Source organism: Sphaeramia orbicularis, unplaced genomic scaffold (assembly GCF_902148855.1).
Source record: "Sphaeramia orbicularis unplaced genomic scaffold, fSphaOr1.1, whole genome shotgun sequence".
Taxonomy (NCBI): Eukaryota; Metazoa; Chordata; class Actinopteri; order Kurtiformes; family Apogonidae; genus Sphaeramia; species Sphaeramia orbicularis.
The window spans coordinates 103708-350000 of NW_021941577.1; the positions used below are offsets into that span (position 1 = coordinate 103708).

Below are 246293 nucleotides of genomic sequence, written 5' to 3' on the forward strand. Positions count from 1 at the left end.
GGCTCTGTCCTGGGACCAGTCCTATTCTTACTCTATGTCCTCCCACTTGGCCACATTATCCAACAGTATAGTGATGTGTCCTATCATCTATTCACAGATGACATCCAGATGTACTGCTCCTTTAACTCCTCTGAGCCCCACAAACTGAGTTCCTTAATCATCTGCTTGTCAGAGCTGAAGCAGTGGCTAAATGAGAACAGCCTCCAGCTGAACTCCAGTCAAACACAGACCCTCATCACTGACCCGGACAGTGCAATCCCAGGGATCAAACATCACCTTGGAGACCTGAGTTCCACGGTAAAGACCAAACTGAGGAATCTGGGTGTCATCTTTGACCAGGACATGTCTTTAGAATTCTACTCCAAACACCTGGTGAAAAACTGTTTCTTCCAACTACGCAACATCTCCAAAGTCAGATCTATGGTGTCCATCAATGAGCTCGAGATGATCGTTCACGCTTTTGTGTCTTCTGGCTTAGACTTCTGCAACAGCCTGTTTACATGTTTAAACAGAAGGAGCTGGCCCGTCTACAGTTTGTCCAGAACTCTGCTGCCAGGCTCCTGACCCGCACAAACAGGAGAACCCACATCACTCCCATCCTTAAATCTCTCCACTGGCTCCTGTTCTATATCGTCTTCATTTCAAAATTCTGGTGCTAACTTTCCGGGCCCTACATGTCCAGGCCCCTGCATACATTGCTTCCCTGATCCAGCCCTACAGCTCGACTCGTAGCTTGAGGTCTTCAGGACAGCACCTGCTGATGGTTCCACACACCTGCTGATGGTTCCACACACCTGCTGATGGTTCCACACACCTGCTGATGGTTCCACACACCTGTTTTAGCACACGCGGTGACAGGTCTGTTAAAGCTGTGGACCACGTCTATGGAATGACCTGCCTCTACACCTACGGTCCATGGACTCTGTAGAGAGCTTTAAGAAACACCTCCAAACCCTCCTGTTCAAAAAGGCTTTTTAGTCTCCCACCTGACCCTGGACCACCACAGACTGATGACACTCTATGTATTCATCATAACGTACTCCATGTGCCCCCCCCCAGTCTCTCTATATCTCTATCGCTCTCTCTTTTCTCCTCCTTTACTCTCTCTCTCTCTTTAACCCCAACTGGTCCAGGCAGACGTCCATCCTTCAGGAGTCTGGAGTCCTTCAGGAGTGTTCAGCACTGTAGCCAGGCTGACAAACAGTCCCAGCTCAGTAGAACCCTCTAGCCCACTTACTCTCAGCTGTGATGACTTCCTACAATTCTTTAACGATAAAATCTCAACTATTAGGAACAAAATAGATGAACTACTTCCAAATATTAGGTCTGACAAAGCACAGGCTGCTACCCTAGAATCTCTTCTAAACCCCCTACAATGTTAGATAATTTCACTACTGTAGATGGAGCTGATGTAGCATCTATCATTATGTCCTCCAAACCATCCACCTGCCTCTTAGACCCAATCCCAACCAAACTTTTCAAACAGACTCTGCCCCTAACTATTGACACAATTCTAACTATAATAAATACCTCACTAGTTACTGGCTACGTGCCACAATCTTTTAAATTTGCAGTTATTAAACCACTTCTGAAAAAACCTACTCTAGATCCTGACCTCCTGGTCAATTACAGACCTATATCTAATTTACCCTTCCTCTCCAAAGTTCCTGACAGAGTGGTAGTTAAACAGCTGTGTCCGCATTTACAGGACAATAGTTTATTTGAACACTTCCAGTCTGGCTTTCGTGCTCATCATAGCACTGAAACTGCGTTAGTCAAAGTCACTAATGACTTGTTATTAGCTGCTGACGATGGTTTGATCTCCATCCTGGTCTTATTGGACCTGAGTGCAGCTTCTGACACTATGGACCACAGTATCCTACTGCAGAGATTAGAATGGGACAGAGGCATCAGAGGAGCAGCCCTCTGCTGGTTTAAATCCTATTTATCTAATAGGTACCAGTTTGTTTATGTAAACCAACAATCATCAACATATTCCAGAGTTAGTTGTGGCGTGCCACAAGGGTCGGTCCTCGGGCCCATTTTGTTTACCCTATACATGCTGCCTTTCGGTAACATTATTAGAAAACATGGCATTAATTTTCACTGTTACGCAGACGATACACAACTGTATTTATCGATTAAACCTGATCAGACCAGACAAGTAGATAAACTAAGTTCCTGTGTCCGTGACATTAAAACCTGGATGAGCGCTAATTATCTTTTACTTAACCCTGAAAAAACAGAGGTCATTCTAACAGACCCTAAAAATGTGAGAGACTCCCTAACTGACCAGATAGTCACTCTGGACAATGTGGGTGTAGCCTCCAGCGCCACAGTTAGAAACCTAGGAGTTCTATTTGACCCAGATCTATCATTTAAACCACATATGAACCAAGCCTGCAGAACCGCCTTCTTCCACCTGCGCAACATAGACAAAATTAGAAATATTCTATCTAAAAATGATGCAGAAAAATTAGTTCATGCGTTTGTTACATCTAGATTAGATTACTGTAACTCCCTTCTCGTAGCATGTCCTAAAAGCTCTCTAAAAAGTTTTCAACTGGTTCAGAACGCGGCAGCGAGACTACTAACAGGAACAAATAGAAGAGAACACATCACCCCTGTGCTCCAAGCCCTTCACTGGCTTCCAATCCAGTTTAGAATTAGATTCAAAATCCTCCTCCTCACATACAAGACCATTAATGGTATGGGCCCCTCCTATCTCAGAGACGCTCTGGTGCCGTACCATCCCAACAGAACCCGTGGTTCTCAGAATGCAGGTCTACTGGTAGTTCCCAGGGTCTGTAAAAGTACAGTAGGAACTAGAGCCTTTAGTTACCAAGCTCCTGTTTTATGGAATCAGCTTCAGCTAACATTAAAGAGGCCGACACAGTCTGTACATTTAAGGTCAGGCTGAAAACATTCCTGTTTGGAAAAGCTTCTGGTCAGACTAGTTCAAACCAGACTAAACCCACAGTTCAGTCTAAGCTGCCCTAGGAGCAGTAATGCTGGGGGAAGTCCAGGCACTGAGTCCTATCTCCTGTTTCTGCTTCTACGTACCACTTCTGTCTGCACTTATATTTTTAATATTTAGCCAACTTAGTCTGTGCAGTACTATTCACCTGGTGTCCCCTTTCCCCACTCCCCTCCGGGGGAGTGGCTATTTTTTCAGCCGTAGCCACTGGGAGCCAATGAGGACAGGATCTGCGCTGACCCATCTGTGTCCTGCCCTGACCTGTGTCCTGACCCCCTCCCCCACCTGTCCTGGATGGACGTCCTCGGCCTCACCGCTGTGGATGGGCCTCCTCGCCCCTGCCTGTCTCATCCAGCGGGACGGACCCCCCATGTGCCCACCCTACTGCATCCTTCAGACTAGAACTACATCTGCAGATGGACGTCCATCAGTCCTGGTGCATCTACAGCCTGTCCGTCCATGGGAGTGGATCTCTCCTTCACTGTGGTTCTCCCCGAGGTTTCTCCCTTTTCCCACTGGGTTTTGAGTTTTTCCTTGCCGAGTTGAATTGAAAAATTGAATTGAGTCTGGGTCTGCTCCAGGTTTCTGCTGTTAAAGGGAAGTTTTTCCTTCCACTGCCACCAATCACAAGTGTTTGCTCCTGAAGGATTCTGTTGGGTCTGTAAACTTAATTTGATTCTGATTTGAATTGATAAAGCACTTTGTGACTCTGTCTGTGAAAAGTGCTCTATAAATGAAATTTACTTACTTACTTACTTACTTACTTTTTGTTTGTAGTGTATGTTAAAATGTGAGAAAACATCAAATTAGCAGCATTTAATGTTTCTCTTTCATTGTTTTCACACAGTAGAACAGTAAATACATGTTTCTTTGCTTCAAAAATTAAATACATGGTGTCCAGCTTGGTGGACATTTTTGCAACTCAAAGAGGCCCAAAGAGGAATAAAGAAAAAAAATCTTGATTCATGTTCTCATAATTCATGCATGAAAGGGTTAATCACAAAACAGTAATTGCAAAAGACCATAATAAAAAAAACACACCACAAAATGCAAGTTCTGCCAGACCTCATTGTTAGTGGCCAGTGGAGAGGTTTATTATTTCAGATTTTTTTCTTCTTTTTTTTTTTGTTTATTTTTGGTTTCTGTTGGATTTTCTTTCCATTTTGTTTTATTGTTGCCACACCCCCTTTTGGTATATAGTGAGGCTGATTGCCACACAGCTGTTTGGCCACATTCATTTGGGTTGCCACAGAGCAGAGCAGGACTGTGCTGAACAGGGAGGTGAGCACGGAGAACTTTTGGGTTTGATTTGTTTGTCACATTATTTTGAACAAATTTCAAACTTGACAGTGATGTGGAATGGGTTGGGTTTTTTTGTTGTTAAAGCGCGCACCTGCATACCCTTTATACATTGGATGAGTGAGGAGTTTGCACCCCTTGGTAGGTGGAGCAAGGTACGTTTTAATTAATTGTAGTGGCATGTTTTGGTCTTTTGTTTGTTCTTTTGTTTGAAATGTGTGTATTAAATTACAATTTTTAATTATGAGTAATATGTCCTGTTGTAATGTATGTGCTTTTAAGTAAGTTTTGTAAAATAACTTATGTAAAAATGTTTGTGTTTTAGTTTCACAGTGCATAACGACAAAATAAAGATTTGCACCAGTCGAACTCTACGCCTTTTCATTGATGCCAAGGGCTGCTACAGTGAAACTTGCCGCTGTATTGGAGCCATCTTCTATCAAACCATCATCCATCTGCGGCTTCAGCATGCTACAACTGCAGTGAGAGGCTGTGGTAGCTGAGGGTAAAGTCACTTGCCGAATCACTGAACTGGGTTTAAGTAAAGACTGAATATTTAACGCCTTCTGCTTGGCTCTGTTGTATGAGATAAAGGACATTTAAAGTTTGGATGGCATAACCTAAACATTTTATAAATGCTTTCAAGGTGTGATTTCCTACATGTATTTGAAAGGAAATTGTTGGTGTAACAAATGTAAGGTGTTTAAGCTCAACATAATGATCCTTTGTTTTAAATTTTGAAATCAATCGTACTTTAAAAGGAATTTGTTGACTGAATTTTAATGAATGTTTTATTTTATTGTGGTATCCTTAACCTTGGTGTGTTATAAGGTGTAAATGCCTGATCAGAGTGTGGTTTAAAGCATTTCCTTTTTTGAAGGGAAAAAGTAAAGTCACTACATTTCAAATTGAGTACAGACAAAACATTTCAAAGTTATTTTGCTATAAACAGTTGGTCAAAATATACCTTTAAAAATGTTAGCACCTGCAGAAGAAGTACAGAATTTTCCCAAAACTCAAGAGTTAAGGTCCAGCTCCTGTGAGCGGAAATTAACAGAAAAAGGCCAAGAGTTGCAAATCCAGGAATTACAGAAAAAAGAGAAAGCATTCAACAGGGCATATGAAGCTTGGAGATTTGAAGCTAAGGATACAAGAACTAAACTTAAGAATTTCTGTTCACCAGAGGATCTTGAGGAAATCCAAAGAAACATTAAAGCTAAACATGACAAAGTGTGCCAGCATTATGAGTCCATTAAACACAATCTCACAAGCACCCCAGATGTTATTAAGAAAATGGATGCATGCAGTACTTTATGATCTGAGATTTGTGACCTTGTTAATAAACGAATGGAAAGTGTTGAAGTAACTTTTAATGATTGCCTTGAGAAGGAGAGAGTAAGGATACAGTTAAATAAAAGGGAATATGGATCTATTTTTGGGAGAACTAACACAGAAACAGTGGTCTCAATGCCTCTTAAAGGATGTGATGATGACATGAGCGCCATCTCCAGGTCCTCCAGTAAATGAGCAGATGCAGAGGCTGAACTTGCAGCCAAGGTGGAACAGTCAAAGGCTATTCACATGCTACATGCTGAACAAGCAAAGCTGGAGAAACTGGAAACTGAATGGAAGTTGAAGGAAAGAGAAATGCTGGCAGGAATTAAACAAAAAGAGGCTGAAATGAAATTAAAACTGGATGAGGTAAAGGCAAAGTTGCAGCAGCTGCAAGCTGACAGTGAAGTCAAGGTGGCAGAGGCACGTGTGAGAGCATACAACAATTTTGATGCATCTGGAGACTGTGATGAAGTGGCTAATACTGTCCCCCTTGACATTCTTGACACCAATCACAGATCTTTCCTGAGTCCACTAGCTACATCCTTTGTGCCTCAGCATGCAACACTTCTAAAGCAAACTCCAGAAGATGCCAGTGTTGCTCAAGAAGCCACATTGACTCAAGTGATGACAAATGCCTTCACTTTAAGTCGTTTACCTGTCCCAGAGCCACCCATTTTTGCAGGAGACCCCTTAAAGTTCATTGACTGGAAGGTGTCTTTTAAAGCCCTGATCGATCAGAAGCTCCTCCCAGCAAGTGAGAAAATGCTCTACTTGAAGCGTTATTTAGCAGGTGAGGCACGCAAGGCTGTTGAGGGTTTCTTCTATCGTAATTCAGAAGATGCATACTGTGGTACCTGGGCTGTTTTAGAAGACAGGTATGGCAGTCCATTTATTGTTCGAAGAGCCTTCAGAGAAAGACTCATGAACTGGCCCAAGATGGCAAACAACCCAAGAGCACTCAGAGAGTTTGCAGATTTTCTTCTAGGGTGTGCTGAAGCTATGCCACATGTTAAAGGCTTGTCCATTCTTGATGACTGGGAAGAAAATCACAAACTTCTTAAAAAATTGCCTGAGTGGTTGGTGCACAGATGGAGTCGATGTGTGGCTGAAGAGTTGGATCAATCTGGGGATTATCCAAGCTTTCTGGACTTCACAAAGTTCATGCAAAAGGAAGCCAGAATTGCTTGTAATCCTATCGCCTCCCTTTTCATGATAAATATGAAAACAAGTGATGAAGGATTATCAAAGAAGGCTAAAATGTTCAATACAAGCACTCAAATGAAAGGCTCTAATTCAGCAATACTGCGAAATTCAAACCAAAAGCCATCATGTTTAGTCTGTAAAAGTGAAGAACATAGCATTGTTAAATGTTCAGCCTTTGAATCAAAACCCATGGATGAAAAAAGAGCCTTCATTTCTGAACATCACTTATGCTTTGGATGTTTAAGAAAGGGGCATAGCGTCAAAGACTGTAAAAGACGTCACATCTGTAGCACCTGTGGTAGACGTCATCCCACCTGCCTGCATCAAGAAACTGAAAGACCTGCAGAAATAAGTAATGACTTTGTTGCTACAGGGGACCATGTAAATGGTGAAGTCCATAAGGTCCTGTCTCACGCCTTGACTCAACATGCATCTGCTACATCCAGTATCGTTCCTGTCTTTGTGTCTTCAATATCTGAACCTCAGAGAGAAATACTAACTTACGCTCTCCTCGACACACAGAGCGATTCCACATTTATTCTAGAAGATCTGGCTCAAGAACTGAATGTGAAAACTCAGCCAGTGCAGCTTAAACTGAGTACAATGGCAGCTGTTGATACTGTCATACATCACCAGTGGGTTTCAAGTGCGTGGATTTAATTCTGAAACACACATTCAAATACAGCAGGCTTACACCCGTCACTTTATACCAGTAGACAAATCCCATATCCCTGTCAAAACCACAGCATTCCAGTGGCCTCACCTCAACCATCTAGTTAACAAGTTACCACCACTTCAAGATTGTGAGGTGGGGCTCCTTATTGGGTTTGACTGTCCATCTGCTTTAGCTCCTCTAGAGGTTATTACAGGTGGCAGAAATGAGCCCTTTGCTCAATGGACTGCTCTCGGCTGGAGCATTATTGGGTCAGCCAACCCTCATATGGACAGACAGGGGAGCCATACTTTTGTGCATTGGGTTTCAGTTAAAGAACAGCCTTTGTCCACTGTTACAGATGTGTTAAAGGTTTTGGAGTCAGACTTCAATGACAGGAGCCATGAGGACAAGTACGTGTCTCAAGATGATGTTTGGATCATATGTTTTCTGAGTGACAATATCAAGCAAGAAGAGGATGGACATTATCAGATGCCCCTTCCATTCAAAAATAATAGCCCACCAGGTCTGCCAAACAATAAAAGGCTAGCTACTGTTCGGCTACAACACCTTAAAAGGAAGTTATCTGTCAATAAGCACTATCATGACCAATATACTGCCTTTATGGAAGAAATAATTAGCAGAGGTGATGCTGAGCCAGCCCCTGCAGGTTCAGGAGGAGAAACGGTATGGTACATTCCTCACCATGGCATGTACCACCCAAGGAAGCCAAATAAGTTAAGAGTTGTATTTGATTGCTCTGCAAAATTTAATGGCATCTCACTTAATGACACCTTACTTACAGGCCCCGATTTGATCAATTCACTGGTGGGAGTACTATGTCGCTTTAGGAGGGAGGAGGTTGCTGTAATCTGTGACACTGAGAAAATGTTCCATCAATTCAGGGTTTGCCCAGAAGTTCGCAACTAAAGATTCCTTTGGTGGGAAAATGGGAAGTTGGAAAGTGAACCAAAGGAATATCGCATGACCGTTCATCTCTTTGGTGCTGCTTCTTCACCTGGATGTGCTAACTTTGGTTTGAAGTATTTGGCACAGCAGTACAAAGCTCTCCATCCCATAGCATCCACCTTTGTTGAAAGGAATTTCTATGTTGATGATGGGTTAACTATAGTGTTCCAACTGTTCAAGAGGCTAAAGAACTGATAGTTCAGGCACAGGAGCTGTGTAATCATGCTGGCCTAAGACTGCATAAGTTCAACTCAAATTATAAAGAGGTCCTCTCTTGTGTGACTCCTTCAGAAAGGGCAGAAACAATGGACCCTCTCAGACTGAATCCAGAAATAACATCACAGGGTCATGTACTTGGAATTCAGTGGTCAATGACGAGTGATTCTTTCAGTTTTAACATCGATATAAAGGATCACCCGCCAACTCGTCGTGGTCTTTTGTCTGCCATAGCGTCTTTGTATGATCCACTGGGTTTCATGGCTCCCTTTACTCTGAGTGGAAAATCCATCTTACAGGAGTTGTGTCACAAAGGCATCGGATGGGATGATCCAATACCTGAGTACTTGAGTTCACGGTGGGAGGAGTGGAAAAAGGGCCTTAAAACATTAAAGGACATCGCCATACCCAGATGTTACCACCCTTCACACTTTGGTAACATTGTGTTGCAGGGTTCTTTCCCACACTGCTCAAAAATATAACACCACAGGCGTAGTTGAAAGTGCAAAAATGGTGGTGGTTTATTTTGCCGTCGGCCTCCCAAAGTGCAGTGCAATATTTTCAAGTGAAGTCAAAAAAAAAAAAATGGAAAAACAAAAAAAAACACTATTTACAAATTTACAAAGTTCAAGAAAAAAAAATGCATTTAAACAGAGTTCTTCAATAACTCACCAAAAATTGTCACACACAAAAAAAAAAATCTCACCAAGGTTCAGAATAAACAGCACAGTTGCCAGCTCTACAACTCAGAGAAGACTGTCCCACCAGGGCTTCAGCAGCCTCCTTTTAAACGCTAAGCCCCTCCTTATGGGCCGGTCAAATAAAGACTTTTTTAACAAAATATATTTTTACCAGTGTTTTTAAACATAATTATTCACAAATGAAATAAACATATAACACTTCACAATTCAATAGATTTTCCAATCAATTATCCAACCCAAATACCACCTTCCTTGAAATAAAAAATACAGAAAACCAAAAACACTACATAATTAAGTCACATGATTGGAAACCCGCACGAGATTTCCCCTATAATATTGCCCTGGAAATGACCCCTCGTTCTTTTCCCTTTGAGTGACGTGGCGGGCATGGCAGAACGCCATGACAATACGGACCCAGGTAAGTGATTGAACTGTTGTAGATATGTATGCAATTACTTGAAAAATGCGGCCGAGTGTGCACCCTCGGTTGCACTATAGTTTGGATGGAGAAGAGAGTGTGAATGGCGAACTGATGAATGAGTACAAACACGGACGGGGAGAGACTGAATGACATGAGTGTGTGTGCCGGGTCGCGTGTGCTCCGCACGTAGCAGGAGACAGCGGAGACTCAGTGACGGGGTCGCTCCGTCACACATTGTAAGCACTGAATTACACCATTTTTCAGATGCTAGTAGTACAGGATATGGTTCCTGCTCTTACCTGAGATTCAAGAATGACCAAAAATAAGATTCATTGTAGTCTGGTCATGGCTAAGGCGAGGGTTGCACCCTTAAAGATCACAAGCATTCCAAGATTGGAACTCACAGCTGCAGTAACTTCAGCCAGGATGAGTGTCATGCTGAAGGAAGAGCTTCAGCTGAGAATAGACAAAGAATGCTTTTGGACCCATTCTCAAGTAGTGTTGGCATATATAAATAATGAAGCACGAAGGTTTCATGTGTTTGTTGCAAACAGAGTTCAACTCATTAGAGAGAAAACAAATCCAGATAACTGGCACTATGTTGACACAACACAGAACCCTGCTGATTTTGCTTCCAGGGGTCTTCGTGCTCCAGGTATCCCTTCAGCTGGCTGGTTATCTGGTCCTAAGTTTCTATGGGAGCAAGAGGTACTTCAGCCTTTTAAACCCTCGACTGAGCTCCTGGTTGGCGACCCTGAGGTTAAATCTGTTAATGTGTTTGCAACTTAGGTCAGTGAACAAGCAGATATCCTGGGTCGGCTGGAGAGGTTTTCTTCCTGGACCACACTTCTTAAAGTGGTTGCAAGAATAAAGAGACTGGGGTCAAAGCTAAAGCATGTTGACCTTGTGACTGTAGCAGAGCGCAAGAGAGCAGCTCAGGAAGTTTTAAGACTACTGCAGCAACAAGCCTTTTCATCTGAGCTAAAGCTTCTTCAAGGAAGGCCTCAGGGATCCAGCCTTCCAAGGTCAAATCCACTTTTTAGGCTCAATCCCATTTTGGAGGAAGGGCTTCTTTGTGTTGGTGGAAGATTACAGGATCAATCCTTAGTGAAGAGCAAAAGCACCCCATTATTCTTCCAAAGGACAGCTATATTACCAAGTTGATATTGTCCCATTTTCACAATCAAATATGCCACCAAGGCCGGAATCAAACCTTGATGGAGCTGCGAGCAAATGGATTTTGGCTAATAGGTGGGAGCAAAATGGTTGCAAACCTAATATTTAAGTGTGTGCAGTGCCGTAAGCAAAGAAGACCAACTGAAGAACAAAAAATGTCCAATCTCCCAAAGGAATGCTGTGAAATCTCACCTCCATTTACATTTTGTGGAATGGATTGTTTTGGCCCCTTTGTTGTAAAAAATGGTCGTAAGGAGATGAAGAGATATGGATTAATTATCACATGTCTGTCCTCTCGTGCAGTTCATATTGAAATGCTTGACAACTTATCCACTGATGTCTTTATCAGTGCCTTAAGGTGTTTTATTAGCCTGAGAGGAGCAGTTTCCCAACTTCGCTGCGATCAAGGCACAAACTTTGTGGGTGCCAGCAATGAGTTCAAAGAGGCTCTTAAACAATGTGACATCAAAGCACTAGAAACCTGCTTGGCCAACAAACAGTGTGTGAGTTTGTGTTCAATGCTCCATCAGCTAGTCATGCAGGTGGCATCTGGGAGCGACAAATACGAACCATCCGCAGTATCTTAAATGTTACTGTTGCTCAGTGTGCAGGACAACTTGATGATGCGTCACTCAGAACACTATTTTATGAAGCAATGGCAATAGTAAACAGCCGCCCCCTCAATGTCAATGGAATCAATGATCCAAAGTTACTTGAGTCTTTAACTCCAAACCATCTCATTCTTATGAAGTCCAGGGTTGCTTTAGCTCCCCCTGGAAGCTTTGTAAAGGAGGATTTGTATGCCACGAAAAGATGGCATGGAGTACAGTATTTAACTGAACAGTTCTGGAGCAGATGGAAAAGGGAGTACCTCCTGAACCTCACTTTGAGGCAAAAATGGCATGTTCCTCAGCGCAACATGAAAGTTAACGACATTGTCATTATCAAAGAGGATACTCTTCCAAGAAATGAATGGCGCTTGGGACGAGTGGTTGAAACTATAGAAGGGTCTGATGGTTTGGTTCGTCGGGTCAAGGTGCATGTTGGGTCTCTGTAAACTTAATTTGATTCTGATTTGTATTGATAAAGCACTTTGTGACTCTGTCTGTGAAAAGTGCTCTATAAATAAAATTTACTCACTTACTTACTTACTTTTTGTTTGTAGTGTATGTTAAAATGTGAGAAAACATCAAATTAGCAGCATTTAATGTTTCTCTTTCATTGTTTTCACACAGTAGAACAGTAAATACATGTTTCTTTGCTTCAAAAATTAAATACATGGTGTCCAGCTTGGTGGACATTTTTGCAACTCAGAGGCCCAAAGAGGAATAAAGAAAAAAAATCTTGATTCATGTTCTCATAATTCATGCATGAAAGGGTTAATCACAAAACAGTAATTGCAAAAGACCATAAGAAAAAAAAACACACCACAAAATGCAAGTTCTGCCAGACCTCATCTTCAACCTTAAATGTCTGAAATCACCTTTAAGTTTAATGGGAGATTTTTCATTTTAAGTGAGATGTGAAGAAAGTAGATGGTTTGTTGTGGTAGACAATTATAACTGACAGTCAGAGCATGAAAAATATTTGAAAAATTTAGAGGTAGAACATTTAAAATCATAGTCATTGGTGAAAAAAAAAATCAATATTGAGAGAAATTAAGTCAAAACCATCTCTGAGGCATTTTGGAAACAAAAATAACAATTTAAACAAAGCTGTTAAAAGCTGTTAACTGTTGCTGCTGTTAACTGAAATTTCCCCACAGTGGGATATATAAAGTTTCATCTTATCTTATTATTCAGTGAGACTTCAGCCAAAATAAAAAAACTCATCCATTAAGTTTTTTTCCCAAAGGTGATTTCAGACATTTAAGGTTGATTTCACCGGATTCGTCAGTTTGGTTTTAATACATTATTTGATATGATTGACAGCTCTAATGACCAACTACAGTCCTGGATCTGTCAGATTATCGGCCCGCTGGCACCAAATGTCAATTCTGGCCTCATTTTTATGCATTTGTGGAGAACATCATGGTGGCGTCCATTGTTACATGCGCTCCTTGGTCTCCTGAGATGACTGCATTCATTCTTCATCCATCTGTGTGTTATTTGCTGCAATGTTTTGTGCAGTTGTCAAATGTGAAAATGTTAAATGTCAGTAGAAACCTGCTTACAAATGCAGCAGACAGAGGTAATGACAGAGAAAATAAATGAGCTCCAAGTCCAGCAACAGGAAAAGCACCTTAAACCTTATGTAAATTAAAGCAAATGGTACATACTCTCCTTTTTGCCTTAACGATCAGTTGAAATTCTTGGTTTAAAGGTGGGGTAGGGGATGTTTTCCTGGAGCAGTTTGTACTATATTGCTTACAATCTCCTTCACACCCCGATTACAACCAATTAATTAAATGCTCGAACACAAAAATAAAAAATTTTAGTCAAATGTGGAACAGACAGGGCTGAAAAAACACCACCCAATCATTTTAACCGACCCATCGAAATGATTGAACGGTGTAAAATTTTCAGTTTGGTACATTTTCGGTACAGGGGTCTTTGGTTCAATACATTTTTGATACGTTTTTGGAACAAGGAAGAAATTTAATTATGAAAGCAAACAAAAAAACAAAAACCTTTATTGAAGTAAAAATGCCAAATATTCTGAACTAATGCCGCGTTTCCACTACGTGGAACTAGCTCGGCTCGGTATTCCTGCAGACCGTTTCCATTACAGGACACTACTGACTTTACAGTACCTGGTCATCATAGCGATGCGGCGCGTTATTTCCGTGTCGTCCGCTCTGAGAGTTGCTGATGAACTTGCTCGTTGTGTGTTGTCTCATCTTTACTTTATTTACTGTAAACTTCTGCATCTGTTTTTTTTATAAAAGGGCGGGGCACAGAAAAGTGTCTGACCAATCAGTGGGCTGCAGAGTTTATACGTCACGGTTTAGTATCGCTTGGAACCTCAGCGGAGGTGATACCGAAAAACTAGTACCAGGTACCAGATTCCAGGTCCTTTTTTGTCATGGAAACACAAAAAGGTCGAGTCGAGTCGAGCCGGTACCACGCAGCGGAAACGTGGCATAAGTGTCACTCTACAGGTGAAGTTTTTATACGACTACGGGTCTTAACGGGTGGGTAGTGTCATCTGAAATTCATTATGAAATTTGACGTGTTACCAGAAACATAACCGATCTTCATGAAACAATGCCGGCACACTGCTGGTTTGGTTGATTCGTTTCTCTTCACTGACATAACTGACAGGGAATCCAAAATGCTGCCAAATCCAGACCTTGGATCAGATGGAGGGTCTTCCAGCTCTGCTTTTGTACCTGTGCTGCTGCTCTGAGCTGCCATACTGGTTCACCCAAATGTGGATGGTGCACAGTGTTGGGAAGAACGGCATTAAAAATAACAGCGTTACTAACGCCGTTATTGTGTTCCAGTAACAGGTAATCTAATAATGTACTATTTGAAATGTTCCAACGCTGTTACCGTTACCAGCAGTGAACCGTGGTGCGTTCATGTGCACTGACATCTAACAGCTGTTCTCTGTCCTGACTCAGACAGGCACCAGAGGTGAGACGTTCACGGACCAGTCCAGTCTTTTGAACGGCTCTTTTCAGTGAACGACAAGAACTGATTCATTGCAAGCCGTTCGTTTATGTGCCGTTCTTCTATTCAGATTACCCACAATGCCTTCTTGTGTATTTAAACCCAGTATCTTCCCCTCTCTTTGCCAGTTTGTTTGCTACACTCGTGTTCTTACTCACCAGCGTTTCTTGGATCCTGTCAGTCTGTCTGCCCGTTGTGACCCGTTTTGTCTACCGACCACCGACTCTGCCTGTTTCTGTTCTGCCTGCTCGTCTGTTGTGACCTGGTTCGTTTATCCGACTTCCGTTTCTGCCTTTTCCCCTGTGCACCTGAGCCTCCAACGTTTACCTGCGTGTTCGACCCTTCGCTTGGATTACTGACTGTGAGTTTAGCCTGTCCCTCATGTCCCGTTGCCTACTGTGTTGCCTTCCCGTGCATGACCTGGTCTGTTTTCTGACATCCCTCTGTTTCTTCCTAGTTGGGCTGCCGTTGGGATTTCTCCGGCTCGGCCACGCTGGCCGCCCGCTGACCCCGCTCACAGCCCAGACGCCTAGTCCTGAACTCAGCATCTTCACAGATTTATTAATTGTTCTGTGTTGTGCTTTAACCTTTGGGATTGTGTTCAATAAACACACTCGACTTAACGTCAGTCTACTGGTCTTGCATTTGGGTTCAGCCTCTGTACTAGACCCGTTACAGAGTTCTCAGCTAATTTAGGAGAGGAGTTCTCAGCTAATTTAGGGGAGGAGTTATCAGCTAATTTAGGGGAGGAGTTATCAGCTAATTTAGGGGAGGAGTTATCAGTGACAGTCCGACTGACTGGACTGAAGACATTTACCACTGGATCAGAGAGGAGACTGAAAACAGTGCAGATGTGGATTAACTGGAGGAGCATCTGCTTCTGTAAATGCACATCTGCACTGAGGAGCTTGAAAAGACCGGCCCTGGTGGACGCCAGCCGGGCCCTGGTGGACCCCAGCCTTGCCCCAGTCCTGGTCTTCAGTCCCTGTCTGCTCTTCTACTCTATAACTGACTGTGAAACACGCTCAAAAATCAGTTTCCTTTTACATTTTTGAAGGTTTTTCAAAAAAGTAATGCAATAATTACTTTCCCTGCTAACTAGTTACATTTGTGAAGGAGTTATTCTGTTACTAATTCAACTACTTTTTTTAGGAAAGTAATTCGTAACTATAGCTAATTACTTATTAAAAGTAATTTGCCCAACACTGATGGTGCATGTACCGCTTAGACGTCTGTGTAGGACAGGGCTGTCAGTCATTTTAGTTCAGTTCCACATTCAGCCTAATAAGATCTAAAGTGGGCCGGACCAGTAAAATAATAGAAATAATAGGATAAGAACTTATAAATAATGTCAGCTCCAATGTTTTCTCTATGTTTTTGAGTGAAAACAGTAAAATTCTGTAATGAAAATGTTTACATCTACAAACTGAGATAGCATGAACAAATATGAAGCTGGAAATTCTTAAGAAAAATAAGTGCAATTTAACAATATTACACCTTAGTTTAACATTTATACATATGCATTACAATTTACAGATCACAGTAGATCTACAAATGCACTAAACATTTAGTAACAGGCAGAATATTGATACAATTCCACATACTTCTCTTAAGACATTTGAGGTTATTCATAGTTGTTAAGGTTATTCATATTTTGCTTGTAATAGGCTAGTCTGTAAATGTAAACTTTTTTGTGTAATATTCCTTTTTTTTTTTTTTTTTTTTTTTTTTTTGCAGTTTTCTTTATTTATAGGTTATTGTGATAGTATTTTACTGGTCTGACCCACTTTAGGTTGAATTGACCTAAAATTATTTTAACATCCTTGATTGTTAACCCTTTCATGCATGAATTATGAGCACTTTAATCAATATTTTTTTCTGAATATTTTTATTCCTCTTTAGGCATTAAAAAGCAATGCAATTGGGGAAAAAAAAAAAAAAAGAACTTATTTTTCATGGAATTGCAAAAATGTCTATTAAGCTGGACACCATGCATTTTATTTTATTTTTTTAGCAAAGAAACATGTATTGGCTGATATACTGTGTGAAAACATTTTTAATGATGCTAATCTGATGTTTTGTCACATTTTAACATGCTCTGATACTTGTTATTACTCACTTCATGAGATGATATGCAAAAAAAACAAACACCTTTTTGTTAAAAAACAAAACAAAAAACCTGTTAATTACAGTTTAACAACAATAACAAGCAATTGTTTTACACTTAAACATGTTAGTGCAGATCAGGTTTATCAAGAACAGCAAATTTACAATAACAGTATGATGCATAAGTGTCCACTGTGTTGGCTGATAAGGAACTAAAACAGAATTAATGAATATACAAAAGACCAGCTGGAGAATAGCTGTTCACTGAAGTGACCACTGTGCATGAAAGGGTTAATATCTTAAGTGTTATTTCTGCATTTCACAAATTCATCCTGGGGGCCAGAATGGACCCTTTGGCGGGCCAGTTTTGGTCCCCGGGCTGCATGTTTGACACCTGTGCTCTAGGATATCAGATATTACACATGGGTTTTACTTGTGTCCACTCTGCTCATACTGCGTGCGTTCTGCTTCAAGGTTCGTGTGCAAACTTAAGGCGAGTGTTTGCATTCTTCGCATAGGCTACATGTATTCGTTTGGGACACATCTGTATTGTACTGAAGGCCCCAAACCGAAATGGTTCGGTACAAACGAATGCTCTGTTACTCCCCTATTATCAGGTATCGACCGATTTGCAAAGCTCCAGTATCGGTAGTGTAGCACACTGAAACTCTGAGTTCATCATTTTTTCACCTTGTTTCTTGCTGGTTTGATATCACAGCACCAAGTTAAAATAATTTACTTTAAATAAGAATGTGAGTCAATTCATGTCTTATTGTTGAAATGGTTAAAAACATGACATACCTTATTTTTGAAGGGAGAAAAGTTGTTGTACTTACCCTTTAAGTCAGGGCTCTCAAACTCATGTTCTTTCAGGTTCCACAATCAGCCTGATTTGATCTGCAGTGGACCGGACCAGTAAAATAACAACAGAATAACTGATAAATAATGACAACTCCAAATTATTGTTTTTGTTTTAGTGCAAAAAACCCCATTACATAATGAAAATACTTACTTTTATAAACTATCCAAACAAAAACAATGTGAATAACCTGAAAAAAAAAGAAATTTCTTTAGAAAAATAAGTGCAATTTTTATGATCTTCTTCCTCCACTTCTCATTAGTCCATGTGCATTCTGGATCAGATCTACAAAGACACTAAACACTGAGGAACAGGAAGAAAAGAGTTCAAACTGTGCTTAATTTTCTTTAGACATTTCAGGTTCATATTTGTTCAGGTTATTCACATTTTATTGTTACAGGAGAGTTTGTAAATGTAAATATTTTCAGAATTTAATGTCATTTTTTGCACTAAAACAAAGAAAAAATTTGAAGTTGTCATTATTTATAGGCATAATGTAATATTTTTTTCACATCAAACCGAGAAGAAAATACGAGTCATTATTTTTTGTAGGTTATTCTGCTGTTATTATTTGACTGTAGATCATATTGGTCTGTATGTGGAACCTGAACTAAAATGAGTTCCACAGCCTGGACTGTGGAATTTTTGCAAATTCATTCCACAGGTCGGATTGGAACCTTTGGCAAGACCCCTGATTTAAGAAGAAGAGTGTCGGCGTAAGAAAAAATAGTAAAGGGAGAGACAGGAATGTAACGTATTCAGGCTGAAGCTAAATGAGCTTGTGCTGAACTGGGACAAATCTTTTTTTGTTAATAAAAGTTGCAAAACGAAGATGGACATGTTTGTGGATGGTCATTTGGAGGGTGCAACAGTAGCAGCATCGGAACTGAAAAAGTCAAATGGGTGCATCCCTAGTTTAAAACAATCAAAAACCACATTAATATGTTTATTAGTACAATAGTCTCAACTTTCTTAATCCTCTGGTATCCCGTCCACCAAGGCCCTTACTGAGCACTAAGTGTGCCTTTTATGCACACTTGTGGAATAATGTAAAAAAAAAAAAAAAAATCATACAGTTTGTTTTTAATTCTTTTACACTTTTTTCTATTCAATCAACTTGAGCCGTAAATAAAAATACCAAATACTCAATAATTGTCACATTTTTTAACCCTTTAAATGCCGTGTTTGTAATGGAAACAAACCATTTTTTTTGGATGCAAAAAACACAAAAAAATATTTTTTTCCAATATACTACATAAAAAGTGGATCACATATTATTAGATTTTTTCCTCCTGGCATATGTCAATGATTAACTCCAACACTGGTTAATTTGCATTATTATTTTTGCCGCTAGGTCAAATGTTCAAAAATACTAGCATCTGTCACCAAGTGTGCGTAAAATGCACACCTATAAATCAAACTATTAAATATTATGTATTGATTTATTTTTCTGCTCTAATTTGATTTTATTTTTGTAAATCCAGCTCAGTCCTAATCATACAGATCAAATGTTAGAAATAGTGCATTTTCTGCACACTTGGCAGACAGATGCTAGTCTGCTCATTTTCTTTTGTTTACAATGTGCACATTTTAGTTGGTGGACAGAATTTTAAAGATCATGCAAAAATGAACAACTTTTGAATTCTAACCTGATTTAAATTGTGAAAAATAATGTGAGGTTTTTTAAAACGAAGTACAAAGTGTGCCTAAAAGGCACACCTGGATACTGGAGGGTTCTGAATGTGACCTTTGCTCCATTCTACCCTGCAGGAAAAATCATCAATAAACAGCCATTTATTAATTTCTGTTTTATTGAGTTTTAGAAGGACTGTATCTTTGCCAGTGTGACCTGGAAGACAGAAGGGAGTGGTGTAGAAAATTAGATTAATTAAAGATTAAAAACACCCTGCTAAAATATGGTTATAGCAAAACTAGGAACTTTTTACAGCTCAGAAAACATGTTTAATTGCTTTAATCAGGGGAAAAAGGTGGTCTCGTGTAAGTGTCTGGAGACGGGGTTTGAACGCTGAAATTCCCCCTCCGTCATCAGGTGACAGAGACGATGAAGATACAGGTGCGCGCGAGAGAACAACTTCCACCGGTTGCCGTGGAGATTTTGAAGATGACGGTATGAGTGGCTGTACAGTGAACGTCCTTGATTATGTAAATCTATCACACAGCCCCAGCCTCCATGGCACAGCACCGTTTGTTTGTCTCCTAAGATGCCCTTATTGTGGTGTGCTTGTTACCAAGGTAACTGCTGTTTTCACAATGAGAATGTGTAGGATGCCAGCAGCGATGCCAGAATTTGGTTCAATATAGATAACCCAGGCTTTACTCGCACACTGCAACAGATTTGTTTAGAAAATGGACCGAAGACTCCAGCCAAGTGAGCGAACTGGAGAAGAAATGTCTCCTCAAAGCACATCACAAAGGTTGTTGTAAAGACATGTTCTGAATAATGGATTAGGATCACTGTGACACATACTGTATATTGACGATCTCAACCCCAGGCTAAATATCACCTGCTCCGAAAGACTGATGTTAAACAAGCTTCACTGGGTCATGAAATACATTCTTGTGAGTAAATAGGAAAAATGACATTATGAATTAGAGCATTCCAAGAACGAGACTCGTAACAATTTCTTTGTCGGCACTCAGGGAAATGCATTAAGTGTTCATTCATCATAACAGAGGTGAAGGAATGGAGTTTATTCAAGTGTATGCACAGTGTTCCAATCATACATTAACATTTTCACAAAGTTTAGATGTCACATTGATCACTTTTGTCATTTTAATCTTCACAAATGAGACTATTCTAAAGAAAACATACAAATATTTTCAACAATATCTACTTCCTCCCTGTTGTAATCAGGTTGTTCTTGCAGTGACTCAAGAAAAAGGAAATAAAGCGTCACAGCAACTTCGCATTTTTTACAGAACAGAAGTGTGATTTGTAGATATTGGCTTCCAGAGGCCACATATGAGCTGCTGAAGATGAAAGAAAGTTTCTTTGTGTATATTGTCTCACTAGTAACAGCATTTAGATAAAAGTTCAGCATGAGCTTCTAGTGAACAGTCACTATAATACATAAGAGATATTCACATGGATGTTTTCTTGTAAAAGTTACAAAAATTCCATTTACTCTTAGGTATGTTTGCCACAGAAGCTTATTGCATTCACATGAAAAAATACAAATCAGCTCTTTTTCTGAATTAACGAGATAATTATCTGATAAAAACTGAGCTAATTTTTTATTTTTTCATAAAACCGTTTCTTGTAATTAGTAGATATTTATCTCATTAATTCAGAAAAACAGTCGATTTTTATTTTTTCATAGTCTGCATGATCAGAGTGTTTGTGTCACATCAGCCTCCAGACGTTAGTCTGGTTTTGTCTGTCTTGTCATTTCCTGTTTGATTTTGTTAAGTCCTCCTCATGTGTCATGTCTGCTGTCTTTACTTCCTGTTCCATTACTCCCACCTGTGTGATTACCTGTCCCCGCCCTGATTTGTTCCACCTGTGTCTGGTTTTCTCCCCTCCCTCTTGTGTATTTAAACCCTGTGTTTCCCTTTGTCCTGTGCCAGTTTGTATTCTACCTTCGTGTGATACTTACCAGTGTTTTTGGATCCTGTTTGCTTGTTTTTTGACCTGGATTGCCTTTTTGACTCCTGCCTTTTGCTCAACCCTTGTCTGTGCCTCTGCCTCCAACTGATTCCACATGTGTTCGACCTTTCGCCTGTTTTACTGCTACGTGAGCCTGCCTGTTCCTGATGTCCTGTTGCCTTTCCGTTTGCTTTCCCGTGTATGACCTGGTTTGGACTCTGGCTATTTTCTGCTTTCCCCTAGTCAGGTTACCGACGCGCATTACCGTTCCGGGCTGTGAAGTCCAATCTCCGGTCCTGTCTCTGGATCCTGTGAAGAGTCCGGGACCCAGTGCCTTCAAGGATCTGCTTATTCACATTGTCAGTGAATTGTCCTTTATTATTGTGTTTACTAAACACAGTGAACTTTTACATCTGTCTCCGGGTCTTGCAATTGGGTTCAGTTTCTGTACTCAGACCTTTACAGTTTGTTCTGCGAGGTGTAACACTTCTTAATATGAAAATGGAATTTTCTACATTTACTATCAACAGTGCTCATATTTGTACGGAAGTGTATTGCATTCACATGGAAAAATAAAAAAATCTGCTCTGTTTTTCTGAATTAACGAGATAATGATCTCGTTAAAACAGAGTTGAGTTTTGTTTTTTGTTTTTTTTAAATTTCCTCGAAACTGTTACTCATTATGAGATAATTATCTTGTTAATTCAGCAGCAAAATAATCCATCCTCTTCCAGAGCAGAAACTCTGCTCATTCCCTGTATTTTCTATATTTCCTCTTGTTTTTACTGAATTAGACAGATATACACAAACCTATACATTCCTCTCAACTGGGATCAGTTCATGTATGCTTTGGTCGCATACACTCAGAATCTTGCCTTATTGTTGTGCAAAGTGTTAGAGGTTAACTTTTCCCCAAAGGGAAATTGAGTGTTTGCATTCTACACAGCACCTGACGTTAGCATTAGCACACATTATTAGCAGTGAGCTGCCAGTGAAGGTGCACAGGGACCAACTCCAGATCTGCATCTGCATCATAGTCAGGGACACCGATGGGAGAATTAACTTGTTTTTAATGACGGAACCCAGAGGACGTGAGGCTGAAGTGCTAACCACTGCACCACTGTTCCAAAATATGACATTTTTATAATGCCACTAGTAAATGAGTTCATCCAAATTTTAGCTTACACTAAGTTACTCTGAACCACTAAACACCTAAAATAATGTAAGCATTTCCTCTTGCGAATGCACGTATAGCCTAATATATTATAGTAAACACTAAAGGCCTAGTGTGATTGATGGCTGCAAAAAATTATCCAACATCCAGCTTTTTCATTTTCAATTTGTGCATAAAAGAACCTTAGCAGAGCCCTTGATATATGACAAAAATAGGTAGAAAAGTTGTATTGACAAAAGGTAAATGTGATTAAGTGCAATGGAAACAGCTTCAGCGATTGTCATGCATGAAGAGCTGCAGAAACAAATGTTAAACAATAGTTTTGACAAACTGAAATATGTTTTAAACAACTGTACTTGATCCACATCAGTTTGGTTTGGCTCACTTCAGTTCATGTTCTTCAGCAACAGCCTTCAGCTCTATTAATTTGCTAAATCTACTTTTCTTAGTCTGTGCTTCATTTCTTTGTGTATTTGGACCCTAATAGTTCAGACAGTTTGAATTTGAACCCTCCAGCTGCTGCAGAACAAGCTGTAGATTAATTTTGGCAAAAATCAACTGGATTTCTACAACCTGTTTGAATTCCTGCTTAATTTAATACATCTATAACTAGTTACATCATGACATTTGCACATATCAGGTCCAGACTTCAGTCCAACATTTCTCCAGTTCGACATAGTTTGTCAGCAGCAGCAGTTGGAGTCCAGACTGAAAATATGTCCAAATTTGGAGCCCATTACCTCAAATGTTCAATTATTGGTTGAATGGGACAGAGCAGCACAGCCAATAACCTGGAGGGGGCGGGGCCTGAAGTGTCTCCTGTGCATTTAAAGGGCCAGCGCTCCACACCACCTTTGTGGTGTCATTAGTCAGAAATAGTGTTGAAATGGACCTGTGGAGCTGAATGAATGAAGAATTCAGAGCCAAGCAGAGCATTTACAGTTTAAGGAGAACACAGGGAAATGAGGGAAAATGGAATTCTTCTTTTTCCCTCATTTCCCTGTGTTCTCCTTAAACTGAAGAATTCCATCTAAAAAAAAATATATATATATCACTCCTTTAATGAATGAATGCCATTGAGAAACTGACTAAACTTGCTGTGGGTTAAAATTTTGAGCTCTGAGGGTGAATGTTAGAGTCTGTGACCTTGAAATAATATCAAGTAAATAATATCAAAACAGAAAAAAGTCATGAAAACATACAATGCAACATGCAAACATAATCCATTTTTAAAAGCAAAATATAACTCCTTTAAAATATACAGACCTTATGTTGACCAGTTTCTAAATTAAGACCTCAAGTTGTATGTTTTGTGTGGAATAAATCGTGATGAAAAACCAGCTCAACTTTTCATAAGACAAAAAAAATTCTGTCTTCTTTTGCCAAATTTCTGTAAATCTGTTAAGAATTTGTTCCATTTGGATGCAAACTCATCTAATATAATCTCTAGAGAGACTGTGGTTCAATTAATAGACTCAGTTCATCAAAGTCATCGTACTTTTAATGATTCTTGACTTCAGCCCTTTATGTTTTTGACTCTACGCCGAGTTTCCAAATTTAGTATCTTGATATTTCAATTCAACAGCCACTGCTGCAGCCTATAAAGTCAAACGCACTGAGATCCAATCCAACAAGAAAGTACTTACCCATAGAGGATGAGCGATTCACTGAATAATTCAGCTCAATCAGTCCAGTTTAAACATTAATGGGTGAGTGGGAGTTCCTCCTGGTACCTCCCTGGGGACATACAGTAGTTGAGGAGACGCTCTAATTGCTAACTCTTGTCCAGTAGAAGTCTTTAATTAAAGTGAGTGGAGAGTACTGGAGCTTCCTCCGAGCTCAGTTTGCTGACCTTTGTAGAGTTGCAGAGGGTGACAAGATAAGTGTTCTCCCTCTGGCCAAGTCTCTCACAGTCCCGTTAAAATTACACAGAGAACGCAGAACTCAGGCTGTTCTGATACTGAAATCAACTCTGTAAGATACTGACAAATCTGCACTCCACTTGGCTTCACCCCTGTGATTTACAATATCCCTTATAAGGTATTTATTTATTTTTGACAAAACAATTAAAAACAAAAAATGAACAAACCAACATTGCTTGGGTACATATACCTATTTCAACACATTTTTATCCAGTCCTTCCATCATTCCCAGCTCTGTAAACTGTCCATTTATTCCACTTTTTGTCCATTTGTGCTTCCTGTAGTCACAGTCTATGAGTCACCCTTTCCATTGTATATATTCCATCTATAATTTCAATCCTCTGGTCCTTTGTTGGTGCTTCTGTCCTTCCCAGTTCTGTGTAATAGCTTTTTTGCAGCCACTAAAAGTATCTTAATCAAGTATATGTTGTTTCCTCCTACATTTCCATCAGATAAGTTACAAAAACACAGAACATCACAGCACATTGGAATCTCATACCCCATTATTTGTTTAAGTACTCTATACATCATATCCCAAAACACAGTTATTTTATCACATTTCCTAAAAACGTGTGTGTGATCTACATCCAATTCTCCACATTCCCTCCAACATTTCTGCTGTCTATCTGACTGCTTGCTTTTCTTCTTAGGTATGATAATGAAACACACCAGATTTTTCCAGGAAAACTCCCTCCAGATCTGCGAACTAGTGGATGTTTGGTGTATCTTCCACATATTGATCCAATCAGCACCCATAATTTTCACATTGAGCTCCAGTAGGCATCTTTTCCAGGGACTGGACCAGTGTCCTCTGAAGCAGAGCTGGTCTGCTCAGATTGCCTTGGCCCAGTGCATTGTGGGTGTCAGACTTCAGCCTTTTTAAACTACAGATGCTCCTTTTACTCTGACCTAGCCGACAGTCTGACTGATTTAACTATCTACAAAACGATATCAAACTCGAACAACACATGATTAAATTATGGAACTGAAACAAGAAAATGCTGAAATTATGTTAAATTGAAACAAGGAAGTCCAATGAGTGTGTTTTATTTACAGTGCAAGAAATGAACCAGTAATTTCGTAGTAGTTTCTCTCTTGATTTCGCAGCAGAATGTGTGACGGTATTAAAATGAACTGTCAGTGAAGGAGGAGATCTCAAAATAGCTGTCAATCAAACGGGATTCAGCCTGTCGACTGATCCTCCAATCGGCACGTGTAATCTTGGCGTCTAGCCCGGCCGAGCTCCGCCCACAGCTCCATTCACCCCCAGAGACGTCCGGCATCCGGGGGCGGGACAACATCGTGGCATTTATCCAATTAGCGTCCAGTTTTGACGCAATGAAAAAACCAGTTCCACTCAGTCCCACTGAAGCCCACAGACGGACACAGTCTGTGGACAAATGCACTGAGCAGAGATGGAGGAGAAAACAGACACGGGAACGGAGGAGAAGTGAACAACAGCCAGTCCACTGATCTGCGATAAAGCTGATTCTGAACAAACTCATCTGTGAGATGAACATGTTCTAACACATTTATAGTCAATAAAATGTCAACACAACCGAACATATTTAACCATTTAATTTTCGTAATTTTAGGGGACGCCGGGCTTCCACTGCAGTCTATGAGAAATCGCCACTGCTGTGTATGATAAGGTCACTGAGCATTTTCTTTAAAAGGAATAGAGGGCTAAATTTATCTTCAAATAACTTGACAATTTTTTTTGATGTAAGCCGACAATGAGCTTCCCCTGTCTGAAAGACAAGCAGCCACCACTGGTTGAACTGTGTGTTTAGCCCTTCTGTGGGTGATTCCATTTACTTCCTCTGTGATGCATCAGATACCAACTGCAGAAGTGGACGGAGGATGTGACGCCCAGTGCAATCATTGATGTTACTTCACAGATTTTATGTAAAATAGAATGAATGATTCATGTGGCTCACACTACATTTGCATAGTTCTATTATAGAATCAGACACCTTTGCTGGTTTCAGGTCCTTGAAATAATATCAAGTAAATAATATCAAAACAAAAGACAGTCATGAAAAAAGACTGTGCAATTATTTTATCAACTTAATGAATATTCTCACAACACAAGGGTGTATAATAAGCTTCAATACATGCCAAGGGTGGGGTTTGTTGTGCCTGGCACCACTTGTTTGTTTGTTTGTTTGTTTACACTTTAGCAGAAAAACTACTGGTTGAATTCAAAGCAAATTGGGATTATAGATTGCCAGTGACCTCGAATAGATGTGGTTACACTTTGGGAAAAGCAGGTCAAAGTTTAAATTTTCTATGAAATTTTTTCTTCTTTTTCTTCGTCTTCTTCATTTACTTATAATGGGTGAAATTTCGCATGTCTGTAGCGGCAAAAGTATTGGTTGAATTCATGCCAAATTGGGTTTATAGTTTGCCAGTGACCCAGAATAGATGTGGTTACATTTTGAGAAAAGCAGGTCCAAGTTTACAGTTTTTATGAATTTTTAAAATCTTCCCATTTACTTATAATGGGTGAAATACATGTGAGGGGCGGGGTTTCTTATGCCTGCCACCACTTGTTTGTTTGGTTTTTTTTGTTTGTTTACATTTTAGCAGCAAAACTATTGGTTGAATTAATACCAAATGGGGTTTATAGATTGCCAGTGACCCAGAATACATGTCATTACATTTTGGGAAAAATAGGTTAGGGTTAGGGTTCATTTGTTCCCTCCACCAGGAGGTACTGTGATCACTTTGCTTTGTGTGTTTGTTTGTTAGCAACTTTAGTGTAAAACTCTTCCACCCATCTTTCCCAGATCTTCCCCACAGATAGGCCTAGGCCCTGGGACCAACCCAGTCCATTTTGGTCCTAGTAGGACAAAGTTCAAGGTCACAGCAAGGTCACAACATCTACAGTTTTCCATCTGTCATCACTGAGACATTTTACAAAATTCATAAAAATTTCAAAACGACTCCGATTCTCCTCCAGTTGGATCCACCTGTAGCTTAGAACAGTCTCTTGTATGTGGAACTAAATTGTCCACATCCACTGTGGAATGTGGACTCTGTGGACATTTACACTGAACACTGAAAATCCCATTTCCCACACATTTAAAATTAGAACTCAACTAATATTGATGTGAATTGAATCTAATTGGACAGACACATGACTGGGACCAGATTCAACTGTTTCTGTGTATGGAACAACCTGGAAACTGTGGAATTTAAACAGAAAGAGTGGATCCATACATGCACAGCGTTCAGGGTACTTGGTGGAGGTTTGCGTTCTCTGAACACTTGTTTTAAATGATTTTTGAAATGATTTTCTCATTTACTTCAAATAGGTGAAATACATGCGAGGGGCAGGGTTTGTTGTGCCTGGCACCGCTGGTTTGGGGTTTGATTATTGCTGTATTTCTGTTCTAGTTCTATATGCTACACTGGTCGTGTGTGCACAAACCTGAGTGCTGGGTTACGTAACCGTGTGGATCAACCTGAGTAATCTGACTGTGGAGTCGTTTACACTGGCAGAAGAGCACTGAAGAGGCTTCATCCCCCCCCACCCCTTCTGAAAAACCATTATCACCACCAATTACCACCTCCGCTCGACAGGTCTGCCTACCGTCACATCCACAGCCCACCCACGTGCCCACCCACCCCACACCTCCATGCACTCTTGACCCTGTGAAGTCAGCTGTTTCCATAGCAGCGCATCATAAATTAAACACAACCTCAATGTGTGGTCGGGGGTGTGTGTGTGTGTATTGATCCTCGTCTAAATCCTCCCAATCATGATTAGAATCTTCATCAGTGTGGTCCTCTTCTTCTATATTTAGGTTTTCAGAAGCCACTCGTCTCCTGTTGTTTTGGAGGGTCCTCTTTATTACATGTGCTGGTGTGAGAGCCTCTCATCAGCTCAGAAAATCATCACTGAAAATTGGTGCTTGGAGAAGCTTTAGGACCCTCTATTACCGACGCTTCACATTAGAGGTCAGTGATAAGAGGTGTGGAGTCCAGAGTTAGTCCAGAGTGAGAAAGAGGAGCTGAAGGACTCATCTGGACCAAAGGATCAGCCCAAAATAAGAAGGGCCTGGGACTATATACATGAGTTCACTGCCTTCTGTGTATGGATGATGGTTTCTAGTTTCAGCACCACATTAAATTAGCAATGAACATACGGTTTGGTGTAATAAATCTGAACAAATCCAACATTTAAAGGTCAAGTGTGTAATGTTTAGGTGGATTTAGGAGACCCGGTACTACTTTTGTGGCAATTCCCAAATTAATTTTTCTTTATATTTAACCATTTGTAAAAGAGTGATATTTTGCTTTATTTTTAAATGGAATTTTGCATTTTCAAACATTTCCCTGTGGTCTCCATAAACTGTATATGCTCTGCTTGGCTCTGAATTCTTCATTCATTCAACTCCACAGGTCCATCTTCAACCCTATTTCTGAATAATGACACCAGAAAGGTGGTTTGGAGCGCTGGCCCTTTAAATGCACAGGAGACACTTCAGGCCCCGCCCCCTCCAGGTTATTGGTTGTGCTGCTCTGTCCTGTTAAACCACTGGAAAACATCTAAATCTTACCAAGTGTATTTTTCTCATTTCTAGTCCAAATGTCTCATCACACTTAAAATAAGACATAATCACCTAAAGAGTACTTGTCAATGACATACAAGAACTTATTTTCAGAGACTTGATCATGAAAATCCTATTTTAAGAAATCTTACCATGATAACTTTCACTTGTTCCACTGGCAGATTTTTTTGCTTGAATTAAGCAAAAAAAAATAAAATCTTGAATTAAAAGCAAAAAAAAATCTGCCAATAGAACAAGTGTAAATGATCTTGGTAAGATTTTGTGAAATCAGATTTTCCAGATCTATTGTCTATAAATCAGTTCTTATATCTGACTGAAAAGTTCCTCTTTAGGTGATTCTGTCTGATTTTAAGTGTGATGAGATATTTTGACTAAAAATGAGAAAAATATATGAACATTTAGTTGTTTTTTCTCAGCAGACACTACGTCAGTTGTTTTGAACCCAAACATATACTGATGTCATAATCATACCTAACACTATTATCCATACCTTTTCACAAACTTTTGCCCATATGAGTAATCAGGAAAGCAAACGTCAAAGAGTGTGTGATTTGCTGAATGCACTCGTCACACCAAAGGAGATTTCAAAAATAGTTGGAGTGTCCATAAAGACTGTTTATAATGGAAAGAAGAGAATGACTATGAGCAAAACTATTACCAGAAAGTCTGGAAGATACTATTAAAGAAGAATGGGAGAAGTTGTCACCCCAATATTTGAGGAACACTTGCGCAAGTTTCAGGAAGCGTGTGAAGGCAGTTATTGAGAAAGAAGGAGGACACATAGAATAAAAACATTTTCTATTATGGACATTTTCTTGTGGCAAATAAATTCTCATGACTTTCAATAAACTAATTGGTCATACACTGTCTTTCAATCCCTGCCTCAAAATATTGTACATTTTGCTTCCCCACCCTGTACACTTGGGAAGATTCAGATTTTTGCAGTGCAGGTCCATCTTCAGCCCTCTTTCTGAGTAATGACACCAGAAAGGTCATTTTGAGCACTGGTCCTTTAAACACATATGAGATACTTCAGGCTCCGCCCCCTCCAGGTTATTGGCTGTGCTGCTCTGTCCCGTTCAACCAACAACTGAACATTTTAAGTAATCTACTCAAAGTTTGGACATATTTTCAGCCTGGACTGCAACCGCTGCTGCTGACAAACAATTATGTCGAAATCAGAGAAATGTTCGTCAGAAGTCTGGACCTTATTTGTGAAAATGTTGTGATGTAACCAATTATAAAATGTAACAAATTAAGCAGGAATTCAAACAGGTTGTAGAAATCCACTTGATCTTTGCCCAAATGAATATAAAGATAGTTTTGCAGCAGCTGGAGGGTTCAAATTCAAACTGTCTGAACTATTAGGGTCCAAATACACAAAGAAATGAAGCACAGACTAAGAAAAGTGGGTTTAGACAAATATGAGCCTTTAAAGTGCAGCTGCCGATGCATCACCTCTGAGCTCATTTTACTGTGGAATATGTAACTAGAAAAAAACTCGGAGAGCACAGACCTCCACCACCCAAATTTAATCATTTGTTTCTTGTGCCAGTATCAACATTTCCTGAAAATTTCATCCAAATCTGTTTTACAACTTTTTGACTTATCTTGCAAACTAACCAACCAACCAACCAACCAACCAACAAACAAACAAACCCCGCTGAAAACATTACCTCCGCCGTTCCTTGGTGGAGGTAATAAATGATATGCAACCGTTCAAGATGCAGCACAAAGGCTTGAGACTTATTTGTGTAAGTTACAGTAACATTCAAGACTGAAAAACCAGGACAAACCTACACTTTTAGTCTTTAACCCTTCAATGGATAAGTGGGTTAAAATGACCCGGTGAGGCTTTTTCTTATTATATCTTTGTAATGAAAACTTGTTATTATTTCATGTTCCAGGATTTCCTTTAAAAAACATGTAATTGACATTGTGCCATTTACATTTTAACTTACAGATTTTATGATATAGTAGTTTTTGTATTAGTACTCCAAGCTTCCATAGGTGGGTCAGATTATCCCACATTCATTTACAATGGGTGGGTTTAGCAAAATAGGACCCCTTTAAGTGACTTATCATCATTTATGATGATATTATCCTCTGTATTTAGCATTTTTCAATGTAAACCATGTGTTTTCATACATTTAATTTACTGAACATGTAGATGTTCACAAAAACTCAAAGTAAATTCAAAGGGTATTTTATCAGAAACAGAAAAAGGGACTTTTTCATTAAAGATATCAATAACTGAAAGCAAGAGGAAAGCAGGGAGCAGAGGAGCGGACCTCAGACGTTTTAACCCTGTTTTAACCCTTTGGAGTCCCTGAACGCACCATCGTATCCAAATCACAAACTGATTTAAAGATGATGCAGCAGCAGACGGAACCTTCAGATGTCAAAGTAAAACTAGACTTAAAGTAAACCAGACTTAAGATACACAATAAAAACAAATTTTCTAGAATATTGTCATCACATTTGGGCCAAATTTAGTTCATCAACCCATAAAGACCCAGTGCTACTTTTGCAGCAGCTCCTAAATGATTTTTTCCTTTATATTTAACATTTCCTTAGTGATTTATCACCGTTTATTATAAAATAATCCTCCATATTTTGCATTTTTCCAGTGAAAATTATGTATTTTACAATATTTAATTTACTGATTATGTAGATGTTCATAAAAACGTAGATTAAAATTATTGGTTATTGTATCAAAAACAGAGAAAACTGAAAAAAAAAAAAAAAAGTGACTTTGTTCGGTCAAATCTAGCATTAACTGAACATAAACCCAGTGTGTCCATCCACTGTCACTGATCCAACTCCATGGGTTTCACAGGTGAAAAAGTATTTGTTTTTATTCATTTTTCTGCATTTTGTTGCCTATTATTTTTTATTCAGTTTTGTTCAGTTTTTGGCTTATTTTCTTCATGTTACTTATTATTTTGTTGAGTCTTCATTCATTTTTGCTCATGTTATTGATCGCTATGGCTGTTTTTATTGTTCATTTTGTTGCTTGTTTTATACATTTTTACTTTATTTTAGTCAACTTTTGCTTACATTTTTTACATTATTTATAACTTTGTACATTTTTTTGAAATTGACTTTTGGTCATTTTATTTATGATTTAATCTATATAAACCCAGTGTGTCCATCCACTGTCACTGATCCAACTCCATGGGTTTTAGTGGTGAAATAATGTTTGTTTTTGTTCATTTTTCTACATTTTGTTGCCTATTTTATTATTTTTTCTGGTTTTGTTAAGTTTTTGGCTTATTTTGTTCATGTTACTTATTTTTTTGTTGATTCTTTATTCATTTTTGCTCATGTTATTGATCACTTTGGCTGTTTTTTGTTCATTTTCTTGCTTATTTTATTCATTTTAACTTTATTTTAGTCAACTTTTGCTTACATTTTTTTTTTTTTTTTTTTTTTTTTTACATATTTTTTATTTTGGACATTTTTTATTCACTTTTTTTTTATTATTATTATTATTATGATTTAATCTGTATAAACCCAGTATGTCCATCCACTGTCACTTATCCAACACCATGGGTTTTACTGGTGAATCAATGTTGTAGACACCAATTATTTTCATGTATTGATAGAATTAGTGGATCAACAGGTATTAAACAGTTTAGATCAGTAGATGCTTTTGTTTTTCCAGTGGCTCTTTGGGTCTTTAAGGGTTAACAAACATCTTCATTCTCAGGTTTTGTGAGTTTCTAGCCTGAGGTTTAATGTTTTATTTATTTTTATATTCCTCGTCTTCATATTTCTCTGACGGTCTCGGTGTGTATTTCATGCTGTTGTCTGTGTTTTCTACCCACTGACTTTGGATCATCAGTGTTTTAACATAATTCTATTATTTCTGTTTATCTGTGCATTTATGTGGCACTAAATTCCCCATTGATACAATAAGACATTTTAGTCCAACTCCACCTTTTTAATTTCTCAGCTCCTTAATGTTTTGAAGAATATTTCATTAGGTTGGATCTCTCCTGTTTTTTTGAATTTTTTTTATTTGTTTTTAGTGTTTTGTTCATTCACACAATTCATATCAGCTGCAGTTATTATATTTTAGTCTCATAGGAATAGTTCATTTATTCTATAGATCTGTGTCCAGGAAAGAATTATGTCAGTTTAGTAAAGTATTAAGACTTGGACAACAGGAAGTCTGAGCCTCTGAAATAAAAAAAACACTTTCATCTCCACCAGCAGTGATGTGGAAATGACAGTTTGGGCTTTAGTCACGTATGTGTTGGAACTATGGATGAGTCCCAGTTCACCCCTTGGCCCCTCCCCCTTACCCCTACCTCTCCGTTTTGCGCGTTCACATGAAAGGGTAGCGTTGTCCCGATTCTCAATTAGATGGAGGGGAGGGGCTAAGGCAGAGCTGTTTGACCCTCACAACTGAGATATTTCAGGACCACACTACGAATGGAGGGGTAGGAGAAATCTCCCATAATTCTGTTTGATTCATTGGCAAAATGGAGGTAAACACAGCAAAGAAGTGCAGCAGTGTGACGAAAGAAACACAAATGTACGTATTTTCTTCGTGAACAACTTAACCATTTGAACCGTTTAATGCTGTTTCAATGTGTTATAGATCACATTTGTGTGGTTTACACAGTAGTTGATAGCTGTAAAAAGACGACCAAAGCCCATGGAACAGAGACGTTCCAGCTGCTGACGGCGTGGAGAATACTTTCAGAAACAAAGCCGTCGCATCTGTTCATACCGGCATCAATGACTGATGATGATGATGTAACAGGTCTGGAAGGGTTGGAACATTTCATAGGAGAATGTTTCAACCCCTACCACTTGCAGCTCCATTTCAAGGGGTAGTGTCAGGTGTAAGGGCCAGGGAGGGGGGAGTAAGGGGGAGGGGCTAAGGGGTGAATTGGGATTGGGCCAATGAGTCCATGAGGGTGTTTGGGCTTTTGTTTACATGTATTCTCTGTGCGAACTCTGGGACTCTGGGATATATATATATATATATATATATATATATATATATATATATATATATATATATATATATATATATATAGTCTTATGAAAATGTACTGTCTCAATAGATATACATGTATCAGCAAAACTGCATAAAACAAGTAAAAACTTTCTTAAGGCCAAGCCGTTCCTGTGTCCTCCATACTCATCCCCAACAATGTGGCTTGTTTTGTTATAAATATTGTTTAAAATTAATTGTAATATCTAAGTGGGGTAGCTCAAGATGCAATTCTTGGAACAAGTCAAATAATCTTAAGATTAAGTCTCAATAAGTAACTAAATCTTTCATTCATTCATTCATTTTCTGAATCTGCTTTATCCTCACTAGGGTCACGGGGGTGGAGCCTATCCCAGCTACTTATGGGCGAAGGCGGGGTTCACCCTGGACATGTGACCAGTTCATCACAGACTGAACATATAGAGACAAACACACATTGTCACACTCACACCTATGGGGGATTTAGATAAACCCATGAACCTATCAGAGCATGTGTTTGGATGGTGGGAGGAGCCAGAGGACCAGAGAGAACCCACGCAGACACGGGGAGAACATGCAAACAGCACACAGAAAGGTCCCACCCCCATGGACTAAAGGTCCCACCCCCCTGGACTGGTGCTGGAATTGAACCCAGGACCTTCTGTCTGTGAGGCATGAGTGCTATCCACTGCACCACTGTGTTAAAAACATAAAAAAATACAAATAAAAAGATCTTTCAAGATAAATATTCAAAATTCAAGTCACTTCAGACAGTTCTTTTTTGCAGTGTTGAGCTTTTTGCACTTTTTTCCAGTGTGGTGTTCTACTGAAAATGGCAGTAAACTAAACTGAACTGAACTGTCTTCTCCAGCTGTCAGTCCTCATACAAAGATAAAAACCTCACCTTTAGACTCTGGTTCTGTTCTGTGTTCTGACCTGAGAATAATGCATTTAACAAAATGTTGAACTGTTCCATTAAGGCACGTTTTCATCAGTTTCAAAACATTCGATTCTGCAGCCTCCCTTTTTTTTTTTTTTTTTTTTTTTTTTTTAGCTTTGAGTGCGTCAGTAATCCCTCTTTTTGATAACAACATATAAATATAATAGTAATTTACTACAAATGCACGATCCGCACAGAAACATTCAGTCGTGCATTCATCCCGACCACCTCCAGTTTTGCAGACCTTTGTTGCTTTATCCAACATTGTCCTTTCAGCGCTGAGAGGATTGGGCTGCAGATTACTCTGTTTTAATTTTAGTTTACAGTCTCCTCTATAAACCATGTTTTTCAGTTTTTGCACTGGGCACCGTTTGGTGAATCACACTATTGTGAACATGGATTAAGGACGCAGTTGAAAATGTCGCCAAAATACATTGCAGTGGTTGAAGGGTGTTTGAGTTTGACGCTCCATCCATGTGGCCTGAAATACAGTAATCTGTTAATGAGATACTGAATGGACGGCATCCAAAACAGCAAATCAGTGACAGATATTGACTTCAACAATATTATAATATGCTCTTGTAAGGATTAGGAAAAGTTAAAATGAGGTTGTTCTTGTTCGTATCATTACTATGATGATACAAATATATATGTAGTTGTATATGTGCATATTTAAGCTTATATTCATATGTTAAATTGTTAATAAATGAGTATTTACTTAATAGGAAGCAGCTGAATGAATGTATGACTGTGGAATATAGATGGGAGTGAATAAGTTCTACTTCTTCAAACTTCTTTATAGGTAAATAATATACAAAATAAATCAGTTGTATATACAGCCCTGTGTAAAAGTCTTATTCCAACATTAACTTATGTTTGGTTACAATTTAAGAAAATGGGAAATTGAAGAATAAAGTGCAATTTTTTTCTTTAACCTTTCTGTTCAGACAATAAGATTTAGGGCATTAATTTACTGTTGTTTAATACCAGTGATAAACTGAAGAAAATCAAGCTCAATGAAGCAAAAATGACCTGCAAAAAATCAACAAAACGCACAAAATAATCAACAAAATGCACAAAATAATCAACAAATTGAACAAAACAATCAACAATTTGAACAAAAGTGAACAAAATAACCAGCAAAAATGAACAAAACAACAAAAATGAACAAAATAATCAACAAATTCAACAAAACAATCAACAATTTGAACAAAAGTGAACAAAATAACCAACAAAAATGAACAAAATAATCAACAAAATGAACAAAATAATCAACAAAAATGAACAAAATAATCAACAAAATGAACAAAATAATGAATAAATTAAGCAAAAAAACAAATTTAACAAAAATGAACAAAACAATCAATAAAATGAACAGGAATGGACAAAGTCATCAGCAAATTGAACAAAATTAACAAAATAATCCATTAATTGAACAAAAATAAACAATATAATTAACAAAATAATCATCAAATTCAACAAAAATGATCAAAAATAATTTGTTTTCATTCAACACACCTCAAATGTTTCTAATTGTTTGTGCTGTTTCTTGTCATGAGGTCAGCGGTCTCATTACATAGTGCCTTTAGCTTTTAAAACATATTTAGTCCAGTTTTTTATGTGTCTTTTAAGGCTTTGCACATATGTGCTGTATTTCCTTGTTGCATGTGAATAAAACAGAATGAAGAATAAATCTGTATGATCATTTCAACCAGCTTACTTCTGTACATGCACTATTTCTTCTCTCTATTTTCATTTGTAAATATTAGACATTCATTATGCTTTTTTCCCTACATTCACATGTTTGAAGTAAATTTCTGCATCCTTCTGTTCTCTGTTTTTTCTGCGGTACAATATCCCCAAACCCTGCATGTGCACAGAGACACTCACTGCAGGATTCTACTTTGTTCATTTAAATATATATATTTTATCATTCAGTTATTTTATTGTTTTCCCAACGCCTTGAATATTCACAGAAACCGACCACAAAGTGTTCAGTGTCAGGGTCGACGGTAAAGACGAAAACATGTTGTAATATTTTCCAGCAGCAGATGTTCACTTGTGACTTTTGGCGTTTGAAGGCAGCTCATCTTCCAGTCAGTGGAGAAACAAAAGGCGAACAGACAGTGAATGTGCCACCACAGACGTCAGACACGTCTCCACCTACCATCTCCTGGAAACACACACATTTAATTCACACGTGGGTTCGTTTTATTCTCACTGTTACAGTCGATCTGGTCTCCGTCGCGTCCATTCTCCTCCTGCACTGACCGCTCAGGTTTTATTAGTAGTGGATGTGTTTAACCCTCTGCTTTCCCGTCCAATAGATGCACACAATCTGTGCAGTGCTGTTGTAATGTCAAAATGTTTTTCATACAGTTTGTTCTTAATTCAGGAAAACATATCTTGTATTCAGTGGTGTAGTCCAGGGTATACGGGGTCATACGGAGTGGACCTACTTATTTTTCAGTCATTGCGTATACCCACTTGTAAATCCCCCCGATGCGCACCATTCAGTCATATCTGCAGCAAAATTGCCCATTTTTCCCCAAGGATGGTGAAGCCATGCCCCGCCCTACCCTGCCTCTGATTGGCTAGTACTTGATAACTTCACTGATTAGACTGGTTAATTTTAGGCATGAGGACTGATGAGCCAATCAGAGGCAGAGTAGGGCGGGTCATGCCGAGGATACTATTGCTAACTAGCGCTGTCCCCCTCTGGAACCTGACTGGACACCTCAGGTGCCAGTGCCACCCAGTTGATTGACAGGTCACTTCACATCTCTATGAAAGATGCGTAATTATTGGAAATGCGAACAAGAAAGGCAGAATAAATGTCTTTCGAATGAGTGACACATATGGACAGAATCTACTTTCTGAGGTAAGTTTTAAGGTGAATTCCAAATGAATAGAATAGAATAGAATAGAATAGAATAGAATAGAATAGAATAGAATAGAATAGAATAGACTTTAATTGCCATTTGCACAGATACATAGCAGTATAGGTACAATGGAATTCTTGTGTTTCCCTGAGTCATGGAGTTAGAAAAAGATAAAGATATGACAAAAAAGACAGATACAAACATAAACACAGCTAAAACAAATAAGAAAACAGTTATTGCACAGACAAGCACAAATACACATTTGTAAAAAAGAGTATTATTAAAAAAAATAACAATAATAATAATAATAATAATAATAATAATAATAATAAGAGTACTGAGAGGAAACAACAAGTTATTGCACATTTGAATAAGAAGTACTGGAATGTAGAGCAGGTTATTGCACATTCAATTAAAATACTGGGAGGTAGAGCAGGTATGAGTCAGTGTTTTAAACTACTGGTCACATGACTGCACATTTAGAGAAGAGATGTTGTCACCAATAGTTAAACTGTGTGAGTAGGTTATGGCTATTAAAGGCTAACATTATGAAAGACTACTGTTATGAAAAGCTAACATTATGAAAGGCTAACATTATGAAAGGCTACTGTTATGAAAGGCTAACATTATGAAAGACTAGTGTTATGAAAAGCTAACATTATGAAAGGCTAACATTTTGAAAGGCTACTGTTATGAAAGGCTAACATTATGAAAGACAAGTTTTATGAATGGCTAATGTTATGAAAGGCTAGTGTTATGAAAAGCTAATGTTATGAAAGACTAGCTTTATGAAAAGCTAATGTTATGAAAGGCTAATGTTATGAAAGGCTAACATTATGAAAGACTAGCTTTATGAAAAGCTAATGTTATGAAAGGCTAACCTTATGAAAGGCGAACGTTATCCTATGTTTTCCTCCTGTTGAATCCATTTCCATTCCTGCAGCTGCTTGTGTTTCCAGTAAAACCTACAAACTGCTCCTGATCAAGTCATGATCATTTTATAATAGTGAACAAATACTACTGATGGATTTGTGGGTAAACTAAATAGAGTAGTCTGACATGTCACTGTTTCTAAAACAGTGTTTTTCTGGACTTCACAAAAAAAAAAAAAAAAAGGAGTGTACCCACTTCTCCAGGGACCACTACACCATTACTTGTATTAATTTTTTAAACTTGTTTTTAGAGGGGCATTTTTTTCCAGTGCACTCAATCTCACTCACTGACTGCTGCTTGTTTACTCACATTCCATCACCCAAAAACCACGATGGTACATCACTTCAGGCTGACAGTGGCTCCTCCCCATAGGTTCCACCCCCGCCAATAATTCACCTAATAAAGTGTCCAGTGTGGTGGATTTATGGTGACTGCTTTTGTAATTCAACTTTTTATTGGACTTTTCACTTGGTACATGACAATCATACAATGTTGCTTAATGTGAACAAACGGGGCTTCTATACATGCATGAAAAGTACCAAAAATGCTACAAAGTGTGGAAGTTCTTAAGAAGAAAAAAAAAGATAAATAAATAAGTACTAGAGTGATAGTGATTTTTTTTTTTTTTTTTTACTAAATTTGCGCCTCTCTTGCTTATAAGTAATACACAAAGCACAGTTAATACCATACGCATGACCAGTACAGGTACATCTTGAAAAATGTATCTGAAAAAAAACTTTTGTATCAGACTGCTTCCAGTCAAGGCAATTATTTAATGTAAAAAACTTTTACTCTCCTTGGTCTCAGGAGGATAATTTGAGGTTCATCAGTTAATTTACAACAACAGATATGTTCTGTCTGGACCTTTGAGGGTTATTACATCAGACTCAGTGCATGATTTCTGTGTTTAATGATTATTTCATCAAATGACGGATTAAAAAATCATCACACAGACCAATGTCACGACTTTACTCTGATGGTGGGAATGTGTGTGTGTTGTGGTTCCAGGTGAGAATCCTCTGGACCTTCATCCCTGGAGCTGAATACTTGAAGGGGGTGGTGGTGGTGGGGGTAATCTTCACAGACTGACACCTCCGAGCCCCCACAGGTAGTGGGGGGGGGGCATCGAGGCTTCCAATGGAGTTTGTCTGTCAACGTTTGTACTCCCAGTTGCAGAATTAAAAATAACCATAGAGGATCAACGGGGTGGGGTGGGGGGTCTACATGACGTCACAGTTTCTACCTATAGACTCCACCCCCTGTGGATGCCATTTGTGTGTTTGCTCCCGCCGGCAGGTCGCTGGTGTTTCACCTGCAGGGTTGTACAGTTACTGAAAGATGCAGCTTTACGCACCACTGATATAATAGAGTTGAATTTAGTCACAACACAAAGACTTATGATGCAAGAGGAAGGAACACAGTGGAATTATACAAAACACATTTACAGGTCACTCATTCACATGTACTGGTCCTGTCCTGGTCTGGAAAAATACTGGACAGAGGTTTTCCAAGATCTGAAATATTCATTTGGATCCCAACCCTCTGATTGCTCTGTTTATTGCAGTGGTTTCCACCCTTTTTTGGCTCGTGACCCCATTTTAACATCCCCAGACATTCAAAACGGAGACATTTTTTTAACTAAAATTAATTTTTTTTCGGTACTGAAAGAGGATAATTACTTGGTCAAAATTCTTCTCACGGCTGGGAGGAAGGCCATAACAAGAAACTGGCATACTATGGACCCACCTAGATACAAACAATGGTTAGATATTGTACAGGAAATATGGGTGATGGAAAAAAATGACTTATGCCTGAAGATTAAAAAAAATGAGTTTGATAGAAAATGGGACAAATGGATTGGATTTATAAACAAAGACATCAGCACTGAAATGGTAATGTGGTGCCCTTCTTTTCCTTTTATTGTATTATTTATGGATATCTTGTTGAATCCTGTCACCCTCAACTGGCCTTGCTGTTTGTTGTAATTTATGTCCATGAACATGTGAAAAAGAAATAAAAAATCAAATTATATATATTTTTTTTTTGCTATACAATGTTGCAAATAAATGATCATTTTAGACGACATTCAGTCTATATAATGTCTATTACTGTGGACATTTAGTCTATATACTGTCTATTATTGTGGACATTCAGTCTGTATAATATCTATTATTGTGGACATTCAGTCTATATAATGTCTATTATTGTGGACATTCAGTCTATATAATGTCTATTACTGTGGACATTTAGTCTATATAATGTCTATTACTGTGGACATTTAGTCTATATAATGTCTATTATTGTGGACATTCAGTCTATATAATGTCTATTATTGTGGACATTTAGTCTGTATAATGTCTATTATTGTGGACATTTAGTCTATATAATGTCTATTATTGTGGACATTCAGTCTATATAATGTGTATTATTGTGGACATTTAGTCTGTATAATGTCTATTACTGTGGACATTTAGTCTGTATAATGTCTGTTATTGTGGACATTTAGTCTGTATAATGTCTATTATTGTGGACATTTAGTCTGTATAATGTCTATTATTGTGGACATTTAGTCTGTATAATGTCTATTATTGTGGACATTTAGTCTATATAATGTCTATTATTGTGGACATTCAGTCTATATAATGTCTATTATTGTGGACATTTAGTCTGTATAATGTCTATTACTGTGGACATTTAGTCTGTATAATGTGTATTATTGTGGACATTTAGTCTGTATAATGTCTATTATTGTGGACATTTAGTCTGTATACTGTCTATTACTGTGGACATTTAGTCTATATAATGTGTATTATTGTGGACATTTAGTCTGTATAATGTGTATTATTGTGGACATTTAGTCTGTATAATGTGTATTATTGTGGACATTTAGTCTGTATAATGTCTATTATTGTGGACATTTAGTCTGTATAATGTCTATTACTGTGGACATTTAGTCTATATAATGTGTATTATTGTGGACATTTAGTCTGTATAATGTGTATTATTGTGGACATTTAGTCTGTATAATGTCTATTATTGTGGACATTTAGTCTATATAATGTGTATTATTGTGGACATTTAGTCTGTATAATGTGTATTATTGTGGACATTTAGTCTGTATAATGTGTATTATTGTGGACATTTAGTCTATATAATGTGTATTATTGTGGACATTTAGTCTGTATAATGTGTATTATTGTGGACATTTAGTCTGTATAATGTCTATTATTGTGGACATTTAGTCTATATAATGTCTATTACTGTGGACATTTAGTCTATATAATGTGTATTATTGTGGACATTTAGTCTGTATAATGTGTATTATTGTGGACATTTAGTCTATATAATGTGTATTATTGTGGACATTTAGTCTGTATAATGTGTATTATTGTGGACATTTAGTCTATATAATGTGTATTATTGTGGACATTTAGTCTATATAATGTGTATTATTGTGGACATTTAGTCTATATAATGTCTATTATTGTGGACATTTAGTCTGTATAATGTCTATTATTGTGGACAGAGGCAGTAAATCCAGGTGTAGATTACTGCACAAAGGCTCAGGATCTGTCCAGTCAGTCCAGCTGGGATTTACAAGGAGGACAATTAATACTGAACAAACAAGAACTGAAACTATGAATTATGAAAGAGCTGCAGCATCTGAAACTGACCACAGTGAACATGTGACACAAATAGAACCACAGTGCTGCAGTTTCACAACCACAGTTTGTCTGTTATGGACTGGGATTGTCTCTGTCAACTCACCATAGATTTTTACTTTTAAGTTGTTTTGTTTTAATTCTTTATCAATTATTAGAAATTTCAGGCGACCCCATTTGAATTCCAGGCGACCCCACGTGGGGTCCCGACCCCAAGGTTGAAAAACACTGGTTTAAGGTCTCTGATGATCAGGTGACTTAACCACCGTCTAAGAGACAGGCCCTGTCCTTCTGTTTCCTGCTGGCGAGGCATCCTGTCCTCTGCCCCTCCTACTCATGCACAGTGGATCTATCTATCTATCTATCTATCTATCTATCTATCTATCTATCTATCTAGTTGTTAGCCTCTAGTTAACCAACTTGACTGTTGCTTTAGCGTCATAACGTCACTTCTCTACCTACGCCACTGAAGCATATGATCTGGAATCCACATAGAATGGAACAGAACCCTAGTAGAACCAGGTGCATACTGTAGCCACAGAACCATACCAGCGCTGGTTCCAGAACCTAATTTTGAACATATCTGTCGACTGTTTTTCTATTATGTTACTGGTCAATATCATATCGGGCTGTACTTGAAGGAAAAAAAAACATATTAACTGTTATTTCATTCCTGTGCCTGCCTCATCAATATTTATTCATGTTAAATATTTTACTATTTCTTCTACAAATCCCTTTTTTTTTGTGTTGAAATTTTGCTGCAGCAGCACAACAAACGCTGAAATCCTTATCTCCTGCCCACGTGTCTGGCACTGTCTCATGAAAACAATTTGCCCATTAGTCTTAGGTATTAAGAAAGCAGGCTGTTTGTGATCTGAGGACGCTTGTGTTTACCTCATTATAAATGGTTGCACTTTACATTTTAACAACTTTAAGCTTATTATTTCCCGGAGTTGGATAAAGGATAAAAGAGTTAAGATGCTCCCATGTCGATGCTGCGTGTCTTTACAGTAGTAGATCCTGCATTAATGCATTTAACGCTTCTTAAATAAAATGTTCTGATCACTGTTTATGAATCCTGTTCAACCTTAATCTTTTGCATCAGCTCATCTTTTTTTTTTTTTTTCCCTCTCAAAGTAAAGACGGAAATTGCTCATGTACGCTGGCATTAAAATTTCATGGTCAGCATCTGTGTTGGGGTTTAATTTGTGCTTCCATTTCTGTCGCTCGCCGTTGTAGTTCCGTCACGCCGATCTGCATGAGCGACACTAAACAAATGATGATTTAGCAAACAGGATGCCACTTGTGCTCGCACCGAAAATATGTTCAGTGTGAGCTTTTTTAACTCGCCGCCGCACACCCACAACCAGTCAGTCCGTCAGTCAGTGTGCAGCTGGACAGCCTGAGGGATAAACAGTACCCGTAGCCAGAGGGCATTATGGGAAAGAACCAAGCAACGAGTCAACTGGGTCGTAATATCAGCAGAGCACTCGTGAATGTTTAAGAAATGTGTGTTTGTTATGAGGTTTAATATAGACTCAGGCGGGAGTCGGCGATGTTGTTGTATGTCGGCGTTGCATGTACGGCTTTTGGCAGAAACAGATGAAGGAAAGAAGGAGGCTGATGATGGATGATGTTCCCCTGAAGCGTGTGCGGGAACGCTGCTCAGTCTAAACGACCTGCATTATGGATGGTTTTGTTCCAGGTGAGCCCAGGAAAACAAGCAGCCACGGCCTTCGGGTCACGGCGACGGTTCTCAGCTGAGACGAGATGGTTCTGGTCTGAGGTGGTGATGATTCTAAGGGTCCGGGTCCATGACCGACAGAGACCCCAGGAAATACTAGATTATTACAGCGGAACCTCCGAGTAAGAGTGGAGGAGTATGAGGAGTTCACTTTATGAGGCGCAGACACGCAAATATGTTCCCCCGTACTTCTGTTCTCTGGTGCCTGTGTTCTTGTATCTATGTTCCCCAGTATCTGTGTTCCCCAGTATCTATGTTCCCCAGTATCTATGTTCCCCAGTATCTGTGTTCCCTAGTATTTATGATCCCCAGTATCTATGTTCCCCAGTATCTGTGTTCCCTAGTATTTATGATCCCCAGTATCTATGTTCCCCAGTATCTGTGTTCCCCAATATCTATGTTCCCCAGTATCTATGTTCCCCAGTATCTGTGTTCCCTAGTATTTATGATCCCCAGTATCTATGTTCCCCAGTATCTGTGTTCCCCAATATCTATGTTCCCCAGTATCTATGTTCCCCAGTATCTATGTTCCCCAGTATCTGTGTTCCCTAGTATTTATGATCCCCAGTATCTATGTTCCCCAGTATCTGTGTTCCCCAATATCTATGTTCCCCAGTATCTATGTTCCCCAGTATCTGTGTTCCCTAGTATTTATGATCCCCAGTATCTGTGTTCCCCAGTATCTATGTTCCCCAGTATCTATGTTCCCCAGTATCTGTGTTCCCTAGTATTTATGATCCCCAGTATCTATGTTCCCCAGTATCTGTGTTCCCTAGTATTTATGATCCCCAGTATCTATGTTCCCCAGTATCTGTGTTCCCTAGTATTTATGATCCCCAGTATCTGTGTTCCCCAGTATCTATGTTCCCTAGTATTTATGATCCCCAGTATCTGTGTTCCCTAGTATCTGTGTTCCCTAGTATCTGTGCTCCCCAGTATCTGTGTTCCCCAGTATCTATGTTCCCTAGTATCTATGTTCCCCAGTATCTGTGTTCCCCAGTATCTGTGTTCCCCAGTATCTATGTTCCCTAGTATCTGTGTTCCCCAGTATCTATGTTCCCTAGTATCTGTGTTCCCCAGTATCTATGTTCCCTAGTATCTGTGTTCACCAGTATCTGTGTTCCCCAGTATCTATGTTCCCTAGTATCTGTGTTCCCCAGTTTTCGTGTTCCCCAGTATCTGTGCTCCCCAGTATCTATGTTCCCCAGTATCTATGATCCCCAGTATCTGTTCCCCAGTATCTGTGTTCCCCAGTATCTATGTTCCCCAGTATCTATGTTCCCCAGTATCTGTGTTCCCCAGTATCTATGTTCCCTAGTATTTATGATCCCCAGTATCTGTGTTCCCCAGTATCTATGTTCCCCAGTATCTATGTTCCCTAGTATTTATGATCCCCAGTATCTATGATCCCCAGTATCTATGTTCCCTAGTATCTATGTTCCCTAGTATTTATGATCCCCAGTATCTATGTTCCCCAGTATCTATGTTCCCTAGTATCTATGTTCCCTAGTATTTATGATCCCCAGTATCTATGTTCCCCAGTATCTATGTTCCCTAGTATCTATGTTCCCTAGTATTTATGATCCCCAGTATCTATGTTCCCCAGTATCTATGTTCCCTAGTATTTATGATCCCCAGTATCTATGTTCCCCAGCATCTATGTTCCCTAGTATCTATGTTCCCTAGTATTTATGATCCCCAGTATCTATGTTCCCCAGCATCTATGTTCCCTAGTATCTATGTTCCCTAGTATTTATGATCCCCAGTATCTGTTCCCCAGTATCTGTCTTCCCCAGTATCTATGTTCCCCAGTATCTGTGTTCCCCAGTATCTATGTTCCCTAGTATCTATGATCCCCAGTATCTATGTTCCCCAGTATCTATGTTCCCTAGTATTTATGATCCCCAGTATCTATGATCCCCAGTATCTATGTTCCCCAGTATCTGTGTTCCCCAGTATCTGTTCTCCCCAGTATCTATGTTCCCTAGTATCTATGTTCCCTAGTATTTATGATCCCCAGTATCTATGTTCCCCAGTATCTATGTTCCCCAGTATCTATGTTCCCTAGTATTTATGATCCCCAGTATCTGTGTTCCCCAGTATCTGTGTTCCCCAGTATCTATGTTCCCTAGTATTTATGATCCCCAGTATCTATGTTCCCCAGTATCTATGTTCCCTAGTATCTATGATCCCCAGTATCTATGATCCCCAGTATCTATGTTCCCCAGTATCTATGTTCCCTAGTATTTATGATCCCCAGTATCTATGTTCCCCAGTATCTATGTTCCCCAGTATCTATGTTCCCTAGTATTTATGATCCCCAGTATCTGTTCCCCAGTATCTGTGTTCCCCAGTATCTATGTTCCCCAGTATCTATGTTCCCCAGTATCTGTGTTCCCCAGTATCTATGTTCCCTAGTATTTATGATCCCCAGTATCTGTGTTCCCCAGTATCTATGTTCCCCAGTATCTATGTTCCCTAGTATCTATGTTCCCTAGTATTTATGATCCCCAGTATCTATGTTCCCCAGTATCTATGTTCCCCAGTATCTATGTTCCCTAGTATCTATGTTCCCTAGTATTTATGATCCCCAGTATCTATGTTCCCCAGTATCTATGTTCCCTAGTATCTATGTTCCCTAGTATTTATGATCCCCAGTATCTATGATCCCCAGTATCTATGTTCCCCAGTATCTATGTTCCCTAGTATTTATGATCCCCAGTATCTATGTTCCCCAGCATCTATGTTCCCTAGTATCTATGTTCCCTAGTATTTATGATCCCCAGTATCTATGATCCCCAGTATCTATGTTCCCCAGTATCTATGATCCCCAGTATCTATGTTCCCCAGTATCTGTGTTCCCTAGTATTTATGATCCCCAGTATCTGTTCCCCAGTATCTGTGTTCCCCAGTATCTATGTTCCCCAGTATCTGTGTTCCCCAGTATCTATGTTCCCTAGTATCTATGATCCCCAGTATCTATGTTCCCCAGTATCTATGTTCCCCAGTATCTGTGTTCCCCAGTATCTGTTCTCCCCAGTATCTATGTTCCCCAGTATCTATGTTCCCCAGTATCTATGATCCCCAGTATCTATGTTCCCCAGTATCTGTGTTCCCCAGTATCTGTTCTCCCCAGTATCTATGTTCCCCAGTATCTATGTTCCCTAGTATTTATGATCCCCAGTATCTATGATCCCCAGTATCTATGTTCCCCAGTATCTATGATCCCCAGTATCTATGTTCCCCAGTATCTATGTTCCCCAGTATCTGTGTTCCCCAGTATCTGTTCTCCCCAGTATCTATGTTCCCCAGTATCTATGTTCCCCAGTATCTATGATCCCCAGTATCTATGTTCCCCAGTATCTATGTTCCCCAGTATCTGTTCTCCCCAGTATCTATGTTCCCCAGTATCTATGTTCCCTAGTATTTATGATCCCCAGTATCTATGTTCCCCAGTATCTGTGTTCCCCAGTATCTGTTCTCCCCAGTATCTATGTTCCCCAGTATCTATGTTCCCTAGTATTTATGATCCCCAGTATCTATGATCCCCAGTATCTATGTTCCCCAGTATCTATGATCCCCAGTATCTATGTTCCCCAGTATCTGTGTTCCCCAGTATCTGTTCTCCCCAGTATCTATGTTCCCCAGTATCTATGTTCCCTAGTATTTATGATCCCCAGTATCTATGATCCCCAGTATCTATGTTCCCTAGTATTTATGATCCCCAGTATCTATGTTCCCCAGTATCTATGTTCCCTAGTATTTATGATCCCCAGTATCTATGTTCCCCAGTATCTATGTTCCCTAGTATTTATGATCCCCAGTATCTATGTTCCCTAGTATTTATGATCCCCAGTATCTATGTTCCCCAGTATCTATGTTCCCTAGTATTTATGATCCCCAGTATCTATGTTCCCCAGTATCTATGATCCCCAGTATCTATGTTCCCCAGTATCTGTGTTCCCTAGTATTTATGATCCCCAGTATCTATGTTCCCCAGTATCTGTGTTCCCCAGTATCTATGTTCCCTAGTATCTATGATCCCCAGTATCTATGTTCCCCAGTATCTATGTTCCCTAGTATCTATGTTCCCTAGTATTTATGATCCCCAGTATCTATGATCCCCAGTATCTATGTTCCCCAGTATCTATGTTCCCTAGTATTTATGATCCCCAGTATCTATGTTCCCCAGTATCTATGTTCTCTAGTATTTATGATCCCCAGTATCTATGTTCCCCAGTATCTATGTTCCCTAGTATTTATGATCCCCAGTATCTGTGTTCCCCAGTATCTATGTTCCCTAGTATTTATGATCCCCAGTATCTGTGTTCCCCAGTATCTATGTTCCCCAGTATCTATGTTCCCTAGTATTTATGATCCCCAGTATCTATGTTCCCCGGTATCTATGTTCCCTAGTATCTATGATCCCCAGTATCTGTGTTCCCCAGTATCTATGTTCCCCAGTATCTATGTTCCCCGGTATCTATGTTCCCTAGTATCTATGATCCCCAGTATCTATGATCCCCAGTATCTATGTTCCCTAGTATTTATGATCCCCAGTATCTATGATCCCCAGTATCTATGTTCCCTAGTATTTATGATCCCCAGTATCTATGATCCCCAGTATCTATGTTCCCCAGTATCTATGATCCCCAGTATCTATGTTCCCCAGTATCTATGATCCCCAGTATCTATGTTCCCTAGTATTTATGATCCCCAGTATCTATGATCCCCAGTATCTATGATCCCCAGTATCTATGATCCCCAGTATCTATGTTCCCCAGTATCTATGATCCCCAGTATCTATGTTCCCTAGTATTTATGATCCCCAGTTTCTATGATCCCCTGTCATATCAGTACTGGACTCTTGTATGTTTTGTCTGTCTTGTGTGTCACTTCCTGTTTTATTTTGTAGTTTCCCTCATGTGTCTCGTCTGGTGTCTTCCCTTTTGTGTTCACCTTTTACCTGATTACCTGACTCCTCCCTGATTGTCTCCACCTGTGTCCAATTGTCTTCCCGCCCTCTTCTGTATTTAAACCCTGTGTTCCCCTCAGTTAGTCGCCAGTTCGTATTCCTTCCTTGTGTTGTGATTACTTACCAGCGATTCTCTGAACCTGTTCGTCTGCCTGTCTGTCCGTTCCTGACCCGGTTTGTCCTCGACTTCTGAGCCTGCCTGATCCCTTCCTGTACCTCTGCCTGATTCTGCCTCACTGGTTTTTCGACTGTTGCCTGGACTCACGGTTAGTGCTTTGCTTTATCCCCATGTACCGTTGCCTGTTTTCTGGATCCTCTGTGTATGACCTGGTTTGTCCCCTGACTCTTCTCTGTTTACTCCTGGTCGGGTTCCCCTCGTGTGCTCCCAACCCGGGCAGAGAGTTTCCCTTGCTGGTCTCGGACGCCGTGACGAATTCACACAGTCTGACCTGCGAAGACTCCTTAAAGAACCCTTTTTGTGAACTGTTAATTTTGTCCGTGTTTAATAAACACTCATTAACTTTATTCCTGTCTGTTGGTTGTGCATTTGGGTCCAAGTCTTGTGTCTCTGGTTCTAACATCCCCAGTATCTATGTTCCCCAGAATCTATGTTCCCCAGAATCTATGTTCCCCAGAATCTATGTTCCCCAGTATCTATGTTCCCCAGTATCTATGTTCTCCAGTATGTTCCCAGAATCTATGGTACCTATGTTTCCAGTACCTATGTTTCTCAGTATCTATGTTTCCAGTATCTATGTTTCTCAGTATCTAGGTTTCCAGTATCTATGTTTCTCAGTATCTAGGTTTCCAGTATCTATGTTTCTCAGTATCTATGTTCCCTGGTACTTACGTTCCCTAGTATCAATGTTCCCCAGTACCTATGTTCCCTGGTACTTATGTTCCCTGGTTCCTATGTTCCCCAGAATATTCCCCGGTATCTATGTTCCCTGCTACCTATGTTTCCTTTTACCTATGTTCTCCAGTATGTTCCTAGTACCTATGTTTCCTGGTATTTATGTTCTCCAGTATGTTCCCAGTATCTATGTTCCCAGCATCTATGGTTCCTATGTTTCCAGTATCTATGATCCCCAGTATCTATGATCCCCAGTATCTCTTTTCCCCAGTATCTCTTTTCCCCAGTATCTCTGTTCCCCAGTATCTATGTTCCCGAGTATTTATGATCCCCAGTATCTGTTCCCCAGTATCTATGATCCCCAGTATCTGTGCTCGCCAGTATCTGTGCTCGCCAGTATCTATGTTCCCCAGTATCTATGTTCCCCAGTATCTATGTTCCCCAGTATCTATGTTCTCCAGTATGTTCCCAGAATCTATGGTATCTATGTTTCTCAGTATCTATGTTTCTCAGTATCTATGTTTCTCAGTATCTATGTTCCCTGGTACTTACGTTCCCTAGTATCAATGTTCCCCAGTACCTATGTTCCCTGGTACTTATGTTCCCTGGTTCCTATGTTCCCCAGAATATTCCCCGGTATCTATGTTCCCTGCTACCTATGTTTCCTTTTATCTATGTTCTCCAGTATGTTCCTAGTACCTATGTTTCCTGGTATTTATGTTCTCCAGTATGTTCCCAGTATCTATGTTCCCAGCATCTATGGTTCCTATGTTTCCAGTATCTATGTTTCTCAGTATCTATGATCCCCAGTATCTCTGTTCCCCAGTATCTCTGTTCCCCAGTATCTATGATCCCCAGTATCTGTGCTCGCCAGTATCTGTGCTCGCCAGTATCTATGTTCCCCAGTATCTATGTTCCCCAGTATCTATGTTCTCCAGTATGTTCCCAGAATCTATGGTATCTATGTTTCTCAGTATCTATGTTCCCTGGTACTTACGTTCCCTAGTATCAATGTTCCCCAGTACCTATGTTCCCTGGTACTTATGTTCCCTGGTTCCTATGTTCCCCAGAATATTCCCCGGTATCTATGTTCCCTGCTACCTATGTTTCCTTTTACCTATGTTCTCCAGTATGTTCCCAGTATCTATGTTCCCAGCATCTATGGTTCCTATGTTTCCAGTATCTATGTTTCTCAGTATCTATGATCCCCAGTATCTCTGTTCCCCAGTATCTCTGTTCCCCAGTATCTCTGTTCCCCAGTATCTCTGTTCCCCAGTATCTGTGTTCCCCAGTATCTGTGTTCCCCAGTATCTGTGTTCCCCAGTATCTGTGTTCCCCAGTATCTGTGTTCCTGAGTATCTATGATCCCCAGTATCTACGTTCCCCAGTATCTGTGTTCCCCAGTATCTATGTTCCCGAGTATTTATGATCCCCAGTATCTGTTCCCCAGTATCTATGTTCCCCAGTATCTGTTCCCCAGTATTTATGATCCCCAGTATTTATGATCCCCAGTATCTATGTTCCCCAGTATCTATGATCCCCAGTATCTATGTTCCCCAGTATCTATGTTCCCTAGTATTTATGATCCCCAGAATCTATGTTCCCCAGTATCTATGTTCCCTAGTATTTATGATCCCCAGTATCTATGTTCCCCAGTATCTATGTTCCCCAGTATCTATGTTCCCCAGTATCTATGATCCCCAGTATCTATGTTCCCCAGTATCTATGTTCCCTAGTATTTATGATCCCCAGAATCTATGTTCCCCAGTATCTATGTTCCCTAGTATTTATGATCCCCAGTATCTATGTTCCCCAGTATCTATGTTCCCCAGTATCTATGTTCCCCAGTATCTATGTTCCCCAGTATCTATGTTCCCCAGTATCTGTGTTCCCCAGTATCTGTGTTCCCTAGTATCTGTGCTCCCCGGTATCTGTGCTCCCCGGTATCTGTGCTCCCCGGTATCTGTGCTCCCCGGTATCTGTGCTCCCCGGTATCTGTGCTCCCCGGTATCTGTGCTCCCCGGTATATATGTTCCCCGGTATCTGTGTTCCCCGGTATCTGTGTTCCCCGGTATCTGTGTTCCCCGGTATCTGTGTTCCCCGGTATCTGTGTTCCCCAGTATCTATGTTCCCTAGTATATATGTTCCCTAGTATCTATGTTCCCCAGTACCTATGTTCTCCAGTATGTTCCCAGAATCTATGTTCCCAGCATCTATGGTACCTATGTTCCCAGTACCGATGTTTCCAGTATCTATGTTTCTCAGTATCTATGTTCCCTGCTACCTATGTGCCCTGGTATCTATGTTTCCCAGTATCTATGTTCCCTGGTACCTATGTGTCCTTTTACCTATGTTCTCCAGTATGTTCCCAGTACTTATGTTTCCTGGTATCTATGTTCTCCAGTATGTTCCCAGTATCTATGTTCCCAGCATATATGGTTCCTATGTCTTCAGTACCTATGTTCCCTGGTACTTATGTTCCCTGGTACCTATGTTCCCCAGAATATTCCCCGGTATCTAAGTTCCCTGCTACCTATGTGCCCTGGTATCAATGTTTCCCAGTATCTATGTTCCCTGGTACCTATGTGTCCTTTTACCTATGTTCTCCAGTATGTTCCCAGTACCTATGTTTCCTGGTACCTATGTTCTCCAGTATGTTCCCAGTATCTATGTTCCCAGCATCTATGGTTCCTATGTCTTCAGTATCTATGTTCCCTGGTACCTATGTTCCCAGTACCTACACTATATTTCCAACAGTATTCCCTCTCCTGCCTTGACTCCCATATGAATGTCAGGTCCATCCCATTCCTAGTCTATGGGTTCAGTCTGACGTGGCTCCACCCTTTGCAGCTCTAACAGCTTCAGCTCTTCTGGGAAGGCTGTCCACAAGGTTTAGGAGTGTGTTCATGGGAATTTTGGACCGTTCTTTCAGAAGCGCATTTGTGAGGTCCCACACTGATGTTGGACAGAAGGCCTGGCTCTCAGTCTGCGCTCTAATTCATCCAAAGGTGTTCTATGGGGTTGAGGTCAGGACTGTGTGCAGGCCAGTCCAGTTCATCCACACCAGACTCTGTCCTCCATGTCCAAATGGACCTTGCTTTGTGCACTGGTGCACAGTCATGTTGGAAGAGGAAGGGGCCGGCTCCAAACTGTTCCCACAAAGTTGGGAGCGTGGAATTGTCCAAAATGTCTTGGTCTGCTGAAGCATTCCCAGTTCCTTTCACTGGAACTAAGGGGCCCAGCCCAGCTCCTGAAAAACAACCCCACACCATAACCCCCCCTCCACCAAACTTTACACTCGGCACAATGCGCTCCCACAAGTATCGTTCTCCTGGAGACCGCCAAACTCAGACCTGTCCGTCAGATCGCCAGATGGAGAAGTGTGATTGGTCAGTCCAGAGAAGGCTCCTCCCCTGCTCTACAGTCCAGTGGCGGCGTGCTTTACACCACTGCATCCACCGCTGTGCATTGCACTTGCTGATGTATGGCTCGGATGCGGCCGCTCGGCCACGGAAACCCATTCCATGAAGCTGTGTGCGCACTGTTCTGGAGCTAATCTGAAGGACACATGAAGTTTGGAGGTCTGTACCATTGACTCTGCAGAAAGTCGTCCACCTCTTCACACTCTGCGCCTCAGCATCCGCTGACCCCGCTCCGTCAGTTTCCGTGGCCTACCACTGCGTGGCTGAGTCGCCGTCGTTCCCAAACACTTCCACTTTCTTATAATCCAGCTGACAGCTGACTGTGGAATATTTAGGAGCCAGGAAAGTTCACCACTGGATTTGTTGCACAGGTGGCATCCTATCACAGTTCCACGCTGGAATTCACTGAGCTCCTGAGAGAGACCCATTCTGTCCCAAATGTTTGTAAAAGCAGTCTGCATGCCTAGGGCTGGATTTAATACACCTGTGGACATGGAAGGGACTGGAACAGCTGAGTCTGAGGATTGGGATGGAGGAGACTAGACTTTTGGAAATATAGTGTATGTTCCCTAGTACCCATGTTCCCTGGTACCCATGTTCCCTGGTACCCATGTTCCCTGGTACCCATGTCCCCTGGTACCCATGTCCCCTGGTACCCATGTCCCCAGGTACCCATGTCCCCAGGTACCCATGTCCCCGGTGCCTATGTCCCCAGGTACCCATGTTTCCGGTACCCATGTTCCCTGGTACCTACTGTATGTTCCCCAGTCCAACACACATGATGTGACTGTAGTTCCGTATGTATGGACACAGACGTACAAATCCCTCGGACTCAGCTGAACTTGTTCCCAGTTCATTTTCTTGCTTTGCTGGTTTTTCTTCCAGACTCTTTGACTGATGTGACTCAGCCTGGTTTTAAACAGTGGCGTATGTTTCCACATTTACTGTACGAAGGAACAGACAGATCTGAGAGGTCCACCAGGGCAGGAGCTGACACCACGGCAGCCATTAAACCCATTCAGGCTCCAACATCCTCCTAATTTCATCATCCGCTTTTTCTCCTTTTATTTGCTTTTTTTCACAACAATCACTGAGAGAAAACATTTATCAGCAGCCGAACATAAGTCAGTGTTATTTCCAGCTGCGGTGTGGAACAATATGAAGGAATTTACATGTATTTATTTGTTATTTTCAATGTGTGAACAGTTCGCAGAAGTAGCTCCACCACTTCATTTGAACAAATTTAAAGGAGTCCAGGCTCTGAAATGGACTAAAATATGAAAATAAAAAAACAGTTCTCGCAGCTGTTTCTGTGCAAAGCTGCCTGTACCTCATGTCATATTAATGCAAAGACTATTCAACCAGTGTATCTTCAAAAAGAATGGTTTAACAGGGTCAGAATAAATCATGGTTTGCAGTAGGAGATCATAAACAGCTAAATGTACTGAAATAATCAACATTAACTGCACAACAATGTGTGATCTGTGTTCAGAGTCAGTAACAGGATGGCAGAACCTTCAACAGTTCAGTTTTAAAATACAAAGTGTGTTCTGCTTTTACATTCACTTTTATTACTATTTATAGTCTCTATTTATGCTTTGTACAAATTATAAATATTTTTTAGACTACATTGTTATTATTGTATTTAAAGCTTTAAATCAGGGGTGTCAAACATGCGGCTCGGGGTCCAAATGCGGCCCTCCAAAGGTTCCAATCCGGCCCTGGGATGAATTTGCAAAGAGCAAAAATTCCACAGTCCAGGCGGTGGAACTCATTTTAGTTCAGGTTCCACATCCAGACCATTCTGATCTACAGTCAAATAATAACAGCAGAAGAACCCACAAAAAATAATGACTTCATATTTTCTTCCCGGTTTGATGTGAAAAAAATTACATTTTGCCTTTAAATAATGAAACTTCAAATTTTTGTCTTTGTTTTAGTGCAAAAAATAGCATTAAATTCTGAAAATATTTACATTTACGAACTATCCTGTAACAATAAAATGTGAATAACCTGAACAAATATGAACAACCTGAAATGTCTAAAGAAAATTAAGCACAATTTGAACTCTTTTCCTCCTGTTCCTCAGTGTTTAGTGTCTTTGTAGATCTGTTCCAGAATGCACATGGACTAATGAGAAGTGGAGGAAGAAGATCGTCAAAATTGCACTGACTTTTGAAATTTCATTTTTTTTTCAGGTTATTCACATCTTTTTTGTTTGAATAGTTTATAAAAGTAAGTATTTTCATTATCTAATGGGGCTTTTTGCACAAAACAAAAACAAAAATTTGGAGTTGTCATTATTTTGCTGTTATTTTACCGGTTCGGTCCACTGCAGATCAAATCGGGCTGAATGTGGAACCTGAAAGAAAATGACTTTGAGAGCCCTGATTTAAATGATATTGTTGTATTTGTATCTATGCTTCCTTTTAAATGATCTGTCAACTGTTTTATGTAATGTCTTTTTTTTTTTTTTTTATTCTGTATTAACTGTTGTCTGTTTACCTGGCCAGGGACTGCAGATGTAAATTAGCTCTTCGCTAACTCTGGCACAATCGTGTGACTGCACAATGTCCCTGTCAAATAAACAATTAAACAAACAAATAAAAAAATAAACCTGAAGATTTGACCCACCTGCAGAACATATAACTGTTATAAGAAAAGGCCAAGATGCAAGTGTGATACCTTATCCAAAAGAAAACATGTTTCACAATCATATTTTTTGCACCCTTATTTATTTGTTTCTTTTTTTTTTTTTTTTCCAGTGCAGAATCCTCAGGGCAAAACACCTCATTGACTTATATAGAAACCACATTTTAATCTCATATAACATCACTGATGTTATTGCCCGTCTCTGACGTGTCACATTAAAAAATATAGATATTTTTTCCCTTGAATAACAGTTACATCATGTACTCAAATTGGGATATTTTAGCAGAGGTGAGGTGGTTTAGAAAATGTATGCAGGAAAAAAGTAGAAAAAATATTGATTTATATCACAGGTGTCAAACATGCGGCCCAGGGGCCAAATCCAGCCCGCCAAGGGGTCCAGTCCGGCCCTGCAGGATGAATTTGAGAAATGCAAAAATCACACTGAAGATATTAACAATCCTTTTATTTCAGATTCCACATTCAGACCAGTTCAATCTCAACTGGGTCAGCCCAGTCAAATACTATCAGAATAACAGAGAAATAATGACAAATGTTTCTCTTTGTAAATGTAAATATTTTCATGTATTTACACTAAAACAAAGTATAATTTTACAAAAAATGTGAATAACCTGAAATGTCTTGAGGGGGGCACATACAATTTTAACAATATTCTGTCTGTTACTAAATGTTTTGTGTGTTTGTAGATCCACTGTGATCTGTAAGTTATAATGTACACGTGGAAATTATAAACCGAGGCAGAAAATTATTAAAATTATACTGTTTTTTCAGTTTGTTCATGTTATTCATATCTTTTGAAAGGATAGTTTGTAGATGTAAACCTGCTCATAATGTAAATTAACTTTTTTTGCTCTAAAACAGAGAGAAAAGTTTGGAGTTGACATTATTTGTACATCATTATGTTATTATTTGACTGGTTATTATTTGACTGCAGATCAAATTTAGCTGAATGTGGCCCCTGAACTAAAATGAGTTTCACACCCTTGGTATATATGATGATTTTATAGCAGTTCTTGTGCATGTACATTTTTCGCTTAAGGGTCCACAGAGGGCAGTAAATTAGATGGATGAACAAGGGTTAATAAATAAATAACAGAAGTATAAATTAAACAAGATTTCGAAGTATTTTTGTGGATCATTCTGCCTTAGCACCAAAACAAAGTGAGACATCTGTCCACACGTAATCCATAGATGATCTTCGGCTAATTTCGACCAAAAGCACACTAACTGAAACAGGATTGGCTGAAATCCCCAATGATTGACACCTTTACTAGCGAATCAGAGCTCGGTTTTCTATGACTTCAACACAGACTAAAGCCTATTGGTCTTTCCAACAGAAGCCCTTGCTTTACTTACGAGCTTTCCTGTATCCAGTACCGTGACGGTGCCGCCTTCCTGTAGGTGTCCAGGTGAGCAAAACAAACGCAACACAACAAGATTCAAGATGGCGCCGCGGGAAAGGAGTTTGTTTTTTGGATTTATACCCATTTCTCACACAAATGGACTTCATGTTAGTAATACTTAGGACATGGAATAATTGTGGAATATTTTTCATGTAAGAATTGTTTGATTTTTCTAAACGGTGAACCCTCCTGGACTAAAGGAACATGAATAATCCCTGAATATACTCATGGTCCGACTTCATGATGTTTCTAAAGGTAGGAATCAAAATGTTTCAAGTGTATTCTCCACTCACTGTGATGGTCATTTTGAGTTCATTGTTCTTTGATGCTCAGGATTTCCATAAAATTACCCAAATTGCGAAATTCTGGAGAATCTAAGCTTTCTAATGAGGTGTAGGAAGCCTATATTAACAGAAGTTATATGTTTAAGGTTTTATAACGGCTAAAATGTCCTTCAGGGGTCAAATGAGTGTCCATTTGTGTCCAGAACAGTTGTCCTACAGTCACAGAAGTGTGTGTAAATAATGCTAATCCATTTGTGCACAGACTACTGATATTCTCTGACAGTGGAAGCTCTATTTTCATAAATATTGGATTTGGAATAGCACGTGGATGTGAAAACTTTTGCTGGTGGACGGACGTGACATTACCCATGATGCTCTGGTCAGTCCCAGTACTTTATTAGGAATAAACTTCTAGACTTCCTATTGCTAATTGTGCTCTTCTTCATAAATGTTGGTATTGTGGATCTAAAACAATCCCAGCTGACACAAAAACACTAAATGTGTCAGTGGACGGATGTGACATGGTTGTTGTGGATCCCATCATACTGATGCTCTGCAGCCATGTCAGCGTTTACACTAATGATCCCTGTGCAAAAACTAGGAGCACTATTATTTATTGGATAGTTTAGCATCAGACTAAAGAGGAAAGAACAATCTAGAATTGTTCTTTGTGTCTAAAAATGCTTCTTATTGTAAAAGTGTTGATGTAAACAGTGCTGTGTGCCATTCTTCATGTATGTGTTGGTGGAACAGAAGCAGGATGGATCAGCACCATACTCCAGATTGAACCTGTACAAATAAAACATGTGATATGGAGGAGAGAATCTGGGAAGAAAAACTGGGGAATCCAAAAGAAGAGAAGATTTGTTTTTCAGCTCAGTTCAGTTCAAATAGAACTTGTCCATTTGTGACATGAAAATATAGCATTAATTGTGCTGAAATGGTTCATTTTGGAGCTGAAAACATAGTTCATATGAGCATCAACATGTTGAACAGAACTGAAATCCTGTCCATTTGAACAACTGTCATTTACCAACACAAAGTTCCTTTGGATTCACTGAGACTGATTTAATATGAACACACACACAGAAGAGCTGTGAACACATGTGAGCCGATAAACACTATGGGAGTCTATGATTAGGCTCAGATTGGTCACCAGTGATACAGGCAGAATTAAAGACCCATGTGTCCTCATTTCATTTAAATCATTTATTTATTCACATATTTATTAAAAGAATAGATCCTCCCCAGATTCATTGATCCTTTGACATAAACATTTTGACCTTTGACAAAATAACAAACTAAAAATGTCCAAAACGTCTCTTTAACAGCTGGGAACATCTGGTCCAGTCTTCCATTCATTCATCATGCATCTGTTTTATGATGTTTTCATGTTGTGATGTTTGTCTGATTCTGATGGATTCACCAGGTTCTTATCTCTGCTCTGTCATTATCACATCCATTTCCTATGGAATCAGTTTGGATGTTGGGAAGCTGCAGCATGAATCAAAAATAATGAATGATAATTCTGTCAAAATGTATTGAATCTGAAGTCTGTTTGGAAAACAAGAGCTCATACTGATAATTAGTTTTTGTTTGTTGGTTTTTTAACTTTATTTATAGAACTTTTCAACATTTATAGAACTTTTCATTTAACAACTACAACATTTATAATTTCAAGTAATGTATTCATGATACAGAGATTGACACTGGACATGATAAACAAACAGAACCCAAGGGAAAAAAAAAAGAAAAAGAAAAAGGCAATACAAACAAGACACGCATAAAGACAGTTAAGACGGTGCATTCTGGTACCGTTAAAGGAGAAAAGAAAATAAAAAAATTAAAAAAAAAAAAACAACAACAGGTCATTAACAATATAAACACCTAAATTGTTTTTAAAATTCCAGGCCAGGCAACATATTCACACAGCGTAAGAGAGGCTCCCATATTTTGTAAAATTTATTGATAGAGTTATTTAGGGTGCACCTAATTTTTTCTAACTTTATGTGAAGCATGATGTCTCTGATCCTGAAAATTATTATTATTGTTTTTTTTTTTTTTTTTTTTTTTTTAAAGCTGTCATAATCACAAACACTGTTATTGTGAGATGATGAGATGTTGCATGTTATCTTGAGATCAGTGTATTAGGCAGAAATAGAGGAACAGGGTGTGTCAAAAATATTCTGGCAGGTGTAAAAGCAACGTGCATTGTGGAATGTATTGTCAGATCTTGTTCACAACATTTTAACAGCTTAGAACATTTATTCAACCATGTACAAATGTGCAAATATAGTTTAGAAATAAATAATTAGCTAAATAATGAAAATAATCAAACAGTACGGGAAAATAATAAAATTGTAGTCACTTTTCAGTGACTAGAATTACAAATTAAGTCAAAATTTATATAATCAATCAATCAATCAAACTTTATTTCTATAGCACTTTTCATACATGGTACATGTAGCACTGAGTGCTTCACAACAAAACCCCCCACTGTCCCGCGGTTGCAAATAAAAATAAAAGCAACAGAGTAAAATTTACAGTAAGGGTTTAATTAAAAGCTAGACTAAAAAGATAAGTTTTAAGTTTACTTTTAAAAATATGAACACTCACTTATTCCACAATATAAGATGGAAATGACTAGGAATAAAAGTTATATTAATTAGATTATGCACGGCACAGTATGGACGTCTCTGATTGGTCCATGTGATGCACTTTTCCACCAATAGAAATGCGATGATATGTTTTCTTTCATGCAACCACTTCCTACTTGCAAGAAATTCACGTACAAGCCCGTTCTTCCTGCCTCTACCTGCACCAAACGCACACCACATGTAATGACACCATCGCCAAAAAATGATGTTTTTATTGTCTCTTCAAGTTGGTTTTCCATGTGCTCTAACACAATTGACTTGACAGTATTGGTTTGACATCTGCACTTTCCACGCAAACTGAAACAGTTTCAGCGAAGCTTCGTCTGCCACCACGTCATCTTAAATCGTGTCATCAGGACTCGCCGACGTGTCTAGGGACCCTCTAGAGCAGGGGTGCAGTTCAGGGGCCACATTCAGCCTAATATGGTCTAAAGTGGACCAGACCAGTAAAATAATATAAATAATAGGATAAGAACTTTTAAATAATGTCAACTCCAAAGTTTTTTTCTATGTTTTTAAGTGAAAAAAAGTCAAATTCTGTAATGAAAATGTTTATATCTACGAACTGTACTTGAACACAACATGAACAAATATGAACCTGAAAATTCTTAAGAAAAATCTGTGCAATTTTAACAATATTACGCCTTAGTTTATCATTGAGACATGTGAATCACAACTTACAGGTCACAGTGGATCTACAAATACACACATTTAGTAAGAGGCAGAATATTGATACAATTCCACATACCTTAAGAAATTTCAGGTTATTCACTTTTTTTTTTTTTTACAAAAGGCTAGTCTGTAAATGTAAACATTTTTGTGTGATTTTACTTTTTTTTTTTTTTACACTACAACAAAGAGAAAAAACTGTAGTTTTCATTATTTATAGGTTATTATAATAGTATTTTACTGGTCTGACCCACATGAGATTGAATTGACCTAAAATGATTTGAACACCATTGACTGTTCATATCTTCAGTGTAATTTCTGCATTTCACAAATTCCTCCCAGGAACCAGATTGGACCCTCTGTGGGCCGGGTTTGGCCCCTGGGCTGCATGTTTGATACCTGTGCTCTAGAGTTAGTCTAATTGATGATTTTCTTGGTTTTTGTGGAAAATAGATGGATTTAGCCAAAACCAGGCCGTGACAAGGTAAGAGAGCAATATATTGATAATTAGCATGGCTTTGGGCGAGCCATGCACCATTTTTTGGCTGTGCTTTTCGAAAATTAACGGTGCAAATCACGGATGCACATCTCACTGCTTAATACAGAAAAGAAAATGGTGTTTAAAGTGACAAACACTAAAACATGTTGTTTTTAGATCATATAACTCTAAACTCTCTCTTCTCCACATAAAAATCAGCAAATATGTGAAAATCTACATTTTATAGGTGAAATCAGTTCAACTCTCCACTTCCCATTTGAGGTTTTTCAGGGTTTTTTAGCTGTCACATCCATGTATGTCATGATACAGAGTCATATTTTCAGTGTTGTTTTGGTTCGACTCTATGCCACGGAATTCATGTAAAAACCCAATTTTCATGTAAAAACTCAATTTTCAGTTGTTTGTCCTTCAAATTCTGATAAATCTCCATCACTTTCCATCAGGTCAAACTGACAACGCTGTTTCATCGCTCAGACTCACCTGAGGGAAGTGAACATTTTGCCTTTAAAATGGCAGCATCGATCAATTAATCTGTTTGTTGTATGAATCTGAAATAACATGTTGAAACATTAGTGACTCAACAACAGTCTGAAAGAAAAAGAGGAGGAAATATTGTAAATGCAGTGTACATTAAAGAGGTATCTATTTACAGATGAGACTCATTTTATTATATCATATTATATTATATTAAAAAGAATTCTAACTTTTCACATTGTTGTCCCTCTGCTACTGTAACACTGCAAATTTTCCCATTTTAGGACATGTAAATGCTAATTTTATCTTATCTTTCAGATTTCATTTTCAGAATCATGCAACAAAATGAACCAATTATGCCACAAAATAGACACTAATCTCTTTTCTTTTTCTTTTCATGTCATTTTCATCTGGATTTTCATGTAGACAAAGAAAAAATTATAGTGAAAATTTGTGGTGAGCGAATAAAAAAACAAACTAGAAGAGCACTCGGAGAGCGCAGACCTCCGCCAAGGCAAATCTGCCCCCCATCTCCCCCACCCCCACCCCGATCACCACCAAAATTTAATCATTTGTTCCTTGTGTCAGTATCAACATTTCCTGAAAATTTCATGAAAATCCGTCCATAACTTTTTGAGTTATCCTGCTAACAAACAAACAAACAAACAAACAAACAAAGCAAAGCGATCACAATACCTCCTGGCGGAGGAAACAAAATGAACCATCCTATAAACGGGTCCATAAATAGTTGTGTTTGTGTTCGCTCCTTAGTATGGTCTCCATTGTTTATGTTTTATCACATGATTATTCACTGTCGATCAGATGATGTTTGGAGATGAAAGTGCAGGATTTAAGTCCAATCCACGTCATTTATTTTATTAAGAAGTGACCGTCTTAAGGACACAGCTCAGCATGTTCACAGCTGATTCATCCATAAATAAGCCTCATATTTTCTAACTTTACCGTCCCTTCTTCTGTCTGACAGTTTGAACTCCGTCTTGCCTCCTGCCAGATCTAACTCTGAAGGTTTTCTTTTTTTTTTTTTTGATGTTCACAGAAACGGAGCATCAGTATCTCACTGCAGAGACCTTTGGCTGGAGGGAGTTTTGAGTTTTATTGTACATTCCGCTGACAGGTAAACACGGCAGACTTCAGCAGAACTGAACAATCGATGTCAGGACACAGTGGCTAAGACAGGCTGCTCCTGCCTCTGGAGGCCCACGGTGTGTAATAAGACCTGACATTATTGAACCACAGTAGATGGAGGAGCTGCAGCGTGGGTACACGATGTGCTCTGTCATGGAAAACACAACATGTCTCTAATAGTCGACACTCTGCCTTTCACTTTTGCCGAAATACCCCATTTATAACCTGCTATTGATAGAAATTCCGGCCATTTTAAGTGAATGGCAGAGCTCCTTAAACCCACTTCTTCTTCTTCTTCTTCTTCTTCTTCGAAAAGGTGACAGTAAAAAACCCTAGTGTGTTGTTAAGTGCTTGTGTCCGACTCGTGGGATGGCGTCTTCATCCCAGCCCGGCGTTCCCAGGATTAACAGGTCTGCAAAGGCTGGCCGATGAAGCTGCTTGACTGCTATTGGAAGATCTATGTCCGCCAATAGAAAATCCATCGTGTGCAGGCTTTGTTCGGCAAAATGAAGGATGCTCGCCCCTTTAAAAAATTCAATTTCTGTGATATCTATAGGAATACAATGAGCGGTTACTTGTCTGAGTGATACCTCAGGGGGAATGCGTTTGTGGAATTGGATTTAGCTTCTTTTTGATGCATTATCTTTATTGTAATTTGCTCGTGCAGTGATTCCACTTAGGCCTGCATTGTTTTTTTTGTTTTTTTTTTAAAGTGTGAAATATTTGCGGCGGACAATATCATGAAATCCATTCAAAACTGTCAGGACGCACATGCATATTTATATTTTTCCCATCTGTAACTACTTTCTAGTGATGAGATTCACTGTGGGCTGATAAAGATAAGGAATAGTAAACCAGCAGGTGGTTCTAATCTCACTCCACATGTGGTCGTCATTTTATCCCAGTGAATAAAACCACCAATCATGTTTTTTTTTTTTTTTGGATGGAGTTGACGGGTCGGGTCTGAGGGGGGAGGGGTTCTATCTGTGACCGTGGAGGATGATGGGAATGAGGCTCTGAATCTGATCCGGTCTCTCCACCGGGTGGCCTTATCTCCGCTGATACCTCCCCCTCAACTAACACTGAAATATTCATAAATCTGGAAGTCCATGCAGGTGGAAATTCCAATGTTTCTACAGGAGCGTCATTAACCCTTAGGAGTCTGAGTGCATTTCAGCCATTTTTGAATACTTCTGGTTTTTCCTTGATATTTCTCATTTAAAAAAACAGTTTTCCTGGCCTTTTTCCGTATCATTTATTTCAGCATAACCTCACTTGTTTTTTCATTATATTAATACACTGACCTAGGGGTAGGCGACATGGCAAAAGTATCATATCACTGTTTTTACCTCCTTCAAGGAGGTTCTGTTTTTGACGGCATTTGTTTTGTCTATCTGTCTGTCTGTGTGCAAGATATCTCAAAAAGTTATGGATGGAGTTGGATGAAAATTTCAGGAAATGTTGATACTGGCACAAGGAACAAATGATTAAATTTTGGTGATGAACGGGGGGGCACTGATATGCCTTGGCGGAGGTCTACGCTCTGTGAAAACTTTTCTAGTTGTAAGAGTGGACGGAGGGGATGAGATAAAATTACGATCTAGATTTCATCATGATTCTTTACATTGATCTTTGAGAGTAATTTGCAAGTTTCTGAACAGTGCAACCAAACAATTTCCCTGTGTAAAACACAGCCCTAAAAGAAAAAAATTAAATTCAGCCCAAATATATAAATAAACTAGAAAAGCACTTGGGGAGAGGAAGCCTCCACCAAGGCAGATCAGTGCCCCCCCCACCCCCCCACCCCCAATGACCACCAAAATTTAATCATTTGTTCCTTGTGCCAGAATCATTTCCTGAAATTTTTATCCAAATCCGTCCATAACTTTTTGAGTTATCTTTTACACGGACAGACAGACAAACTAACGCTGACAAAAACAGAACCTCCTTGGCAGAATTTGGCCTCTGGAAGAAAATGAGTTTGACAGCCCTGATGTACATGATCAGTGAAATAAATATGGGAAAATACATAATTTTCACTAGAAAATGCAAATTATGGAGGATTATTTTATAATAAATGGTAATAAATCACTTAGGAAATGTTAAATATAGAGGAAAAAAATCCTTTAGCAGCTGCCGCAAAAGTAGTGCTGGGTCTTTATGGGTAAATGAACTAAATTTGCCTCAAACATGAAGACAATATTGTTGAAAATTCAGTTTTTATTGTGTATCATAAGTGTGGTTTCATTTGGCCTTCACAGTTTTACTTTGACATCTGAAGATTCCGTCTGCTGCCACATCGGCTTAAAATCAGTTTGTGATTTGGATACGATGGTGCGTTCAGGGACTCCAAAGGGTTCAAACAAAAGAAGTGACAAAGGGCTGAGGGTGCAGAGGGAGGCTACGCTGCAGACCAACGGCTTTTCACTCTGAGGAAACGCTGGTAATTAAGAGCAGAGAAGCCTCGTCATCTGAGGTCGACTCCTCTGCTCCCTGTTTTCCTCTCGCCTTCATACATCGGCGTACCCGTGGAGGGAGGAAAGTGCCTTCGGAGGCTGCAAATTCACGTCTAAAAAAAAAAAGAGCAATATCACAACAAAACACTTCAATGAGTTCAGAGAAGCATCCAGTGTTTTAAGAAATGGGCTTTTATGGGATGGAAGTGGCGAGCACGTGTTGGCTGGAACACGCTGCATTTTAAGTGACATTCATGCTATGTGTCTGTGCACCCCCATCCCCCATTCATCCACCCACCCACCCACCCACCGCCACCGGCTCATGCACACACATTACATTTTTTCCCTCCTTTTTTATCCATGCTGCAGCTGCTGTTCTGTGTTCCCTCCCCTCCACGATGTGTGGCGTTGCATAAATGCAGAGAGTGCCAGAAAAATGTGACACCGTTGAAACACATTTTATGAAAGCAGCACCAGATGGGTTTGACAGAAGCTAAACTCTGCACTTGTCAAATCTGCTGCAAGTAGTTTGAAAAGTTTTTGTTTTTTTTGTCTACACTCAAACGATACATTCATATCCTAATAGTTTTCACTGTGAACTTACATCAATGACAAAACTCTTTAAAATACATTTCAGGTGGAGCGTCTAGGACAGGGCTGTCAAACTCATTTTGGTTCAGTTCCATATTTAGCCCAATTGGATCTCAAATGGGCCAGACCAGTAAAATAATGACTTAATAACCTATAAACAATGACAAATCCAAGTTTTTCTTTTTGTTTTAGTACAAAAACAAGAAAAAAACAAATCATGAAAATACTTATATTTTACAAAAAAGATGTGAATAATCTGAAAAAACAGAAATTTAATTAGAAAAATTAGTGCAATTTGAACACTATTCTGCCTGGACTTCTTATTTCTACATGTTCATTTCCACACAGTGTTCCATAAACATTTGGGAACAGGCAGAATATTGTTCAAACTGCACATTTCAGGTTGTTCATCTGTGTTTTTATTTATGTATTTATTTGTATTTTATTGTGAAAGAATAGTTTTGTAAATGTAAATATTGTCACAGTGTAATGTTATTTTTAACTTAAATTTTTTCCACATAATTTTTCACAAAGAAAATTAGTCGTTGTCGTTATTTCTGGTTTATTGTGTTGTTCTTTTGACTGGAGATCCCATTGGTCTGTATGTGGAACCTGAACCAAAAGGATTTGGACAACGTGGACTGTTCAGGTTCATTTCTGTACGGACTCTAGCCCCCCCCCCCCCCCCCACACACACACACACACACTTTAGTGCAAGTGATGCACATATGCACCTTGATTGTTCTTTTGTTTCTCCTCTACTGCACTCTTTTGTGTTTACCTTTTACACTCTTCTATGTTATTTACACTCTATGTTTACTTGCACTGCGGGGCCTTAGAATCCAGTAATTTCGGCTCTCTCTGTTTATAATGTACATGGCAGAACTGACAATAAAGATGACTTTGACTTTGACTTTGACGTGCCGGAATGGAACTTTTGGCGGACCAGATTTGGCCCCCGGGACGCATGTTTGACACCTGTGGTCTAGGAAGTGGAAGCATCTGTTAATCTGACACGTTTCCTTTAAAATGGAGCCTTTTCATTAACATTCATTGCAGGTACAAACAAATCAACAGGAAGACATCACTGTTCAGATTGACAGCGTTAGGTAGCTGCCTGGTCGCAGCCTCGACAGTCGATCAGGATGTTTTCAATAAAATTATGTCATGAAAACCTGGGGTGCCGATAAGGGGGGTAAACATGACAAATTCATGGGGCCCAGTCTTTGTGGGGGGGCCCATAGAGCAGAGGAGGGGGTCCAGTGGATACAGGTTAGAAGTTGTGAAAATGTCTTGTAAGATCCGCTGTGTAAGAGAGACAAAGAAGTCAGGAATCAGACGTTGAAAGCATTTTAAGTTTCAGTTTCATTTTCACGCTAGCGCAAGTGATGTTATGTGTGGACCGTGCACACCCACCCCCACCCCCCAACCCCCACTCTGACAGATCGACAAGATACTGAATTTTATCAAAGGGCCCTCAACATTTAGCTTTCATGGGGCTCACAATTGGTAGCGGTGTCCCTGATGAAAACTGTGATATTTCAGTTAAATGCTGTTGCTGATGCATCACCTTGGAGCTCATTTTACTTTGGAATATGTAATTAGTAAAATGCAAGCATTAAAGATGCAGCACAAAGGTTTGAGACTCATTCCTGTAAGTTACAGTAACAATCAACACTGAAAAACCAAGACAAACCTACACTTTTATGCCGTGTTTCCACTGCGTGGTACTGGCTTGACTCGACTTGGCCTTTTTGCGTTTCCATGACGGAAAAGGACCTACAAGCTACTACCCGGTAGCTGCTAGTTTTTGGTATCTGCTCTGCTGAGGTTCCAAGACATGGGAAGAGATACTAAAACGTGACATGTAAACATTGTAGACCACTGATTGGTCAGAGAGTTGTCTCTGCTTCATTGTGTTATCAATGTACGACCTGCCATTTTTAAAAAAAACAGATGCAGAAGTTTACAGTAAATATACCGGTAGGTTAATCCACATGATGACAGCCGCAAAACTACACCATGGTTGGTCGAGGAGATTCAGACATTTCTGTCCTTGGAGGCCAACGAAAAAAATCAGCGTGAGCTTAACAGGACAACACACAATGAATTAGCTGATCAGCAACTCTGTGAGCAGACATCACGGAAGTAACACATGAGGTCGCCTGGAATTTCTAGTAATTGATAAAAATTAAAAAAAAAACAACAACTTACTAATAAAAAATATATGGTGAGTTGAGAGACAGTCACAGTACATAAAAGACATGACAAACTGTGGTTGTGAAACTGAAGCACTGTGGTACGGTACAATATTATCCTCTACATTTTACATTTGCAGTGAAATTCTGGTGTTTTCCTTTATGATGTTCACAAAAACTCATTTAACCCTTTCATGCATGAATTATGAGAAGCATAATGAAGATTGTTTTTTTCCTGAGTGTTTTTATTCCTCTTTAGGCATGAAAAAAAGTGCAATGGATTTTTTATGAACCTGTTTTTCATGGAGTTACAAAAATGTCCTCTCAGCTGGACACCATGGGTTTAATTTTAGAAGCAAAGAAACATGTATTTACTGATATGCTGTGAGAAAACTATGAGATAAAATAATTTTTAATGCTGTTTTAATGCTGCTAATCTGAGGTTTTCTCACATTTTAACATACCTGCATAGAGATAATATGCCTAACCCCCCCCCCCCCCCCAAAAAAAAAAAACAATAACAAAAAAAACAAAGAAAACTCTTGACTTAATTACAGTGTAATAACTATTAGCATTTTTTTTTTTTGTTTTTGTACACCCAAACATGTTACAATAGATCCAGTTTATCTAGAGCAGCAAAGTTACACTAATGGTATGAATGTCAGTGTATGGGACAATGTGTAAGCATCCACTGTGTTAGCTGATATGGAACTAAAACAACAACATCCATGAATATACAAAAGAACAGCCTTGAACAGCTGTCCACTGGAGTGACCACTGTGCATGAAAGGGTTAAGGCAGTGGTTTTCAACCTTGGGGTTGGGATCCCACGTGGGGTCGCCTGGAATTCAAATGGGGTCGCCTGAAATTTCTAGTAATTGATAAAAAAAAAAAAAAGGAAAAAAAAAAACAAAAAACTTAATAATAAAAAATATATGGTGAGTTGACAGAGACAATCCCAATATATAACAGATGTGACCAACTGAGTGTGAAACTGCAGCACTGTGGTTCTGTTTCCGTGTCAAATGTTCATTGTGGTCAGTTTCAGATGCTGCAGCTCTTTCATCATTCATAGTTTCAGTTCTTGTTTGTTCAGTATTAATTGTCCTCCTTGCAAATCACAGCTGGACTGACTGGACAGATCCTGAGCCTTTGTGCAGTAATCTACACCTGGATTTACTGCCTCTGTCCACAATAATAGACATTATATAGACTGAATGTTCATAATAATAGACATTATATAGACTGAATGTTCATAATAATAGACATTATATAGAATAAATGTCCATAATAATGGACATTATATAGACTAAATGTCCACAATAATAGACATTGTATAGACTAAATGTGTCTAAAATTAACGTTTATTTGCAACATAGTCTAGAAAACTATTACATGATCAAAAACAAATAAATTTTTGCAAAAAAGCCAGAAATTTGTGATGTTAAAGCGGGGTCACGGGCCATAAAAGGTTGGGAACCACTGATCTAAGGGTTAATCTGAAAAATAAAGACAATGTGGAGAATTACTGAGTAAAACTATGCCACCAAACTAAATGAGTGTAGTAAGCCCCTGTACTGTCCTGCTTCATCATTCACTTCATGTCACTGTCAGTCACGTTGATTCCTTCTGATTTATTGTTCATGGCGGCACATCAGTGTCGGCACCTCAATCAGCGTGCACAGGACGCGCTCAGATTCTGATCCGCTATGACATCATTACCTTCAGCCTGAATCAACCTCCGTCACTGTGTAAACCTGATGTCCAAACTGCACCAGGGACTGATACAGTTGCTCTCACCGCTCTATGACTTATTAAGTAGGTGGCGTTCTTTTTTTTTTTTTTTCTTTCCCTTTTGATCGCTTCGAGAGAGCTTATCAAATAATGTTGTCATGGAAACCATCTGTCTGCGAGCCACCTCTGTTGGTTGAGGCGGCAGTATTTCTAAAGTAGTTCACAGTCGGGCAACTCGCATCATCTAACTATAAAATATCTGCGTGACCTCAGGTACGAGCCAATCCGTTTTAAAAACAGATTTGATAATTGTGTTGTTGTTCAAGTTTGATCAAAATGCATAAACACAGATTAATGAATTGAATTAAACTGGGATGTTTATGTCAGTACAACCTGTATCCTCGCTTCAAGTTTCGCCACATTCATTTAAAGGTTCAATATGTGATATTTAGTGACCGCTAGTGGTGAAGCTGCAGACTGTAACTAACTGAAACCCTTTGATGAGCCTGCTCCTGGTCCCATGTTGTCAAGTTCTGATGCGTGGTCGTTGTTTTCAACACCTGAGTTGAGTTATAGCATCAACTTCCAAACCACAAGGAACCAGATAGAAGATTTAGGTTTATATATGTCAGAAATCGACAACATGGGTCACATGATGTTAATAAAGGAGATGCATATAAGTACATTAATATCTCAAACCATTTCCATGTTCTCAAAACTTTGAACAAACTTTGTGGACACTGTCCCAAGGAAGCTACATGTGAAATCTGAAATGAATTTGACCAGTAGTTTGTTGTAATCTAGTCATTAGTGACCTTGAATTTGATCTTTCAAGGTCAAAGGTCATGGGCCCAAAAGTAAGTCCATATATGATTTCCTATCAGTGATCAATAGTAATTATATTGATATCTCCAACCATGTCCATGTTATAAACCATCAAAATATGGACCATTATAAGTAAAGGAAAAATTTGAAATATTTCCTAAAAATTCAGTAAAAATTTAAGAATCAAAATATCTTAAAAATTGTGAACTAACTTTGTAGACATATTTGTACTGTACTTTCCAGGCTATAAGACACACCTGAGTATAAGTCACACCTGAGTATAAGCCACACCTGAGTATAAGCCACACCTGAGTTTAAGTCACACCTGAGTTTAAGTCACACCTGAGTATAAGCCACACCTGAGTTTAAGTCACACCTGAGTATAAGTCACACCTGAGTATAAGCCACACCTGAGTTTAAGTCACACCTGAGTATAAGCCACACCTGAGTTTAAGCCACACCTGAGTATAAGTCACACCTGAGTATAAGTCACACCTGAGTTTAAGTCACACCTGAGTATAAGTCACACCTGAGTATAAGTCACACCTGAGTTTAAGTCACACCTGAGTTTAAGTCACACCTGAGTATAAGTCACACCTGAGTATAAGTCACACCTGAGTATAAGTCACACCTGAGTACAAGCCACACCTGAGTTTAAGTCACACCTGAGTATAAATCACACCTGAGTATAAACCACATCTGAGTTTAAGTCACACCTGAGTTTAAGTCACACCTGAGTTTAAGTCACACCTGAGTTTAAGTCACACCTGAGTATAAGTCACACCTGAGTTTAAGTCACACCTGAGTATAAGTCACACCTGAGTACAAGCCACACCTGAGTATAAGTCACACCTGAGTTTAAGTCACACCTGAGTTTAAGTCACACCTGAGTATAAGTCACACCTGAGTTTAAGTCACACCTGAGTATAAGCCACACCTGAGTTTAAGCCACACCTGAGTTTACGTCACACCTGAGTATAAACCACACCTGAGTTTAAGTCACACCTGAGTTTAAGTCACACCTGAGTATAAGCCACACCTGAGTATAAACCACACCTGAGTATAAGCCACACCTGAGTATAAGCCACACCTGAGTATAAACCACACCTGAGTTTACGTCACACCTGAGTATAAACCACACCTGAGTTTAAGTCACACCTGAGTTTAAGTCACACCTGAGTATAAGCCACACCTGAGTATAAACCACACCTGAGTATAAGCCACACCTGAGTATAAGCCACACCTGAGTATAAACCACACCTAAGCTTAAGTCACACCTGAGTATAAGTCACACCTGAGTATAAGTCACACCTGAGTTTAAGCCACACCTGAGTTTAAGTCACACCTGAGTATAAGCCACACCTGAGTATAAACCACACCTGAGTTTAAGTCACACCTGAGTATAAGCCACACCTGAGTATAAGCCACACCTGAGTATAAGCCACACCTGAGTATAAGTCACACCTGAGTATAAGCCACACCTGAGTATAAGCCACACCTGAGTTTAAGTCACACCTGAGTATAAGCCACACCTGAGTATAAGTCACACCTGAGTATAAACCACACCTGAGTTTAAGTCACACCTGAGTATAAGCCACACCTGAGTTTAAGCCACATCTGAGTTTACGTCACACCTGAGTATAAGCCACATCTGAGTTTAAGTCACACCTGAGTATAACTCACACCTGAGTATAAGCCACACCTGAGTATAAGTCACACCTGAGTATAAATCACACCTGAGTATAAGCCACATCTGAGTTTAAGTCACACCTGAGTTTAAGTCACACCTGAGTATAAACCACACCTGAGTTTAAGTCACACCTGAGTTTAAGTCACACCTGAGTATAAGCCACACCTGAGTTTAAGTCACACCTGAGTACAAGCCACACCTGAGTATAAACCACACCTGAGTATAAGCCACACCTAAGTATAAGCCACACCTCAGTATAAACCACACCTGAGTTTAAGTCACACCTGAGTATAAGTCACACCTGAGTATAAGTCACAACTGAGTTTAAGCCACACCTGAGTTTAAGTCACACCTGAGTATAAGCCACACCTGAGTATAAACCACACCTGAGTTTAAGTCACACCTGAGTATAAGCCACACCTGAGTATAAGCCACACCTGAGTATAAGTCACACCTGAGTATAAGCCACACCTGAGTATAAGCCACACCTGAGTTTAAGTCACACCTGAGTATAAGCCACACCTGAGTATAAGTCACACCTGAGTATAAACCACACCTGAGTTTAAGTCACACCTGAGTATAAGCCACACCTGAGTTTAAGCCACATCTGAGTTTACATCACACCTGAGTATAAGCCACATCTGAGTTTAAGTCACACCTGAGTATAACTCACACCTGAGTATAAGCCACACCTGAGTATAAGTCACACCTGAGTATAAATCACACCTGAGTATAAACCACATCTGAGTTTAAGTCACACCTGAGTTTAAGTCACACCTGAGTATAAGTCACACCTGAGTATAAGCCACACCTGAGTATAAGTCACACCTGAGTACAAGCCACACCTGAGTTTAAGTCACACCTGAGTATAAATCACACCTGAGTATAAACCACATCTGAATTTAAGTCACACCTGAGTTTAAGTCACACCTGAGTTTAAGTCACACCTGAGTATAAGTCACACCTGAGTATAAGTCACACCTGAGTATAAGTCACACCTGAGTACAAGCCACACCTGAGTATAAGTCACACCTGAGTATAAGTCACACCTGAGTATAAGTCACACCTGAGTTTAAGTCACACCTGAGTATAAGCCACACCTGAGTTTAAGCCACACCTGAGTTTAAGCCACACCTGAGTTTACGTCACACCTGAGTATAAACCACACCTGAGTTTAAGTCACACCTGAGTTTAAGTCACACCTGAGTATAAGCCACACCTGAGTATAAGCCACACCTGAGTATAAACCACACCTGAGTTTAAGTCACACCTGAGTATAAGCCACACCTGAGTATAAGCCACACCTGAGTATAAACCACACCTGAGTATAAGCCACACCTGAGTATAAGCCACACCTGAGTTTACGTCACACCTGAGTTTAAGTCACACCTGAGTTTAAGTCACACCTGAGTTTAAGTCACACCTGAGTATAAGCCACACCTGAGTATAAGCCACACCTGAGTTTAAGTCACACCTGAGTATAAGTCACACCTGAGTTTAAGTCACACCTGAGTTTAAGCCACACCTGAGTTTACGTCACACCTGAGTATAAACCACACCTGAGTTTAAGTCACACCTGAGTTTAAGTCACACCTGAGTATAAGCCACACCTGAGTATAAACCACACCTGAGTTTAAGTCACACCTGAGTATAAGCCACACCTGAGTATAAGCCACACCTGAGTATAAACCACACCTGAGTATAAACCACACCTGAGTAAAAGCCACACCTGAGTATAAGCCACACCTGAGTATAAACCACACCTGAGTTTACGTCACACCTGAGTATAAACCACACCTGAGTTTAAGTCACACCTGAGTTTAAGTCACACCTGAGTTTAAGTCACACCTGAGTATAAGCCACACCTGAGTATAAACCACACCTGAGTATAAGCCACACCTGAGTATAAGCCACACCTGAGTATAAACCACACCTGAGTTTAAGTCACACCTGAGTATAAGTCACACCTGAGTATAAGTCACACCTGAGTTTAAGCCACACCTGAGTTTAAGTCACACCTGAGTATAAGCCACACCTGAGTATAAACCACACCTGAGTTTAAGTCACACCTGAGTATAAGCCACACCTGAGTATAAGCCACACCTGAGTATAAGTCACACCTGAGTATAAGCCACACCTGAGTTTAAGTCACACCTGAGTATAAGCCACACCTGAGTATAAGTCACACCTGAGTATAAACCACACCTGAGTTTAAGTCACACCTGAGTATAAGCCACACCTGAGTTTAAGCCACATCCGAGTTTACGTCACACCTGAGTATAAGCCACATCTGAGTTTAAGTCACACCTGAGTATAACTCACACCTGAGTATAAGCCACACCTGAGTATAAGTCACACCTGAGTATAAATCACACCTGAGTATAAGCCACATCTGAGTTTAAGTCACACCTGAGTTTAAGTCACACCTGAGTATAAACCACACCTGAGTTTAAGTCACACCTGAGTTTAAGTCACACCTGAGTATAAGCCACACCTGAGTTTAAGTCACACCTGAGTACAAGCCACACCTGAGTATAAACCACACCTGAGTATAAGCCACACCTAAGTATAAGCCACACCTCAGTATAAACCACACCTGAGTTTAAGTCACACCTGAGTATAAGTCACACCTGAGTATAAGTCACACCTGAGTTTAAGCCACACCTGAGTTTAAGTCACACCTGAGTATAAGCCACACCTGAGTATAAACCACACCTGAGTTTAAGTCACACCTGAGTATAAGCCACACCTGAGTATAAGCCACACCTGAGTATAAGTCACACCTGAGTATAAGCCACACCTGAGTATAAGCCACACCTGAGTTTAAGTCACACCTGAGTATAAGCCACACCTGAGTATAAGTCACACCTGAGTATAAACCACACCTGAGTTTAAGTCACACCTGAGTATAAGCCACACCTGAGTTTAAGCCACATCTGAGTTTACATCACACCTGAGTATAAGCCACATCTGAGTTTAAGTCACACCTGAGTATAACTCACACCTGAGTATAAGCCACACCTGAGTATAAGTCACACCTGAGTATAAATCACACCTGAGTATAAGCCACATCTCAGTTTAAGTCACACCTGAGTTTAAGTCACACCTGAGTTTAAGTCACACCTGAGTATAAGCCATACCTGAGTATAAGTCACACCTGAGTATAAGTCACACCTGAGTATAAGCCACACCTGAGTATAAGTCACACCTGAGTACAAGCCACACCTGAGTTTAAGTCACACCTGAGTATAAATCACACCTGAGTATAAACCACATCTGAATTTAAGTCACACCTGAGTTTAAGTCACACCTGAGTTTAAGTCACACCTGAGTATAAGTCACACCTGAGTATAAGTCACACCTGAGTACAAGCCACACCTGAGTATAAGTCACACCTGAGTATAAGTCACACCTGAGTATAAGTCACACCTGAGTTTAAGTCACACCTGAGTATAAGCCACACCTGAGTTTAAGCCACACCTGAGTTTAAGCCACACCTGAGTTTACGTCACACCTGAGTATAAACCACACCTGAGTTTAAGTCACACCTGAGTTTAAGTCACACCTGAGTATAAGCCACACCTGAGTATAAGCCACACCTGAGTATAAACCACACCTGAGTTTAAGTCACACCTGAGTATAAGCCACACCTGAGTATAAGCCACACCTGAGTATAAACCACACCTGAGTATAAGCCACACCTGAGTATAAGCCACACCTGAGTTTACGTCACACCTGAGTTTAAGTCACACCTGAGTTTAAGTCACACCTGAGTTTAAGTCACACCTGAGTATAAGCCACACCTGAGTATAAGCCACACCTGAGTATAAGCCACACCTGAGTTTAAGTCACACCTGAGTATAAGTCACACCTGAGTATAAGTCACACCTGAGTTTAAGCCACACCTGAGTTTAAGTCACACCTGAGTATAAGCCACACCTGAGTATAAACCACACCTGAGTTTAAGTCACACCTGAGTATAAGCCACACCTGAGTTTAAGTCACACCTGAGTATAAGCCACACCTGAGTATAAGCCACACCTGAGTATAAGCCACACCTGAGTTTAAGTCACACCTGAGTATAAGCCACACCTGAGTATAAGTCCCACCTGAGTATAAACCACACCTGAGTTTAAGTCACACCTGAGTATAAGCCACACCTGAGTTTAAGCCACATCTGAGTTTAAGTCACACCTGAGTTTAAGTCACACCTGAGTATAAGCCACACCTGAGTATAAGTCACACCTGAGTTTAAGCCACACCTGAGTATAAGCCACACCTGAGTATAAGTCACACCTGAGTATAAGTCACACCTGAGTTTAAGCCACACCTGAGTATAAGCCACACCTGAGTATAAGTCACACCTGAGTTTAAGCCACACCTGAGTATAAGCCACACCTGAGTATAAGCCACACCTGAGTATAAACCACACCTGAGTATAAGCCACACCTGAGTATAAGCCACACCTGAGTATAAACCACACCTGAGTTTAAGTCACACCTGAGTATAAGTCACACCTGAGTATAAGTCACACCTGAGTTTAAGCCACACCTGAGTTTAAGTCACACCTGAGTATAAGCCACACCTGAGTATAAGCCACACCTGAGTATAAACCACACCTGAGTTTAAGTCACACTTGAGTATAAGCCACACCTGAGTATAAGCCACACCTGAGTATAAACCACACCTGAGTTTAAGTCACACCTGAGTATAAGCCACACCTGAGTATAAGCCACACCTGAGTATAAGCCACACCTGAGTTTAAGTCACACCTGAGTATAAGCCACACCTGAGTATAAGTCACACCTGAGTATAAACCACACCTGAGTTTAAGTCACACCTGAGTATAAGCCACACCTGAGTATAAGCCACACCTGAGTTTAAGTCACACCTGAGTATAAGCCACACCTGAGTATAAGTCACACCTGAGTATAAACCACACCTGAGTTTAAGTCACACCTGAGTATAAGCCACACCTGAGTTTAAGCCACATCTGAGTTTAAGTCACACCTGAGTTTAAGTCACACCTGAGTATAAGCCACACCTGAGTATAAGTCACACCTGAGTATAAGTCACACCTGAGTATAAGCCACACCTGAGTATAAGTCACACCTGAGTATAAACCACACCTGAGTTTAAGTCACACCTGAGTATAAGCCACACCTGAGTTTAAGCCACATCTGAGTTTACGTCACACCTGAGTATAAGCCACATCTGAGTTTAAGTCACACCTGAGTATAACTCACACCTGAGTATAAGCCACACCTGAGTATCAGTCACACCTGAGTATAAATCACACCTGAGTATAAGCCACATCTGAGTTTAAGTCACACCTGAGTTTAAGTCACACCTGAGTTTAAGTCACACCTGAGTATAAGCCATACCTGAGTATAAGTCACACCTGAGTATAAGTCACACCTGAGTATAAGCCACACCTGAGTATAAGTCACACCTGAGTACAAGCCACACCTGAGTTTAAGTCACACCTGAGTATAAATCACACCTGAGTATAAACCACATCTGAATTTAAGTCACACCTGAGTTTAAGTCACACCTGAGTTTAAGTCACACCTGAGTATAAGTCACACCTGAGTATAAGTCACACCTGAGTACAAGCCACACCTGAGTATAAGTCACACCTGAGTATAAGTCACACCTGAGTATAAGTCACACCTGAGTTTAAGTCACACCTGAGTATAAGCCACACCTGAGTTTAAGCCACACCTGAGTTTAAGCCACACCTGAGTTTACGTCACACCTGAGTATAAACCACACCTGAGTTTAAGTCACACCTGAGTTTAAGTCACACCTGAGTATAAGCCACACCTGAGTATAAACCACACCTGAGTTTAAGTCACACCTGAGTATAAGCCACACCTGAGTATAAGCCACACCTGAGTATAAACCACACCTGAGTATAAGCCACACCTGAGTATAAGCCACACCTGAGTATAAACCACACCTGAGTTTACGTCACACCTGAGTTTAAGTCACACCTGAGTTTAAGTCACACCTGAGTTTAAGTCACACCTGAGTATAAGCCACACCTGAGTATAAGCCACACCTGAGTTTAAGTCACACCTGAGTATAAGTCACACCTGAGTATAAGTCACACCTGAGTTTAAGCCACACCTGAGTTTAAGTCACACCTGAGTATAAGCCACACCTGAGTATAAACCACACCTGAGTTTAAGTCACACCTGAGTATAAGCCACACCTAAATTTTAAGTCACACCTGAGTATAAGCCACACCTGAGTATAAGCCACACCTGAGTATAAGCCACACCTGAGTTTAAGTCACACCTGAGTATAAGCCACACCTGAGTATAAGTCACACCTGAGTATAAACCACACCTGAGTTTAAGTCACACCTGAGTATAAGCCACACCTGAGTTTAAGCCACATCTGAGTTTAAGTCACACCTGAGTTTAAGTCACACCTGAGTATAAGCCACACCTGAGTATAAGTCACACCTGAGTATAAGTCACACCTGAGTTTAAGCCACACCTGAGTATAAGCCACACCTGAGTATAAGTCACACCTGAGTATAAGTCACACCTGAGTTTAAGCCACACCTGAGTATAAGCCACACCTGAGTATAAGTCACACCTGAGTTTAAGCCACACCTGAGTATAAGCCACACCTGAGTATAAGCCACACCTGAGTATAAGCCACACCTGAGTATAAACCACACCTGAGTTTAAGTCACACCTGAGTATAAGTCACACCTGAGTATAAGTCACACCTGAGTTTAAGCCACACCTGAGTATAAGCCACACCTGAGTATAAGTCACACCTGAGTATAAGTCACACCTGAGTTTAAGCCACACCTGAGTATAAGCCACACCTGAGTATAAGTCACACCTGAGTTTAAGCCACACCTGAGTATAAGCCACACCTGAGTATAAGCCACACCTGAGTATAAACCACACCTGAGTTTAAGTCACACCTGAGTATAAGTCACACCTGAGTATAAGTCACACCTGAGTTTAAGCCACACCTGAGTTTAAGTCACACCTGAGTATAAGCCACACCTGAGTATAAGCCACACCTGAGTATAAACCACACCTGAGTTTAAGTCACACCTGAGTATAAGCCACACCTGAGTATAAGCCACACCTGAGTATAAACCACACCTGAGTTTAAGTCACACCTGAGTATAAGCCACACCTGAGTATAAGCCACACCTGAGTATAAGCCACACCTGAGTTTAAGTCACACCTGAGTATAAGCCACACCTGAGTATAAGTCACACCTGAGTATAAACCACACCTGAGTTTAAGTCACACCTGAGTATAAGCCACACCTGAGTATAAGCCACACCTGAGTTTAAGTCACACCTGAGTATAAGCCACACCTGAGTATAAGTCACACCTGAGTATAAACCACACCTGAGTTTAAGTCACACCTGAGTATAAGCCACACCTGAGTTTAAGCCACATCTGAGTTTAAGTCACACCTGAGTTTAAGTCACACCTGAGTATAAGCCACACCTGAGTATAAGTCACACCTGAGTATAAGTCACACCTGAGTTTAAGCCACACCTGAGTATAAGCCACACCTGAGTATAAGTCACACCTGAGTTTAAGTCACACCTGAGTATAAGTCACACCTGAGTTTAAGCCACACCTGAGTATAAGCCACACCTGAGTATAAGTCACACCTGAGTTTAAGCCACACCTGAGTATAAGCCACACCTGAGTATAAACCACACCTGAGTATAAACCACACCTGAGTATAAGCCACACCTGAGTATAAACCACACCTGAGTTTAAGTCACACCTGAGTATAAGTCACACCTGAGTATAAGTCACACCTGAGTTTAAGCCACACCTGAGTTTAAGTCACACCTGAGTATAAGCCACACCTGAGTATAAGCCACACCTGAGTATAAACCACACCTGAGTTTAAGTCACACCTGAGTATAAGCCACACCTGAGTATAAGCCACACCTGAGTATAAACCACACCTGAGTTTAAGTCACACCTGAGTATAAGCCACACCTGAGTATAAGCCACACCTGAGTATAAGCCACACCTGAGTTTAAGTCACACCTGAGTATAAGCCACACCTGAGTATAAGTCACACCTGAGTATAAACCACACCTGAGTTTAAGTCACACCTGAGTATAAGCCACACCTGAGTATAAGCCACACCTGAGTTTAAGTCACACCTGAGTATAAGCCACACCTGAGTATAAGTCACACCTGAGTATAAACCACACCTGAGTTTAAGTCACACCTGAGTATAAGCCACACCTGAGTTTAAGCCACATCTGAGTTTAAGTCACACCTGAGTTTAAGTCACACCTGAGTATAAGCCACACCTGAGTATAAGTCACACCTGAGTATAAGTCACACCTGAGTTTAAGCCACACCTGAGTATAAGCCACACCTGAGTATAAGTCACACCTGAGTTTAAGCCACACCTGAGTATAAGTCACACCTGAGTTTAAGTCACACCTGAGTATAAGCCACACCTGAGTATAAGTCACACCTGAGTATAAGTCACACCTGAGTTTAAGCCACACCTGAGTATAAGCCACACCTGAGTATAAGCCACACCTGAGTATAAGCCACACCCGTCCACGTTGTAACATGAGTGTCACATCTGCCACCAGACATTAGTCTGGTTTTGTCTGTCTTGTGTGTGTTGTCTGTCATTTCCTGTTTTCTTTTGTTCAGTTCTCCTCGTGTGTCATGTCTGGTGTCTTTGCTTCCTTTCCCTAATCTTCTCCACCTGTGTGTGATTACCTGTCCCCACCCTGATTTGCTCCACCTGTGTCTCATTGTCTTCCCTCCCTCTTGTGTATTTAAACCCTGTGTTTTCCTCTGTCCTGTGCCAGTTTGTATCGCCTCGTGTGTTACTTACCAGCGTTTTTTGGATCCTGTTTGTCTGTGTGCCTGTTTCTTGACCCGGGTTGTTTTTTCAAGACCTCTGCCTTTTGCCCGACCCCTGTCTGTGCCTCTGCAACCGTTGATTCTACGTGTGTTCAACCTTTCTGCCTGTTTTTCTGGTACGTGAGCTTGTCTGTCCCCCATGTCCTGTTGCCTGTCCGTCTGCCTCACCGTGTATGACCCGGTCTGTTTACTGACATCCCTCTGCTCTTCCCTAGTCGGATTCCCGACGTGTTTTTTCAGTCCGGGCTGTGAGGGTCCGTCTCTGGTCCACTTCACAAACCCCGTGAAGAACCCTGAACTCTGTGACCTCAATAATCTGCATATAATCACTATCCAAGACTTATCTGTTAAACCTGCGTTTAATAAACACTGTAAAGTTTTACATCTGCTTCCGGGTCTTGCATTTGGGTTCAGTCACCGTACTCAGATCATTACAATGAGATATTTACACAGAAAGATGTTAACCAGAAAGATTATTTAAATATTTATTTCCATACCTTAACAGCTTTTTTAAAAACCATGCCTGTAAAACAGTTGCTTCAAAAACCCAGAACAGTCATTGTCTTCATCTTCCTTCTGTGCACTGAAACCACTGCAGTCGTGTCGAGCTGAACATCCTCAAAGGCTCCGTCTCACTCCTTCTTCATCTCTCCTCCTTCTACATCTCTCCTCCTTCTACGTCTCTCCTCCATTGTCTCTCATTCTCTTCCGTGCTGCGGCTCTATTTCCTTCTTTACAGACACATCGACTGCTTTTAACTTCAAAGCTGCATCAGATGCATTTCTTCGTGTGTTTTCCATGAGGGTTTGTACATGACACGCAAAATGATTGTTCAAAGTTCAGCTTCAAACTTCTCCTCTTCATCACCTCTTCCAAAATGAGAAAAAAGTGGCGGCTTATGTTCCGGAAAGTATGGTAAATATTCTAATAGAACTAATCTATCCCAGCTCTGGCTCTGGCCTCGTTTCCTGTACCAGTCGCTCCAAATTGCAAGAACGCACGATTCATGTATGAAGAGGGGTACGAGCAGAGGGGGGAGGGACAAATGGCAGTTGAATTTGATAGACATATCACTGTTCAATCATCTTGATTGGGGCTTAAAATGATTGGATGGTGTTTTTTCAGTCCTGTCCGTTCCACAGGTGACTGAATTTTTTTTATTTTTGTGTTTGAACATTTAATTAATCAGTTGTAATCGGGGTGTGAGAGGGATTTTTAGCAATATAATAAAAACGCTCCTGGAAAACATCTCCTACCCCACCTTTAAGTTGTTTATGAAGAAAATACGTACATTTGTGTGTTTGTTTCATCACACTGCAGCACTTTTTTGCTGTGTTTCCCTCCATCTCGCTGATGATTCAAACAGAATTATGGGAGATTTCTTCTACCTCTCTGTTTGTAGTGTGGTCCTGAAAAATCTCCATTTCAAGGGGCAAACAGCCTTCACCCTTAGCCCTTCCCCTTGGCCCCTCCCCCTTAGCCCTTCCCCTCCAACTCATATTAACACACAAAATGGAGGGGTGGAGCTAAGAGGGAGGGGCCAAGGGGTGAATTGGGATTGGGCCATAGTCACTTGTTCAATTTTGTCTGAAAAGTGCTTGAATTGGACTTTGTAAAACATGTACGAACCCTGAGGAAAAGGCTCGGTTGTGTGTTTGTTTGCACACATGATGTCTACATCATGTGTGCAAACAAACATTCCCTCCATTATTGACAGATGAGGTAACGGCCACATGTGTCCCCGCCTTCAGCAGTAGTTGGGCAGAACGGCGATAAGAAGCCGCCATTATCACATGGTTGACCTGTTGTGTGCCATCAGCCCTGCAGATGGATGCAGCACTGCCTCCACACTAACCAGGCCTTTGAAAGGAACTCCTTTTAGTGTTCCAGATCGCACTTTTACAAGTTCATATTGGAGTAGCAGGATCAGGAGGCTGCATGATGTTGTGCAGATCTGTTCAAACAGGATGGCGGAGAAAGAATTCACAGGTCAAACCAGAAGGTGGCGAATCATAAGAATGGTTGGAAACTATCTAGAGAAGGGATGTCAAAGTTATTTTCTCCCAGGTTTGACTTTGAATTTAACTGGGCCAGACAAGTGGTACAATAACTTATGAATAATTATTTGTTTTTGTTTTAATGCTGTAAAAAACATTAAATTATGAAAATATTTACTTCTACAAACTATCCTTTGACAAGAAAATATGTGAATAACTTGAAAAAAACCTGACATTTTAGAAGAAAAATAACAGCAATTTTAACAATATTATGCCTGAAGTTATCATTTGTACATGTACATTACACACAATGTTACACAAACACTTGGTAACAGGTGTAATATTGTTAATATTTTTGAATTTGGAACTAAAATAAGAACAGTTTCTATTATTATTATTATTATTATTATTATTATTATTATTATTATTATTATATCTTTATTTAGGCAGGACAGTGCACATTAATGAACACATTTATACATTCCATTTCAGTATAAACATGCAAATATGCCGGAGTTTATACTGAAATAGAATGCAAAATTACTTCTTATTCTTATTATTAATTCTAAATTCACAGAATTACAAAAATTACATTAAGAAAATATATATATCCTCTGCAACCTGAAATAAGTATAATTTCAATAATATTCCGTCTCAGCATATTATAAATACAATTTACAGATGACAGTGGATTTACAAATATGCAAATCATTTAGTAACAGGCTGAATATTGTTAAATTTACACTTAACTGTCTTTAGATATTTCAGGTTGTTCATATTTGTTCAGGTTATTCACATTTTATCCTTAAAGGATAGTTTGTAAATATAAATATTTTCATAATGTAATGTTATTTTTTTCTCATTAAACCAAGAAGAAAATTTGTAGTTGTCATTATTTACAGTTTATTATGCTGTTATTTTACTTTAGATCATATTGGTCTGTATGTGGAACCTGAACTAACAGTAGTTCGACATCCTGGATAGTTATTGTCTTCAGTGTAATTTTTGCACTTTGTAGATTCATCCCAACGGGCCCAGACTAGACCCTTTGGTGGGCCTGTTTTGGCCTGTAGGCCGCATGTTTGACACCCCTGTTTTCAGAGCATCCGTATTTGGAGCTGCGATAGCTTAAAAGACCATAATAGGTGTTATCTTTGGCGTAATCCATCCATCCATCCATCCATTATCCACCGCTTATCCGGGGCCGGGTCGCGGGGGTAACAGTCTAAGCAGGGATGCCCAGACTTCCCTCTGCCCAGACTCCTCCTCCAGCTCTTCCGGGGGGACCCCGAGGCGTTCCCAGCCCCACCCACAGACATAGTCTCTCCAGCGTGTCCTGGGTCTTCCCCAAGGCCTCCTCCCGGCGGGACATGCCCGGAACACCTCCCCAGGGAGGCATCCAGGAGGATCTGAACCAGATGCCCGAGTCACCTCAGCTGGTTCCTCTGGATGTGGAGGAGCAGCGGCTCTACTCCGAGCTCCTCCCTGGTGACTGAGCTCCTCCCCCTATCCCTAAGGGTGCGCCCAGCCACCCTGTGGAGGAAACTCATTTGGACCGCTTGTATCCGGGATCTTGTCCTTTCGGTCCTGACCCAAAGCTCATGACCATAGGTGAGGGTAGGAACGTAGATTGAGTGGTAAATCCAGAGCTTCTCCTCTCGGCTCAGCTCCTTCTGAACCACGACAGACTGGTACAGTGACTGCATCACTGCAGACGCTGCACCGATCCGTCTGTCAATCTGATGCTCCATCCTTCCCTCACTCGTGAACAAGACCCCGAGATACTTGAACTCCTCCACTTGGGGCAAAGACTCTCCACCGACCCGGAGAGGGCAAACCACCTTTTTCCGGTCGAGAACCATGGCCTCAGATTTGGAGGTGCTGATCCTCATCCCGCTCGCTTCACACTCGGCTGCAAACCGCCCCAGAGCACGCTGGAGGTCCAGGTTCGATGAGGGCAACAGGACAACGTCATCTGCAAAAAACAGAGATGAAATCCTGTGGTCCCCAAACCGGACCCCCTCCGGCCCCTGGCTGCGCCTAGAAATTCTGTCCATAAAAATGATGAACAGAACCGGTGACAAAGGGCAGCCCTGCAGCAGTCCAACATGCACCTGGAACAGGTCTGACTTACTGCCGGCAATGCGAACCAGACTCCGGCTTCGGTCATACAAGGACCGGGTTTGGCGTAATCATGGTTTATAAATGCTGTAATCCTGCAGTCAGCTGAGTGTGGCAACAGTCAAGAGGAGATCCAAAAATATCAAGTGCAACTAAAAACCTTTCGGTGGCTGTTATTTCTGATTCGATTCCAGTCTGTTCCTCTGACACAGCATAGTGATGGTTTTTAGGATGATGGCTGTAATTATGGTTGAGAGTACTTATGGACAAAAGTATTGGACACGTTGAATTCAGGTGTTTCTTTTCTAACAGGGGTCTGGGATTGAAAATGATAATGACAAATGTCAGAATATATTTTTTTATTGGGATAAATATTGATGTTTATAAACTATACGGACAAAAATATTGGGACACATCATGTCTACAGCTGTAAGATGTCCTGTTTATGCTGATTTGAGATAAAAACATCAATATTTCCTTAAAGGAGTGATATTTTTCTTTCTTAAATGGAATTATGCATAAAACATTTCCCTGTGGTCTCCATAAACTGTAAATGCTCTGCTTGGCTCTGAATTCTTCATTCATTCAACTCCACAGGTCCTTCTGCAACACTATTTCTGACTAATGATGCCACAAAGATGGTTTGGAGCGCTGGCCCTTTAAATGCACAGGAGACACTTCAGGCTCCGCCCCCTCCAGCTGTGCTGCTCTATCCCATTCAACCAACAATTGAACATTTTAAGGAACGGGCTCCAAGTTTGGACATATTTTCAGTTTTTACTACAACTGCTGCTGCTGACAAACAATTATGTCGAACTCAGAGAAATGTTGATCAGAAGTTTTGACCGTAGACACCACCGGTCAAAAGTTTTAGAACACCCCAGTTTTTACAGTTTTGTATTGAAATTCAAGCAGTTGGAGTCCAACGAACAGCTTGAAATGGTACAAAGGTAAGCAGCGAACTGCCAGAGGTAATAAAAAAAAAAAAAAAAAAAAAAAAAGATAAGGTCAAACAAAACTGAAAAATAATGTACATTACAGGAAACATGGAGACTAAAGTTGGGAAACAGCAGCAGAGTCCTGTCTGGGATTTATTTGAATACGTGACAGAGAAGAAGAGAAAAGAGACCACTGAACTACAACTGAACTACAACTAAACTACAACTAAACTACAACTGAACTACAACTAAACTACAACTGAACTACAACTGAACTACAACTGAACTACAACTAAGCATTTAGAAAAAAAAGAAAACTAATAAAAACTATCAAACCAGCTCTAAAAACGAATTAAAACAAACTGAATTAGAGAAAAAAGTCAAAACTAAATAAAGCTAAAGTATAATGAAAAATCCAGAATTATTAGAACCTTTATGGGTACCCTCCCATATAGTGTATGCATCACCAGCTACCGTAGTTTGGTGATACTGTGGATTTATCTAATTTGGGCACAAGGTGACTTTGTTGTAATCCTGTTTTCTGCACCAAACTCAGAGCAGAGTGTTGGCGTGGTGGGGCTCCCATGGTCAGATCTCAGTGTGACAGATGGAGCTGAAGAACCTGGCACCACCGTCCAAAGAAAAGAGTAAATATATATACAGAGTAAAAACAGCTGACTTCTACAGCCGCTACAGGGACAGGTAAGGGTCAGTGTGGGACATATGCAAAGAAATGTACATGTAGGAATCACACCTTATGTCAAACGAGTGAATATACTTGGAGGAAAAAAAACCTCCAACTTTAATACTGAGCTCTGTATAGAGGACTGAAGCTGGACTGGGAGTAAAATAAAAGAAACATTACACAGCATGTTTGTTCTACTTAGAAATGGAGGTCTGCAGGTCCTGAAAAAGACTGAGTTGTGTTTGTCCTAAATTAAAACTATAATTCTCCTCAGAGCTGATAATTAACCCTTATATCTGACACTCAAAGGTCTTAAAAATCTCACAGATAAAATAAATGGTATTGCTACGTTTCCTTTAGAATAGAATAGAATAGAATAGAATAGAATAGAATAGAATAGAATAGAATTCCTTTATTGTCATTATACATGTGTACAATGAAATTGTAAGAGACAACTCTCTAGTGGTGCGTAGTACAAACAGTTTAAAGAAGAAAGAAAGAGTAAATATATATACAGAATAAAAACAGGCATGTCACCAACCAAGAAACAGTTCACATAAATATATGTTGCACTTTGACCCTGGCTGAACACTATGAATATATGTTAAATATACGTCCTTTGTGAGGTATTGTCATTGCAGTGTGTTCAGTACCCGTATTGCACTTGATAAAACGTACTGCTAAATCTGAATCTTTGTAAATCTTTGTGCAGAATTAGTCAAAGGTGTAATTAGTGTGGTTTTGTTTTTGTTTTTTGTTTTTTCGCATATTTTCTGTGTATTTTAAGGCAGTTTGTGTTTAGTGTATTTCAGCATTTGTATTTAAACATATTTTTGTGTATTTTAGAGTATTTTATATTTTTTTTGTATATTTTCAGGCATTTTGTGTTGTTTAGTGTATTTCAGTGTATTTAAACATATTTTTGTGTATTTTAGCATATTTTGGGCCATATTTGTGTTTTTAATGTATTTTAGCATTTTTTTAATGGATATTTTAGTGTATTTTCGTTTGTTTGTTTTTTAACTGACAATTAATCATTACACATACTGTTATCTAACGTGGGCCGAACCAGTAAAATCATAACATAATAACCTATGAACAATGTCAACTCCAAACTTACCTCACTGTTTTAGAGTGAAAGAAGTAACTTTATCATGAAAATGTTAAAATCTACAAACTGTCCTTTAAAAAATGCACTCTAAAAAGTGATTCATGGGGTTAGAAAGTTAAGCTTAAAATCAAGAGCTTTCTCTGCACAAAAAATTAAGTGTGTGACATGTACACATTTAAATCAGTGGATAAGTTATTTTATTAAGTTGGTCTAAATGAAAAACAAGGTAAACAGTCTGAACTTACTAACATATTGATTTTGAACAGACGTTTCTGCCTTAACTTAACATATTAGTATATTAAGTTAGTACAGCTTAAAAATCTTGTAAACTTCCTGTAACAGCTTAGTACAATTCTGACGGGCCTAACATGAGCAACCTGAAATTTCTTAAGAAAAATAAGTGTAATTTTAACACTCTCTCTTAACCCGCTTGCTTCCATCCTTTCCTCTCACTCTTAAAGTGCTTCTCCAGGCGCCGGAGTTGCTGGGTGGCCGGATGAGGATGGTAGGCTGGTACCGGTTTTAAGAGACTGGGGTAAGCATAAAATCAAAAGTACATGTTTTGAATATTTTGTGTAACCTATTTTCTTTCAGACGGTCCTCGTGAAGAGAGACCCTTTCTTTTTTGGGGGGGGGGTGTGACGGCCCCGCACCTTTCGGGCACTAGGGGCACTGTCAGTTTTCTTTTACAGACGGCGATGGCATAATTGGTGACACCTGTGGGGGTCCAGGCATGACTATTTAAGCAGCTCGCCCGTGATGATCATTGGCTCTCGGGCTCTCTGGTTGGCTCTCTCTCTGGTCTGGCCCGGTCTACTGGCTCTCGGTCTGCTCTGGTCTGGTCTCGGTGCTGCTGGCTGTCTGGTCTGGTCCTGCTCTGCTCTGCTCTGCCCTGCTCTGCTCCTCCAGGCTGGCATTTCAACAGCATTCTGTGTTTTTGTTAATATTAATTTACTTAATAAATCTTTGTTACTTTTTCACCACCTCCGTCTCCATTCTGGTCACCACCTCAGAGCCGGGTTATGACAATGTGCATTACAACTACTTCACAGATCAGAGTGGATCTACAAATACATCAAACATTAAGTAAGAATATTGTTGAACCTGCACTTATTTTTCATTAGAAATTTCATATTGTTCATGGATGTTTATGTTTTTCACATTGTTTGGGAAAAGATACTTTTTAAATGCAAACATTTTCATGTAATTGTACTTTTTTTTTTTTTGACAATGAAACAAATAGAGTTGTCATTATTTCTAGGTTATTTTGATAGTATTTTAGTGACCCAAGTGAGATCGAATTGGTCTGTATGTGGAACCTGAACTAAACTGATTTTGACCTCGTTGATTGTTAATATCTTCAGCGTAATTTTTGCATTTCACAAATTCATCCCACAGGCCAGATCTGACCCTTTAATGGGCCACTTTTGGCCCTCATGCCGCATATTTGACACTTCTGATCTAATGACTCTAAAAGTCGTAATATGACTCACAATATATTCATTAAATCATTCAGTCAGTCTGTGGAAGATGGATGAAGCCACTCCCATCTGGATAGAAACCTGTCATCATCAGGATGAAGACCATCACTCACCTTTGTATTGATTGACAGTGGCCCCTCCCACTCTGGGTACGAACAGACCCAAACCCTTTTCTCCTCTCTGTCAGGGTCTTTGGGTAAACACCACTTATTCTCCATCACTGTTACTGTTGACCTGCACCGAAAACATCTGCTCATTTTTGTAAGTACGCTGTAAAAAAAAAAAAAATCTGTAATTTAACAGAATTTTCACTGTTTATTTGATAGATTTTTCCTGTATTTTTCAGATACAGGAAAATATCAATGCAATGACAAAAATAGACTGTGATTTTACATGTCAAATGGAAAAGAACAGCAAAAAACTGTAAGTGTGAACAACCAGAAAATTTCAGTTTTTTAAAAGAAATGTTTTTCTTTTTTCACAGAAAAATACAGTTAAAATACATTTGCAAATGTATGGTAATTTCACTGAAATAGCTGAACCTGAAATAAAATGAGTGGGACACAGCCGTTCTAATGGAAGGCGATGCTGAATATGCCTCTGTCAACCTGTTGACAGGCTGTTGTTGTTGTTGACAGTCTGATCACGTCCTGTGGTGACATTTTCATTCACCCGATAAAGAGTTGCATTTCTGTTTTTTCTCACTTGTTGCACTCATGTCTGACCTGGTTCGCCATCGTCTGTCACTTCAGTCATGTTCCTATTGAAACACAAACCAGTCAAACTCTTCTTGTGTCTAAAGTCAACTCCTGGATCTTGTCCTCGTCCCCTTCTAGATCCACATCTGAATTATCTAACCCTGATCTATATTTTGGTGCACGCCACAGAGCATTATTATATGTTAAATGCTCAATGTGCACCTGCATGAGCGCATCTGTATTCATTATTTTCTAATGAACTTCTCCATTCTTATACAGGATATTCCAGGTTTCCTTTAATAAATCCTAACAGTTTTTCCAGTGACCAGATCAGCGAGTACAATGACCAGTGGTTAACACTTGAACCCCTGAGACATTATTTGTGCCGTGAGTTGTCTGTTTCAGTTTCAGAAAAGCTGCTGTGAGTATGTGCTTGTGTTCCTTTTCTTCAGTGGTAAATGAATGAATGAATGAATGAATGAATTTTTATTCTTGTGTCTTGCATAAGAACATGCCCAGCCCTTGCATGTGCTTATAAGACTCCAAAAATACAAACCAAAGACCAAATACCAGACAATAGGCACAATAGGTAGAAACAAGACAATATACTGACCTACTGAAACAAACACATCTGTTGCTTTTTCCAGGCTTTACAAACAAATAATGCTAATTTATACACATTTGAACTAAACAACCATTTCATCTGGTCATCATCAGTGCTCCAGAACAGATCAGGATTTCAGATGAACATGTCATCAGACAAGTGGTTTTGTTTTACTGTGTGTTTTAGGGTCAAAACAGGTGGAATAAAAGAAAAAGACAAAGAGAGGAATTGACGTTTGACAGGTTTTTACTGAATAAGACACTCAGAATGTACACCAATAAGAGAATTAGGATGTTGAACATGAACTGTGAACTGGAACCAGGGTGTAAAATTAACTTTTTAACTTCATCTGCCATTGGTGAGTGACCTCCAAAAATTTACCAGTCAAAAATATTTTTCAAAGGCCCAATTAAAAACTCATGCCTCATTTGACTTAAAATAATTACCACACCTTTTTATTATGAAAATCAAGCTTAAGCATCACTTAAAGAATACAGTTTTGTACAGATAAAATGTTTCATTCATTCATTCATTTTCTGAACCCGCTTTATCCTCACTAGGGTCACGGGGGCCGCTTGGAACCTATCCCAGCTACATAGGGGCGAAGGCGGGGTACACCCTGGACAAGTCGCCAATTCATCGCAGGGCACAGACAAAATTAGATTATTATTTTATTAAGTTTTATTTCATTTCAAGGTGACTACTGCATCATCATGTCATAAAAATATTCAAAAGTGCGTCCTTTGACATTGAGTGAGTCAAATGTCTGTGTCACAGCTTTAACAGGAATGTTCCATTTAACCCACAGGAAAAGGAAAAAGAATAAAAAAAACATCAACTGGATTGAGTCTAAATGAAATGAACTCCACAGACCAGAGATATTTGTCTAGAACGCTGTATGAATACAACTGTAAACAGAGGTGAAGCTCACTTCACAATAAAACAAACCGGCTGTGGATCGACCAAAGTGAAATTAGATGATCATAGTCATTAAATGTCCTGCAAATTTCATCCACAAATCTGTTATTTTTTTCAACTTCCTTGTCCTCTACCACCCGCATTTCATTAAATTTTACCTGCAAAAATTCTTTTTTGTTTTTTACCCGTCCCTAGGCGCACCTGCAGACTGAAATTGCGAGGCATGTGACTTACAGAGGAAAAACCAAAATAAAAGAATAAAATACAAGAATAGATTAAAGACGTAAAACAGCTGTACAATTAAAACAGTGTCATACAGAAGAATAAAACAGCAAAAAGATGGACTAAAATACAAGATTAAAAACATATAAAAACAGATGTACAATTAAAAACAGTGAAATAAAAATACCAAGTTAAAAAAAAAAAACATGCAAAAGGTCAAAAACGCGTACATATATCACGCCAAATGCCATAAGACCTGGCGTGACATACAACGGTATTTCCTGAGATCAGTGTCTGTCTTCCTGGTGTGAAATGTCCTTGGCTGATACTGATGATACTGGAAACTCCTGAGAAACACACTTCCTATTCTATTTAATACTGCCTGCAGTGTCCTAGACATCCACACACATCTAATAACAATGTCCTTGAAATACTGTGGTTAGTGGAAAACTCTTCTGCAACTGATGAAAGGGGTTTTTTCTCTGTCAGTTCACTCTTTTTTCTTTTTCTTTTTTTGCAGCGGAGGTGCTGTGTTTACTCTACCCTTGTTTTGCATACTGTCCCTTTAAACTCCATCTCTGCTAACAGGCTTCTCGGGGAGGCTGACACCCAGGCATGTTTTCAGGTGACTGCCAAACAATAAGACCGTAGAGCTCAACAAAAACCTACCCACTGCTGACCAGTTCTCTGCCGCAGTTTACATATATGAGCCTCCGAGCACATGTGCAGGAAAACTAGCATTCATGTCATCTTATTCACACATTCTGCTTCTGTCCACAGCTGGTTGACTTTTGGACCCAAGTTTTTACTATCATGTCTAACCCTTTCATGCATGAATTATCAGAACCTTAGTCAATATTTTTTTCTTGAATGTTTTTATTCCTCTTTAGGCATGAAAAAAGCAATGCAATTGAAATTTTTTTATGAACCTATTTTTCATGGAGTTACAGAAATGTCCTCTCAGCTGGACACCACGCATTTAATTTTTGAAGCAAAGAAACGTTTATTTAAAACTCATCATCAGAAAGTGATATACTGTGTGAAAACTATGAAACAAAAACATTTTTCTTGCAGCTAATCTGATGTTTTCTCACATTTGATCATGCTCAAATACTAGTTATTACTCATTTCATGGAGATAATATCCTCCGGAGACCCAGGAAATTGACAGTTTTAGCTTTTTTACATTAAAAATTTGTCTTTATTGGAAACTGCATAATGCAACAGTTTTTTCAGATCCATTTTAAAAATTATTTTTATTTATTGATTGATTTTTTTTAGTGGAATGTCCTTTGTAATGGACAGTATTTTTTAAGTTAAACTGTCAAACTTTTGTCCCCTACAGAGGACATAATGTGTTACTGGGTCTCGAGAGGATATGCAAAAAAACAAAAACAAAAAAACAAACAAACAAAAAAACCCAAACTGTTAATTACAGTCTAATAACAATTAGCAATTAATTTACACTAAAACATGTTAGTGCAGATCAGATTTATCAAGAGCAGCAACGTTACAGTAATGGTCTGAATGTCAGTGTATTATGGGATGACGCATAAGCTCCACTGTGTAGGCTGATATGGAACTAAAACTACAAAACCTATCAATATACAACAGAACAGCTGGGGAACAACTGTCCACTGGAGTGACCGCTGGAGTGACCACTGTGTATGAAAGGGCGAGTGTAATTGGCAGGAAAATTAATCCAAACCCCTTGAGTGCCCAATTTGGGATTTTTGTCGGGACACCTTCCCTTCCCACTTCCCAAAGGAATTCTCTTGCATCTATCTATCTATCTATCTATCTATCTATCTATCTATCTATCTATCTATCTATCTATCTATCTATCTATCTATCTATCTATCTATCTATCTATCTATCTATCGACAGTGCATATTAATGAACATCTCCAACAGTTGCAGCTGTAAATCTGTCACATTGTAGCAGCAGTGCTCATTTCCATCTGTAGTTCCTCGGCAGGTGACGGGAAAGACAGTTGACAAAAAGGCAAACATCCTAAAAACACACAGAACAACACAGTGAGGATGATCTACTGATGGAACCAGGTTTGGTTTTCCTTCATCCAATGCTTAAGCTGTGATTTGAAGGAGGCAGATGACTGGGAGTCTGTTCTGTTGAGTGGTAAACTGTTCCAATATTCAGTCCCAGTGACTGACAGAGTAGTTTATCCAATAGTAGTGCACCTGTGTGGCCCCTCCCACTCTCCTGGAGCTGTGACCCTGGTGGCCCCTCCCACTGACAGAGCAGTGGCCCCTCCCACTGACAGAGCGGTGGCCCCTAAAATCTGTCCAGGGAGGAGGGGCAAGTCCATGCAAGACTTTATATATAAGGCAAGCATTTTTAAAATTCTCAAAATTATTAAAATTAAGAAATTTATATTGATCTAAAACAATGCAGTGGTGGAAATTAAATGTTATTTTGTCAAATATTTTTATGGCTTTTTAAAAACATGATTCTATGGATTTGAGTGTTGTGCCAGCAGCAAGTGAGCAGGAAGTTCAACAGTATTCAGTGTGAGAGAAAATCATAGAGTGTAAAAACATGAGAGCAGCATAAAGGGTCAAAAAGGGTCTGACTTCTTTAAAATGTTGCACATTCAAATGTACTGTCTTCTTCAGTCATTTTATGTGTTGTTTAAATGTTAATGTTGGGTCTAAGGTTAACTCCAGGTACTTGAACTCTTTGACTAAATCTAGTTCCACCATTCAAGAAAGATGTTCGACTGTTTCAGTTCAATTGGCTTTTTGGTAATTGTCCTGAAATGGAAATCACCACAGCCCCCTTCCTTTATACCCTGGCTCAGAGACATCCTGTATTTCCTCAAATTGGAAAAAAATTAGAATGACACTTTATGCCTCCGTTGATAAATTCTCACAAATCTGGAATCTTCTGTTTCAGCTAGTTAGAAAAACTCATTTCCCCTTCATTCCTGTGGATCTACTGGATACTTTTATTATGTCATTATTTAGCCATATTGTACTACATGTGAACTTTGGACACACTTATACTCTGTATAAAGTTCATACAAGCTGTGAGAAATAATCGTAGTGTGTCAAGGCCTTCTAGAATACAGCGGTGCCAACTGAGCCATGGACTGATCTACAATTTAAGTAAAGACATACGTGTAACAACTCTGAAAAACCATAAAAACACCCGTCTCCAGATGCAAACTTGTACTCAGATGGACTCAGATGACTACCCTGTATGCTAAATAAATCCTCCCTCTTTGAGACAACCCCATGTCTCTTTCTGTTTCTGTGAATGAACAACAACATTCCAGATTGATCTTTAAGGTAATTTTTCCAGCTGGTCCTCTTCTTTGTTTTTCTATCTGGTCATTTACCTTGTGTAACACATAACGGATCAATATTCAAAATGTGAACCTTTCAAGCCTTTTTTTTTTTTTTTTTGGAATGGAGAAGGTTGGTGTAGTTGTTCTTGGGTTTGTTTGTTTTGTTTCTGTATACATGTAAAAATAAAAACAAAAACAAAAAAAAAGGAAATTGTGCAATAACTAATTTTCAATTGATTTGTCACATATGATACAATGTTTGCATTGCCCAATGTCTGCAAAACTCCAAATAAACAAAGGTTGGGGAAAGAAAAATCAACAAAAAACTAGCATTCATCCGACTTGGAAGTTTTTATTTGTTCAGGTTTATATCCAGGGATAATCTGTCAAAGCTTACCTACTGTGTTTTGAGTCATATTATTAGCGCAGCTCCACACACAGCCTTTCTCTGGGTTGCAGAAGTTGCCGGAGCTTTATCACCGCAGTGACCATGGTTATTCATTCATATAATCTAAACTAAGCCCTCAAAGCTTCTGACAAAAATGAGCTTACTCTGTTATTTCAGGGGAGCCAGAAATAGCACCAAAAATCTTGGCAAGCACCGATCCACACTACCTGCCATAAATAAACAGACATGTGAATGTTGAACAGCTCTTCTACTTGGCTGTTTGCCTGCATTGAGAAAAAAAACAAAAAACCCACTGAGCTGCTGAACTTTAAGTGTTCAATACAAACACATTTACCTGCTGGATGGTGTGGAGCATTGTGGGAAAAGAATGCCTCGTAATGCTCTCTTTGATCAACTTCTCATTTCAGTTCAACAAAAGCCACTCGTTTGTTCCCATCTAATAGTACATTTCTACACCATAGTTCATTATAATTTAAAATCCTTTTGCTGCCAAGGAAATATTAGATGTTCTGACACACTGGGGGTTGTTCACAGTTCAGAGACTTTTAAGAGTTGGCAGAGCTAATTCCTCTCTAGGATTAAAAAGTATGACGTAGTCCCCAAATTCCTGTTTCTATACGGCAGTTAGTAACTATCATAAAACAATATCCTCAGCAAGTTTACACAGTTTATGCTTTCATAGTAAATGTCGCTTTTCCATTGATGGCATCAGCTCAGTTTAATATCAGATACAAATAGTGTAAGGACTAACACGTTACAGAAGTAATGCATTACCGTAACGGATTACTTTTTGCTTAATGCAGTAGTGTAAGGCATTACTAATCAATTTTCAGCAATATTTTACTCGGTACCTATTCAGTAGTGCTTGCGTTACAGCACACTTTTCGCCCATAATTTAATTGTTCAAATGAAAAAAAAACAAAAAAAAAACGACAAGACTCTGAGAAGGTTCTGTTTCCTGTTGGTGTTCAGCCAATGGGTGCAGACAGCAGAAGACAGTCCACATGGACGTATGCTCATTCCTAACACTAACCCTGCTGAACAGAAGACAGTCCACCGTCCACATGTACGTATGCTCATTCCTAACACTAACCCTGCTGAACAGAAGACAGTCCACCGTCCACATGGATGTGTGCTCATTCCTAACACTAACCCTGCTGAACAGAAGACAGTCCACCGTCCACATGGACGTGTGCTCATTCCTAACACTAACCCTGCTGAACAGAAGACAGTCCACCGTCCACATGGACGTGTGCTCATTCCTAACACTAACCCTGCTGAACAGAAGACAGTCCACCGTCCACATGGAAGTGTGCTCATTACTAACACTAACCCTGGACAGAAAAATTGGGGGTGGGGTGAATCAGAGACGGCAGGTGTTGATGAAAACAAACATGGAGGTCCTGCGTGCAGTTATCATTTTCAGAATATGTATTCTATTTTTACAGACACAAAAATTTACAAAAATGATGTAAATGTTAATGTCAAGAACATTTCATTCTGTGCCAGTTTGGTAATATGGACATCTGACCACATGTTCATGAGACATTCCATCTCCTCATTGCTTCACGTCCGTCCTCAGCTCATGGCTGCTGCTGTTAGCTCTGACGACCCATGAGGCTTGGCTACTTCCAGCGGCTACGGTGGCTCGTCAGGAACAAAAAGGTGCATGGTTCCTTTGGTTTGTTTCAGCTTGAGGCTGGTTCTATTCACACCAGAAGTGAACCGACCCAGAGTCCATTTGGAAGTGGACCCAGACCACCTCTTCTATGTGGTCTCTGTGCACTGTTTGATTCAAATCAGAGTTTGCATGTTTGTATTCACACCTAAAAAAACAGTCCAGACTTTCTGGGGAAATGAACTCTGGTCTGCTTTAACAGACCAAACAAAGAAGGTGTGAATACTACTGAAGACTACTTAGAATTCCTTATCAACTGTGGATTTATCTACCGGCGTCCTAGGCACCGCACCCCCTGTTTGAAAAATGTAAAATGTTGAAAAAAATGCAAGTGTTCCTGCTGGGATTCGAACATTGTAGACCATAGGGTTACTTATAGAGCTATCCGTCCACATGTACTTAAGAGCGCAAATTTATGAGTCCCAAGGCTCTCCTATCTCTTGTATTGGGGGGGCGGGGTTTATTTCACTGGGGATTGGGCTCACCTGCACACACGCCATTAATGACGAGGGTCTGTATGTAACTCAAAGGTAATATAGGAGTCATGTAACGAATTACAATTCTGAGACAGCAAGTTTGTAAGGTAAGGAATTACTTTTAAATAATAGTAACAATTAATCTGTAACGGATTACAGTTTGGAAGTAACTTGCATGACACTGGGTACAGATACATACTTGCAGGTACTTCATTTAGTTCTACCTTTGTCAAAGTTCTACCACTGTGAGTGTCCAAAAAAGTGCTATAGAAATCTAATCCATTATTATTATTTTATTCTTAAACAAGTTTGATGCAGTACTAAAACAAATTATTCAGATTACAGTTTGGGCGATCCACAATTGTCACAGCTTCAATACGTTACATCAGGGGTCTCAAACGTGTGGCCCGGGGGCCAAATGCCAAAGGTTCCAATCTGGCCCCGGGGATGTTTTTGCAAAGTCAAAAATTCCAGTCTTGAACTGAATTAAGCAAAAAATAAAAAATAAAAAATAAAAAAAATGCTTGAATCAAGGAAAAAATGTTTAAGCAAAAAAAAAAAAAAAAAAAAAATCTTCAATTAAGTAAAAATAAATCTTCAATTAAGTCCCCCCAAAAAATCTTGAATTAAGCAAAAATAAATAAATAAATAAATAAATAAATAAAAATCTTAAATGTAGGCAAAAATCTTGAATTAAGCAAAAAATCTTGAATTAACACCTTTTTTTTTTTTCTTTGTTTTAGTGCAAAAAAAATAACATTAAATTGTGGAAATATTTACATTTACAAACTACCCTGTAACAATTAAATGTGAATAACCTGAACAAATATGAACAACCTGAAATGTTTAAAGAAAATTCAGCACAATTTGAACTCTTTTCTTCCTGTTCCTCATGTTTAGTGTCTTTGTAGATCTGATCCGTATGCACATGGAGAAATGATGAGGCAGAATAGTGTTAAATTTGCACTTATTTTTCTTAAGAAATTTCAGTTTTTCAGGTTATTTCCATCTTTTTTGTTTGGATAGTTTGTAAAAGTAAGTATTTTCATGATTTAATCTTTTTTTTTCTTTACACTAAAACAAAGAAAAAAATTTGGAGTTGTCATTATTATTTATATGTTATTCTGTTCTTCTTTTACTGGTCTGGTCCACTGCAGATCAAATTGGGCTGAATGTGGAACCTGAAAGGAAATGAGTTTGAGAGCCCTGTGTTACATAGTCGAGCCCAGGTTGAGGTTCTATCCTGATAAATGTGCCACACATTTGAGTCTCAACAACTGAATTCTCACTTGAAAAAATCTCAGTGGAGCCATACGTATTATATCTCCTATAAAATATTCAGAAATGGTTGTAAGGAATCATTAGCATGTTTACAAAAAATAGTTCTGGCGTTATGTTACAGAGATATGAATTATTCATAGCCACATAAGGGAGTAGCGAGTCATTCTACCAGTGTCCCATAGAGAGGAAAACAAACGCTAAGGAATGAGAGTTGACGAAAAGAAGTGATAAAAATAGAAGTGTTTTTCTTGTTTTCCCCACTGGACACAGCTGTAAATGAATAGAATGGAGTTTGATACGGAAATGACAGCGTTTCGTCTACTCGGGTGAGTTTGATTGTGAGTCTTAGCTCCGTCTAAAAACAGAGCTAAGCTAACAAAGCTAAGCTAACAGAGATAAACTAACAGAGCTATAATGTAAGCTACCAGCTGATGAAGCACATTAAGATTATAGGACAGTTTTGAGTGACTTTTAACCCTGTAAAGCCTGAACTATTAAATCATTGACAGAAAATTCCAGTTCTTTGAAACTGGAGCCTTTATTGGTCCTTCTGAACAACCCAAAAATGTTTTTTCAAATATCAATTTCCATCCATCCATCCATTATCCACCACTTATCCGGGGCCGGGTCGTGGGGGTAACAGTCTAAGCAGGGATGCCCAGACTTCCCTCTCCCCAGACTCCTCCTCCAGCTCTTCCGGGGGGACCTCGAGGCGTTCCCAGGCCAGCCCACAGACATAGTCTCTCCAACGTGTCCTGGGTCTTCCCCAAGGCCTCCTCCCGGTGGGACATGCCCCGAACACCTCCCCAGGGAGGCGTCCAGGAGGCATCCGAAACAGATGCCCGAGCCACCTCAGCTGGCCCCTCTCGATGCGGAGGAGCAGTGGCTCTACTCCGAGCTCCTCCCTGGTGACTGAGCTCCTCCCCCTATCCCTAAGGGTGCGCCCAGCCACCCTATGGAGGAAACTCATTTCGACCACTTGTATCCGGGATCTTGTCCTTTCAGTCCTGACCCAAAGCTCATGACCATAGGTGAGGGTAGGAACGTAGATTGACCGGTAAATCGAGAGCTTCTCCTCTCGGCTCAGCTCCTTCTTCACCACAACTGACCGATACAGCGACTGCATCACTGCAGACGCTGCACCGATCCATCTGTCAATCTCACGCTCCATCCTTCCCTCACTCATGAACAAGACCCCAAGATACTTGAACTCCTCCACTTGGGGCAAAGACTCCCCACTGACCCGGAGAAAGCAGACCACCTTTTTCCGGTCAAGAACCATGGCCTCGGATTTGGAGGTGCTGATCCTCATCCCACTCGCTTCACACTCGGCTGCAAACCACCCCAGAACATGCTGAAGGTCCAGGTTCGATGAGGCCAACAGGACAATGTCATCTGCAAAAAGCAGAGATGAAATCCTGTGGTCCCCAAACCGGACCCCCTCTGGCCCCTGGCTGCACCTAGAAATTCTGTCAATAAAAATTATGAACAGAACCGGTGACAAAGGGCAGCCCTGCCGGAGACCAACGTGCACCTGGAACAGGTCTGACTTACTGCCGGCAATGCGAACCAGACTCCTGCTTCGGTCATACAAGGACCGGACTGCTCTTAGCAAAGGGCCCCGGACCCCATACTCCCGAAGCACCCCCCACAGGATACCACGAGGGACACGGTCGAATGCCTTCTCCAGATTCACAAAACACATGTGGACTGGTTGGGTGAACTCCCATGAACCCTCGAGCACCCGATGGAGAGTATAGAGCTGGTCCAGCGTTCCGCGACCGGGACGAAAACCACATTGTTCCTCCTGGATCCGAGGTTCGACTATCGGTCGGATCCTCCTCTCCAGTACCTTGGAATAGACTTTCCCCGGGAGGCTGAGGAGTGTGATCCCCCTATAGTTGGAGCACATTCTCCGGTCCCCCTTCTTAAAAAGGGGAACCACCACCCCGGTCTGCCAATCCAGAGGTACTGTCCCTGACTGCCACGCAATGTTACAGAGACGTGTCAGCCAAGACAGTCCCTGCACATCCAGAGACTTAAGGTACTCAGGGCGAATCTCATCCACCCCCGGTGCCCTGCCACTGAGGAGCTTGCCAACCACCTCGGTGACTTCAGCTTGGGTGATGAGCGAGTCCACCTCTGAGACCTCAGCCTCTGCTTCTTCTATGGAAGACGTGACAGTGGGATTGAGGAGATCCTCGAAGTATTCCTTCCACCATCCGACAACACCCCCAGTTGAGGTCAGCAGCTCCCCACTTCCACTGTAAACAGTGTTGGTGGCGCACTGCTTTCCCCTTCTGAGGTGCCGGATGGTTTGCCAGAATTTCCTCGAGGCCGACCGATAGTCCTCCTCCATGGCCTCCCCAAACTCCACCCAGACCCGAGTTTTTGCCTCCACAACTGCTCGGGCTGCAGCTCGCTTGGCCTTCCGGTACTCATCAGCTGCCTCGGGAGTCCCACGGGCCAACAAGGCTCGATAAGACTCCTTCTTCAGCTTGACGGCATCCCTTTCTTCCGGGGTCCACCACCGGGTTTGGGGATTGCCGCCACGACAGGCACCGGAGACCTTGCGACCACAGCTCCGAGCAGCCGCTTCAACAATGGAGGTGGAGAACATAGTCCACTCGGACTCAATGTCCCCAGCCTCCCCCGGGATCTGGGGGAAGCTCTACCGGAGGTGGGAGTTGAAGACCGCACTGACATCGGGCTCTGCCAGACGTTCCCAACAGACCCTCACAACACGTTTGGGCCTGCCGAGTCGGTCCGGTTTCCTCCTTCGCCAGCGGATCCAACTCACCACCAGGTGGTGATCGGTTGACAGCTCTGCCCCTCTCTTCACACGAGTGTCCAAAACACGCGGTCGGAGGTCTGATGATACGACAATGAAGTCGATCATCGACCTCCGGCCTAGGGTGTCCTGGTGCCAAGTGCACTTATGGACATCCCTGTGTTGGAACATGGTGTTTGTTATGGACAAACTGTGACTAGCACAGAAGTCCAATAACAAAACACCACTCGGTTCAGATCAGGGAGGCCGTTCCTCCCCATCACCCCCCTCCATGTCTCACTGTTGTTGCCCACGTGGGCATTGAAGTCACCCAGGAGAACAATGGAGTCCCCAGTCGGAGCACCATCCAGCACCCCTCCCAGGGACTCCAAGAAGGCCGGGTACTCTGCACTGCTGTTCGGCCCGTAGGCCGAGACAACAGTGAGGCACCTGTCCCCGACCCGAAGGCGCAGGGACCCCACCCTCTCGTTCACCGGGTGAACTCCAACACATGACGACTGAGCTGAGGGGCTATGAGCAAGCCCACACCAGCCCGCCGCCTTTCACCGCGGGCAACGCCAGAGAAATGGAGAGTCCAGCCCCTCTCGAGGGTTGGGTTCCAGAGCCCAAGCTGTGTGTGAGGTGAGCCCGACTATATCTAGTCGGTATCTCTCAACCTCCCTCACAAGCTCCGGCTCCTTCCCTCCCAGCGAGGTGACATTCCATGTCCCAAGAGCTAGACTCTGCGTCTGGGGATCGGGTTGTCGGGCTCCCTGCCGTCGACTGCCACCCAATCCACACTGCACCCAGCCCCTACAATTCCCTCGGTGGGTGGTGAGTCCACCGGAGCAATTTCCATGCATGAGTTTAAATTTTGTATCATATTTGATCCATCAGATCTCAATGCACAACTATTATTCTTGAACAAACAAAAACAAGATACTAGAAGCACTCGGAGAGCGCAGACCTCCACCAAGGCAGATCAGTGCCCTGGATTTGGATGAAAATTTCAGGAAATGTTGATACTGGCACAAAGAACAAATGATTAAATTTTGGTGGTGATTGGGGGTGGGGGGACCACGGGGGCCCACTGATCTGCCTTGGCGGAGGTCTATGCTGTCTTTTCTAGAAAAGCAGACCTCCACCAAGGCAGATCAGTGCCCCCCCATCCCTGATCACCACCAAAATTTAATCATTTGTTCCTTGTGCCAGTATCAACACTTCCTGAAATTGTTATCCAAATCCGTCCATAACTTTTTGAGTAATCTTGTACACAGACAGACAGACAGACAAACAGACAAACCAACGCCGACAAAAACATGACCTCCTTGGCAGAGATAATAACACAAACATGTCTAACAGATTGTTAATTCCTTTTCTAAATTGTCAAAGTTCTGCTTCCTTCCTCATTAATGACAGTCTTGTAGCGTCACCGGAAAGGCCTCTGGTGAATGAACTCCTCCCCCTGGTGGATTATCTGCATATTCTATGTATCTAATTGTATGCATCAGGTTTTTCAAGAAGAAATATATCTCACTGATCATGTAGAGAGCTTCAAAACTCATGGATCAAATATGATACAGTTGGCATTATAGGGTTAAAATAAGCGTCTATGAGTTTTAGTCTGAAGAATAAAACTTGATACCATAATTCGAATGAGCTTTATACTTTATTTTGTGATACAGTCTATGGATACATAGCATTGACTCATTGGTTTTGGTAGTCCATATTGACATTGCACTACGATGACAACCAATAACACTATGGCGGTTCAACATCTGCAGTAAATACAATTTGAGCCAAAGTCTAGTAAAGTTGAGCATCGACCTGATACTGGATTCCATCAGTGGAAAAAAACACCTGTAATAGAATTTGTCCCCATGTGAAAGACATTTTGTACCATCGAAAATACTCCAAAGCACTCTCTTCAGATGTTTTACAACAAAGATCCTACATATACTCTTTTTAGTGGGTCTAATTTTAAAGTCTGGCTTCACACACACACACACAAAAAAAGCCCCAAAAAACCAGTCCTGTATTGAGTGAAGTGGCCGAATGTGCAGGATAAAGTGGCCTGTGAGTGCTCTGATGGGCTGTGATGGGAAACATTCACCCTGACTCTGGATAAATGGGACTCCTCTCACAGTTTTCAGTTTGTGCTGGTGGATAAAAATCAATACGGCTCCTTTTTCCCTTTGATAGAATAATACAAGGTTCGTACACTTCAGGGGAGATAAAGGAAACAAGTAAGAAGAAGAAATTGAGTCAAAACGTGGATAATTTTCTAAGCTTTTGGACTCCTTAAGTTCAAAACATACTATTAGTATTAAAAGTATATGTGTGTATTCAGTTGAATTTACAGATTATCACTTAATATTTAAAAACATTTTCCATCATTAATGATTTTAAGGTATTATCTGTTGCAAAGTAAATCATCTGGAAACTATAATTTCATAAAATCTAAAATTATTTTGACTACAGAACTAATTCTACTTGTTTGACTCCTGATTTGAACTCTAATAAGTATAATATCAGTGGATGGAAATTTGTATTAATGAACATCTTCTGAAAGTCTGGTTAGAATTTTCAGTAAGCTAGCCTTACGTTGTTCTGAGTGAAGTTATACAAATTGACAGAGCTCTCCTTTCCCTGGATATAATGATGCAATGCTTCTACACTTCCAGCAAGATATAAAGGAAAGGTGAAAAAAAAAACAAAAGTGAACGGTATATGCAGAATAGAATAGAATAGAATAGAATAGAACAGCCTTTGTTGTCACTGTGTGTACAATGATATAGGGAGTGTTCCTCCAGTCAGTGCAACAATATTGATAAAAATTCCAGCATGATATCATGAATTGCGCACAGATAACTCTCCACTTTCAGCTTGTATGTTCATGCTGTGTAAAATAACATGTGATTAGCGGTTAGCGTGATTAGCAGTTAGGGTTAGGGGCTAGGGTTAGTAGTTAGCGATTAGTGGTTAGGATTAGGCTTAGGGTTAGCAGTTACAGATATGTAAACCGGAGATCTTGGCGTACATTGACACGTGATCAAATGTCATTGAATAACATGTGAAAGGATGAAAATGCGTACGTATAGCACGCCAAATGCTATGAGAACTTGCATGATATACACTGCGATTTCATGAGATCAGTCTGAAAATCCAATACTTCTGAAAATAAGAATAGAGCAAATATAAAATTACAAAAACGAAAAATAACAAGAAAATAGAATAATAAATTTTACAGAAGTAAAATAAGAATAGAGCTAAAGTAGGTGAAAAATAAAAATTAGACATAAAATATGAACAGATGCAGTATTTACAATATGAACAGTATGTGACAGTCTGTATATTCAGACTGATCTGAATAAATCACATTGTATGTCACATTAGTTCTTATGGCATTTAACGTGCTATACGTACGCATGTTATTTAACGCCATTTGATCACATGTCAATTTACGCCAAGATCTCTGGTTCACATAACCCCAACCCAGTAGTTCCCAACCTTTTTAGGCACATGACCCCATTTTAACATGAAAAATTTCTGGCAACCCCAGACATTCAAAACAGAGACATATTTTGGCTAAAATTAATTTATTTTTGATCATGTAACAGTTTACTATACTATGTTGCAAATAAATGTTAATTTTAGAGGACATTTCGTCTATATAATGTCTATTATTATGGACATTTCGTCTATATAATGTCTATTATTGTGGACATTTAGTCTGTATAATGTCTATTATTCTGGACATTTAGTCTATATAATGTCTATTATTGTGCACATTTAGTCTGTATAATGTCTATTATTGTGGACATTTAGTCTATATAATGTCTATTATTGTGGACATTTCGTCTGTATAATGTCTATTATTGTGGACATTTCGTCTGTATAATGTCTATTATTGTGGACATTTAGTCTATATAATGTCTATTAATGTGGACATTTCGTCTGTATAATGTCTATTATTGTGGACATTTAGTCTGTATAATGTCTATTATTGTTGACATTTAGTCTATATAATGTCTATTATTGTGGACATTTAGTCTGTATAGTGTCTCTTATTGTGGACAGAGGCAGTAAATCCAGGTGTAGATTAAAGGCTCAGGTTCTGTCCAGTCAGTCCAGCTGGGATTTACAAGGAGGACAATTAATACTGAACAAACAAGAACTGAAACTATGAATGATGAAAGAGCTGCAGCATCTGAAACTGACCACAGTGAACATGTGACACAAACAGAACCACAGAGCTGCAGTTTCACAACCACAGTTTGTCATGTCTGTTATGGATTATGATTGTCTCTGTCAACTCACCATAGATTTTTTTTTAGTAAGTTTTTATTTTTATCAATTACTAGAAATTTTAGGCGCCTCCATTTGAATTCCAGGTGACCCCACGTGGGGTCCCAACCCCAAGGTTGAAAAACATTGCCCTAACCCCTAACCCTCAGTGTGTGGTATTTGATGCATCAATTCAGGTTGGACAGGGGGCTAATAAAAGGGTGAACATACACACAAGAAGCTTATAATGCGAACAGATAACACCAATTAAAAGTGTCGTGTATATTTACGCGAGTCATGATATCACGTTGGTGTATCTATCAACTCGAGTCTATATATAACAGTGCATTTATGTTGTGATAAACATTGAATATTATTGCATTGTTATTGGTGAGAACAGAAGATTATTGCACAACTTACTGAGGCATAATTTGCATTATATAGCGTTATTGCACATTACTGGAGGTGATTGCAGATGAGGGATATATTGAGGGAAGTGATTGCACAGGATGAAACACCACAGTTACTACTTTTTACAGTTTAATGTGATCAAGCTTCCCATTGTACCTGTTTATTCACCAGAATGTACAGATTATTCTAAACCATTTCATTTCATTACTGGTTCTAAGGTATCGGTAGTGTAACAGTAAATCATCCGGATCAGGTGCTGTTCCTATAAAATCTAAAATCTCCGTTGCATTGCAGCAGATGCCTCCAGCCCTGACCTTTTGAAGAGGCAGTAAAGTGTCAACCCCCCCCCCCCCCCCCTCCTCTGGAGGGCGTCACCAAGTCACACTGTGCCCTTCAGGATTTCACATCTCACAGGGGTTCCTCCTGTTCAACAGAAGCTGTCATACATGAAGCTTCTGCCAGAGGAACCACCCATTATGCATGTTTTACCAGAAGAGGAGGAAGATTTTAGCCAGCTTTTCCTTTGGTAACGACACAATAACTGCCGCTGTTTGTCATCCTTTAGGTCGTTTAGGAGCTGGGTGTTTTGGTACATCGACTGCAAAAATGCCTTTCTAGTTGGTCACTGATCATAAAATCATCTCCCCCCCATCATCTCCTCAATATGTTTCACAAACACAGAAAATAACCCCTCTGATCACCGGTTACCATAGCAACTCCAACTTGAGTGCTGTGTTGCTACAAGGCCACGGATGCTGTTGTGATATCAGAGCGTTCGCAGTGAAACAGCACAGTCTGTCTGTGACCGAAAGTACTAGGCATTCTGTGGGAAAGGAGGCAAAAAGAGGGCGTTTGACGAGCGAAAACGGCAACTTTTTCAGGTAAAAATACACAGCGGTGGTCAGCGGCGGCGAGGGCAGAAGAGCGTCTGCAAGATCCAGGTGATAATCTGTGAATGAGCGGCTCTGCAGAGGAAATGAGTCCACCTCACAGACCAACCTGACGGGAGTGGATTATCATAATTCTCAAGCTTCGTTAATCACAGGGACGTCTGTGAATCTTCTCTGTCTCATCGACTCTGGAAGTGCACTGTAATCACACTTAGCCTCAGTAACGACTCTGAGACTTCAGGCCAAGGCAGGAGGTTTGAGTCTGACATTGAAGGGGACACAAAAGTACTCCAAGCCAGTACTCCTGAAAGTTGATGTATTTTTGCATTTGCCATCATAATTTCATGTCATGTAGAACTGATCAAATGAGCAAACAATCATAGTCAGAAAAAAAAATCAGTAATTGACATGTTTATAAAGTATATCTGAATATTTAAAGACAATACAAGAATTTAATGCATTCTGCAAAGTTACTGTCATGAGGAACATATGCATTATTATTGAAACTCACCTGTGAATTTACAGCCTCTACCTCCTCCTCCTCCTCCTCCTCCTCTTCCTCCTCCTTCTTCTCCTCTACCTCCTCTTCCTCTTTCCTCTCTGTCTCCTGACATAAATATGTTGGTTCATGTCATATGATCAGATTGTGGATACACTGTTCATACAGTTTGATGGTACAGTTAAGTCTGAGCAAAATAGGGTTTTACTTTTAATTATGAAATGTAATTTATTTCCCAAAAATATGGATAAAATCACATCTAGAATCACATTTACAATCTGAGGTTTTACTGTATTTTCCCCTCAAATTTTCTTTATTTGTGTTTTTTAAACAGTTGCTCTCTTCCATAGAAATACATGAAAATAGGTAAAGTAACTTTTAAAAGTGTATCTGTTTAGCATTAATAGTGTCTTTTCTTCAGTATCTGTGTTGAGCCTCCACAGTTCTAGACCCTTGAACTAACTTACACTTTTGACTCCCATAGAAGTGTTTTCTGTTCAGATTTCTTTTCTTTGACATCCTTTACATCCTAATTACTGAGCACACACACACACACACACACACACACAGGTGCGCATACGCACACAAACACACACATGTCCAAATGCACATGTAAATGACTCCACTGACATTCAAATCCGTCTCGCTGATGTGACTCAGGCAGAACAAATGCCAAACATGTTGAAAACTGACGTTAGCGCTCCAACTAACAGGTTTCTTTTACAAGTAGATGGAGTGACAGCGGGGACGGCCAATTACATGTACGATAGCAAAACCGCAGAGCCAATCAGAAAGCAATATTTACGTTAGAGGTGGGACTTCTAGCAGAGACTGACAGTTAACCCTTTGTGTGCCAGAATCATTGACTAAACACTATGGACAGCAGTTGTATTGAACGGGACTACACAGTAGTGACTGGATATTGGTAGGGACAGTTCCCTAGAGTCCCTACGCAATTCTACAGCCCTGCTTTAGGGAACTGGCCTTGAATATCACACATCCTGGTGACACATAGATGATCAGCTGTTCGTTCTGTGGAAAACAAATTAAGACCTCAGGTTACCTGTCGATGGGCATAATGTTTGTCGGTGTTGTTTTAGCTGAATTTCCATTACAGTTTTCTGCCAAATAAGGCGATATTTCTACCAGTTTCGACAAAGTACTTGTAGGTGTTTCCATTGAAGAGTGTTTTCTTCTGGTGCGTGATTTTAGTAAGTCCCGTCTTGCAACATGTCGAAATTCTCATAAAATACTGTGTAGTTCTCACAAGATGCTCGTTTAAGGAAGAGGGTTAGGGTTAGAGTTTGATCCAAACCTCCATGGTGTTTGTGACTGTAGTGTGGTTCATCTACTGCTATTACAATGACTGTCTTCAACAAAAGAAGAAGAGAACGTATAATCATCCCAAGGCAAAGTCCTTATTTATGAACTGTGTGATGTTCTTGAATCTCTGCTGTCCCCAGACTTGTCCTCCCCTGGGGAGACAGTTTCTACACTAAAGCCAGTGTCTATAGTCCTGAAGAAACTAGAACCACCTGTTCTGAGTCCAGGGTCATAGGTCAGATGTTTGGTCTGAGCAAAACCACTGTGGTCAGATGTGTTTCCATGACACTTTTGCGCTATACTTCTATATCGAAACATCTCAAAAGCCACCTCATGAGAGCGTACAAACTTTTTTGGGATCTTTGACAGTTTTTGTGACATTTCGGTGTTTGCATTACTAGTTTTCTATTGTGCAATTACATTTTGCGCATTTCTCAGGGTAATGGAAACCCAGCTTTTGTCATCGTCTTTGTTAACAGTTTCTTCCAACATCTTCTCCAACAACACTACTGGTTAGATGAATTTAAATTTTATATGTACTCTCCTTGGGACAATGTCTAAAAAGTTTAACAATTTTGAGAAATTTGAATTTTTAGTTTTGGCCCACAGGTCGTAACTTTGACACCTCTGGGGTAAAGGGACAATGGGGAACGAGGTACGTTATGGTCTATAGTTTGATATATTTTTATAACTTGTAAAATACTGCGGTAGTTGGTTAAGTTCAGTCTTATGCCTTCTGGCTCTTACGGTGTCTATCCATCATAAGATGAAGTAAAACAAGACATCTATGAAATAAACATAACGTTGCTGTCTGGCAGAAGCCTTGCAAGTCCATTTTTGGTCTTTTTTTTTTGGTAATAAAACAATCCTGTTAGTCAGTCTTCACATTGGCCTGATGGTTTTAGAAATATTTAACCAATGAAAAGTGTTGAAAACAGCTTGGGACTACATCTCTTAACTCCATTCATTTATTTAGAATATACATGTTTTTTCCAGTTTCCTGAAAAATAGCTGTTTTGGACATAAGAGGTTATCGCCTGACAGCGATGATAAGCTTCATCCATTGACCATCCATGTGCATTGCATCATTAGTCGCTTTTCCATTGACCCTCAAATTGCATGAATATAACATGCACTTAAAAATTTAGCGAATGGAAAAATGACAATTTTGCCAAACCTCTTGTTTTTCGCTGAAAAGTTTTTGTGCTGGCAAGAGGTGGTTTTCCGGGCATAGTGCAAATGGTATATCACGCAAAACTGCAATGGAAAGATCTTTTTGTGCAACTACAGTCAGGTGAAGAAAAAAAAAAACAGCAAATGTTGACGTACGTTACAAGTGAAGAAGAAGAGTTTTGAAAGAAACATGTCGCGGTATGTGTGGACACACCAGGAAACTGAATCATTTTTTAATTTAGTAGGAGATAGATGGGGTAATATATAATAATAATGAATATATCTGTAAATCAATGTGACATTTATGTTCATTGCCATGTTTATGGAATGACCTCTCATGTCATTTCATGATAATAAATAAATCATTGCATTTGTGATTTAATGGAAAAAAAAATGACAATACACACTTCAGTTTTTTTTGACATTTAGTAAAATATCGGTAAGTTTGTGCAGATGTCCAATGGAAAAGAGACTAGTGATGGTCATTTTAGACTAATTATTAATATGTAAAAATTAGATATACTACACATAACCTTTAAGGATATATTTTAGTGACTTAGACTTGACATATTTTCATTTTTTGCATCTTTTAAGTTCACTACCTTTGTCTGACAGCTGAAGTTCCTTTTCAGATTACTGTTTTCCTGTCCAATGAAACCAATAGATCTCCCCCTTTTTATAGTTATGTGTGATATTGTGGGATATTCTGATGGAAATATTAGGAAAATCTCTTCTTTATTCATCTAACTCTTTTAAGACCTTCAAAGCTGTGCTCAGCAACATAATCTCTGTCAACATTTAGTAAATATCGGTAAAGTTTTGCGCATATGTCCAATGGAAAAGCCACTACTGTGTGTATCGTCAACGCAGAACTGAACTAACCTCATATTTTTAACCAGCCAATCCACTTCGCTGTGCTCATCATAGCCTGTTTATTTTCTGTTCTATTCGTTTATTCTACACCACCACCTGCAAACCCACAGACTTGTTGCAGAAGATGTTGCAGCAGTTTCACACCATGTTGCAGAAATCTGAAACAAGTGAAACACCAGGTACCAGAACCCGGTAGAGCTGAGTGGGAGCCAGTTCTGTTTGGTGGAAACTGACTGGAGTTGTGTTCCCCAGCACTTTGGCTCCGTTCATGTCATCGTCTGCTCAACACAGGAAGTGAGTGGAGAAGTGTTTGAGTGGACGGACAGCGGCGAGATCTGCATCACTTTAATAACCTACTGCTGCTTCACCTGTCCTTAAATGTCTTTAAATGTGATTAACTTCTCATTGTTGACTGATCTGTTGATAATGCCCATGATTAATTGTTGTGTTGATAAAATGTCAATGAAGAAAGTGTTTGAAAGCCCAAGATGAGACCTTCAGAGACCCTACAGAAAATGATCAGATTGAACCCTGAAAGACATAGAAACAGTTTAATGGTGACTTTCAAATGAGCTAACCTCTGCATTTAACCTTTCTTTAATGATTTATCACCATTTATTCTAAAATTATCCTCTGCTTTTTCCGTTTTTCAGTGACAAACAGGTATTTTCCCTGTATTTAATTTACTGATCATATAAATTGTTCCTAAAAGCTCAGAGTAAATTAAAAGATAATTGTACCAAATATTATATTAATCTGCCTTTTTAATTAGTTTACCCTCTATTAACCTTTACTCTCCCTCAATATTGAATAATTTCCTCTTTTTTTTTTTTTTTTTTTTTTAAATTACTTTTATATTTACTTTAACCTCCAAAGACCTTTAACTATTTTGGTGATGACTTCCAAATGGACTTTTTCCTCTACATTTAACCTTGTCTAAGTGATTTATCACCAGTTATTCCAATATTATCCTCTGCATTTTACATTTGCAGTGAAATTCTGGTGTTTTCCTTGCAGATGTTCATAAAAACTCAGTAAATTCAAGGTCTTTAACCCTTTCATGCATGAATTATGAGAACCTTAATCAAGATTTTTTTTTTTCCCTGAGTGTTTTTATTCCTCTTTAGGCATGAAAAAAATGCAATGGATTTTTTATGAACCTGTTTTTCATGGAGTTACAAAAAATGTCCTCTCAGCTGGACACCATGGGTTTAATTTTAGAAGCAAAGAAACATGTATTTACTGATATGCTGTGAGAAAATGAAGAAATAAAATCATTTTTAATGCTGTATTAATGCTGCTAATCTGATATTTTCTCACATTTTAACATACCTGCATAGAGATAATATGCCCCCCCCCCCCGAAAAAAAAACCCTCTTAACTTAATTACAGTGTAAGAACAATTAGCAATTTTTTTACACCCAAACATGTTACAATAGATCCAGTTTATCTAGAGCAGCAAAGTTACACTAATGGTATGAATGTCAGTGTATGGGACAAGTAAGTGTCCACTGTGTTAGCTGATACAGAACTAAAACAATAAATCCATGAATATACAAGAAAAGCACAGATCTGCCCCCCCCCCCCCGATCACCAACAAAATTTAATCATTTCTTCCTTGTGTCAGTATCAACATTTCCTGAAAATTTCGTGAAAATCCGTCGATAACTTTTTGAGTTATCCTGCTAACAAACACACACACAAACACACAAAGCAAAGTGATCACAATGTCTGCTGGTGGAGAAAACAAGAAAAGCACTCGGAGAACGCAGACCTCCGCCAAGACAGATCTGCCCCCCCATCACTACCAAAACTGAATCATTTCTTCCTTGTGCCAGTAACAACATTTCCTGAAAATCCGTCCATAAGTTTTTGAGGTATCTTGGTAACAAAGAAACACAGAAAAACGCATGCAAACACAAAACAAAGTGATCACAATGCCTGCTGGCGGAGGTAACAAGAGAACAGCCTTGAACAGCTGTCCACTGGAGTGACCACTATGCATGAAAGGGTTAAGGCAGTGTTTTTCAACCTTGGGGTCACGATCCCATGTGGGGTCGCCTGAAATTTCTAATAATTGATTTAAAAAATTGAAAAAAATAAAAACTTACTAATAAAAATCTATGGTGAGTTGACAGAGACAATGCCAATCCATAAAAGACATGACAAACTGAGTGTGAAACTGCAGCACTGTGGTTCTGTTTCTGTGTCAAATGTTCACTGTGGTCAGTTTCAGATGCTGCAGCTCTTTCATAATTCATAGTTTCATTTCTTGTTTGTTCAGTATTAATTGTCCTCCTTGTAAATCACAGCTGGACTGACTGGACAGATCCTGAGCCTTTAATCTACACCTGGATTTACTGCCTCTGTCCACAATAATAGACATTATATAGACTAAATGTCCTCTAAAATTAACGGTTATTTGCAACATAGTATAGCAGACTATTACATGATCAAAAACAAATTAATTCTGGCAAAAAAAAAAAAAAAAAGTCTCTGTTTTGAATGTCTGGGGTCACCAGAAATTTGTGATGATAAAATGGGCTTATGAACCAAAAAAGATTGGAAACGACTTGGTTAAGGGTTAAAAAGCTGTAATCAGATGATTTTAACTCAAACTGATAATTGATCAAATCAAATCAAATTTTATTTATACAGCGCCAAATCATAATAAAAGTTATCTCATGACGCTTTACATATCGAGTTGGTTGAAACCAGACTCTAAGCCAATTTACAGAAACCAACAAAATCATCCAGGAGCAAACACTTGTGACTGGTGACAGTGGTGAGGAAAAACTTACCTTTAACAGCAGAAACCTGGAGCAGACCTCCACCAGATGATGATGACAGCAGTTGTTGTTCAGCAGCTAAATGATGAACAGCTGCAGCTCTACACTCATTATTGTGTTGCATTAGGAGGAAATACACTACTGTTGGAGTGAAACTATGCTGAGAACACTTAAAAACTGGCCCAACCTTTCTAAGAGTTGCTCTCAGAACAGGACATCCATCACTGTTCAAAAACAGAAGAAATGGTGGAAACAGGACAATCTGCACTGATTCCTATAACCTGGTGGAACAGAAGCTTTCCAAATGCGTTTAACTGACCCTTAGAAAGAACAAAAAAACAAGTGGCTCTGTAAAGACGCTCTGTCACGGGAGGCTCTAAACCTGGCATGTACATGACGGGCAGCTGAATACCCACGATCCCGTTTGGCAGGAGCTGTAAATGGTCAGTATGGCCCGTTAGGTTCTCCCGGCGGTTGCAGATGGCGTCCAGAAACAGCGGGGTCACAGTTCTGTCGGTGCTCTGCCAAAAACACTCATCCTGGGTGGGCGGCTCCATCTCCACCTGCCTCAGACATTCAGCACATGTGGGTGTTTGGAGGACGGATGCACTTCTGTTTCAAGAGGTGACGGAACGAGACGAGTCGTTTTATGCTCAGTCCAAACTGTCAGCAGAAGACGTTTACATTTAATTCCACATTCTCTGGATCTACTGACCTTTTGATTGCATCCATTTGAACATATGCAGGGCATCGCACAGTATCTGTCAGGTTGAGGAGAAACCATCATGCTCGCTCAGTGCACGAGCGGTCCACGCTTCCCCGGTTTTATGTCCATGTTTCCTCTCACTCGTCGTTTGTAACGTATGTAGACATGAGGACCCCAGAGGTTTGGAGAAGTCTCTGAATGTTACAGCGTGATTTCATCCTCAGCACAAATCAGATGTCAGATACAGATGCTGGGTTTGGCGGTGGAAATGATGGGCTCATTCATATTAAGAAAATGACGAATAACAGCATCTCAGTGTGGAGCGGTGAGTTGTACTAGAGCGCCAAAGGACTTTCATGGATTCTTATGCATTACAAACACATCTTTTTATGACAAGTCAGGGATTTTCTGCAAAGAGCTGCACAGTCTGTACTGTACTCTTTGGCGTTTGACCCAAAAACTTCCCAAGTTCCCAATTTTTTTTTTTTCAGCGTAAGACCCAAAGGAGATATCTGGTTTCTTCCTCAAACCCAAATGTAGAAAAATGTGTTAAAAACCAACCTCCTTAGTCAAAACAACACTGAACAAACTTTACTGCCAATCAACAATCACCTAGAAACATAACAGGTGACGAGGTATTATCAGCAGCTAACAACATTAACAAAACCAAACAATTCCGATGTGATGCTAATGTAAATAAACAGAACTGACGTATATTTCTGTCAATAACATCCATGTGATTTCAAGATCCCTTATCGTATTTTGAGGTTTTGTAAACTCAGTGGTGTGAAGTAAAATCTGTGGAAATAACAACTGGTTCAGTTCTACCAGTCCTCTAGTGCCTGCACCACATGATGGTGTCCAGACAAAATAAGCTAATTGGAAAAACCTTATCATATGATTTAGTGAAGGAGAGCCAATCATATTTGAGGTAAAAATTGCTAGCCCCACCCCATTAGTGCCAACAGCTCTGAAGGTGATATACCATTTGTGCTATGCCCAAAAAAATACCTCTGGCCAGCGCAAAAACTTTTAAATCGAAAAAACAAAAGTTTTGTCGAAATGGTCATTTTTCCATTCCGCACATTTTTATGCACAAGTTATATTCACGCAATTTGAGGGTCTGTGGAAAAGCAACTATTGACTCTTATGGTTTTCGTCGTGTTAAGATAAGATAACATAAAATAAGACAGTGGATTCCAACTTTTTTTGGCTCGTGACCCCATTTTTACATCACAAATTTCTGTTATTTATGTATTTATTTATTTTTGCTCAAATTTATTTGTTTTTGATCATGTAATAGTTTGCTATACTATGTTGCAAGTTAATTTTAGATGACATTTAGTCTATATATTGTATAGTATTATGAACAGAGGCAGAAAAGCCAGATTGAGATTATGTGTGAGAATTTTATTTTCCTTGGTCAGGATGTGTATGAGCTGTATTGACATATATGTTTGCACTTTGCCCGAAAAAACCACCTCTTGGTGAAACTGTTGTTTTCCCATTAAGTAAATTTTTATGCATAAGTTATATTCGTGCAATTTCAGGGTCTCTGGAAAAGCAACTATTGATTTATGGTTTTGGTCATGTTAAAATAAGATTCTGATTTTGATTCTGAAATCAAATGCTTTAAAGAGGACAGTTATTTATCGTGCTTCCCGAACATAGGTAATTGGATGGTACATCATCTTTCAGTATCACCTGAGAAGGCACTATTTAAATATCTGAGCAGGTCCTGACTGGAGGGGAGAGCAGGTCTTTTCTTTGATGGATGCAACTCATGAATGATAACTAATCCATATTTTTCTGATGATGTTTTTATGTTTTTAATTATGTTAATAATGGTTATTATTTTACCTCCGCCAAATGTAATAGCGGAGGTTATGTTTTCATCGGGGTTTGTCTGTCTGTCCTGTTTGTTTGTTTGTTTGCAAGATAACTCAAAAGTTAGGGACGAATTTTCATGAAATTTTCAGAAAATGTTGATACTGACACAAGGAACAAATGATTAAATTTTAACGACATGGTTTTTTATTTGATTGTTTGTCTGTAAGCAAGATAACTAAAAAAAGTTATGGAAGGATTTTGATGAAATTTTCAATAAATATTGATACTGGGGGGGGGGGGGGGGCTGATCTGCCTTGGTAGAGGTCTGTGCTCTCCGAGTGCTTTTCTAGTTAGGTTTGCACTTTTAATAATGTGAATTGTGATTGTCATGCATATCATGTATTGTTATGTTCTGTGTTTTATGTTGTCCTTCTGTGTGGACCCAAGGAAGATTAGCTTGTCACCTTGGTAGCAGCTAAAAGGGATCCTCTTACACATTGAATATTCCTTTAGATTCCTGTTCCTTTATTAGTCCCAAGAGGGGAAATTCCAAATTTACAGCAGCAAGAGTGGAGCACGAAGAGCATTCAGTCAGCACAACAAACAGTACATATACAATAGTAAATAAAGAAATGGAACCAACAAATTAAAAAACAAAAAATCAAATACTATGTACAGCTGTTGTGCTGATGCTGAACATGCTACAGGTTGAATAGGGGAGATACTTATATATACATCTATATCAGGGATTAAAGTTCTCCGTCACCACGACGGATTTCCGTCAAATGGAAAAATTGAGGGGGGAAAAAGTCATATTGAAGTAACTTCCCCACGTGTTTCGCGGAGTCCAGTCGGCACCGGGTCCCGGGTCTGCAGACCTGAATCTGCAGGTGTTTAACACAGGCACAGGGGGCTGACAGGTTTAACAGTGATGATAATAACATGACTTCTTTATTTTTATGTCGGGAGGACAGATTGATAACTATTTCTCTTTGGAAGGAAACGCTGCTCATTCTGTGCCTCAGAAACACATGGACAAGTTCAGCTTTACCGAAGTTCAGCCTCCAGACTAACTTTAGTTTAGTGCGAACAAGTAGCTTTCATTATGAAAGAACCACACGGAAGGGAAGAAGACAGAACTGATCTGCATGGACCTTCATGTTTGGGTTCAGAGCTGATCTCCTCTTGCCGGTAAATGACTAGTGTGTGTGTGGTGTGTGTGTGTGTGTGTGGTGTATGTGCCCTTCCCGTGTCGTGTGGCTGTGCGCGCCGCGGTCTTACGTGATTACGCGCCCGACTGCATAAGTGCTTTCTTTGGACCGTTTAGCATCTTATTTCTATGCTGTGGGACAGTAGGAAGATAAAACTGAATGAATGAGTAACAGCCTTGGTATTTGCAAAGCCACTGTATTTGAAATCCCCTCAGAGAGGATCTGGAACGGAATAGAAGTTCTGTTTTCAGTTGACGTAATTTCTTCCAATCAAAAGGAACATGATATTGGTGGGAGGGGCTTGTGGACGCAGGTTTGACCACGTACAAGATTATTTTGGCTAGCTATATGATATCATGGACACGTTTGTAGAGGAAGGAGCTGAGGTGGGAACTATGAGAGATGCGTGGAAAATAGATGGAGGTGGGCGTGGCTGATGAGAAGGGAGCGATGGAACTGCAATTAGATCATGGTGCAAAAAAATGAAGCAGCTGTGGTGCATGTGCGGAGTTTGCCACAAGAAAATTCTGTATGGTTCCAGTGGGTAAAAAAGTCCTGATCCGCTCAATCTGAGAAGCTGAAGATGAGTTGGTTAGGGTTACATTTACAGACATTTTCCCCAAAATTCATGTGCTGTTGGAGTTGGAGTTATGTTTTAGGAGTTCCTAACTTGTTAAAAAGTTTTTCACTCATTTTTGCAGTAAGGTTTCTTCTAGTTATTGTTTTTCACTTGCTTCAAAGGTTTTCATCCCTTTAAAATTACCCACAGAACACCAAAACTGACCTGAAGCTTTAAAAATGTTCTGGGGGAGGACCCCCAGACCCCCCACCAGTACCACTCATGACATGTTTTCTCTCCATGTTACTAATCTTCTACACCTGCACACTCTCCCATTCAGTGTGTTTTACAGTATTGCCAAATTTGACTATATAAACTTGTATGCTACAGTAGTATTGTATTGCATAAATTTAATAGTGGCCAATGATTTTGACCAGAAGAAAATTTTCAGTCAGATGAAAATTTTTTGCTTTAATCCCTGATCTATATACACATATCTACATACATAAGAGTACCAGATGAGTGTGGTTTATTGCACAGATTATTTGGAGCCTAACAGCTGCAGGAAGGAAAGATGTCATTATATGAACTGAGATGCTCTAAGCGTTTTAATTCAGCTCAGGTTAGTTTGGATGTGATTAAAAACCATGTAAGAATGAGCATTAGGTTTCACCTCGGTGATGCTAAGCCTGTCCTGTTACCTCACATCCATCCAATAGTGAAAACATGATGGGCTCATTGTTTTTTGTTTTTTTAACCCATACAGACCCAGTGCTTCTTTTGTGGCAGTTCTCAGTTTCATTTTTGTCTGTATTTAACCTTTCTTAAATTATTTATCAGTATTTATCATAATATTATCCTCTCTGTTTTGCATTTTTTCACTGAAAATCAGGTATTTTTTTAATATTCAATTTACTGAAATCCAGGTTAAAGACCCACCTGTTCTAATTAATGAGTTCTTTTTCATCAGTTCAGATCTGCACTGTTTCTTTTAAGCTTTAAGTTTTTATCTGTTTGTTTGTTTTTTGTTTTTATTTCATGCCTATACTTTTTATTGCTTCCCTGCTGTAATGCTTGTTTTATGTAAAGCACTTTGAATTGTCTTGTACATGAAATGTGCTACATAAATAAACCTGCCTTGCCTTTAATCATCATACTAAGATTATATTGAGGTTTATTAAACCAAAAACAGAGAAAGCTGAAGAAAAATAGACTTTTTCAGTAAAATCTCTCATTAACTGAACATAACCCCAGTGTGTCCATCCACTGTCATTGATCCAACTCCAGGGGTTTTACTGGTGAATCAATGTTGTAGAAGATGATGGTGTTTCTATGGTAACTATGGAGCCTTGAACGTCCAAATGGGTCATATCTGATGACCATGAAAAGATGAAGAACTGTATTTTACAACAATTATGTACATGTATTGATAGGATAAGTGGCTCTAGGCTGTTCAGTAGATGCTTTTGGTCAGTTTTGTATTTTTGGGTCTTTATGGGTTAATCATAAAGTCTTGTGAGAGACACCACCATGCTGTGACGTCCCCATCAGTGGTGTGCACAGCAGGGGCGCAGGGGTATGACTGCCGACCCTAGTGGCCCAGTTGTTGAAAAACGTGCACTAAAGTGTCCTCTTGGGAATCAAACCGTGTGCTAAAGTGCCCCTTTCAGTGGTGAGAATGCGCCGGTATGTGCCCTTTTTTTTTTTTTTCCTTTACGCCCCTGCCCTTCAAAAGTCTGTGCACGCCACTGGTCCCTATATTGTGTCAGACTATGAACACCAAAGACAAGAAGTCCATAAAAAAGACACTCCTGTTGTATTTTCAGTCACATTTTTCCATGTTGTGGACCACACAGACAGGCACTTAAACCTCAATTGTATTATTCATAATTGCATATTATTTATTAATCACATTTTATCATAAGTTTCTGTTCAAAGAATGGTGATCCAATAACCAACCGTGTCGTCTTACGCAGAAAAGTGTCCAAAATATGGAGAAATCAAACCAACAGTGACTCATTGACCAGGTTCCAGATGATTACTGTCCATTCTCTGACCCTGTGTGTGTGGTGTCCATGCACTAAACATATTCCCCGTGTGTGTTCAGTAGGAGGTGTGTCAGACCTCCTGGATTCCACCTCAGATCGTCCTATCCGCGGTGCGCTCCGGACGCGCATCCCCCTCCCATCTCCTCCTCTGCGCGCAGAGCTCGACGCGCACTGGCACAAACAGATGGTCCAGTACTAGGGGCTGCGTAGCGCAAGAATCTGACGTAGAGCAACTTTATTTCTATTAACTTAAGGGGGGGGCACGTTTAGTAGGACAGAAGCGGCGGGGGGAGTTCAGACTCGACTTTGACTGTGCCTGGATCCTCCGTTCAGAGGCGGAATTTGGTGTCAAGGTAAGTTGTGCTGTTTTCTGAATAGCGCACATTCCGGATCAATGAAGTCAAAGCAGGATGCGCAGGAAAAGCACAAAGGCGACGACTTAAATGTGCTTTTTTTTCCTCCTCCAAGGTTTACTGACGCATCTGAGCCTCTTTTATACCAGGAATCCAAACCGCTGAAGTTTGTTACATAATATTTCCGAGAATGAAGAACAATAGAGCTGTGAGACGCGCTCCGGCATCAATCAGATCATGATTAGACCTCATTAATACCTTCAAATCAAATGATATTTTCCACATTTTGCGCATGACAAATAGTTTTTTTTTGGTATCAGTTGCACCACAGATCCTTTAAAACTAATCTGATCCGATTTAAAAACACTAAAACCAACTGAAAATCAGCATTAAACACATAACATTATTGATTAAAATGTTTTAAATATGTGTATAAAAAAATTATATAGAAGTTGTCAAATTATTATGAATGAGAAGATGTTGAGTTTCATTTTGGAGTTGATGTGTGCACTTTGCCTCTTCATTGGCTCCGCAGGCAGAGCTTCTTCACATTCCTCTAAGTGCTGATCTTGCAACTCTGGTGTACTGATGCCAGAGCCAGAATACTATTTGAATACAGAACGATCATTTTTACCAAAACTGACTCATGTTTACTAGAAACAAAAATTATGTTGATGCCTTTTGATCATTATGGAAAAAATTATTAGACCATCCAAAAATTGACACATTTATTTAATTATTTATTTTAGTCTGTCATTTCTGATATTTTCCTTTCTGCTTAAACACATGAAACTAACTTTTATTTATGTCTGGAACTCTAAGTAATTTCCTTGTAATCACCCCTCTAATGAGTGTTTTCTTTTCTTTATTTTTTTTTGTACCTTTGGAGTAAATGAAAAATTCCCCTTATATTATCTCATCTCTAAAGCCATAGTCATACAGTGGCAGAAAAAATCATTAGACCATCCAAAGTCATCAAAAACAATGTTATGCAATCCAATACTAACTCCTGTGTGTGTCATGTGACTAAAACAAGCAGAAAAGAAAACATGGAATGAATAAAGCACTGTTTTTGTCAGAACAATGACTCAGATACTGATGGAAGAACTGAAGTGATTTTGGGTTATTTATTATAAAAAAAAAACAAAAAGCAAAAAAAAAACATGGAAATATCTAGATATCAGCTCTGAATTAAACTATGAGATATTTTTGTTGTTTCTCATATATTTGTCCAAACCAAATGGACCTTTAGTTGGACCAGGCATTAAAATGAACAAGAAATTGAAGAAACAAACAGGTAGGTCTAATCATTTTTTCCGCGACCTGTATGACTTTTAGGTCAAATTATGGCATTAGTGGAAGGTGATGACACTCATTTGTGCATCATGTGCCTGTGATAAGTTTACAAATGTAGGGTTTAAGCTGCTCAGCCAGAACACAGGCAGACACTGATGACCTTTGTGGACGTTAGAATGCATCAGCTGTTGGAAAAGTGCCATAATTAGCGTTTTTCATTCTGTAAGATGCATTTTTTGGTAATGAATAACTCCTATCATCAGCCTGCATTAAATAAATGAGACATTTAACGGTAGCTCTAATCTGTCCCTTGAGTTAGAAGAACATTTATACACTTACAGCGTGACATTTAGGTCTAAGCTTTCAATTAGGCTGACAATAATCAAGTCTCAATCTATCTGTGTTCATTATGGTTAATCCGCTACGCAGGTCTTTACCTTTGACAGGGCACAGCTTCATGAGCCTGCTGAGCCCCACACAAGGGAGGGTCTGCTGTTTCTGCTCATGCATATGTCACATCCTTCAGGCCGTTGAAGATGAGGGATGCACGCTGGGTCACCGGTGGGCTGGATGTAATGATTTCCTGGGTCCCAGGAGAGACCCGGACCTGCACGGACCCCAGGTGGCCCCAGGTGGTCCTATGTGGCCCCAGGTGGTCCCAGGTGGCCCCTGGCAGCAGCAGAAGCGACAGGAAAGCACAGCAGATTACCACACAGCCGTTTGGCAATTTGGACACAATTAGATCTCCGGGGAGAGCAGCTCCAAACGCGCTGCATCCGCTCTTGATTATGTGTGAGCTGCTGGCACAGGAGCAACAAGGAAATGTGTCGACTTCTTAGAAAACGTAACGGCAGAAGCACAAAATAGAATAGAATGTGTGTGCACATGTGGAAATGATAAACTGAGGTATGTTTTTCCATTAGATTAGATTAGATTAGGTTAGATAGAACTTTATTGATCCTCTGGTTCCAGTAGCAGCACCACACCAAATGTAGAAGAGGTATTACAAGATAAAAGGAAAGAAAATAGCCATAATAATAATAACCAAAAACAGTCGTGAAAAACAGCCAATTGCACATTAGAAAGTGCAAGTAGACAGAATCGAATCAAATCAAATAGAAAAAATGTGAGTGCACATGTGTAAATGACAAACTGAGGCATTATATTATTTTTTTTGATCCAGTAGCAGCACAACACCAAATGTATAGCTCTAAGAGATATTACAAGACAAAAGGAAAGAAAATAGTAATAATAATAACTATTAAAACAGTAGTGAAAATCAGGCAACTGCACATTAGAAAGTATAAGTAGAATAGAATAGAATAGAATAGATCTTAATTGTCACTGTTACAGTAACAATGAAAATCAGTTTATCTGCACAAAACACTAAAGCTGCAAAAAAAAAAAAAAAAAAAAAAAACAACACTGCATTAACTGAAAATGTATACTGAAAAAATACTGACAGTATAATAAAACTACAAGATAGACTACTAAAATATACAAATACTTTTAAAATACACAAAAGCTAACTCTATTCTACAGATAAAAGAACTATATACAACATATAATGGATATATACTGGTAATAAAGAGCATCTACAAGGTGAAATGAAAACAAGGTGCATGGTTGTGATTATTGCCTTGAGGTGGAGTGAGTTTTACATTGTTCATTAGAGTGGGGGTGGGGGTGGGGCTGGATTTAACTGCTTGTGGATACAATTAGTTAATCATCATGAAATAATCAGGTTGAAAATGAGGAGTGTGAATCAATACTCCTCCTGAATCAGTTTCTCTAGAGTTTCTGATGCACTTCTCTAGTTCCTCATGCATTTTTATGACTTTTTTTTCCTGCAATAACAGTGATTCAGAGGATATTGTGCATTTTTTGTGCTTATACTCGTACCTGTGTCTCTGCGATATTAGGCATATATATTTCCCTCTTCCTTCACATGCATGTGGCTTCACAGTTTTCGCAAGATTAAAATTTTCATGCGACCTTTGAGAGTCTTCAGCCCTCTAACGCTCCGTGCAAGAGCCACACAACAATTAACTCGGCTGCACATGCCTCCAAATCGTCTGGGAGTTTAATGTGCACGTCGAACCGTAGATTGATCTGTGCTGCAGAGGATGATAGTCTCATGTATAAGATGTGTGCGTGCATTCACATTTGTCATTATCAAAAACATCCTGTTGTGTCTCTACACGTGAACGCCTCATTTTAGCGTCAGTCCGAACCAGAGGTGAGAGGTTGTAAGAAAATCTCGATATCTGGGCGAGGTCAAGCACAACCCATGACTTTTTGATTCATAACTTTTGAACCAGACAAGTTTAATTTTACATATAATTGGAAAGTCTTTGGGACCTGGCACCACTTATACATGTGGGGGTGCGGTCCATAACTAACAAACTAACGCTTGCATGAAACGAAAGTGAAACTTTACATACTTTCAACGTTCAATCTCCTGGTTCTATTCCTCTATTATAAGTGGATCTTACACGAAATTTTCACAACTTCTACCCCGTGTCCACTGGACACACAAATGCTTGGACCCAATGAATTTGTCACGTTTACCCCCCCTTTACAGCACTCCAGTGCATGGGACGTTCGCGAATTCTGAGACTGCCGACCAGTTCAGGTCAGGTGAAGATTAGTGTCAGTAACGTAGGAAATAGGTGGAAGAAAACTGTCACAACCTGCTGTATTTACATGGACCTGGTGTGGTCTGTTGGACCTGGTGTGGTCTGTTTGGACCTGGTCTGGTCTGTTTGGACCTGGTGTGGTCTGTGTAGACCTGGTGTGGTCTGTGTAGACCTGGTGTGGTCTGTTTAGGCCTGGTCTGTTTGGACCTGGTGTGGTCTGTTTAGACCTGGTGTGGTCTGTTTGGACCTGGTGAGGTCTGTTTTGGACCTGGTGTGGTCTGTTTGGACCTGGTGTGGTCTGTGTAGACCTGGTGTGGTCTGTTTGGACCTGGTGTGGTCTGTTTGACCTGTGTGGTCTGTGTAGACCTGGTGTGGTCTGTTTAGACCTGGTGTGGTCTGTTTGGACCTGGTGAGGTCTGTTTGGACCTGGTGTGGTCTGTTTAGACCTGGTCTGGTCTGTTTGGACCTGGTGTGGTCTGTGTAGACCTGGTGTGGTCTGTTTAGACCTGGTGTGGTCTGTTTGGACCTGGTGTGGTCTGTTTGGACCTGGTGTGGTCTGTTTGGACCTGGTCTGGTCTGTTTGGACCTGGTGTGGTCCGTGTGGACCTGGTGTGGTCTGTGTATACCTGGTGTGGTCTGTTTAGACCTGGTCTGTTGGACCTGGTGTGGTCTGTTTAGACTGGTGTGGTCTGTTTGGACCTGGTGAGGTCTGTTTGGACCTGGTGTGGTCTGTTTGGACCTGGTGTGGTCTGTGTAGACCTGGTGTGGTCTGTTTGGACCTGGTGTGGTCTGTTGGACCTGGTTGGTCTGTTTAGACCTGGTGTGGTCTGTTTGGACCTGTGTGGTCTGTTTGGACCTGGTGAGGTCTGTTTGGACCTGGTGTGGTCTGTGTAGACCTGGTGTGGTCTGTTTAGACCTGGTGTGGTCTGTTTGGACCTGGTGTGGTCTGTTTGGACCTGGTGTGGTCTGTTTGGATCGTTTCTGCCTCAACACCATGTTGTCTTCGTTCTGACCAAAATAATTGCAGCGTACGCAGACGTCATCGCGCATGTGCAACGAAGGCGGAGTCAATAAGCAGAATTGTTAAGCAGGCAAATGATTCCAAGGAATTGAACTACTGGGATCCGGTTCTCAAAAGAACCGGTTCTCGATTGCCATCCCTAGATATATATCATGAGATATTGTATCATGATCCAATGTGATGTCATGAATTGTGTAAATATACACGCCACTTTAATTGGTGTGTATTTGTTCGCATCATAAGCTTTCTGCGTGTATGTTCACACTGCATCAAATACCACCCGATTAACGGTTAAGGTTAGGGTTATGGATATGTAAACCAGAGATCTTGGTGTAAATTGACACGCGATCAAATGGCGTTGAATAACATGCGAAACGATGAAAATGCGTACATATAGCATGCCAAATGTCCCAAGAACTGTGTGACATACAATGCGATTTCATGAGATCAATTTGCAGGATCCTTGTATTGTGATTCATATCGCATCACCAGATTCTTGCCGATACCACACTCCTAGTACCTGCACATAGAGCTGCACAACATATTGTTTGAGCATCGTCATCGCAATGCACTTGTGCGCAGTAGTTGCATCGCAGGTCATGCAATGTAGGAGGTAAATGAACTCATTCAAGTTCTCATCTGATTTTCAACCCACTGCACACAGTGATCCACCAATCACAATCATTCTTTATCAGTTTGCCAAAGCAGACCACGCCCCCTGCACATGGACTGAGTCGCTGGTAACAACATTGAAAAATGAGCAACGAACAAGAGAAAATCACTGTAAACGAAGACTTGGTGCCAAAACAAAGCAACGTCAGTTATCTGGAATTATTTCGGATACAAGAGGATGATATTGAAAACACGTGTTCTGTGTTACCACATGAGAGGAAATTAATGAAAAACTAATTAGTTTGACCATTTACTTGGGCGTCATACAGCTATTATGTCATCCTGAGTAGTTTTTCATATCTCACTATATATGGCAGGTTTAAAAAATGTGCAATGTCATTTTTTTCCAATATCGTCAGCCATACTTCAACAGGGATGCCTCCTTGTTTGTCCATTTCGCTATTTGTTTTGCCAACTTGTATATACAATAGGGCTTTTTTCTCCGAGGAGAACGAGCTGCACATTTTGACACTAAAACTCAGGAATTGTGACTTAGAGGAAAAAAACGCTGCTGACATTATTGCAGCACCACAGACTCTCTCCCAAAGTGGTATGTTATTGTTTTGTCGCCGGTGTAGTGGAGAAAATAGAATAAATCTTGGAGCGAGGGACCTGTGTTGTGTACTGTACAAGCCATGGAGTTAATGGGTGAAGTCGGAGCGATATCAGGGTTAGATCTAAAGTATAAGACGGAACAATCTCTTTTTATGAGAACTGGTGTGTGCGGACTGCCAGTGTAGTCTGAGGCTTTGAAGAGTGGAATCCAAAGCACTGCAGAGGCTGACTGTTCTATTGACTTACATAACCCACATGTGAGGAGAACTCAGAAACACTGAGTCCTTTTTTGCTGTGAACTCTCTCAATAAGCAGCCGCGGAAGAAAACAGATCACAGAAGTTTTTAATTGTCCGATAATGTAATGCTCACCGTGCAGAAAAGCTTTACAAACAGCTGCGGATGTGTTTGTCATGAAGGTATGGATCTGATGCTTTATCACTTTTTTGCGGAGTTAACAGCAGCTGGGTGTCAAACATAGGGTCTGTGGACCGAAACCAGCCCACCAGAGGGTCTAGTCCAGCCAAAGTATCAGTAAAGTAATAGGATCAGTAAGTAATAGCACACACACACACACACACCACACACCAAAAAAACTATAAATGATGAAACTCTAAACTTTTGTCTTTGTTTTAGTGTGAAAAATTCTGAAAACATTTTGATTACAAACTATCTTTTACAAAAAAATGCGAAAAACCTATGAACAGCCTGAATTTCTCATGAAACATCTGTGAAATTTTACAAATTTACGCCTTTTACTAAATGTTTTGTGTATTGTTGATCCACTGTGATCTGTAAGTTGTAATGCACATGTGGAAATGAAAAGCGGAGGCATAATATTGTTCTTTTAGATTAGATTAGATTAGATTAGACAGAATTATTATTGATCCTCTGGTTCCCAGTAGCAGTACAACACCAATGTATAGATTAAAAGAGATATTTCAAGACAAAAGGAAAGAAAATAGTAATAAAAGTAACTATAAAAACAGCAGTGAAAAACAGGCAATTGCACATTAGAGAGTACAAGTAGAATAGAAGAGAAGAGAATCGAATAGAGTAGAATAGAATAGAGCAGAATCGACGGCTATCAATTCATTCAATTAATACAAGTAAAATCTATCTATCTTCTATCTATCTATCTATCTATCTATTCCTATATCTATCTATCTATCTATCTATCTATCTATCTAATGTAAATACATACAGTCGCGGAAACAATTCTTAGACCACCCCTTGGTTTTTTCAGTTTCTTGTCATTTTAATGCCTGGTCCAACTAAAGGTCCATTTGTTTGGACAAATATAATGATACCAACAAAACAGCTCATAGTAGTTTAATTTCAGAGCTGATATCTATCCATTTAACGTGTTTTCTTGATAAAGACCAAAATCACTTCAGTTCTTCCATCAATATCTGAGTCATTGTACTGACAAAAACAGTGCTTTTATTCATTCCATATTTTCTTTTCTGTCTGTTTTAGTCACATGATACACACAGGAGTTAGGACTGGATTGCAGAACCATTGTTTTTGATGACTTTTGATGGTCTAATCATTTTTTCCGCCACTGTATATATGTATATGTTTAATGATAACAGATCTAATAATGTGACAATAGTAATAGTAGTCATAATGATACATAGTGACATATATCTTAAGAAATTTGAGGTGTTATGTGAAAGGATAGTTTATTTAGTGTATTTTTTTTCCTTTTTCTATTGAAACTAAATGAAATATTTGGAGTTGTCATTATTTATAGGTTACTATGTTGTTATTTTATAGTCCGGCCTGTTTGAGATCATATTGGGACTGAATGTTTTTTTTGGTGTTGTTTTGTCATATCCTCCTGAGACCCAGCAATGCATTTTTTGTCCTCTGTAGTAGATGAGAGTTTCACAGCTTTACTTTAGCATAAAAAAATTTAAAAATGTCCACTGAAAAGGACATTATATGAAAAAAAAAAGTATCTGAAAAACTGTAGCTTCATACTGTCTCCAATTAAGGCAATTATTTAATGTAAAATGGTGAAAATGTTTCCTTACTGGGTCTCAGGAGGATATGAGACTGAATGGGGTCAGATGGATTGACCCTCTAACCTAAACTATAGAGTAAACCAAATAACATGAGCTTCTGTGTTCAGTGTTGATCCTGGTGTGAACAGGCTGTGTTTGGTTGCTCTCTGGTCGAAGCCCATGCAGGCCTGGCATTGTCCTCACATGACTCGAGCAGCCGAGCAAAAAATAAGTGACACCGTGAAGTCAGAAGCACACGAGTTATTTTTTGTGGCGGTGCTTGTGCTCACTCCACTTGCGATGGATCAATATCCCGCTGCGAGTAGCGAGCGGGAGTAAAATGAAAAGGATACTACGCTGGATAAATCCTGCAGCGATACCTGTGTCAGCCGTTAAAGCAGCATCTGACGCCAGGCGGCTAATCCCAACATGAAAAGGAAGACGTGCACGTGTGAGATTCATGATGGATGCATTAAAAATGAAGGCGCCGCACCACGAGCTGCACACATGACGCAGAAGCTACACTTTTGTTGGGAGCTCATACATACCATAGAACATGTGACTTAGCGGCTGCTGGTGATTTATTCATTATTGTCAGTAAATGTCACCGCTTCACCGCCAGCCATCACTCATACACTCCTTCAGAAGCACATTATAACGCCGAGAGGAGACGGGGTTTCACTCAGCTGTAGAGATGTTATTAAAATTTAATTCACATTCTTCTCATTGGTGGATGTTGGAAAAGGAGGCGTGGTCTATATGTACCACATCAGACCCGAGTCGGGACCAAAATAACCTGTTTTTATTCAACTAAAACCACTGAACGAAACATGATGTGGATTCATTTTCCAAATTAAAACAGGTAGAATAGTCTCTGGAGGAAATAGATGACCATATAACCCTTCGGTGTCCCGCCCATAGAGGGTATACATGTGATGTCACCGCTAGCAGTGTCACATTTTACAGATGTGATCATTAGAAAGACTCAGTGAAAGACCATTAGTATATTTTAAAGGCTGATATAAAACAGGAAAAGCTGAAAAGACTGCGACACTTTTGGAAATGTGGTGATTTGAGCTGAATTTGTCATTCAGCATAGTTCAGTTTGTTTTTTTTCCACAAACAATAAAATGCAAAGACCAGTGTTGAAATGAGAAGAAGGGTATTTGTGAAACGGGAACTGGAGCTCAGACAGCAATTAAACATACACTGTCACTGTAGTATTGAATAACAATAAAATGTAATAAATACTGACAGATGGTGAACTGAACATCCAAGTTAATGTGCGATTCCAGATGTTTTTTTTTGTTTTTTTTTCCCGTCATCTGTTTTTATTATTTGTGCTACTGTATATGTTATATTTTTGGTGCAGGAGATGGAAATATAAAAGACAGTTAATGCAAACACCACTGTTTGTACTCATTATTCCCTCACTCAATGAGAACCGATAAGAGAATCGGTATCGATAAGCAAAATCATAATGGAATCAGAATTGTTAAATTCTTATTGATTCCCATCTACTGATAATGAGTTACCCACAAAAGTTATATTGTGGAAGACAGTATTAATCTTTACCAGACTGTGAACAAACTTTGTAGACGTTGTCCCACGGAAATACATCTAAATTTGAAATGAATCCAACCAACAGTTCAAGGCCTATCGGTCGGATAAAAACCAACCTTGTCCAGTCAAAGCAAAATGCAGCGTTTCCACAGAGTGATGTCATGATGTAAACAAGGACTCATAACAATCAGCAGAATAAAACTTAAAACATGACCTTATTCTAAACAGGTCATTATCATCTCCTTTCCAGATATTCGATCTGTTTCGGCCTCTGACTGAAGTTCTGCAGTTCCACTGTTTCGCCTCCGTAGCTTCACCGTGTTCATGATGTTACTGGGCTGTGTTCATTCCTCTTAGGACAGGTCGGCGGTGGATTAATCATCTCCATTGTTTTCCTCTGGCAGATTTCTCACCACCATCTCGGGCTCTCATCACAGACATCTGGGAAGGAGCCTGTGTCATCAGTCATTCCAGTTACAGCAGTTCTGTCTTAATGACCTGTGGCTCTACAGCTCTGTTTATGAGACGGAAACAATTAGGAGACTTATTTAATCACATGGAATCAAAGGCAGTTGAAAACATAAAGTGGTTCTACGTTGATATTTCTGTTTTGATATTTCTCACCAGCAGGGGGCAGTCTGGTACCAGAACATACTTAGGAAACAAACCAATGAATCAACCCTAAGTATCTACAGACTCTATCAGTCCTTGAATATTATTATAAAGATCATTGTTTCCACATCTGTATACAGTATCATCAAGTTTTCTTCTTCAAACTAAAACTCATAGAAGCTTCTTTAAACAGTCCTTCAAAATAGCACTGTCTTGTCATCTTCACATGCTGCATCAGCTGATAGTTTACATTATAGCTCTGTTAGCTTAGCTCTGTTTAGACAGAAAACAGCCCCAGTAAAACCTCTAATCACCTTTTTTTCTGTTCAGTTGTGTAGTCAGTAGCTGAACTAAAGATCTGTTTAGAATAGGGATGTAAACAATTAATCAACTCATGATTAATTGTCGATAAGAATTTGCTTGATTAAATTATTAATTGTCGGTTAATTGCCCTTTTCCGCCCATCCACACTTGTCCGAAGGCAGTCGGTTTGTCTGTGCTGCGGCACCGCGGTTGGGGTAGCCGGTCATTGAACTGGACCATGGCACCGATGAGTTAGAAGGTCTGTATGGACATGGAGGAGCCAATCACAGACCGACTGTCTGTTTGTGGGAGGAGCCAACACAGACCAACCGTCTGTTTGTGGGTGGAGCCAAACACAGACCGACCGTCTGTTTGTGGGTGGAGCCAAACACAGACCGACTGTCTGTTTGGGGTGGAGCCAAACACAGACCAGTCCGTCTCTTTGTGGGTGGAGCCAAACACAGACTGACCATCTGTTTATGAGAGCAGTACACCCCCGAATAATTACACACACAAATGCGGGGTTGGTATCGGAGTGTTTTCCCTGGAGGTTGGTCTAGTCCACGGTCATTGAGACCAAAGTTGAAAACATCCTCCAGGATCCTGATCCAGGACACAGGGATGGAATAAATTTGCGAAGCTTCAGGTGGAAAAGATAAATGAGAGAAAAGTTTCACTTCTGCGGGGGCACGGGACTGCACCATAGTATTATAAGTAGGACGGAAATTGGCACATGCGTGGTTACCAATCAACATGCACACATCACCTGGCTGTACTGCGCGTGTGCGAGTACCCCCGCCCCCCCATTCCACACACACACACACACACACACACACACACACACACACATCAACAGATGAATTCAACAGGAAACACTGACTGTAACCAGTGGTTCAATAAATCAGTCATTAAGAAATATGACATGGTTTTTTCGTGAAATATATAAACAATATTTAGCTTCTGTCCTTATAGACCATATTGAAAGAGAAATTCAGGTTCTCAGGAAAATCGCTGTTTATCAATTAATCGTTGATCGATTGATAAGGTCAACCAACTAACAATTAATGAATTAATCGTTAATTTGCATCCCTAGTTTAGAATCCAACAAACAAGTTCAGAACTGTTATGGTTTAGTCTGAACCATGGATCAACAAACGACAACTTTGCAAAAATAATAACATCCCATAATAACTGTATACCTTCATAAGCCTCAGAATCAAACTCACCCATGTACAAGAAATGCTGTCATTTCATTTACAGCTGAATTCAGAGGAGAAAACAGCCTCTATTTTTATCACTTCTTTTCTGTTACTCTAAAAGTTGTTTTGACTGGTTCTCATCATCAACTCGGCCTTGGCCAGCAGAGTGACTCACTACTCCCTCTAGTGGCCACATAAGTCTGCTGGCCCGTTGCTGGAAATAAATCCATTTTATATTAATATAACCAATCCAATGGGATCTTTGGCAGATCTTCACAGCTCTTCATCCTAAACCAGTGTTTCTCAACCTTTTTTGAACAAATGCCCTTGTATGTCATCATGACTCTCCTACTGCCCCCCCCCCCCCCCCCCCAAAAAAAAAAAATTGCAATAGGGGGTATAGCACTCTGTAACAAGTTGTGGAGTGGGGGGGGGGGGGTCTGATAGAGCTTATATTCATTGCATAGGTATCTGTGTAGGTTCTCATTTGGCCAGGTTGTTGTTCCTCGTGGTAGTTCTCAAGACTGACCTCATGAAATCGTGTTGTATGTTACGCTACTTCTTATGGCATTTGGCGTGCTGTATGTACGCATTTTCATCCTTTCGTGTGTTATTTCACGCCATTTGATCACATGTAAATTTACACCAAGTTCCCCGGTTCACATATCTGTAAACCCTAACCCTAAATGTGTGGTATTTGATGTGACATGAACATACATGTGGAATAATGCGTACAGATAACACGCCAATTAACCCTGAAAAACTTCAACCATTAAATCACTGACAGAAAATTCCACTTCTTTGAAAGTGGAGCCTTTATTGGTCCTTTTGAACAACCAAAAAACATTTTTTTTGAAATATCAGTTTTCATGTATGAGTTTAAATGTTGTATCATATTTGATACATCGGGTCTCAATTCTCAAATATTATTGTTGAACAAACAAAAACATAATAAAACACGAACCTGTCTAACAAATTAATTCCTTTTCATAATGGTCCTAGTTCTTCCTCCTCCTCATTAATGACAATCTTGTAACGTCACTGGAAAGGCCTCAGGTGAATGAATTACTGCCCACTGGTGGATTATCTGTGTATTGCATGTATCTAATTGTATACATCAGGCACTTATTATGTAGAGGATTTCAAAACTCATGTAGCAAATATGATACGTTCGGTGTTATAGGGTTAAAAGTGACGTGTATATGTATGCAATTTCATGATATCACGTTGTTCTTCTTGGTTCAGCTGGACTGGTTTAGCTCCTTTTGATTGATTGATTGATTGATTGATGTATTTATTTCAAACATGAATGTCAAACAGAAGAAAATAAATAAACAAAACACTTAAACATAAGACATATAATACATATTCGAAAAGGAGTGAGAAGAAGTACAACTTATAAACTCCACCCCTTCTCCTTATATAATTAATAACAATAATATCCTTCCTAGTCTAATCAGACCTATACACTATGCCATAATATGACTGATACTTACCAGTAAATAATTAGGCTTCTGGCTTCATATTATTATGAACAAATATAATATGATTTACATAAACACAATACAATAACACATATATGTAAACACATATTCATACACAGATCTATACACAGATATACACCTACATATATACACACACACATACACACCTATACATACATTTACACACACATACACATACTTGTACATCTTTTGAACAGTCAGTGATCCCCCTCCCCTCCCTCCTCCCTGTACATCTGTAAAATTGTGTCTTTGTTCGTCTTTTTAAATTCTTTCCTGCTCGGTCGTTGCTTTAACTCTATATTAAATCTGTTCCACAGTCTCACCCCGCTGATAGAAACACAAAAACCCTTCCTAGTCGTGCATGTTAAGTGAATTTTAAAGTTAATTTTCCCCTTAAATCATAACCCCCCTCATGAATACTGAATAATTTCTGTATATTTGTTGGTAATAGATTATTTTTTAGCTTTCTTTAATGTTATTTTTGATATCATCTAATATCCTCTTGTAATAATCTTTCTTACTTACCCTTATAATATTAGTTAACTTATTTTTATATTTTTTATATTTATTTTCTGCCTCTTTAGTTCTCTGTCTTATGAAATCTCAGTAAAGTTTATTTTTCTTTTTGCAGGCATTTTGTAGCCCTATTGTTATCCATGGGCAATAAGCATATGTTTTCTGTTATATTTCTCAACTGGACAATGTTTATCATACAATGAGGTAAATATTCTTAGGAACTCATCATACGCAAGGTTAACATCTTTCATCCTGTAAATGGTATCCCAGTTATACTCCAATAATTCCTGTTTAAGTCTGTTTATGGATATCTCTGATTTTACTCGTCTATATCCTGTTTGTTTGTTTAACTTGTTTCTACATTTGATGTCATGGACTGTGAACACTGGCAAATGGTCACTGATGTCATTAATTAAAAGTCCTTTGAAAATGTTTTGTCCTTCATCCAAGAGACTGAGAACTCATGAAGTCGCTTGGATGAGGGACGAAACGTTTTCAAAAGAGCTAAACCAGTCCAGTTGAACTGAGAAGAACAACCAAGAAGTTGCATAGGTAGTGCCCTCCTTGCAATGGGGGGGTGGGGCAACAGCTTGATATTGATACTTACACAGACTAACGTACCCCATTTTGGTCTCTGCACCCCCTTCTCAGCTTTCTTGTATCCCAACACCCCCTGAGAAACACTATCCTAATCACTCTAGTGATAAGTTTCGGTCATTTCTTAATATGACATAAAGACACTGTAAAAGTTAACGTGTAAAGAAAAATAAAAGCAGAGTGAAACTGTAGTCTTTTGTGCTCATATTTCATCTTTAGAGAAGGGGTTACTTATGGCACCATGCAGCTTCAAAGAGCCACCCCGCCTGGCATCCACAAATAGAAAATTTGAAGGGGAATTTTAAATGGAAATAGATTAATATTTCACCTCTGCATTGATTCATGTAGCCACTGTGGTTATTTCCATCTGTGACTGAGTTGCTTATGCAAAGGCATGCGGTGACGTCTCTATCGTATCATCTGCATATCCTCGCTACATTAGAAGTAATGGGCCCGAGTCGCACTCATTACCACTTAGTTCGTCACCCATCTGCCTACTCCATCATTTCCTCATTTTCAACAGTTGTAGAAGTAGCAGGGGTTGAGGTGCTGATGGATGGAAGGTATTATTATTGATTTGTTAGGTTTGCTGACTGAGTCCCGAAGATATGTGTGGCATTTCAATGATATTTAAATTTGTAAGGCAATTCTCAGGTGACATTTTACACATCAACTCGACTCAGTTGCACGGCGCAAGCAAACACTGATGAAATACGCTGAAATTTCCAGTGAATTTCTCTTACAACAACAAAAATCAGTGAAAAAAAACACAGCATACTTTTCACTGAGAATGAAATGCGTCTGACAGACACAATCACAAACCTTCCAGGATCAGATGTTTGTGGCGCTTTATGAATAAGTCATGTTATTAGATTTGCGCTTCTTCTTCTAATATGTGCTGGACTTCGCTGCGTTGCTGCACAGGTAAAAGACAGGGGAAATCTATTTTCATTAAAGTTGCATGACAGCGCCTGGAGACAACTGGCAGATGCATGACTACAATCGATGGTGGTCCCTCATGCTCTGGTAGCTCGTCTCCGTGGTGACGCATGTTGACCCTGGAATCAGAACTTAATGACACCACCGTTTCATCCTGCAGAGACCGACTTCTGCTCTTTTTTTAGCCGATAGAGGAGCGCACTAGAATTTGAAGAGGTTTGATAGTGTCTGTATCTTCTGTCTTTGAGCTGTATTTCGAGCACGTTGACACGCTGAGCTTTTGTTTGCAGTTGTGAAAGGTGGAACAGCACAGTTCTGGCTGTTGGCACAAACGGAGGAGGTAGAACAGTGAAGACGCTCAGGAACAGAACAGACAGTAGCAGAAAATTACAATTACATACTGTTCAGGTCCAATTTGGCCTGATTTAACATTATTAAAAACCCCATTATGTGACATTTATTAGCCTGAAACTTGTAGAGTTTTTTCTCAAATCAAAATTGAATCATTAAAAAGTTGTCAACTTTTGTAAAGGTGCTAATTCTTGGGGGGTAATTTGAGCTAAATACAATTTAATAGTTGTGTTATAATTAAAAACCTCAAACTTAACCTATAAAGACCCAGTGCTACTTTTGTGGCAGTTCCCAAATGACTTTTTCTCTATTTCTACCTTTCTTAACTGATTTATAATCAGTTTAAAAAAAAAAAAATATTATCCTCTGTATTTAACATTTTTTTTGGTGTAAATCATGTATTTTCTTATATTTAATTCACAGATCATGTAGGTGTTCATGAAAACTTGGAGTAAATTCAGTTAATTATATCAAAACAGAGAAAAATGAAGAAAAAGTTGCTTTGTCAGCAAAGATATTTCTAACTGAATGTAAAAACAAGTCTCTCCATCCACTGTCATTGATCCAACTCCATGGGTTTTACTGGAGAATCAATGTTGTAGAAGATGACAGTGTTTCCACGGTAACTACGGAGCCTCTGAATGTCCAAATGGGTCATATCTGATGAACATGAAAACATGACAAACTACATTTTAGACCAATTATTTACATATATTGATAGGATTAGTGGATCATTAGGTATTAAAAAGACTTTTTTTTGGCAAACATCCTCATGCCAGTACTTAACTTCTTCACTTCCACTCTTCTGCTCCTCTACAGCAGTAAGAATAGCTACTTTTGGCTTACAACTTGAGTTGGCTAGCTTCAATAAGTGCCCGGCTTTACTCACAAACTTCATATAAGATCACAAATATCCACAAATCTTACATCCTATCAATATTGGCCTGTGCTTGTGAGGTTTCATGAAGTTTGTGTTGGAGTTTGGTTTATGGTCAGAACCAGTATATTCAGTTAAGCCAACTCAGTCTTGAAGGTGATGATTGTCTTGTTACTTATATCCATGTACTTACTTATATCTTGGATTGTTCTGTAAAAATCCTTCTGCTCACCCCTGAGTTCTTCACTTCCACTCTTCTGCTCTTCTGTAACAGCAACACTAGCTACCATTAGCTTGCAAATGAAGCTAGATAATGTCAACAAACAACTGACCTAATGAACAAAACAGAATCTTACATGTATGAGCTGGGGCACCATGAAGGGGGGGTGGGGGTGTAAACGTGACAAATTCATAGGGCCCAGCACTTCTGGAGTGCCCATAGAGCAGTGGAAGGGGTCCAGTGGAAACAGGTTGGAAAGTTGCGAAAATTTTGTGTAAGGTCCACGGTGTAATAGACGTATAGAAGTCCTGAGTTGGACATTGAAAGCATGGTAGCTTTCACTTTCACTTCACGCTAGCATTAATTACATTAGTTATGGATTGCACGGACCACACCCCCCTCCTTGCTTCAACAAATCAACAAGATAAGATACTGAATTTTATGAAGGGCCCACAATGTTTAGGTTTCATGGGGCCCACAGTTGCTAGCAGCGCCCCAGTGTATGAGTAATATGAAACAGGAGAATTATGTTTTTTTGAGCTTCTGAATAAGTGAACTTTCTCTTCCTCAGTCTCTCTCCGTACTCGAGTCCTCAGCTAACCTGGAAATCTCAGAAGGACTGGAAGTTTCCCTAAACTACGCCGAACCTCCGGTCTCATTATCCGCAACGTCTCCTGGGACCTGAAATAAAATTGGGGGAATGTATTATTTCCAAGAAGCAGAACAAAGTTTGTGCTCCTTATAAGAATGTGCTCTCCAATTAGACTAAATTCTGCTTTAATGAGATGCAGAAATTTTGCACCAAGCAAAATCCACTTTGTCAACAGATGAAAGAAGGAGGGAGTCGGGCTGAGAGAACAGGTGGTAGACATGAATGAGCAGATCAGCGCTGGAACCAGTAAAATCCATTCAATCTACTGCTTCTGCTTCTCATGCATGGAAAGCACAAATGTAGCACTGGTTTATGTGGCGACGTACAGGAATGTTGTATCTGTACTTTGCGCTTGAAGACACAAACAAACGTCACAGGCCTAAAAAAGGAGATCGTGGGGAGGGGGGATGGGGGGGGGGGGGGGGATCAAGTATCTTCTAAATTTAGCAATATGCAGCATGTAACCATCTTTGAAACAAATGATGCTTTACTCTGTATTGAGGGGGAATGGTACTGTACTATGATGCCACACTGAAGGACTTTGTAACCACGGCAACGAACAACAGGCGCAGAGAATGCTCAGATTAGCCGGTGAAGTGTGAAGAGAAAGCATTTCAGATTTTACATATAACTAAATGGCCGCTCTTAGCTTATGACAGCCTATTAAAAATGGAAATAAAATGGAGTACTCGCAGCAGTTTCATCATCAAATAAACTGGCCTTTTTTTTCCTTTTTTTTTTTTTTTTTTTTTTGCTTGAAACCCAATTGGGATATTTTGGGGGAAAATGATGCTAAGTAGAAATTCCCAACATCCATTGCACTATTAAATAAGAAACCGGCTTTGATCGATGAGCCCTGAGTTCTCTGTCTAAGGTCTGGTTTTTAAAACTACCCATGTTTATGAGTTCCAATGCTTCTTTAACTTGTACTCTTAAAGGAATGAAATTGCTGGCACCCTTTTTAAATTAACTTGTATCAGTTATATTTATTCTGTTTATTGTATCTTGGAGGGAAGGGTGTGGACTGGGTGTAGTACACGATTGTTATTATGCTGACTTCAGGATTTTGTGACTGAGTTGTTTTGTGATGGTATGTGTCTGAATGTGAATGCAGCAATGTGTAGCACCAGGGTGCAATTTGTTGGGGTGGTGTGGGGGGGATCAACCCCCCCTCTGGTTTTTACATCCCTACTTCTGCTGAATGAATTTCATCCTCGGGGGGGGGGGGGGGGGGGGCGCGCGGGCAGTCAGTGATTAATCCTTTATCGGGCAAGTGACTTTTTTTTAATATAATTTCAGCAGACATTACAAGACAATGACAGTAACAGTTCCAGTGCAGACAGTGAGTCAACAGTCTCAGGTCCAATGTGGTCTCCAGGGTCTGTAAGGTCCAATGTGGTCTCCAGGGTCTGTCAGGTCCAATGTGGTCTCCAGGGTCTGTCAGGTCCAATGTGGTCTCCAGGGTCTGTCAGGTCCAATGTGGGCTCCAGGGTCTGTAAGGTCCAATGTGGGCTCCAGGGTCTGTCAGGTCCAATGTGGGCTCCAGGGTCTGTGGGCTCCAGGCTCTGTCAGGTCCAATGTGGGCTCCAGGCTCTGTCAGGTCCAATGTGGTCTATAGGGTCTGTCAGGTCCAATGTGGGCTCCAGGCTCTGTCAGGTCCAATGTGGTCTCCAGGGTCTGTCAGGTCCAATGTGGGCTCCAAGCTCTGTCAGGTCCAATGTGGGCTCCAGGCTCTGTCAGGTCCAATGTGGTCTCCAGGGTCTGTCAGGTCCAATGTGGGCTCCAGGGTCTGTCAGGTCCAATGCGGTCTCCAGGGTCTGTAAGGTCCAATGTGGGCTCCAGGGTCTGTCAGGTCCAATGTGGGCTCCAGGCTCTGTCAGGTCCAATGTGGGCTCCAGGCTCTGTCAGGTCCAATGTGGTCTATAGGGTCTGTCAGGTCCAATGTGGGCTCCAGGGTCTGTCAGGTCCATCTCTGCATGAGCAGTGACTGTACCTGCTTTGTTCAGTACCATGAAGTAATGGTACTAATGTAAGGAATGATGTTCAAAGGGGTCATGTGGATAGGGGTCTGGATCAGCACTTATGTTGGTCTAATGTTCTAAAATACAGGTTCCTTTCACCTTACATGTGTTTTCTTGTATTTCTTATATATACTTCTTGTATTTATTTTTGTATTTATTGCAAATTACAGGTAAGGAACCAAATATGGTCACTTCATTGACCTTGATTTTCTACATAACATTTTTTTTTCTTTATTTCACAAAAATAGTAAAGTCTTGTTAGGTCCTCCAATAACACACCAAGGTTGAAATGTTGAATTTTAGACTATTTCTATGAGTGCCCTATAAAGGGTTAAATCCAGTTAAAATACCAGGTTGTGACTGAGTTTTCTTACACATATAGTCAGACGTACTTGACTGCGTGGACGTAGATAGTCGAGGTGGATCCAAAGCAGATGCAGAGTCCATGCACATAATTACATTGTGTACCTTACCCTGGGGTGCCAATAAGGGGGGGTAAACATGATAAATTCATGAGGGCCAATATTTCTGGGGGGTCCCATGGATGTAGAAGTTGTGAAAATATTGTGTAAGATCCACTTAAGTTTCATTTTTCTTTTTATGCCCCCCGGTCTGAGAAATTGATAAGATAGTCAATTTTCTGTCCACAACGATTATGCTTTCATGGAGCCCGTAACTGGTAGTGCTGCTCCTGACCTTACCTATCTCTCTGTAGGTTACATATCAGTCTCTCTTTCTCTGTGTCTGAAAGTAACTTTTTTTTGGGTAGTTGAGTTTGATAGACATTTCACCATTCAGTCATTTCAATGGGCGCTCAAAATGATTGGATGGTGTTTTTTCAGTCCTGTCTGTTCTACAGGTGACTGTATATTTTTTTTAATTTTTGTGTTAATTAATAATTTAATTAATTGGCTGTAATCAGCATATGAAGGGGATTTTAAGCAATATAGTAAAAAATGCTCCAGGAAAACATCTCCTACCCTACCTTTAATTAGACCATCTCGCACATTGCAGGTGTGGCCGTTGCAGAAAATGAAATGTTTCATGTTTTTTTTTTTTTAGTTTGCATTAAAGAATAATGTTCAACTGTTCAACAGGTGTGGGAGACTTTCGTGACCAATTTTTCATTAAATCTGTCAAACCTCAGTCATATCCTCAGTTTCATGAATCTGTAAGTCTTTCTGTCATTACTCACCTGAATGTCTTGCATTATGGTGAACAGTTTCTTAGTTCCATCCACCAGAAACAAAACGTGTATTTACAAACAGAGCCGGGAGGGAACTGGGGCATCTTTGGAATTTTGTTGCGACGTGCATAGTCACAAAAGTCTCCCGCACCTTTAAAAAAGAATTAGGTGTGTTGATTGCTTGTTTTTTCCTGATATATATATATATACATATGTATATATATATATATATATATATATATATATATATATATATATATATATATAAAACAAAAACAAAACCCACCCCTCTGGTTTTTTGATAAATCGCACCCTGTGTAGCACTGTGGTCCAAAACAAATTTCCCATATGTGACTGTAAATTTGATCCTGAAGTCTGTAAAGAGCCTGCTGAGGGGCTGGTGCATACTCAGAATCGCAGACTCCAGGAAAGAGTTGGAGGAGGAGGAGGAGGAGGCTGCCTCCATTAGTGACAGGGATTCACACCTCAGTCATTCATCTCACCACCATGACCCCCCTTTCACATGTTGTGAGTCACCTGGCTCTTTGCCACACCTCCCCGCTTCTTCCACTTGGCGCGTTACGTGAGTCGAGTGCGCATTAACTGTATCGCTGCCTAGACTGACTAGAAAACACAAGAAAGTATATTTAGGTACAGACTGCTACTATTGACTGGAGAATGGCCTCGGAGATAGACTTTTTTCATTCATGTGGGAGGAAAAGAAGCACCAGTCCAGAGCTTTGTGGCTGATAGTAGGTTTTTTTCAGTGCTCTCTGCTGCTCGTCCAACTCCATTAACATATACAAGAAAGGCCAAGTATGCAGCGGAGGACGCACCCCATGGGCTTTAAGTGTTATGACTCCAATTTACCACATTCACACTGTGGACGCTTGTTTTCTACCACCCAGCTCTGTTTCAATGAGTCAATCACTTCAGATCGGCTTCATTATTCAGCAGAGTTGCATGTTATTTCTGACAGGATAAAACTGTAGGAAATCTGCCCACAAATGACCGTAATTATTCTGAAAGTGTTGGACGAATGGGCTGAATGGGTTAGAGTCCACCGGGGATGGCTGCTGTGTTGCATTCATGTGTCAGTGGTTGAGTGCAACCACTTGAGGAAGTAGAACATGAATAATCACACGCTAGCTCGTGGCTACGTCCGTTAGCGTGGAGAAAAGAGTGGGCTGAGAGTCTCTGCAAACGAATCAATGGGTTGAATCGCTCGCTCCGTGATTGATTTGAGCCCTGAAGGTTCGATCGGAAACTGGCTGAGAGTTAATTTAGTTTCAGGAAGAGATTCAGCTCAGTTTGTTCATGAAGGACACAAGACTAATTATTTTACTTTTCACCCCAGTAATGTCATGCTTAATAGATAATAACTTACCCTGGTAGAAATGTATGGAGTGATCTAGATGTGGAACTGTTGTTTTCAGCGTCAAACAAGTGAATTAATGAAAAAGTAAACCGGCTCAAATGTGCTCACAGCTCTTCTTTGTGTCTGTGTTCATATTAAATCAGCCTCAGTGAATCCAAAGGAACTTTGTGTTGGTAAATGACAGTTGTTCAAATGGACAGGATTTCAGTTCTGTTCAACATGTTGATGCTCATATGAACTATGTTTTCAGCTCCAAAATGAACCATTTCAGCACAATTAATGCTATATTTTCATGTCACAAATGGACAAGTTCTATTTGAACTGAACTGAGCTGAAAAACAAATCTTCTCTTCTTTTGGATTCCCCAGTTTTTCTTCCCAGATTCTCTCCTCCATATCACATGTTTTATTTGTACAGGTTCAATCTGGAGTATGGTGCTGATCCATCCTGCTTCTGTTCCACCAATACATACATGAAGAATGGCACACAGCACTGTTTACATCAACACTTTTACAATAAGAAGCATTTTTAGACACAAAGAACAATTCTAGATTGTTCTTTCCTCTTTAGTCTGATGCTAAACTATCCAATAAATAATAGTGCTCCTAGTTTTTGCACAGGGATCATTAGTGTAAACGCTGACATGGCTGCAGAGCATCAGTATGATGGGATCCACAACAACCATGTCACATCCGTCCACTGACACATTTAGTGTTTTTGTGTCAGCTGGGATTGTTTTAGATCCACAATACCAACATTTATGAAGAAGAGCACAATTAGCAATAGGAAGTCTAGAAGTTTATTCCTAATAAAGTACTGGGACTGACCAGAGCATCATGGGTAATGTCACGTCCGTCCACCAGCAAAAGTTTTCACATCCACGTGCTATTCCAAATCCAATATTTATGAAAATAGAGCTTCCACTGTCAGAGAATATCAGTAGTCTGTGCACAAATGGATTAGCATTATTTACACACACTTCTGTGACTGTAGGACAGCTGTTTTTTTTTTTTGACAAAAATGGACACTCATTTGACCCCTGAAGGAAATTTTAGCCGTTATAAAACCTTAAACATATAACTTCTGTCAATATCGGCTTCCTACACCTTTTAGCTGAAACAGTCCACGTGTAATGTCCCAGAGGATTACAAAAAACACAAAATAATCCAGATTTAAGAAGCAATAAGCAGAAAAATTGTAACTTTCATTCAACTCAAACCAGTTCATCAATAATCCAAAAAGTTTTTTTTTTTTTTTTTTACCTAAATAGTTAAATCTAATTGATTAATCCTTGCAGCTCTAAAGAAATCAAGCTAATTTAATCACTTCATTAAATTTAACCTTTAACTTGTAATTAGTTTTTTATCAGACATTTTAACGTGCATTAGTTGTTTAACCCATAAAGACCCAAAAAGCCATTGGTGATCAGAACCATCTACTGATCTAAACTGTTTAATACCTGTTGATCCATTAATCCTATCAATACATGTAAATAATTGGTGTAAAATACAGTTCTTCATCTTTTCAGGGTCATCAGATATGACCCATTTAGACGTTCAGAGGCTCTGTAGTTACCATGGAAACACTGTCATCTTCTGCAACACTGATTCACCAGAAATATCCATAGGTTTATGTTCAATTAAAGATACATTTTTTTGAAAAAGTGACTGTTTCTTCAATTTTTTCTGCTTTGATATAATCACCTTTGAATTTACCGTACTTTCCGGACAATAAGCCACACCCACCCCATCTCCAACATCTCAAGCTTACACGCTGTAGCTTTATTTCCCTCCTCGTCAGCCAGAACGATCGTTAGCCCAGAAAACATAAATTAGCTGCATCATTTTAGAGCCGTGGGTTCACAGTGTGTGGAAAAAAATAGTGGCTTATAGACCGGAAATTAGGTACTCTGAGTTTTATAATGAACATCCACATGATCATAGAATTAAAGATAGGAAAATACAGGATTTTCAGTGAAAAATGCAGTACGCAGAGGGTTGTTTTATAATTAATGGTGATAAATCACATGGGAAAGACAAAAAAAAAGTTATGTGGACGTTGTGACAAAAATAGTTGTGGGTCTTTAAGGGTTCATGTAGCACAAAGTCAGACACCACTGCAGAGGTGGAGAGACTTGGTTTATGTTCAGTTAATGATATATTTTACCAGAAAAGTCACTTTTTCTTCAGTTTTATCTGTTTTGAAATAATAACCTTTGAATTTGCATTGAGCTTTTATGAACATCTACATGATGAGTGAATTAAATACAGGAAAATATGTGATTTACACTGAAAAAACTCGAAATAAAGTGGACAATATTACACTAAATGGTGATAAATCACTGAAGAAAGGTTTATATAGAGAGAAAAATTCACTTGGGAAGTGCCATAAAAGTACCACTGGGTTGACATGTGAAAAAAAACCCAATGGATTATCCACAATGGGGTTAAACTTCACTTCTACATGAAAGATTCATAGTGAAAAGAATGTACTCAGGTGCAAAGCCACTGTTTTCACCAACATAAAACATTTTGTTCCTCACTGACTCTGACAGTTGATGATCATTACATTCATTTTCTAATCTGATCAACACCATTAGCTCTAACTACATGCAGGTCACTTAATCAATTTGGCTGATTACAGCTGCAATGTCCGATTGATTTTTGGCATCATTTGGGAAACAGTTCAATAATTACCTTTCAGGATATTGTATTTGGTCTAAAAAAGAAGCAAGGATTCAAGTCCCTTTTCTGGTTGTTGTTTATGAAACCGCCCATGTCATAATACTACTACTACTACTAATAATAATAATAATAAGTGTTTTCAGTCTGGGAGGAGGTCACATGTATAATTAACAGCTGTAATTACTGATTCCTGATGTGACTCTACTGCTCTACTCCATCATCGTCTTTTAATTTGGACTGAGGAAAGTGTGTTTTTTCCAATTCTGACAGTTTTCCACCTGATTTTAGCTCCTGCAGTTTTAATTGGCACCTATAGGACGTTTTCCAAACAATCCATTTCAGCAGAACTTGGCGCCAACAACGGCCTATAGCAAACGTTTGGACTCTCCACCAGAATGACTGACTTTAATGGGAAATAGTGTCTCACAAAACAGCAGTTTGCTTTCCAGCTCTAGTTTTCAGGGTACAGTCTTTGGTCTCTGGCATAGTCGGTGTGTTTACAAGCACGGCTTAGTGGAGTATGACTGTAGCTCCAGTAAACCCTTTAGTTGTTCTGTTGTCTTTGTCCCAGTCTACATGTACGGTAGTGAAATCCACTTATTGTTGAAATCAGTCTCCTATGCTACGATAGGTGGCGATGTGCTCTCTGTTATCTTGTTAAACTACCAAAAATAGTCCATAGCAAACTAGCAAGTCATCAACCCAGAGGTAAACTGGCACAACAACGGACAACGCTGCATATTTTTTATGTATACTTTATTTCTGCGCCACTTTTTGTGTAGATGAGATGTATTATGTTGGATTTCTGGGTCAGAACACCTGCACTGCAAAAATCTAAATCTTGCCAAGATAATTTTCATTTGCTCCATTGGCAGATTTTTGTGCTTGAATTAAACAAAAAAAAAAAAATCTGTCAATGGAACAAGAGAAAATTATAAGATTGTAAGATTTCTTGAAATAATATTTTCCAGATCTATTGTCTATAAATCAGTTCTTATTTCTCACTGAAAAGTTCTTCTTTCGGGGATTATGTCTGACTTTAAGTGTGATGAGATATTTGGACTAGAAATGAAAAAAATACACTTGGGAAGATTTACATTTTTTTCCAGTGAACAATAGACACCGCTGCATATTTGTACGTATACTTTCTGTCTGCTCCACTTTTTGCGTAGATGAGATGTATGATATTGGATTTCTGGGCCAGAACACCTGGTCCCATCCAGTCTGACTGGTCCGGTTTACATGGAGGAGTAGATCCACTTTCAATCACAATTCTACTTACAGCAGTTCTACTTCTAATGTAAATACGTATACAGCCTGAAGAGTTTTATTAGTCAGTGTTATGATAATTATTATTGTCTTTATGGGTTTGTTTTTGGCTCTACCTTATGCATGCACAATTTCTTACACTTTATCCTAAGGCTGCCAAGACCAGTGAATTTCCCTCTTAAGTGTAGGATCAATAAAGTTTCATCTATCTATCTATCTATCTATCTATCTATCTATCTATCTATCTATCTATCTATCTATCTATCTATCTATCTATCTATCTATCTATCTATCTATCTACCTCTGATGACTACTACTAAAACTTCAATATAAGTCAAGCTAGCATGTTTGCATGTACTTTTTTAGTCAGTTTTATTCAGACTATTGCAATTTTTTTTTTTTTAAATGGGTCATATTTTGGTAAACCCTCTTTTCTTAGTCTGAGGTTCATTTCTTTGTGTATTTGAACCCTAATAGTTCATACAGTTTGAATTTGAACCCTCAAGCTGCTGCAAAGCTATCTTTATATTCATTTTGGCAAAAATCGAGTGGATTTCTACAACCTGTTTGAATCCCTGCTTAATTTGTTACGTCTATAACTAGTTATGTCACGACATTTGCACATATAAGGTCAAGACTTCCGACGAACATTTCTTCGACTTTGACATAATTGTTTGTCAGCAGCAGCGGGTGTAGTCCAGACTGAAAATATGTCCAAACTTCGAGCCAATTACCTAAAATGTTCAGTTGTTGTTTGTATTAACAAACAAAAGTGGCTGAACGCAACAGAAAGCACAGCCAACAACCTGGAGGGGGCGGGACCTGAAGTGTCTTATGTGCATTTAAAGGGCCAGCGCTCCAGACCACCTTTGTGGTGTCATTAGTCAGAAATAGTGTTGCAGATGGACCTGTGGAGTTGAATGAATGAAGAATTCAGAGCCAAGCAGAGCATTTACAGTTTATGGAGACCACAGGGATATGTTTGAAAATGAAGAATTCCATTTAAAAAACCATAATATCACTCCTTTAAGGATGACATAAACCCATTGAGTGATGCCATTGAGTCTGTAAAACAGGGCTGTCAAACTCATTTTAGTTCAGGGACCACATTCAGCCAAATATGATCTGAAGTGGGCCGGACCACTGGAATAATAACATAATAATAAATAATGTCAACTCCAAACTTTCCTCTATGGTTTAGAGAGAAAAAAATAAAAAGGAAAATTATGTAATGAAAATGTTTACATCTACCAACTGCTCTTTAAAACAATGTGAATAACATGAACAAACTGAAATTTGTGAAGAAAACTTAAGTGCAATTTTAACAATATTATGTCTCAGTTTATCATTAAACATGAAAATTACAACTTACAGACAGTGGCGCAGAAAAGGTCCCCTGGAGCCCCAAGCAAAAAAAAAAAAAAAAAATTACACACACACACACACACACACACACACATATATATATATATATATATATATATATATATATATATATATATATATATATATATATATATAAACACACACAGGTGGGGGAGGGGCAATTTGGACTCAGGGGGCCCCTTCAGAGAATTTGAGACAGCTAGTTGTTACTGCAACTTCTCAGTGCCGCTGTGTAGTGAACTTATTCTTTAGACTGTTTGTGTCAAGTCTTTTGGTCCTTTAGGGGCCCCTGCTGGCTTAGGGGCCCCAAGTAGCACCACTGCTTACAGATCACAGTGGATCAACAGATACACAAAACATTTAATAACAGGCAGAATATTGGTAAACTTGCACTTCAGACATTTAGAAATGTTCATATTTGTTCATGTTATTCATGTTTTGTGAAATTATAATTTGTTTTGGTGTAAATACAGTAAAACGACATGAAAATGTTTACATTCACAAAGAGAAAAATTTGGAGTTGTGAGTATTTATAGGTTATTGTGAAAGTATTTTACTGATCTGACCCGCTTGAGATTAAATAGGTCTGTATGTGGAACCTGGACTAAAATGATTAATATCTTCAGTGTAGTTTTTGCATTTCACAAATTCATCCCACGGCCCAGACTGGACACTTTGGCGGACTGGATTTGGCCCCCAGGCCACATGTTTGACACCTCTGCTGTAAAAGTTTCATGATGGAGAATCCCCTTTTCCTTCTGCTTGTACACCCTGTTGATGCTCAGACCGGGTTGACTCCATGTGTTACCACTCACTGTCAGGACAGTCCGGTGGATTCCCAGCATGCTCGGCCCACCAGCCCCGTCCACCAGCTCCCCACGCCGCCAAGTCGTGGCCATATTTCCTGTTGGATGCACACAAGCACTGAACCACCCAAAAGTGTCACGTATTCTGCAGTTCAGCCAATGCTTGAACCGTTCTAAGCATTCATGCATGTTTCACACCCACAGTGTGAACACATTTGTCCTCGGCAAAGGCGTAGACGACTCATCTGCACATACTGCGCATGCATAATGAGGCCGGAGGTTTAAGTAACACCCCTGTGCACCCCTGCATGTGGATCTGACCCGGGTTCGCTGAAAGTCGACAAGAGGTCCCTGCAACATCTGTTCACGTGCACAGAAACAGCTGTTGTGGTTGTAAAAGCAGCTCCAGCCGCCTCCTCCTCCTGCTAAGTATCCAAAGCACACAGCAGTGACACCACGCCTAATTTTCATGAACATTCTGTCAAGAGAGATTACGCATTCCCTCATCCTGCTGGGTTTTCTCCCCCAGAGAGAATAGCTTGTAAATACGACGACGAGGCTGTGGAGCACATTACAGCTCCGACTTACAACCAGAACTCTGCAAAACAGCAAAAACACAACCCAGTGTCATCGACCGACAATAACCTTTGGTTCAGAGGTGGATTTGAACTTCTTGTCTTTTTTGTAGGAGTACTGTTGGCTCAAACATAAGGTGTGTTGGTACGATCACCAGGATGCACGATGCATAAACGTGACAGCAGTTATTAATGTGGGCTGAGAATAAACCTGCCGTTATTGACTTTGAGACCTCTAATATTTAATATTCTAATATTCTGCACACTATCTGTCAACTGACTCCTGTTGAACGGAATCAGTGGCTTTTCCATACAGCTTAATCACAGCTCAAAGTGGAAGAACGATGAAATGATAATAATCGTAATATAACCTTTATTATCGTTATAATCAGGATACTTGTAATTACTGGGCTGTCATTTACATTTTCAGCTAAAATGCTTGGAAAATTTCAGTGTTTTCTTAATTTACAATGTTTATATCTTCATGTTGAACAAACGCTGCATCATGATAATTATTTTAAAAGCTCTACTAAACCCAAATACCATCTGTTATGTCGTTTTCATCTTGATTAAGTACCAAAATTGTACTTATTACTACCTTAGGTTATGTTTTCATTGGGGTTTGACTGTTTGTTACCTCCGCTAGGAGGTATTGTGATCACTTTGCCTTGTGTGTGTGTTTGTTTGTTTGTTTGTTAGCAACTTTGCGTTAAACCTCTTCCACCCATCTTTCCCAAATCTTCCCCACAGATAGGCCTAGGCCCTGGGACCAACCCAGTCCATTTTGGTCCCAGTAGGACAAAGTTCAAGGTCACAGCAAGGTCACGACATCTACAATTTTCCATCTGTCATCATTGAGACATTTTCCAAAATTCATAAAAAATTCAAAACAAGTCCAATTAACCTCCAATTGGATCCACTCGTAGCTTAGAACAGTCTCTTGTATGTGCAACTAAATTGTCCACATCCACTGTGGAATGTGGACTCTGTGGACATTTACACTGAACACTGAAAATCCCATTTCCCACACATTTAAAATTAGAACTCAACTAATATTGATGTGAATTGAATCTAATTGGACAGACACATGACTGGGACCAAGCTGCAACTTTTTCTACTGTATGGAACAGCCTGGAAACTATTGAATTTAAAAAGAAATAGTTGATCCACACATGCACACCGTTCAGGGTGTTTGGCGGAGGTTTGCATTCTCTGAACACTTGTTTGTTTGTTTGTTTGTCTTTTAGCAAGATAACTCAAAAAGTTATGGATGGATTTTCAGTAAATTTTCAGGAAATGTTGATACTGGCACAAGGAAGAAATTATTACATTTTGGTGGTGATCGGGGGGGGGGGGGGGGGGGGGGGCAGATCTGCCTTGGCGGAGGTCTGTGCTCTCCGAGTGCTTTTCTTGTTTTCTATGCGTTGATTTACTTAAATGAGAATAAAGAAACTATATAAAGGTGAACAAGGAATTATAAAATTAGAGGCTATAGATGTGTTTTTGCTTTGTCTTTCAAGGTGATATGAATTGCGTACAGATAACATGCTGCTTTTAATTGGCGTGTTATCTGTACACATTATGAGATTTCCACGTGTATGTTCACACGCGTCAAATACCACGCAATTAGCGGGTAGGGGTTAGGGTTAGCAGTTACGGATATGTAAACCGAAGATCTTTGCATACACATGATCAAATGGCGTTGAATAACACATGAAAGGATGAAAATGCATACGTATAGCACACCAAATGCCATAAGAACTGATGTGACATACGACACGATTTCATGAGATCAGTCTGTCTTTTGCATTGTTGTGTTAGTTCATCTTTCATTCCCCCGTCATCTTGTTCCGTCTTTTATGAACAATTTAAAACCACAAATTATTGTCTTATGTCCCTTTAGATTCTGTTGAACTGATAGATTTGGATTTAACGCTGCAAATATGAGGCTCTAGGTGTGTATCTGTTCCGTTGTCTTTCACGTCTTTTGCGTTTTATTTTTTGTTGTTTGCATCGCTGTTTTTTGTCTTTCACATTGTCGTCATCTTGTTATGTCCTTGGCGAACGACTTTAACCAACAAATAAGCATCTTTTTGATCCTTCTTTGTCTTGTTGCGCGACATGAAAGTGAAGAAACCACAGGTGTGTTTTTGTCTCATGCTCTTTAAATCTTTTACGTAGTTTTTTTATACTCATGTCTTAAATGTCTTTAATGAATAATCCAAAACCACATGCAATCATCTATAATCACACATTTTCACTCAGAGCTCACACCAGCTGCTTTTTTTTTTAACTTAATTTTTTTTTAGTTTTGCTCATACAAATATACAATACATTTTACATACATTAACATATCTAATCAATCATACTCATATGGCACACATGGAAAAAAAAAGAAAAAATGATTATGATAATAGATAATGTAGATAATGATTACAATTTATTACAAATTTTCATTAAGTTTATTTCATTCATGGTTGTGCATTTCATCAGCAGACATTCAATAATCATCAGGAGAACAAACATATACACACCCATGCTTGAAAAGGAGCAGGATGAAGAAAATCTTATATTTCCTGCCCCCTTCTAAATAATATTAACCTTAATGGTTAGCTATACACAACTAGCTATAAAATCATACTGTATAAAGTCAGATAAACCAAACAAAATACATTCAAAGATAAAACAAAATGAATACAAAACCAAGTGCAAAACTACATGTCCAGGAAGTACTAAACAAACAAAACATAGGTAAATATATACCTGAGGAAATGATGCAAAACAATTATGATACCAGACCAAATAAGTTAATAAATTTGTCAGAAGATCCAACAAATACGAAGCAAAATGTAAAAACGTATAACTGTTCATATAATCTCATATTTCTGTCTTTATACACTGTCACAAATGAAACATGAATGACAAAAAAACCCTCAACATACATGTAGATGACAGTTTCTGAATGCTTATTGCATTAAAAGCTTAACCCTTTCATGCATGAATTATGAGAACCTAATCAAGATTTTTATCCCAAGTGTTTTTATTCCTCTTTAGGCATGAAAAAAACAATGTGATTGAACATTTTGTTATGAACCTATGTTTCATGGCGTTGCAAAAATGTCCACTCAGCTGGACACCACACGTTTAATTTTTGAAGCAAAGAAACAGGTATTTACTGGCATACTGTGTGAAAACTATGAATGATTTTTTTAAAAATGCTGCTAATCTGATGTTTTCAGATGTCACATTTGAACATTCTCTAATACTAGTTATTAATCACGTTATGGAGATAATATGCAAAAAAACAACAACTTTTAGTTAAAAAAAAACAAACAACAAAACTGTTAAATAAAGTCTAATAATAATAACAAGCAATTGATTTACACTAAAACATGTTAATGAAGATGAGGTTTATCAAGAACAGTAAAGTTACAGTAATGGTATAAATGTCAGTGTATGGGATGATCCACTGTGTTGGCTGATATGAAACTAAAACAATAAAATCCATGAATATATAAGAGAACAGCTTTGAATAACTGTCCACTGGAGTGACCACTGTGCATGAAGGGGTTAATCATGGGACTCCATCTCTTTGTAAATATCTCTCCCTGAATTCTGTCCAGCTGCTTTTTGACACCTGGTTGAACTCCAAAATGCAGTTACACGATCAAAACTCAGTAAAAACAGAAAAAAAAATCAAGGAAAATCACCACAATACTGGAAACAAGAAAAACAAACCATGACAAGGAAAATGCTGTGTAAAAAAAAAAAAAAAAAAGAAAAAAAAAAAAGCCCAAACTGTCTATTTTTATAGCGAGTTGGTCTCACTCACTGCTCTGTTTTACCCCCCATTACATAGATGTCGGGGGTTGCACTGAGCATGCTCCGATGTCTCTGGATAGAACAAGATCTATTCTATCAGCATGTTTTGAAATTTTACCTATTGAGCAAACAGTTGAATTTTTATGAATATTTAGACCAAATCATACAAACAGAATGTTCACCACATACACATCAGGGGTTAAAGGGTTGAAGCATCAATTATAAAATAATAATCATCCCTGTTGAACTGATTTTGATTTAATGCTTCAAAAGTGAAAGCTGTTAGAGTCTACAGGTGCGTTTGTGTCTTGTCTTTAGTGTTTTTGTCATATCTTTTATGTCTTTTGTATTGTTGTCATCTTGTTGCATCTCTCATGAAGAATTTAACACCACAATATCCTTCAGATCCTTCTCCGTCCTGTTGAAAAGTATGAAAGTGAAAGAAACCGCAGTGTGTTTTTGTCTCTTGTCCTTTAAATCTTTTCTTTTTCACGCTCATGTTTTTGTATCTTTTATGTCGTCATCTTCTGTCTTTTATGAATAATTTAAAACCATATGCAGTTGTCTGGTTTCTCTAAAAAAAAAAAAACAAAAAAAAAACATCCAGGCTCATGACTCATAGTTTGCGGTGATTGAAAAGAAAGAAAAAGCAACTTTGTGTGATTGAACAGGACAACCTCCATCCTGCAGAATGCGCTGTAATTTGGCCACATCTTTGGAAATGTGAGGATTCTTTAGCTCATTCTGTGCTGAGAAGGAGCGTGGCTGTCAGATCAAGGTACTGTACTTTACACTGTTCATACAAATCCCTCCTGCGCTGCATGCATACCGATGAGCTCTGCGCCTTAAAGAGCCACGATGCCAACGACAGCAACCACGAATCCCTCAGACAAAGACGAAATATTACCCTTTATTTAACGTGAAATGTTTGAGATCCTTAAAGACTGAGATCTTAATGAGAAAGACCTAAACATCTGATCTAAAGTCTTTAATACCTGTTGATCCACTAATTCTATCAATACATGTAAATAATTAGTGTAAAATACAGTTCTTCATCTTTTCATGGTCATCAGATATGACCCATTTGGACGTTCAGAGGCTCCTTGGTTACCGTGGAAACACCGTCATCTTCTACAACACTGATTCACCAGTAAAACCCATGGAGTTGGATCAATGACAGTGGATGGAGACAATTAGTTTTTTTGATTATGTATATTAAATAGTAAATAAAAGGAACAAAAATGAATACAAAATGATAAATACTGTGGAAAAAATAGGCAAAAAATGACTGACATTAAATTTAAAAAAGAATAAAATGAGCTAGAAACTGAACAAAAACAGCCAAAGTAATCAGTAAAATGAAAAAAAATGAATAGGACAATTGAGAAAAATAATTAGCAAAAAGAAGCAAATAAGAAACAAAATGAATGAAATTGAAAAAAATAAAAAATAAAATAAGCCCGTGGAGTTTGATAAATGATAGTGGCTGGAGACACTTGCTTTATGTTCAGTTAATGATATAATTTGCTGAAAAAAGTCACTTTTTTTTCAGTTTTCTCTGTTTTCATATAATAACCTTTGAATTTACTCTAAGGTTTTACAAACATCTACATGATCAGTGAATTAAATAAGGAAAGACCATGATTTACATTGAAAAAACTCAAAGTAAAGAGGATAATATTACACTAAATGGTGATAAATCACTTAAGAATGGTTTATATTGACAGAAACATTCACTTGGGAAGTGCCACAAAAGCACCACTGGGTCTTTATGGGTTAACTGACATATGAAAAAAACTGTTGATTATCCTCAATGGGGTTAAACTTCACTCCAACATGAAAGATTCGGAGTGAAAAGAATGTATTCAGGTGCAAAGCCACTGTTTTCACCAACGTAAAACATTTTGTTCCTCACTGACTCTGACAGTTGATGATCATTACATTAATTTTCTAATCTGATCAACACCATTAGATCTAAGTAGATGCAGATCCCAGATCACTTTTTCTTTCATTTTCTCTATTTTCATATAATAATCTTTGAATTTACTCTGAGCTTTAATGAACATGTGCATGATCAGTAAATTAAACATAGGAAACTCAGATTTTCACTGAAAAATGCAAAATGCAAAGGATAATATTATAATAAATGGTGTTAAATCACTTAGTAAGGGTTAAAAGTTGAGAAAAATTCATTTGGAAGTCACCACAGAAATAGTTCTAGACTCTTTAGGGATAACTATAGAAGTAAAAAAAACCAAACCAAAACAAAACAAAACAAAAAAACACTGGTAGTTCCAGGCACAACAAACCCCGCCCCTCGCATGTATCTTATTTTGGCATTGATCCAGCTGATGTCATCATGTCTATGATGTCTAAATGTATTATTATGTCTATGCATGTGCTGATGTCAGTATATCAACTCCCTCTATATATGTGTGAAGTTTGGAGTAAATTGAAACAAAATTGATTTTTTTAAAGACGTGAAATTTCATCCATTATAAGTAAATGGGAGAAGAAAAGATTTTAGAAATTCATTAAAAATTTGAACTATGACCTACTTTTCCCAAAATGTAATGACATCTATTTTGGGTCACTGGTAATCTATAAACCCACTCTGGTATTAATCCAACCAGTAATTTTGTTGCTAGAGTAGTTATGTTAACAATCAAACAAACATACAAACTGAACCAAAAACAACAGCCCTTGCCTCCCCTTTGGGGAGCAGGGTAAATATCATATTTTCACAGAAAAATGCAAAATGCAAAGGATGATAAGTGGAGTTCAATCACTTAGTAAAGGTTAAATGCAGAGAAAAATTCATTTGGAAGTCACCACAGAAATAGTTGTAGACTCTTTAGGGATTACTATAGAAGTAAAAAAACAAAACAAAACAAAACAAAAAAACACTGGTAGTTCCAGGTACAACAAGCCCCGCCCCTCACAGGTATTGTATCTTATTTTGTCATTGATCCAGCTGATGTCATCATGTCTATGTGTGTGCTGATGTCAACATGTCAGTTGCCTCTATATATGTGCCAAGTTTGAAGTAAATTGAAACAGTATTGATGTTTTTATAGATTCACCCATTATAAGTAAATGGGGAAAAAAAAATTCTACAAATTCATAAAAAAATTGAACTTTGACCTACTTTTCCCAAAATGTAACCACATCTATTCTGGGTCACTGGTAAGCTATAAATCCAATTTGGTTTGAATTCAACCAACAATTTTGCTGCTAAAGTGTAAACAAATAAACAAACTGAACCAAAAACAACACCCCTTGGTTCTCCTTGGGGGGGGGGGGGGGGGGGGGGGGGGGTTAAATATCATCTGGGAGTCGCTGCTAAAACAGCTGTAGGTCTTTATGGTTGAATAAACTGCATTTTGTTTGCTTTAAAGTTTTCCTGGCGTCACTGTTAATTATATCATCTCCTTTAAATGAGCTGATTTTGGCAGTTGTTGTTGACTCTTTCACATTGTTAACAATGCAGACAGGATGCACACTCCCTCTCATTGTTGAAGCCAACCCACTCATTTCTGAAGATGCTCTACTTTTACTTTTTACAGACAGAGTTTTTGCTCTTTTTGGAGTTACGTGCTCACACTTGCCAATGTTTGATAGAAACTGCTGAAGGAGTTCATTTCAGGGTTTATAATCACAGTCTAATCCATTGAATAATGAGAAATAAATAAGTGAATGATCTAAAATGTGTGGGTTGTGAAGCAGTTCTACTGAAACAATGGACGGAGTCTAATGGAAGTTGACGGCACTGAAGATATTTATTGTATTTATGCTGCGAAACGTTAAAACGCTGCTGATTAAAGTGTTATTGTAACTTACTTATCATTCTGTTTACAAAGTTTAAAACACACACTATCATTGAATACAACAGTGTTCATTCAATTGATAAAAGTCATGATACCATGACAACGGTCTAATCAGCTCCTTTGAAGAAGAATACACTGAAAATCCATTAGAACTTGAAGTCATATTGAAAGAAAAATTACAAAAAAAAACATAATTTAGCCTCATTGTTAGTATGGATTATTTAATAATTCAGTTCCAGTTTTTTTCCCAAATGTGTTTCTTTATTGTCAAATCAATGCAGGTTATGTCCAGGTTTATTAGTAAATCTAGAATTCCTGTTGATTATTGTGGACCCGGGGCTCATTTCTGCACTAGCTTATTAAATCGCTAAGCCCAGCGCAACGCAAAATGCACCCATTTAACACATTTTGAGATATCCTGTTTCTGGGCTCACTATTTGTTCGCTAACAACCAACGCAACGCAAAATGCGTTCGCGCCTTGGTTCTTTAACCCCAACGCAACGCAAAATGCGCTCTCCCGTTTCTGGGCTAGTTGGTTAAAAATGGGCGCTCACCTAGTTCCTCACTCTAGGGCTGATGTTAGCAGGAGGATGTGTTCTTGTAGCTTCATTTCACTTCACCTCTGTCATTTATGTCCTTTGAAATATTATTTACATTTGAAAAAGAAGATTTTTTAACACAAGTTTGACAATATCTGTAATGATATCAGATTTTTCCCATGGACATTTTGCACCGATAAAAACAAATTTACAGAGTGAGGACTGATCTGACCACTGAATTTTATGAGATTTTATGAGGCTTTGAGAGATGAATGAATGAATGAGAACTGTATGAGGCCAGAGCCAGTGAACTGGTGCCACACACACCAGTAGGTGTGTCCACACAGTTGCCACGTTCTTCAGTGGATCAACATTAACCGACACAGTCAAAGTTAGATTTGCGTGAAATACTACGACACTATCATGTCAACAACTGTAGCAGCAAAACATAAAAGGGCAAAAAGGAAGACGCGCCGACGCAACTCTCTCGTTAACTAACAGGAGCTGATACAGAATCATTGTTCCATTTTTCTAGGCTTCGCTCCAAAGCAGCGAGTGTTCGAGTGAAACTTCTCTTTGATTTCACACCAGCTCCTCTGCAGCCGTCCAACCCATCAGTGTCTGTCCCCCCCAAGAACCTCCAACACACTGGACGCCAGGCCTCCTCACACTGCTCACTTCTATTTCCTCCTATAGAATAAAAAAGAATTTCAGTGAACTCGCCAGCAGCTTTCGGTAGGGATGGGAATCGATAAGAATTTAATGATTCCGGTTCAGTTATCAATTTTGCTTATTGATCCGATTCCTTATTGATTCTCTTATCGATTCTCACTGGGTGAAGGAATAAAATAGATATACAAAGAGAGAGATACAAACGAGTGTGTTTGTATTAACTGTCTTTTATATTTCGATCTCTGCACAGAAAATATAACATACACAGTATGTACAAATAATAGGAACGGATTATGCCGGGCCCAGTTTGGGGATGGGGGTGGGGTGCGTAAAGTGAAAGTGAAACTAAAGACGCTTTACTAATTCCTCATTTCCTTTCCCCTACCTTTGGAAACTTGTATTTGCGGGGGTACGTTTGTTGTCCACACCAGAACCGGAACTGGGTCCAATGTTCACTCTGCAGCTATATTCACAAGCATCGCTAAGTATCGTATCAAATACATGACATTCCTGTAAATGAGTCACATGTGGACAAATGTTTGAACATATTGGAGGGATTCCACCCTTTTGAAGAAATGGAAGCTTTGACAGTGTTCAACTGGACCTGGTGTGGTCTGTTTAGACCTGGTGTGGTCTGTTTAGACCTGGTGTGGTCTGTTTGAACCTGGTGTGGTCTGTGTAGACCTGGTGTGGTCTGTTTGGACCTGGTGTGGTCTGTGTAGACCTGGTGTGGTCTGTGTAGACCTGGTGTGGTCTGTTTAGACCTGGTGTGGTCTGTTTGGACCTGGTGTGGTCTTTTAGACCATTTCTGCCTCAACTCCATGTTGTCTTCGTTCTGACCAAAACAATGCAGCGTACACGTGACGTCATCGCGCCTGCACAACGAAGGTGGACTCGATAAGCAGAATCGTTAAGCAGGCAAATGATTCCAAGGAATCGAGCTACCGGGATCCAGTTCTCAAAAAGAAAAAGAAAATAAAAATCTCAAACTAATGCCGCATTTCCACTTTGTGGAACCAGTTCGACTCGGCTCGGTATTCCTGGAGACCGTTTCCATTCCAGGATACTACCCACTTTACAGTACCTGGTCGTCACAGCGATGCGGCACGTTATTTCTGTGTCGTCTGCTCAGAGAGTTGCTGAAAACTCGCTCGTTGCTTGTTGTCTCGTCTGAATTTTTACGTCAGCCACTAAAGACTGAACCTCCTGGACCGACCCTGCTGTAGTTTTGGGCTGTTATCATGTGGATTAATGTACCGACAGATTTACTGTAAACTTCTGCATCTGTTTTTTTGTAAAACGGCGGGTCACAGAGAAAACTGTCTGACCAATCAGTGGTCTGCAGTGTTTACACGTCACAGTTTGGTATCACTTGGAACCTCAGCGGAGGTGATACCAAAAAACTATTACCAGGTACCAGATTCCAGATCCTTTTTCGTAATGGAAATGCAAAAAGGCCGAGCCGAGTTGAGTCGAGCCAAGCTGAGCCGGTACCACGCAGTGGAAACGGCATAAATGAACTTTTCACCCCACGTGGACACCTGTGCTGTTTAATCATCGCCTCCTGGATGGTTTTGGTCGGTTACATTGCCTCGGTTTGATGATGTTTTCAGCTTGGTGGAGAAGCGGATCGATTTCAGACATATGAGTTTGCTCTGCCCTTGCACAACATTAAAACCTCCACTGCAGTATTCAGGGTTTTGCTGACTCATTGTTTTTAGCGAATACCAACATCCACTGCAAGTTATGAGAGGCAGGATGCAGGATTCCATCGATCGGACTCCTAATCGTATTTGTGACTTTACGGTGTGTGTTTTTTCATGACAGCATCACATCGTCCTGTTTGATCTTTTTACATAACCTAGTTTGAAGTAGGCTTATTTAACAAAAAAGAAAAAGAAAAAGTGCAGCCTCTCCCTGCAGATTTAGGCTATTTCATTAGTAAAAATACATCACATAGAATAAATAGTGAAGCGTGCATATTCCCACATCTTCATCATACATGCACTGCCTCTGAGCAGTGTGTTCATCATTGGTTTCAGTTGTGCTGGACTTCAGACAAAACCCTCCAGATCAGTCTTGTTTTAACCATCAGGCTCTGGGTGGTTATGAGAGGCAGCCCGCCCCCCCCCCCCCCCCCCCTCCTTCCCTTCCCCCCGTCAAACACATTTTCATGCTCTGAGCTTCCTATTTTCAGTTCAGTGAAACCATGATATAAGGAGCCTCCTCTCCCCCGGTGGAGAATAGAGCTGTTCAAACTGAATGAGAGGAAAGAATAAAAAGGAGCCGCACGCAAACGCATACAGCGATCCAGCAGAAACTAATGAGAGCATTAGACACAATCTATTTACTTTACACAGAGCAGGAAAAACACAACAGACTGTGAGTGAGGACAAGAGGAGGACGACTTCATTTTAGAAGGGAGGAAAAACTGGGCTGTGTTTTTGTGCCCGCAGTGTCTGAAAACATCTTTAGTCTTTTTGCCAAAAAGATGATGTCAGTTCTGCACAAACACACATGGCTGCAGCCGGAAACGAGACAGTCGCATTTTTACATTTATTCACAGATTCAGTGCAGTTTAAAAAAGAACACAAAACAAAACAAAAAAAAACCCCACCTGCACAAGTGAATGAATGTATGAGTTTAAAGGGTCGACTGGTTTAGTTCAAAACACCTTTTACCTTCAGCACTTGAAAATATCATTCATTTATACATCCATCTGTCATCCATCCATCCTTTCCTGTCATCTGTCATCCATCCAACCATCCACCCTTTCCTGTCAACTGTCATCCATCCATCCATCCATCCATTTTCAGAACCTCTTTGCTGGTATTGGAATTTTATAACAATACCTACATACCAATTCATTTCAGACCAAGGAGTAATTAGTATTGATTATTTTATCTTAATGAAGATGGGAATATCAAAAACAGGCTGATCAGCCTTGGCGGAGGTCTGTGCTCTCCGAGTGCTTCTAGTTATCCATGGTTTGCACAAATGTACAATAGTAACATTTGACTGTGGCGAGTGGTTATGGTACAGAATCCAGCTCTGGTAATATCAATGAACATTTGACTTGGTGGTCCGACATTTCTCACAGTGGATCAGATACTTGTTCTGTAAGAGTGTCTCAGTACACTGACAGTCATGTAGAACTAGAGTGGTGTTATTAACCTAAAAGATGTATCCCCCCCCCCTTCCTGCATACAGCTCCACTCACAGGCAGGATGTCATTAAAATGTAGTCGCCCCTATTGTACAGTCTGGGTCTAACAAGACAATTACGTAACAGATTAAGTGATACAGAAATGTCATAAATGTGAGCTCCATGTTGGATGATGTGGAGTCACACTAGTGTTCTACAGCCTCAGGTGAACTTCTGCTACAGTGCAACACCGGTTCGCTACAGGAAATAGTTCATCCAGCGCTGGGACGAGGCTTTTACTGTGGCGCGGTGTTGTTCACTCGGAGACGGTCGCGATTTACAGTGTCCTTTTGTCAGTTTCATTAATGGGGATTCTTGGATTTACTGCTGGTAATTTGTGTGTGTGTTGCACCGTCAGTTCCATAGTCAGCACTTCCACAGACTTCAATTAGCCCGAGCACCACATTCAAACCAAGCCTGCCTTATTTATCTCCACATTTAAATGATAATATTTCACGTAATGTCGATTTTATGCGCAGCAATTAAAGTTTCTGTTCGATGAAGCAGCAGACAGAAACTGAAATTTAATGAGACGACTGAATGGGGGGGGGGGCTCATGTGACCAAAATGACCAGTTTAGAGTTAAGAGGATATTCTGCCTGTAATTATCACTGTTCAAAATCAATGCAGAAAGATGTGGAAAAAGTTTCTACGTATTTCCAGTGGGAGGATGACCAGATCCTCTCTTCTTTGGGGTCTTATTAATTTGTCATATTTTGCATACAGTCGCAGAAAAAATGATTAGACCACCCCTCTTCACTTTCTTGTCCATTTTAATGCCTGCTACAACTAAAGGTCCATTTGTTTGGAAAAATATAATGATACCAACAAAAACATCTGATAGTAGTTTAATTTCAGAGCTGACATCTATCCATTTAACATGTTTTCTTGATAATAACCAAAAAACTGACAAAAACAGTGCTTTTATTCATTCCATGTTTTCTTTTCTATCTGTTTTAGTCACATGACACACACAGGAGTTCGGACTGGATTGCAGAACCGTTGTTTTTGCTGACTTGCGATGGTCTAATATTTTTCTCCACGACTTTAGAAAAATGGTTCAAACTTGAATTGATTAGCAAGACTTCAGACATTATTGGGCTGAATCGACGTCATGATATCGATTACAGTAATTATGAAATCACAGCTTAAGTTTTACATCTCTTTCTACTGTTTTGCAGTTTTTTCTTCAGTTTTCTATAATACTCAACTTTACTCTGAGCTGTTATGAACATCTACATGATCAGTGAATTAAATACAGAAAAATACCTGATTTATACAGAAAAAAACACAAAATACAGAGGATAATATTGTAATAAATGATGATAAATTACTTGAGAAAGGTTAAATAGAGAGAAAAACTCATGTCGGGGCTACCACAGAAGTACCACTGGGTCTTTATGGGTTAAGTCAGACATTTCCATTCAAATAAGTTCACACAGTGTTGAGGTTGTTCAGCGCTTTCATTAATTCATATAAATAACCGAATTGCCAGTAGTCTCTCTTCCATTGACCCTCAAATTGTGTGAATATAACTTGCTCATAAAATTTACCTAATGGAAAAAAACCCGGCAATTTCGCCCAAACTCTTGATTTTCAATTAAAAGGTTTTGCGCCGGCAAGAAGTGGTTTTTTGGGAGTAGCGCAAATGGTTTATCACGCAAAACTGTAATGGAAAGACCTTTTTCCGCAACTAGAGTCAGATGAATAAAAAAAAAACAAAAAAAAAAACGATGTTGACAGACGTTACAACAAGCAAAGAAGAAGAGTTTTAAAAAAAAAAACGTGATGTGGATGTATGTGTGGACACACCAGGAAACCAAATATTTTTTTAATTTAGTACAAGATAGAGGGGTAATATATAATAATAATGAATATATCTGTAAATCAACATGATATTTACATTTGTCGCCATGTTTATGGAATGACTTCACATGTCATCTCGCAATAATAAATAAACAAATCATCGCATTTGGGATTTAATGGAAAAACCAACATTATGCACTTGAGTTTTTTCGGCATTTAGTAAATATCAGTAAAGTTTTGCACAGATGTCCAATGGAAAAGAGACTAATGAGTTTCTTCACCATCACTGTTGCAACGTTGGCAGTATTGATATTCTAAGTCCAACCTTTTCTTGATTTTAGCTGGTTAGTGGGATAAAAGTGACACTGACAACTGAGATTCTTTCGTAAAGCTTTTTGACTGAAAGTGCAATAGAACAAAACAAAACAAAACTCTGCACCCAGAGCCACCACACCCCATTAACAAAACCAGTAATTTTGCCATGTAGTTCCTGGTCTACCGCTGCTTCAACCAGTTTGTTTGTTTGCGAGCTTAGATGTGAAGTAATGTGCTAAGACAAGTCACACAATAACACAAACAGGCTCTGAGTGAGAGAACTGATTAGTCAGGCACAAATCAAACAGCTGCCATTATTTATTTCATTCTGTTTCCAGCTTTTTATTTATTTATTTATTTATTTATTTGCACATCATAAAAAAGTAAGAGAAAAAACAACAACAACTAGAAGCACTCGGAGAGCGCAGACCTCCGCCAAGGCTGATCAGTGCTGCCGCCCCCCCCCCCCCCCCCCCGTGGGCCCCCCCACCAAAATTTAATAATTTCTTCCTTATCCCATTTCCAGCAAACCCTGAAAATTTCATCAAAATCTGTCCATAACTTTTTGAGTTATGTTGCACACTAACGGACAGACAAACAGAAAGAAAGACAGACAGACAGACAGACAAACAAACAAACAAACAAACCCTGGCAAAAACATAAACTCCTTGGCGGAGGTAACAACAACAACAACATTCAAACAAGTAACATCATTGTGCAGGAGAGGATAGAAGCAAAAAAAGGCTTATGTGAATACCTCCCCAGAAATAAACAATACACCGGGACAAAAAAAAAAAAAAAAAAGAGAAAAAAATAATTAAAAATACAACATAACTGAAATAATAAACTAAAGTAAAAACAATAACAATACATTAATACATAATCATCAAGTACAAATCAAATGATGTACAGCCTTACATTTTTTCATGAATTCTAGTCCTTTTCAGATGCTTTTTAAATAATGATAAAGAAGATGTTGATTGAAGTTCAGGTCGTAGATTATTCCACAGATGTGGTCCGCGATATTTTAGAAAATACTGACTGACATAAGTTTGGCAGTACGGAAGATAAAATTTGCTTGAATATCATGTAGGATAATTGTGACTAACAGAAGACAACATAAAGAAATTCTGAAAAACTTTGGGTAGAACATGAGTGAAGTGACCATATTTGTACAAGCTTTTCCACTTCGAGACTTTGCTGTTTTGGTTGAAAAAATGTGCAGATGTTGTTTAAGGCTCTGTGGACTTCTGATGGTCTGTTTTTGGGCCCTGTGGTGGTTTTGTGTGGATGTGCATGAGCACACATGTCCAGTCCAGTTCATTGTCTGGAACAGCAGTGGTTTGTCAGCTTGGTTTTGTCCAAACTGATGCATTAAAGCTGCAGGAGCTCAAATCCTTCCTTCTGCAGCTGCTTCTGTATCTAAAGTAAAAGAATAAAGATGGATGAGATGACGGCATAAGTCACAGCTGACAGAATCTGCGATAATGCTCTTACAATATGCACAAAGGAAATTATGGAAGTTTGTCCCAGTAACGCCAAAAATGATCAACCCCTGCCTATGGGTGCACCAGTCTAGCCGTGTTATTCCAGTGTTTAAGTCATGTGCAGTTTTTTCACAGTGTGCAAAACATTCTTTTATGTGTGAAGCAGCATCACTATTGACTTTAAAACATATAAAACATGTAAAACCATGGCTGGTGTAGAAGCATGAAATACGTCTGAGGTGAAGAGCTTTTACAGTGAAAAAGATTTATTTGGAAGGGTTTATTTAATAGAAAATGTGAGTCTTTTTTTTTTTTACAAGTAAAATAATTGAATTGTATTTTAAAGCAGGAAGATTATTATCTTAAATTGTTTTAAATTGTCTCATTGATATGATGATTGTGATGAAATATGATCAATATGATCTACTTTTCTCATCAATATCAACATTAGCATCCACATTTGTGTTACCTCTGTCATCTCCATGTTCGTTATTACTGACTTTCTTCTTCTCAAAAAACTTTACTTTTCTTCATGGTATTTGTCCAGTATGGTTAATTAAGAGCGGTGCCCCCCTGGTGGATTGATTAAATGTCAGTAGCAGCACTTTTTTCCAGTCAGACAAATGACAACGACAATAAAGCACATTTACAAAAGGAACTAACAACTGGAATGGGATTATTAAGTACTCATATCAGTACTCAGTATTGGCAAGTACTCAAATGGAAGTACTTGTACTTGTAGTTGGTCTGGAAAAAAGTGGTATCGGTGCATCCCTATTTATTATTTATAATAATGATAATTTAATTATTTTTAGTTTTTAATCTGTTTGGTTTCTGCTTTATCTGCTGCATATAAAGTGTCTTTGAGTTCCATGAAAAGCGCTATACAAATAAAATGTATTATTATTATTATTATTATTATTATTATTATTATTATTATTATAAAACTACATTCATTCAACTGTAAAACTACATACATTAATTTCTATTAATGATTTTAAAAGTATCAGAGAATGCAGTGAAGGTAGAATGTCACTGTTTTTCTTGATGCCATTATGGCTGAATAGTTGTTATTGTGTTTAAGGCTGGATTCACACCTGCCTGGTTTGATCCGTTTAAAACGAACCAGAGTTCGTTTGCTCCCTTGGTTTGGACCTTTTGGGCTGGTGTGAATAAAAACCACTGAACTCTGTTCCAGACCAAACAAGCGAACCCAGACCCAGCTGAAGGTGGTCTGGGCGCGGTTCCATATGAACCCTGGTGCGGTTCGTCTGAGGTGTAAAAGCAGCCTGGACCGGATCTGACTCAGTTGTTTCCTTTTACTCTAGTGTAAATGGTGCATTATTAGTTCCTATTGTCACTGTAGAAAAGCAGAGGTCAAAGGTCAAAGCCAGGATCATTTTGGTTTGTGTTCCTGGTCATTGAGCTTCAGTGTGGGTCTGGGGTGGATTCAGCGTTGATGCAAAACAGGAACATGTGGACATTTCATTTACAGAACTGCAGTTAGATTTGTCTGTTGTGCTTGGAAAGAAAAATAATAAACAACTTCATCAGCCCCAGAAAACTTTACCTGCGTTAAGGAGTTCTGTCCCTGGCTAAACTAAATGGTGATATAGGATAGTTACACATAGGTAAGCAATACGGAGCACTAATGCTTTTGGAGAACAGTCTGTGATACACCAGCAGAATTCACACTACAGACCTATTACATCTGCGTGAATCAGACCAACAGTCACATGATGTGCACATGAGCGCTGTCCTCCGTAGACGTCTGTCTGTGTCGTAGTGAAATGAATTCCACAATATTGTAAACCTGACATTGTATCAAACGCTCTTGCTGCTCAAACATTTGTGCAAACGTCTGCATCTGTAAAAACCATATTGTTATGACGATAACAAAAACAGTAAAACGTCCATGATTCTGTCCTTTCACTTTGGACTTCACGCTTTAATCAACACTGCTCATTTCTGTCCAATGGCAGAACTGCCTTAGCACACGTGGTTTTGTTTACAGATTTATGTCCACTTACAAAAATGTGGAATGTGAAAGCGAACTGCACCAAAAACAAAACAAAACAAAACAAAACAAAAAACAAAGAAAAAACACATTTGGTCTGGTCCAAAGTGAACTATTGGACTTTCCTGGTGTTAATACAGCCTTATTGTTCATTGTGTATCATGTATGTGTTTTATGTTGTTTGGACTTTGTATGGCTGCTGCCTTGGCCAGGTCTCCCTTGCAAAAGAGATTCCTAATCTTAACGGGACTTCCTGGTTAAATAAAGGTAAAATAAAAATTATTATTATTATTATTATTATTATTATTATTATTATTATTATTAATAATCAATCAATGGCCATATATTGAAAGTCAAGTTCTTCCTGAAAACAAAGGTGCAAAGGAATTGGCAAAAAAGATGTTTTCTGACACTTTTATTGCAAAGAAAACATGACGACACCTAGGCGATCTGTTATGAAGGCAGTCTTAAAAGGGTTAAGTTTAGGTCTCGGTTACTTCAGGTCATTTTTCATTTTCTAACTTGGATAGAATTAAAATAACTGCAGAGAAGGTATACTTTTTCACATTCTGTAATCTTTCCTCTAATTTCATCTCCTGCAGCTTTAATGCACCAGTCTGGACAAAACCATCCTGTTAGTGATAATGGACAACACTAGACATGTCTGCTCGTGCACAGCCGCAGTAAACCACCGCATGGTCAGCGAACACACCATCACACATCCACAGAGTGTTAAATAACATCTCCACATCATCTTCAGTGGTGTCAGTCTCCGACTGGGAAAGCTGGAAACGGAGAACGTGTAGCTTTCAGATGATGTCCGTAACATATAGACTGATTTACACAGATGTGTTCGAGTTCTGCCGGTGTGAAAACATTACTGATTCATTATAAAACTCATGGGACAAATTAGGCCACAGTCTGGGAAATTAATGGAACACTGCATCTGTTTGTGCAGGAAAATGTGGACAAGTATCTACTTTATATCTACTTTATATGTACATACTGTTGATAAATTCATCTTTAACGGTGATGTGAGTTTACAGCAGTTGCGATACTTGTTTGCTTGTACGATACTTGGCTTTTTGACTGAAATAGTGATGGATTCAGTATCACCTGCAGCCAGTCTGCCTGATCCAGGTCCTCTGAGTCTAGGTCCAATGTCCAGATAAAAACAAAACAGACGATGCAAAGTGGATTTGATTCATGCATATTGTCCGGCACATCGCCACCCCCCCCCATCCCCTGGTCGCAAATTTGTTTACGGGGGCAGCAGGTAGTCTATGATAAGGTTAGGGGAGCTCACTTTCACTTTCTCACAGCTTTATCTACAGAACTATAGAACACCCACTCATGGATTGAGGTTTGTGAAGGGGGGTGGGGTGGGGTGGGGGTGTTGTATATCACAAATATAATAATACCAACACAAACAGCTCATAGTAGTTTAATTTCAGAGCTGATATCCATCCATTTAACATGTTTTCTTGATAAAAACCAAAATCCCTTCAGTTCTTCCATCAGTATCTGTCATTGTTCTGACAAAAACAGTGCTTTTATTCATTCCATGTTTTCTTTTCTGTCTGTTTTAGTCACATGACACACACAGGAGTTAGGACTGGTGTGAATAATGTTTTTTTTTTAATGACTTTTGATGGTCTAATACTTTTTCCATGACTGTAGAAAAACAGTTGAAACTTGAATTGATTAGCAAGACTTCAGACATTATTGGGCTCAATCAACGTCTTGATATCGATTATGGTAGTTACAAAATCACAGCTTAAGTTTTACAGCTCATTCTACTGTTTTGCAGTTGTTTTTTCTTCAGTTTTTTATAATCCTCATCTTTGCTCTGAGCTTTTATGAACGTCTACATCACAGGTGTTAAACATGTGGCCCGAGGGCCAAATCCGGCCCGCCAGAGGGTTTAGTCTGGCCCTTGGGATGAATTTGTGAAATGCAAAAATTACACTAAGATATTACCAATCCTTTTAGTTCAGTTTCCACATTCAGACCAATAGGATCTAAAGTGGGTCAGATTACTAAAATACTATGGTAATAACCTATAAATAACCACAACTCCAAATTTTTCTCTTTGTAAATGTAAACATTTTCATGTATTTATACTAAAACAAAGTATAATTTCGCAAAAACTGTGAATAACCTGAACAAATATGAACAACTTGAAATGTCTTAAAAGAAGGAAGTGCAGTTTTAACAATATTATGTCTGTAAATGATAAACTGAAGCATAGTATTGTTAAAATTGCACTTATTTTTTCAGTTTGTTCATGTTATTCACATTGTTTTAAAGGATAGTTTGTAGATGTAAAAATTTTCATAATGTAATTTTACTTTTTTCACACTAAAACATAGGGGAAAGGTTTCACTTGACATTATTTATATATTATTATTATTTTACTGGTCCGGCCCATTTCAGATCAAATTTAGCTGAATGTGAACTAAAATGACTTTGACACCCCTGGTCTACATGATCAGTAATTTAAATATAGGAAAATACCTGATTTACACTGAAAAAACATAAAATAAAGAGGATAATATTGTAATAAATGGTGATAAATCACTTAAAATGGTTGAACAGAGAGAAAAACTCATGTCAGGGCTGCCACAGAGGTACCACTGGGTCTTAAATCAGACATTTCTATACAAATAAATGTCCTGTTCACACAGTGTTGAGGTTGTGTAATGGTCTAATCATATTTTCCGTGACTGTATGATTGTTTTGGATGCAGAGGGAAAGTGGAGGGCTTGGAGGAAACCTGCATCGTTCCATCTGACGTCTCCTCTCCCATCATCCTCTTCTCCTTTAGTCACAACATTAATTGTTCATACAAAACACATCGTTATCACCTGATGTTTGGAGTCACCATCCCAGCGCTCGCCTGCATTTGCACCAAACTGACATAAAGGTACAGAACTTGTGACAGGAGAGCCATTTCAGGAGCTAAAATTAGAAACGTTCACTGTATTTATTCCAAATGAGAAAGGACAGGAATGTTTGTGGCTTGTTGAGTGCATATACAGTTCCACGGCGTAATGCCCATGTGCTCATCCAGGCATGAACTCCTGTCTATACGCTAACACACGCTATTGTCCCTCAGGACAGATTGTCTGGAGCTGTTTTATCAGAACAGACCTGCATCGGCTCTCACGCTCCCTCCCTCTGTGGGGGAAACATCTTAGCGATACTGTATATGTACATATGAGCAATAGTGAAGGCCCCCCCGGCGTTCAGGGGAGGTCAGCGGAGGGAAGGCGGCGGTGGGTGGGCTGCCTTTACAAAGCCTACGCTTCGGACTTGTCAGGAGGATTCGGCAGTCGGGGCTAGTTATTTTTGTTTTGCTTTGGCTGACAGACGACTAATTATTTCACTACTTAAGGATTTAATCATCTTTATTGCTTATTAGCCGCTTGCACCAACATAACTGTCACCGTCCTGTTGCAAACATAGCTTATTAGCATGCATTAGCCTAATTTGATCGCCATTTGTTTCTTTCATAAATTAGCCCTGAAGGGATTAGTGAATGTGGAAAAGTCACTTCCATCTGTGTTCACTGATCTGGTTAGTCTCATACTAGAGTTGTTTTTTTAACCCAGAAGGACCCAGTGGGACATTCGTGGCAGTTCCCAAATTAATTTTTCTTTATATTTCACAGTCTTTAAGTGATTTATCACCATTTATTCTAATATTATCTTCTCTATTTTGTGTTTTTTTTTTCTTCAGTGAAATCAGGTATTTTCATACATTTCATGTATTAATTATGTAAGTGAGCAAACGGTTGATTTTATAAATGAATTTTTAAAATAAATCATATATTCAGAAGACTCACCACAGACATGCCGAGGGTTAAAGAGTTAACACACTGAAGCTAAAATCACACAAAAAACATAAAATCAGAGTAGGAAAAAGTTAGATTCTTTACCGTTTTCCACCAAAAATATGTTGAACAAACCATTTTGATAACAGAATGAAGATATCAATTAAAAAAAAAAAAAAAAAATTCAAATGTTTTAGTTTTTATCAATTTCTGCTTTTTTAATGATAATATCAGCCTGCCCAGGGAATTTAACAGAATTTTTACTGTTTATTTTACAGATTTTTCCTGTATTTTTCATATACAGGAAAATATCAATGAAATGACAAAAATAGACTGTGATTTTACATGTCAAATGGAAAATAACACGAAAAAATGGTAACTGTGAATAATCAAAAAATTTCAATTTTTTAAAAGAATTTTTTTCTTTTTTCACAGAAAAATACAGTTAAAATGCATTTGCAAATGTATCATAATTTCACAAATATTTCTATTCTGTTTATGAGATTAAACTGTCAATTTAAAGTTTAATACTGTAAAAAAAAAAAAAAAAAAAAAAAAAAAAAAAAAAAAAAAAAAAAAAAAAAAAAAAAAGAGATAAAATTACTGACAATTAACCGTAACAGAAATATTTCCTCTGTCAGTTTAACCAGACTTGTTTGTTCATTGACACATATCTTGTGCAATTACAGGAGGTTTCACAACAAAAATGTTGAATAAATGTATTTTTGTGAATGTATAACATGTATAAGCACTGACAAACTGTCCAAATACAGTTTTTGTCAGTGGATTGGACAACTGAGTCTCATTGCAAATTGTTTATATATTTATAGGTAATTTCATTGTTTTAATACATGAAAATATTCTTTATTAAACATTAAAAATTTTAAAAAAAAAAAAAAAAAAAAAATATATATATATATATATATATATATATATATATTTATATATATATATATATATATATATATATATATAAAAGCTAAATCTCATGTAAAGTTAGGGCAAAAAACCTGTATTTTAATTATGGAAAATTAATGTATTTTTATGAGATAGTTATTTTCTGTTGTTTAACAGCATTTTTTCGGGCCCCTGCTGCTGGAATAATACTGTTTTTTTACGATTTTTTTTTTTTTTTTTTTTCGTGTAGTGGTACAACCTGGCACACTACATCTGTCCTGTTCAAGGTTAATGTATATCGTGCATTGTCCCCGTCTCGGTAAATAAATAAATATGTATATATTGTAAATAATAAAATTATTCACAACTATTTACATGAAAATACAGGCAGTGCATCAGGTGTTTGTTTTTAACCCTAAGGACCTAGTGTTACTTTTATAGCAATTCTGAAATGTTTTTTTTCTCCATATTTAACCTTCCTCAAGTGATTTATCACCATTTATTGTAATATTATCTTGTGTGGTTTGTGTTTTTTTTCCAGTGTAAATGATATATTTTCCTATATTTAATTTACTAATCATGCAGATGTTCATAAAAGCTCAGAGTAAAGTTGATGGTTATTATATGAAAAATAGAGAAAACTGAAGAAAAAGTGACTTTTTCAGCAAAATCTGTCATTAACTGATCATAAACCCAGTGTGTCCATCCACTGTCATTGATCCAACTCCATGGGTTTTACAGGTGAATCAATGTTGTAAAAGATGACGGTGTTTCCATGGTAACTACAGAGCCTCTGAACATCTAAATGGGTCATATCTGAGGACCATGAAAAAATGAAGAACTGTATTTACGGGGTGGTCATGGCTCAGGTGGTAGAGCGGGTCGTCCAATAACCGAAGGGTTGGCAGTTCGAATTCTGCTCTATCCTAGTCAGTCCGTTGTGTCCTTGGGCAAGACACCTCACCCTCCTCGCCACTCACACTGGTGTATGAATGCATATGAATGTTCGGTGGTGGTTGGAGGGCCGTAGGCGTGAATTGGCTGCCATGCTTCTGTCAGTCTGCCCCCCCCAGGGCAGCTGTGGATACAGATGTAGTTTACCACCACCAGAGGGAGAATGTGAGAGAGAATGAATAATGGATCAATAATGTAAAGCACTTTGGGTGTCTAGAAAAGCGCTATATAAAATCTAATCCATTATTATTATTATTTTACAGCAGTTATTGACATGGATTAGTGGATCAACAGGGTTTGAACAGTTTAGATCAGCAGATGGTTTTGGTAGATGATGGATGTTTGGGTCTTTATGGGTTAATACAGATCCACACACTGAGAAAGAAACAACTGTACTGATTTACAGCTATGATTTTTTCCCTGTTTCTCGTTGGTTGTTTATTAGATTTGTGTTTTATTGAGTCAGTCTGTGGTTGGTCCAATGTCAAACAACGCATCGACCCAAAAAACCCCATCAGCATTTAATACCCACATGCAGTTTTTACTAAAGTGTGTGAATTCTCCGCATTTGACTGTAATCCTGATTAAGTATTGATGTGTATTTGTGAGACTTTTCACTTCCCACTTCGCACTCGTTAATGAGCCTGAACTAAAGGCTTGAAATTATTTAGAACACATTCTCAAACTTTACATACAGCACATTTAGATGCAGGAAATGAAATCTTTCCCCCTGGCAGACGAGCTTACAATTACCATTCAAGCTCCAGGAGCAGCGTCAGCTTATCCTGCAGTTTGAATCTGTTTAATAATTAATGGAACCAAACCACAGCATCTCACATTCATTCATTTCGTGTTTTCATGACTTGCAGGTCAAACAGATGAAATACAGTAAAAAAAAAAAAAAAAAAAAAAAAAGGATGTGTTTTTCCCTTGCGTGTTGCTGTAATATTATGCACATTTTCAGTTATCTTTATTAACCCTTCGGAGTCCCTGAATACACCATTGTGTCCAAGGGTACGTTTACACGGCAACACTCCGCAAAGATTTCTCCTTTGCGTTATAAAATCATTCCCCGTTAAGACGAAGCCGCTATGATAACGATCTGCATTAACATGAGTCCGCGAGAACGGCTGAATACGCTGTAGTGGCCATGCCAGACCAGTAGCTGGCGATGTAGAGCTGTAGTGAAACAGTGGCAGTAAAACACGCGCCTGCGCACAAACGATTTCCGGTTTAGACAGCCTTTAAATGAGGAGAAGAAGAAGAAGAAGACGAGGCGGACAACACTATTTACAAACAAAAATGGCGAGTGGTTGTACAAAGACGCAGGACTTCTTTGTCTGGACAGACGAGCTGAGCACAGTTAGCAGCACGTATGTTGTTCTGAAACCAGCCATTGTTGTTGTGGTTGTTCCTTCTTTTTCTGCAGCTTTATTGTGTCATAGAGGCTGGCAAACCAGCTTGGAGGCGCATTACCGCCACCAACTGGCCTGGAGTGGGTTAACTGGCGGTTCTTGGCTGCGCGCGCATGCGGTGACGTCATATTTTACCCCGGAACGCTCCGATTCGCGTTAACACGGAGCTGAAATGCGGAGCGTATCGATAACATCCCACCCTGGACCCTGGTATCAAAAGTTTCCGGATTCAGGCACTCTAGGCACTGTTTCCATGGTAACAGAAGGCTAATCCACGATGAAATCTTCCCAGAGTCGACTGAATCCTACGCCGTGTAAACGGCCCCCAAATCACAATCCGATTTAAGATGATGTATCATCAGATGGAGCCTCGCTGAGTCTTTATTTCAACTTGTGTGAAAGAGCAGATGTCAAAGTAATACTGTGAAGTCATGTGTGCTGAAAGGCCAAGCAAAACCAGACTCATAATACCCAATAGAAACATAATTTTTAACAATATTTTCTTCCTTTTTTTTTTGTAACTTAAAACTTTATTGAGTTTTATGTAGAATTGTAACAGTAACCAAAAAAAAAGGCAAAGACAAACAAAAGAGACCCCAAAAAAACCAAAACAAACAAAAAACTGTCTCAGTCTCTGTGTTAATTTTTTCCATTAGAACTATTTCTTCAGTTGCGGACAAGTGGATATCAACCAATTTTTTACAATATTTTCATCATGTTTGGTGTAGGAAGAGATGGTAAAAATGTGCTTCTGTTGGAAAAAAAAAACAAAACGTGACCGGCTTTGGTGTAAAAGTGAACTACATCAACCAATGACCTGTTGTGACCCCTGATTGTTGATATAAATCCTTGTATATAGTTTTCTGAGTTGTAAAAATCATCCATTGAACATCATATTGTGACACCAGATTGGTTTGTAAATAGTTGCATATAGTTTTATTAACCCATAAAAACCCAAACATCCGCCGTCGACCAAAACCATCTAATACTCATTGATCCACTAATCCTATCAATCCATGTCAATAACTGGTGTCAAATACAGTTCTTCATCTTTTCATGGTCATCAGATATGACCCATTTGGATGTTCAGAGGCTCCATAGTTACCATGGAAACACCGTCATATTCTACAACATTGATTCACCGGTAAAACCCATGGAGTTGGATGAATGACAGTGGATTGACACACTGGGTTAATGATCAGTTATTGACAGATTGGACTGAAAAAGACACTTTTTCTTCAGTTTTCTCTATTTTTGATATAATAACCATCAACTTTACTCTGAGTTTTTATTGACATCTATATGACCAGTAAATTAAATATAGAAAAATACCTGATTTTCACTAAAAACACAAAATACAGAAGATAATATTACAATAAATGGTGATAAATTACTTAAGGAAGGTTAAATATAGAGAAAAAAATCATTTGGGAACTGCCATAAAAGTAACACTGCGTCCTTATGGATTTAAAAAAAACAAAAAAAAAAAACACCTGTTGTATTGTTCGTATTTTCATGTAAATAGTTATGAATAACTTTATTATTTACAATATTTGAAATAATTTTTTTTTTAGTTTTTAATTTATATCTTCATTCTGTTATCAGAATGGTTCGTTCAACATGTTTTATTTGGAAAACGGTAAAGAATCTAACTTTTTCCTACATGAGTACACTGATGATATGAACAATAGAGGGTGCTGAACTCATTTTAGTTCAGGTTCCACATTCAGATCAATGTGATCTAAAGTAACATAATAGCATAATAACCTATAAATAGTGACAACTCCATTTTTGTAGGTTCTACGTTCAACTGGACTAGTTTTGATCTTCTGAAGCATAACTAGTCCAGTTGAGCCTCGAAGAACTTCCAAGAACAATGAGCTGGTGAAATGAGAAATTGTTCTTATTCTAGTTCCAAACTCTGAATTTTTAACAATATTATATCTGTTACTAAATTGTTGTGTAACATTGTTTGTAATGCACATGTACAAATGATATGTTAAGGCATAATATTGTGAAAACTGCACTTTTTTTTTTCTTACAAATTTTCTTTTTTTTTCAGGTTATTCGCATTCTTTGGGAATGGATAGTTTGTAAATATAAATATTTTCACAATTTAATGTATTTTATTGCACTAATACAGAGAAAAGGTTGTCATTCTTTATAGTTTATGATGCTGTTACTTTACTGGTCCGGCCCACTTGAGATCCAGTTGGGCAGAATGGGGCCCCTGGAAGAAATGAGTTTGACACCCCTGGATTAAAACGTGTCCAGTGAAAATAATTACTGAAAGAAGTGATACCAAATAAGGCACCGGTGTCAAACATGCGGCCAAATCTGGCCCGCCAAAGGTTGCATTCCAGCCTGCATGATAAAAGTGCAAAAATGAACCTGAACAGTCCAGGTTGTCCAAATCATTTTGGTTCAGGTGCCACATACAGACCAATGTAAAGTAAAAAGTTAAAAATAAAAACACAACAACCCATTAATAATGACAACAACAAATTTTCTTTGTGAAAAATTGCGTGGAAAAAAATTAGGTGAAAAACATAAGATTACACTGAAAACATTTACATTTACAAAACTATTCTTTCACAATAAAATACAAATAAATACGTCAATAAAAACAAAGATGAACAACCCGAAATGTGCAGTTTGAACAATATTCTGCCTGTTCCTAAATGTTTGGTGCATTTATGGATCCACTGTGATCTAGAGTTGTGTTCATAATAAGAAATGGAATATTGTAGAAATTGTTCAAATGTTAGTTCCAAACTCCAAAATTTGAACAATATTCTGCCTGTTCCCAAATGTTTACGGAACACTGTGTGTAAATGTACATGTAGAAATAATAAGTGGAGACATAATACTGTTCAAATTGCACTAATTTTTCAAATTAAATTTTAGTTTTTTCAGGTTATTCACATCTTTTTTGTAAAATGTAAATATTTTCATAATTTAATTGGGGTTTTTGTAGTAAAACAAAATGAAAAACTTTGTGTTGTCATTATTTATAGGTTATTAAGTTATTATTTTACTGGTCTGGCCCGCTGCAGATCAAATTGGGCTAAATATGGAACTGAAGTAAAATGAGTTGGACAGCCCTGAAATAAGGCATGGAAAACAGTTTTTTAATGAGAAATAAAGGCAATATCAGAAGTATTCAAAAATGGCCAAAGGACTACTTGTGTTTGGGGTTTGAAAACGGTGTATTTGGTGTTTTTCTAGACACTAATCCTGACATTTTTGCCTGCATATACTGTGTGTAAGTGGTCTGAAGCATCTCCACTGAGGTACTGTAGAGGGTCAGGGAGGCTCAGTGGAGCAGTTCAATGGTTTTACAACAAAATAAATCCAGCAGATAACAAATGTGGCTCTGCCTAATTAAGGCTCTGCTTTTTGGTTTTACCTCGGAGGCTGTAAAGTTATCGTATAATAACAGGCAGCAGGTGCTGAAAGGGCATTCTGCCTGTCCTCTCAGGGATGGGAATGTGTCAATAACAGGCCGCTGATTCTTATACGTACGTCGTGAGACAACACGCCACAGTTTCACCTCCCCTTGGATGCGTATTTTCTCGGTGATTCTGTGTGAGGTGAAGCCTGTTGGCGCTAATGGAGAGGCTTCAAGTGTCACCGAGAGCAAGAAGTGAAGAGGGCGCTGGGGGGGCTTTCTCAGAGCCGCTGAAGGAAGGAGACGCCACTTTCATTCACTTATGACAGCGGCGATATGGGTCAGATACTCGACTCGACAACAAGCTCCGGGGCTGAAAAATGAAGCTAGTGCAGCGGTGCCAAAACGTGCAGTTCCTCAAATTAAAACTCAACACTAGATCTGAAGTGACTCAGAGCTCATGGATCCTCATGTTAAACTGCAGAAATTAACATAAAGCTTGGGAGGGGGTTCATTTGTGCAGTATTTTGGGGTAATTTATGTTGTTTTTCAGGCTCTGGTTTCATTTATGTGACTAATGGAGTCTTGTACATCCGTTATGTGCACAGCAAATATTTCATAAAATCAATCGATCATATCTACAGTTGAATTCAAAGAACTTAATTTGTCCTCAGGAGGCCATTTGAAGGAATCTATATAGCAGCTTGACATGATAAAAATATATAAAATCAGTCAGAAACCAGCCTGATTTTAGCTTCTGGAGCTTATTTCCAAGTCTGAGTTCTATTTTCAGAGCTCTGTCTGTTGAATTAAAAACATTTTATTTCCAAACACACAGATCTATTACAGTTGTGGTTCAGTTGTTGCATAAGAGCATCAACGTATAATATATATAGATTTAAAATATAATCAGCTGATGGAGGAACCATGATATCACTCTTTGGTTTCTGAACAGCTGTTTTGAAGTGAGTGGAAAATTGGTCATCACTACTTTGGTTTTTTTGAGCCACGAGTGACCATATTTGGACAAAAGGGGTAGAACTATAGCAGCCTGGGTGGTCAAAGATGAGCTAATGCTAAGTGCTAGCTTACTGTGTTGGTAAAATTGTAAACGTAATCGAGCATTGATATTTTACAGTCTTGTTAGAAGAACGTATCAGCCACAACTAGTGATGTCCCGATCTGGATTTTTTGCTTCCAATCCAGTTTTTTTTAGGATTAGTTTTGCCAATACCAATCCGATACCGACGTTTTACAATGAAAATTTAATTTAAATTTGGGGTCATTATTTGTAGGCTATTATGCTATTATTAGGTCCGAGCCGAGTAAAGCCGGCGCAGGGCCTATTGAGTCTGCAGTGGGCGCATGGGGAGGAGATCGCCAGTGACGCGGTCGCCTTTCTCCACTGTGGCCACTCTCACACATATTCACATTCACGGCACTGAGACCTTTCCGAAGATGTACATGACATGTGCACAAGTTGCATATTTACACCTGCTCAGAATGAATGGGAGTCAATGGGACACGCCCACTCGGGGTCAGTCACAAATGTGTAAGTGCACGACACGTGACATCTGACCCCACAGACATGTGAGGGAGCTCGAGAGCTTTCACATAAGGCCAAATACGTGGTTGCCACGGAAACGGCTATATTGTTCTTGCTCAGATTATTTTTTTTTTTTTTTGTCTTATTTTTCTTTCTCCTGCGCTTTGAGCTGAATTTTGACCCCCTGAACATTTACCAAAACTCACCAAATTTTGCCCAAAATTCAGAAATGTGCAAAATTGAATTTACATGTAGGTTTCGTAGATGTCGGTAAAGAAATGTTGCGACAGCGCCTCCCTGAAAAGTGGAAATGCATTACGTCAATGGGAGCACGTCCAACATAAAGTTTGTCGTAGAGCCACGAAAATCGGTACACAGATTCATCATGAGGAGACAAACAAAAAATATTATTGTGGCCACGCAACTAAAAACCAACCGGAAGTCGGCCATATTGGATTGAAATTTCAAAAATGCTGAGTCAGCATTTTCGCTGACGTCGTATTTTAACTATCTCCTCCTTGGCCGTTTGGCCAAATGAGCTGAAAATCGGTGTACAGTATCTAGAGACGTAGGGCATCAAAAGTTAGCTGTATTTTGGGGATTGGTGTGACCGTTTTTGTGTGACGACGTCGTAAATTTTGCAAAGTTTCTTCGGGAATTTACCATTTCATAAATTGCTTCAGCTCAGACATTCGAACACCGATTTGGCTCAAATTTGACTCAGACGTCCATCTCCCAGGCCTACACCTATTTGTCAAAAGAAACTGAAATTTCGCACTACATCGCCCCCTACAAGTTTTTTTTACATTTTTTAATTAAAATTGCTTCAGTTCGGACATACGAACACCGATTTGGCTCAAATTTGACTCAGACATCTATCTCTCAGGCCTACACCCATTTATCAGAAAAAATTGAAATTTGGCGCTATAGCGCCCCCTACAATTTTACCTTTACAAAACTTACTTCACTTCAGACATACGAACACCAATTTGGCTCAAATTTGAATCAGTTGTTAATCTCCCAGGCCTACACCCATTTATCAAAAGATAGTCATTTTGCGCAATAGCGCCCCCTACAAATTTACCTACATGAAAATTGCATCAGCTCGGACATACGAACACCGATTTGGCTCAAATTTGACTCAGTAGTTCATCTCGCAGGCCTACACCCATTCAATGGAACAAATTGAATTTGGGCCCCATAGCGCCCCCTACAGATTTACTTATAAAAAAATTTCTTTAGTTTGGACATACGAACAAAGATCTGCCTCAAATTTAAATCAGTTGTCAATCTCCCAGGCCTACACCCATTCATCAGAAGACATTGAAATTTGGTGCAAGAGCGCCACCTACTGAACAATGGACATACTTCTACTGGATGTGCCCGTGGCAAGGGCCTTTAGATGCCGCTTGCGGCTTTAATTTTACTTGAGATCACAAATGGGCTGAATGCGGATCAGCGGGTTACTCACGGGTCGGGTTGGGGCTGGTCAAAAGAAAGCCATTTAATTTGCGGGGCAAGTTGGGTCAGGTCAAATAATTCCACAAAAGCCCCATGGAATGAAAAAAACCCGACTCGCACATCACTATCGGACCATGAAGTGAAAGTGAAACATATACATGCTTTACTAATTCCTTTAAGCCTCCCGCTGTTGTGCAGCTAATTTTCCTTTTCCCTACTTTCGGAAACTTATTTTGAGGAGACAGGACGTTTGTTGACACACACCCCCCACCACCCCCAGATCCTGGCCAGACCAATCTCATGACTAAATCCGATCTGATCTTCTAAAAACTGCCCGATTGGCAGCCAATACCGATCTTTAGATTTGATCGGGACATCCCTAGCCACAACTACGGTGAAACTTTCTCTCAGGAAAAAATGTTATTTACGAGCAGTAACTCTGAAGGTTGGACTCAGCAGATATTAATATTCAAAATAAAAAGTTAGAAATAAAATGACCAGAATGAATCCTGGGAAAAATAAATGCATTAAAAAAAAAAAAAAAAAAAAAAAAAAAAAAATATATATATATATATATATATATATATATATATATATATTATTTTGAGAGAGAGAAGTTCAGTGTCTATATCTGGGAACCAGGGCTTTTATGAGCAGCATCTAGTGGCCATCAGTGGTATTACAATCGTAAAATACTTCCACATTGGCTTCTTTTTGGAGCTGAGGTCTTTGCCTCTTCACTGTTATACTTTTTTCCCTCCAAAATAAGATCCCATGGGACATGAGTGGAAGGGGGCGGGACTTGGTCTCTCTATATATTCACTTCAGGCTCCAAAAACCAAGACGCTAAAATCCAACTCGAGTCTTTAAAACAGCAGCCACCAAATTGACGTCTGTCATTGCGGTGGATACGCCCACTTCTTTATAACATCTATGTTCAAATCCAGAACCTGCTTTGACTGAATGACGACTAATGTCCGTGATCATGTTCTTAAAGCAGCTCAAAACGTGGGAAAAACTGAGCTGAATTTCAAATCCGTCATCTGTCCGTTTCAATCCCGTATTTGTCAAGAAAGCCAATAAAAAACTGTGATGTATATATGGGTATTCTGGGAGTTTGGACGCGTGTGAGGCTTACGTCGACGCCAACAAGCAGTGCAGAGCTCTGAACTGGGATTAGAGGAAGGCTGAAAAGAGAAGGCTGGTAATTATTACAACAGTGCCAGAGCTGCCATGCTGCTGCTGCTAGCGCACTGTTAAGCAACCGCCTCGGGACACAGTGATTCCTCGATACAAGAAAGACACGAGCCACAAGCCCAGAGAGACACGCTGTGGAAAAGGAGACTGTCAGCCATGAATAATTAATTCAATTGTGTATGCGCACTTTCTTAAAAACCTCTGCCACCATCTTTATTCCGACGCCGCTCCACACACACTGCTGATTGATGCAAGTTTCCGTATGTGCTGTTCTTTCTCCGCTCTTCTTCCCTCGTTATAGACCTCGCGGCTCCTCATTCCTCTGCCGGGCCTGCAGAGGTTGAAACAGCAAGCGTAATACACTGCACTGCAACTTTAATTAGTCTGAAAAAAAAAAGCCAGGGATGGTGCTACAAACTTTTAGACAATATTTCCCCTTCAAGTTGAATGCAAAAAGCCATAATTCTTGTGAGGTAATGAGGCGGCGTGATGACGTGGCAGAATGTAGTTTCCTCTATAGTGACTTTCTGAATGCACCGCAACACCACAAATTAAGAAAAAAGAGCTGTTAAATGATGATAGTAATAATAATAATAATACTAATAATAATAATACTAATAATAATAATAATAATAATAATAATGGAAATAAGGCTGTTTACCTCCACCTTATAATCACTTTTACCACAATTACACATGATATTTTTGCACATAGATTATGTATAGTTCTTTAATTATCATATTGATAATATATTGTCCAGTACATATTGTAATTGTGCAAATTGTGGTTCTAATTGTGTCTTAACAGATCATTTTAATAAGTGTGTGTATATATTTATGATGTCCTGAACTGGATTTTTTTTGCTTCCAATCCGATTTTTTTATGATTCGTTTTGCCGTACTGATCGATACCAACACTTTTTACTATGAAATTTGTGTAGTACATGAGGTAGGGGCAGCAGTTAAATATGTGGGTGTGGACCAGAACTAACGTAAGTAACGCTGGCATGACGTGAAAGTCAATCGTAACATGTTTTCAATGTCCAGCTCTTGGCTTCTATGTCTCTCTTACACGGAATTTTCACAACTTCTAACCTGTATCCACTGGACCCCCTCCACTGCTCTATGGACCCCCCAGAAATGCTGGGCCCCATGAATTTGTCACGTTTACCCCCCCCTTATGGTGCCTCAGATTGTAATAATCAGATCTAACACATTTACATGCACTAAAGAAATGTTATAATCAAAAAAAACTCTGGTTTAGATGCTTCAGTCCATTATCATATTTCTTTCGGAGTAAGTCCATTCATAGTGATGGTAGATTCAAACTTCCTGTTATTGTCTTACACTTAGGTTTGACTATGTAACTTCCATTCTTTATGATTTTAATTGTATTTACACATCAGGATCAGGATCATTTTTATTGTCCCATATGGGAAATTTGTTTTGGACCACAGTGCTACACATTGCTGCATTCACATTCGGACACATACAATCACAAAACAACTCAGTCACAAAGTCTTGAAGTCAGCATAATCACAATTATGTATGACACCTGGTCCATATATTGCACCCTTCCCTCCAAGATACAATAAATAGAATAAATATAATTGATGCAACACGTTAATTTAAAAAGCACAGACATAAAAGAATGATATAAATCAGATTAACCTGTATACATGTGGGAAGACATCGGAGTATTGGGGAGAAATTCAGGTGTGTTAATCTGATTTCTCATAATCCGATTACTGCCGTTATCTGATAAACCATATAAGATTATCCTGTTTACATGATCACTTAAATAATTGTAGAAATCCAAAAATCAGATAATGATGGGACTATTGGTGTGCATGTAAACAGGTTCACTGTTTTGCATGGATTGCAGTTTTTGGAGCTGTTCCCCATAGAGGAGGGCGCTAATTTAGAGTCTGGTTTTGACCGACTCGATATGTATAGTGTCATAATATAACTTTTGTTATGATTTGGCACTATATAAAGAAAATTTGATTGATTGATTGACCATAGTCGAGTCTTGAGGAGACAAAGGCATGGACAAGGTTCTGTGCATCTGTAGCCGATACACCCTGAAACAATGCTGTTATGAAGTGCTTTGATTTGTCTGGGTTTTTTTTGTTTTGGTTTTTTTTTCTCTTGTAAATATTCAGCAGTGACGGGGGCGCTGTCAGGGTCACTTACCGGCAGATCCAGATTTATTGCACTACATCAATATTCCACCTTGAGTACACTGTGTACAGAGTAAATCTCATCTCTGATGGGTCCTCTCGGCCTTTGGGTCAGCCCTTCATCCATAAAAGTTCAGTCAGAGTTCGACAGCTTTGACGTTAATGGGATTTTGCTGTTACAAGTGACAAATTTCATTAGCACGTTTATATAATGCTCAGGTTTTTATCTTCGAAGCAGAATGAATGCAAATGTAAAATGACATTTATATGAGTGCAGTTGTACTGGCATCTCTGCTGCAATGTCTGCATGTTATTTGCGTCTAAGTATATGAGTATGATAATTAAAATATCTGTTAGTAAACTATTAATTTAAAAATGAAGGCTGGTTCGGAGGATTATGCATCAGCCAGAAGAAAAACTTTGAGGACCTTAGAGGATTTAGAGCAGTGTTTTTCAATCTTGGGGTTGGGACCCAATGTGGGGTTGCCTGGAATTCAAATGGGGTCAACTGAAATTTCTAGTAATTGATAAAAAATAAAAACTTACTAATAAAAAATATATGACAGGACAAACTGTGAGTGTGAAACTGAAGCACTGTGGTACTGTTTATCTGTCAAATGTTCATTGTGGTCAGTTTCAGATGCTGCAGCTCTTTCATAATTCATAGTTTCAGTTCTTGTTTGTTCAGTATTAATTGTCCTCCTTGTAAATCCCAGCTGGACTGACTGGACAGATCCTGAGCCTTTGTGCAGTAATCTACACCTGGATTTACTGCCTCTGTCCACAATAATAAACATTATATAGAATAAATGTCCTCTAAAATTAATGCTTATTTGCAACATAATATAGCAAACTATTACATGATCAAAAACAAATTCATTTTAGCAAAAAAAAAAAAAAAAAAAAAAAAAGTCTCTGTTTTGAATGTCTGGGGTCACCAAAAATTTGTGATGTTAAAATAGGGTCATGAGCCAAAAAAGGTTGGAACCACTGGTTTATTTTTTTTTCCAGTTATTTTTTATTGAGCTTTTTTACAGTAGTAGTGCAAAAAGAATATCTAAACAATAGGAATTGTTGTTTTTATACAGAACAGGACATATACGAAACACACATACAAACAAACAAAAAACAAACAAACAAAAAAAGAACATCACAAAGCAAGCCACCTATCGTCCTGAACAAATGTAACAGAGTTTGTGAGACACAAATTTACATTTAGCGATGCATCGATACCACTTTTATCCAGACCGAGAACGAGTACAAGTACTTCCATTTGAGTACTTGCCGATACCGAGTACTGATATGAATACTTAATAATCCCATTCCAGTTGTTAGTTCCTTTTGTAAATGTGCTTTATTGTTGTTGTCATTAGTCTGACTGGAACAAAGTGCTGCTACTGACATTTAATGTGTTGGAATGAGCGTTTGTCCATTAATCCACCAGGGGGCGCCACTCTGAATTAACCATACTGGACAAATACCACGAAGAAGAGGAAAGTTTAATGAGAAGAAGAAGAAGAAAGTCAGTAATAACAAACCTGTAGACGACAGAGGGAACACTACTGTGATACTAATGTTGCAGCGTTTTGTCTGGTAAGGTTTAAAAGTTTAGCTTCAGCAGGAAGAGAAAAGACAAATGAACAATATGTTTCATTTTCACTACCGCTGGTGGCGGTCTGCACTGCTCTGTACCACCATAGTGTTATCAGTAGGATAGAAACCGGCCCGGCCCTGGGTAGTTGTCCTAAATGTGTCAGTAGTTTTTCTCTTTGAACAGATCCTCTACCTCCACAGTTCCGCTGGTATTCTCTGTCTGGGTACTCATCCTCCATCACCTGGAAAACAGATGGAATGTACGCACGTATGACGGACAGAACGCTGCGTCTGTATCTGTCTGTGTCTGTAACGATACTTGCAGTCAGCGTTACTTTTATCACCGTCATTTATTTTGAAAAATCTCCACACTCTTCGCACTCCCCACACATTATTCCACCGCCGCGTACCTGCTGCACTGAACTGTGTATTTGTATCAGATTACTTTTACGAGTATGAATACAAGTACACACACTGAGTGTCGGAGCCAATGCCCGATACTGGTATTGGATCGGTGCATCCTTACTTACATTTAAACATAGGTACAAAATATCAGTGAGAAAAGAGGAAAAAAGAAAAAAAAGAGGTATATATACATACATACGTACATACATACATACATTATTCAAAAAAATAGAAACAATTTTTTAAAACTAGTCAAATTAATACAGAGCCATAAAGCGTCATAGTGTTCAGAGAGGCGTGCTTGCTAGTACCTATATTACAAAACATGGCCCTTCTGAAATAGAAAATTACAATAGTAGACAGCATTGGTCGTTAAATATTAGGTCACATACATGAAAGTATAAAAAAGAAAAACCTCTATAGCCAGCTCAGGGAGGTATGTCATGGAAACCACCATGGGAACCACTGATTCAGAGGAAGTTTACACCACAGGTGTCAAACATGCAGTCCAGGGGCCAAATCTGGCCCGCCAAAGGGTCCAGTCTGGCCCTTGGGATGAATTTGTGAAATGTAAAATTTACACTAAGATATTAACAATCCTTTTATTTCAGGTTGCACATTTAGACCAATTCAATCTCAAGTGGGCAGGTCCAGTAAAATACTATCATAATTACATATAAATAATGACAACTCTGTTTTTTTTCTTTGTAAATGTAAATATTTTCATGTTTTTACACCAAAACAAAGTATAATTTCGCAAAAAATTTGAATGTGAACAAATATGAACCTGAAATGTTTTAAGAGAAGTCAGTACAATTTTGACAATATTCTGTCTGTTACTAAATGTTTTGTGTGTTTGTAGATCCACTGTGATCTGTAAATTATAATGAACATGTGGAAATGATAAACTGAGGCAGAATAGTGTTAAAATTACACTGATTTTTTCAGTTTGTTCATGTTATTCACATCTTTTGAAAGGATAGTTTGTAAATGTAAACATTTTCATAATGTAAATTTACTTTTTTCACTCTAAAACATAGAGAAAAGTTTGGAGTTGACCTTATTTATATATTATTATGTTATTATTTTACTGGTTCGGCCCACTGCAGATCAGATTTAGCTGAATGTGGAGCTGAACTAAAATGAGTTTGACAGCCCTGGGTTACACCATCATGTACTTCAGTATTTACCACATGGCATTGGAAGAACGATGGGTTGCAATATACTTCTCACCCTGTTTCCCAGGTGTTTGCGTTCTTCACATAGGTTCCATGTTTTCATTCGGTACGCCTCCGTATTGTATCGAAGGCCCCCAAACGAGTGCACTGTTATACCCCTAGTTATTATGCAATAAAATGATCAGTGTTTTACTTTTACACTGGGTACTTTCTTTAACTCATTTTACCACTGCATTCATGTGTATGTTACATTTTTCAGTTGTACTGTGTTAAACCTCATTTTAACTGCTTTATATACTGTTTATTTAAAAATCAGCAAAGTAGGAGTAAAAATATGAACCCCTGAAGGAACTCGTAATCCCTCAGTTTATGACAAAAATCAACATATGATGGAGACACTGTATTTACACTGGACCTGAGGGGGGGATGCACATCCAATTTGTAATTCTTATTGACATTCAGTCGTATAATTGCATCTGAGTTTGACCTCAGGGTCAGGGTTACATGTTGTACTTCTCACTTCATACATGACACGATCATAAATAAACAGAAACACCAACTGAAAGGCAATGTTGCATCTTCCCTGCAACGATAACTATTAACACGTAAAAGGTGTCATCCATCGGATTGGAAAATACAGACTGGATTTGTTGGTTTTCAACAGGGGCTGCCCACTTCAGTATGTCAAAATCAGGTCTACTTTTTTGCATTAACATTTTAAGACAATTGTGTCTCCACTGATACATTTTCTGCATAGACCGTCATTTAAATTACCAAAACTTCTCAACCATTTGTACTACTGACATAATTCAAACGTCTGAAAACTGAGATTGGATTCTTTCTATTGCTGTAAAACATGTTACCATAGAGGTCTACATTGGCTGAGGGGGAGGGGTGGAGATGGGCGGAGCAGAGAGCAGCAGAGTGTAGTTGGTGAGAGAGAAATAGAAGATTTTTATTACTTTTAACAGCGTTTTATTGAGATTCTAGTGGAGTTTTTGTGGTGAAATCTTGTAAATAATTGTATACAGTGCCGCGTTTCCACTATGTGGAACTGGCTCGGCTCGATTCGACTCAGGTACCAGGTCCTATTCCTGAGACCGTATCTGTCACAGGATACTACCAACTTTACGGTACCTGGTCGTCATAGCAATGCGGCGCGTTACTTCCTTGTTGTCTGCTCAGAGTTGGTGATAAACTCGCTGGTTGCGTGCTCTCTCGTCAAGCTCATGCTGAATTTTTACGTCTGAACCTCCTCAACAAACCATGGTGTAGTTTTACAGACTGTCATCACGTGGATTAACCGACCGCTATATCGTCAGCTTCCTGATAAAACCTGCTAAGTGATATTTTTGGTTGGGAATAAAAACCTGCTATCTCCCCTATTATAGCTTCAAATTTCAGTCTCCTGTGAAAGTTGATTACATTCCATCATAAGTACCAACATTAAAGGAACAGATATTTTTTGTTATATTTCACAGTTTCCTGTTATATAAACAGTTTTTTGTTTTTCCTGTAAAATTTGCCAAAAGTCACATAGCAGGTTTTGTCAGGAAGCCGACAATATTTACTGTAAACTTCGGTATCTGTTTTTTGTAAAAGGGCGGGTCACAGAGACAACTCTCTGACCAATCAGTGGTCTGCAGTGTTTACACGTCATGTTTTAGTATCTGGTCCCCAGTCCTGGAACCTCGGCGTAGGTGATACCAAAAAACTAGTACCGGGTACCAGATTCCGGGTCCTTTTTTGTAATGGAAACGCAAAAAGGCAGAGTCGAGTCGAGCCGATACCACGTAGTGGAAACGCGGCATAATAGTGATAGTGCTGTTTTGGAGTGTTCTACTGGCATGGTTTGCTGTGTTTTTGTTAAATTTCACACTTTTTTCACCTTTTTTTCACTGTTTTCTGCGTATTTTTCCACTTCGTAGTGTTTATTGATGAATTTTAGCTGTAAATATTATAGGAATATACACTGCCCGGCCAAAAAAAAGGCACACATGCAATATTTGACTGCACCACCTTTGGTTTTGATTACAGGAGACATTCACTGTCACATCTTTTTTGCCACATAATGTTTATGTAGTGTCACGTTAAGGTTCATAATATTTTTTCCATCCATAGTTGCATTCATTTTGAGTTACTGATGATGGAGAGTCAGACCGCTGCATCAAGTCTTCATCATATACCAAATTAGACTTATTTTTTTTTTGGCCGGGCAGTGTATATTTATATTTAAATCTATATGCAGAGCTAACCAGGGTAGAAGAGATGCAGTGTGTAAAAAAAAAGCAGATGATGGATGTTTTTGTCAGTGAAATGAAGGTCTCTGTCTACAACTACACAGAAAGTGAACAGAGACTATTACACAGGCTAAAAATGACTAGCAATAACTAAAAATAAGAATCTAGAACATGGACACAGAATGATCTAGACCAGGGCTGTCAAACTCATTTTAGTTCAGTTCCACATTCAGCCCAATTTGATCTCCAGTGGGCCAGACCAGTAAAATAATAACAGTGAAAAAAGTAAAAGTATATTATGATCAGGTTTCTATCTACAAAGTTTCCTTAAAAGTTTGAATAATATGAATAACTTGAATTCTTAAGAAAAACAAGTGCAATTTTAACAATATTCTGCCTCGGTTTATCTGTTTATCATTTACACATGTGCATTACAATCGCACAAAACATGTAATAACAGGAAGGATGTTGGTAAAATTGCATTTACTTTCCTTCAGACATTTCCATTTGTTCATATTTGTTCAGGTTATTCACAGTTTTTGTACAACTATAGTTTGGTAATGGAAACATTTTCATGTAATTTTACTTTTTTTACACCAAAAAACACAATGAGAGAATTTGGGGTTGTCATTATTTATAGGTTATTATGATAACATTTTAGTGATCTGACTCATTTGAAATCTAATTGGACTGTATGTGGAACCTCAATTCAAATGATTTTGACACAATTGATTGTTAATATCTTCAGTGTAATTTCTGCATTTCACAAATTCATCCTACGGGCTGGACTGGACCCTTTGGTGGGCTGGATTTGGCCCCCGGGCCGCATGTTTGACACCTGTGATCTAGACAAACAAAAATGTTTGAACATTTGTTCTAGAAATTTGCAGTTGTTTGTCATAATAAATATAATTAAAAATTCAAGTACGTTTTTTTTTTTTTGTTATAATGCACTGTTTTAAGCATTTATTACATATAATAATGATAATTTATTGTCAGATATTGAGAGTTAAGTTCCTTCTGAAAAAAGGTGCAAAAGAATTGGCAAAAAATACATTTTCTGACACTTTTATTGCAAAATAAAAACAATCAAACAAACAAAAAAACAACAACAAACAAACATAAAGAAATGTAGGTGGCCTGTTTTACTGGTAGTCCTTAAAGGGCTCATATTTGTCTAAACCCACTTTTCTTAGTCTGTGGTTTATTTCTTTGTGTATTTGGACCAGCTGCTGCAAAACTACCTTTATATTCATTTTGGCAAAAATCCAGTGGATTTCTACAACCTGTTTGAATCCCTGCTTAATTTGTTACGTCTATAAGTAGTTACGTCACGACATTTACACATATAAGGTTCAGACTTCCGATGAACATTTCTCCGAGTACGACATAATTGTTTGTCAGCAGCAGCGGTTGTAGTCCAGACTGAAAATATGTCCATACTTGGAGCCCATTACCTCAAATGTTCAGTTGTTGGTTGAACAGGACAGAGCAGCACAGCCAATAACCTGGAGGGGGCGGGGCCTGAAGTGTCTCATGTGCATTTAAAGGGCCAGCGCTCCAAACCACCTTTGTGGTGTCATTACTCAGAAATGGTGTTGCAGATGGACCTGTGGAGTTGAATGAAGAATTCAGACCCAAGCAGAGCATTTACAGTTTATGGAGACCACAGGGAAATGGTTTAAAATGCATAATTCCATTTAAAAAAGCAAAATATCACTCCTTTAAAGGGTTAATCATCCTTGAACCCATGCACTACAAAAAAGGGTGTCCAAAAGCAAGATAAAAACATCAAATTTGAGGAAAAAGGTGAAATATCTGTCCATGTAAGATAATTTCACTTGACAACATTTCTTGAATTAAGATTGTTGAATCTAGAAACATGTCTACAGATGTATGAACACTTAAAATAAGAAATTAAGTCTTAAAACAAGATCAATTATCAAGCACTTCTTAATCTAATATATATTTTTTTTATCTTGGTAAGAACCCAATAATTGGCAGTGTGTTTATTGTTAAATATCTATTCTTTTTCCTGGTGTGAATTTCCCTGAGTTTCAAAACCAAAACAGCCTGATCACAATCAAGATGCACAAGTATATTTGCATTAGTTATTAATCAGTGTTACAAAAAGATCCCCCCAAAACCATTCCCAAATGTTTCTTTTGCCATCTTATTACTAGATCTTGCAATCCTCCAAATTTGAAGAAAACTGGATAAAAACTGAGAAATGGCGACCCAATGAGCATGAAAACATGTGCACAAGTTAATTATCATAAGAGAGCAAAATTATTTGTAACAAAATAAATAATTCCTATTCAACTCCTGTCTTTTTTATTCCAAATACACACATCCCATTGCTTTTCATTTATTGATCCTTTTGTTGAACAGCTGTTTGATTATCAATTCTTATTTTCAGTCTTAAGACAATCCACCATTTTGTTGTTAACCCCTTCTTTTCCAGCCCTTTAATTGGAATAATAGAATGGGAACCTGTTCTTTCAGTATTATTCGGACAAAATCTGCACAACTAGACAGATGTGGCTCTGCTCCCTGGTATGCTGCAGAACATTTGGAACAATGTGTCAAACGGATGTTTACGTGGAAGCGCATGTTTTCAATGGTGCGTTGTTCACCCAAATTCCTGGAGTGTCCGTACACCAATATACTTCCATCACTAATCTGGACTCTATGCCTTACAGATCTACTGTTCTCACTGGTTCCACATGTTTCTGTCCTCCTGTACCAGGAAGACTTAGTTCCAGATGGAACACAGATGCCACCATGTGCTCAGACACATTTCCATTCACATCTGCTAGAGTCCGTACACCAGTAGTGTCCGTACACCACATTCTAAATATGTGGCTCTGATTTGACTGTTTCTGTCAATATATGGAATTTTTCAGCAGGCATGCTTTGGACACCACATCTATGCAAGAAACAATGCATGATTCTGCTGAGGTCTGAAACATTTGGATATGTGTGTAGGCATTAAATATGGAGGCTGTTAGGCTGGAGTGTCCGTACAGCCAAGAATGTGTGATCTGACAGGGGTACAAGCCTGACACATTTACAGGAGACACCAGAATACACAGATATTTAGGACTTTAAAAGAGAAATATCAGACAAATCAAATGGTCTGTTTGATTTTTTGATAGAGCATTAGTATTTTTTATCTATATGTGTACCCTTTCTGGTACCCTGGATTGGGATCAGACCGGTAAGTGTTGTGCAGAAGTTTGTCCTGTGGTCCTTTGGCCTCCAGCCTCTGTGTTTGCTTTCATGCTCTTATCTTTGTTTCCTTACTCTCTGCTTGTATGAGCAGGAGGAAACCAAATGAGCATCTTTTCTTCCTTGTGGTCTCTGCAAACCCTGTTCCATTGTTCCTGGGCCCATCTGTGTTGACCTTATCTTCTCCTCTCTGCTGAAAGCAAAGTGCCACTGCAGTCGCTCTCTTGGGCAATTCCAGGCGATCAGCAGGGATGAAAGAAAATGAATGTCAAGGATGTTTATTTCCTAATAGCTGGAGAGCCTGTTCTTGTGGGATCGAGGCTGAAACATATCCCCGGGAATGAGAGGAAGACTGAGCGACAGAACGAGAAGGCAGAGATGATATTTTCGATGGTTGTGCTGAGCCTTGTCAAAACAGAATTAGGAGTTTGTCGAAAACACTCAAGAACAGAGTGTTCTCGGGGGAATCGACACAGAACAGCACAGTGGAATCCAAAGTGTTCACCAGTTATTAAAATGGTTTTTTGCCCTTTTCCCCCTCGAGCAGCTTTCCTTTTGTGTCAGATCTGTCAGTGTTTGGTTTGGGATGTTCACGGTAATTAATCCAGCAGACACTTCTGTCTTTAGCAGCTCTCAAGTTTCTTTTCTATTTTTGTTTTTGTTCACCCGCTGATCGCTTACTAGTCTGGTGTTTTATCTTCTGCAATAACAGATAACTGCCTGTTGTGTCTGGAAACATTACCACTAAGAGCACTAGAAAAATAAAGTGGTTCATAAGATGGTAAATTCATCACTTTGAACATTTACCTCTTAATGAAAAGGAACTATTTTCATGTAATGTAATTTTCGTTAATCGTCTAACCTTTTGTAAGTAATTCATTACCATTCATCATTTTGCATTTTTCTGTGAAAATCATGTATTTTCCTGTATTTAACTCACTGATTCTGTAGATGATCATAAAAGTAACCTTTAAAGACCTAGAACTATTTTTGTAGTGACTTCCAAATTAACCCTTTCATGCATCAATTATGAGAACCTTAATCAACATTTATTTCCTGAGTGTTTTTATTCCTCTTTAGGCATGAAAAAAACAATACGACTGAAAATTTTGTTATGAACCTATTTTTCATGGAGTTCCAAAAATATCCGCTTGACACCATGCGTTTAAATTCTGAAGCAAAAAAAAAAAACATGGATTTACTGATACATCATGTGAAAACTATGAAATAAAAACATTTTTAATGTTGCTAATCTACTGTTTTCTCACATTTTAACAAACTCAAATACTAGTCATTACTCACTTCATGGAAATAATATGCAACAAAAACAAAACAATATAGCTGTTTCTATGGTTGCCATAGAAACGGCTATATTGTTCTTGCTCAGATTCTTTTTAGGCCCGAGCCGAGTAAAGCCGGCGCAGGGCCTATTGAGTCTGCAGTGGGCGCATGGGGACGAAATCGCCAGTGACACGGTCGCCTTTCGCCACTCTCACACATATTCACATTCACGGCACTGAGACCTTTCCGAAGATGTACAGGACATGTGCACAAATCGCATATTTACACCTGCTCAGAATGAATGGGAGTCAATGGGACATGCCCAGTCAGGGTCAGTCACAAATGTGTAAGTGCACGAAACGTGACATCTGACCCACAGACATGTGGGGGAGCTCGAGAGCTTTCAAATAAGTCCAAATACATGGTTGCCACGGAAACGGCTATATTGTTCTTGCTCAGATTATTATTTTTATTTATTTTTTTGTCTTATTTTTCTTTCTCCTGCGCTTTGAGCTGAATTTTGATCCCCTGAACATTTACCAAAACTCACCAAATTTTGCCCAAAATTCAGAAGTGTGAGAAATTGAATTTACATATAGGTTTCGTAGATGTCGGTAAAGAAATGTTGCTGCAGCGCCTCCTTGATAAGTAGAAATACATTACGCCAACGGGAGCACGTCCAATGTAAAGTTTGTCATAGAGCCACGAAAATCAGTACACAGATTCATCATGAGGGGACAAACAAAAAATATTATTGTGGCCACGCCCCTAAACCAACCGGAAGTCGGCCATATTGGATTGAAATTTCCAAAATGCTGAGTAAGCATTTTCGCTGACGTATTTTAACTATCTCCTCCTTGGCCGTTTGGCTGAAATTTTTTTATTTAAATTGCTTCAGTTCGGACATACGATCACCAATTTGGGTCAAATTTGACTCAGATGTCTATCTCTCAGGCCTACACCCATTTATCAGAAAAATTTGAAATTTGGAGCTGTAGCGCCCCCTACAATTTTACCTTTACGAAAATTACTTCACTTCAGACATACGAACAGCAATTTGGCTCAAATTTGAATCAGTTGTCAATCTCCCAGGCCTACACCCATTTATCAAAAGAAATTGCCATTTCGCTCACTAGTGCCCCCTACAAATTTACCGTCACTAAAATTGCACTAATTTGGACATACAAACATCGATTTGGCTCAAATTTGACTCAGTGGTACATCTTGCAGGCCTACACCCATTCAATGGAAGGAATTTAATTTTAGCTGCATAGCGCCCCCTACAGATTTACTTATAAAAAAATTTGTTTAGTGTGGACATACGAAGAAAGATCTGCCTGAAATTTGAATCAGTTGTCAATCTCCCAGGCCTACACCCACTCATCAGAAGTTATTGAAATTTGGTGCTAGAGCGCCACCTGCTGAACGATGGACATACTTCTACTGGACGTGCCCGTGGCGAGGGCCTTTAGATGCCGCTTGCGGCTTTAATTTTTTTTCTCCTGCTCTTTGAGCTCAATTTTGACCCTCTGAACATTTATGAAAACTCACCAAATTTTGCCTAAAATTCAGAAGTGCGAGAAATTGAATTTACATATAGGTTTCGTAGAGGTCGGTAAAGAAATGTTGTGGCAGTGCCCCCTTGAAAAGTGGAAAGGCTTTGCGCCAATGGGAGCTCGTCCAACATAAAGTTTGTCGTAGAGCCACGAAAATCGGTACACAGATTCATCATGAGGAGACAACAAAAAAGATTATTATGGCCACGCCCCTAAACCAACCCTTAGTCGGCCATATTGGATTGAAATTTCCAAAATGCTGAGTCAGCGTTTTCGCTGACGTATTTTAACTATCTCCTACTAAGCCGTTTGGCTGAATGAGCTCAAAATCGGTGTACAGTATCTAGAGAAGTGGGACATCAAAAGTTATCCAAATTTTTTGAATTTGTGTCACCATTTTTTTGCGACGAGGTTACAAACTTCTCAAAGTTTTTTCGAAAATTTGCCATCACAAAAATTGCTTCAGCTCAGACATACAAACACCGATTTGGCTGAAATTTGACTCAGACGTCTATCTCCCAGGCCAACACCCAGTTATTGAAAGAAATTGAAATTTCACACTATAGCGCCCCCTACAAATGTACATTTACAAAAATGACATCAATTCGGACATACAAACACCGATTTGGCTTAAATTTGACTCAGACATCTGTCTCCCAGGCCTACACCTATTTGTCAAAAGAAACTGAAATTTTGCACTACAGTGCCCCCTAAAAATTTTTTTAATATATATATATATATATATATATATATATATATATATATATATATATTTTTTTTTTTTTTTTTTTTTTTTTTTTTTTATTAGAATTTCTTCAGTTCGGATATATGAACACCGATTTGGCTCAAATTTGACTCAGATGTCTATCTCCCAGGCCTACACCCATTTATCAGAAAAATTTGAAATTCGGTGCCATAGCGCCCCCTACAATTTTACCTTTATGAAAATTACTTCACATTAGACATACAAACACCAATTTGGCTCAAATTTGAATCAGCTGTCAATCTCCCAGGCCTACACCCATTTATCAAAAAAATTGACATTTCGCTAAATAGTGCCCCCTACAAATTTACCTTCACGAAAATTGCATTAATTCAAACATACGAACACCGATTTGGCTCAAATTTGACTCAGTGGTAAATCTTGCAGGTCTACACCCATTCAAAGGAAGAAATTCAATTTTAGCTGCATAGTGCCCCCTACAGATTTACTTATACTAAAATTTCTTTAGTTTGGACATAAAACCAAAGATCTGCCTCAAATTTGAATCAGTTGTCAATCTCCCAGGCCTACACCCATTCATCAGAAGACATTGAAATTTGGTGCTAGAGCGCCACCTGCTGAACGATGGACATACTTCTACTGGATGTGCCCGTGGCGAGGGCCTTTAGAGACCCCTTGCGGCTTTAATTCTGTTTTATTGCTTGTTTTATACTCTCCTTGTTAACGGTATGGTTTCCTTGAGTGCCAAGAAAGACACCTATAAATAAAATTTATTATTATTATTATTATTATTGTTATTACTGACAATAAAGGATCTTAATATTAATAGCATAACTGCTGAAATCAAATTTTTGCCCAAATTGTGATTTTCTGCCTAACTTCACTCTCCTAAAACTGCTGATTTCTTTTATGCAGATATTACAATTTGACTAAAAATATAACTTAGGCAGTTATGCTATGAGGCTAACGATATGTCAAACTCCATGGGTTTTACTGGTGAATCAATGTTGTAGAAGATGATGGTGTTTCCACGATAACTAGGGAGCCTCTGAACACCAAATGGGTCATAGGGCTAGCAGAATTCCAGACCAAAGTATGCTTTATGTTAAAGTGGTATTTTATTGCTTTAGTGAAAAGAAAACTCCCTCCTGTAGAGTGTGTCTGATACTTTATGTGGGTCGACTGTTCCGTCTTGGGTTGTTTTTTTTCCCTCATATTTCCATCCAGAGGACCTGTCATCTTCCATCTTCATGGGTTGGTTCTGTTGCCTGTCACTACCAGGTCAGCTGCCCATTTGCACATGCACAACGCTAACTCTACTTGGACAAACCGACCAAAATGTGTTGGAGGAGACGTTCAGAGTCATTCTGCTGCAGATGGGTTAATTGCGTTAAAATTTTGAATCTAATTAATCATGATGAGGGATTAATCTGTGTTAATGCTTCAGTTTTGACAGCCCTAATATTTTGACCCTAATCTGTTATTCTTTCCAGAGGAAGGTTTGTTTATGTCTGTCTAAACCACTCAGTCTTTCTCCACGGTCGTGTGATACATCTCTTAGCATTGATCAATGTGACATCTATGAATCGTCTCATACGTAGTGTTTTTCTGGATACAGACCAAGGTTATAATAGTTTTGGATTTTTCATTGTAGTTTAGTTTTATTTATTTTGACTTTTTTTTTCTCTAATTCAGTTAGTTTTAATTAGTTTTTAGAGCAGGTTTGCTAGTTTTTATTAGTTTTCATTATTTTCTAAATGTTTAGTTTTAGTTTAGTTTTAGTTATTTCATATCTGTTCTCTTCTTCTCCGTCATATTCAAATAAATCCCAGACAGGACTCTGCTGCTTTAGTCTCCATGTTTCCAGGTAGAGTGGGGACCAGAAGACGACTGGAAACCACAAGTGAACACAAGTGACAGACCATTAAATATCATATGGTGCCAGCAGCTAAAATTGCTTGAGGGAAATAAATCGATTTCGTATCAATCCGACATTGACAAAGATGAAAACAAAGGGAATTTGATCCATAATTTTGTTAATTTCATAAGCACACAAAATAGTTTGTTAGTTATTGTTTTTTTCTTTTAATTATAGTTTTTATTTATTTCAGTTAATTAAAATGTTTTTACAGTTCTAGTATTCATCATTTTGTTAGTTTTCGTTAACAATAATAACCTTGATACAGACCAAACTGAGTTTTGTTTTTAAAACCAGAGCCTCCGTTAATCCCAGTGTGAGTTTCCTTCTCCTTATGCCAAAGTGTTTTCCACTCCCACCAGTTCAGTTCATTAAAGGTCCACCTGGCGCTGACTTCGCTATAGACTGGTAAACTGGTGCCTCAGATGAGAAGGTGATGTTCACAGGGTGGTTTTCCGTCGGCGTCTCCGTGTAGAGTCTGGTTGTTTTCTGTTGGATTCGGGGTGTGTTGGTGCAGCAGCAGATCGCCTGCATCCTCATTTACATCCTTCCATCCATCATCCACTGACGCTGGACATGGATACGCTGTGAACGGGAAATACATATTTTTGACCGTTTATTCAAAATTGCAGCGCCATCATTTTCAGCCTCATCCTGCTTTAGATGCATAAAGACAAAATGTGCACAACATTCAGGCCGTGCACGTGGAGCTAACCCTAACCCTCCAGCAGCTTCAGAGGAACACTGGGTTCTCAGGCTTTATTCAACCACACATCAGTAGTGCCTGAGAAACCATTTTCCCACCAGATTTGCCCAATATGTCTGTTCATTTTTTTTTATTTTTTTTTTTCTGTTTTGAACAACTTTTCCTTTTGCTGCAGTTTCCTCATGTCTGTTTGTTAATTAACCCATAAGGACCAAGTGTGATTTTTGTAGTGATTCCCAAATTGATTTTTTTCCTCTATTGAACCTTTCTTAAGTGATTTATTAACATCTATTATAATATTATCCTCTGAATTTTGCATTTTTTTCCAATGAAAATCATTTATTTTCCTATGTTTAAGAACTGAGTTTTAGACAGTAGATCTGGAAAAGCTTATCTGAAGAAATCTTACCAAGATAATTTTCATTCGTTCCATTCGCAGATTTTTTTTGCTTGAACTAAGCAAAAAACCTCCGAATGGAACAAGATGCCGTTTTTAGGGAGGAGCTTAGCGAAGGCGTAAACTGACACATCAGCGAAAACAACCAACAGAATATCAATACAAGGTTTCCCTTTTGTCCAGTTTTTAGAACATTTTGACACCCGTGGTTAGGTTTAGGGAAAAAAAAAACACAGTCTGGGGTAAAATTTCTGCTTGAAGACTTTACATCTCACTGGAAAAAATCTAAATCTTATCAAGTGTATTTTTTAATTTCTAGTGGAAATATCTCATCACACTTAAAATAAGACATAATCACCTAAAGAGGAATTTTTCAGTGAGAAATAAGAACTAATTTGTAGACAATAGATCTGGAAAATCTGATTTCAAGAAATCTTACCAAAGATACCAAGATTTTTTTGAACAACTTTTCCTTTCACTCCAGTTTCCTCATGTCTATTTTGTTAATTAACCCATAAAGACCAAGTATGATTTTTGTAACAATTTCCAAATAAACTTTTCCCTCTATTTAACCTTTCTCAAGTGATTTACTACCATTTTTTATAATATTATCCTCTGAGTATTGCATTTTTTTCCAGTGAAAATCATTTATTTTCCTTTGTTCAACTCTTTAAAACCGGACGTATCATCGCTGACACATCCTGCACATATACAGTTTAGATGGCTGTAACTCTTTCACTGTTTGTGTAGTTAGAAAAACTCTAATGGTTTCTGAAACCTGACATGTTGCACTTTATAGGTTTTATTGGGTCATTACAGTAATTTCTCTCACGTCTGTACTAGAAGCTGGAGAAGAAGTCATTTTAGCAGAATTATAACATGCACTAAATTGTAAATATTTATTATTTATTATTGCTATATTTTGAAAATTCTAAGTGCTCTGGAAAAATGAGCAGGACTCACTTGAAGCATATTTTCTTTTGTCTTTTTCTTTTCTTTTTTTTTTTTTTTTAAAGATCTGTTTATTGACGTTTTGTTCAACACATACAAATCTCAAATTCAGTAAATGTACACAGCAGATCCCATCATTCACCCCTTGCTCCACCCCCACCCCATGATCCCAGATCCTCTAAAGGAAAAGAAAACACAAAATACAAAGTAAAGAGTAAGTAAGATACTTTATTGTCATTATACAGAATGTACAATGAAATTTAGGTGCACTATCAGGATATGGACTTATAAATAGTAATAGCAATAAAAAGTAATAATAACTATAAAATATATAATAAAAACAAAATATACATCACTCACATATGAATATCTATACATTCATTCCCTCACACATCCACCTCCTTCATTATCACACAGCAATACGTCACACATCCCGTCAGTGCCAGTGTATACAGTAAAATAGGTAAATAAATAAATAAAAATGAAATTAAAAAAAAAATAAATAAATACATTGAAAAAGAAAAAAAGGGAAATAAAATGAACACAGCACTGGTTTAAGTTGCCAGTCTTCATTTAAATATGTCAAAATATACAAATATACTCTGCTAGTCCCAATTTATTACATCAGTAATGTTGTCAAAATAAGTCAGAAAAGGCATCCAAACCTTGTTAAAACTGTCCTTATTTCCTCTCTGAGTGAATTTGATCTTCTCCAACTTCAGGTGAAACATAATGTCCCTGATCCACCTAACACAGTATATATATTTTTTAACTTATTTATTGTCAAAGTAAGGGAAAAAAAGTCTGGATGGACCATTTTAGGCTTAGGGTTTAAAGGTTTAGTTGACTTATCATGAAGATATTCATTAAAGCTCAGAGTAAAATCAAAGGTTATTTTATCAAAACAGAAAAAAAATGAAGAAAAGGTGACTTTTTCTGTCCAATCTCTCCTTAACTGAACATAAACCCAGTGTGTCCATCCACTGTCACTGATCCAACTCCATGGGTTTGACTGGAGAATCAATGTTGTAGAAGATGATGGTGTTTCCACGGTAACTACGGAGCCTCTGAACGTCCAAATGGGTCATATCTGATGACCATGAAAAGATGAAGAACTGTATTTTACACCAACTATTTACATGGATTGATAGAATTAGTGGATCCACAGGTATTAAACAGTTTAGATCAGTAGATACTTTTGGTCACTGACTACTGTTTAAGTCTTGGCCAGTTTTTTTGCTTAATTCAAGATCTTTTTTTTTTTTTTTTTGCTTAGAGAGAGAATTATCTTGGTAAGATTTCTTTAAATAAGATTTTTCTAGATCTATTGTCTATAAATCAGTTCTTATATTTCACTTAAAAGTCCCTCTTCAGGTGATTGTCTTATTTTAAGTGTGATAAGATATTTTGACTAGAAATTAGAAAAATACACTTGGTAAGATTAAAATTTTTGCAAAAGGTGTAAATATCTGATAATAGGAAAAACACTACTGGCCTTTAAGTCTCAATCTGCATGAGCACTTTTTACAGGAGGCACTGGAACAAGCTGTTGTATGTAAATTATGATCTTAATAAGCTCTGGTCCCTTAATAGCACTTAAAAATGTCCTGTAGTTTATTATCGATGAACAGTAATTAGGAGCCCATTGAGGGAAAAATGTAAGTAATTGCGTAGTTATAGAATATGACCATGCAGAATCAGGCTTTAGTAAGTGCTATAATGACTAACAATGGAAGTAATTTGTCTGGTAATAACCCTCAAGTTCACAGGTGTCAAACGTGTGGCCCGTGGGCCAAAACTGGCCCACCAAAGGGTCCAATCCAGCCCGCGGGGTGAATTTGTGAAATGCAAAATTTACACTGAAGATATTAACAATCATTTTAGTTCAGGTCACATATATAATAAGCTGTAAATAATAACAACCACAAGTTTTTCTCTTTGTTGTAGTGTAAAAAAAAAAAGTAAAATTGCATGAAGACATTTACATTTACAAACTATCCTTTTACAGAAAATGTGAATAACCTGAACAAATATGAACAACCTGAAATTTATTAAGAAAAATAAGTGTAATTTTGACTATATTCTGCCGGTTACTAAATGTTTTGTGTATTTGTAGATCCACTGTGATCTGTACATTGTAATTTAAATGATAAACTGAGGCATCATATTTTTAAAATTGCACTTATTTTTCTTAAAGGAGTGATATGTTGCTTTTTTAAATTGAATTATACATTTTAAAACATTTCCCTGTGGTCTCCATAAACTGTAAATGCTCTGCTTGGCTCTGAATTCTTCATTCATTCAACTCCACAGGTCCATCTTCAACCCTATTTCTGAGTAATGACAACAGAAAGGTGGTTTGGAGCGCTGGCCCTTTAAATGCACATGAAACACTTCAGGCTCCGCCCCCTCCAGGTTATTGGCTGTGCTGCTCTGTCCCGTTCAACCAACAACTGAACATATGATGTAATCGGCTCCAAGTTTGGACATATTTTCAGTCTGGACTACAACCGCTGCTGCTGATAAACAATTATGTCGTACTTGGACAAATGTTCGTCGGAAGTCTGGACCTTATATGTCCAAATGTCGTGACGTATCTAATTATAGACTTAACAAATTAAACAGGAATTCAAATGGGTTGTAGAAATCCACTGGATTTTTGCCAAAATGAATATAAAGATAGCTTTGCAGCAGCTGGAGGGTTCAAATTCAAAGTGTATGAACTATTAGAGTCCAAATACACAAAGAAATGAACCACAGATGACGAAAAGTGGGTTTAGATAGATAGATAGATAGATAGATAGATAGATAGATAGACTACCAGTCAAAAGTTTGGATTTACCTTCTCATTTCAATGGCATTAGATGAACTACAGATGGCCAACAAGTGTTCAACATCACTGGGAACTCCTTCAAGACTTTTGGAAAACATTTCAGGTGACTACCTAGAAAATACCAAGAATATGCAAAGCAGTAATAAAAGCAAAGAGTGGCTATTTGGAAGAATCTAAAAAAAAAAAAAAAACATGGTTTGAGTTATGTCACACTTTCTTTTAACTCCATAATTCAGTATGTGTTCATTCAAAGTTCTGATTCCTTCAGTGAGAATCTACAATGTAAATAGCCATGAAAAAAACAGGTGAGTCCAAACTTTTGATTGGTAGTGTTGTAGATAGATAATCTGTCCTTCACGGGGAAATTGTCTTCACAAATTGTACAGCCATGAGAATAGAGCATATCACTCACAAAACCTATGACATAACACAACTCAAAAACATTAACTGTACACCACGTACTCTCTCAAAGCAGCAAAGACAACAATTCCACCACCGTATACCCACCACAACACATATCCAACATCCAACCAGGGTGCAATTTGTCAAAAAAAAAAAAAACAGGGTGTGTGTGTTTTGTCGAAGGGGGCAGCAGCAGTTATATACGTGGGGGTGTGGTTCATAACTGACGTAACTAACACCAGCATGAAACAAAAGTGAAACTTTACATACTTTCAACGTCCAACCTTTGGCTTCTACTCCTCTATTATACAGTGGATCTTATATGCAATTTTCACAACTTCTAACCTGTATCCACTGGACCCCCTCCACTGCTCTGTGGACTCCATGAATTTGTCAAGTTTACCCCCCCTTTACGGCACCCCTGTGCATGGGGACATTTGTGAATTCTGAGACTGCGACAGTTGGGTTCAGGTGAACGTTAGTGTCAGTAATGTAAGATATAGGTGGAAGAAAACTGTCACAACATGCCTGGTATTTACACTGGTCAGTTGTCCCCCCACCAAGGTTATTATTGTTAACAAAAACTAACAAAATGATGAAAAGTAGACATGAACAAGAAAAGCACTTGGAGAGCGCAGACCTCCGCCAAGACGGATCTGTGCCCCCCTCCCCCAATCCCCACCAAAATTTAATAATTTCTTCCTTGTGCCAGTATCAACATTTCCTGAAAATTTTATGAAAATCCATCCAAAACTTTTTGAGTTATCCTGCTAACAAACAAACACGCAAACAAACACACAAAGCGATCACAATACCTCCTGGCGAAGGTAAAAAAGTTTTGTTAACTGAAATACATAAAAACTATAATTAAAAGAAAAAAAAAGATCACTAACTGAAACTGTATTGTGTGCTTACAAAACTAACTAAAACAGATGAAAATTATGGATAAAATTCCCTTCGTTTTCATCTTCGTCAACGTCGGATTGATACGAAAGTGATTTATTTCGCTCTAGCAATTTTGGTCCGGTCTGTCACTTCTCGTTACTTGTCGTTTAGTCGTCTTCTGGTCCTCACTCTACCATGAAACATGGAGACTAAAGTTGGGAGAAAGCAGCAGAGTCCTGTCTGGGATTTATTTGAATACGACCACAGAGAAGAAGAGAAAAGAGACGACCAAACTAAAATTAATACTAAAGCTAAACTAAAACTAAGCATGTAGAAAAAAAATGAAAACTAATAAAAACAAGAAGAGCACTCGGAGAGCGCAGACCTCCGCCAAGACAGATCTGCCCCCCCAGTGTTTGTTTGTTTGTTTGTTAGCAAGATAACTCAAAAAGTTCTGGACGGATTTTCATGAAATTTTCAGGAAATGTTGATACTGACACAAGGAAGAAATTATTAAATTTTGGTGGGGATTGGGGGGGGGTCCCATTGATTGGCCTTGGCGGAGGTCTGCGCTGTCTTTTCTAGAAAAGCACTCGGAGAGCGCAGACCTCCGCCAAGGCCAATCAGTGGGCCTCTCCACCCCCAATCACCACCAAAATTTACTCATTTCTTCCTTGTGCCAGTATCAACATTTCCTGAAAATTTCATGAAAATCCGTCCAGAACTTTTTGAATTATCTTGCTAACAAATGAACAAACAAACACACACACACATGCACACAAAGCAAAGTGATCACAGTACCTCCTGGCGGAGGTAACGAGCAAACCTGCTCTAAAAACCAATTAAATTAACTGAATTAGAGAAAAACAAAAGTCAAAACTAAGTAAAACTAAACTATAGTGAAAAATACAGAACTATTATAACCTTGCCCCCCAAGAGGATGAAATTCATTGAGTAGAAGTAGGGATGTAAAACCCAGAGAGGGGATCAACCCACCAACAAATCGCACCCTGTATCCAACTAACACATTCCAGTCTCTTTAATGACTGGTTGAGTTTTGTATATGAAGTAGCAGTACACAAAAGCCTTATATTTCCAACAGTATTCTGCATCTTTTCCAGCGCTCTTCTTTCATATCAGCGTCGATAAACCTCTCATCCATAGACAGGATTTATGGTTTTAACTCCACACATGTGCACGCTCCAGTGCACACACCAAATGCACTGTCTAAACTGCAGACGAGCATGAATGTTTTATAGCATTCCTAAAAAAAGCTCTGTTTGTTTTGGGGATCTCTTGAGTGCATGGTGCAGTCACTAAGAACACAGCATCTCCAACTAAGCCGACTATAAAACCTTTAATTTCCACGAAAAACCTGAGGTAAAGTTCCATCGGCTGCTCTCAGATTTCACTCCATGCCGCTCCATGAGAGGCTGCTCTGCAATTAGGAGCTGGAGTGTTGACGCAGGGCTTGTAAAGAGCGTTAATTCCTCTCGGAGCAGTGGGCTGATCTGCCTATAATTGCCGGTGCCTTCCCTCCGTCGGAAGGGCTTCACTTGTTGCAGGACTCGCATTAGCGGCTGAACCCTGACCCTCTGGTTTGCATCTTGTACATTCAGTCCAAACCTCCACAGTCCTCTGGGGCTTTTATTTTGTGGGTTAGAACTAAGCATAAAGTCGAGCCTTTACAGCAGGTTTCTACATCTGTGGTCTTTATTAACCCTCCAGTATCCGGGTGAGCATATTATGCACACTTAGCACGTCATGATATAAAAGGTCATACTATTTTTGTAAAATTTTTATTTTATCAAAATTCAGAAGTTCTTCATTTTTGCATGTTTTTTTTTTTTTTTTATTAATTCTGACCCAGACACTAAAATCAGCACATTATATACACTTGAAAATGACTACACTCACACATTTCACTGAAGTGAGTAAAAAAAATGCACATTGACACATTTGGCATTTGGCTGAGCACAAAAAAATGATAATACATATTAATGGCTGTTGCTGTTAATCGCTGCCATATGCCAGGCTGCAAAAAGAAGGTAAAGCAATATTTATGTAGTATATTGGAGAAGGGAAAAAAAAAAAAAAAGTTTTATGCATCAAAAAAATTTTGTTTTCAAATATTACGAAACTTAGCTTTCAAAGGTTTAAAAAATATGACAGTAATTGAGTATTTGGAATTTTTGTGTATGGCTCAAGTTGATGAGATGTTTAAAAAAAAAAAAGATAAAAACTTTGACTTTTTTTTTTACGTTCTTACAGTGTTGTGCAGATTACGCACTATGGTTATGAAGGGCATCTGTGGGCGGGACACCAGAGGATTCTGATTCTGAAACTGAGAAGTGTGTCAATAATCTTTGATTTTTGTGAAAGTCTAATATTTTGACGGACTCCGGCAGGGCTGCCCTTTGTCACCGGTTCTGTTCATCATTTTTATGGACAGAATTTCTAGGCACAGCCAGAGGCCGGAGGGGGTCCGTTTTGGGGACCACAGGATTTCATCTCTGCTTTTTGCGGATGACATTGTCCTGTTGGCCTCATCGAACCTGGATCTTCAGCATGCCCTGGGGCGGTTTGCAGCCGAGTGTGAAGCAAGCGGGATGAGCATCAGCACCTCCAATTCCGAGGCCATGGTTCTCGACCGGATAAAGGTGGTCTGCCCTCTCCGGGTTGGTGGAGAGTCTTTGCCCCCAGTGGAGGAGTTTAAGTATCTTGGGGTCTTGTTCACGAGTGAGGGAAGGATGGAGCGTGAGATTGACAGACGGATCGGTGCAGCGTCTGCAGTGATGCAGTCACTGTACCAGTTGGTTGTGGCGAAGAAGTAGCTGAGCTGAGAGGAGAAGCTCTTGATTTACCGGTCAATCTACGTTCCTACCCTCACCTATGGTCATGAGCTTTGGGTCAGGACCGAAAGGACAAGATCCCGGATACAAGTGGTCGAAATGAGTTTCCTCTGTCGGGTGGCTGGGCGCACCTGTAGGGATAGGGGGAGGAGCTCGGAGTAGAGCCGCTGCTCTTCCGCATCGAGAGGGGCCAGCTGACGTGGCTGTTTCGGATGCCTCCTGGACGCCTCCCTGGGGAGGTGTTCTGGGCATGTCCCACTGGGAGGAGACCTCAGGGAAGACCCAGGACACGCTGGAGAGACTACGTCTCTTGGCTGGCCTGGGAACGCCTCGGGGTCCCCCCGGAAGAGCTGGAGGAAGAGTCTGGGGAGAGGGAAGTCTGGGCATCCCTGTTAAGACTGTTGCCCCCGCGACCCGGCCCCGGATAAAGCAGAAGATAATGGATGGATGGATAATATTTTGACTGAAGTTTTCTGGTTGATGAAAAAAATGTCTATGGGCCGGATCGAGTAAGACTCCAATTTGCGTGTGTAATCCAGAATTTTGCGTGTGGGGTTGAAGGCCGGTTTGTGGGTGATTTACTAAGATTGCTTGTGCAAATTACAACAGGTGCAAAGTTTTGGAGACCGCCCTACTTAAATGAGGATTTTTGCATCTGCTTCTGAAGACAATAAACTGTAAAGTCTGCTCTGGGATACTCCAGCACTAATGGGAACAGTGTGCTGGAATGATCCAGACGCAAGGAAATGTAACTGTGGTGCCAGATTCATTTTAGAGGTGTGTGTGTGTGTGTGTGTGCGTGTGCATGTGTGTGTGTGTGGGGGGGGGGGTTGAATTGAAAGATGATAATTTTGTCATACTGTAGCCTAATGTCAGTGCGTATTTTTAATCACAGTTGTCAGATCAAGTGGAAATGTCTCAATTATTTTTTCTTCTGTCATTCCTAAAATGTTCATATGAGGGTGAAAAATGCATTTTCTGTGTCTTGTTTCATCGTTTCTCCTTCTTGGGACAATAACCGCAGTCATGTGTCCGCAATTACACATTCAAACTGTTTGCACCTCCCTTTGACACGTTAAATGTTAAATATAGACACAGTTTCTATTACCAAAATGGCTTTTGGGTTTGATAAATCACTTTGCATGTACTACATTAATATGTTTCCATTTTCTCTCTCCAGCACATGCACAATTGTGTGTAAACACCCCATATTGCATAATGTACTAACTGGATGCAGACGCACTATTTTGCACCTTTGAAAGTTGCAACCCTTAGTGTGCACTGTTAATAAATCAGTTTGTACATTTTTTTTGTATGTGCAATGAGTTTGCACACATTTTTATTAACACAAACCTTTAGTAGATCCGACCCTAAGTGTTTAGAGTTTTAAGGCTTAAGTCAGTTCACTTTCTGACCAAAGCTGAAGCCCCAGCAGCCCAACGGTCTGGACCATACCTGGTCTGCAGCCTGGATCATACCCCCATGCCATCAGTAGTCTATAGTAGTCTTGTGTATACCACTCAACCCTCCTGATATCATGGGGGGGGGGGGTGGTATGATCCAGCCTAGGCTGCTGTAGACCCAGGTATGGTCCAGACTGGGCTGCTGTAGACCCAGGTATGGTCCAGACTGAGTCTAAACCATGGCCTGTTACACCGGACCGTATCACAGTGAGTTTAGTGGAACAGTGGACTGGACCCACTCCGCCTCGGGAGGCTGTAGAAAACCTTTCTCAGCATTACTGGAGTGATTCTTTATGACTGAGGGGGGGCTTGGTTTGTGCCCAGTCATCATCCAGTGTAATATCATGGCGCAGTGTGAGGTCAAATTGAGGAGGAATCATCAGCTACGAGGGACATAACATCACAACAGACTGATGAAAGTGTTACCTCCATCCTGTTTGTCATTCCTTTCTGTCTCTTCTCCATATTCCAGGTCAGGAGTGGCCATGCCATTTGGCTGTTTAACAGTTGGCGAAAAGAAGGATTATCACAATCCTTCAGACGTCACAGACAAATATGACCTGGGTCAGATTGTTAAATCGTGAGTATCTCATCACGTCGGCTGGAGACTTTTTGATTAAAGCTTGATTTGTTTTTCTCTGGAACATTGTGATCTCTGGGCGGGCTGCTGTATTGATAATCCTGTTTCGTTTCAGGGAGGAGTTCTGCGAGATATTCAGGGCCAAGGACAAAACTACGATGAAAATGTACACGTGTAAAAAGTTTCTGAAAAAGGATGGAAGGAAGGTCCGTAAGGCTGCCAAAAACGAGATCCTCATCCTAAAGATGTAAGTTTGATGATTATGTCTAAAAAGGCAATGAAACCATGAATAATAACACTGGGGTTTATTTATTTATTTACTTGGACTTTTGGGCTGATGTAACATTGGAATAAAAGCGGTGGTTCATTTGTAATACAACACATTGTACTTCACTTTGTTGCCAATAGGGGGCAGCCATCTGGGAACATCTTGGTTGGTCATTTCTGAATAGATCAGGATTAGATCTAAGAGGGGTGTCAAACATTCAGTCCAACATGACCTCAATAGACATGAAAAATAACAACAGTGAAAAAAGTAAAAAATTACAGTGTGAAAATACATCTCAAAGTATCCTTCAGAAACATCTGAATAACATGAACAACTATGAACAACTTGAAATTTCTAAAGAAAAGTAATAGCAATTTTAACACTATTATACCTCAACTTATCATTTACAAATATTCATTACAATTTATTTAGACGCAGAATATTGGTGATTTGACAACATTTGATGTTGTTCATATTTGCTCAGGTTATTCACATTTTTCATGTTTGTAAATTTTTAAAATTTCATGTAATTTTAGTTCTTTGCACTAAAAATAAAGAGAAAAGTTTGTAGTTGTCATTATTTATAGGTTATTGTGAGAGCATTTTATGTGTCTGGTCCCCTTGGTCTGTAAGTGGAACCTGAACTAAAGTGATTTTTACATCCTTGATCATTAATAACTTTAGTGTAATTCTTGTATTTCAAAAATTCATCCTGTGAGTCAGATTGGATCGTTGGACGGGCTGGTTTTGGCCCACGGACCGCATGTTTGACACCCCTGATCTAAGACATTTCCACAGTCATCTGTTCACTTTGGTAACTTCACTCAACCTGACATCACAACATAGCTATTTCCAAGATGGCTGCCCCCTGCTGGTGGTGAAGTTAAAAACAGTGAAATACAGTTAGTGAACAATAGGTTTTATCGCAGTTTTCTGCTAAACCCAAGTAGATAACAGTGATGTATGTTATCTAAGGTACAAATAAAATAAAACAGTGATTTTTGTTGTGTTTTGGGGTCACTTTAAATAAATAAAGACTTGAACCGACTCAAACTGGTTGATGTTGTCAACATGTTGCTCCATATCTAGTTCATTTTTCACTGTATTTAAGGATTGTATCTCACTTTTTACCACAAAATGCAGCTTTATTACCTGCTGTTTGGTCAAATTCTACATCGAAGCTTTATGTTTAATTAGAACTGACTCCAACTCCTACAGAAAGACAAATTCACAGCCCTTTAGTTTTATCAATACAAGTGTATCATTAATAAATAACTCATTATCACTGTCCTCATTAAGATAATCCATCTGCAGAAAAGCCTGAACGCTGATGGGTTCAACAGACGTAAAGAGAGTAGTTGCTATTGGAATGAAATGCATAGAGTTGATTTATAATCTGATGTGTTGTGGAAGCTTAAACTGGTTTAATTTATTCAGGCATTTGTCATTATGACAGGATGTGTCGCAGCGGCTTTGCCGTTCTAAATCCAACTAGTTTTGCATCGTAATAAGCAACATGATGATGTGTATTTGGTTATATATTATACTGATCCCAACAGACTAATGGACCTGCTCGTGTGTCCTGAACCCCAAATGATTTACTGAAGAGTTGAAGATGGTAACAGGAAGAACATTTCAGTACAGGGAAGGAGATGTGTACAGTGTATGTTGATGTATTTAATAAATGTTAAAGGTTACCTTGCTTTCTTATCATCATAGGGAAATTCTTTCTGCATTTTACACTGAGTACATACATAGTACCAAGCATGAGCATTAACGTGAGCAATTAGCATCAGCACACATTAGGAGCAATGAGCTGTCACTGCCATTAGACTTGGATTTAGACTTATGCTGCGTTCCAGTCCACCCGTAACTCGTGTTTTTCCAACCTTCTACCGGTGAAAATGCACTGGAATGTTCAGTCAAACCTGTGACTTCCCACCCGTGAACTCGTACTAGATCCATGTACTCCCAGTTACGAGTTCTGACGTCACATAACAATGGCAGTCCCCATGGATGTGGTGTTTATGCAGATTGTTTATTAAAACAAGGTATTGCTCTGACATTATTTATCAGTAAATGTTCTGCATAATCAGCAGCTGCTCTAACGTTAGCTAGTTTTCAGTCCATTGAGTGCAAGAATAAATTAATACCAAATATTTATCCAAATACACAAATAACATAACATAAACAGTAGAACAACTTCTCTTGCCTTGTGCACCGTTTTTCCTCCTCTGTTTCCCTCAAATAAGCAAAGAACAAACACCTTTGGCAATTGGCTCATTTATAGTCATTTCTAACGTACGCTCCACCATGCTGATTTGTTTACATTTAGCTTCCACAATTCCTTGCACTCAGGCAGTTTGGTGTGACTTGCCTGGAATGCTACAAAGTTGTGAGTCGTGGTTTGAAGTTGTGACTTACGGGCTCAAAAAATGCCCTGGAACGCAGCATTCGACAAACTTTATTGATCCACAAAGGAAATTTCTCGGTCATAATAGTTCAGTTGCTTAGAAAAACACGCTTGAAAAAACACCCGCAAAAAAGAAAAAAAAAAAGGAAAGTAAGTGTAAAGAGATAAAAGTAATAAATAAGTAGAATAACCTAATAAAGCAGAAAAAAATACAAGATTTGCATTACTGTGTTCAAGGACAGAATAGAATAGAATAGAATAAGTTTATTGTCATAGCAAAATACCATTGAACAGTGCAATGAAATTTGTTTTTATGTTCTGGTAACGGTTCATACTGTCTTCCAAATATAACTAACCAATGTATGCCTGTTTTTAATGGTTTGGGAGACATCTATATGTTATCGAACGAGCCCACCTCTCATGTTGCATTGGTCTGAACTGGCTGGTTTCCAGAAAGATGCAAACCAAAGCTAAACCAAAGACTGTTTAATACCTGTTCATCCACTAATCCTATCAATCCTTGTAAATATTTGGTGTAAAATACAGTTCTTCATTTTTTCATGGTCATCAGATATGACCCATTTGGACGTTCAGAGGCTCCGTAGTTACCGTGGAAACACCATCATCTTCTACAACATTGATTCACCAGTAAAACCCATGGAGTTGCATCAATGACAGTGGATGGACACACTTATTTTTACATTCAGTTATTGATATATTTTGCTGAAAAGATCACTTTTTGTTCAGTGTTTTTTTTTTTTTTTTTTCTCTGTCAAAAAACATATGGAAAGGAATAATGCTAAGGCTTTTTTTTTTTTTTTCTATTATTGTCGGAACCATAAAGTCAATCTGATGTTATGCAGCTGTAAAAATGTAGACTATACTCCAAACAAATCAAAAAACAGAAGCAGCAGAAGTAGTAATAGTGGAGTACTTTTTATTTTATGACACTGAGGGTATTTATCTGTATTGTCCATTGCAAAGAAAGCATTCACACACCAGTACATATTTGCTGCACAACACAATAATGGCATTTTCTTTAGTGTAGTTCTGTAATTTCTTTGTAGTTCTGAAAAAGCACCAAAACTTTGATTTATTCTCAATGTATTCAATGCAAACTAATCCTAAAGAGCTTCTTAAACAGTCACCACTTTGAACTACGTAAAACATATAGGGATATATTTTGGTTTGCTTTTCTATTTAAGTTCTAAAATGGCTCTTTAGATAATAAAGTTTGCCAACCCATAATCTACATAATCAGTGAATTAAATAAAGGAAAAAATTTGATTTTCACTGAAAAAACTCAAAATGCAGAGGATAATATTATAATAAATGGCGATAAATCACTTGAAAAAAGGTTAAATAGAAAGAAAAAGTGATGGGTTAAAGAAAAGATCAGTTTGTGAAAGGAAAAAAAAACACAATGATCACACATAACCACTGTTCTAAAAGACTTGTGAGACATTTTTCTCAGCTTTTCTTGTGATTATATAACTATTCAGTAAACCCACATTAGCATAACCTGGGCTTTATCGAACAATTTGTCAGCGACAGTAGGCGACGCGGTAAAGGATGATGAAAATGAAAGTGTGATTTCTCTGTAAGACAACTGTCAAAACAGCCTCACATTCTTCTGACGATTGTTCCTTAGAAACCTGAATAAAAGGTCTGCAGAGTTTTTACTGAAACTGTCAAGGCTGACTACGGGGAAACAATACATGAAATGCGGTGTTGAATATAAAATGCTTATTAATCAGAGGCTTAAACTGTGTAACTGTGGATGAGACGTGTCCTAGAAACAAACAGAATGCAGATAAAGGGCTTTCAGACTGGAGAAGACACAGTGAAGATCCTTTATAACCCAACATTCGACACAAACAGGAGCATCACATCCAATATCCACAGCCCATAAGTAGGAAAGAACAGTCACGTATCTGGTATTTGTATGAAACTGGGTTCATTTTGATACCTGACACTTTCCAGCTTTTTAGACTCAATAATAAAAGAAACATTTAAACATATCTCCCCCCAGGATGGACCTAATGATGACCTCAGAAAAACACCAAAAAATTATACTCTTGCTCTGATCCATCCCATAATTAATGAATTTCTAATCAATTATTGGGTCCAAAAATAGGACCCAAATATGGATATTAAAGCTCCCTAGGTGTCAGTGCATTAGATCTGGAAATATCCAATCCAACTTTATTTGTAAAGCACTTTAAAACAACCGCAGTGGACCAAAGTGCTCTACAGAAGAATACATAACCCCCCCCCCCCAAAAAAAAGAATAAAATACAAGAATATTGATTTGATTTGGTGATTTATTCTGAACATGTAATGAAATTTAACATATATGCAAACAAGCAAAACATACATATGAATACAAATACCAACAGTCATAGCAATCTTAGACAGAAGAACAGCGCAACAGTCCCATTTACATGCCCAAAATAGATTAAAAACAAACAAACAAAAAAAAACATAGAAAGCCATACAATTAAAAACAACAAAAATAAGAACAAAACATGTGTAAATAGTCTTCTACAGACTATAAATGAAGACACTGTGTTAGATGTGTTGATCCTAGTGGTTTTTCTACTCCACATATGTGGGTTTTTCATCAATCTCAGTCTCATTCCAGGTTTGGTGTGGAACCCATCGTGTCCACTGGGGTTACATGCGGAACCTGAACATTTAAACACTAATAAATTCTGAGTGATTTCGCAACAGCGGTCATTTTTGTGAAACTCTGCCTTGAAAATTTACTTAAATTCCCAAAATGCACCTGTGAGAGAAGAGAGAATAAAGAGATATTCACAAAATAGTAACACATAATTTTCGTGTCCATTTTACTGTGTTACATGCGGATTTTTGTAGAAAAATAATATAAAAATGTGTTTGTTCTGAAAAATAGTTTCTCTTTTATCTCAGTAAATATTTATTTTTTAAAATAGACCCAAAGTGCTTCCAAGCCTGCTTCATAACATTCATCTACATCTGAGTTGAATTTTTAGCCCCTCTGTCCTGTTTTTAGGACCAGTTTCAGAGAAGCACCCATAAATATTCAACCCTGCATTAACCCTCCAGTATCCCGTCCATAAGAGGTCTTTCCTAATTACCAATAACACAGAATCTGCACAGTGCGATTATGTCAACATTTTTTTTCATAGTTTGTTTTTAAAGCAGTGTACGACTTCATCACAAATTTTTCTTCAGATTTCTAAAAACCCATTGATAGCCTAATTATCACTTGTTGCTTTTCCATTGACCCTCAAATTGTGCAAATATAACTTGCCCATAAAAGTTTACCTAATGGAAAAATGACAATTTTGCCCAAACTCTTGTTTTTGTGCTGACAAGAGGTGGTTTTTTCGAGCTTAGCACAATTGAACTGCAATGGAAAGACCTTTTTCTGCAACTAGTCTCGTAAATTAAAAAAAAAAAAAAAAAAACTGATGTTGACGGATGTTACAACAAGAGAAGAAGAAACATGTGTTGGTATGTGTGGACACACCAGGAAACCCAATCATTCTTTAATTTAGTAGGAGATAGAGAGGTAATATATAATAATAATGAATATATCTGTAAATCAACACCATATTTACGTTGGTTGCCATGTTTATGGAATGACTTCTCGTGTCATCACGCGATAATAAATAAACAAATCCTCGCATTTGTGATTTAATGGAAAAACTGACATTATGCACTTCTGTCTTTTTGACATTTAGTAAATGTCGGTAAAGTTTTGCACGGATGTCCAATGGAAAAGCGACTAATTGTTCTAATTGACTAAATTGTACAGCTTTTTATGTTTTTTAATCTATTGTTGTATTTTATTCTTTTGATCTTAAATCAAGATTTTTTTTTGCTTAATTCAAGCCAAAAATCTGCCAATGGAACAAATGAAAATTATCTTGGTAAGATTTCTTGAAATCAGATTTTTCAGATCTATTGTCTAAAAATAATTTCTTATTTCCCACTGAAAAGTTCCTCTTTAGGTGATTCTGTCTTATTTTAAGTGTGATGAGATATTTTGACTAGAAATGACAAAAATACACTTGGTAAGATTTAGATTTTTTCCAGCGCTGCCTGTTCAAAGGACATTTTTCCTTTCACTGTCAACAGTCATAAGTGTTTACTTATTCATTTGGTTTTCTGTAAATTAGCTTCAGGGTCTGGTTTATTCCAGCTCTATATGTAAAGTGTCATGAGTTAACTTTTGTCATGATTTGGCGCTATATAAATAAAAATTGATTGTTCTAATTTTACTGCACTGATCCACTTCAGATCATATTGTGCTGAATGTGACCCCTGAACTAAACTGAGTTGGACACCCCTGCTTTACACCTCATCTGAAACATAAAATGACCCTAATCTGTCGCTTAAATTGTTGCTTTTTGCACAAAAACAAACAAACAAACAAACAAAAAACCCTCATATCTGAACTGTAATATGCAGTTATGTAAATTCCGGTTACACAACACTAAACCTGTTTGCTGAGTTGTGTTCTGACGATAATGCTACACAAATGTCTCAAACCTCAATTTTCCAGACACCGGGTAACCCACTGTGTCCACACACACATGATTTGAGGAGCAGCTCCGGTTCGCTCTGACCCTATTATAGCTTCAGAATGACTTTAAAGACCCACTGCAGGGATTTCCGAAGAATCCTGGAGGATTTTGGAGCCAGTGCTCGACAACACCTTGCCTGGAGTGTGTGTTTTCAGAGCAGATTTACTGTGAAGCACATCTGCTTATCTGTGGGTGTTTGAGCATGCAGGGTGTGTGTGTGTGTGTGTGTTGTACAGTCAAGCTAATTGATTATGTTTTGCTGTTTCCTCTTTGTGTACTGTAAAAAAAAAACAAATAAACAAAACAGTATTATTCCGGCAGCATGGGTGCCAAAAAAATACTGTAAAATAATGGAAAATAACCAAATGATAAGAAATACAGTAATTTTCCATAATTAAAATACAGTTTTTTGCCCTAACTTTACATGAGATTTTGCATATTTTTTTGACTTTTTAATGTTTAATAAAGAATATTTTCATGTATTAAAACAATCAGTTAGACTCAGTTGTCCAATCCATTGATAAAAACTGTATTTAGACAGTTTATCAGTGCTTATACATGTTATACATTCACAAAAATACATGTATTCTACATTTTTGTTGTGAAACCTCCTGTAATTACACAAGATATTTGTCAATGAACAAACAAGTCTGGCTAAACTGACAGAACAAATACTTCTTTTACGGTTAATTGTCAGTAATTTTATCTTGTTTTATTTTATTTCTTTTTACAGCATTAAACTTTAAATTGACAGTTTAATCTCATGAATAGAAAATAAATATTTGTGAAATTACGATACATTTGCAAATGTATTTAACTGTATTTTTCTGTGAAAAAAGAAAAAAAAATCTTAAAAAAGTGGAAATTTTATGGTTATTGACAGTTAAAGTTTTTTCCTGTTATTTTACATTTGACATGTAAAATCACAGTCTATTTTTGTCATTTCATTGATATTTTCCTGTATCTTAAAAATACAGGAAAAATCTGTAAAATAAACAGTGAAAATTCTGTTAAATTACAGATTTTTTTTTACAGTGTGTGTTTGTGTGTTATCAGCTGTTCTGTACAATATGGCAACACAAAAGCACGTCTTCATTCCTGATGTCTCACTCTTTGTGTTTCCATCTCCTCAGGGTGAAGCATCCCAACATTCTCCAACTGGTCGACGTCTTCGAGACCAAAAAGGAGTACTTCCTCTTCCTTGAACTGTGAGTTCAGATGTGTGATGATGAGCCAAGGGGAGGAAAAAAAAACAAAAAAAAAAAAACAACAGAAACAGCCCTCCTCTGTGCTTGTCTTTGTGGGTCTGCTCAGCTGCATGTGTTGATTATACACTCGTGGGGAATGAGCTGCTGTAGCCCCAGGCCCTGCAGATATGAGAGCGGCTCTGAACTCCATTCATTTGGTATTCAGATACCATGGCTCGCTATAGCTGCTCTATTCTCATCGGCATGTGTTCATAGGGAATTGGATGCGTTTTCATACATATACTAAACGCACCATACTCGTCTCATCCTTCGAGGACACTTGATTTGTGAGTTTAGGAATTCAGGTTGAAAAGAAAATGATTCAGCTCACAAAATATAAGTGGGAAAATGATCTTAATCTGCCTTAAATAGGTGAGTTGGGTAATTAAATTGACCTTTATGTCATTTAGATTTTACTATATATACACAGCCAAAAAAAAATGCCCTGCTAGAAACAAGCCTAATATTCCTAAATCTGGTTGAACTGGCTTTTATTGAGCAAAACAATAATTGGGTAGAATTCTTAAAACAAGCAAAAAAAAAAAAAAAAAGAAAAAAATCCAACTAAAAAAATATAATATGCCTTAAAACTAGACAAAAAAAGATGGAATTTTAGCAAACAATACTTAGTACAAGAAATAAAATCACCTTGAGATTAGCTGGTACATCTTTTAAAGAAAAAGTTACATATATTAAAAAAAAAAATAGTAATAATAATATTTTTCTTGCGTAAAAATTTCTTGGCATGTTTTTTTCTCTATTTAGATAAAAAAAAAAAAGACAAATGTTCTAGAGATAAGGCTTTTTTCACTTTCTTAGAAAGCATTTGTTGCAGTGTATTTGTTTATTTATGGCAAACTTTGCTCACATCTATTTTATTTATTAACCCATAAAGACCCAAACAGCCACTGTCGACCTAAACCATCAACTGATCTAAACTGTTTAATACCTGTTGATCTACCAATTCTATCAATCCGTGTCAGTAATTGGTGTAAAATACAGTTTTTCTGAACTGATGATTTGATGCCAGGACTTTGACTTCTGTTTGTGTTGCCATTTTTGCTTTTTGGAGGCAGAAGAGACCATATTTGGACATAGTTTGTTGAAAACTAAAGCCACTTTTACACATAGATCCCTGAAAAAAGGTGAAATACTGATCCCACACTGTAAACCCAGACTTCGTATTTACTAAAATGCTTTAATTAGAATGTACTTAAATGATTTCAGTTTTATTCCATTACTATAAAATGTTCAGTATATTCTACTAATTTGTAGACATAGATGAAAGTACGAAAAAGTTTAAGTTGAATGGATTTAAATCACTCAGTTTTAGTGATGACCACACCTTTTTATCTGTGCATTGCATTGTGGGTAGTGGACATGTTGTTGAAAATGTGTTCTTTTTCTGTGCAGGGGTTCAGTGGGGTTGTGGTGTTAGTGTTAAGTTGGACTAAATGTGTGTGTGGTAATGGTTATTGGCCTTTTTGTGTTTGTTTTTGTATTTTTGTAGAGTTGCACCATGAGTCAGAGCCATAGGAAGAGCTATGGATTTACTGTTCAGCTAGGATTGTTCTAGTTCTGTGTAAATCTTTATGCCTTACCAAATTAAAAGCACGTCTGGTTGTAGTTATTGGTTCCATTATAATTATCACCATGGTTGTTACTGTTTGTATTGTTGATACTTCCTTGTGAGGGTCTTTGCCACCTTCTTCTCTCTCCCCTTCACCCCCCCCCCCCCCCCATGTCAGGTCCGGCATTGAAATGTGGTTCAACAGAACTCATAATAAACACAGTAGAATATCAAGGGGAGCTTCATATACTTTATGAAGTTACCCTTGGCAAAGCAAATTTGTTCAGCACCAAAAGGCAGCCAGACTACCATTCTGCTGTTAAGATGCTGGACAAGACAAGTAGGAAAAAAAACAAAACAAAGCACTTCCTGTTCTGGAAAATTACTTTTGAGTTAACTTCCTGCCTAACTTCCATCCACGCTACAGTATATCAAGTTGAATTATTATACAAATCAATTTATATTGCAAAAGATTTTAATTTAACTCAACTTGGAATTGATTAAAATGAAATGATGATATTAAGTTAATGATTATACAAAGCAATTAACATTGCAACAAATTTTAAGTTAAATGAACTTGGCATTTAGTGTGTTGTACTTAAAATAGTAATTCCATTCAAATCAAGCATTTAAGTTTAATACACTCAAGTTTTCATTACTCATTACTTCAGTTTTTTAAGGCAACAAGTTACCTGAGATTTTTTAAGTAAACTCAACTTATCTGGTCTTACAGTGCACCTTTTTGCCACCACTGACCGATTTAACCCTTAAAGACCCAAAGAGCAACCGGCGACCAAAAGCATCCACTGATCTAAAATGTTTAATCACTTCTGATCCACTAATTCTATCAATCCATGTCAATAATTGGTGTAAAATTCAGTTCTTCATCTTTTCATGGTCATCAGATATGACCCATTTGGACGTTCAGAGGCTCCGTAGTTACCGTGGAAACACCGTCATCTTCTACAACATTGATTCACCAGTAAAACCCATGGAGTTGGATCAGTGAAAGTGGATGGACACACTGGGTTTATGTTAAGTTAATGAGAGATTTTACAGAAAAAGTCACTAGTTTTCTCTGTTTTTGATATAATATACCTCAAGTTTAATCTTAATTATGATCAGCAAATTAAATAATGGAAAATACCTAGTTTTGACAGGAAAAAAAAGACAGAAAATATTGACCCTTTCATGCACCAATATCAGAAAATGATATGGAAAACTATGCAATAAAAACATTTTGAATGCTGCTAATCAGATGTTTTCTCACATTTGAACATACTCTAATACTAGTTATTATTCACTGCATGGAGATAATATGCAAAAAAAAAAAAAAAAGTTTAAAAAATACCTGTCAATTACAGTCTAATAACAATTAGCAATTGATTTACACTAAAACATGTCACTGCAGATCAGGTTTATCAAGAACAGCAAAGTTACAGTAATGGTCTGAATGTCAGTGTATTATGGGATGGTGCATAAGTGTCCACTGTGTTGTCTGATATGGAACTAAAACAACCAAAACCCTGAATATAAAAGAGAACGGCTGGAGAAGAACTGTCCACTGGAGTGACCACTGTGCATGAAAGTGTTAAAAAAAAAGGAGGATAATATAATAAATGATGATAAATGCCTTAAGAACAGTTAAATAGAGAGAAAAACTCATTTGGAAACTGATACAAAAGTAGCTCTGGGTCTTAATGAGTTAAAATTGTCTTTTTTAGTACAGATCCATAAGCATCAGAGACCATTTTTTATATCAAGAATTTGTCATAATGGAGTAGCATAACCCATAACATTGCATTAATCCTGTCTTTTCCCAGTGCAACAGGCAGGGAGGTGTTCGACTGGATCCTGGACCAAGGCTACTACTCAGAGAGAGACACCAGTAACGTGGTTCGTCAGGTGTTGGAAGCCGTCGCCTACCTCCACTCCCTGCACATCGTTCACAGAAACCTCAAGGTAAGAAACGGAATCGGACCTGAAGTGTGTTTTATTCAGAGTAAAAGAAGTAGATAGATAGATAGATAGATAGATAGATAGATCCCGAGGGAAATTCAAGGATAATATTACAATAAATGTTAATGAATCACTTAAGAAATGGTAAATACAGAGAAAAATGTATGTGCGAACTGCCACAAAAGTACCACTGGGTCTTTATGGGTTAAATCTGAATCTTATGTTCATTACATTCATGTTCTGTTTCTCATAGTTGGAAAACTTGGTGTACTACAACCGACTGAAGCACTCGAAAATAGTAATCAGCGACTTCCATCTGGCCAAGCTGGAGAATGGGCTCATCAAAGACCCCTGTGGGACGCCGGAGTACTTGGGTGAGGACATACTATGGTGTTTTTAGACAGAAGGTGTGGCCTTCAGACGGGTTCAGGCTGGTTCTTATTCTGGTTTGTGTTGAAATGCAGCTCCAGAGGTGGTTGGCAGACAGCGCTATGGCAGACCTGTGGACTGCTGGGCCACCGGTGTCATCATGTACATACTGTAAGTCTACTAACCCTAACCCTAACCTAACCCTATGGCAGACCTGTGGACTGCTGGGCCACCGGTGTCATCATGTACATACTGTAAGTCTACTAACCCTAACCCTAACCTAACCCTATGGCAGACCTGTGGACTGCTGGGCCACCGGTGTCATCATGTACATACTGTAAGTCTACTGAGGTGAAGTCTGCACAGAGCATCGCCGTCTGTGTGTTTACTCCTAAAAATATATAGAAGCAAAAGCAGCCACTGTTCTGTTTTGGGGAGAATATCAGGTTTATGTTTATATGGTGTCAGAAAACAGTATTTTAAAAGTATTCAATTTGTATTCAAAAGTATTTAAAGGTGCGGGAGACTTTTGATACTAATTTTTCATCAAATCTGTCAAACCTCAGTCATATCCTCAGTATCATGAACAGTTTCTTAGTTCCATCTACCAGAAACAAACCATATGTTTACAGAGCCAGGAGGGAAATCGGGCATCTTCGGAATTTTGTTGTGATGTGCATTGTGGGAAAGGGAGGTTCGCGCAGCCACCTGACAGCGGCAGCGCGACCATATGATATTATATGGATGAAACAAACACGAAGCGGAAACGGCTGAAACGCATAAACGGCTGGAGGAATATGCATAGAGAGAAGCAAGCTCCTGCTGTTTCTGCATCATGTCTGTAGCAGCTGCCGCTGTCAGGTGGCTGCGTGAACCTCCGTTTCGCACAATGCATGTTGCGACAAAATTCCGAAGATGGCAGAGTTACCTCCTGGCTCTGAATGTAAACATATGGTTTGTTTATGGTGGATGGCACTAAGAAACTGTTCACCGTAATACAAGAGATTCAGGTGAGTAATCACAGAAAGACTTACAGATTCGTAATACTGAGGCTACGACTGAGGTTTTACAGATTTGATGAAAAACTGGTCACGAAAGTCTCCCACACCTTTAACCTGTATTCATTTGCATGCCAGAAGTTATTCTTAGTGTAATGTGTAGATTGTACCAGAGTAGCTGACTTTTTTTCCTGGGTGACCCACAAAAGAATGAATACCTGTAGCCATCAAAAGGACACATGAATTTATGGAAAGTCACAAAATGGGGCGGGCAGAAAGAACTTGTGAGTTCATGGAAGTTGTGGAAAAGATGGTGTACAAAAGAAGTACATGGGAGTGGAAATTTTGGACATTCCGGGAAATAATTTACATATTCTGGGAAAAAGTTACATATTAATATATGATAAAGTAATACTGGGAATTAGTTAGATATTTATATGTTTTGACCAATCCTGACAGACACCAAAAAGACCTTACCCAATTGAAGACAAGCGAAAAGGAGGGTTTCAGACGTAACTAGATTAATGTTCAAAATTTGATAAAAATGGGCATGGTTTGTAGCTAAACCTGCTTGGATTTTTCGTGTTCGTTGATTGGAAGCTCCAAAGACGAGTTCAGGATGCACTTGGTCTCAGTTTAAGAATTTAGTCTGATCACATGTGAAATATAAAAGCCAGCGCTGGTCTCTCTGGACAAGAGCTCCCGCAGGAACTCGAGTCAAGAGCCCCGAATTTTGGGTGTGGTTTGACAGTTCTCTTCTTGGGTGACTCCACCCCAAACAATGGGTAGGACTTCGCAACATCATCTGACTCCGTCTTCTGATTGGACCTCACCTTTTGACGTGACTTGCCAACCGTTAGTCCACGTCTTGTTGCTGGAATGTACTATGTAAAGTGTCCTGACTCTTGTTTCAGACGTGTATCTATTGGAATGCGAGGTCCGAGCTTCTGTAGACACAACATCTTCTTCAGTGAGCAGAACTGACCCTGAAACTTATCAGTACTGGTGTCCATGAGTTGACTAGGAGACAAACTTCACCAGTAGAGAAATATGTGACATTTAGACATTTAGAGCAATTTAGTGCAAGACTGTAATTATTCTAGAATTATTCTTCAAACCCAGCCTACTTTTTACAATATAAAAGTGGTCTCCCAGAGCGAAAAGTCAGTTGCTTCTGGAGATGTCAACACAGTGTTTATTTTTTTGTAAGAATAAACACTTCATGCGGCTCGAATTCTGCTTGATCTCCCACTTTTGCCTTGACTCTGTGTGTACTTATTCAACAGAGCTTCACAACCTAGACAGAGCTATAAAGATATAAGTTTCTGAAATACAGAGCGGAAGAATTCCAAAAGAGACCCAAGATATCTACCACCCTTGGCCCTGAAGATTTTACACGACATTTAACACTGAGCTCATTTACATGCACAACAATAATCCTATCATTATCTGATTTCTGGAGTTATCAGATTATTCAAGTGATCATGTAAATGGGGTAATCTGAGGTTTTATCCGATAACAGCAGTAATCTGATTATAAGAAATCAGATTAACACACCCAGATTTCTCCCCAATACTCCAACATCTTCATGCATGTATACAGGTTAATCTGATTTTATTATTTTACATCTGTGCATCTGTTAAAAAAAAAAAAAAAATCTATATAAACGGAAGTTAAGCAGCGAAACACTGAGCCAAAAGAAAAAGGTAAACAAACATAGCAGTGAAAAGTCAGCAAAGACTCACTTCTAGAGAGAAGAGGAAACAAATTTCATGCTTTCATACAGTGGTTTTTTTTTGTTTTGTTTTTCCTTTTTTTTTTTTTTTTTTTTTTTATCAGCTTGAACCATGAACAAAAATAGTAAATACTCAATAATTATCATGTTTTTTAACCTTTTAAATGCTATGTTTGAAATGTAAACAAACCACGTTTTTGACAGAATATTAAAAAAAAAACAAAAACAAAAAAAAAACGCATTAAATGTTAAAATGGGTTAATTTTTTTTTTTTTTTTTTACTCTTTTAATTTTAATGTAGTAATTCACAAGTTTTTTTTTTTTCTAACTTTTTTTTTCTTTTGTTTTTACATTTTTGCATTTTATCAACTTCAGTCATACACAACAATTTCAAATACTCAAAAAGTGTCTTTTTTTTTTTTTTTTTTTTTAACATTTTAAATGCCATGTCTGGAATGTAAACATACCATATTTTTGATGGAAAAAACACAAACTTTTTTTTTTCTTCTTCAATATACTATATGAAAACTGTATTACTGTTGTTTTTTTTCCCAGTCAGGCATATGTCAATGATTAACACCAACACTGGTTAATATGCTTCTTTTGTGCTAGGTCAAATGTTCAATGTGTCAGTGTGCATTTTTTACTCACTTGGGAGAAGGGAGTTAGTGTAGGAATTTTCCATTGTTTACCATTGGTGCGCTGGTTTTAGTGTTTGGATCTGTGCATAATATGCTCACCTGGATACCAGAAGGTTAAATAGAAAATTATCATATGTATAAATCTTGTCATAATTCAACTGGGATAAAAATATATTTATGCATATTTCTTTCTTGCATTGACTGCCAGACATGTTTGTATTCAAGCGAAGCAAGAAAATTTGCAAATAAAAACTAATACAAGTGGTTCCAGGCACAACAAATCCCGCCCCTTGAATGTATTGTATCTTATTTTATCATCGATCCAGCTGATGCCATCATGTCTATGCATGTGCTAATGTCAGTATATCAATTGCGTCTATGTATGTGCCAAGTTTGAAGTAAATTGAAACAAAATTGATGTTTTTATAGACATTTGGAATTTCGCCCATTATAAGTAAATGGGAGCAGAAACAATAATTTAAAAATTCATAAAAAATGTGAAAATGTACCTACTTTTCCCAAAATGTAACTACATTTAATCTGTGTCACTGTCAATCTATAAACCCAATTTGGTATGAATTCAACCCATAGTTTTGCTGCTACAGACATCTGAAAATTCACCCATTGTAAGTAAATGGGGAAAAAAAAGATTTTAAAAATTCCTGAAAAATGTTAATTTTGACCTTTTCACAAAATGTAATCAGGTCTATTCTGGATCACTGGCAATCTATAAACCCAATTTGGTATGAAGTCAACTAATAGTTTTGCTCCAAGAGTGTTAAACAAACAAAGAAACAAACAAACCGAACCAAAAACAATACCCCTTGCCACCCCCTCCCTTTGAATTCTGACTAAATACAAATTATGATTAATAATATGACCTTTTATAACATGACGTGAAAAGTGTGCATAATATGCTCACCTGGATACTGGAAGGTTAAATAGAAAATTATCATATGTATAAATGTCATCGTAATTCAATTGGGATTTAAAGAAAAAAATCATAGTTGTCTCTTTCCATTGTCTACCAGACACTTTTGTTCTGAAGTGAATCCAGAAAATTTGCAAATAAAACCTAATATAAGAGTAAAATGTGAATGCCATCCTCAGTCAATATGAAGCATCTCAGGTACAATATTTGAGGCTGGTGTAATTTTTCTGTTTATCACATTCAATTTCCGATGTAATTTCAATTCTTCATTCTTTATTTTCTGTTGAAACCTGAAATTGGACTCCTCTGACTCCCCTTTCATACCCTTCATCTCCTGCTGTTTCCTCTACTTACTGTTTTCATCTCTTGTCAGTAATTTGTGCCTGTTAATTCATTAGCAGCAGCCAAAAAATTCACAGTTTTGTTTTGTTAACATATCAAATTATAAGAACAGTACAGTATTAAATAATGACAATGAGGCCTGTTTGTTTATGGATGATGTATTAATAAATCTGCAGTAATTATTGTAGAAAATGGTTGAATTGTTGAGTCTGTTTGTATGACTGTACTGACGTGATCATATTGTTGTGTATAATTCAGTTACTGCATTATGTATTAGTTGTGGTTGAATGCTAAAATAAGGAAAAATTTATTGTTTGATTCTTGTATTAAGTTAGTGATAAAGGTGTGAAGGCACTTCAGGGGTTGGATTAAATAAGTTTATACTTCTTCCTACTCCTTTTCGACCATGCAAAATTCAGACTTGCATGTACTTGAAGATAGATTCTGTTCATTTAAAGTTTTTTTTTTTTTGTCTTAACTTGCTTCATTTTGTTTTAATTTATTTATTTGCATGTTCGAAATAAATAAATAAAATGAATAAAATAAAATAAAGAAAAACAGGCTTTTTATAGTGTTTATAGCACAGATGTCAAACATGTGGCCTGGGGGCCAAATCTGGCCCGCCAAAGGGTCCAATCCAGCCCATAGGATGAATTAGTGAAATGCAAAAATTACACTGAAGATATTAACAATCAATGGTGTAGAAATCATTTTAATTCAGGTTCCACATACAGACCAATTAGATCTCAACTGGGTCAGATCAGTAAAATAGTATCATAATAACCTATAAATAATGAAAACTGCAGATTTTATCTTTGTTTTAGTGAAAAAAAGTAAAATTACATGAAAATGTTTACATTAACAAACTATCCTTTTGCAAAAAATGTGAATAACCTGAACAAATATGAACAATGTGAAAGGTCTTAAAAGAAGTAAATGCAATTTTACCAATATTATACCTGGTACTATATGTTTTGTGTATTTGTAATCGTAATGTAAAATGATAAACTGATAAACAAGCAGAATATTGTTAAAATTGTACGTTTTTCTTAAGACATTTGAAGTTAATCATGTTATTCAGATTTTTACGGAAACATTATCATGATATAATTTTACTTTTTTCACTGTTACTATTTTACTGGTCTGGCCCACTATAGATCATACTGGGGTGAATGTGGAACTGAACTAAAATGAGTTTGACAGCCCTGGTCTACAGTCATAAAATTGGAAAGACATCTCTGACACACTTTTATTAAATTCTAATTTGCGGTATTTCTGCTTTTATCTGAGGCTTGTTTTACATGAAGGTGGATTTCAGCTTCTTTCTTTTCCTCTTCAGACTGTCAGGAAACCCGCCCTTCTACGATGAAACTGATGATGATGATTATGAAAACCATGACAAGAACCTTTTCCGAAAGATCCTGGCAGGCGATTATGAGTTCGACTCACCGTACTGGGATGACATATCTGATTCAGGTACTTTTAGGGCCAAGTTAAACCTGTGAAGGAACACAATGACAGCTCTGTGTGTAAACATTTCACATTCTACTGAGTGATTTTTTCTGCGCTCTTACCTCTGCTGCGTTCAAACACACATCATATTTATGTTCCCATCCATCAGGAGAATAAACTCCTTTTTTTCCGGATTTTTTTTTTCTCTGACAGCTAAGAGTCTGGTTGCTCGTCTGATGGAGGTGGATCAAGACCAGAGACTGACAGCCCAGGAAGCGATAAACCACGAGTGGTAGGAAACCCGGCTTTGTTCCGATCAGAGCGCTGCCGTCAAACTGGATGAATGTGATCAGAACCCGTGCATAAGCGCTGACCTCCTGCCTGTTTTAATGCGTCCTGTGTGATTTTACAGGACACTTCAGACGTGGGTTCTTTAACAGGCTCATGTTCTAGTCATTGATCTGAGTTTCTGTTGGAAGCGTTTGATGCTTACATTTTTTTTTTAACTTATATATAAACCTGGAGGTGAACTTTTTATTTTTTTTTTTGTTGGAGGAGAAATGTTTTCTTCACAAGAAGTATAAGAATAAACTCTGCAGCCTCCTGATATAAGACGGTAATGATGTAAGAAAAGAAAACTTTTGACATATTCAACTTTTCTTCCATTCAGACACTTACTTAATCGTATGCTGTGTAGAAGCCAATAATGTAATGACAACCGATAACGTAATAACCAGCCAATAAGTTATAACGTTATTGGCCAAAAGTTATTCGGTTATCAGTTCAGGATTTTTATTACGTCATTGGCCAGATATTATGTTATTCGCCTATTACATTACATCTCAAAAGGGCCGAACCAGTAAAATAACAGTAAAAAAAAAGTAAAACTGCATTATGAAAATGTTTACATCTACGAAGTTTCCGTAAAAATGTTAGTAACATGGACAACCTGAAATGTCTTTAGAAAAATAAGCACAATTTTAACAATATTCTGCCTCAGTTTGTCATTTCCACATGTACATTACAATTACAAATACACAAAACATTTAGTAATGTGTAGAATGTTGTCAAAATGACATTTACTTCTCTTCAGACATTGTAGTTTGTTCATATTTGTTCAGGTTACTCACATTTTGTGTAAAAGGATAAACATTTTCATGTAATTTTACTTTTTTTACATTATAAAAGAGAAAATGTGCAGTTTTCATTATTTATAGAATTAAAACATTTCAGAACATTTCAAACATTTCAATTACAGAATTAAAACTATTTTGACTCCATTGATTTACAATATCTACAGCGTAATTTTTGCATTTCACAAATTCATCCTGAACAAAGCTATTAAAATGGCAAAATGGAAAGGGGGGGGGGGGGGGAATCAGAATCACTGTTGAAGGTTAAACAGTTTTTCCAAAAGTTTCCCAGTCAAAAAAAAAAATTAACAAATTGAGTACCAGTGTCTTCCACAGCTGTGGAATCTAAAGATAGACAGATCTATGAAGTTGTGTTTTTCTCATTTTCCACCACAGGATCTCCGGCGGAGCAGCTTCAGATAAGAACATCAAGGAAAATGTGTGCGCACAAATAGAGAAGAACTTCGCCAGAGCCAAATGGAAGGTACTCCTTTTTCTTCTCTTTTCCAGGAAGCCCTTCCTCATACAGTTTCACAGGAGTTGTGTCGTCTTGTCAAACACAGACTTGGCTTTCAGTTTGTGTTGTGGCTGTCGTTGGATTGAAGGTGGATTGAGGGTTGATTGTGTAGAAGAAGTGGATGGATCGACCATGACGTGACCCATTGGTTTTTGAACTTGTAAGGTGCACGCTCAGTATGTAATGTTAAAGTAACAAAACACCCTTATCTTCAAGGAACTTTTCAAGGAGGAGTAGATAAATGAGTGTAACGATTCTTTAACTTTCACTTCAACAGTTGGTATTTATTTAACACCACATTAAATTCAACATAAACCCTCTTTTTTCCTAGTTTTGAATGTCCTCTTTGTTATCAAATCAAAGTTGTCAAAAAATGTATAAAATAAAAAATGATCTCAGAGCTCTGTGTCGAAAATCCAAAAGAAAATAAAAAGAAAACCCCAATGTTCATCTACCCGAGTAGTATGTTTTTACTTTCAAAGTGTGATGAAATATCTGCTTCTCTGTATTTGAAATGCAGACCCAGGGGTGAGATAGTTGTGTTTCTGACCAGATGATGCTCTTCAGCTCTCCTCACCGTGGTTTCCACACCTGCTTCCAATTGTGCTTCTTTAATGGACCATCTTGAATCAAGACATTAAAAAAAAAAAACAACCTGCGTAGCAGGGCAACATTTGATTATTCTCTAAAAAAATAAACTACTCGCACTGGAAATAATATTACTCAACAATCCACATTCACAAATGTACAGTTGATAACAATTTACCTACAATCAACCATCCTATTTGCTGCACATGTGAATTTTAATGCTATATCACACTGTAACAACATTAACATAACTTCCAAGGCGCATTGGTTCAATAAACTGAAGTTCACCTCCGATTGTTTTTTGTTTTAGCTTTTGTAGTAAATACCTTATCATTCAAAATACTTTATCATACAAATAACAGAATTAACAGCAAATCAGAAATTAATATATCCTCACAAAAAGAATCGCTACATATCCAACCTATTAAACACACAAAAAACCATGTTGGCTAGTTTTGCAAATGGCGAACAATAAGTAAAACACTCACCGGAGAAAAAAAAAAAAACCTTTCTTTTTAAAATCCTGGGCTGAACTCCCACCCGTGCGTTGCTTACTGCTTGGAGAAGGATTTTATAACAAAAACTTCTTTAACTGTCTCTCAATATTTAGTCTTATGTTATCTTCATGTGTACCTCTTAGTTTTGTTCTTAGCTTGCTAATCTTCTGTTTCTGTTTCCTTTTCTTCCTTTACCAGTAAAACCCAGTGATTTGAAGGCTTGACTCTTTCTAGTACATATAGTGTAGCCCAAGAGGAAAGGACCTTGGCTCAAAAATGAAACTAACGCAGTAGTTAATGTTGTAAAACTGCTGACGGGTGCTGGGATTGGCTCCAATTGGCTTCAAAAAGCTGTGGACGTTCAATGAACTTCTTACTAAAACACTAAGTCATTCATTTTTTCCCAGGACTCGTTCCAATTTCATCTCTTTTTTTCAGACTCTACTGCATGATCTGGTCCATCTTTACATTGTACCTCTGTTAATCTGATCTAATAGTGAATAGAACACTGATGTTTCTCATGTTGGGCTTTAATCAACAGGTTTGTGTGATAGTTCACTCACCTGATCAGACAGACTTTTATAGTTTTAGTTTAATTAATAAAACACTTATTTTCCGTTGTAGTTGTGGTGAATATGTTCCATTAAAACACATTAAAATGACATTGTTACACAATCCTTGATGAAGCCACTAACCTTGCGTTTAGCATTAGCTCACCTCTGACCTCTCAGGCTCCTGTAGCTCCGCCACTGTCATCCAAATAAGGTCACTTCTGGCTCAGAAACATCAACGTAGCAACGGCCAAATCACAAACTACTGGCTTCTAAATGGCATTTCAGAAACCAATGGGTGACGTCACGGTTCCTCTGTAACTTTACTCTGTTTGTTGTGTAATGTTACTGTTCGGCCACTGGAGAGTGCTGGACGTCATTGGCACAAAGGCTTGAAACGTCCCACAGAGCAATTATTAGTACTTTAACAATTACCCAGAAAAAGATGATTCACCAGAACACATTACAGAACCTGAATAAAATAAACGACTACATTGTATTTTTAATGAGAAGTTCAGTGTAAGTCTGCAGGAGGTGGGTCTGTAGCGCCGCATTATGTAATAATGGTACAATATGTAATAATGTCATAATTTTTCACCTCATTATGTAATAACGTGCAGCATTTTGAAATAAAATTCTTGAACACATTTTGTAATAAATTTTGCCACATTTTGTAATAACTTATTGCATGTTGTGTCTTCCAAATTCCAGTGCACCAGTAAGTTTCTTGTCAGTAATAATTAATGCAGCTTTTGTCATTTTCCATTGTAATGAATACAGTAGAGCTGCAACCGATTAATCGACTCAAAGTGATCCAAAAAAATCATTCAACCACAATTCTCCTGAATCAAAGCTTTGTTTCCTTCATTTCTCTGCTGTTAAACATTGGTTCCACTGTTGTGTTTAACAGGGATGCTTATTGTGATGCACAAAGAAGCTTCAATTCAGGAAAACTGCAATAGAATATTTCCCTTCAATCAATTCGAGTTAATTAATCGAATTGTGAATTTTTGCATTTGCTTCAAGCACCTAATCGATTAATCGGTTGCAGCTCTAGAATACAGTTACATTTGATTTAGGTTTGACAAATGAAACATCCTACTAGTGTTTTAAATGGATTCTAATTATGGTGGAATGCTTAATGTTGTACTACTAGAATGATGTTTTTTTTCAGTCAAGGCATCAATTTTGATGGTTTATTACATAATGCACCAAAATATTACATTTCTTTAAAAAAAAGTGCTATACTCGCATTTTGTAACAACTGTTGCAATATTTAATAAATTATTACAAAATGTGGCAAAATTTAGTACAAAATGCAGGAGGAAGTTTCGTTCAATAAACTAGGAAAAAAATATTTCTTCTTAAAATAATAAATAAAAAGCCTTTTTTTCAGAATTTTCAGGAAACGTAAAACAAAACCAGAAATTGAGTATTTATTTTATCAAAAAGTACTTTTTTTTTTTTTTTTGGAAGGGTGACCATATACTGGTAAATATTTTTGAGTCTGACTAACTGTGACTTATCAGTTATTCGTAATACAATTTAAATCAGTGAGTTACATAAAAATCCACAGGTAAAACAACATGAAAATTAGCTGTAAGGGCCTAAACTGTTTTATATCAGACTGTTAATATTTTTTTCTACCATAGTTTGACATTTAACATGGGGGTTTGTGGGGATTGACCCTGTTTGGGACCTGCCTCTAGTGGCCATTGAAGGAACTGCAGGTTGTCATATTTCCAAAACCTCCTGAGGCTGAGTGATGGAGATTGTTCTGATGAGACATTCTGACTCCGCCCACAGAAAGCCGTACGAGTCACCACCATCATGAAGCGACTCAGAGCCCCCGAACACAGCGAATCGAGGGCAGCCACCCCCGCCGCTGCCCCAGCAGACCCCTCTGCTCCCCAGGCCGCCGCCGACCCCTCCGCACCTGCAGCGGTGCCCGAGGGAGCCCCCGCTGCCATCACAGAGCCACCCGCCGGAGCCGAGATAAGCCAAGCGGCGCTGGAGGCTGAAGCTGGAGCCGGAGCCGGAGCCGAGGTGGAGCCTCAGCAGCCCAACCCGGCACCGCAGGAGGCCGAGCCCACATCACGCTGCAACGGAGAAGCTTCTGCTGCTCTCCACGCTGGGGATGAGCAGGGCTAGACCATGCCCTCCCACTGCAGACCCCGCCCACTGCTTCCTGCACACTGTACATTAGCTGCTAGCATGGTGACACTGACTCTGCTTCTCTCTCACTTGCAGCATTAGCATCATCTCATGGAGGCCGTGTGCTCCGTGGCGTTGGCTTTCTCTTTTCATGTATTGTGTCTTTTTTCACTGACCTTATAGTGTTCGACGTCAGATTAGATAAACCATGAGTATCTCCACATTTTAGATCGACCGTGGAGGTGTGGCTTACAGCTAAAACCTCTCTGACGGTTGTTCTTCTTTTTTAGCGATAAGAGAAAATAGGAAGAGCCAACTGAGCTAAACGGCTTTGATTCCCTTTTAACGAGCTGAACCTCTATCAGTCTCACAATCGCATTATTTCGTTTTCGAATAAATAGAATAGTTTTGCTGCTGACATGTTTGCTCCCGGAAATTTTGACCTCGTACCAGAACAGTCACCAAGGATCAGTCCTGATTCATAGGAGATACACTGATTATTATTATTATTATTATTATTATTATTATTATTATTATTATTATTATTATCTGTTATTGTCTACACTAAACAGTTATTGTGTATCAAACAATACTGAGACTTTTGTACCCAGTGCTATATTTAAAGTAGGCAGCTTTACACATGAGCACACACTCCAACACTTTGTTCCTTTGCTAACTTCCTGCTCAGGAAAGAACCTCATAGCTGTAAGTGTAAAGACTCTGTACATAGAGACCTTTGTAGAAGTAGCCGAAACAGCATGCATTCTCACTTTTTGCTGTTCATTTTACCCGTACGGCCACTTGCTGGATAAAGATGCACTTACTGCCAACTCCGTCTTATCGCAGGCCAAGGCCGAGGCTCTTTTTAAAGGCCACATCTACGTTCCGCTGTCTACCGCTACCGTCCTCTTAGAACCCCCGCTGCACCGTCAGATAAACTGACAGGAACAGTCGTCATCATTCATGGCAGTTCTATGCATCACAATTAATTTGTAGCTTTTCATTTCAAAACGTCAACAGTATAGTCGCAACATTTTTATCCATCATGTGACTCTTCTTTTTCTTTTTGTTCTTTTTGCTCGATCACAGTTCACTTAGATCATGGGTGTCAAACATATAACCACAACTCATCCGTAAAAGGGTCCAGTGTGGCCCGTGGGATGAATTTGTGAAATTATATTTAAGATATTAATTATTCTAGTTCAGGTTCCACAGTCAGCCCAATTCAATCTCAACTGGGTCAGTCAGTGAAATTCTATTGTAATAACGTATAAATAATGACAATTCCAAAGTCTTCTCTTTGTTCCAGTGTAAAAACAAAAGGAAAATGACATGAAAACATTCACATTTACAAACGATCCTTAAACAAAAAATATGATTAACCTCAACAAATCTGAGCAACATGACATATCTTGAAAGAAATAAGTGCAATTTGACCAATATTCTGCCTGTTACTAAATGTTTTGTGTGTTTGTGGATCCACTGTGATCTGTAAGCTGTAATGCACATGTGGAAATGAGAAGCTGAGGTGGAATAACTTAAAAAATTACACTATTCTTCTTAACCCTGTAAAAACTGTAAAAACCTGAACCATTAAATCATTGACAGAAAATTCCTGTTCTTTGAAACTGGAGCCTTTATTGGTCCTTCTGAACAACCAAAAATTTTCATTTCATATTTGATACATCGGGTCTCAATGCTCAAATATTATTATTGAGCAAACAGAACCATAATATTACACAAACATGTCTGACAAACTCATAATTCCTTTTCAAAATTGGCAGAGTTCTCTCTCCTTCCTCATTAATCCTATAACGCCGAACGTATCATATTTGATCCATGAGTTTTGAAGCCCTCTACAGGATTAGTGTGGTATTTTTTTTCTTGGAAAAACCTGATGTATACAATTAGATACATGCAATACACAGATAATCCACCAGTGGGAGGAGTTCATTCACCAGAGGCCTTTAGTGACACTACAAGACTGACAATAATGAGGAAGGAGGAAGAACTGGGACCATTTAGAAAAGGAATTAACTATTTGTTAGACATGTTTGTGTTATATTATGTTTTTGTTTGTTCAAGAGTAATAATATTTGAGCATTGAGACCTGATGGATCAACTATGATACAAAATTGAAACTAATACATGGAAATTGATATTTGAAGAAAACATTTTTGGTTGTTCAGAAGGACCAATAAAGGCTCCAGTTTCAATGAACTGGAATTTTCTTTCAATGTTTTAATGGTTCAGGCTTTACAGGGTTAATGACAGTCTTGTAGTGTCACTGGAAAGGCCTCTGGTGAATGAATTCTTCCCCCCTGGTGGATTATCTTTGTATTACATGTATCTAATTGTATGCATAAGGTTTTTCAAGAAAAAAAATAAATAAAAAAATCACACTGATCATGTAGAGGGTTACAAAACTCATGTATCAAATCGGATACGTTTGGCATTATAGGGTTAACAAATTTTAATTTTTTCATGTTTGTTTTTCATGTTTGTTTTTTCATGTTATTCACACTTTTTCAAAGTAAGGTTTGTAGATGTAAATATTTTAATGATGTAATTTAACTTTTTTCATTCTAAAACATAGAAGAGCTTGAAGTTGACATTTTTTGTAGGTTATTCTGTTATTATTTGACTGGTCCGTCCCACTTCACTGCAAAAATCACTTGTTCCATTGGCAGATTTTTGTTTGCTAGAATTAAGCAAAAAAAAAAAAAAAAAAAATCTTGAATTAAGCAAAAAAAAAAATAAATCTGACAATGGAACAAGTGAAAATTATCTTGGTAAGAACAGCATCTGATCTTAATACAGTATTAATATATGAAATATAAATAATATCATGAAAAAAAGCCACAACTAAATTAAAATAACCTTGCTTAGTAAAGATGAGATGTAAGGGGGAAAAAATCATCTGCACTCCAAAAATCCAAATCTTACCAAGTGTATTTTTCTCATTTCTAGTCCAAATATCTCATCACACTCAAAATAAGGTATAATCACCTAAAGAGGAACTTTTCAGTGAGATGTAAGAACTGATTTTTAGACAATAGGTCTGGAAAATCTGATTTCAACGAATCTCACCAAGATCATTTTCACTTGTTCTATTGGTACTTTTTTTTTTTTCTTTTGCTTAATTCAAGATTTTTTTGCATGAAAATTATCTTGGTAAGATTTCTTGAACCAAGAGTTTACAGATTTATTGTCTAAAAATAAGTTTGTATGTCTCACTGAAATGTTACTCTTTAGGTGATTCTGGCTGATTTTAAGTGTGATGAGGTATTTGGACTAGAAATGAGAAAAATATTTGTTATAAATGTTGCTTAAAATTTGTTGAAATATCTGCAGTAGTTCAAGATGAAGATTCTGGGAACAAGTCAAATAATCTTAACAAGATCAAGTCTCAAAAAGTGGTTCCAGGCACAACAAACCCCGCCCCTCACACATATTGTAGCTTATTTTGGCATCGATCCAGCTGATGTCATCATGTATGCTGATGTCATCGTATCAATTTCCTCTATATATGTCATCATATCAATTTCCTCTATATATGTGCCAAGTTTGAAGTAAATTGAAACAAAATTGATGTTTTTATAGACGTGAAATTTCACCCATTATAAGTAAATGGGAGAAGTAAAAGAGTTAAAAAAAATTCATCAAAAATTTTAACTTTGACCTACTTTTCCCAAAATGTAACCACATCTATTCTTGGTCATAATCTATAAACCCAATTTGGTATGAATCCAACTGATAATTTTGCTGCTGCAGACATTTTCAAGAAATCTTAGCAAGATAATTTTCTCACAAAAAAATCTTGAATTAAGCAGAAAAACTCTGCCAAAGGAACAAGTGAAAATTATCTTGGTGAGATTTGTTGAAATCAGGTTTTCCAGATCTATTGTCAATAAATCAGTTCTTATATCTCACTGAAAATTTACTCTTTAGGTGATTGTGTCTTATTGTAAGTGTGATGAGATATTTGGACTAGAAATGAGAAAAATACACTTGGTAACATTTAGATTTGTGCAGTGTTCAGATCAGATTGTGTTGAATGTGAATCCTGGACTAGAATGAGTTTGACCCCCCTGACTTAGGTTTTTACTTGGTTTGATCCTTTGTGTTCGTGACTATAACGCTACATGCAGTATAACAAAAACGTGCAACTTTTAAGGGAAGATGTAAAAAGTAATAACTTTATCAGCTTTTTCGATCTGCACTGTACTGGACACCAAGCATCCCATCCACCTGATCTCCTCACACTCATATTTCCATTCGCTTTCTTTTCTAACCTACATTTTAACCTTATACTTGATAAGCAGGAATAACAATCTTTCTCTTTCCAGTCACTGATCCCCTCGAGCGTTAATAATGAGCTACAGGCGGTGTCCTTGGCAACCACTCTAAAGGAAATTGAGCAATATTCGACTTTGGCTGTAGAAACTGTGATTCCTGGTGTCCTTTTTCGATCCAGTCCATGTACCTGTTAGTAGAAGTCTCTAGTCCTCACCAGCTGTCGGGTCCAATTATCCAACATGTGGCTGCTGTTGGATGCATATTCGTTCTTCCGTCCGGACTCCAGTCGGACAGCGGCCACATCTGACATCAGATAAGACATGACATAATTAGTCTACCTTGTCATGTTTCGTCCTTTGCCACTTTGTCTGAATTACCCAGTATTTACTGTGCACGCCTGTGAATCTAGAGGAAAATGTGCACTTCAGGTTAAATGGCACAACAACTCTGAAGAAAAACACCTTTATTGTTTGTATGACTTTGTCGTTTCAGAGTCTACTGCTATATTTCTCACACTGTCTGAGGTAAAAATGTAGATTTTAAGGAGAGGCTTATTCAAAATTCACTATATGGACAAAAGTTTTGGGACACATTGAATTCAGGTGTTTTTTTTCTAACAGGGATTGTCTGGGATACAAAACAATAATGACTAATGACGTAATATAGTTTTATATTGAGATAAATATCATTGAATTGGTTAGTTTCATTTAAATTGTTATCTTTGGTTTCAGAACGTTTAAGAGATGTTTTTTTCTTAATTTCTCTTAACACTGATTTTTTTTTTTTTTTTAATCAGTGACTATGATTTTAAATGATCTATCTCTAAATTTCTAGATATTTTTTGTGCTTTGACTGTAAATGATCATTTTCTACCACAACTAGCATCTACTTTTTTTCACATTTCACTCCGGAAGAAAAATCTCCCATTAGCCTAAACTAATCCTCCAGTGCAGATTAAAAACAATAAATGGAAAAGCAGGACGTTCACCCTTTAGGTGAATGTTGTTTTTAATTATTGGCAGATTGGAGCAAATTGTAGATAACATTCTACTTAATTTTTTTCTTAATTTTTTCATTCTATTTAACTTTTCTCAAAGTAGTCATATTTAGCTTTTTTTTTTTTTTTTTTTTTTTTTAAGTGTAATTATAAATTTCCCCTCATTTCCCTGTGGTCTCCACAAACTGTAAATGCTCTGCTTGGGTCTGAATTCTTCATTAATTCAACTCCACAGGTCCATCTTCAACCCTATTTCTGAGTAATGACACCAGAGAGGAGGTTTGGAGCGCTGGCCCTTTAAATGCACATGAGCAACTTCAGGCCCCGCCCCCTCTAGGTCCATTTAGAGGAAGTGAAATCTATTTGTTTTTCTTCATATTATCCCATGAATCTGATGTTCAGACTGACTATAGATACCTGTTGAGGTTGCTGAAATGTAGAAGAACGTTCCTCACCGTTCACTAACGTTTATTGAGATTTCACTCTTGTCTTTTTCTTTTTCTATTGTGACATGAATCTCCTGAATTTCCACCTTAACCCTTAAAGACCTAAACAGCTGTTGTCGATCAAAAGCATCTACATATTTACATTATCATTACCAATACATGTAAATAACTGATGAAAAAGCAGTTTTATCTCAATTATTCATAGGATAAAATGTACAAAAACTTGTAAAATGAGAATAAAATGAGCAACATGCTTGAAAAATAAGGAAAAAATTAGCCAAAATAACCTTGAAATATGGTAGAAAAAGTGAATAAATCCTAAAATTGGTGACAAACATCATACGTAGCTTTAAAGCAGTGATATTTGTCTTTTATAAATGTTATTCTTCATTTTCCCACATTTCCCTTTGGTCTCCATGAACTGTAAATGCTCTACTTGGCTCTGAATTCTTCATTCATTCAACTCCACAGGTCCATCTTCAACCCTATTTCTGACTAATGACACCAGAAAGGTGGTTTGGAGTGCTGGCCCTTTAAATGCACAGGAGACACTTCAGGCCCCACCCCCTCCAGGTTATTGGCTGTGCTGCTCTGTCCCGTTTAACCAACAACTGAACATTTTAGGTAATGGGCTCCAAGTTTGGACAGATTTTCAGTCTGGACTACAACCACTGCTGCTGACAAACAGTTATGTCGTACTCGGAGAAATGTTTGTCGGAAGTCTGAACCTTATATATGCAAAAGTGGAGACAGAACTACCAAGGTTTTTAATGAAATGACGAAAACTAGAAATGAAAAAACATTTTCGTTAACTAAAATAAATAACTATAATTAAAAGAAAAAAATGTTAACTGAAACTGTATTGTGTGCTTACAAAACTAAACCATATCAAAATTCTGGATAAAATTCCTTTCGTTTTCGTCTTTGTCAATGTCGGATTGATATGAAATCGATTTATTTCACTCTAGCAAGTTTAGGTAGCGGCTATACGACACTTCACGGTCTGTCACTTGTGTTCACTTGTGGTTTCCAGTCGTCTTCTGGTCCCCACTCAATTTATTTGAATACGACAGAGAAGAAGAGAAAAGATATAAAAAACTAAAATTAATACTGAAACAAAACTAAAACTAAGCATTTAGAAAAAAATGAAAACTATTAAAAATTAGCAAACCTACTCTAAAAATGAATTAAAACTAACTGAATTAGAGAAACAAAGTCAAAACTAAATAAAACTAAACTATAATGAAAAATCCAAAACTATTAGAACCTTGGTAACTACAATCAAAAAAATTATTAGACCATCTAAAGTCAAGAAAAACAATAGTTATGCTATCCAGTCCTAACTCCTGTGTGTATCATATGACTAAAACAGACAGAAAAGAAAACATGGAATGTGTAAAAGCACTGTTTTTGTCAGTACAATGACATAGATACTGATGGAAGAACTGAAGTGATTTTGGTTATTATCAAGAAAACATGTTAAATGGATAGATATCAGCTCTGAAATTTAACTACTATGAGCTATTTTTGTTGTCATTATTATATTTGTCCAAACAAGTGTACCTTTAGTTGTACCTTTAGTTTCTTGTTCATTGTAAAATGAACAAGAAATTGATGAAAACAAGGGGTGGTCTAATAACTTTTTCCACAACTGTAGTTATAGACATAACAAATTAAGCAGGAATTCAAACAGGTTGTAGAAAGCCACTTGATTTTTGCCTAAATGAATATAAAGATAGCTTTGCAGCACCTGGAGGGTTCAAATTCAAACTGTATTAGCTTAGTCATATTTGCTTAGACAAATATGACCCCTTTAAGGAAATATTGATGTTTATAAAGTACATGGACAAAAATATTGGGACACATCATGTCTATAGCTATAAGATGTCCTGTTCATGCTGTTGTGAGATAAAAAAAACATTAATATTTCTTTAAAATGTCATGTGAGATTTTTCTTCCTGAGTGAAATGTGAAGAAAGTCAATGGTTAGTTGTGGTAGAAAATTATTATTTACAGTCAGAGTAGGAAAAAATATTTTGGAAATTACAACAATTAAACCATAATCATGGATCATTGTTTTTTCATGTTGTCTAAGTAAATTTCTCCCACAAGAGACATTAAAATGAACTTTGAACCTTAAAACAACAAAGTCACTGCATATAATTGAATGTAAATGTGTTTGTTTACATATATAACCTTTTATTACTATTCATGTTATTGTTCTGCTAAAGTTGAATGGCCATTAAAAACACAGAATTTTCACAAATTACTCCTCTGCTTTGTGTTGCACTGGATGACGATATTCATGCAACAGATTCACAAATGATCTCTTTTTTCTTTTTTTTTTCTTTTTGTGAGCAATATCGACACCCTTTTTTCTTTACAAAAAAACAAAAAAACAAAGAAGAGACATCAGTGTACTTTGTATCAATGCTGCCCTGTGTATTATGAGACTGTTTTGAATAAAAAATTGGAAAAAAACAAAAAACTCAGCGTTGAAAGAAATCATGTCAAAACCATGTCTGAGGCATTTCTGCGGTTTTTCTTCGTAAGTGATAGTAGATGGTTAGTTTGAAAATGATCATTTACAGTCAAAGCACAAATAATATCTCCAGAAATTTAGAGGTAGAACACTTAAAATCATAGTAATGGATTAAAAAAAAAAGAAAAGAAAAAAAATCAATGTTAAGATAAATGAAGTAAAAACCATATCTTACACATTTTCGAAGCAAACATAACAATTTAAACCAAACTAACCGATGCAATGATATTCATCCCAATATAAACCTATATTCTGATATTAGTCATTATTGTTTTGTATCCCAGACCCCTATTAGAAAAGAAACACTTGAACACCAAAGTGTCCCAATACTTTTGCCCATATAGTGTATCTTTTTAATGTGAATAGATTATTTAATGTAGTCCATTCTCTTTGTTTAGATGGCAAATAAATACTGTTTAAACACTGTTTAAGGCAAGGCTTTTCCCCAGTACATCCTCACTGTATTTAGTATTCCACGTCTGTTCATTTTTGCCATGCACTTCCAGGTGTATTTGTAAATGTGATGTTTGCCAGGACCACTGGTCACCTGTAGGTGCTGGCCTGCATTTGTGAGCTCTGTACTGTACTCCTTGACTGAGTTGATGATTTTGATGGTAATAAAACTGAATTCATCTGTTCATCCAGCTCTCATCCTCTCTGGTTTCTTTCGCCAAGCAGATAAAGGTGGCGTAGATAGACCCAATGTGGGATTATTTAGGGAGAATGTGGGAAGCAGCCCGCGTGCGTCATCACACCCAATCATAGGAGAGCATCTGTGTTACACTGTCTCAGTTAGCACAAGTTTAGCACCCGTCCTGGTGTGGTGAGAACTCGGGTTTGGATTATCCATGCAGTGCCATTTGGTGACACTTTTCCTGGATTGTCGCATCTCTTTTAATGCACAGATCCCACTTTCTCTGGGGTGAAATAGGCTTCCCCTTGGGAGTTGTTCTAAATCCATCTACGTGGCACTGGATGGTTTCGTTAAAGGTTTTTCAGCTGAAATTTACTCGGGTCAAATGAGTGGCCATTTTTGTCAACAAAAAAAAAAAAAAAGTTGTCCTAAAGTCATAGAAGTGTGTGTAAATAATGCTAATCCATTTGTGCACAGACTACTGATATTCTCTGACAGTGGAAGCTCTATTTTCATAAATATTGGATTTGGAATAGCACGTGTATGTGAAAACTTTTGCTGGTGGATGGACGTGACATTACCCATGATGCTCTGGTCAGTCCCAGTACTTTATTAGGAATAAACTTCTAGACTTCCTATTGCTAACTGTGCTCTTCTTCATAAATGTTGGTATTGTGGATCTAAAACAATCCCAACTGACACAAAAACACTAAATGTGTCAGTGGACGGATGTGACATGGTTGTTGTGGATCCCATCATACTGATGCTCTGCAGCCATGTCAGCGTTTACACTAATGATCCCTGTGCAAAAACTAGGAGCACTATTATTTATTGGATAGTTTAGCATCAGACTAAAGAGGAAAGAAAAATATAGAATTGTTCTTTCTGTATAAAAATGCTTCTTATTGTAAAAGTGTTGATGTAAACAGTGCTGTGTGCCATTCTTCATGTATGTATTGGTGGAACAGAAGCAGGATGGATCAGCACCATACTCCAGACTGAACCTGTACAAATAAAACATGTGATATGGAGGAGAGAATCTGGGAAGAAAAACTGGGGAATCCAAAAGAAAAGAATATTTGTTTTTCAGGTCAATTGAGTTCAAATATAACTTGGCCATTTGAGGCATGAAAATATAGCATTAATTGTGCTGAAATGGTTCATGTTTGAGCTGAAAACATAGTTCATATGAGCATCAACATGTTGAACAGAACTGAAATCCTGTCCATTTGAACAACTGTCATTTACCAACACAAAGTTCCTTTGGGGATTCACTTGTATTTATTTCTTATGCACAAAAACATAAATAAGACCTCTAAGCAAATTTTAGCCGTATTACGTTCTCCACAAGAACAGAGAAATTAGTTGGTTTTTCTCAAGGGTAACAAGAACAAAGTTTGTTTTGTCCAGAACATTTCATAAAGGCTTCCACTTTTATGCTTTTCTCTGTTGGACCAGAGCCTTTTGGGTTTCCTCCAGGAGTTGTAGTTTTCCCCTGCTATTAAAAACACAAAACAAACAAACAAACAAACAAACAAACAAAAAAATAACAGTTTATGTAGGTTAATCCTTAAATCAGAAAAAGAGAAAACTGAAGAAAAAGTGACAACATATATCGAGTGTTGTCAGGTACAACAAACCTATGTAAGTGTGTGTGTGTGTGTGTGTGTGTTTGTGTGTGTGTGTGTGTGTGTGTGTGTATGGTCTTATGAAGATGTAATGACTCAATAGATATGTCTTTAAAGGCAAAACTGCATAAACAACTACAATCTTCTTGAGGTTAAACAATTACTGTGTCCACCATACTCATCCCCAACAATGGAACTGGTTTTGTTATACATATTGCTTAAAATTAATTTGAGTAGCTCAAGATCTAAATTTTTGAAACAAGTCAAAAAATCTTAACAAGATTAAGTCTCAACAAGTGGTTCCAGGCACAACAAACCCCATCCCTCACACGAATTGTAGCTGATTTTGGCATCGATCCAGCTGATGTCATCATGTCTATGTGTGTGCTGATGTCAGCATATATATGTGCCAAGTTTGATGTAAATTGAAACCAAATTGATGGTTTTATAGATGTGAAATTTCACCCATTATAATTTAATGGGACAAAAATGATTTAAAAAATTCATCAAAAATTTTAACTTTGACCTACTTTTCCCAAAATGTAACCACATGTATTCTAGGTCACTGGTAATCTATAAACCCAATTTGGTTTGAGTTCAACCAGTAGTTTTGCTGCTGAGTGTTAACTAACAAACAAACCAAACCAAAAACAGTACCCTTTCCCTCCCCTTCGGGTGATGGCAAATAAGTCACATTGTCACGTTTCATAAGAAGTGGAAAAAAATACTCTATTCCAACATTACAGTCAACAGTGTATTTCTATAGAATCTGACTTGTACTTATTTGTTTTTTGTTTTGTTTTGTTTTGTTTTAAGTATTTCTGTAGCATTTTGAGTTAATCATTATTTAAACCTCAATTTCATCCAGTTCCTTTAACCCATAAAGACCCATCACTACTTTTGTGTCAGTTCCCAATTGAATTTTTCTCACAATTTAACTTTCTTAAAATATCACCATTTATTGTAATACTAATTTATTGTCAGTCAATATCAGGTATTTTCCTATATTTAATTCACTGATTATGTAAATGTTTATAAAAAGTTCAGCTTAAAGATGAGAAAACAGAAACAGAAAATTAAAGAAAAACTGATTTTTTCAGCAAAATATATAATTTCAGTGTGGTAACAACTGTCTCCATCCACTTTCATTGATCCAACTCCATGGGTTTTACTGGTGAATCAATGTTGTAGAAGATGACGGTGTTTCCATGGTAACTATAGAGCCTCTTCACATCCAAATGGGTCATATTTGATGACCATGAAAAGATGAAGAACTGTATTTTACACCAATTATTTACATATACTGATAGGATTATTGGATCAACGGGTATTAAACAGTTTAGATCAGTAGATGGGTTTGTACAATGTTTGGGTTTTTATGGAATAAAGTCACAGGCCTTACAAAAAAAAATCCTTTTACTGTCAAAATATGATTGCTTTTGCTTTGTATGTCTGATAAAACATATAGTTAGTGAACATACAGTAGGTTTTTGTTCCTTCAGTACAGGTTTAGTTGTGCACGTTCTGCCATCTGCTGGTGGTCAACATGTATTACAATAGCCCTGTTGTTAGGTTTTTCTCCAGAAGATGGCAGCATTGCTCCCTTTTTACTTGTGCTGACAATGGTTTTTACACATTTTCTCCCGTGAGCCTCATGTGCACATGGTTATAGCATGTAGTTAGACTGTAATACCTACAGAATCCAGCAGAGGGAGCTGTTCCAATTAGACTGTAATACTTACAGAGTCCAGCAGAGGGAGCTGTTGTAGTTAGACTGTAATACGTATAGAATCCAGCAGAGGGAGCTGTTATGGTTAATTCCAGGCTTTAACTGGCTGTATCTCAGAAACGGAAGCTCGTAGAGACATGTTACGTAGTATGACCTTACCCTAATTTGGCCACGCCCTTTTCATTGGTACTACCCACAAGTCTGTACGACTTCCGGTTTCAGAGACACAACCGGAAGTAACTTTTTTTTGGCTGTATCTTTGGAACGGAAGGTCATAGAGAAATGAAACCTGGACCTATCCCCCCTATTTCAGGGGCGGGCTTTTCATTGGTGCCACCCTCGTTGACGTGTGACTTCCGGTTCCAGAGATATAACCAGAAGTAGTTTTGATTTGCTTATATCTCCAGTACAGAAGGTTGTAGAGA

At 38.5% G+C, this 246293-nt stretch overlaps 1 protein-coding gene across 1 annotated transcript; it reads left to right on the plus strand.

The window, feature by feature from the left end:
• Window positions 1–120844: 120844 nt before the first annotated feature.
• LOC115416235 (caM kinase-like vesicle-associated protein) lies at window positions 120845–234709 on the plus strand. The gene is made up of 11 exons (XM_030129982.1): window positions 120845–121058; window positions 209544–209651; window positions 209767–209898; window positions 218043–218117; window positions 221550–221688; window positions 221939–222059; window positions 222150–222225; window positions 228041–228177; window positions 228367–228445; window positions 229683–229770; window positions 233246–234709. Exons 2-11 carry the CDS (start codon window positions 209557–209559, stop codon window positions 233588–233590), a joined length of 1287 nt encoding a protein of 428 aa, XP_029985842.1. The 5' UTR covers window positions 120845–121058; window positions 209544–209556; the 3' UTR covers window positions 233591–234709.
• Window positions 234710–246293: the final 11584 nt, after the last annotated feature.

Coding starts and splice junctions, on each gene's coding strand:
- LOC115416235 (XM_030129982.1), top strand. CDS start 209,557: ATGCCATTTGGCTGTTTAACAGTTGGCGAAAAGAAGGATTATCACAAT. Junction 228,178..228,366: donor GGATGACATATCTGATTCAG/GTACTTTTAGGG, acceptor TTTCTCTGACAG/CTAAGAGTCTGGTTGCTCGT. Junction 229,771..233,245: donor TCGCCAGAGCCAAATGGAAG/GTACTCCTTTTT, acceptor CTCCGCCCACAG/AAAGCCGTACGAGTCACCAC.